General features: G+C 37.2%; 8 protein-coding genes and 1 non-coding gene across 14 annotated transcripts in view; 6 read left to right on the forward strand and 3 right to left on the reverse strand.

Moving 5' to 3' along the window:
* Positions 1–992: 992 nt before the first annotated feature.
* On the reverse strand, positions 993–11,481 carry gpsm2 (G protein signaling modulator 2). 4 transcript variants are annotated; one of them, XM_043220940.1, is made up of 16 exons: positions 11,293–11,481; positions 11,005–11,038; positions 8,514–8,818; positions 6,496–6,717; positions 5,858–5,993; positions 5,196–5,335; positions 4,989–5,112; positions 4,464–4,579; positions 3,561–3,716; positions 3,272–3,380; positions 2,957–3,086; positions 2,747–2,829; positions 2,455–2,628; positions 2,071–2,242; positions 1,720–1,958; positions 993–1,621 (listed from the first exon to the last, which is right to left on the reverse strand). In XM_043220940.1, the coding sequence occupies exons 3-16, from the start codon at positions 8,573–8,575 to the stop codon at positions 1,472–1,474; spliced, it is 2,013 nt and encodes a 670-aa protein (XP_043076875.1). In that variant the 5' UTR covers positions 8,576–8,818; positions 11,005–11,038; positions 11,293–11,481; the 3' UTR covers positions 993–1,471. The 4 variants fall into 4 exon arrangements, with proteins under 4 accessions (XP_043076875.1, XP_043076881.1, XP_043076888.1 ...); XM_043220946.1 differs by having other exon boundaries at positions 11,201–11,481; XM_043220953.1 differs by lacking the exon at positions 8,514–8,818.
* Positions 11,482–13,054: 1,573 nt separating this feature from the next.
* LOC122327294 (microtubule organization protein AKNA-like) lies at positions 13,055–22,487 on the forward strand. The gene is made up of 20 exons (XM_043222534.1): positions 13,055–13,113; positions 13,155–14,163; positions 14,446–14,502; positions 14,723–14,831; positions 15,072–15,196; positions 15,334–15,393; positions 15,520–15,653; positions 16,367–16,532; positions 17,200–17,324; positions 17,797–17,940; positions 18,632–18,725; positions 19,046–19,140; positions 19,425–19,724; positions 19,802–19,978; positions 20,326–20,402; positions 20,524–20,649; positions 20,726–20,860; positions 20,948–21,056; positions 21,259–21,400; positions 22,102–22,487. The coding sequence occupies exons 1-20, from the start codon at positions 13,055–13,057 to the stop codon at positions 22,264–22,266; spliced, it is 3,408 nt and encodes a 1,135-aa protein (XP_043078469.1). The 3' UTR covers positions 22,267–22,487.
* Positions 22,488–26,691: 4,204 nt separating this feature from the next.
* On the forward strand, positions 26,692–36,879 carry fndc7a (fibronectin type III domain containing 7a). The gene is given in 15 exon segments (XM_043219847.1): positions 26,692–26,795; positions 27,161–27,176; positions 27,715–27,972; positions 28,301–28,429; positions 28,432–28,557; positions 29,752–30,009; positions 31,754–32,008; positions 32,103–32,357; positions 32,933–33,190; positions 33,678–33,929; positions 34,010–34,264; positions 35,079–35,339; positions 35,453–35,482; positions 35,633–35,673; positions 36,252–36,879. Coding segments are annotated over 14 exon segments (2,445 nt in total). The 5' UTR covers positions 26,692–26,735; the 3' UTR covers positions 35,665–35,673; positions 36,252–36,879.
* A 29,276-nt stretch (positions 36,880–66,155) lies between these two features.
* Positions 66,156–81,149, forward strand: fndc7rs1 (fibronectin type III domain containing 7, related sequence 1). The gene is made up of 23 exons (XM_043222546.1): positions 66,156–66,169; positions 66,214–66,398; positions 66,540–66,788; positions 68,294–68,545; positions 68,685–68,945; positions 69,618–69,878; positions 69,956–70,216; positions 71,553–71,810; positions 71,944–72,204; positions 73,238–73,498; positions 73,596–73,853; positions 74,694–74,954; positions 75,513–75,770; positions 75,913–76,182; positions 77,121–77,384; positions 77,489–77,746; positions 77,828–78,091; positions 78,530–78,790; positions 78,875–79,135; positions 79,749–80,039; positions 80,139–80,369; positions 80,480–80,527; positions 80,762–81,149. Exons 1-22 carry the CDS (start codon positions 66,156–66,158, stop codon positions 80,503–80,505), a joined length of 5,166 nt encoding a protein of 1,721 aa, XP_043078481.1. The 3' UTR covers positions 80,506–80,527; positions 80,762–81,149.
* Positions 81,150–81,494: 345 nt separating this feature from the next.
* Positions 81,495–86,766, reverse strand: prpf38b (pre-mRNA processing factor 38B). Of its 2 annotated transcripts, XM_043261188.1 has the most exons (7): positions 86,470–86,765; positions 86,324–86,380; positions 85,052–85,120; positions 84,763–84,914; positions 84,448–84,508; positions 83,000–83,238; positions 81,495–82,704 (listed from the first exon to the last, which is right to left on the reverse strand). In XM_043261188.1, the coding sequence occupies exons 3-7, from the start codon at positions 85,109–85,111 to the stop codon at positions 81,951–81,953; spliced, it is 1,266 nt and encodes a 421-aa protein (XP_043117123.1). In that variant the 5' UTR covers positions 85,112–85,120; positions 86,324–86,380; positions 86,470–86,765; the 3' UTR covers positions 81,495–81,950. The 2 variants fall into 2 exon arrangements, with proteins under 2 accessions (XP_043117123.1, XP_043117115.1); XM_043261180.1 differs by having other exon boundaries at positions 86,324–86,766.
* A 1,913-nt stretch (positions 86,767–88,679) lies between these two features.
* Positions 88,680–96,559, reverse strand: fam102ba (family with sequence similarity 102 member Ba). Its single transcript, XM_043261201.1, has 10 exons — positions 96,283–96,559; positions 94,981–95,101; positions 94,392–94,421; positions 94,192–94,308; positions 92,939–92,985; positions 91,483–91,586; positions 90,961–91,068; positions 90,669–90,852; positions 90,436–90,572; positions 88,680–88,747 (listed from the first exon to the last, which is right to left on the reverse strand). The coding sequence occupies exons 1-10, from the start codon at positions 96,426–96,428 to the stop codon at positions 88,680–88,682; spliced, it is 1,062 nt and encodes a 353-aa protein (XP_043117136.1). The 5' UTR covers positions 96,429–96,559.
* Positions 96,560–98,226: 1,667 nt separating this feature from the next.
* Positions 98,227–98,299, forward strand: trnam-cau. The gene has a single exon. It is a non-coding gene; the product is annotated as a tRNA-Met (tRNA).
* Positions 98,300–98,776: 477 nt separating this feature from the next.
* Positions 98,777–195,567, forward strand: gpc5c (glypican 5c). Of its 2 annotated transcripts, XM_043253209.1 has the most exons (9): positions 98,777–99,137; positions 109,820–109,981; positions 123,900–124,618; positions 135,470–135,615; positions 137,260–137,319; positions 138,135–138,257; positions 158,543–158,663; positions 173,603–173,732; positions 192,130–195,567. In XM_043253209.1, the coding sequence occupies exons 1-9, from the start codon at positions 98,981–98,983 to the stop codon at positions 192,282–192,284; spliced, it is 1,773 nt and encodes a 590-aa protein (XP_043109144.1). In that variant the 5' UTR covers positions 98,777–98,980; the 3' UTR covers positions 192,285–195,567. The 2 variants fall into 2 exon arrangements, with proteins under 2 accessions (XP_043109144.1, XP_043109153.1); XM_043253218.1 differs by lacking the exon at positions 137,260–137,319.
* Positions 195,568–214,347: 18,780 nt separating this feature from the next.
* gpc1b (glypican 1b) overlaps positions 214,348–221,010 on the forward strand; it is a 60,234-nt gene continuing 53,571 nt past the window's right edge. The window contains exon 1 of the mRNA XM_043263870.1: positions 214,348–214,819. Coding sequence (XP_043119805.1) covers positions 214,675–214,819 — 145 coding nt within the window. The 5' untranslated portion in view covers positions 214,348–214,674. The remainder of the gene's footprint in view (positions 214,820–221,010) is intronic.

A 221,010-nucleotide genomic window follows, 5' to 3' on the forward strand; every position in this document is an offset into this window, starting at 1 on the left:
AGTCCAGACCTGCACCAGTCTGCAGCAGCTCAGGTAAGAGAATCTGCATAATAAATTCAGAATTCTTAATTCTACAATCAGAATTTTATTGGGTTAAAATATGCATGCAAGTGACATCTGAAAAAATACGTAATTCACTTGTCTTCTTGTTTAATCTGTTTGCAAGTGTTGAGGAAGAAATTTACAACGATGAGAGTCTCTTCTCATCTTTCAGTCTTTGGCTTTGTAAGGACATCAGGTACACAGCACAAACACTTTTCGATCTTTACATGTCAGTTTTTAGAATGCAGTGCCAAAAATATTTGTATTAATTAGGAGGGGCTCGTGTTACTGAAGAAATCACTGACAGATCCACACTGCACTGTGATCATTGAAGGGTTTGTGTGCTTAATGTGCATTTGACTTTTATATATATAATGATGAATATTGTAGTTGTATTTAACCACTTAAGTAGGAAGTGCAGTAAACTCACCGAGCAGATCACTGGAGTCACAGCTGTAATGAGAAAGTGAGGCCCATCTGCCTCATTATGTCTGTTTAGCAGAGTCGGATCCTTCCCTTAGAGATGCTGTGGAGCTACTCACCAAAAGAGATGAAGGAATATCTTTACAATCTGTAGAGCTTACTCGTTATCATGCCAAAATAGTGCAACCATCCTTTTCTCTTACAACTCTTATTATAAACTGGTTTATAAAGTGGGAAGAACACTGTAATCTTCTTCATCTACCTGATTCTTAACCTCTTTTGCTTGACAACTCTATGTTGTATTTTACATGATTCAACAAATTACATGTAAACTACATGTGACCAATGCACCGGAGAGCTCACCCTACTATACTTTTGAAGAACAGTATTTTAGTTACTGTTCAAATTAAAGACCATTCCATTTATCTGCTCATCTGTAAAAAATAAGATTCAAATAACAGACTGTTACAAAACATTTTCTTCTTTGATTAAAAAAACCCCAAAACAACAAAAAACACTGAACAGGGTGGATGTTAAGCATTTCTGTACAGGTTTTATTTCTAGTTGTGTGGTAAATGTTACTGTATTTTTATAATCTAAATGACACAACTATATTTACTAAGTGGAATAACTAGTGGTAGTAAATGTTATTTAAATAAATATAAACAAACCTGCAGTTTTGTATCGAAAGATACATTTGTGTGAGTCATTGTATAATTCAGAATTAGAGCAATACAACCTAAAGTAACTAAAAATACTTAAATGCAAATGTATAAACAGCTTAAATCCCATTTAAAAAAAAATTTAAATGTGTTATTTACAAAGACCTTTTCCTCAGACTTGCTCAGTACAGCTGTACCCAAAATGCCATCTATAATAATACAGCAGACAGGAGCACAGTTCATTCTGAAGGCATGTTACTCAACCATCATTGTGTGATTGTAACACTTATGTGCATGAAAAAGAGAGCTTATTTCTGAATATGTTCAGAGAAGTGTATGTTTGTTCAGCGGCAGGAGGGCAGCGTGACTCTCTGCTCGTCCATCCTCTTGGCCTGTGAGCGCATGATGAGGCTGAAGAAGTCTTCATCTGGGACGGTGGGGCCACGGGAGGAGGGCGGAGGGGGAGCACACCTCTGATCATCTAGACGAGACCCCTGAGAGAGTCCCGGAAAACGAGATGAATGGATTTCCTTTTCCACAGCTGCTATTTTCCACTCATTTTCTACCCTGGTTAATTCAAACACATTCTCACCTGACACTTGACCAGCATGTCAAAGAACTGGTCGTCTGGTTCGGTGGCGTCTGTGCTGGCCATGACTTGGCTGAGGATCATCTGTCTGCTGCTAGTGCTGCTGTGTTCGGACAGGGCACGCAGACCGGGCAGACTGTTTCCCGTTCCTGCCCTCTGCTCGTCCAGCCTCCTGCCCTGAGCTCGGTCCAGCAGTCTGAGGAACGGCTCCTGACCTGGAGATGCAGCCGACTCTGAGAATGCTGGACAGACAGACACAAGTTCAGCTTCATGTATGATATTCACGTCATTTATAAGGCTACTGTTTGAACATTCATTAAATTAGTCTTCTGAATAATGTGTAATAACACTAACATTTCCTGATGGTTCTGGGCGGGGTGGTGGGTGGGGAGGCGGAGCAAGAATTGACAGACAGGTGGCTCCTCCCATCCTGTATGGCACAACGCTGGTCATCCATCCTGTTGCTCTGGAATCGACTCAGCAAGTCAAAGAAGCCCTCGTCTCCTAACACGTCAGTACTGCCATGCTGAGAGCAAAGAGGTCAAAGGTTATAACTAATGCCCTCTGAAGAACCGAGAACAAGTACAAGTTTGCAACCAGTATTTTCAATTTATGATCCGTTCAGACTTTAAAGAGGAAGACGTTTCAGATGTGAAATGAGTAATTGCATTTTGATGACAAAACACTGTACTGTAACAAAAATTGATTTTTGACTTGATGTTCTATGGGTTTTAATACTTTGTTTTGAGGAGCTTCCCGTGTGTTGCTGGTATCCTGCAGGATTTTACTGGAGCTGCTCTGCAGTTTGTGCTTCTTTCCTCGGAAACGATTGACAAAAGAGAGCTTCGAGGATGATTTGGCCAGTGAGGACTTGGACTGCTTAAAGAGGATGTCACTGGTCCACTTCTGACCCTGCAGGACAGACATTCATTTACTTTATGAATCCCTGATGCTGAGATTCAAAAGCACAGATGTACACTTTATTGTCTTATGAACTGATGACTATAAATAAAATTAAGAACACATTTACATTTGCATTGATCTTGTCAGGTGTGAGTTTCATCAGCTCTAGGTTCTCCATACTGTGCCGTCGGCTCATCCTGGGTCTGGCTCCTGGAAAAACAAATGAAATGCAATCAACCTTAAATGCAGTGGTCCATTGCTTTACTCAATTGATAAATCACACAGAGAAACTTGGGATTTTATGGCTGAAGTGAGATCTAGTGCTGTATTTGTGTACCATGCAGGTTGTAGTCGATGTCTTTGTTCTCAGAAAGTACTGAATTGTTTGTGCTGTAACTGATGCCGAGGACCATCTGAAGATCTGAAACGTTCATGCGAGCAGTGAGTTCCCCGCTACGATCACCAGTCTGTAAACGAGACAATTGGCGCATTTAGTTCAAATACATTGTTCGTTTAATCTAAGTGCATATATAACCCTGCTGCACTTTACAGCAAGACTGATTTTAGAACAGATATCCTTTGAAACAAACATCAAAGGCAATTTCAGATATGCAACTACAGATTTTTAATTTAGGTTAATAACTGCACGTACCTCTTTTGCGATTTCTAAGTGCTTTTCTGCAAAGTGCATGGCCTGGTCATGATTCCCTAGTGCTGTATGTGCATTTCCCAAACTCCAGCAGGCCCTGCCCTCACCGATCCTGCAGAAAACATACCTTCCATAATGAGTATGAAAATTATTATTACACTTTATCACGTTTTTATTTAGCAGAGAACATTGGGAATTTTGTTTTTTTTAAACATATGAATTTTTTTTTACCATTAGCCAACCTGTTTTTTAGATATCGAACCAAAACATGGCTCCTAGTTTGTCTGAGCACCTGTCATTGAGGTCCTGAGCGATGATGAGATGTTTGAGGTGGTAGTCGATAGCTCTCTCGTAGTCCTGCAGCAGTGTGTACGTGTTACCCAGACTATAGCAGGCCTGAGCCTCCACAGCTAGGTCCTTCAGCTGCCGCGCCAACTGTAGAGCTCTCCTGCACTCAGAACACAATCACAGAGTTTTTTAAAAGTCAGATCTAGTCATCCTTCCTGTTAAAGGATGGCCCATAGAGAAGCATTACATTTCTAATGCAACACTAATATAACTGCCTTATCAAAAGGAATGGGTAGTCTTGTAAAAAAAAAAAAATGCAATATGCTCCGTATGGTAATGTCAATTGTGTACATTAAAGACTGTGTGAACTGTAAGTTTGTGACTGATTTTACTTTCGTATTGTGACGTACTTCCAAGAGAACCAGAATACTGAATGAGGAAAACAGAGGGAGTCACGTTTTTCGTACTCTGAATGGACTGGATGTAATAAAGCAAGCGTTTCATTCAGAAATGAACACTAACAGTTAGAGGTGAGAGGTTAAGCATGCATATTACGCTCATGCCCAAGCCATCAAACTAAACATTGTTTTAGAGGAGCATTTTTAGATTTGGATTAAAGACTATGAAGGCAAACCAATTTTTGTTAGTAGATTGACTTGAAACGGCAGATTTTTTTCACCACAAAAATAACAATGTGAGCTAACAAATAGTCAATTTTAATTTTAAGCAAATCTTTGCTGTAACAATTACAGCTTTTTATGGCCTTAAATTTGATTGAATTTAAAATTAAGATTAAGAACCCATGGAAACTCTTGCACAAAAAACATCATCAAACCTCATCCCAACAGACCCGAAATACACTCACACTCTCTCTCTCTCAAAAAAAAAATATTAGTGTTACATTCACCTGTAATGTTCTGCAGCCCTTTCAAACTCTCCAAGGAAGATACAAGCGTTTCCCAGGTTGCAGTAGGCTCTCCTTTCTGCAGAACGGTCACCAAACTCTTTAGCGATAAGCAAACGCTGGAAGACAAATGGTTCACAAACAGAGCAGTGAGTGTTTTTGCACAGCCATAAAGGCCATTCACACATTCATAACTGTAATAATAACTGTAAACATAACAATAAGTATCCACACCAGTGACGATATTGTCTGTTTATTCTAAGCGCATACTTGTCTGCAGGTTTAAATTCTTGAGATTGTGTGGGTGTCAATGTATTCATCGTTCATCAGCTAGAAAAATAATTGTTCTGAAAGTGTTTCCAATGATATTGCTTCTCTGTGCCTTTATCGTTATAGCTGTGGCGTGGACACTGCTTTTCATTAATATTGAGAATGATTTTTAAAACTATATCTATATCGTTATCTTTATAGTTAACTTTACACTGTTATCAGGATTTCCATAATCAAATGATGACAGCGATCACTTACCTGTTCATGAGAGGCCACTGCATCCCTGAAGTTTCCCAGCAGATAGTATGTGTTGCCCAGGTTTCCATAAGTTCTGCCCTGAGCTGCTCGGTCTCGGAGTTCCTTCACGATACACAGGTTCGCTCTGAGAAATTAGAAAAAAGGAGGAGGAGGATGTAAAAACTCTGTACCACACGTACACGTACACAGAGTATTGCTGGTACTTACTCATAGTACTCTGCAGCTTTTCTTAGTGCTGTCATGACCTCCTCAGGAAAGTCTCCGGGTTCTGCTCCGCTCCAGCAGATGCTCTTCCCTTTAGCGTGGTACACATTTCCAAAATTATAAAGTGCTCTGGCCTGCCCCACCTTAAGGGAAAAAAAACATTAAATAAATTGAGAGAAAAATAAAGTACTACTAAACATGTTAATTATATACCCAAGTGCATCTTATGGAAGCTTCTACCACAAAAGTTTTGAACAATTACAGAATTCATCAGACCCTGTTATATATTTGCTTCACAGTCATTTTTGTTTGGCAAGTAAAGCATGATGCTGGTTTTCACCTTTTAATAAAAATCTATGCGTAAGTCGGGTAACACTTCAGAAAGGGTCAAACTTGTTAACTATTGTTAACTACGACTTTTCCCTCAATAAATTCTTAATTTGCTCCCTTTTAATATCTGGTATGGTAGTTGTTCAATTTAGGTATTGGGTAGTATTAGGGATGTAGAATAAGGTCATGTAGAATAATGTATTAATATGTGTTTAATTAGCACTATTAAATGGCTAATATTCTAGTAATATGCATGCCAACAATCAACTAATTGGTGTAACCGTAAAAAAAAGTGCTGAAATATGTCTATTGTGTACATTAAACAAATCACTCACCTTGTCGCTCAGTTCCCTGGCAATATCTAGATGTCTCTGGCAGCAGACCACTGCTTCATCAAAGCGTCCCAAAACCTTTAATGTGTTCCCCAGGTTACCGCTGGCTTTGGCCTCGCCAAGCCGATCCCCGGTGGTTCTGAGAGAATAAATTTGTGCTGTCATTAACATTCAATACAAATATCATACAATTCTAAAGAACATGAATTATTGCCAATGCAAACGAAACACCTAGAATTTACACTACCATTCAACATTTTTTGTTGTTGCTGCCTTTTTCTTATGCTCAACAAAGCTAAATATTTAGAATAAAAATAGTATAGTGAAAGTATTTTCTATTGTAATTTTGTTTTACATTTAAAATGTCATTTATTCCTGTTATGCATAGCTAAACCTTCAGCAGCCATTACTCCATGTGTTTCGTGTCACAAGATCCTTCAGAAATCATACACAGGAAACTTCTTAATGTTGATAACAGTTATACTGCCAAATTTAGTGAGAATTTAACTGATAAAAAAAAAAAAAAAAAAAACAATAACAAAAACAAAAACCCAGGATTATTTGATGAATAATAGCATTCATGGCCTAAACTGTTGAGCAGTAGGGGAAGCTACATTTGCATTTGCATTTGCAAAGTATACCTAGTTAGTGTAAGATCATGGTGGTGGAACTCCAGAGCTTTGTTGTAATCATGCAAGTGGAAGTAAGCATTGCCCAGCTGACTGTAGATAGCACTCAGGACCTGTAAGTCTTCTGTGCCAACTTGCATGGCGGCCTCGAAGAAAGAAACACCGGCGCTGTAATCCCCCACCTTACAGAGACGCTCCCCCTCCAGAGCCAGGTCCAAACAGGATGCCTCCATCCTGGAAGGAAAAACAACAACTATTGAATGGTTGAGCTGTAGTTTTAAAATCTCTGCATTAAACATCAGCAGAAATGAAGAAGAAAGAAAAAAAAAAAAAAAAAAAAGTATCCGTCAAGTGGATTCAATTTTGTAGATCTAACCCATTGTCAAACAACACTCAGTAAATTCTTAATAATAATAATTCTTTAGATTATATAATTGTATGTTAGGGTATATACAACAACGTGGCACATGTTAGCTGTGTGGGTTGTTATCACGTTAGTAAACGAATCCTGCGTCATGTAAAGCCCCTAAAACCAATTATACAATAAAGCTAAATGGAAAAAGACAAAAAAAAAAAATCATTACAACACTGCATACGTGGCCTTGCAAATACATTTACAAATTTTCCACATTAAGTTAACTGCTACACATAATAGCCAGTTCGTCAGAGTTGGTACAGGCCCTACCTGGTGCCTTCACTCCTCACACAATCAAAGAAGACTGGACATGTGAAAGGCATCTAAAGGGCTTCGTTGGCTCCTTAAAAAGTCCTCCGATGGGGCCAAAATCTCTAAAACCAACCGTCTCAAACACACATACATCACGACGAGGCTGCCAATCAAACTAATTCTTCATCAGGAATTACACCACCACAAACTGTTCCAACTGATTTTGAAAAGAGTATTCTACACAGTCCATCATACAACGTCACATCGCACGTCTTAGAGGGCAGAGGTTGAAGATGGCTTTCACAAAAACTGTCGCACTCAGCACTTGAACAGCTAATCTGATTGTGTTTCTGCTTTCCACTGTCATGTGTGATTAACACACACACACAAAGAGGGACACTACAGAGATTAGACCCGCTGAGTTTGTTTCTGATGCCATGAAACTCATCTCATCATGTGACTGATCGAGACGATGCGATTCAAAGAACTTTCGCTTAGAATATAAAAAAACCCCAAACAAAACAAAAACACGATTTTGAACTGATTTGCATAAAAGAAACTCAGAAACTTATGACAACCTGGTCTTGGGAAATTAATGCAAATTAGTATGATTACGGTAATCTTAAAAATCTGCTTTGTACATTCAACCGCACAACAATGCACTAACAATGCCAAGGATCATGTGTACCCATGCAAATCAAGTAATGATAAAATAGATACCCTGAATGCAACGCAAGTACAAGCATCTGTCAAATGCATTAATGTAAATATTACATTCATGCATCGCTAACAATGTCAAGATTGACAGATGTTTGCAGAGGAGAGTACTGCCTAAAATATAAAAACCCAACTCATGGAGTGATGAACAGAATATGGGCAACTGTCATAAATGATTCACAGTGTTATTAAATATTGAGTAAACTGGGGCACACCTGCTTTCTCTCGCACACACACACACTAAAACTCTACAATAATATATACCTGCAAATGTTACATTACTGAAATGGTTTGTACCCAAGATTAGGATTTTGCTGCTAGTTTTCTCTCAAAATTTTAGATTGATAATGACATTTGAATTCAGTCAAAAACCTTCCCCAACAAAACACTTTTAGACATAAAGGGAGATGCATGAGATAATTGCAATGATTATTGAAAAGTTGCATCTTTTAATTAAATTGTAGGTATTAAATCAATAGACAAAAGGACACATTTATGGTCTCTTTATTTATTACAGTGCTAAATACGGCATGTCAGTACAACTTGGGTCCATCTCTATGAACGAGTCAATACTGGACTAGCTCTAAATATCCTAAAGGGTGCATTACAACGGAGAGAAAATGTAATTCAAGTGTTGCATGCCTACCTGTAGTGGACAAAGGTCCGGTTGTCATTCTGCATGCTAACCACTGCACTGCTCGCAGCCATTGAAGAGCATTATGAAGTACTGATCCGAGTCAAGTCCAGAAAGTAATCCAACAGGGAAGAATAATGACCCAGATCCCAGAAAAAAAAGTTTGAATGAATTAAAAACGCTTCCAAAGTCTCTTTGACGTTTTGCAGTGGTGGAGTCCAGTGCACCACAGACGAGCTTATCCGGACTACTATTCACCACATGGGTGAGTGTGAGTGTTTGTGTGTGTTTTGTCCAGGATGCTCTTCCGGAGCTTTCTGTGAAAAGAACACAAGATGCCGAGTATAAAGCCTCGTTCTGTGCGCAATGCCATGGCAACACCCACTAAGCGGAGGACACATGCAGTGGAGGCAGATATTAAGAGTGTGTGTCAGCTCGGTGTATTTGAAAGCTAAATCAAGGGGCCCAAACAACAAGAGGATGCAAGAGCAACTGGACCATGAACACAGCTGATTATCTGCCATGCAAGCAGGCCGGTGCCAAAGAAAATGCATTCAGGTTTGTGACAAGAGAAGGGTTTTGTTCACTCTTCTCTTACAAAGCCATCACCAATATAAAAAAAATCTGATCAGAAAGAGAGAGAGAGAATAAAAAAAATAATAACTTTGAACTCTAATGGTAACAGTCGGTCACTTTCAAACATATTAAACCCCTGTGACATTGGGAAAGCTGATTTGTCATTGCCAAACTAATCCAGAAATAAGATAATCAGCTTGAGAAACCACAGAGTTCACTGTAACATTTATAATTATACAGTAAATATGTATATGAGTATATTTATCATTTTAGAAAGATGCAAATGCGTCATAATGCCAGTGTGGTCTATAGTGACAACAAAATGGAAGTAGTAGCAATCTTTTCTTCTGTATTGTGATATATATTCGGGTGCAATGGATTATAGAGACAAATGCTATGCAGGTTTCTGTCGGTTCGTTGTATTTTCAGATGTATGCTTCTCGCTCAAAAACGAATGCATGTTTGTGGTAAATAATGGAAGGGCGGATGTTTAGGTGGATAAAAAAAGCATATGTACCCAAAGCGGATAGGCCTATGCCACCTGTCATTTCCCTTGGAAGTTCAAATTCAGAATTTTTTAAGCAAAATTAAAAAAAGACAACTTGTGCCAACTTGTGTATTAATCAAAATGATAAAGGCACTGCACCATTTCAGTCTACAATTAGACCACATAATGTGTCATTTTTAAGGAGACTAGATGTTAAATGAAACATAAAAAAAAAAAATCAGGTAATACTTTGTAGAGTGCAACAGTCAGGTTCTGGAAACAAATCTTAAATATTTATTATGTTTTTATCAATAACTTATAAATCATTAAAGACAGACCTGCAGTCAGCTGTGAGGTTGTTGGTCAATGGTACGTGTTTGTTGAAACTCATTTTTAAAAACTATTCTGTTAAACATTGTCATCAGTGTTCCAGTGTCAACAGAATCATGAGAAACTACATTACTGTAATTCTGCAAAACTAAAAAAAAAAAAATCCAACATCAGAGAAAGAACCACTGTGAAATGCTGAAACAGTCAGTACCCCTGTATTATCAAACTACTACACATGCGCATATTTTGCGATAGATTTATGATATAATGCACCTAACCAAAATATTCAATACTATTACAGTTTTCTTGATACCAAAAAGTGTACCAAACTCAGTCTCAACCGACAGTGCAGAAAAACTGCCTGCCAAAACATGCAACGTTAACAACATTTATGCCAAAGAACTTCAGATTCATTGCACTCTTATTCTTCGTTCCTAAGAACATACATAACTCCAAAACAGTCGGTTACAAAACTGGTTTGTGTCATAATTTTAACAGGAAAACAACAGTGTGGCTCTCAGAGTTAGGTTAGCTTGACAAGACAAGACATGAATAGAGGAACAGACACAAGCTGCACCTTCCATGACACACAGGAAGTGATGGGGATTTTAGTCATTGCAATACATGACTGTCACTTTACAGTTGTTAGGTTCTCGCCATTTAAAGCGCCCTTTTACACACACTCAAACACACACAACACACACACACACACACACACACACACACACACACACATGTGCCTTTGTAAGCAGTTACTAATAAACACTTGCCAAAATCAGCGCCAGTTTTCCAGTATGTCGTGCCAGAAGGATAGGTATGTTAGTAAGAAAGCACTGGGAATACGAATACTGTCTGAATAAAGTTTGAAAGCAAAAAAAAAAAAAAAAATGAATAAACATTCTACTGTATGCCAATGTAAAACCTATAACTCTGGAAAAGCAACTGTAAAAAACACGCCAATGTCACAGTGTCAGTCCTCATTTAAACAGCCGTATAGAGACTCACCCACGTCTCACTCCCAAAGCAAACAATAAGAGAAAGACCAGGATTAAGACAGAAAAATATTTGTACAATCGATGCTATATGTATAAAATCGCATAAAACACCAACCTTAAAAATGCGTACCGCTGACTTCTGTACAGACCTGAACGAAACCAGACAGGAAAAGCACAAATATTACAATGTAGAATAATGTACATGTTTAAGCATATTTTCACGTGAGGGCACACAAAGATAACTTACTTTTAAATTAAGTAAAAAAATAAAACAACGCACTTTCTGTTTTAACGAAATCATAATATGGTACCTGCAGTTTAAAGTTTGGCTTGATATTTTGTTGTTAGCGCACGCAGGGCTGTCTTTAACGGCCGTTACGGGCCAAACTTCAGTCATACTCACTCAACTCCTCCGATTCGCCACCAATCCTTCTCTCGGTTCAGTCTCCTACAATACGATCGATAATACAAATCAATTAAATCCAATCACATTGTAGGGACCGATTGATTAAAACCGTTTTATTTTATACTTTCGGTCCCATCGAAGCGGTACAGAGAAAAAAAACTACACAAACACTGAGAAAGGGGCGTGGCGTGCTGAAGCGTGGCCGTGACTCGGCTGGCCAATCAGAGCACATGATTCAAATCTAACCACACCCCCATATGAATCACCAATGAAATTTGAATGTTTTATCTTTCGACTCTGTGAGAGAAAGCTCTTGTTTTACAGTACTCCCAAAACGCTTAACTGTTGGCTTTAATTGTCAAGTAACTCAACGGAGACCGTTAAAATAAAGCTATTTATCATTAGCTATCATACATCTTCAAATGAATGAGAGTTTTTGGAGTATATCTGACTGACAGCTGATCTTAAGGCTTCTCGTTCCCATAGCAACCACCTATTTCACCCCACCCCCGTGCGCGTGTAGCACCTGCCCAAAGCATCAGCATCAGATACTGCATTTATTATTTAAATTGCCCAAGAATATCCTACACCACAGGCTTGAGAAACTAGACAAGAGACTTCATTGTACCTTTCAAATAGGATGTTATGGTATTCTTTCATGAAAACGGCGCTCGTAGTGGCTTAGAAACCTTGGAACAAGCATCAAATGTAAGTGCAATGTCATATTATTAGCGCAACTTAGAGTTGGAGTGTTCATTTTCCGGTTTATTTATACTATTTATTTTATCTAATTACTCATTTATCCAGCAAAATACGTGACGAAGAAGTTGAATTTAATTATAATTGATAGTTAGATTTATAATCGTATCTGACTAGAAAAACAAAGCTTCACTTTGTAACAATAAACATGCATATATATATATATATATATATATATATATATATATATATATATATATATATATATATATATATATATATATGGCTGTAACAGTTTTCCATTCATTTTGTGTATTCTTGTTGCTAAGAAATGAATAGAGAGGCGCGGAAGACGCGCAGTAGCGCACCTGAAGGAGCGTCGTCTGGAGACGCAGAGGATATGGACGGTGAAGATGACGCTCATAGCAGACCTTCATCAGTGCTGTGGGAAAGACGCATCGAGCAGAGTATATTTGTAGATATCAGCGATGATGACAGCCTTCATTTCAGTGACATGCAGGGCGCCTTCACTGTCCACCTCTCACAGGCCTCTGGTGTACCTGAGAGCCCGCAACTCACTGGTAAGGGATACTTACATCCGTACGAAATCCTTTTTATTGCGGTAATACCATGTTTTATATGATTTAAATACCATGCAATTGGTTGCCACGAATAAAAGAAACACCAAAAAGTAGTTAGTTTTTAGTTGCCTTGAAAATGTAAATGCCATGAATACACAGGCTACTATTAAGAACTTTGTTCAGAAATACAGCCAAACAGTAAAACTGTTAACTAATATTAGAATTTAAAATATTTGAATGCATTTTTAAAATAAGCTGAATTTTCCAGAATCTTTACTTCAGTCTTCAATATTACATGGTCCTCAAGAAGTCACTCTAACATGCTGATTTGCTGCTTCAGAAACATTTTATTTTCAATGTTGAAAACAAGTTGTGCTGCATATTTTTTTGTAGTAATTGTGATCAGGATTATTTTAATGAAAATAAAGTTCAAAACATCTTTTGTTTTTAAATATATACACATATTTTGTGTACAGATAATGCAGAGCTGTCAGAGTCATGTGGGACTGAAGAGGGCTCTTCAGAGGGTGCTGAATCAGTTAGTAGTAAACGCACAGAGCATTCAAACACCGGAAACAGGAAAGGGAACGTACCCAAGGTGCCAGGACAGAAAACCACCCCTGTAGTGATTGAGAATGATGCTGTCAACACCAGTGATGAAGAACACGAAGAGCTTCCGTATGATGGTGCACACAGCAACTACAAAACAAAGATGAATTTAAAAGCATCTTCAGGTGAAATGGCTACTGAGATGCCTGCTGAGCACTTCTCTACTCTTGATAAGTTAAGTATGCAAATTGGTACTACAGAACAAACAGAGGATTGCCAATCTAATCTCACTCACTGTCTTCTATCCAATCAAAAAGCAATAAAGAATGTGGCTCCACCTGTAGCCACACCCATTCAACCTGCAGACCACATCAGTGACTTCCTGCTCAGACACTTTTCCAAGGAGGAGCTGCTTAACTCAAGCAGGATCATTGACGCTGAGACCCTACCCGAGATGTCCTTGATGGACAGCATTGATGAAACTGTGCATTCTCAAGCTCCACAGATCTTCATAGGAGAGAGTGAAAAGATTCAGGATGTGATAGAGGAGCTTGGTCAAAGCCATGGATTGGCTGAACTAAATGTTTCAAACGAGTCAAGCTCATCTAAGGAACCTGAGTCGACTTGCATCAGTGATGCTGCATCTGCTGGGGATGACGATGATAATAAAGAGTGTCCTAAGCAGAACCGCAGTGCTAACTCTTTAGATCTGTCAGAAGCAGATGTACAGAAACCTAAGTGCTCCTTCGGCAGGACCAGGTCCTATAGTGAGCTGAAATACGGACAAGGAAAGGTGCATTACCCGCTACCTGACTTCTCTAAAGTGGCACCTAAAGTCAAAATACCTAAAGGTAATGGAGGCTTTAAACCCATCAGCCCGTCACCAGCTATGGTCAGAGCTCAGTCGTCCCCAGGCATTCTGGCTAAAACAGCCTCATCTTGTAAACCAACAGCAGATATCATCAGCAGGGTTTTAGAGGACTCAATTATGCCACCGGAGAATGTGTTCGCAGACAAGGAAGTAGCACACCAGTTACAGGTGAATCTATTTGTATGTAATATTGTAGTATGTAAACTAGATAGTAAAGGCTGTAGACAAGCTTTGATGTTGCTTAAGAAAGCCTATTCTGGAAGTTTGAAAAATGCTAAGAAATATTTATTTTTATAAGAAATAATGAATAATAGACAAATATTTTTAAAGGTTTTTCATCAGTTTAAAGTTTTCACTTGGGTCTAATGTTGTTTTGGGCCCCAGTGACTTTTATTGCATGAACAAAGGCATTAAAAAGGTTTTAAAATGCACCATTTTATTTGCTTACAGGTTGAATATGACAGATTGCTTGCTAAATATACAGAATCTGAAAACCTAATTGGTCAGGTGAGACTCAAGTGTGTGTATTTTTTTGTTTCATTAAGATTGATACATGTCTTCTCTGTATTGATATTTATATGTATATCCTAATAAGGGAATATGACACTAAATACTATCATTACAAATATGCCTTTATAATATATGATCTGCATTTCAACATAACCTCATTCTAATCTGATTTGCAGCCCAGTTTGTGTCAGTTATATTGTTGCTTTCTTTTAAGCAGCAGTTTCATGCTTCCAGTGAGCCTTCTGTGACCATCGACTGGAATGATGCAACTAGCAACAATGAAAACACCAAACTGACAGCAACTAACCCACAAGCACCAGCCGCAGGCAAGAAGCCATTGTATTTCTTTCTCCAGCTGTACTGTAACCCTGACAGCACAGAAACAGGCCTTCTAAGAGAGGGAAACAACACAAGATATTATAGTTCCAGAATGATAGAAAGTGCTGTAAGCTTAAATATGAATTAATGAACAAGTCATACTGCATGTTTTGATCATTTATACTTACATTTATATAGATGCATAAAAGATGCAATTTGTATCCTCATGTCTGATGTCTGTTCAGCAGGTCCAAGTGAGAAGCAGTTTAGCCTGCAGAACTCTCAACCTGTGGAGACTGAATCACAGAGCCTGACAGATGGAGAGAGACTGACCTCTGAGCTCAGAGACATCATCAGATCATTTATGGAGAAGGTAAAAAAAAAAAGTTAGGAGATTTTGCACCATGCCTTATGTGTTTTTATAGTTCTCTTTAACATGCTTGAGCTTCAGTAGAACCTTGTAACATCCTGGAAAATTGGGCTGCAAATGTTTTATTCCCTCATTTGCAGGTGGATGAATTCAAAACGTGCGTCTCCGCCATGTCAATGAATAAAGAGGAGCAACAAATGGTAACTGTATATATTTATAATAAATTGCATGGAATTAAATTCACAATCATACACCGTTCAGACACAATATCAAAATTCATGCGTTACAAAAAAGGGAACAAATGTAACCTTTCAATCTCTCTGCAGGTGTTAAAGAGCATGATGGAGGCCCAGGATCAGCTGGAGAGGAATTACCTCACAAAGAGGGAGGAGCATCGAGCTCTGGAAATGCAGAACTACAGGGGTTTAACCAGAAACACAGGAGAGTTTGACCCTGACAGGTAGACGTCTCATCGGGCCAAACTGTATTTTACTACTGATATCAGAAAGTTAGAAAGCTCTTTTCAAAAAGACTATTTAAAACTAAATAAATCTTTGCCATTGACTTAAAGAGTTAGTTCACCCCAAAATAACATTCTGTCATGAATTACTCACCCTCATGTCGTGCCAAACATTTAAGATATTTTTGATAAAATTGGAGAGCCATCTGAGACAGCAATGCAACTAAAATGATCCCAGCTCCAGAAACAGAGTAATTCATTAATGACAGAATTTTAATTTTGGGGTGAACTAACCCTTTAACAAAAAGCCATTAAAGAAATAGTTCACCACAAAATTACAATTCTGCCACTAAACTCACCCTTGAGTATTTCCAAACCTGTATGAATTTCTTTGTTCTGCTGAAAAAGATAATTTGAAGATAATTTGAAGAAAGTTTTGGGTCACTACTGACTTCCAAAACAATACTATGGAAGTCATGGTGACCCAAAACAACTATTCCTTTAAAATATTTTTAACTGTAAGTTTTTGTTTTGTGAACTAAAAATGTGAACCAAAATTCCTCATATAGACTCACTCATTCAAGTGTGTCTAAACATTTGACTAGCAGTGTAATTTGACTTTAGTTCTTCTATTGAGTCTATCAAAAGTAGAAAATTAAACTGTCACAGTTTCAACTTGCAAACTTGTCACAGTATTCGCCTTTGTGTTCAAGGGAGGTCGAGGGCCAGATTTTCAGGATAGGCATGCACTTGGAGGACATTAAAGAGCAGATTGACAGAAATGTGTGCCATGTTTTCTATCCTCCTTCATATTCCACTCCCTCTCCTCCACCTTGTGAAGATATCCGTGTCTCATCACCCCATCCATCACTGCATGAGGTAACACACAAGAATCTACATTTTAGGTGGCATTCCCTCATCCATTTATTCAATCATTCTAAAATACAGTATCAATCATATACTGTAAATGCATTTCTTTAGCTTATGTCATCTCCGTTTAAAGGAATATTTCACTCCCATCTATAATGTACAGATTTTCAAAGCTAGTAATTTACCAGCGGATTAAAACATCAGAATACATCCACAAGTAAATCACACATCTCCAGTGAAGTGAAAAGCTATGTGTTTTGGATACATGTATTCATCATTAAGGCATTTTGATTTTAAACCTTTTCCCCTGGCCAAAGTCCATAATCCATAATAATGCAGAATTTTTTCGCATAGAGGAATCATATTTTAGAAACAAGTACATTTTTTAATGCTGGATTTTGTAAACACAAACATATAACTTTTCACTTCACAAAATGTTAACCGACGAGTGGTTTAGTTGTGGATTACTGAGATGTTTGTATGTTGGTACTTTAAACAAGTTCTCCTGAAATTATTCATGTCTGTGCGTACACACGCAGTGAAGCTGATATTGTTGTGTGGCCCATATCCATTTGCATGGCTTGTTTTGATACGTGTAACGTGAGAACTGAATGACTGGGCTGTGGTAGGTTTTGTGGATGCTGGGGCTGAATGAAAAGCATGTGTCACGTTGCAGGAGTCAGTCTTCAGCATCTCCCCTGTTAGACACAACACTGAGGACAACGATGATGAAGAGACCACTGAAGATCACACAGCTGATGGGTTATTTCCCAGCAGAACAGAAAACAGCTTCTATCTACAGTACAGCCATGTTTTATTTTTTACACTATGTTGTTTTTGGGGAAAAATGCATCTTCACTCACTCCTGATTAATTGTTTAAACTGACTCTACATTGCTAAATTCATATAGTTTTTTAGTGTATAGCTGATTTTTAAGAAATCTATCTGGGGTGGTAAACGAAATGTTGCATGTTCATAATCCACAATCCTTCATCTACTAACATTAATATCTTAAAGGCATAATTTACTAGCATCACCCCCTAAAAAAACTAAATATTTGTTACGTTAATTAGAAATATTGTGATCCAGTACCTTATTTAGTTCATTTTAGAAAGATCACTGATGTGGGTTGTAAGCGGAGAGAGCGTATCGTGATATTTAGCACAGCTCACTCAAGGCTGATCGAGTTACAGGTCAAGAGGAGGGACGAATATCAGTTTCATTATGGAAACACTTAGTTCCCTCTGTCCGTTTTTCTGTATCTTCCTCTAAGGTATTCCACCTTCTCCACTGAAACAGCTGGCACTGCCAATGTGGAACAGGAGAACAGACTGACAACAGGAGAGGACCAACACTATGAGGATGTCCTGGCACAAGCATCCTCTTCAACTTTATTAAAGCAGCTGACACATGATAGGTCAGTATTTACTGACATTTTTCTATTCTTTGCTGTGCATGTTTTGCAATCTGGTGCATGACTCAGAAAGTTTGTTGTAATTTGTAAACTTACAATTTTATAAGACTAGATGGTAAATCAAAGGTGCATGATTTCGAGTTACTGTAATATATATATAGCAGCATTCAAAATTTAAAAATAACTACAACACAAATGAAATAAAATTACATATGGCTATAGAAACATATTTAAAAAACAAATGACACACAAGTAAAACATTTAAAGAATTACTAAAACTAAGTAAAATTTATTTAGTATCTCAATTATACTAAAATAACACTGCCACATTTGCAAATATCTACAATTGAAGAAATAATAACTTTTAAGGGAGGTCAAATGTTAGTTGTGTTATTTTAGAAAATTAGATATATTTAGTGATTTATACTGCATGCATGCTATGGTATATTATTGGAAAGTAACAAATAAACATTTCTTAGCATGGTACATTAATACTATTGTATTTTAAGACACAGTGGAGTACTGTGTATGTAATAATTATACTATAGCACTGCCAAAGTACTTTTTGTATGTGTAACTTCATTTAAGTCTATTTTTACACCAGCAGTAAACTCTTTCAGGTATAATGGTGCAAACATTATTAGAACTATTGTAAATGTATTTTGATGGCTGTTGTGATTACCATTCCTCTCAGGCATGAAGAGAAGATCAGACATCGTGAAGCCGCTTCCACTTCTGTAGAACCGTCTCCTTGGAACTCTCCTCAGACAGCCACAGAAAAAACACAGGTAACACATACTGCAGCAAAATCACATGAGAGAAAGAGAATATATAATATATCTGTGAGAAAAATCCGTTACCTGCAAGAACATCAATAATGTCAATGTCAAGTTGTTAGGCTGATAAAATGATTGCATTTTCTCATGGACTGACCAGCATTATATTTTGTAAGTAAATGAGAGTCAAATAGAGTAAATGTTGCATGTTAGATATAGTCGCGCAAATCAGTACCATTAGAGATATTGTGTGATTTTTCATAAGTACTGTTACTGTTAAGGTGTTTGTTGCTACTTCAGAAAAGACCGAATGAGTGTTTCTGTTCTTTCAGAGCTTTTTCAGTCCGGAAACTGACAGTGCCTTTGGTAGTTTTGACCTAAGCCGGCCAAGCACAGGACTGTCCCAAACACCTTCTGGTGCTGTGAGGTAAAATGCACACACACTGGCAGTTAGTGCATATGTCATTTATCAGTTATAAGGCAATATATTTCATTTTGGTATCTAATAAGTGACTAGTCTAGGAAAACCAAACCGTATATATTATATACGGTACTCACAAATAGGAATGCCAAAAGATTAGACTATAAATGCTGAACTAAAGGTGATACTATATTCAGATTACAAATAGTATCTTATCAGTGAAAGATATTGTATAGTGGACCTGACATTAAAAAAAAACAAAAAAACATTTTATGTGATGTTCCCTTCAGTTCTGCACTCTCTGACAATGTCATCAGCATAGCGAATACTAGTGGTTCAGACAGTGAAGCCTCCCGCTCCAATGTACGAACTACTATATCAGTGGCACCACGACCTGTCCAGCCCGCAGTGAACCACCTGGAATATGGACAGATAGTAACACAAATCATGGAAGTTAGAGCTCCAAAAGAAGATGATACGTCAGTTGGTGCCACGCATAACCAGGCGACTGAAAGAATAAGAGACGATCCGCTGGGAAAGAGCCGTTCTGCGCATGAGATGCACACGGCATCACACTGCTCATGCCACAAGTAAGGTTTAAAGGAAGCAGTTTATTGTTAAATGCAAACGGTCAGATTAACTGTAATTTCCATTCTGCTCTTCATAGCAGTGAGGTTATTCTTGAGCTGCAGTATGAGGTTTCGCGCCTCAAGAGGGCGCTAGAGGAAAGCCTTGGTCACCTGCCTCATGATAGCAAGAAGACTGATTATCTGAATGGCAGGTATCCACTGGAGAGGAAGCACAAGGGACAGACCCGTAGCCAGAACAGAGGCTCCTCTAGCAGGTACTTCATATTGGGGTTGAGGAACAGCTCCCATCTTATAAGTGTCTAAAGAAAACAGATTTTTTAGTGGGAAAAACATTAACAAATCTAACAAGTCTTTTACACTCTAATATAATTATAACTATAATGTATGACTCACCAAATAACAATTCTTAAAAAGAACCATTATTTTCTTGCAATGAACATTTTAATATCTGAAGAGCGTTTTTATTTTTTCAGTTTAACAAGATGTTTTGCATCAATAAGGTTCCAAGGATGTTAAAGGTTCTTCCTTGGACCCCAGGTGTTAATAAGAGTGTTAGTTTTTGAAAGGTTTGCAAACATATGTATTCTGACTGTACCACTAGACGCGTGAAGCCAGACTCAAACCTTCAGACGATTGAGGACTGGATCTCTTCTGATATGGAGCTCAGCAAGAGCAAAGGTGACAGCATGACAATTTGGTTCAGACTTGTTTCACATATGTAATAAATGTGGTTTAAGACAGTTAAATATTGGTGTCTGTACAGTGAAACTAAAGTTATAGGGTATTTGTGTATTGTTAGTCACTGAAGGAGAGGATTCTGATCGCACCATCAGTTTACAGAGAGCCTTCAGTCCATCTCATGGACTTATATGCACCAGATTCAGTGCTGACAAGGGGTCACATGATTCCAGAACCTCATCCAAAAGTAAGATTATGCTTTTAGCAAAATAATCAGGATGTAAAAGAGATAAAGGCACTCAATGTTCTCTTAATGGTCACAGCCTCAGTAGAGAGCTTTCCTATGGACACATCTCAGTTTATCCTGTCTGGTAGCCGTCGGAAAGCTAGCATTGGGCCAGCAAACCACAGCACTGACACCGAGCCAACCAACAAAAGTGCCAGCTACAGACCTGCAAGTGAGGAACCACTAAACCTACTGAAAGCCCTGTACATCATGTAGACTACAATGACAAGTACAGAAATTATGTTCTATTTTGTTTCAGCGGGAAACTTCTTAAACAGCACAAAACTTGCCCCTTCTATTCCTGTTCATCCTTCCCATAAGCCATTGCTGCAAGTCAACTATGGCTCCTCTTGCAGTCTACCTGCTGGGTAAGCAATTAATCAGTTAAATGGCAAACAAACTATGAAATACTCACCAAATAATAAATCATTAACATCATATTACCATTAATCATATTACCAATGCGGTTTGATCTGTCAAGCTTAATAAACTGTAGACCTAAAATGAGTACCTAACCAATAACTGAAATTTGACAAAAAGCAATTGATTTTTTACGGGATGTTTTCCCAGATTTAAAGTGCGAGATCAAACATCAGAACCAGTGTCCACTAAGAGGCGCTCGACTCAGTCTGACTCAGCACTGCTTCCCAGTAATGTCTTCTTTCAACGGACCTCACCGAGGACCAGTGGAAGACGACACCGCACCAGCAGAGTCAGTTTAGACTGTCATACAGCCAACATGCACACAACAGAACAAAACAGACTTTGGGGGAGACGTACAACCTGAAATACATTTTCATTTTTGTTACTTAGATTTAAATAAAATGAAAACTAAAAGACTTTTAAATCATATGAGGCAAAATTTTATTTACAATTGAACATGGATAAAAAAATATGTGAACATGGTCCAAAAAAATATTGGCTTACTATAAACAACATAGTGAAGTTTTAACTGTGTTGATTATATAGAATATAATATTAGCACATTAAAATATACAAACATGTTTAGTTTTTTTTTTTTTTTACATACATTAATGTATGGATGTATTAAACTGATCAAAGGTGACAGTAAAGACATTTATAATGTTTAAAAATATTTCTATTTCACATAAATATTGTATTTTTGAACTTTCTATTCATCAACAATTCCCCCTAAAACATTTTCAAAGTTTCTATTTTTTCAAAGGCATGAAGCACCACAAATGTTTTCAACATAATGTAAAAAGAAACACAGAAAAATTGAGTAATGGATGCTGGAAATTCAGATTTACTATGAAAAAATTAAATTTTCTAATATATTCAAATTGACTTTTTCAATTTAAAAAATCTTGCTGACCCCAGATTTTAAATAAAAGTGCAATATATATTTACACACAATGTATTATGTATTAATTTGTGTTGTATGCTTTCCAGGAGGAATCGATCCATAAGACACTGGACAAGGCCTTGCAGGCAGCTTTTCTAATGAAGCAGACCACAGACAGGATGGCAGACGCTCTCTCTGCTGACCTGGCCAAAGCTCAGCTCCAGAGGAAGTTACTGGGCCTAAATCCTCTCAGCAGCAGAGCTGGCAGTTAGCTGTGCTGTAATAAAATAATTTTGTGCATCATCTGTTTAATAGTGTTTGGGGTTTTGCAATGTCAAATATTAAAGCTGACTTGAAAGCTTGTCTTTTGTAATATTTGTAATAATGATCACTACCAATCGGGAGCAGAATAAGTCCTCTTAATATAGCCAAAATATTTGGAATAACACAAAATTGTGATGCAATTATAAATACCAGATTAGAACAATACCAGAATACCCATCTCTAGTATAATGTATCATAAAACACCCAAGGATTTCCTCCCTGGATTTGTCTTGTCATCACATACCATTATTAAAGACTCAAAGAGAATGTGAGCTTTAGTGAAACTTGAATTACAAATTCCCTCAGCTTCATAAGACTATCGCGTTTTTCCTCTCGGTCTCACTTGAAACTCCAGCGGTATCATTCACTGTCAATGACAAACAACGCTGATCAAGTTTCTTTCAATATCTGTGTGTGTATTAAGCCTCTGGTCATTGCTTTTGTTAGCGTAAAGCAGGTTTCACTCTCTTGTTGGTGTAAAATAAATATTCATATCTGTTGACCTCAAACACCCGTCGCTATGTAATGTAGAACCAGACTATAACGTAATGTCTGTGTAAGGATGGGACTGAAGGAGACTGGAGGCAACATTTGAATTTTTTTCAACTTTTAATTTCTTCGCCAAAACTCATAAACCACTGAAAGTAACAGCTTACCTGTTAAAGGAAATGTAAATAACTATTAATATACAGTAACTATTATTTTACATTAATAAACACTAGATTACCTCATTTCAATAAATTCAAAACAAACGTATAATGTTTTCGGACGTATATGTAAAAGATGTAATGGCTGCTGTAAGCCCAGCTTTACCATCACAGGAAGAAATGACATAAAAAATTAAAGTTCAGTTTAAATTAATTATTTTTTACAATAGTACTGTTTTACTCAAATAAAAGAAGTATAGTTCACCCAAAAATGTCAATTCTGTCATCATTTACCCTTGAGTTGCTCCAAACCTGTATGAATTTCTTTGTTCTGCTGAAGACAAAGGAAGATGTTTTGAAGAAAGTTTGTTACCAGGCTGTTTTGGGTCACCATTGACTTCCGTAGTACAGGTATGTGCCAAAAAATTGGAATATCGAGGGGAAAGTCCATTTAATTCAATAATTAGTTTAAAAAAGTTAAACTTGTATGTTATATTAGTTCACTACACACAAAGTGAAATATTTCAAGCCTTTATTTCTTTTTTTGATGATTATGGATTGAAAACAAATCCAGTATTTCACAAAATTAGAATATTTCATGTAACCAGGAAAAAAAGGATCTTAAACACATGTTAGCGATCTTTAAAGACCTCTCAGGGCGTGTGGTCATGGTCAAACATTTGGTAATGCTAAAAGGCCTTGAATGTGCTATGTACAGGACATCCAGGCATAAAACTGTGACATGTGAGGTCTCAGAGAAATGTAATGTCCACTACAGAGACTAAAACTCCATAGCTGGGTCTCAGGAGGATATAGTATAAAATGGAACATATTATATATTGATAATTAATATATAAACTATATAAAATAATAAACAGTATTTAAAGTAATACTTTATTTTTATTTCTAACCATTAGCATCAGTCATTTGTTTTAACTTTTTAACCAAGAACCTACAGATAATATATTTTTAAGGTTATTTAAGACATCAGATATTAAAACAGAAAAGAAATGTTGAAATATATATATATTTTGTTGAAACTTCTTAATCTCTTGTTACAATTACTCTCAAAAATCTTGTTACAAATAGTCACACTAATACATTCTGGATTCTGTCCATAGAAATATTATACAAACACATATCTGTCTGGAAAAAAAAAAAAAAAAAAAAACTCTGATCACCTGAGGATACAAATTTGTTCTAGTAATCGGCCTGTGTGAAACCTGATGTAAAACAGTTTCTGCAGGGCGATTCTCACTGTGACGGCAAGAGTGAGAGAAAGAGAAATCTCTAAGAAAGAGACGGAAGAGATGTGTAAACTTTTTCAGAAACTTGGGTAATAAATGTGAACTAGATAAAGCCATGTTCGAAAATGTTAAGTCTGAGTTAAATCCATTTATAGAATGGATTTTGTGTTATCTCTTTTTATTACTCCAATAATCTGAATACTGTCCACAGATAAAAACCAAACAACATTTTCAACATAAAAAATATATGCATGAACATTCAGAATACAGATAGGTATTACTGGGGAAAGTTACTTTTTTATTATATGCACGCCAGACACGTACGTAGCATATACATGCCACATTTTTGCATATCAAAGCCACTATCAGCGCATCACAATTTCAGTGTAAAATACAGTAACTTTAGAGACACTTAAAATGAAAGGTCAAATGCACGTATCGGATGTCCTTCTCCCATGTCTCTATGAATATGTTACAACTCTGATGCTCAGTTCTCTATTGAAAACCCAACAATGCTGAGGCAAACGCAGCCTATCAGTGACCCAGATAAGTGAGATTTACAGGGTGGGATTTTGAATCGTCTTCCCCCCCAGCCCCCACTCTCAAACAAAATGAAACGGATATACCATAACAAGGGTAATACAAATTCATAATGCATTCTGGTGTTTTTAAACACTTTTGAACTAAAATACAGCGCGACACGCTTCGGTTTGCTCTGGCCTGTTCCATTCTGGTCACACTAAATATTTGCGTGTCACCATGATACTGTAGCTGCTCAACCTGAATCTCATTATCAGATCTGGCTTACCAGTCTGTGCTAGCCTGTCTGTTTTTTCTTTCCCGAAAAGTGACGCATTTTCAATTATTTATATAATTAAAAAAACCCAACAACAACAGGAATATCGTTGAAAACCGTTTTCTCTTTTTTTTCATATGCAATTTATCTCTGTGAACTACTATTACTACTACGATTACTCTAGCCTTCTGTATCACATTATCCTTTAGATAATCTTTCTAAAATGCTGATTTGTTGCCCAATAAACATTTCTCATTATTATCAATTTTGCACAGCTTACTATTTTAATGAATTTTTTTCATTAATAGAAAGTTTAAAATTTTTCCTTTTTGACATTATAAATGCATTTCCTGGCACTTTAATCAATTGAATTAATATTCGGAGAAAATAGTAGTAATGTATTCCAGGAAAAAAAGTAAACTTACTGACCCAAATCTTTTGAAAGGTGGTGTAATACTATAAATGTCCTTAGATCGCCTGAATTTCCTAAGATCTTGCTGCAGTAGCTTAGTCATTTTTCATGATAAATCAAGTATGTTGATGGCTGTATACATAACATACGTGACCGATGTATTTCACAACACCCTTAAGCTCAGACAACCTAAACCACTGATAATTTGTTGCGCTTTACAGCTTGAATTGAAACGGTTCCTGCTATGGTTTTGAAATTCTTAAATGTCCCCCAGAAATGAAAAATATACTTAAGCATGTCATGTTACACTAACAAGAATTAACCAAATTTATGGCTATTACATGTCCTCCGGTCATTCACCCACACGGGTCTTTTGAAAACTAATATTTCACATACACATCTCATCTGCAACTCTTTAAGCAAAACCTTTGCTTACATCTCCTGCTTCTCTCATGTCCCTCCTTACAAAAATGACCCCGATAATCTCACGCATGTCTAACTTTTCAGAATCAAGTCGGAATTCTCGGTATGAGCTCATTAAAGGGTTACTCCGCCCCAAAAAGAACTTTTTGACATTAACCGCTTATTCCCATGTTGTTCCAAACACGTAAAACCTTTTTTTAAACATGTTTAGAATGAAAAATTAAAAATACTGCCTGTCCCATTGACTGCCACTGTTACAGCGCGAAAAAAAGACGACAGGCATCGCCTTGTACGCCTATTTACGTTTTGATCTGTACAAACTGTGTATCTTTCCATCGCGTCTAACACGGAACTGCGTACGCTACGTGCGTTTCTACATTTGATGTTTAATTCAGTGTGTCTGAGTGAAAATTGTTTGTAATAAAATACAACCCTTCAGAACCGTAGCACACTTTCTTAATTCACAATACGAAGCCTTCCCATTGATGCTTTTTAATTCTGAAGTGTAAGGTTATATTTAAAATGGAACATTAAGTATGTCATGTCTTTTACAGACAATAGAACAAACAATCCCGAGCAGCCCATTCTCTGGCAGAGTGGATCTTTTTGTGTATTCTGAAGTGTATTGATGGCTACCTGCGCGCGTCCTTCAGCGCTGATAGGTCCAATCTTCCTCTGTGACAGAGGGAGGGGGTTTACGTGAACGCTCAGTACTCCCAGAACAATAAAACACCTGTTGGACAGTAATAGAGAGAGAGAGAGAGAGAGAGAGAGAGAGAGAGAAAAAAAAAAACAGAACTTAAGCCTCAGCCATTACCCTGCAGAAATAGAGAGTCAAATCAGAAGAAGGAAGTGTGCCCTAAAGGCAGCTGATCAGCACAAAATTTGAGGCATGGAGTCGAAATATTTACATCTTTCTAATATTGTCTTATTGATTATTACTGTGCCACAGGTAAGATTTATTTTTTCTTATGTATGTGATAAGTTACAGTTTCAGAGCGTTGAAGCGTTCACTGAGATTCTTAATAAATAGTAATCTAAAAACAGATTATCTGCAATACATTAAAAATAGTCATTTTTCTTATACTACTGTCATGTTTTGCACTTGTACACACTTTCAAGTAGGACAAGAGGAAAAATAGCTCTGGATCTAAACTCTGTGCTGAGTGATGCTCAAATAAGCTTCCTTGGCCACTAATGGCACATAATACCAAATGACAGAATAATAGTTTGCCCTGAAATAAGCATGGATGCTTTCTAGCATGTGTTTCATATATTTTAAAAGTAATTTGTTGTATTTCTCCTCTTAATTTACAGATATGCAAAGCAACCGGTAGGAGATCTTTAATATTTGTCCTATTTGGGTCATTCCATGAAATAGGTGCATTTTGTCTTCCATGTGAACTGTGAAAGATGACTTCAACAAACATATAAATAACATAAAAATACTTGATTGTAGTACAAACCTGTACTATGTGTTAAAGATACTGTTCTTATCAAATCACAAAGACTTTTTCATCCGTTATCTCTCCTAGCGAAGATGACTTTTTGTTTTGGTCTGTTTACAAGTTGTTTGTTCAAGTTACAATTACAATTAAATATGAAATAAATATTTATTATCATCGTTTCTAAATATGTATAACTAATTTTGTTATAATATATATATATATATATATATATATATATATATATATATATATATATATTTTCAGTTTTGAAGAGTTGAGTTCAAACCTTTAAAACAGGCTAAAGCTAGGACAAAGCAACTATTTTGCGGAATGACCCGTTTGTTTTCATTTTGTAGTATATTAATAAATACATACATAATAATTATATTCACTGTGCTATCCTAACCGCTCGTCTGTCTGCAGACCTCACGTTATCCGTGTTTACCGTCACCTCCAAAAGTATGACGGTCCGTTGGAGCGGACACACCGGCGCGAGCTCCTACAAAATCACCGCCACGCCGAAAAACTCCCCAGAGCCGTCTGTTTTCGCGCAGTTCAGCGGCAGCACGGTGATGGGCTCCGTTAACTCGTTATCCCCAAACACCGTGTACAGGATGCGGGTCGAAGCCATGGACAACGCAGTGAACGTGCTCAGCAGCGCCGAGACGGAGGAGACCACAGGTAGACGGACTTCTGAGGCGCTGGGCGAGCTGCCGTGATTAATTACAAAACAAAAGTTCAAATGCAATCATTTAAAGTATTACAATAAATGTAATAATAGTAATAATTGAGTATTAAGTATTAACCCAATTAAATACATGTAATGTAATTTAATGGTTAAATTATATTAATAAATGTTATTAATCTTATAACATTTATTAATATAATTTAAACAATTTATTAATCTTCCATCGTTACAAAATTAATAATTAATTAGCTGTTGGTTATATTTTGTGCATTGTAATTTAATTTATTAATATTATTATGTTCTTGTATTGTGTGACATCAGCTCCCGAGGTTCCCTTCGTACAGAAGACTTACTCCAAACACAGTGACAGCATCACGGTGGAGTTCGGTGTGGTGTCTGGTGCCACCAGCTACATCATCCGGGCAGAAAGCGAGGATGGGTTCTTCTCTGAAAGCCTGGTAAACACGTCCCTGGGACAGTGGTCGGTCTGCTGCCTTACACCCAATACACCCTCAGCGTGATGTCTGTCAACACTGGGGGAAGGAGTCAGCCTTCACTACCTGTGAATGCTAGGACAGGTAGACTGACTACAGACTTTTATGAAATCACCTTGATTGATTTAAACATGCCTTTCGGGTAATACTTTGGCAATTTTATAGTTCTTTTTTTTCCAAGAATGGTACCATCCCTGCTCTTTGTGACAGAAAAAAAAAAAGTTTTTTTAGATGGTTTAAGATGATTTAGGCAGTCTCTGGTCTGCCAGCCTCATTAATGACAAACCCAAAACCCCTATAAAACAATAAGACCAGACTAGCATGGTGACCAACTCAACCTCAATCAAATCAAACTATTTTGATATAAAACTCATTTACTAAGAACCACACAAGATAGAATAGAAGGAAACTTGAGCACTATTCTCTGTTTTGTTGACAATGAGCTGTTATTTAAAACCTGTAACAATAACACAGTATGGTTTACGCCAGTTATTGTGTGGAGCTGGAACCTCTGGCTCTACCGACTGCTGACGGTAAGTGCAACTTTAGCTGCACTTTATACCCAAAACTGAATGAAAAGATAAAACCATGAGAACTAGGTTGTTGCCTCTCCCCAAGGAACTGTTTTGACGTAACATAAGAGGGCCGGATTTCATAAAGTTTCGTTTATAACAACAGAACCTACACTCTTATCTCATTTCACTCAACAGACTCGCTGCAGGTTATTTAAATCAGGATCCTATATCTGTCCTTATCAGACATTTATACTGCTATGATTTTAAAACTATTCCTTGTTTGCCCCCATAGTATAATGTAATAAGGGATAGTTCACCTAGAAATAAAAATTCTGTCATAATTTACATAATTTACATGAATTTACGATGTTATTTCTTTTGTGGAACACAAAAAGGCGATATTTTATTTAAAAAAAATGGTGCTAGCTCAGCGGTTTCAAGTCCTATTGAATTCTGTAGTATAGAAACAAAATACCACGTTAGTCAATGGAGCTCAGAAATGATTGGTTACAAATATTTTTCAAAATATCTTCTTTTGTGTTGAACAGAAAAAAATGCATACAGATTTTGAATGAAATGAGGGTGTGTACGCCATGATTTTTTTTAAGCTGTAGTGTTCATAATTCACCACTGTGGGCAGTAATTGCTTAGCCTTTGCCTGTGATGATGCCCTTACGGTTTTGTTAACTCCTACTATTCCTTCTGTCTTTCATAACACTAATGAAACAAAGTTATTAAAAGTGTTTGTTTTCTCTCTTTGTAGTGTTGGTAGCCCCAGATCTGAATTCCAGCTCTTCCAGCAGTGACACCATCATGATAGGTTGGAATCCAGTGGACCACGCTGTGCTGTACAGTCTGATCATGACCATGGAGGGCTCAGACATTCGGGTCAGGCTCAACACGTCTATGACCAATGTGACCTTCTCTGACCTTCAGCCTGGAACCACCTACAGCGTCAAGGCCTATGCCTGGGATCCAGATGGTAACCAAGGAGATGAGATCACTGTCTACCAAATCACACGTAAGGACTTGCTCGTTCATCGTATTTTGTGGAGTGTTTAGCCTGACTCCATGTACGAGAAAATTAGTGCACCAATTTGTAAAAATTTATTAATTTTGAATCAAATCTTAAAGGGATAGTCACACACACACAAAAAAATAAAAATAAAATTTTCGTCCAATGTCCGTTACCTTATTATAAAGTATTTTTGTCCAAATTATGGAAGTTAATGGGACTTAAAATGTCTTCTTTCCACGTATTTTAAGCTTTATATATATTGTGACGAGTCGGCTGCCCCTCCTCTTTATTGTCACCATCACCCCGTCCTTTATTCGCCGCCCTTCACCAGGCTCCCGACGGGAGTGGGTGTGTTCGAGAGGAGGGCGTGGTATTGGCCAGGTCTGGCGGCGTGTGACGAGGCACACCTGAAGGGGATTTAGCCTTGTCACCGCCGCCGTTAAATGCCCTGCGCGCCTCTCCTCGGGAGACCGGTCTCTTCCCCCGTGCATGCACGCTGGTGTCCTCGTGGGTCCAGGAAGGGTGCGTGATGGACCTCACCCCGCCGTCCGAGAAGCGCGTCGTGGGACCTCCGTAGTCCAGGCTGTGAGCACACAGCTCATCCCACTCTGCCGCCGGAGCAAAGAAACGACGGAGACGCCGCGGAAGAAGCCGCCGCCCCTCGCGCCCCGGGCCAGAAAAAGGGGAGCGCGTGCGACCGCCGGACTCCGCCCCTTACCTGGACCCTTCCCCCCTGGAACACGGCCTCAACCTTCACTTTCCCCGCGGCACGACGAGGACACCAGATCCCCCCTTTTATTTGGACACTTTTCCCATGGACACTTTATTTTGTATTATTATTATTTTGTCAATAAAAGCCTCTCCGAGGCCTGACGCCACGCCCACTGTGTCTGTCGCTGGCTCCTCCCGTCACAATATATATATATATATATTTTGCCATCCATAAAACTGTATTTGTATTATTTTATTAAAATATCCAGAACACATGGGGGAAGCATTACACTGTTTTAATATAACAAACAAAACAATATTATTGTAGTACTTCTTTTCTTTGCTTTTAAACTGTAAGGCTTTTAATTGGGCAGAAAACTACATGGAAACTTCTCTTTTGATGACAACAGATGTATAAACCATTCTCAACGCAAACTTTTAAATATATTTGACGACTGTTGCTTTTTTAAATGCACATTATTAAAGACTCAAACTCACAGCAATTGGGGCGTGCAGCTTGTACTGCAGACAGCACAGAGCCACTGTTATCATTAGCAACTGAGGGAAAACATCAAAGCTCTTCACAGGGAAACCCACACTACAAGATTAGGTCCCACTTTATATTAGGTGGCCCTAACTACTAGATACATACATTTAAATTAATCACTTGGTACAGTTGTTTGGTACATATGTGTTTTTACATTGTACTTACGTGTAATGACATCTGTAATTAATTTTTGTAATAATTTTATAATTACACCGTTGACCCATCCCTTACAGCTTAATCCACCCTTAAACCTACCCATATCACAAAACCTGTCCCTAACCTTACCTGAATAGCAGCATTAGTGTTTTGTATTGCAACATGAACACGAGTACATTGTACTGATGTTTTGATGCAAGTACATAGTGACCCAATTTGATATATAAATACAATGCGCATAAACCTTATTGAGTTCTCAGATGTTTCTAGAATTAATAAAAGTGCCAGTCCTACAGGCTAGTAAAACTGTTTCCTATGCTTTGTCCTCTAAAGGTCCTCCTATCCCGGGAGATGTGCAGGTTCAGTTGACGCCGGGTCGCTCTATCGATCTGGCGGTGTATTGGCAGATAGTCCGAGGTGCCGATGGGTACATTGCTGTGAGCTCAACGGGGCAAAACTGCAGCTCCTCCTTGGATCCCTACTGCATAATCAGTCCCCTCAGCTGCAGCCAGAACCACAGCATCACCGTCATAGCACAGAATGTGGCCGGACCCAGTGAACCTTCAGCTCCACAAGACCTTCTCACCTGTAGATTTTACTCACACACACAAATACAAAACCACACATACACGTTAATAAAAAGTTGTGCAGTTGGGTCTCGTCTTGTTTGAATCATTTTCAGTCCCATGTCCTCCTGAGCTGGTGTTGATTGATGAGCCGATCACAGGGAACTGCTCCGTCACGTGGTCTCAGGTTCAGTGGGTGGATTACTATATCGCCTACATGAAGAGAGATGATGGTTTAGAGGAAAACTGCAACACCACTGGCACGACATGCTACTTCCAGTGCATATGTGGATACACGTACCTCTCAACCGTGTTCGCTTACAACCTGGCCGGGACCAGTCCACCGGGTCAAGTAGTCAACTATACTACAAGTTTGTATTTCATACACATAGATTTACGTTTATTTATTTAAGGAATACACTGCCAGTTTTTCAAAACAGGCTACATTTATAACTCCCTAAGAGTTAAACAGTTGAGTTTTACCATTTTTTAGTTCATTCAGTTGATCTCCGGGTCTGGTGATATCATTTTTTGTTGTATTATGCAGCAATATCATTGCGACTGCTGCACCAATGGTACGGCAGCAAAGTTCTTTGACTATTGACAGTATAGTTGACAGTGTTGTTCCTAGCCATTATTGACCTAGAAAATTCAAACTTACACAATGTAACTACTGGAGTCAAAAATATCAAAACTCTTTGGTAATTTTTTTTAAGCAAGATGCTAATGGTCTAATCAGATTTAATAATCTATGCTAAGCTACAGCTAAAAGTGCAGTCTCCAGACCCGACTAAACGGATTCGAAAATGGTAAAACTCAACTCAATAGCCTATTTTCAACTATTTTCAATTACTTTCAAAAATAATATTGTGTCCCTTTTAACAGATGCAACTTTGCACATGAATATTTGGTATGAAACCTGATACTCATCTCTCTCTCTCCTCAGTCCCCTGCTGTCCAGACACTTTGTCTGTGTCTCTGATTTCCACCGAGACTTTAGAGATCTCGTGGTCTTCAGTTCGAGGAGCTGAGTTGTATGAGACAATTGCCGCAGATGGAAGCGAGTGGATCCACTGTAACGACACGTCTCCTGTGTGCGCGCTCTCTGATCTCACCTGTGACAGCCTGTATAGTGTGGTGGTGCGGCCCTGCAGTGAGACACAAGGATGCAATAACACCTGTAGTGCACATACACGCCGAACAGGTACACATAAAATGTTCATTGAGAACCCACAAGACACTACTGTGCAGTATGTCACATACAAAATGTACCATGGTAATGCCACAACAGTAGTAACAGTTGTTAATTTTTTAGATATTTTGCATACAATGTAAATATAAGCTCACAATTACTTAAATTTAAATTTGATAAATATATTCAAACATACTTTAAATAACATTTCATATACAAAAACAGCAATTTTTACATGATACATAAAGTACTTAATAGTTTCTTATTGTATTATTATTATACATTTTAATGATTTGTATAAATATTAATATATATATATATATATATATATATATATATATATATATATATATATATATATATATGTGTGTGTGTGTGTGTGTGTGTGTGTGTGTGTGTATATATATGTATATGTACTATAGTATCGTTATACAATGTAATCTTACCACTGTAACATGGCTTTAGCAGTTTTTATTGAAATGATTTATTTTTCTCTCAGCTCCGTGTGCCCCTGTGATTCTCAACGTGACTCAAGTGAACTCTTCCACGGTGGAGGTGTTCTGGACGGCTACAAACAGCAAGGCTGACTACACTGTGACCGCCGTGGGTTTCTCCACCATGCTCATCTGCTCATCCAACGGCACTTCCTGCTATATCAGTGTGTCCTGTGGATCCACATATGATATCAGCGTCTACGCCACCACCGCAGCAGGACAGAGTCTTCCCAGCTACTCAATTCCCCTGGAAACAGGTACTTAATTAAGATATATGGAAATACATAATTCATGTTAAAGCAATATATATAAATAAATGTTGCATTTCTCTCTCCAGGACCCTGTTGTCCAGAAACTCTAAGTGTTGAACAGGTGACACAGTCTATGACGAATGTCACTTGGTCGATTGCCACAGGGGCACGGTCTTACATCACCTCTTTGACATCCCCCAGAGGTCACGCCAGATGTCACACCATGGACACCCACTGCCTGCTGGGATGCATCACATGTGGCACCAGCTACAACGTTTCGCTGGAGGCCTTCAGCATTACTGGACATAAATCGGAGTGCAGTTACCACGGGTTCTCTGCAAGTGAGTAAAGACGTTTTCTAATGGGATCACTGCAGATTAGACAATAACATATTTAACCACATAGCTAGTCACTAGTTACTAGTCATTTACTCAAGTATGTGCTTTAGATTAAAAAGGGTGTTTAAGTGCTTGTTTGTTCACATTAATAATATCTATTATCTATTATATCTAATATCAGGTTGCTATTGTCATAGACAATATCTATCTATCTATCTATCTATCTATCTATCTATCTATCTATCTATCTATCTATCTATCTATCTATCTATCTATCTATCCTTCTATATCTATATATATATATAAAAAAATATATTTAATAAAATAATAATAATAATAAAACATATTATTTGTATTTATATTAATAATATTAATACTGTAACCTTTAAAGGTAGGTTCTCAATGCAAAACAAAGATATAACAAAACAATATATATATACAAGTGTATGAGAGTAAAAAGAACGAAGAATACCTACAAATAAAAATGTGAAATGATTAATAATAAAACAAAATACAAAATCAAAAGAGTAAAGGGTTTCCTCGAAACAACACCATGTCATTTAGAAAAAATGTAAATATATATGACGCTATATGAAAATCTGACATTATAATGTCTAATTAAAATATATATTTAAATTGTGATTTAAATGACAGCTTGAAATAAAGAAACAAGCAAAATGTCAGTCATAAAACCATTTTTGCATAGATTTTATATAACCATACTTAATACTAAAACGTTTTTAAGAATGGTTTACACAAAAAAATAAAGAATAAATCAACGAAAAATTACATTTTCTTCATCTGTAACGTCTCTCAGGTGCGTGTTGTCCGTCCAGCGTGAGACTCTACCGGATGGATAACAACACTCTCCGGGTGTATTGGCGCTCTTCTCCGGGCCTGTACAACTACACAGCTGACCTGCACGGTACCAGATCCAACTACACCTGCAGTGCCACAAATGGGGCTCGCGGATGTGACATCTCTGAGATCCTGTGTGGGGAAGTGTACACCGTCGTAGTCGCTCCCTTAACACAGGACGGTTCGAAGGTCAAATACTGCCCCAGAAGACTCTACTCAGGTACAAAATGATGTTATAGTTATAAATAAAACAAGAACAAAATAGGAAAGAAGCATTTTTTTTAAATTAACATTTTAATCTAGTAAAATTATGTTTCTTTATTTTCTTTATAGTCTCCTGTTCTGGAAACACGGTGGGAGTGGGTGTGTATCCTTACTGAAACTCATCTTTAATCAGCCATTTTTAAATATTTAGAATATATGTGAATATAATATTATATAGTACTATTTAAAAAAAATGTACATTTAGACATTTACAAGCACATATATAACTGCTTTTTTGTGTATCTGCAGTGATCTATCAAGGCCGGACGAGTGTGAACTAAGACCTTATTGTGAGTAATTGCACATAAATTATGACTGAATGTTTACATTTTCTGTCATCACACACAGATGCAGAGTCTCCTGGGACAGATTTACCCAGGGCATCCAAAACTGGAGGCCTTTGTGTCCACCATAAGTGTCGTGTAACATGTGGACATGTTTATTGCTATACAGCTTTTGACAATAAAATATGACACTTGTGCTCTTTGGGCTGCAAATGAACATCTCAGTCAAAATGTCTTCAGATATAATAAATGATGTCTTGTTACTTGTCTTAAAACATTTAGGAATAAAAAGTCTAAGACATTTAAGACATTACTTTCATGATAATTAAGCACTTCCCTTATGTATTAAATATATATATATATATATATATATATATATATATATATATATATATATATATATACACAAGTGTGTGTGATGCCATGGTGTGAAAAAAAGACAAAAGAATTATGAGAATGTGGCAGGATCTTGTCTTTGACATGACATGAATGATGTATAGGCCATATACATTTCAGTGTGTGTATGATCAAAGTGGGCCGCCCACAGATGTCCGGTTCTCATGTCTTTTTGTCTTCTGTCAAAGGGCACAGATGAAAGAAGACGGAGCTCTGCCGTCATCAACGGAAACAACGGGGCATTCTCTTCTCAACAATTTCATCTCCCCACATTTATATACTGTTTGTCAGCAACACCTACAATAATTGGCTCTATGAAAATGTGTATCTTTAAGATCTTCTAAACATGAAAACAAAAACGTATATTTGTCAATCAAATTGTTAACCATTTCTAAATGTGCGATATTTTGTATGCATACATTTCCTTTGTATTATGAAGTTTGCATTTATACTGTAATTTTCTTCAAAGCATGTCATGGAGCTCAAATGTTTACATGTCTACAAAACAATAAGTAATGTCATAATGTCATGAAAAAATGACTAATTTATTGTAGCGTAATGATTGGAAAAACGCTATAAGCATTTGTAGGAATTCCCCTAAGCAGCAAGCCTCCAAAGGGAGTGGACCTGTGTGTTTTATACAGGGTGGACCTCCTCTGAACTAGGATGGGAAATTTGAACAGCACAAGTTTCATGTTCAGTGTCCGCCCCAGGTCATGTGTCCTTTGGATGATATATTACATTGAATTTGCAAAATATGTATGTTTGCTAATGACCTACGGCCTGAGAACTTCAATACAATACCTTTAGTACTCTTAATAAACAGCATGAAGCATTACATAATGAGGGATTTATTTATTTATTTTTATTAACATTCCAGATTTTTCCCCACTATTTGCTACTTCTATATTTAATGTACACACCAATTGACTAAATGATTCGTTATTTTGCATCAGTTGACAATATTGTTCTGCTTCTAAGAACTGGCGTAAACAGTCAAAACAAGAACAAAAGTTCTCCATCTCAAATGTACAACAGTCGTAAAATTTTATCAGTTGATAATAGTAACTTTCTCTTTCTCTGCCTTTCCATTGAACAGCACACGACTCACAGCTCATATGCATATTCTTCTATCTAATAGCACATGTCTTGATAAATAAAAAACCCAGATGGGAAACTTTATCATTTTAAGCTGCAAAATACCTAAAAGACATGACATGAAACACAAAAGAAACAAATATACGTCACGAACATAGAGTTCCTGAGCCGTGTTTTATCATTCATGAAAACCAACACACCAGAAGATATTATGTTCTCTTACATAACACCATATTTGGTGGCACTTGCTAAGATAAGCATAACTGTTATTAATACTAGATTTGAACACACCCTGTGAGCAATACCTAGAATTAGATGAAAGCCTTCCACAGAATTACACTGAAAACCAGAATATCATATCGACTTGGAGCCAATTAGCAACCACCCAGAAAACTGAAGATATTACATAACATGTAAAACCAAAAGGATCATTTAATACCATTGAAGCTACCATAATATATAGCAAGGACCCATAACATTCTGTTATTGTGGCAACTGAGTTTTGCCAAGCAAAATGATTTTTTTTGATATTTTGATACAACATATACTGCGTGCACTGTGAGTAGTTTTGTATAAAGGTGTCAGCAAAATGCATAAAATAACATCGCTGACAGATGACAGAGAGATAATGTACCTAAAGGAGCATGCGGGCAGAATGTGGGACAGACCTGTCATTGTCTTGCATGAACATAAGTTGCCTAAAACGTGAGCAATGTATTGCTTTTGAGAGAAAAAATGTGCCTCAAACACGTGCCATACAATGAGACAGATCATTCATCCTGTGGGAAAGATTACTGATGACGCTTAGGTAAATAAATACTAATAGATTTGGTTTCTATACAAGACATTAAATCTCCTGATTTGTATTTTTTTTTTCTAAGCAACAGATCGCATTCTACTTCTGGAATATACTATACAACTTTGTTACCTATTTAATGGACGAGTTGATGAAAAAATAATTTTTAGTAAATACTATTATGTTTTTGGACCATACTACAGTAAAGCACTTGAATTAATTTGTTGTGGTTATTCTGTAGTTGTTGTTGTAAAATAACAACTATAGTATTATTTACTTAGTATTGTACTAAATGTTCTACAGCTATAGGTTATGTCATATGCTACAATACACTACAGTTTACTGAAGTAAAAAGTATACTATTGTATTTATTGTAGGCACTTATGCATTTGTGAGTAAAGAATATTAGAATTGTGAGATAAAAGGTCATAACTGTGATATTCATATTTTATAGTTCGGGCTTTTCTCGATTGGTTGGAAATGGGAAGAAAAGTTAAAATTGTGAGAAATAACTTGTAACTGTAAGATAAAAAGGTCACAATCGGAAGACGACGATTCACGCTGTGGCAGAAACAGGGTTCGTTTTTTTTTTTTTTTTGCATGTTTTGCAAGTCTTAAAAAGTAGCTTACTATTTTAAAATCTGTTAAAATTGTAAAAAGTTAGGACCTACTTTATAGTTGTCATTAACAACTATTTTTATACATTTAAATGAATCATTTGATACAATGCACTTTTTATATTTTTTACATTGTACGTGTATTTACACAATGGGCACATAGTACCTAATAATTATTGTATTATTATTTAAGATATTATTAAATATATACTATTTACAAGTGTACAAGTAGTGTCGTCTTCAGCGCGGATGAATCTAATTCTTTCAGCGAGTATGAGTATATTAACGTTCATAATTGAAATATTGAAGAAGTGTCACTAAAAGTTAATGCTCTATGGTGTTGGAAATATCCCCTATACCAAACCCAACCCTAAACATTTGCGATAGTGTTAACAAATGTAAAAGTGATCTAACAACACATTGGGTGGAGGTTGAACCGGATCTATTCCTCACAGTGCAACAAAGTGAAGGACAATGAATCAGAATCAGAATCGACAAGAAACTGTTCCTTTGTCTGGCTGTCCTGGTGCTCTGTAGCGTTGACCATACGGCAACAGCTCAAAATGGAGTGTGTTGGATGTGAGGGGTCCAGAGTGATTTTCTTTTGCTCATTCTGGATAAGTACAGTTCCTGGAGAGTGGGGAGAGTTGTACCAATGATTCTCTCAGCAGTCCCTCTGTAGACTTCTGAGGTCAGAATTGGTAGCTGAGCTGAACCAGACAGTTATAGAAGTGCAGAGGATGGATTCATTGATGGCGGAGTAGAACTGTTTTAGCAGGTCCTGTGGCAGGTTGAACTTCCTCAGCTGACGAAGGAAGTTCAATGTCTGCTGGGCCTTTTTCACAATGGCATCAACGTGAGTGTCCCAATTCAGGTCCTGGGAGATGATGGTGCCCAGGAAGCTGAATGACTGAATGATGTCCATCATGGTGAGTGGGGGGAGTGCAGTGCGGTTCCCCTGAAGTCCACTATCATCTTCACTGTTTTGAGCGTGTTGAACTCCAGGTTGTTTAGACTGCACCAGTCAGCCAGCTTTTTGACCTCTTGTCTGTGAGCAGACTCGTCACCGTCCTGTATTGACTGCATCATCCACTGACCTGTTTGCTCTGTATGCAAACTGCAGGGAGTCCATTAAGGGTCCAGTAAAGTCCTTCAGATAACCCAAGACCAGTTTTTCAAATGATTTCAAGACCACAGACATTAGAGCCACAGGTCTGAAATCATTAAGTATAAGGATTTTGATAGAACTTTTTTAAAGTGAAATGTTTTGTTCATATGCAATGTGTCTTGATTTAACATTAATTACGACCGAAGGTGCACTTTCTGTTTAAGTCTGAATCAAATTTCTTCTTAGAAACTGCGACTGGTGCTTTCACAGAAGAGATGAATGAAACACGTGATTCTCATTCACCGCTGGGAAGCAAACCGGATCAGGCCTGGACTCCACCTGTGTTGAAGGAACAGAAACTATAACATTAAAGACACTGACCCTGTCCACCATACAAAACCATTTGAGCTGGATGGACACAGAGTTGGGTGTATGTTTCAGTTGCTGAATCGAAGAGGCAGATTTCCTTTCCGTAAAAGCTTCTTCTCTCTGGGATCAGGGAGACAGAGACAAAGACACTCTATTCCTTCATTATCTTTCTCTTTAAAGTAGCAGCATGCATTGTTTTAGGCACAATGACGAATTTTGATAGCATATCATTCTAGTGCTGTTGAAATTCCCATTGCAGCTCAGAAAATGCATCATGGAAGATCGCTCATATTTTGAAGTGATGAGGCTCTAGACTTTTAAACTTTATAATACTAAAAGAATAGAGACTCATAATCAGCAGGTATGTATTAGACAGGTGTGTCCAACTTCCTTACAGGAAATTGTAAGCTAACGGATCCTTATGGAAGAGAAAAGGGGTGAGGTTGGGGTGAGAAAAAAGAACTTCCGAAAGAAGATTACATAAGTTGAATAAATGACATAGTGAATAAAATAAATAATGAAAAAGCTTATATAAAAAGAGTTCATTACTTCAAAATCTCTATATACATGATTTTGTAAAAAAAAAGGACATCTTTTTTGTCTGTACAGTTTTAATTTTGGCAACTATTTTGTAATTTTTATCATATTAGTCAATATTCAGTTCAATAATAGCTATACTAAAATACATTTACAGTATTAACTGCTTTCCAGTTAGAGTACCATTGTGCATTCAGTGAAAGGTAACTAAATAACTTTATGATTTAGTGAAAACCGTCAGTTAAATTGAACTGATTCAATTCAGCTGCAACCCTACAAATATGCATTCGATCAGTATTGGTTTCAGTCAGTATTCATGCCATTTAATTGGGGAAAAATCCATTAACATTAAACTCATTAAAAAATTCAACATCATTTTTATAGAAGACAATATTAAGCCAGCATTAAAGTGAAATAATAAGGAAATATGTTTAATATCCAGTAATTTAATCTTTCTTTAACATTACACCAGACTGCTTGAGGCAAGCCAGTTCAAGGATGGGAATTTCACTCTTTCCATTATTCTGAGCCTGTTTCCCTGAAACCTAATGACTAACAATCTCTCCTATATCACTTACCACTCAAAAATAATCCTAACACACCAGTATGCTCTTCATTTGAACAAATTATATATTTAAAATAAAGTAATTATTAAAAATCTAGAAAGAACTAGTGTCAAAGTTTGTGGTCTTAATACATCACACTATAACCACTATAACCCCAGCCTACACTTTACCTATTAAACACACACACACACACACACACACATACACACACACACACACACACACACACACACACACACACTCAAACACACACAGATACTTAGATGATGTCTTCAGCCCAGAGGCATCCACCTGCCCTCATTTTGGATGCACTGATTGGTTCTCACAGAGCAGGTATACTTGCTCCATGCCACAAACGTTTTCAGATTTCTCTTCATATTAGCAAGTGTATGTATCATAACTTACCTGTAACTTATTAGCACCTTACATGTCAAATCAGAGATGCATCTTCCAGGGACACTGTGCATCTTTGTAATTCTATTTTCAGTGACGCAGGTATTTATTATTCTGTCAAAATTGTTTTAAAAAGATTTATTATTATTTACAATTTACTGTTATGATTAAGTTATCTATCATATTTGTGTTTGTTCTAAGGTAAAAGAAGCTGCCGCAGGTAAACATTTATTACATTAAATTCATTAAACAGTTTTTTTAAATAGCAATTTAATTTTTAATAATTTTGTGACAAAAAGTGACTCATGCTTAGTTTTTTTGTCTCCTCCAGACTGCAACATAACATCCATATCATCATCCACTGCATCGTCTCTCCTTGTGAAATGGAACTATTTTACAGGAGCGACAAACTATCTTTTGGATATCAGGACTGTGAATGCAACCAACACAGCACCTGTCACTATCACACTCACAGCAACCACTGTGGAGCGACTGGTCCAGGGTTTAAGACCGGGACAAAATTATCTAGTGACTTTTAAAGTGTTTGTGCTCAATTATGTGACATGCATCAACTCCCAGTCAGCACAGACGAGTAAGTTATCGACCCACACACATCTTAACAAATTTTTAGAGTTGCAACATTTTTAATCAATATCATTTCATTTTATACATGCAGTTCCTGCCACCTCACAAATAACATATTCAAAGGCAATATCGAGCACCTCAATCAAGTTTGAGTGGTCCAGTGCGCAAGGAGCTGATAAATACATTTTGGTGGTGAATGGAACTTTCCATCCTGAGATTCATAACTTCACATTCACCTCGCTAAGTGGACAGGTAGACAACCTCCAGCGATCCACCTCGTACAGCTGTTATGTTTATTCCGCCAATTCTGCAGGACTCGGAGCCAAGAGCCTTGTCAGGACCATCAGAACATGTAAGTCTACTCGGTTCTTCCCAGTTTTGTCCTATTTTGATTATGCCATCAATTAAACGTTACTTCTTTGTTCTACAGTGGTGCAGCCACCAGATAATGTGGCAGTGAGTGAGCTAACGAAGAGCGCGGCTCGCGTAACATGGAACGGCATCTCAGGCGTCCTGCTCTACCAGCTTTCAGTGTTGGCCAATAATAAGACAGGATTTATCCCGCTTATTAAGAACGTCAGTGCTAACGCTGTGAATATCACAAACCTGGAGCCCTGTACAACATACACAATAGGGGTTGCATCTATCAACATGTTCCTTGAACCAGGAGAGTCCAATAATGTCACCTACACAACTTCCAGTAAGTCAAGACGAAGCAGGGTGAAACCTTTGAATGAAATCATAAAGCAGTAGATTTATGCCTTGATGTCTTTTGGATCGTTCTAGACTCAATAGTAAGCATAAGCCAAGTCTAGAAACCAATGGTGTTTTTTTTCAGCGTATCTATAACTCAACTTCTTGTTTATCTCAGACATTGGGACAGTTTCCACCATCTCTCTGGAGTACAGCTGTCTTACTTCTACGGCTACGGTTACTTGGGATGGAGTTTTTGGTGCCACGTCGTATCGTGCAACCATTAGAGATGGTCAAGGCCGGTCGCTCAACTGCACGTCCACTGACACCACCTGCCAGATCTCGAATCTGGTCTGCGGAGAACGGTACAGCGTACGGATTACAGCCATCGCTAACTGTGAAAGCACTTCTGATGGCAGCTACATCTTTGAGACAGGTAAAGATGTCCTTTCTCAAAGGTCTCGCTCACACCTGATCCAGTCCTCTGGGAGGTGAGCAAGAAATCTTGTAGTGGTGTAGCAAGTCTGAGAGGGAACACACCCAAGAATTACTGTCATGTAGATTAAAATGAGCTCTATGGTCTATTGAGGCAGATATTTTTATGGAAGGTCATGCGGTATCAGGTGGCAGAGTCCTAACTTAGCCCTAAAGTTAGTAAATCTACCTGCCTTCTCTAAGGTTATATTTCTCAGGTTGTGTTTTTATATACTCTCAGTGTCTCTCTTAAAGGGATAGTCCACCCAAAAATGAAAACTTCAGCTCTGTGAAATCTTTAATTAACCTCATGTCATACCAAATGACTTTCTATCTTCTACAGAAGTTTTTTTGCAGTGATTTTGTCCATAAAATGAGTCAATAGGGTCCACTGTTGTTTGTTTTGGACCCCATTTACTTTTATTGACAAAACAGTGTTTATTGAAAATATTTCCTTTTGCGTTTGATAAAAGAAAGTCATACAGGTTTTGACCAACATAAGAGTGTGTGCACGATAAAGGCTTTCATTTCTGGTTGAATTGTCCCTTCAAATCAACAAGGAATTGTATATTTCACCAACAAATGCATTTCTTTGCCCCTTCTCTCAAACTAACAGCACCATGCCCACCAAAAGCTCCAAAAGTGTACCGCGAGTGCTCCACTAATGTCATCTTGTTCTCGTGGGAACCTACCAACAACACGGCTTATTACTTCGCCATTGCTGTGGACTCGGACGGCCTGGTAATTGAATGCGTCACTATGGAAACCTCATGTTATTTCACCGACACTGTCTGTGGTCAAACTTACAGCTTCTACGTCAGCGCTGTCTACTCTGGAGGACTAGACTGCAACAGTGGAAACACAGAGGGTGTGGTGATCAAGACAGGTGAGTCGGTCATTTTGGTAAAGATTTAATTTTCCATGATTTTTCATGGGATGCATAATGTTCGGATTTTCATAGAAAGGTCTAAAAGCTTTTTAAAAGACAACTATATTATCGATTTAACAACACTAACGCTATTGGTTATGAACAAAATTTTAAGTGAATTAAGCTGGGCTATAACTCCGCAATATCAACACTGTTATTGAACTGAATCAACTTTGAACTGACTTGAGGTGAAAAATTACCTACTATGAAACTAAAATGTGTCATAGCTGATGAACTACATTAACACTGTTGCTTCCCTGTTTATTATTCTGAAGCTGCTTTGAAATGATCTGTATTGTCTGAAGTGCTATGTAAAGTGTGTCTCGACTTGTATTAAACGTAAATCCTAATTTTGGCCCCATCTGTCTCCTTAATCACGTAGCCCCATGTTTGCCGCAGAACATCTACACAATTGCAAACTGTAGTAGCATCAAAAGTATTGTCATTACTTGGGAAAAGGCTGCAGGAGCTGAGACCTACATTGTGGAGGCCCGTGGGAATCGCAAAGATTTCTACAACTGTACGTCTGCAAACACAAGCTGCACGCTATCCGATCTGGATTGCGGAGAGAGCCTGAGTGTGTGGATTGTTGCCACAAATGGTGACTGCACTACTGATCCTGTGCTGGGAGATGTGGCAGAGACAGGTGAGTGACTTTAAATTGCAATATGAGTTTAAATTTAAATATGTAGTGGTGCAGTACTGCGGCATGGTATTAGATGATGATACTACATCTCTTTATCTCCCACTGTAGTTCCATGCATACCTCAGAACCTGTCTGCTGTGGAGACCTGTAGTTCAGACTCTGCCTCTGTCACGTGGAACTTTGCCAGCGGTGCCATCTTTTACATCGGACAGGCAACGGATGTGAATGGCACAGTTCACACCTGTGCTGCCATGGCTCAAGAGTGCACATTCCCTGACCTGAGATGCGGCGAGGCATATGATGTGTCTGTCATGTCAACTAACCTGCAATGCAACAGTCAACAGAGTCAACATCTCACCCTGCAGACAGGTAGGTGCACAGAAGATAAAATGGTAAATAAATACCAATTAAAATACAAAAAGCTGAATTAAAATGGCTAGACATTTGAAATAAATTAATTTCTTTATCTGGTTTATTTATAAAATAATGCAAAATCTAAAAGGGAAATATATATGCATGTATGTATGTATGTATGTATGTTACTTATGTAAAATGAAAAAAATAAATGAAAGGGGACCAGCTATTTAAAATGTAAAAAAACAATAATATTAGTCATATAGTATAGTAAATAATATAGTAAAGTGTCATATATTTTTTTAAAAATCTAAAGGGGAAATGGGGGCCAGATATGTGCAATAATATATATAAAAAAGGATTATTCAAATGTAATCAGTAATGTAATGTATATCAGTTGATGTTTTTCTGTGTTTTCATATTTAAAATACTTTTGATGCTTTTCATACTTTTCATAAAGTAAAACCAAGTAAAACAAATGGTTATATAATCAAACAAATGATTATACTTTCTTTGTTGTGCACATTCTCTATTGTAGCTCCTTGTGCTCCGGTCAGCGTGGGGGTCACCAGAGACTGTACAGCTAATCAGGTGATAGTAAGCTGGCAGACCCTTCAGACTGGGAGTTTGTTCACAGCAGTACTGCAGGATGAACGTGGACGCTCAGTTAATTGCAGCTCCGGCTCTAACAACTGCACATTTGCAAACCTGCTCTGCGGAATGAACTACAACGTCACAGTCACAAGGAATGATGGTCACTGTAGAAGTTTTCCTTCCACACCCATTCAGATACAGTCAGGTAACAGTCGTGTGAGCATGCATGCTTGTTTACACAGTAATAACAGATCTTTTAAACTGTCTATGCATCTCCTTTAGCTCCCTGTGACCCTCAGAACATCACAACTGTGCTCCAGTGTGACACCAACAAGGCCAACGTGACATGGGCTGCCAGTGCGGGAGCTAACGGGTACACGGCAATGGCAACAGACGGGCAGCAGCAGCGCATAGCTTCTTGTCACTCTATGAGAACTTGTTGTCAGCTGACCTCTCTGCCGTGTGGGATGAGACTAAATGTAACTGTCCAAGCTGAGGGGGCCACCTGCAACAGCAGCTCTCAACCTAAAGCTGTAGTGGAAACAGGTGTGAGGTCACATTGACATTTGCTGATTTCAGCGATACAGAAAATCTGTCCCTTACAGATATATGAATTGCATTAGAAAAAAGTGGCATTTAAGTGTCAGTTTTTTCTTGCTAATGCTATCAAAAATCTGTCAATTAAAAATAATAAAAATAATACACTATAATTCAAGGGTTTAGGGTTTTTTAGAAATAAATACATCTTTTTTTTTCAGTAAGGATACATTATTTCATTTGAAAGTGAAATAAAGGCATCGATAATGTTACAAAAGATTTAAATTTCAAATAAGCAATCTTCTATAGAATTTTCTAATCATAAAAAAGTAAAAGAAATGTTTCTTCAAGAATATTGAGCAGAAAAATTTTGGTATTAGAATGATTTCTTAAGGATCGTGTGAGCCTGAAGACTGGAGTAATGACATCACAAGAATAAACTAAATTTAAATAGAAAACATTTTAAATTGTAAATAAATTTTTTTGTGTTTTTCATGATGAATAAAAACAAAAATAACCTTACCAACCCTTAGATTTTTGAACAGTAGTGTGTGTATATATATATATATATATATATATATATATATATATATATATATATATATATATATATATATATATATATATACTGTATATATATATATATATATGCAAAACCAGTATAATATACCCATAAGTAGCATGGGTATATTTGTAGAAATATCCATAAGTATATGGTATGGGCCAAAATGAGAAATATCATAATAAAAATCATGTTCCATTAAAATATTTTGTGAATTTCCTACCAAAAATATATCGAAACTTAATTTTTGCTTAGTAATATGCATTGCCAAGAACTTCATTTGTACAATTTTAAAGGCAATTTTATCAATATTCAGATTTTTTTCAATATTTCATATTTTTCAAACAGTTGTATCACAGCCAAATACTGTCTGATAACTAAACTATACATCAGTGGAAAGCTTATTTACTTAGCTTTCTGAAGATGTATAAAGATGTATACCCTTATGACTTTTTTTATGTAACTTCCTCTTCTCTTCTCTAGCTCCCTGCATTCCCACCAGCGTCGCTGCTGCTCTAAACTGCACATCCAACTTTGCTTCCATCACCTGGCAGAGTGCACTTGGTGCTTCTTGGTACTTGGTAAAGGCAGTAAGCAACCAAGGGAGCTTGGCGTCTTGCAACAACACTGTCCCACGCTGTGATATCCCAAACCTGCAGTGCGGCCAGGAATATTCCATCACAGTCATAGGCATGAACGGTGCCTGCATGGGTCCTGCTAGCCAGCCTGTCTCTCTTGTCTCAGGTACTGAACTCAGCTCATTAGTGCCCCTTTTCCACCATTGAGCCAAACGGTTCTCTTTGCAGAACCAAACTGAATAGTTTTCCTGAACTATTAGCAACCACGTAGAGCACCCTAGCCACTACTTAGCGACATCTTTGCAGCATCCAAAGATGCTTGATCTGTTATCCTTTTGTCCTGTTGCAGCACCATGTCCCAACACTGGCATTCAAGCCAGTCTGGACTGCAGCACCAACTCAGCAATCATTTCTTGGACACCAGGCAATGGTTCATTAAGTTTCAATGCAACACTGCAGTCTTTCCAGGACCCCCAAAAGCACAGCTGCTTCACCAACGGCTCCACCTGCAGCATCAGCTCACTTCCGTGTGGTCAGCACTATAACATCAGTGTTATAGGATACGGCAAGACCTGCACAACCTGTTCGAAAACCTCGGTGACTATAGACACAGGTATAACAAAATCATGCAAAGTGCAATTAATGTGGTGATTCCATGGCATGCTTCACATCGTTTAAATCCTTTCTTTTCCAGCACCATGTCTTCCCACTCAAGTCAACGTGTCATTATCTTGTGGGTCGGACACTGCATCTGTTTCCTGGGCAGCATCTAGTGGCCTTGTTTCATACTATACAGTAACAGCAGTAGATGATAATGGACATACGTTAACCTGCAACTCCAGCAGCATTTCCTGTAACATCGGTGGCCTGGAATGTGGTCAGGCGTACAATGTGTCAGTTACAGCTATGAGTGTGGCCTGCAGTGGGCAGCGCAGTGAAGTGCGTCGCATTAATACTGGTAAGTATTTTCTCTAAAATCAACCTTAAATTATTTTTCATCGTAAGTTCATCATTCGTGTAATGGTGAACTGTGTTCTTGTAGTACTGCTTAAATTCAGAACACAGTATTATTTTATGCAGCACTTGACATTTGAACGTTGCTTAAAAGGAATATTAAAAGATAAATACAAATTAAACTCCATCACCACACTTTTTTGCCAACCATGCAATGCGTGTGTGTGTGTGTAGCCTTTAAGTAGACAGGACTCTGAATAATGATTAGCCTAAATATACACACATATAAGCATTTTGGAAACATTTCATCTCAAGCCCTTATGTATAATACATTATAAAGGCTTAATTATGGAAGCCTGTTCTGCCACTGAATAAAAATGAAAAAAAGGGTATTGGGACTTATGAATATGAAACTTTTGGCTTTTTTTCAGAATTGCATGACGCAAACGTCCGATTTTTAACGTTAGATTTTTTTTCCAGCAAAATTTAGAGATAAAAATTTGCAACTTTAAGTAATAAAGTCAGAACGGAGAGATATAAACTTGCAATTGGGAGAAGAAAAAACTGAATTGTGAGATACAAACACGCATTTGCAAGTTATACTGTCCAATTTTAAGGGGAAAAAATTCTGAGAAAAAATTTTGAGATGTTAACTTGCAATTGTGAGAGCAAAAGCAGTTATTCAGTGGTGGAAATTGGATTCCATACCTTATTAAAGCTCCATAATGTGGATTGTATGTATTGAATTTTGTTGTAAATAATTATAAACTAATATAAAAAGCATAGTGTTATAACTGTGGTTACAATTATTTATGGCATACAATAATTATAAGGTGCATTACAAGGCATAATGCATTAAAACTACTTATATAATGCATTTTATATTTCTTTTCTAAGATTTTTATTGAATAATTTATGTTAAGTCCTTTGATGATAATACTTAACATTTTAAATGTGTTAGACAGCACACCCCAGATTCTATGGAGAAACCTTTTTTTACCTGGATTATTTCCTTTAAACATGTTAAACTAAAGCTTTGTTTCCCTTTGTCTCCCAGCACCCTGCGCTCCTCAAGCTGTGGTCAGTCAACTCTCAGACTGCCAAACAGGCGATCTTCAAATTAGCTGGCAGTCAAGTAAAGGGGCGCAGATCTACTACGCTCAAGCGTATTCCATTAGCAAGACTCTGGTGTGTAACTCCACCTCCACGTCCTGCGTCATCCCTGCACTCGGCTGTGGGCAGGCGTATAATATCAGCGTGGTTGCAGAGGCCAGTGGCTGTAGCTCCAACGTCAGTGCAATCAGTCAGGTCACGGCAGGTACTGTAGCATTTGAACAAAGCCCAAGGCTTCATTCTAAATAAAAATAATGTCTAAAATGCTAAAAACAGCTCATTAATCTTTCTTTGTCACATCAAATTTAATTACGATTTACATAAAGCACACAAAGACTCTACATTTCTTCATGTATGTCACAATACTGAAGTAAAATGGTTTTCAAATATAGTTTTGTGTTGACATTGAAGGGATAGTTCAACCAAAAATAAAAATTACCCCATCATTTACTCAAGCCATTCTATGTTATATATATATCACAGCTATATAAAACATTGTCCTGGCTCTATCAGACTTTATAATGACAGTAAAATGGTGACAAGAAGCCCAAAAAAGTTATTCCATCCATTCATTATTAAAAAAATGATTCATACAGCTTAATGCCTTTGCAAGCAAACTGATGCATTTTATGTGAGACAAATATCCATATAAACCTTCATTTATAGGATCCTCTTACTGTTATGTGTGTTAATGAGAATGTGGCTTTCCAGCACATGTTGTAGCCATAGGATAAGCTCTTTTAAGAATATGTTATTCTTGTGAGAACAATGCTTTTTTTTTATAGCAAAGTAAATCCAGTCTTCTCTTGGCTTTTCTTTAGATATGCTCATTTTGTACTTTTGTACATTTTTTTTTTGCTTTATTCTCTCCTTTGCGCTTCCGCTGTCATCACTTCTCACTGGAGCTTATGTTAGAGGAAGCTGGAGATTAGGGCTTAAGTTTTAAATATGGATATTTTTCCTCACTCAATGTGCAAAACATATTTACCTTATTTACCTCCCAGAAGCATGTAGATTTTTGTTTATGGATGGATGCACTTTTTTAGGCTTCATTTCCCATTTACTGCCATTATAAAGCTTGGAAGAGCCAGGGCATTTTTATATAATTATTTGAATTCATTCAAGAGAATTCACCTAGGGCGAGTGAACCATGGGGTACATTTCTTAGTTCTCTTAGTACTGGACACATGCAGAACAATGGTCTCAGCATATGTATTTGTGTCTCTTTTTTAGCACCCTGTCCACCTACTTCTGTCGCTGCTGTTTTGGATTGCTCTACTAACACAGTTTCAGTGTCCTGGAGCTCCTCGGCCATTTGTAGGGTTAAGTACACAGCAAGAGCAATTAGCTCACAGGGGCCCTCTAGTGGTGTGGAGTGTAACACAACAAACTTGAACTGCACTCTTACTCAACTGCAATGTGGCAGCCAGTACAACCTCACTGTCTCTGCCACTACTGCCCAAAACAACTGTACTATCAAATCCAGCACACAGTACTCCTTCACTACAGGTTAGAAAGCAGGAGTTCTATTTAAAATAATATTACCATGACGATAGTCATTAAACTTTTATTTATGCTTGATAAAAATCTTAATAATCTGTTTTCTTTCACCCTTCTTTACCCTCGCTTCCAGCTCCATGTGTGCCAGTTATGAACAACGTGGCTCTGAACTGTTGCTCAAGTTCTGCCGAGGTGAACTGGTCTAGTTTAGGTCTAAATTCGTTTTTGGTCAGCGCAGTGAGCACTCAGGGTGGACAGCTGGGTTGTGGTGTCTTCAACAGTCGCTCCTGTGTAGTGGCTGGACTGCAGTGTGGACAGACGTACACGTTCGGTGTGAATGCAACGCAAGGCCAGTGCACCACTGCTTCTAATAACACACTGCAGAGGGACACAGGTAACAAAGCCTAGCTTGTTCAGCCATTTAAAGACACTGTATGGAAGAAAAGATACTCTAGTATAACAAACAAATTTGAACAAATGCCTCAAGCCCTTTTCACTACTTCACAGCTAGATCACTGTTAGTTGCTAGTTGACATTTCTGTGAAGTGATGGATTTATGCAAGTATTTATGACATCACTTACAGGTTAACGGCTATATAATATATAGTACACATTTACTGTTGTGCTTTTTTTTCATTTCGTTTATTTCATGCTTATAACTAGACACCAAGAGGAATACATGATTGCTTGAAAAAATTAAACCTTCAACCTCAACCTTCACCTTTAAATGGCATTATTTTCTCTTCTCTTCAGCCCCATGCCCTCCACTGAATATCCAGTCCATAATGAACTGTGGCAGCAACACAGCGAGTGTGTCTTGGTCCGGTGGCAATGGATCTCTGTCCTTTACGATGACAATGCAGTGCTCTAATGGACAGACGTACGCCTGCAGTACCAATGAAACAAGATGTAACATCACTAACATGGCATGCGGGCAAACATGCACAGTTAATGTTGTGGCAGTGGGACGTTCTTGCAATAGTTCGGTAGGCACTGGATCACCGGTCATAACAGGTAAAAATAAATAAAATAATTCCTGTTATTTTGAAATATGGTAAACAATAAATGTGGTATTGGTATTATTATGCATGAATTAATACTTTTACTGAGCTAGGATGCATTAAATTAAAAGACATTAAAGTGAAAGCAAATACTTACTGACTTCTATTGTTTCCCCAGCTCCTTGCGTACCACAAAATGTGTCGGCCAGCGTGAGCTGCAGCAGCAACATAGCAACGGTAACCTGGGGGAGCAGCCAAGGGGCGGAGTTTTACACAGTGACAGCCAGCAGTGCCAGTGGCCTTTCAACTAACTGCACCTCACCATCCACTTCCTGTAACCTGTCCAATTTGACCTGCGGAGAGTCTTACACGATTACAGTGAAGGCAAAAAGTAGCAACTGCTGCAGTGCTAACAGTGCTCCTGTTCAAGTTCAAGCAGGTTTGTTTCATTTTTCATATCATGTTTTTTTTTCAGTAAAGTCTAATAAAAATGCTGTAAAAAACTAAAAACTGTAAAAGTAAGACACTGAATTGGGTTTTACCTCATTTCTTGTGTTCTAGTGCCCTGCACCCCAAGTAATGTCCTGCCCACAGTGAATTGTGTCACAAATGCTTTAGTTGTATCATGGACACCTAGCACAGGAGGACAGTATTACACAGCCACTTTGCAGGACAGCAGTGGACTGTCCTCTAGCTGCCAGTCTACAGGCTCACAGTGTAACGTGACAGGACTCAGGTGTGGTCAGCTCTACCATGTCAATGTGACGGCGTCAAACAATCTGTGCAGCAGCCCTCCTAGTGCTACTGTGAACACTAACTCAGGTACACAGAAACACACACAAGCATATATTTGTCTATACACTCAGAAAATATTACATTTAAAATATTTAAATTTAATATTGGTAAAAAAATATATATTGCAAGTTAAAGCTGCAGTCTGTAACTTTTTTTGTTTATAAAAATGGTCCAAATTCACTATATAAACAAGTACATAACCAGTCAGTATCAGCCAGCCCAATTCATAAAAGTATTTACATACACATGATACTTGTTCAGATGACACTATCCGTTTTTTGCAACAAAAGAACTCAAAAAGGAATTTATCTAGTATTCAAGCAGGACATTTTTGTGTAGTAACAGACCAATCATGTACTCATTTGTGTTTCTATTGTTTCCCCAGCTCCTTGCGTACCACAAAATGTGTCGGCCAGCGTGAGCTGCAGCAGCAACATAGCAACGGTAACCTGGGGGAGCAGCCAAGGGGCGGAGTTTTACACAGTGACAGCCAGCAGTGCCAGTGGCCTTTCAACTAACTGCACCTCACCATCCACTTCCTGTAACCTGTCCAATTTGACCTGCGGAGAGTCTTACACGATTACAGTGAAGGCAAAAAGTAGCAACTGCTGCAGTGCTAACAGTGCTCCTGTTCAAGTTCAAGCAGGTTTGTTTCATATTTCATATCATGTTTTTTTCAGTAAAGTTTCATAAAAATAAAAAAAACTGTAAAAGTAAGACACTGAATTGGGTTTTACCTCGTTTCTTGTGTTCTAGTGCCCTGCACCCCAAGTAACGTCCTGCCCACAGTGAATTGTGTGACAAATGCTTTAGTATTGAAACTATATATTGCAAGTTAAAGCTGCAGTCTGTAGCTTTTTTTATATAAAAATGGTCCAAATTCACTATATAAACAAGTACATAACCAGTCAGTATCAGCCAGCCCAATTCGTAAAAAAAGGTTATCTTATAATAATGTTTTCTAATTTGAGTGGTACAGGTAGGTTTTTGCTGGAAATTCGAGATTGGCACTGTGTCATTAAATCAAATCTGTAAACATAAAGAAGCTGTCCAGGCTACTAGGCCATCACCTAACTCGCCTGTGATGATTGGGCAGGACGCTCGCCGTTTAATAATAGCCTATTCTCACAGCTCCTGGAATAATTAAATGTCAAAAACTTTGATGGCGGATTGTAATCCAGAAAGGATTGTGTCAAACACATGTGAATGAAATTAAATTATATTCCAGTTTTAAATATGCTTTTGATTACAGACAGACTTTTGAAGTCAACCAGTTTGAAGGGAGCATAGTTTGCTTTTTGGGTTAAAAGAATTTCGTAATATGAAATTCGAACGATTTTACAACTAGATTAGACTGTGCATAAATTGAAATCCACATGCTAATACACAGTATACTCATAGTCACACAATGCTGATGTTGTTAATGATAAAGTCTGCGTGAAATCAAAATTGACAAAATTTATTTTGTTAGCACACATTACTATTTTTGTGGCGGACAATTGATCCGTGCAAGTCAATCCACAAAAAAATTGTTTGGCTTCGTAAACTTTGATCCAGATCTGAAATGCTCCTCCCCTTTAAAATGACAGGCCTTCTCTGATGACATCAGTTTGACAGCTTGGGCATCTTTAACCACGCCCCTCCTACTGTCAGTGTTCATTTCTGAATGACACGCCTATTTTATTACAGCCAATCAATTCACAGTAAAAAAAACAAAAACAAGCCATGCCTTTTATTTTTCTGAATCAATATTTTGTTTCTCTCCAAAGTACACCACAATACGGTAGTAAAATCGGTTGCAAACTTGAGATTTGAGAATAAAGTATAACAATAATAATAATAATCTGCAGGGTTTTATGGGATACGAGCAAAATGATCGTTATATTTAATCACAAATGATTTTTCCCTCAGTTGGTCAGAACAAAGCTTGGCAGATGAAAGTATCATATTGACACATGATACTTGTTCAGATGACAATATCCGGTTGTTTTTTTGCAAAAAAATAACTCAAAAAGGAACTTATCTAGTATTCAAGCAGGAGATTTTTGTGTAGTAACAGACCAATCATGTACTCATTTGTCTTTCTATTGTTTCCCCAGCTCCTTGCGTACCACAAAATGTGTCGGCCAGCGTGAGCTGCAGCAGCAACATAGCAACGGTAACCTGGGGGAGCAGCCAAGGGGCGGAGTTTTACACAGTGACAGCCAGCAGTGCCAGTGGCCTTTCAACTAACTGCACCTCACCATCCACTTCCTGTAACCTGTCCAATTTGACCTGCGGAGAGTCTTACACGATTACAGTGAAGGCAAAAAGTAGCAACTGCTGCAGTGCTAACAGTGCTCCTGTTCAAGTTCAAGCAGGTTTGTTTCATTTTTCATATCATGTTTTATTTTTAGTAAAGTCTAATAAAAAAACTAAAACCTGTAAAAGTAAGACACTGAATTGGGTTTTACCTCGTTTCTTGTGTTCTAGTGCCCTGCACCCCAAGTAACGTCCTGCCCACAGTGAATTGTGTCACAAATGCTTTAGTATTGAAACTATATATTGCAAGTTAAAGCTGCAGTCTGTAACTTTTTTTATATAAAAATAGTCCAAATTCAGTATATAAACAAGTACATAACCAGTCAGTATCAGCCAGGCCAATTCGTAAAAGGTTATCTTATAATAATGTTTTCTAATTTGAGTGGTACAGGTAGGTTTTTGCTGGAAATTCGAGATTGGCACTGTGTCATTAAATCAAGTCTGTAAACATAAAGAAGCTGTCCAGGCTACTAGGCCATCACCTAACTCGCCTGTGATGATTGGGCAGGACGCTCGCCGTTTAATAATAGCCTATTCTCACAGCTCCTGGAATAATTAAATGTCAAAAACTTTGATGGCGGATTGTAATCCAGAAAGGATTGTGTCAAACACATGTGAATGAAATTAAATTATATTGCAGTTTTAAATATGCTTTTGATTACAGACAGACTTTTGAAGTCAACCAGTTTGAAGGGAGCATAGTTTGCTTTTTGGGTTAAAAGAATTTCGTAATATGAAATTGAACGATTTTACAACTAGATTAGACTGTGCATAAATTGAAATCCACACGCTAATACACAGTATACTCATAGTCACGTAATGCTGATGTTGTTAATGATAAAGTCTGCATGAAATCAAAATTGACAAAATTTATTTTGTTAGCACACATTACTATTTTTGTGGCGGACAATTGATCCGTGCAAGTCAATCCACAAAAAAATTGTTTGGCTTCAGAAACTTTGATCCAGATCTGAAATGCTCCTCCCTTTAAAATGACAGGCCTTCTCTGATGACATCAGTTTGACAGCTTGGGCATCTTTAACCACGCCCCTCCTACTGTCAGTGTTCATTTCTGAATGACACGCCTATTTTATTACAGCCAATCAATTCACAGTAAAAAAAACAAAAACAAGCCATGCCTTTTATTTTTCTGAATCAATATTTTGTTTCTCTCCAAAGTACACCACAATACGGTAGTAAAATCGGTTGCAAACTTGAGATTTGAGAATAAAGTATAACAATAATAATAATAATCTGCAGGGTTTTATGGGATATGAGCAAAATGATCGTTATATTTAATCACAAATGATTTTTCCTCAGTTGGTCAGAACAAAGCTTGGCAGATGAAAGTATCATATTGACACATGATACTTGTTCAGATGACAATATCCGGTTGTTTTTTTGTAAAAAAATAACTCTAAAAGAAACTTATCTAGTATTCAAGCAGGACATTTTTGTGTAGTAACAGACCAATCATGTACTCATTTGTCTTTCTATTGTTTCCCCAGCTCCTGCGTACCACAAAATGTGTCAAAAGCAGCGTGAGCTGCAGCAGCAACATAGCAACGGTAACCTGGGGGAGCAGCCAAGGGGCGGAGTTTTACACAGTGACAGCCAGCAGTGCCAGTGGCCTTTCAACTAACTGCACCTCACCATCCACTTCCTGTAACCTGTCCAATTTGACCTGTGGAGAGTCTTACACGATTACAGTGAAGGCAAAAAGTAGCAACTGCTGCAGTGCCAACAGTGCTCCTGTTCAAGTTCAAGCAGGTTTGTTTCATATCATGTTTTTTTTTCAGTAAAGATTAATAAAAATAACTGTAAAAGTAAGACACTGAATTGAGTTTTACCTCGTTTCTTGTGTTCTAGTGCCCTGCACCCCAAGTAATGTCCTGCCCACAGTGAATTGTGTCACAAATGCTTTAGTTGTATCATGGACACCTAGCACAGGAGGACAGTATTACTGCCACTTTTTGTAGGACAGCAGTGGACTGTCATCTAGCTGCCAGTCTACAGGCTCACAGTGTAACGTGACAGGACTCAGGTGTGTCAGCTCTACCATGTCAATGTGACGGCGTACAAACAATCTGTGCAGCAGCCCTCCTAGTGCTACTGTGAACACTAACTCAGGTACACAGAAACACACACAAGCATATATTTGTCTATACACTCAGAAAATATTACATTTAAAATATTTAAATTTAATATTGGTAAAAATATATATATTGCAAGTTAAAATAATGCAGTCTGTAACTTTTTTGTTTATAAAAATGGTCCAAATTCACTATATAAACAAGTACATAACCAGTCAGTATCAGCCAGCCCAATTAGTAGAAAGTATTTACATACACATGATACTTGTTCAGATGACACTATCCGTTTTTTTTGCAACAAAAAGAACTCAAAAGAAATTTATCTAGTATTCAAGCAGGACATTTTTGTTTAATAACAGACCAATCATGTACTCATTTTTGTTTCTATTGTTTCGCCAGCTCCTTGCGTACCACAAAATGTGTCGGCCAGCGTGAGCTGCAGCAGCAACATAAGCAAAACCCTGGGGAGCAGCCAAGGGCGGAGTTTTACACAGTGACAGCCAGCAGTGCCAGTGGCCTTTCAACTAACTGCACCTCACCATCCACTTCCTGTAACCTGTCCAATTTGACCTGCGGAGAGTCTTACACGATTACAGTGAAGGCAAAAAGTAGCAACTGCTGCAGTGCTAACAGTGCTCCTGTTCAAGTTCAAGCAGGTTTGTTTTATATTTCATATCATGTTTTTTTTCAGTAAAGTTTCATAAAAATAACTGTAAAAGTAAGACACTGAATTGGGTTTTACCTCGTTTCTTGTGTTCTAGTGCCCTGCACCCCAAGTAACGTCCTGCCCACAGTGAATTGTGTGACAAATGCTTTAGTATTGAAACTATATATTGCAAGTTAAAGCTGCAGTCTGTAGCTTTTTTTATATAAAAACGGTTCAAATTCACTATATAAACAAGTACATAACCAGTCAGTATCAGCCAGCCCAATTCGTAAAAAAAGGTTATCTTATAATAATGTTTTCTAATTTGAGTGGTACAGGTAGGTTTTTGCTGGAAATTTGAGATTGGCACTGTGTCATTAAATCAAATCTGTAAACATAAAGAAGCTGTCCAGGCTACTAGGCCATCACCTAACTCGCCTGTGATGATTGGGCAGGACGCTCGCCGTTTAATAATAGCCTATTCTCACAGCTCCTGGAATAATTAAATGTCAAAAACTTTGATGGGGGATTGTAATCCAGAAAGGATTGTGTCAAACACATGTGAATGAAATTAAATTATATTCCAGTTTTAAATATGCTTTTGATTACAGACAGACTTTTGAAGTCAACCAGTTTGAAGGGAGCATAGTTTGCTTTTTGGGTTAAAAGAATTTCGTATTATGAAATTCAAACGATTTTACAACTAGATTAGACTGTGCATAAATTGAAATCCACACGCTAATACACAGTATACTCATAGTCACACAATGCTGATGTTGTTAATGATAAAGTCTGCGTGAAATCAAAATTGACTAAATTTATTTTGTTAGTGCACATTACTATTTTTGTGGCGGACAATTGATCTGTGCAAGTCAATCCACAAAAAAATTGTTTGGCTTCGTAAACTTTGATCCAGATCTGAAATGCTCCTCCCCTTTAAAATGACAGGCCTTCTCTGATGACATCAGTTTGACAGCTTGGGCATCTTTAACCACGCCCCTCCTACTGTCAGTGTTCATTTCTGAATGACACGCCTATTTTATTACAGCCAATCAATTCACAGTAAAAAAAACAAAAACAAGCCATGCCTTTTATTTTTCTGAATCAATATTTTGTTTCTCTCCAAAGTACACCACAATACGGTAGTAAAATCGGTTGCAAACTTGAGATTTGAGAATAAAGTATAACAATAATAATAATAATCTGCAGGGTTTTATGTGATATGAGCAAAATGATCGTTATATTTAATCACAAATGATTTTTCCCTCAGTTGGTCAGAACAAAGCTTGGCAGATGACAGTATCATATTGACACATGATACTTGTTCAGATGACAATATCCGGTTGTTTTTTTGCAAAAAAATAACTCAAAAAGGAACTTATCTAGTATTCAAGCAGGAGATTTTTGTGTAGTAACAGACCAATCATGTACTCATTTGTCTTTCTATTGTTTCCCCAGCTCCTTGCGTACCACAAAATGTGTCGGCCAGCGTGAGCTGCAGCAGCAACATAGCAACGGTAACCTGGGGGAGCAGCCAAGGGGCGGAGTTTTACACAGTGACAGCCAGCAGTGCCAGTGGCCTTTCAACTAACTGCACCTCACCATCCACTTCCTGTAACCTGTCCAATTTGACCTGCGGAGAGTCTTACACGATTACAGTGAAGGCAAAAAGTAGCAACTGCTGCAGTGCCAACAGTGCTCCTGTTCAAGTTCAAGCAGGTTTGTTTCATTTTTCATATCATGTTTTATTTTTAGTAAAGTCTAATAAAAAAACTAAAACCTGTAAAAGTAAGACACTGAATTGGGTTTTACCTCGTTTCTTGTGTTCTAGTGCCCTGCACCCCAAGTAACGTCCTGCCCACAGTAAATTGTGTCACAAATGCTTTAGTATTGAAACTATATATTGCAAGTTAAAGCTGCAGTCTGTAACTTTTTTTGTATAAAAATAGTCCAAATTCAGTATATAAACAAGTACATAACCAGTCAGTATCAGCCAGCCCAATTCGTAAAAGGTTATCTTATAATAATGTTTTCTAATTTGAGTGGTACAGGTAGGTTTTTGCTGGAAATTTGAGATTGGCACTGTGTCATTAAATCAAATCTGTAAACATAAAGAAGCTGTCCAGGCTACTAGGCCATCACCTAACTCGCCTGTGATGATTGGGCAGGACGCTCGCCGTTTAATAATAGCCTATTCTCACAGCTCCTGGAATAATTAAATGTCAAAAACTTTGATGGCGGATTGTAATCCAGAAAGGATTGTGTCAAACACATGTGAATGAAATTAAATTATATTGCAGTTTTAAATATGCTTTTGATTACAGACAGACTTTTGAAGTCAACCAGTTTGAAGGGAGCATAGTTTGCTTTTTGGGTTAAAAGAATTTCGTATTATGAAATTCGAACGATTTTACAACTAGATTAGACTGTGCATAAATTGAAATCCACACGCTAATACACAGTATACTCATAGTCACGTAATGCTGATGTTGTTAATGATAAAGTCTGCGTGAAATCAAAATTGACAAAATTTATTTTGTTAGCACACATTACTATTTTTGTGGCGGACAATTGATCCGTGCAAGTCAATCCACAAAAAAATTGTTTGGCTTCGTAAACTTTGATCCAGATCTGAAATGCTCCTCCCCTTTAAAATGACAGGCCTTCTCTGATGACATCAGTTTGACAGCTTGGGCATCTTTAACCACGCCCCTCCTACTGTCAGTGTTCATTTCTGAATGACACGCCTATTTTATTACAGCCAATCAATTCACAGTAAAAAAAACAAAAACAAGCCATGCCTTTTATTTTTCTGAATCAATATTTTGTTTCTCTCCAAAGTACACCACAATACGGTAGTAAAATCGGTTGCAAACTTGAGATTTGAGAATAAAGTATAACAATAATAATAATAATCTGCAGGGTTTTATGTGATATGAGCAAAATGATCGTTATATTTAATCACCAATGCTTTTTTCCCTCAGTTGGTCAGAACAAAGCTTGGCAGATGAAAGTATCATATTGACACATGATACTTGTTCAGATGACAATATCCGGTTGTTTTTTTGTAAAAAAATAACTCTAAAAGAAACTTATCTAGTATTCAAGCAGGACATTTTTGTGTAGTAACAGACCAATCATGTACTCATTTGTCTTTCTATTGTTTCCCCAGCTCCTTGCGTACCACAAAATGTGTCGGCCAGCGTGAGCTGCAGCAGCAACATAGCAACGGTAACCTGGGGGAGCAGCCAAGGGGCGGAGTTTTACACAGTGACAGCCAGCAGTGCCAGTGGCCTTTCAACTAACTGCACCTCACCATCCACTTCCTGTAACCTGTCCAATTTGACCTGCGGAGAGTCTTACACGATTACAGTGAAGGCAAAAAGTAGCAACTGCTGCAGTGCCAACAGTGCTCCTGTTCAAGTTCAAGCAGGTTTGTTTCATATCATGTTTTTTTTTCAGTAAAGATTAATAAAAATAACTGTAAAAGTAAGACACTGAATTGGGTTTTACCTCGTTTCTTGTGTTCTAGTGCCCTGCACCCCAAGTAATGTCCTGCCCACAGTGAATTGTGTCACAAATGCTTTAGTTGTATCATGGACACCTAGCACAGGAGGACAGTATTACACAGCCACTTTGCAGGACAGCAGTGGACTGTCCTCTAGCTGCCAGTCTACAGGCTCACAGTGTAACGTGACAGGACTCAGGTGTGGTCAGCTCTACCATGTCAATGTGACGGCGTCAAACAATCTGTGCAGCAGCCCTCCTAGTGCTACTATGAACACTAACTCAGGTACACAGAAACACACACAAGCATATATTTGTCTATACACTCAGAAAATATTACATTTAAAATATTTAAATTTAATATTGGTAAAAATATATATATTGCAAGTTAAAGCTGCAGTCTGTAACTTTTTTTGTTTATAAAAATGGTCCAAATTCACTATATAAACAAGTACATAACCAGTCAGTATCAGCCAGCCCAATTCGTAAAAGTATTTACATACACATGATACTTGTTCAGATGACACTATCCGTTTTTTTGCAACAAAAGAACTCAAAAAGGAATTTATCTAGTATTCAAGCAGGACATTTTTGTTTAATAACAGACCAATCATGTACTCATTTTTGTTTCTATTGTTTCGCCAGCTCCTTGCGTACCACAAAATGTGTCGGCCAGCGTGAGCTGCAGCAGCAACATAGCAACGGTAACCTGGGGGAGCAGCCAAGGGGCGGAGTTTTACACAGTGACAGCCAGCAGTGCCAGTGGCCTTTCAACTAACTGCACCTCACCATCCACTTCCTGTAACCTGTCCAATTTGACCTGCGGAGAGTCTTACACGATTACAGTGAAGGCAAAAAGTAGCAACTGCTGCAGTGCTAACAGTGCTCCTGTTCAAGTTCAAGCAGGTTTGTTTTATATTTCATATCATGTTTTTTTTCAGTAAAGTTTCATAAAAATAACTGTAAAAGTAAGACACTGAATTGGGTTTTACCTCGTTTCTTGTGTTCTAGTGCCCTGCACCCCAAGTAACGTCCTGCCCACAGTGAATTGTGTGACAAATGCTTTAGTATTGAAACTATATATTGCAAGTTAAAGCTGCAGTCTGTAACTTTTTTTATATAAAAATAGTCCAAATTCAGTATATAAACAAGTACATAACCAGTCAGTATCAGCCAGCCCAATTCGTAAAAAAAGGTTATCTTATAATAATGTTTTCTAATTTGAGTGGTACAGGTAGGTTTTTGCTGGAAATTCGAGATTGGCACTGTGTCATTAAATCAAGTCTGTAAACATAAAGAAGCTGTCCAGGCTACTAGGCCATCACCTAACTCGCCTGTGATGATTGGGCAGGACGCTCGCCATTTAATAATAGCCTATTTTCACAGCTCCTGGAATAATTAAATGTCAAAAACTTTGATGGCGGATTGTAATCCAGAAAGGATTGTGTCAAACACATGTGAATGAAATTAAATTATATTCCAGTTTTAAATATGCTTTTGATTACAGACAGACTTTTGAAGTCAACCAGTTTGAAGGGAGCATAGTTTGCTTTTTGGGTTAAAAGAATTTCTTATTATGAAATTCGAACGATTTTACAACTAGATTAGACTGTGCATAAATTGAAATCCACACGCTAATACACACTATACTCATAGTCACGCAATGCTGATGTTGTTAATGATAAAGTCTGTGTGAAATCAAAATTGACTAAATTTATTTTGTTAGCACACATTACTATTTTTGTGGCGGACAATTGATCCGTGCAAGTCAATCCACAAAAAAATTGTTTGGCTTCGTAAACTTTGATCCAGATCTGAAATGCTCCTCCCCTTTAAAATGACAGGCCTTCTCTGATGACATCAGTTTGACAGCTTGGGCATCTTTAACCACGCCCCTCCTACTGTCAGTGTTAATTTCTGAATGACACGCCTATTTTATTACAGCCAATCAATTCACAGTAAAAAAAACAAAAACAAGCCATGCCTTTTATTTTTCTGAATCAATATTTTGTTTCTCTCCAAAGTACACCACAATACGGTAGTAAAATCGGTTGCAAACTTGAGATTTGAGAATAAAGTATAACAATAATAATAATAATCTGCAGGGTTTTATGTGATATGAGCAAAATTATCGTTATATTTAATCACCAATGCTTTTTTCCCTCAGTTGGTCAGAACAAAGCTTGGCAGATGAAAGTATCATATTTACATTTACATTTACATTTACATTTACATTTACATTTACATTTAGTCATTTTGCAGACGCTTTTATCCAAAGCGACTTACAATTGAGAGTACAACAGCGATTCATTTTTTGAGAGACAAACAGACAGAGTAAGTGCTTATATCACCCAGTCACTGGGAGTGTTTAAATTAGTACATGCCAGAAGGGAAGGAATAAACAAGGGGGAGGAGAAGTGAGAAAGAGACATTGAGAGTATATATATATAGATGAGGTCAGGTATTGCTGAAAGATGTGAGTTTTCAGCAGTTTCTTAAAGATTGACAGAGATCCAGCATTCCGGATATGGAACAACAGAGAGGAACAGAGAAAGAAAGTTCTGGAGAGTGATTTCGAGCCTCTTTGAGATGGTACCACGAGGCGTCGCTCGCTAGCAGATCTCAGACTTCTAGAGGGTGTGTAGATTTGTAATAGCGAGTGGAAGTAGACCGGTGCTGAGTCTGTGGTTGTTCTATATGCAAGCATCAGTGCCTTGAACTTGATGCGAGCTGCAATCGGTAGCCAATGTAAGGAGATAAAGAGAGGTGTAACATGGGTTCTCTTGGGCTCATTGAATACCAGCCGTGCCGCTGCATTCTGAATCATTTGTAGAGGTTTTATTGTGTTTGATGGAAGTCCAGCCAGAAGAGCATTGTAGTAGTCCAGTCTAGAAATGACAAGGGCCTGGACAAGTAGCTGTGCAGCTTGCTCTGTTAGAAAGGGCCTGATCTTTCTGATGTTGTGTAATGCAAACCTGCAGGATCGAGCAGTCTTTGCAATGTGATCTTTGAAGGTTAGTTGGTCGTCGAGGATTACACCAAGATTTCTGACTGAGGTTGATGGGGTAATTGACGAAGAACCTAGCTGGATGGTGAAGTCATGCTGTGTAGTTGGAGTGGCAGGGAATACAAGCAGCTCAGTCTTTGTCAGGTTGAGCTGTAGGTGGTACTCTTGCATCCATGCCGAGATGTCCGCCAGGCAATCTGAGATCCGAGTAGCTACCGTTGGATCGTCTGGATGAAAAGAGAGGTAGAGCTGTGTGTCATCGGCGTAGCAGTGGTAGGAGAATCCGTGAGCCTGTATGATGGGGCCTAGTGATGTAGTGTAAATGGAGAAGAGGAGGGGTCCAAGAACCGATCCCTGAGGAACCCCAGTGACCAGTTGATGTGCTGTGGATACTTCTCCTCCCCAGGCCACCCTAAAAAACCTACCAGTGAGATAGGATTCGAACCAACGAAGTGGGATCCCAGAGATGCCCAGTGATGAGAGGGTAGACAGCAGGATCTGATGATTCACAGTGTCAAAAGCAGCAGATAGATCCAGCAGAATGAGAACTGATGATTTGGATTCAGCTCTTGCAGTCCGCAGGGCTTCCGTGACTGAGAGCAGTGCAGTCTCAATTCAATGGTTGCACCTGAAACCTGATTGGTTATGGTCCAGTTTGTTGTTTTGCGAAAGAAACAGTGATACCTGGTTGAAAACCACTCTTTCAAGTGTTTTCGCTATGAATGGAAGAAGAGAGACTGGCCTGTAGTTATCAATAAGGGAAGTGTTTAAAGTGGGCTTTTTGAGCAGTGGGGTTACCCAAGCCTGCTTAAATGCTGTGGGGAAGGTGCCTGTGAGGAAAGATGTGTTGATGATGTGCGTGAGTGCCGGCAAGACTGTGGGGGAGATTGCTTGCAGAAGATGAGAGGGTATGGGGTCTAGCGGACATGTTGTTGGATGGCTGGAGAGGAGAAGTTTGGATACTTCTGCCTCAGTGAGGGAGCAGAAGGAGAAAGTGGAGGAATCGGTAGTCGATGTGGTTGGTTGAAGGTTGTGCGTTGGGGGGGCTGAGAACTGGCTACTGATCGTTTTTGTTTTGTTTTTAAAGAATGTGGCAAAATCGTCAGGTGATATTGAGGTGGTGGGAGGTGGTGGAGGGGGATAGAGCAGGGAGTTAAATGATCTGAAGAGCTTACGTGTGTCTGAAGTGTTGTTGATCTTGTCATTGACACATGATACTTGTTCAGATGACAATATCCGGTTGTTTTTTTGTAAAAAAAAAAACTCTAAAAGAAACTTATCTAGTATTCAAGCCGAACATTTTTGTGTAGTAACAGACCAATCATGTACTCATTTGTCTTTCTATTGTTTCCCCAGCTCCTTGCGTACCACAAAATGTGTCGGCCAGCGTGAGCTGCAGCAGCAACATAGCAACGGTAACCTGGGGGAGCAGCCAAGGGGCGGAGTTTTACACAGTGACAGCCAGCAGTGCCAGTGGCCTTTCAACTAACTGCACCTCACCATCCACTTCCTGTAACCTGTCCAATTTGACCTGTGGAGAGTCTTACACGATTACAGTGAAGGCAAAAAGTAGCAACTGCTGCAGTGCGAACAGTGCTCCTGTTCAAGTTCAAGCAGGTTTGTTTCATATTTCATATCATGTTTTTTTTCAGTAAAGTTTCATAAAAATAACTGTAAAAGTAAGACACTGAATTGGGTTTTACCTCGTTTCTTGTGTTCTAGTGCCCTGCACCCCAAGTAATGTCCTGCCCACAGTGAATTGTGTCACAAATGCTTTAGTTGTATCATGGACACCTAGCACAGGAGGACAGTATTACACAGCCACTTTGCAGGACAGCAGTGGACTGTCCTCTAGCTGCCAGTCTACAGGCTCACAGTGTAACGTGACAGGACTCAGGTGTGGTCAGCTCTACCATGTCAATGTGACGGCGTCAAACAATCTGTGCAGCAGCCCTCCTAGTGCTACTATGAACACTAACTCAGGTACACAGAAACACACACACAAGCATATTTTTGTCTATACACTCTGTATTTTTCATTCTGTAGCCTTTTTTCCTATAGACAATCTCTCGTGAACTAATCACTATGTTTGGAATATGTTTTTACTCATAGTTCCCTGTGCAGTCGGCTCCATCAGGGCAGTGTTTGATTGTCAGCTGGGTACAGCCACTGTGTCATGGCAGTATGCTGCAGGTGCTCAGGGATACGCAGTTTCTGCCTTGGCACCGGTGAACAACAAGGTTTGCTGCACATCCAACGGCACATACTGTGACCTGCGCAACCTGCAGTGTGGCAATGAGTATACAGTGAGAGTGCAGAGTTTGGGATACACATGCAATGGCAGTGCACAGATGACTGGTTCCCTGATCACAGGTGAGGCCTAGTGAATCTGATCTGCTTGCGATTTAAGTTCTTAGCTGAGACTGTCACGCAGGGTTTATAAGTGATTTGGTTTTGCCAACTTTTGCTTGACTGAACTAGATCGCTCCATTCACTCTCTATATATAACTTTAACTGTAACACTTTAATAAAATAAAAATATAAAATAAAAAATAAAACAAAATACAAAATAAAAGCATATAATATCAAAAATATAGGCTAGGCAGTTTTTTCACCAACGTTCTTCTTTTGGCACCAGCAGTATATTTGTCAAAATAAAAGTTTTTTGATTTTAGGTTAGAAATGTTTTAAAAAATTATATAAAAGAGAAAGTGAGAGACAGAGAAACAAAATGTCAGTATTACTATTACAGTTTTTAAGTGCACTATAAAATATATATTTTTAAATACATTTTTTATTTAAAAGCTTAGTTCATTTTCAAAAATGAAACTGTTATATTTATCTACTTACACCCAGGGCATCCAAGATGAAGGTGACTTTGTTTTTACAGTAGAACACAAACAAAGATTTTTAACTCAAATCGTTGCAGTCTGTCAGTCATATAATGGAAATCAATGGGTACCAAACTTTCCAAAAAAGCACATACACAGATGAAACCAGATGAAACCCTGTGGCTCGTGGAGATACGCTGTGGTGTTAAGACATGAAACGATTGGTCTGTGCAAAAAACGAAACAGTATTTATATTTTTTTCTGATACACCAAAATCTCCAACTATCCTGAGCTCATTCAGAACATCAGGCACGTATATATCCATGTGCTGGATGTTGTGAATAAGGTTTGAGTTAAAAATCTTTGTGTACTACCGAAAAAAGCCACTTACATCTTGGATGTGTTGAGGGTAAGCAGATAAACATAATATTTTCATTTTTGGGTGAACTAGCTCTTTAATACTATTTTTATGGTTTTGTTTATTTAAAAGAAAACGAAATAAAATGCTATAATAAAATGATTACTATTTTTAATTCTTTAATCGTTATATTTAAGGTGTCATACTATGTGCGATTATGAGTACCAAACAAACAACAACAGAAAAAAAAAAAAAAACTGACTGAATATATCTACAATTTCTTATTAGATTAATGAATCCAATATATATATATATATATATATATATATATATATATATATATATATATATATATATATATATATATATATATATATATATATATATCGAATGATATACTGTGTATGTGTGTGATAGATATACACACATGCATACACACAAATGCACATATATTCGTCATACATCATCATACATAGCTGAATACTATATATAACTTTTTGAAGGTTCTACTATTTTTTTGTGTTCACTTTACTTACCTGTAAATGAAATGCAATTAAAGCAACATTTTAAAAACATATTTAGAACACCTTAGCGATTTAATTGAGAAATGTGCAAAAAAAAAGTATTTTTTTGGGATAAAATATGCATCTTGTACATATGTACATTGAATTATTACCCTACCATTACAGGCCCGTGTTCTCCCCAGAACCTGGCAGTACAGTACAGTCCCTCCACCGCTGTGTTCTCCTGGAATGTCACTAAAGCCGGCACCAACTTTACAGCAAAGGCAGTAACCCCCGAGGGCCTGACAGTGACCTGTGAGACCTCTAACACGAGCTGCACCTTCCCACACCTGGATTGTGGCCAGATCTACAACGTCAGTGTGACGGCTCGCAACAATGTCTGCACTGGCACCTTAACCTCCGATCCTATCAAAACCGGTCAGTCATGTGATGTGACCACTGGTTTTAAAGGAATATTCAAAATTAAAATTCTGTCATTATTTACTCTTCTTTTTTTTTATTCCAAATGCATGATTGCTTGTCTTGAATCAGCGTCATTTATTTCGTGTCATTCCAGAACCCTGTCCTCCTCAGAATGTCAAAGCTAGCTTAACCTGCGCCACCCTCAGTGCTGCTGTCTCCTGGGAGCCTAGCCAGTTGGCAGTGAGATACGTTGCATTCCTAGAAGGCATAAATGGTCATTCCACTTCCTGTCAGACAAATAATACGTACTGCAGTGTACCCGGTCTCACCTGTGGAACAGTGTACTATGTTAGAGTCCGTGCCATTGGCGAGGTGTTCAACAGCTCTGACAGCATCAGGGTCAACATGACCTCAGGTCCGTATAAAATACAATTCAGTTCAAATTACTAGTACCAAAGGCTGAAGTCTAAATCAAACAAGAATGACAATGTTTCTGGTCTTATTTTTGTCTACATTATTTAAGCATGCGTAATTTAGAACGCATTAAGATATCATATTATATATAACTCTGTTAAAGGACTATATACATTACTGATAAAAGTACTGATCTGCGGTCCTATGCTCTTTTTTTCCACATGTTCTGCAGGTTTTCCATTGTAACATAATTTAAAAAGCAATTCATTTTCATTTTCAGCAATATTACTCCTTGAAAAATCATCTTAATATACTGATTTGGTGCTTTTTCTGCTTTTTCAATAAGCATTATTTCTTTGAAATGGAAATTTCTACTACTTTGATCAATTTAATACATCATTTCTGAACTGAATTGTTATTATTATTATTATTACATGAATCTTATCCAACGTACTGAATTTTAGTGTACATTTATTAAGAACCATTATTAACAATTCATCACCAAATCTGCTTAGTGAAATGATTTCTGAATAATCCGAAAATAAGATAAGAATACTGCTTTGCCATCACCTAAATAAAAAGTTCAATTATGCCATACTTTTGACCAGAGGTGCATGCGCTATCAAAAAGCATTCATCATAGTTATTAAATATGCTGTTTCTGTGTTTTTCAGCACCATGTCTGTCCACCAGTGTGTCTGCCGTGACGGACTGCTGTACAGATTCAGTTCTAGTGTCCTGGAGCGCCATTGCAGGGGCGGACAATTACTCTGTGACCATTTTGGGTTCAGGAGGTCAAACAGTGTCCTGCTCAACCAGTCAGAACAACTGTAACATCTCCTCCCTGCAGTGTGGACAGAAATTTAACGTCACCTTAAGCGCTACAAACCAGCAGTGCCAAAGCACCGCCCCCACCAATGTCACCTTCCAGTCCAGTGAGTTCACAAAGCGTTATGTGTAGAAATTGTTCAACGATGAAGCGCACTAATCAGGGTACGACCTTTCCTTGCAGGACCCTGCGTACCGCTGCAGGCAGTCGTCAGTAAACTGTGCGGTAACAAAATGTCTGTGATGTCTTGGGATGTGAGAGAAGAAGTGGATTATTACATCGCCCGAGCCACCAACGCAGCAGGAGGATACCAGCTTTGTAACTCCACCAACTCCGTTTGTTCCTTCTCTACTCTGGGCTGTGGAGAGACCTTTACATTTACTGTGACCGCCCACAAAGGCCAGTGCAAAAGTGACGTCAGCGCACCCGCATACCTCACTACAGGTACAAAAAATATATTCAGATAATCAGAGAATTATTGCTATCATTATTATTACTTCTGCTACTAGCATTACTACTAATAAAATTGTATTTAATAACAGTTGTATTTTATTGATAGTAATAAAAACAACAACAATAATAAATTAAATTTGAATATTAAGGTTTTTTTAATAAATACTTTATAATTAATTATTAATTGCTTAACTATTATTATTAATAATAGCATATACACTGCCCTTCAAAAGCTTGGAAACACCCTTGGCAAAGTGTAGTTTGGGATGATATGAGCAAAAACTCTTATAATTTTTTGGTGCAAATACATTAATGTAAGTTGACATTATCATTGAAAACCAGCAATAATAATTTTCAGTTTAAATACATAATAATGGCAATATATAGGCTACATGCCCCATTGCCAGCTGTAATGCCTGGTTACTGCTTTAAACTTGTCCCAGTGTGAATCATCTTTGGGCAATCCTCCAGGAGGCTTGGAGTAATAAGTAAATTTAAGTATTTTCTATGTATAAACTGTTTATGTAATATTTTTGTTGCCCCTTATCAGTACAGAATAATTACAGATTAAAAAGGATTCATACCAATATTGACCAAAACCCCACTTTTCTAGGGCATTTAAGAGGGCAGTGTAAATAATTCATTGTTATTATTACTATTAATAATAATTGTTGTAGGTGTTTTTATTGTATTGTTATTAATAATCATTATTACAGATATTAATATTAGCACAGATTACTGGTGTCAAATTATGTTTTTGTTTACATAATATAAATATAAACACACACACATTTTTTTTAAGTATTTACATGTATATACATTCATATATTTATATATTATATCATTATATTACTTATATATAACTATTTAATATGTAAGCATGTTTAATATTTAATGTCTAAACATATGTTTTCCTTAAACATGCCTATGTTTGTAAAAAAAAACATTCATTTTGGATGTAATTAATCATGATGAATCAATTGACAGCACTATTACAGATATAATAGTATATTGATATAGTTGATATATATTTTTATTAGTTAGTTATAGTATTATATCTCACTCCTTCTTCCTCCCTGTGCCCTAAGTGTTTTAGAATTATTATCATTGTTATATGGAATAATACTTAAATTTTTTATGGTTAATACTTTTATATTTTTACAATTACTACTTTAATCATCGTCATTATTAATTATATAATAACATTATTAATAACAACATGTTTGTATGTTTATATTTATTGCTAATCTGTTACATTTTTACTTTTTAAATTACAAAATAACTTCATATAATGCTACAATGTAATAACCCCCCCGCACTTTTCCAGACCCTTGCAAACCAGAAAACGTGACTGCTCGCATGTCATGCGACAGCGAGACGGTGGCGCTCGATTGGTCAAAATCCAAAGGGGCGTCATTCTACATTGTGATGGCAACGGGGAGTCTTGGATACTTTGTAGACTTTAACACTACTTCCACTAACCTGTCTGTGTCCCTGCTCTGCGGACAAAGCTACAACGTGTCTGTCCAAGCGCAGAACGAGTACTGCGACACGCCGCTGAGCGCCCCTGCGGTTTTCAGACTGGGTATGTCTCTGAAATGATGCGTAAATCGGCCGTGCACTGAACAAAAATCACTGTAAACCGTTCGTTCCGATCTGTTATTTGAGCGTGAATGGTAATGAGTTGATTTACTTTTGCACTGTGTGTTGTGATCCAGCGCCCTGCACGCCTCTTAATCTCGTGACTTATTTGGAGTGTGAGAACCAGGTGGGTTCTGTCAGCTGGGGCCCAAGCGATGGGGCGGTCACGTACACTGCCACAGCAGTGGGCATGAATGGACTCGCACACCTGTGTGTTACTAACGGAACCAACTGCACCTGGGAGGACCTGCAGTGCGGTGAAACCTATAACGTTACGGTCACTGCCAATGACAGCCGCTGCACGAGCGCACGCAGCAACAGCACCATCATACACATGGGTAAGACCAGGAACTCTAAAGTAAGGGTGTGCACGAATAATCCAATATTTGAATATTCGGTCTCTAATTGTTATCCAAGCAATAAAACACTTTCGAATTTTACCATGTGTTGATTTGCAGGCCGCAAATACTGGGACTCCGTCATAAGCAGTTATAACTAAATGCACTGGGTGGCGCCGTGGAGAGGGTTAACAAGTTGATAGTATTTGATCAAAGAGTGGCACCATCTTTCTGCCTCGATAAATTTAGAATTACTTTGATCAGAATGATCTCACTTAATCTGACAAAATGTAATTAATTCTGATCCGACGAATCAGTGAAGCTGATTTATAATAAAATTGAAACTGTTGGTACACTTTATCTTTGACAGTGAAAATGTGGCAGAAAATTGCATTAGATAACCAAATGGCACTCACTGTCACTTTTGAAAACATAAGGCGTATCATCTGGGTGCACAAATACATAAACTTTTTATTTTGGATGCGATTAATCTTCTGACAACACTAATATATATTAGTATATCGTGAAAACCATCAATCAAATATTTGTTTATATATGTGTGTGTGTGTGTACTGTGTATATGTAATATGTATATATAAACACACATGCATCTATATATTAAATAAAAATGTTATGTTTATATATTAAATATATTTTTATATAAAACAAATATGAATACAAATATATACATGTGAATATTTTGTAAATATATATTGCATTTGCATACACACAGTACAGAAGACATTATTAATCATTGCATATATATATATATAATTTTAATTTTGTTTTTTAATGTAAAGAATTATTATTCTCACCAAGACTGCATTTACTTGATTCAGAATACAGCGAAAGCAGTAAAATATGTCAAATATTTTTTTACTATTTAAAATAACTGCTTTTTATTTGAATATATTGTAAAATCTAATTTATTCCTTTGATTTTAAAATTGAATATAGATAAGATACCCTCACATTTTTCCATCCTTTTTTGCTCAAACACACCTATAATGGCGTGCTGTTTTCTGGTACTTTAGACCCATGTGTTCCTCAAGCTCTGACGCCCGTCCTGGACTGTGGCACAGGGGTGGGCTCTCTGAGCTGGGCTTCCAGTGCTGGAGCCGAGACATACGAGGTGGTAGCAGTGAATGGAGCCGGTAACACGCTGGCATTCAGTACCAACATTACCAGCGGCTTCTTCTCAGAGCTGCTCTGCGGTCAACAGTACCAGATCACGGTCAGAGCAATCAACAGGAAATGCAGAAGTGTACAGAGTTCGCCTGCTTACTTGTCATCAGGTAATACAGAAACAATGACGGCGACTCTTCATACAGTCTGTTGGGAATGACCAATATCGCTGATCTCAGACGCTTTTCCTGTTCTGTTTTCCTCTAGTTCCATGTGTTCCACAGAATGTCATATCTCAGCTGGACTGTATGTTTAACTTTATAAATATATGGTGGAACATCAGCCGCGGGGCGGCGTCTTACCTGGTGGTTGCTAAGGGACCTGAGGGTCCAGTCATTGGCTGTAACACGACTGCGCAGGAGTGCAGGCTGCAAACACTGCGTTGCAGCTCCTCGTACAATGTCAGCGTTATCGCAGTAAACCAACAATGCAACGCTTCAAGCTCCATCTTTCAAATAAACACCGGTACAGTCTTCAGTTTCATATCCTCTGCTCTCTGCTTTTATATCAGTTTGAAAAAAAAGATTCATTACAATTGAATTAAGCATGCAAATACAGACTGTTGAGGAGTAACTGGTTACGTGTAATGGAATTATGTCATTTAATTACAAAGTAAACGCAAGTGTAATTCGTTACAGTTACTGAATGTGTAAGTAAATTACAGTTACAATTACAAAGGGAATTACGTTATTTTTTTCACACGCATACAGATTTGATAGATTTTTCTCTCAGATTGCACTGCTTTAAAATATGAGACACTAATATGAGTTTAGGACACATGCTTTTTTCAAATTTCCTAGTTGGGTTTATGTACATGCATTATTTTTTCCAAAGCATTTTTGGATGCCAGGGTTTCCTATCATAGTCACGTGAAGATTTGATATAAAAAACATCTTATGATTTTATATCTCAGAATGATTTAATCCTTAGAAATCTCAAACTAAAAAGTGGTGCTAATCAAGCCTGATTTTGTGGTGTTTTTTTTTTATCATTTTTATTAATATTTTATAATCTTAATCAAAATGATTGACAGTTAGAAAAATTAATTACATTTCAAATAGTTTTTAAAGATGATCTTTTTTGTGTTAATGGGATTGTTTGCAGTTCGATTGAGATGAACTTGAATGCACAATGAAAAACAGATTTCAGAGAATTGTTGAAACAGAGTTATCTGTTTTTGTGGATCAACTCTTCTTATAATTATTGAATATTTGGAAAGAACATTATTCTGAATTATATGCACACTTCAATACTTAAGAGTTATGTTATTTAATGAAGTCTTTCTCCAACCTTGTTTCTTTGCAGTGCCGTGTGTACCTACTCACGTGCAGAGCAGTGTGAACTGTACGACTCAAGCTGTATCCGTGTCCTGGGACCCAAGCGCAGGGGCCATTTCCTATGCTGCGGTTGCTCAGACTAGTGGTGGCTACGCTTCAGTGTGTAACAGCACCGGAACAGCGTGTGTATTTTCAGATCTGCTCTGTGGGATGAACTATAGTTTTGCTGTCAGCGCCACTGACGGGACCTGCAACACTGCACCGAGTCAAGCTGTTGTTCTGAGGACAGGTACCTGAAAAACTAAAAAACACTTCCAAAATAAATGCATGTTTACAGTTTAGGGACAGTATTTTATGCTTTTGAAAGAAGTGTCTTAGAGTCACTAAGGCTGCATTTATTTGATAAAAAATACAGTAAAATCATAATATTGTGAAATATTATTACAATTTAAAATACCTTAATTTATTTTGAAATGCAATTTATTCCTTTCATAACAAAGCTGGCTTTATTTTAGCCTTTCTGTCAGAAATCTGATTAGCAACTATTTTTTTCTTATGGTCATTTGACGAAAACAAAGTCCAAAAGAACTGCATTTATGTGAAATATAATTTCATTCGAAACATTAGAAAGGTTTTCTGCATTTTTTATCAAATTAATGCATCCTTGCTGAACAAAACATATTTAGACAGTGTGTAATAAAAGAAAAGATGTATTAATGTTTAATTAAATTGATAGCAATACAATTACACAGAAATGTGGTTTACAAAATGACTGAAAAGATCAGTTTTACTGCCGTTGGTAGTAAGTTTCAAGTACTTAATGTGTTATTTTGTGACTTCACTTCAGTGTCCTGTAGGCCACAGAATGTTAGCGCCCAGCTCAACTGTGACGCTAACTCTGCTGTTGTAAGTTGGGAACTTGGTAATAACGTCAGGAGTCACACAGTCCAGGCTATTGGTTCTGATGGACATCGCATCAACTGCTCCAGCTCCGACTACAGTTGTACTTTAACTGGCATGCACTGCAGCCAGTGCTATAACATTACCATCATTGCCTTAGATGGAGTATGTGACAATAGCAAGGCACAGCTCATTCTGAAGTCAGGTGAGTCTGCTGATTCCTTTGTGCAACTGATCACAGAAGAAGCTCAGATTTGATCCGGTATCTGATCCGTTGTGTGGGATATTCTGATCTGTTGTACCAAAAATTGCTTATTAAAATGGTTTCTGTTCTTCTTCTCTTTCAGCTCCATGTGCACCTAGCAACGTTCAGACATCTTTGCATTGCGACATCAGCGGTGGCGGTGTTGTGTCTGTGTCGTGGGTGCAAGCAAACAGGACCGAGTCTTACATGGCTGTGGCCGTGTCTAATGATGGTCGTTCCTACTCTTGTAACACCACCGCTGCCTCCTGTGATCTACAGAAACTGCAGTGTGGTCAGATTTATAATGTGTCTGTCTACTCCCTGGTTCATGAATGTGGAGGTGTGAAGAGCACTACGTCTCAAGTGCAGACAGGTGTGTGTGTGTGTGTGTGAAGATTTTAATTACTTTATCAAGTGAAGACTTGTATGTCTTGGTATTTAATCTTTTAGACCTATCTAAAACTCATTGGTCTTATCTTGAATCTGGTAATTACATAATAAGAGATCTGAACACTTAATTACCCTTAAAATGTAGAAAAGGACCATATATATTTGAAGGACAATATTTTGTTGTATATATATTTTACTGAAGGTTTCTATCACCAACAGCAGTTGTAATTAATTTTTTTTATAATTTTCCATTGCCCCCTCGGACATAAAGGTAAATAAAATGAAATATTTAGATAAATGGCAACCTTTTTAAACATATTCAATTGCTTTAAACTTTGCCCACCAATTAAATTTATTTAAATTTTTGAATCATGTTTCCCCATGTTTTTACAAACATATTTAACATATTTAGAAGTAAAGCCCACTTTTTGCATTAATATGATACTGTTTTAGAGTTATTTTCTGAGCAATTTAGAACATCTCCAAAAACCTATATTAGTATTATTGTAATTATTATATTATTATTACATGGTTAAGTATTTATATTTTATTGTTAAATGTTTTAAAATGGCTTAATAATCTAGTAAGGGAAACGAGAAAAGAAAAATTTAAGAATCACTTTAAAGTAAAACATCTCATTATGTGAACAAGAATTTTTGTACATCAATTTTTATAGAAATTCTAATAAAATAATGCCATGCAAAAGTTTTGAAAATGTCATTTAATGTAATTTCCTAAAAAATGTTATTCTTATTTGTGAGGTAAAATATGACCAGGAATTTGTCGGGGAGATTAAAAAAATTTAAATGAGTGAGCATGCTAATATGATGTAGCACTGCGGCAAGGAGCACACCATTGTTGCTATGCTGGCTTACCTTAGCCCCACCCTTCAATAACATCTTGATTCCTTTTTTTTCACAGCCCCATGTCCCCCTCAGAACATGTCTGCTATTGTTCAGTGTGATTCAGGGTCTGCGCTGGTGAGTTGGAACCCAACAACGGATGCCAGCCAGTTCATAGTTGAACTTGAATCTGAGAGCACAGGAGCGATTTTCTCATGCAACAGTACAAACACACAGTGCTCCATCACCCATCTGCCCTGTGGAGAGAGATTCAACCTCACTGTGGTGGCACTGAGAGGCAGCTGTCAGAGTCAAGCGAGCAGTAACCTTTCCATCGCTTCAGGTTGGACACTAACACAAGAATCACCATAATACATTCTCAATCAGATTTCAACAGATTTCTATATCTACCCGACGCAATTCATGTCTGATCTCTTTTCTTTGCAGCTCCATGTATTCCACAGAGGGTCAACGGTACTGTGGACTGTGTCACTAACTCTGCACGGGTTTCATGGGATGTAGCTAATGGCGCAGAGTCTTACGCAGTGCTGGCTGTAGGCGACAGTTACAATTCCACATGTATCAGCTCAAACTCCACTTGTAATGTACCTGACCTAGGCTGTGGAAGGAGTTATACCTTCTATGTCACTGCTTCAAATGCTGCTTGCACAAGCCCGCCCAGCAGCAGCTTCCAGCTGGAGACCGGTAAGTACACCTGTGGTAGACATCTTTATTTGTGACTAAATGTATATCAGTCTTAAAGTATGTAAAAATCTCTCTCTCCAGCACCTTGTGCCTTGTCGTCCATCATGGTGGTGGCTGAATGCCACAGTTCTGTTATCATGGTACAATGGCAGAAAGCTCGGAGTGGAAATTCTCTGTACTTTGCCACAGCAGAGGATCAAAACCATTCCCTCCTTTCCTGCAATAGCTCTGCTTCTTCTTGCAACCTAACCAATGTGCAGTGTGACAAGGAGTACACCATCATCGTAGCTGCTTCATCCAACAAAAACAGCAGCCTCCGCAGCCCAACCTACAAGATCAGAACCGGTACAACCATTTATATCATGCCATTCCCATCCAAAATAAGTATCCCTTTATATCATTCGTCTCAAACTCAATTACTGGAGGGCCACAGCTCTGCAGTTTTGCTCCAACCCTAATCAAACACACCTGATTCAGCTAATCAAGAACTTTAGGATCACTAGAAACTTCCAAACAGATATAATTTAGAGCTGGAGTTAAACTGTGCAGAGCTGTGGCCCTCAGGAAATAATAATTTAAATAATTGTAGCTGCACACTACAGATCAGGGTTGCACAATCCCGCTCATGGAGAGCAACCTTCCTCTGGAGTTTAGTTCAAAACTGCTCTAATACAACTGGAAATCCAAGTTGAAACCTCTGATCTACAGATTTATCCTAGTTAGATTTGCTTTCGCAACATTAATATTCAGGTTATTCTCATGTCTTCCTTTGATCATCTGCAGCACCCTGTCAGCCCTCATCAGTACAGGCCAATGTAGACTGTCAGTCGAAGGGTGTGTTTGTGTCATGGACCCCATCATATGTGGCACAGTCCTACCTGCTTACTGCAGTTGGCAGAAATGGAGACTTGAAGACGTGCAATACCTCGAACAATAACTGCACGCTAACCAATCTGCGTTGCAGCAACACCTATCAAGTATCTGTTTTAGCCAGTAACGAGAACTGCACCAGCTTGCCCAGTGCTAACGTCACCTTCCAAACAGGTAAGAGGACACACATTATTTTCCTTTAACTTCCGTGATCAAAAAATAATACATTCCGTAAATAATTATGTGTTTGTTCTGCAGTGCCATGTCAGCCAGTCAACTTAACTACAACCATGAAGTGTGGGAACAGTAGTAGTGCCTCCTTGTCCTGGGTGGGATGCACAGGGACAGTGTCCTACAAGGGACTTGCACAGTCAGAAACGGGCGCAACAATCTACTGTGAAACCACCAACACGTCCTGTGTTCTGGAGGGCTTAGTGTGTGGCACCGTGTACAACTTTACAGTGCAGGCAACTAGTGGCTTATGCAACAGTTCGAGTGAAACGCAAACTAAGGGAGCAGGTACAACAATCATGTGCTTTATGATCTGCTGGTATTTGACATGTCAGCCAAGGGCTTTTCAAACTATTGTTTTTGGAGCGGAGTCTGTTTGAGAACAACATTTGATTAAATATATCAGCATGTTTTCTGTACTTGTTTGAAAAAAGAACCACATATCAATTTGCTTGAAAATGAAGGTGTAGAGAACAGATCTAGTTCACTTTCGTAGGGTTGTACTGATAAAGATCATCCACAAGAAGAGCTAAAAGTAAGTTTCGGCAAGTGGCTGTCAATTTGGTTAGTAGCTAATTGCATTAACAATGTGTCTACAAAGAAGATATAACATGAAAAAGGACCTCTAGAAGAAAAGAATGAAATATTGGTTTATACCAACCATGAAACCCTAACAAGTACCTGTAGCTTTCTCTGTGTCTTCAGGGTTAATAGAAAGCTACAGGAACTTACAATTTTACAGTTTAAATGCAGTTTAGTAAATCAGTAAGATTTCTCCATCCATGCGTTGCATGCTGACAAATCCATTCTGAAATCAGATATTCATGACATTTTGGTTCTACTTCTTTTGGATCCTCACTTGGAAAGCAGGTTTCAAGTCTTGTTCACCTCTTTCCTTCAGCTCCCTGCCCTCCAGCTGGATTGAAGGTTGTCCCTCGTACAGTAGTAAATGATACTCAGATCTTGAGGGCGTCTTGGTGCACTGTGAAATGTCCTAATTCAGAATACCTCCTGGCACTCACGGGCAGCATTCAGGGGAACAACCAAACTCTCTTTGACCTTGCCTCCTATTGGACAAGTCGCACATTCTTTGAGGTGCCTCTCCCTTGTAGCTCCACCTACAGCGCAACCATCAGTGCGAGGAACTCTGCCGCCACAAGCGACAAGTCCACTGCAGTCACTGGAACCACAGGTGCACAATGTTCAGTCACCACACAACTATCTTCTATAGGTGATGCATAAAATGCAAAAACATCCATAACTCAACCGTTCGTATGTTTCCTTCCCCTAGTACCTTGTGCTCCTCTAAGTGTGACGTTCTCTGCATCTTCGGGGGTAGTGGCATGGAGCGAGTCTCTATTTGCCACGAATTACACCGTGTATGGGGTTACATCCTCTGGTAGAACAAAACTCTGCATGACCTCACAGCTCCTCTGCTCTGTCACCAATTTCAACAGTGGTTACATTGTCGTAACTGCAAAAAACACTGCTGGGGAGAGTGAAGGCTCAGTGCCTGTTGCAGGTAAATACGTAATTTTAGAGAACAAGATTCATACACCAGATCAGTGGTAAACAGGTTTGTCAGTATATGTCTTGCTTTTGTCACCTTTGACCTTGTCCAATCTTTTTCAGTGACCGCAGGTCGCAGAAGGAGGTGAGACCTGCCACAAATTGAGAAAGGTGAGTTGATGCTCAACAGCAGAAAATAAACAAGTTATGAAAATTCATGAGTTCTTTTTTCATCAATTCTCAACATGGAGAAATATACAAAAACCCTACAATTCTGCATAATGATCGCTTTTAAAAAGTCATCACCAACAGCTGCTTTTCATCTTGAAAACATATTTCCAAATCACATAGATATTAAGTATTGAAATGGTTTCCATTATTAACCCTCGACTCTCTCTACACTAGGCCTGACCTACCCAGAGTAAATGCTTGTATCTCATCGCACTCAAACTCTTGCCTGTGAGAATTCCTGCACTAATCTAAGAATTCTTGATACTGATATTTATCTTTTGCATGTTACATGTAGTCTGGTTCAAGGTTCACTTTAAAAATAAAAAAAAAAATAAACCAATATTTAAGGGTGGAATAGGTTGGCTGGGTAAAAGATTAACATTTCTTTTCAAATGTTCTCCAAACATCTGTTTCTGGCTGTAAGATTTACTTTCATGCAATGAGAAATATTTAAAAAAAAATGTCTTATGTATTCCCATGTTTTTGTATATGAATTATATTAAATACAAAGAGCATTTCTCCATGTGATCAGTCTTATAAATTATGACATGTAAAGCACATGTAAAATAAATTAACCATACACAAAACACCTGCTGTTCTTATAAAATGAATATTCTTACAAGGAACTGACAAGTACACAACAGTGAACAATTCAAAGCAAAACATCACTGTAAAGACTGGATTTACCATCTTTGAGTAAATTTACTAATCCCATGAACCAACTATGAACTGTATTGCCTACAGAGAGCTTTTTTTTTTTTTTTACTCAATACTTGTACAATTTGACCGGTTAAATTAGGTCAGTGCTTCATGGGAATGGGTAGCCACTATGAAGAAAATTAAATTTTTTACTTGCACCAAAAAGTCTTCCACAGTGACATCAAAAATATACAACTGAGCAACTGTGTTTCATACAAGAATTTTATTAGAAAACGAGATGCAGAGCAATGAAACAGCACGATGTCCGCACAGCTTTCAACAGCATGTGCCACTCAACTCAACTCTTGTGGTAGCTCTGTTAAAATTTAAAACATTCTCTGAACTCTATGTACAAAGCCATTCATGAAAATCCAGAAAACAAATTGGGAGTGAAAGGGTATTTTAAAAAAAGATTTAAAATGCCATTTTCAGTTTGGACATCTATAATGGGCAACTGAGAGAAATGACATTTTTTGATATCTACACAAGTGACAATTAATGCAGAAAAAAAAAAAAAAAACAGGCTTTTCCATATGCTTACTTCAACACAAGTGGTGCACAAGAGGATTAAAGAAAGACATGAATTAATAAGAGTGGGACTGGAATAAAGGTACAGGGGGAATTTGAGAGAGAGGAGGAGAGGGAGAATCAGACAGACTTGGCATCAGGGAGACTCCGCTCGAACACTGTTTGTTCTTTCTCCTGCTTCAGGACTGGGACGCTCTTGTTTTACATGTTCTCGTCCATTGCTGGATTCTCGACGGTGTGAGCGCTCTTTGCTCCGACTGCGTTTGTGTGAGCGTTCCTTACTATGGCTGCGTTCCCGTTTCCTGTTCCTCTCCTCCCCTGCTTCCTGCCTGCTCCTGCTGCCCGAGCGGGAGCGTTTCTTGCTAGATCGTTCAGTTTTGTGTTTCCTGTCTCTGCTTCTGCTCCTTGACCGTTTACTTCTCTTTTCTTCCCTGTGCTTTCTATCCTCCTTGTCTTCCTTATGCCTCCTCTCTTCCCCCTCTCCTTTACTCCTCTTGTCTTTGGATCTCTCCCGATCTTTATGGTGCTCTCTGTCTTTCCTGCGACTACGTTCTCTCTCACTTTCTGCCTCCCTCTCTTTTTCCCTGTCTTTCCTCTCATTCCGCTTCTCTCGACTGGCGCTGCGACTTCGGCGTCGTTCCCTGCTGCGACTGCGTCGGCGTTCTGTGATTCGGTCTGGTGTTCTGGAGCGTCTTCTATCTCTGTCTCTCTCCCTGTCCCTGTCCCTCTCTCTGTCTCTATCCCGGTCCTTTCCCTCCCGTTCCTTGCGCTGCCGATCTCGTTCTCTCTCCAGTTCACGGTCGAAGCTGGCACCTTGTTTTTCTCTGTGATGGCTGCGACTCCGTGAACGATTCTGGGATTTCCTAGGACTGGGGCTTTTCCTAGGTGTCCTGAAAACACACAAATAAAAATATTAAAATGCAGCACATACATATACAATTACAAGAAATGACAAGGGCCACATTGTATAAAAAACTGAAGAAGAAAAATTTAAATGTTATTATCTTGTAAAACATACCCCAGTATTTGTTTTAATCATGAAGTAATTCTGGCTAGTCTTAAATAGTTCATTCAAAGTGGTTGGGGATTGTTTAAATAAGCTTAAGTTTAAAAAGCTGCCTTCTTACATCACCAATAACCTCATCCCATCCCACCCACCCACACACACACACACAATGATGGTACCTGGAATGGCGCCTATCTCCATGCCTTCCTGAATCAGCTGCTGCTGGCTCCTCTTCTTCCGGCTCCTCTTTTTGTGGAGGTTTACGTGGTCGGCTCTTCATGTGCTGGTCGATTGCTTTCTGCACAGGAACAGGTATACGTGGGAACAACGTTGAGAACCATTCCAGCTTGGTCAGGAAGGAGCGGAGCATCTCTCCGATCGTCATTACACATCCCCCTCCAGCCTTCACGTCCAACTCCTGACCACAGACACAAAGAGGAGGAAAACGATTAACACTACAATCACAAACATCACACTCAGACATGCGCTAAATCGCACGAGCTCTTGTATACATGTTAAGGCTAATAATTAAACCATATGCTATCCTGAATAAAATGCTTCATTTGTGATGACCAAATACTGAGTCTTCACCTCTGCTCTCACCTGACTTAATATTCAGTACTTACAGGTGCACAAAGTAATTTTGTTGTAATAATCTGCATATACAAAAAGAATACCATCATTTAAATACCTTTCTCATTAGCTACAAAAGGTGCCATTTCATAATGGATCTTTAGAGCACCTTTAACGTAAGTGGAAATCTTAGACTACATTTACTATATTATATTGATTTTAAATAGATCAAAACACTGCATGACTTCAAAATAATTAGCTTCCACAATGTCTCTTACTATGCAATGACTCAAAATAGGTGCGATGCAGAGGAGGTCGTAGGTCAGCTGACATATATATGCTGTACCGGTGCGTGTGAAGGGGTGGAGTGGGTGGGTGAGCTTGTCTAACTGCACTCACGAACGCCAGCCAAGAGTGTGGAGCACACCCTATATCCAATCCACCCGCATCACAAGGGCCATCTGGGAGAGAGAACAGGGCAGTCAGCCAGAGACACACATAACCACCACCTAAGGTGCTGACCACTACCACGCCTGGCAGCAATTTCTGCTCAAAGCAAATTAGATCTCCTTTTCTGGACTAGTTTTAAAATGGATAATACATTACCAACTCCTTTACAGGTGAGAGTGGGCGTGCAGGAGCACAAGAGATGAGCCAGCACCCAGTAATGGATATCTGATACTTACGGTCAAATATAAATGTCTATGAATCACGGAGGCATGCTGCCATATACACACTTATCTTGGCTAAGAGAATACTGCATGCAACTTACGATTTAACCATAGGGAAATCGCCAAGGAACTTCTAAACTCAAAAGGACCATTGCTAAGGTGCTGATCTCTGAACACTAGTCATCTAAAGACTTGGGTAAACTTGCCAACACACACACAGCTGTAAATATGTATCTCAGGAGGAACATTAAGCCAAATGAGGTCAAAGGTTGAAGGACAGCAATGTGCATCACAAGCAGCATTTGGCCTAAAGCTTACTGGTTACAACTGGGTTACGTTAGAGTTAAAAGAGAGAGATGAAGGCATTACCCGTGGTGACATACCTCCTCGTCGTCAAGGAACTCATCATACCAGTCAATCAAGTCAGGAGGAGGTTGAGTATACCTACGACACATTAGATTTGGCATTATAAATGTGTATTCATCGAAACCAAAAAATACAAATCATCCAAACAATGTGGCATGTTACTTGACCTAAATATTTATTAAATTACCATCTCGTATAAAGCTTTTGGACGCATCTGCTCTACATACTCATATTCCTTTGCTAAATTCAATGCTAGAATTTGATAATTCAAAGTAGTTGATCTCCATGAACTTATGTTACAAACCAAACATGTGAAGTGTTCTGAATCATACCTGATGTACATGAAGCCCAGTGACCTGATATAGGGCGAATCTGTGTGAGTGATGAGACCCATCACTTGTTTGCGGGTCAATTTCAGTGTAAATAGCTTATACAGCAGGCAAAACGCAGTGGACACGATGCCACCTGTCCCGACTCCTCGAACCTGCAAGACAAACATCATAAATCCTACAGCTAAACTTATTTCCTGCTTAAGTAAACCTCTCCCTTGATTTAATCAAAATGACAAAGAGGATGGGAGGATTAAGTCGAGGAGGTCTCAAGGCACGTACTTCTACTTACCCCTCCGCACATTCCCGTCTGCCCCGCAGTCTTCCTGCTGCCCTTTTCCCATGGCTCCATATGGGTGACCTGAGAAGGAAACAGACCATTGGATTAGAGAAAAAAAAAATACAACTCAATCAGGATCTACCCTTCATTCAAACCTAGACTCTACCACTTCCTGATAATATGCTACTACTTACAGCTAATAGTTTAGAATCATAAGAGTAGGAAAGGAGTTGACCCTGTACCACAAAACCAGTTGCAAGGGTTTATTTGTAGCAATAGCCAGAAATACAATGTATTGATTTTTTCTTTTACATCGAAAATCATTAGGATGATAAGTGAATATCATATTTCATAAAGATATTTCGCACATTCTCTTACCTTAAATATATCAAACATAAATTTTTGCTTAGTGTTATTAAAGGTGATTCTCTGCACCCTATAGATTCCATATTTTCTAATAGCTGTATCTTTTGTCCCATCCTAACATCAATGGGAAGCTTACAGATGATGACGCTTTTGGAAACCGTATAACTCTCAATTAAGAGAAAGACAAGTTTTGTGGTCTAGAGTCACATTTCTCCAGCTAAACACAAAAACACTGACTAATCTGAATATATACCATTTGTCAAACGAAATACATGCATAGCACTCATAAAAACGGCCTGATTTTCCATATATTAAAAGCTAACGTGATTAAAGCCGTCATTCTGTATGTAGTACACTCAACACTTTCTACAATCTACTAAATTAAACCCAACGTTTGGGTGAGATAATGATTACAAAAGTTTAATTTTTGAGGTAACTAATCAATCATACTGGTATATTTTCAGTAGCTGGCTCACTTAGCCTCACATTGGAGACGATTTTTAAAATATATATAAATCAACTATAAGCATAACAGAAAAACTGCAGATTATTTAAAAATTTTCTGCCATTTACTTAGCTAATGGTGACTAAAGAGGTCGTTCACTTTCTAGTACTTAACGTATAGTACTAAACTAGCTTAATATTAAAGGTTTGGACCAACGCGTGAGTACGTTAATGATAACAGGTTTCATTTTTTAGGTATATATTTTTTTTTACCTAGCTAGCATAATTAGCCTCCATGGATTAACACGGCCTAGTTCAAGAACGCTACACTTTAAACAAAAGACTATTACTTAACAATTATTTAAGCCTAACGGGAAAAAAATAACAATCAAGAAGCAATGCTCAAAACGCCAATGTAACACAAATGAGAAAACCGCGGGCTTTACGCTCATCGGCCCGGGCTCATTTCGCCACCTTGAAGTATATCTCGTCCACCACCTCGTGGTACGTCTTGAGCTCGTACAGCTGGACCTTGAAGTAGGGCGACGAAAGGACATTTGTCAGGATCATGGGGTTGAGGTTCATAGTCTTCTCGTTGCCCCATAACGGCAAGACGTTACCGTGTTTCCCGCCGGCCGGTTTGCTCACGGCCTGCTGCTGTTGTTGCTGCTGACTAACCGCCATGGCAGTTCCTTCACAACGCCATTAAACTACTAAACCAAAGAAAACGACCGTTGCCCTAAACAAACACAGCGGCAACGCGTTCAACAAGGTGCGTGAGTGACGGACCGACGTCTCTTAATTCATTCGAATTAGATTTTGGATCGTTTGATCGTGTTCTCTGCGATTAGAAGACGCACGCGAAGCGTTCAGCTAACGTTACGCCGAGTTGAGGACAAGATGGCGCACGGAAGAGGGGAGGCGGAAAGGGACGCAAGGCTGGGGTTGCCAAGTTGACACATTAAAATGCTTATTCTATCCTTAGAAAGAAGACATTGTGGAAATCCTTTAGAAAGTGCTTGTACAAATGCATTTTGTTTTAAAAATCATTAATAATATCTGAAAATAAACACATCTGGGTTCGTCTACAGGTGGAAAAAAAAGTTAATCGCTCACATCGCTTTGCTTAGGAACATGTTTTATGCAGGACTTGGCAACACTATCCTCCCGCGTGGTTTACAATGGCTTGTATCTGACTGCAGATGTCTTGTACAGTCCATATAAATATTGTCTTCTTTTTTTCCCCATGTGCTCTTGGTGTTGTGTGACTGCATGTTTTTAAGATGTGTTTATTAAGATCATGACATGCATTCTAACTTAACATAATAAATAATATAGGTGTGGCCTAAATTGTGCATCACCAGCTCAATTTTAATGACATTGATTACAGATGTGCAAAGCATAGCAAGTTAACAACAAATTAGAAATAAAGAATCAAATACTTAAATTATATACGTTTGTTTTTTAATACAAAATGTATTCTTAAAATGCAACAAATTACAGTGAAGCACGTTGCGTGTGTGAATTTTGTCTAAAGTTATTTACGTATATACTTCATGACCTTAAGAATTTAAAACATCAGATACGTTTAATAAAACTTTATTTATTTGACTTTTTTCTATGACAAATTTAGGAAATTAAACTTTCCTTATATAAATTTTCCTTATATATATTCTTAAAAGTACTGTAATCTGCAATATGAAATTCGATAAATAGCCCTTGTTATTAGCCTTTAAAATCTGCATGTTCTTTCAAACACATTTATGTAGTAATAAACCTACATAAATATCCCACATTTACAAGCCCCTTTCTAAAAACCACAACATCCTGGCTCAGGTCATCTCCAGCTCTCCTTAGCTGAAAGGAATGCCTGTAAAATGAATTTGGATCATGCCATTTTTAAAGTCAGTTACTTGCAGCGACGATCCATGTGCAACTTGTGGTTGAATTTTGTTTATGACGACAAAACGCTGACAGCACTAAACTGGGATCTTAAAAATGGACTCGTTTGTGGGTCACTTTCCCTTTGTGCTCAAACAACAGCCACCTACAGACCATTTTAGAGGTCACCCCTTTACTGTATATTTACACAGTTCTTTTAAATCAAAACATCTGTAACATTAATTCAATTTATTATTATTTTGAAATGATTATTTTTTTTTAAATTAGCAGCATCCAACCAAGGGAATATCAGACAATCCAAAGTGCGTCAGTCCGTGTCAGTGGATTTATAAAACCTTTTTATAAAAAGAAAATAGTCCTGAATCTGTAACACGTCTTTTCAGTTCCACCAGTGTTTTTCTTTTATAAGTATCTGTGAGAACTATAACCATCCATTTTAGGTAAAAGTACACCAATCAAGTGTTTCTTGTTACTTGGAGCTAATGCAAAGCTTCTGTCAGAGCTTTTTCCACTAGGGGGAGCAATGATTCCACAAACTCCCAGAGCCCATGAATGTGTCAGCGGCCCAGTATAGAACTGCTACTTGTGATCGAAGACAACTGCTGCCCTCTTGTTTGACACAGGATATTACATCACCTTCCCCCACGGACGTTCAGTCTAGCGTTTTATAACCACCTGTTCAAAAGCTCCTGCACCAACCCTGAATGATGGAAAGAGAGAGACAGTGGGCATTATATTACATTACATTACATTATATTACATTACCACAGCAATTTTAACATATTGTCAGAGCTCATGTAACGTAATACCTCCCTGTAATCTGCTTCTTATAATGCAAAGCACAATGACCATGTCTCACACAAGGACGGCGTGAACGGACAGGGCCAGTCGTTGTGACCTTGCGGCAGGGAAAGTTACATAATGCATCTCACCTGGTGTGCTGAGAGCCCAGTGCAGTGCTGCCTCCTGGACCCACAAACAGTCGCAGACCCTCTTCTGCAACACACATGCATATTAGGATTATTATATTATTCAATCAGTGTAAAGGCTTAAGGGAAAAAAATACAAAATCTATACTGTGAAATATTACAATTTAAAAACAACCGTTTCTTATTTTCATATACTTTAAAATGTGATTTATTCCTGTGATACAAAGCTGAATTTTTACTTAGCTTTTTTCTTCAGTTTTCGGTGTCACATGATTTGATTAAATACTCTACAAATACTGAATGATACTGTACTGTGAAATGCAGTGTATATTAAACTGTCAAAATGATAATAAATAGTAACAATATTTTAAATTATTCATGTCAATCTCAGTGCTTTTACTTAGTACTCGCTACGTTTTAATTTGTTAACATTAAATGCGTGCACTGTGAATAAACAAACAATGGAAAATTCGATTTGAATTATTTTTTAAATTAAATTAAGATTAATAAATGCTTTAGAAAATATATGGATGATTATTAGTTCATCTTAGCTAACACGTTTACATTTCAATGTTAAAAAAAACCTGTACAATTTTACTTATAGGGTGTAATTTTTAACATTAAAAAGTTAAAGCGTTAACTAACATGACTTAAGATGTTACAAAAGATGTTGTGGCAACTAAATTTCAAACTGCTGTCTCTGAGGTCTACGCATGAGTCAGAGAGAAAAAGAGAGAGAGAGACAGGAAGAGGGGAAAATTTAACCATCTGTTTGTTTGAGACGGTAGTAACCATAGTAAAACCCAACTCAGAATTTCCTTATCCAGAGTGTGTGTCTCGTGAATGCGTTGAGTGCCAGCTATAGGAGAGTGGAAAACAGTGTGCTGTGAACGTGTGTGTGAGCTGGTCACATACCATGTGTTTCCATGCGTGTGCATCTATTGGCTGTTGATCGCAGCCTGGTGTTACGGGCATGGAAATTACGTTTAAATTTAAACTTGTTTTCAGAGAGGTTGCTATTCAAAATAAACTTGTAGAAGCATATGTCATAATATGCGTGCATACCTTTCCATGCTGATTTATGATGTAGTCCTGGTAGATTTTTAACAATACCTACTTATGAATATATATGCTAGTCAATTAGTTTGAAGCACAACAAAAATTGTAATTTATTTTTCCATGATCATTTTTCATCCCCTCTTTGACACTTAAAAATAAACAGGTTGTTTTGCTACTATGTGCAGTCTGGACACATTAAATTAATCAAAAATGACACTAAATGACATTTATATTATTATATATTTCTGTTTTATATTTTCATTATATAATAATAAATAATAGAGAAATATGCATTATTTCTTGTAAGCATGCGTCTTATTCTTATAGATAATAAGCAATTATAATAATTAATGAGCACCAAATCAGCATATTAGCTGACAAAATCATGCGACATGAACACTGACAATGATACTGAAAATTCAGCTTTACCATCACAGGAATAAATTCCATAAAACAGTTATTTTAAAGTGTAAATAGCTCACTATCGTTACTGCATTTTTGATCTAGTAAATGCAGCCATGATGAGGATAAGAGACTTCTATCAAACATATCCAATCAATCTTGCAAACCCCAAATTTTTAAATAATAGTGTCTTCATAATGCATCCAGCTGTGCTATTTTAAGAGAGCAATGATACAGCTTTTTAAACATCTGGAGTGTAAATGCTGCATGCATCAAGGTGCTTTCTAGTAGTACCTTCATTACTGGAGTCCAGTATGCTGTGGCTGAAGTCTTGGCCCTGTAGGATCGTCTCGATGATATCATCTGCATCCACTCTGGTAGCATCCACTCGCTTTAGCTGAGACTCAACCGAATCCTGTTTAACAGGGTGCCTGAAATACAAACACACACAAGAAACACGAGACTTCACTGAAAGATTCTTCTACAAACACATTTTGCAGGAAGAGCTAAAGCAAACTTGTTTAAACCTGCTGGCTGTGAGCCCACTGTGGGACGGAGTAATCAAGTGCTGGGGTAAAGGTGTGCGGGACTCTCTGTCCTCGCTGGGCTCTGGTAGGCTGCCAATCCCAGTGGAGGTACTGCCCACAGACAAGTTCCTCCTATGAGAGAGCTCCGTCAGGCTGGAGGAGCGCGAATGACCAGTGCTGTAGCCTGCAAGATTGTCCGGACCAATCAATATTATGAAACTGTATTCTACACAGGGTCACATAGATCAAAAAGATAATTGAAAATCAAAACATTTGGTCTGAATGAACAGACCGGAAAACTTGGACAGCTGGCTGGCGTAACTGGCTGTTCTTGAGTGACCACACTTTCCCAGTTCATCTGGAACAGAACCATGACTGAAGCCACTTTTTCCTAGGTTTTCTAAAATAAAAAAAAAATAAAAATAAAATCAGTGGATTGTTACCATCACGGTAAATTTAGGATGCAAAATGCAAAGCAGACTTTACTAGGTCTTTAAGAACATTAAATATACCACAGTAGCATTAAAGCCTGGAAAAATAAATAAATATATATATATATATATAAATATATATATATATATATATATATATATATATATATATATATATATATATATATATATATATATATATATATATATATATATATATATATATATATATATATATATATATATATATATATATATATATATATATTTTTTAAATATTCAAAATGTAATAATAATAATAACTATAATAATAATCCACAAAATATGACTTGTATTTTTGATCAAATAGCTGCTTTTTTTGTGTGTGAGGATTGTGGGGGTACCTGTACAGATTTGAGTTGTACTCTGCGTCTCTCCTCTTCTGTCCTCATGCAGACATGTCTCTGTTTCTCCTGGAAAACCAATGGTCATTGCAGTGGAGGGAGGCCTGGAAGAGTCCATTAAAATCTCCATTAAAAACATAAACATGCATCAAAAACATCGAAAAATAAGACGTTGCATGTACAAAATCACATATTGAGCTATTAATAACTTAAACAGCAACTTAAATATTGTTAGAAAACTATACTGAAGAAAGAAGACTATACTAGAAAAGGAATAAAACACAGATTTCAGGGATATTAATCCATAAAGTACTAATCTGTCATTTCGTTTTAGTGCCTCTGACATAAAACTATGACGCACCAGTCAGAGCTAAAAGCACCCGAGGCGCAGTATGAGCACTCCCACACGCACACAAACACCCAGATAACACAAACGCACACTCACAGGGAAACACCACCAAACACTTTGATTTACGAGAGCCCGTGGCTATTTTTGACCACCATCCACAGCGAAGCAAAGTTACGACTTTCACTAGAGCACGATTCATACGTCCGTGACGACAGAAGTGAGACACGCACCTCTTCGTGGAGGTTTATTTGTCATTCTTTCAGTTGCTAATCCACTGTCAGAACAATTTAAGTGTCCTTTTAATAGCAGATTGTGTGCCAGCTCGCTTACATAACAGGAAGCACACCTTTCAGTGTTTCTGAGTGATTAATATTACCCCCCTCTAAATGTCAGTATAAATGTCAACTATTTCAACGTGCATGCAAACCCTTCCACACAATTTCTCCAATATTCTAGAAGCACTAGTGCTTTAAGACCTACATATAGAGATAAGGCAGTGAAAAATCTTCACAAAATCCCTCTAAATAAATGTTTTAATGTTAATTATTATAATAAACAAACCTACATGTTTTTCATTATTGTGCTACTCAGTACTCATCATTCAGCAACCATTCTACTATGCTGATTTTGCGGCTTTTTTGTATCTGCATTTATTATTATAGCCTTAATATTTTTATGCATTTTTATTAAGCATGAATTCCAACATAAATCTTACTGCAACTTTAGAATGGTCGTTACTACTAGAAAAAAAGACACCTCAGTGTCTGGCTGTCACCTCTGTTTGACTAAACATCACCAGGAAGTGGTTCAACCAGGCTTCCTGTGTTCTTGCAGTCCTAGACATTGGTGTTAGAAAAATACTGGCACACGCACTCTGGCGCAACCGCATAGACACGCAACCAAATACAAAGTCATCGCAGTAGCTGCATCTGCTATTGTCACACAGTTTCAAGGTTATTCTGAGCCAGTGCGGTCTTACTGTATCACTTGTTATACTTAAATAAACCAGGCTGTCCCATGCCCGAGACTGGTCTTTTCAGAAGGAGGCAGATTTGAACATGAGATTCAAACTTTTACAAATCTATTAGAAATAAAGGCATAACTTACGTTTTAAAGCAAGGATCACCTGACATTAGCTGCATACTGATTATCACCTGGAGAAAGAGAGAGAGAGGTGGTGAGTAGTTACATAAACATACAGTATGAGATGCGGCACACTGATTATTTCATTAATACCCTAGAAAACATTAAATGCATCAGATACTAGAAAATTGGATATAATCATTGCCTTTAACATATGATGAGCCGCTATAAAATTTAAAGCTACTGTAATAATAGCCAATAAATGCATAATATACACATAAATCAACATAAATATATTTTAAAAGGTTGACACTTTTCAACAATTTTATAATAGATACACATTTTTATTTTGTTTAAAGTTACTAAAAAGGTTCTCAAAAGGTTGCTAAATATTTAATATTTTGAAGGTATTCACATATTGATTATATTAATATTGTTAAATGATGATGATTGTTATTAATTATATCACATGTAATAATAGTACCATTGTTGCTATTTATCAGCAAACCCTTAAAAAAAACTAATACTATTATGTGTAATAGTCTCAAAGAGAAGAATAAAAAATATTATTAATTTTTACAAAGTTTACTATTTTTACTAATATTATTAATAATAGTAATGTTTTTTGATAATATTTATTTTATAATTAATTAATAATATTCATCATTTATAAATAATAATAATAATAATAATAATAATAATCACTTTAATTATAAGAACCATTGTTGGGTGTTATTTTTTTTTATTATCTGCAAACCCAATATTAAAGAATAAATTTGAATATTTGAGAAAAACAAAAAATGTAATGCATCACATGACTTCAAATAAATGTACAAATATGGCAACACATCTGTGTCCAAATGTTAATGGACTGCAGTGATTCAAGTTAAAATGGTCTGGTCATGCATGTGGCTCTCTACAGCTATAAATGTGCCGGCCTGTGGAATTCTGGGTGCTCTGTGAATAGCTCCAGGCGGAGGTGGAAGGATACAGCCCTGTGGAATTCTGGGGTGCTGTGAACAGCTTTAGGCGTAGGTGGGGGTTGTGGATCGGAGCGCGACACAGGCTGAAACACGCCACACATAAACTTCATGAAGCAGAACATGAAGTAACACAACACCGCACACAATCTGCAGGGACACGCCCCTCATCCGTACCCTAGCAACCGCATGTTTATGAAAAAAATAAACGAAAGAATACAATACAATCTCAAGACGAAAGGGACAACCGGGCATCTATATTATAAAATCTTCTGATATGTGTGCGTGTCTGTGTACCTTCAGTATAGAGTTGTCCTGACGTGTGTTTTTGGTGTTGTATCCCTCCAATAGGCAGCGCCGTGTGGTGCTTCCTGAACCGGCAAACTCTGCCAAGTTTAAATCAGCAAAGCCAAGCTGTGTTTGACACACACATCATATCAGCACCAGCGATCCGACAGAAAAAAAGTCTTCATAATCCACAGATAAACTGAGCTTACCTTTGCAAATGTCTTCCCACCTTTGAGCTCCTACATAAAAGAAAAAAAACACAACCAGTTTTTAACACCTCTCATTTACCCGACTACATTTATACAGAAACATATAATATATAATAACATATAATAACTGCTTAGAGCCAAATTTAAGAGGATGTTCAGTGATGGGGGTAAAGCATTACACGAGTTACATAATCAGATCACTTTTTTTATAGCATGGATATAAAATAGCAAGGATAGCATTATTAGTTACTTTTTCTTATCTTTGCTACTGTCCTCCAGTGATTCAATTCATCCATACTAAGCCAAAATGACACATTCGAGTAATTTTTGTCATTGCTGAATATTCATATTCTTCATGCAATTTGTATGAGCCGAGTTCTCTACCGACCAGACGTGAATTAACATTTCCTTCAGACTGAGGCGTATTTATTTCACTGTAGCTGTGAAAGGGCTTTTGCAATTGTAAAACAAAAATTGGCAAAATAAACATGCAACTCTTAAAAAGTAACATAACGCTACCTTCCATAAGTAACACAAAAGTAGCTTTTTTAAAGTAGCTTTTCCCAACGCTGCAGATGGTGAATCATACCTTTCTTACGGATATCCGGAAAACACACGGATCCAACACCCCTGTCCCTGCATTAGCGCTCATCTTACATAAGAAGGAGAATCTTTTTTTCCATTTCACGCAATTCACCAGAACTGGCTCTCTGTGGAGGACACGACGGGAAAGATAATGCAGGACAGACATGCATATAAATTTATGTAACTTAAACAGGCCGAAAGATTAAATGACAGACAGACATGAAAACTGAATACAGCGTTTAACGTCTTTGTCTCAATGCACAAGGACATCTGTATAAGTGCAATCATTATTGTTATTGTTACTGTTAGCGACTAAGCATTTGTGAAGGGAGATTTGAACGAGAAGGCACAGTACAGTAACATCTACAGGGAGAGGATTGGTTTGCCACAATGTCATCCTATTTATTCTAGTTGTGAAATACTGTGCATTCTTTGATGAGTATGTCTGCTTCCTGCAGCGGTTTTTCACCAATTTTGTAATTGTTCTTCCTGAAAACAAAGCAACACTAATGCCAAACTTGGGCTGTAAGGCTGATGATACACTTTTGGAGCAATTTTTGCCTGGCAACTTATTTTGAGCAATGTTGCTTGAGCACTTTTCAACTGAAAATGGGTAATCTGGATAATTTAGATAAGTCTTAGGCTCTGTGTCTCACCTAGTTGACAGTTTATGGCAACATTTCCTAAAGTTGGCCAGCAGCATCGCTCAAAAAGCAGCCCTGTGTATCGCCAGCCTTACTGTTCATGAAGAGGGGCGTCTGGAATTCCGACAGATATGGAAGGCAACCGTTTCGTAAAATGCACACTACTGTACTGCTGCCACAACAAGCCCGGCCTCGACGGTTAGAGGAAGGAAAGCGTTTGCTAATCAGACACTGCCCGTTTTTGCAGACCTGTTGAGCAGAACACCCCCCCTCCTCGTTTACCGCCTTCCAAAACACGGGTCCCTTTGCAACGAAATTATCTGCAATGTTTCCTAAAAATGTCAGTTCAGATTTAAGCGTGTCTAGGTTAACTGAGCTGATACAAAAAGAGAGATTTTTCTGATCTAAAAGCCTTTGATCATCTCGAACTCATTCAACATTAATCAGACAGTCTAATGAAATAAATATATTATTTAAAATATTATACACAACGTTCTTGGTCACTTATACAATACATTCAGCGACAGCAAGATATTTATTATTTAACATTGGGTCACTTCAATATTAAATGACCACACACTTGTAATTTGAAAATAAATAAATAAATCAATAAAAATAATTAATAATAATCAGGGTTATGTTCTACGTCAAGTTGGTCTCACCTCGAAGACTCATCTGAAAATCCTCCGTCTGTCAGCCGAGCCTTGCAGAACAGAACTCCGTTCACGTAAGGAACAGATGACAGCTCCTCCAGCTCCACATCAACTTTAAACTTGAACCTCTTCTTTTTCATCATGATGAAAGCCATTTAAAGGCGAAGGACGACAGGTTAGCTGTTATACTCCACGAATGGGAGTTCAGGAGAAGAGCCCGAACGCTTTGACGCGCCTCAACGGTGTTTGAGTCTGTGCGTGCGCGTGTGCTGGACTGTAGTTTTTTAAACGCTGCTGCGTGAACTGCGTTGAACCGACAACCGACTACACTTTAAAATAAAAGTCCATCCAAAATATTCCAGTAAAACAGAATACTATAACAGCAATCGTTTATGAGAGTAATGGAATCTAAATTAATTTCCGTTTTTTTTATTTATCTTATTTTAATTGGTCTATTTTGTAGCTTGTGTGGCTAATATAATATAATATAATATAATATATAATATAATATAATATAATATAATATAGGAGAATATGTAGCTCGAGGAGGTAAAACGCCTCAATTTGATTTAGAGGCCGTGTTTTATACAATAAAAAACAACGAAACATATTAGATGCATATAATTTCGTAAAATAATATAATTGTTTTAGAATATAAGAATACTCATATTTATGTACGTACGTCGAAATTGAACAGGTATTTTTGCATACATTTGTATTCAGCCATTTTTAGAAACATAAACACCCCAAAAGGAGTTTTGTGGTCGAGTCTCAAACGTCAGTAAAATTAAAAATAAATAAAAATAATTAGAAAAAAAGTGGTCTTGGAGGACCCCTACTGGTCGATGCTGTAACAATTTTACGTGAATGAAACGATAAAAGGGAAACAAACAACTGAAGGTAAAGGTTGAAAGGACAGAATTTCATACTAGGTATATTTTACATTCGCATTACATTTAGTAATTTAGGACTTTATTCAAGGCGACTTACAAATGAGGACAATGGAAGCAATCAAAATCAACAAAAAAAAAAAACGAAACGCAATTAAACACTACAGAATCTTAAAGAGACTTTCTACGCAACTGCTATAACAAGTCTCTGTTAGCTAACGCAATACATGGAGAATGTTTTTTATTATATAATACATAAATAAAGCAAAACAGATACAATTAGAATAAAGCAAGATAGTGTTAATTGCGTAATAAATAAACAGAAAAGAATGTAAATGTGTGTTTCTTTTAAAGAAAGACATGGAACGATAAAAACTATAAGAAATAATACAGCTGATCACATATGACTTAATAGCAGTAAGAATAAGTTGAAGTTGGACTATTATTTGGACCACTGTATTTATGGCCTGTTGTTATATAAATTATAGAACAACACAACACAATATAACACAGAGCAATTAAGAGAAATACACAATACACATTCAGTTTAAAACATGTAAAATGCTGCGTGGAGAATATATAAGATTTGGAAGTTAAGTTTGCATGAATAGGATTTCTATGTTCGTATTATACAGGATTTATTGTTGTGTATTGATTCAGTTTAATTTAAAACGTTGATGACTGAAAAATAAACTTTGAGTGAGCAAACTACGGTCCACCAGAGGGAGACAAATCATCATGAAAGCACAGACCACTAACTAGATTACAGCGTCGTAATTTGACATCGCAAATCAGAATCAGAAATTGCATCAGAAAATGGGCGAATTTAAATTTTAACAACGTATCGATTTTACAGAATTATTAACAGCATTTAGTACAGTGTGGTTCAACATTAAAACACTAACAGTAAAATCCACATCGTAATAGAATACGTATGTAAAAACTAAAATGACTCAACTGCAGCTGCCTTCAAAAACTTTCGTAACCAATCACAATCACCAAAAATAATTAGAAGTTTTTATCAGCCAATCAGAAGCGTTGTTACCTTTTTTCTTCCGCAATAGCCTCGTTAGCGCAGTAGGTAGCGCGTCAGTCTCATAATCTGAAGGTCGTGAGTTCGATCCTCACACGGGGCAGGTTGTGTTTTAACATAAATGTAAAATTAATTGAGGCAGATCTATGCTTTAGCGAATTGTAGACTAACACTACAGTGGCTATTTCGTATAATAATATAATATATAATCATGGCAAAAGTAATCTACTAAAGTGATTATATATATATATATATATATATATATATATATATATATATATATATATATGTATCCAAAGTGTTCTGTTTAAATTTTTTTTTATTATTTTGCAAGTAAACTATATGTAAGATAGTTCCCATTTATTTATATAATCTAACCTATGTATTGTTATCTTTGTCTATGAAGTATACTTTATATGCTTAAATAATGTAAAGGCTTACAGTAGTGTCAGTAAAGCTGTGACAGAGAGAGAGTGTGTGCGTGTGCGTGTGTGAGGGAGAGAGAGAGAGAGAGAGAGAGAGAGAGAGAGAGAGAGAGAGAGAGAGAGAGAGAGAGATTTCTGAATGATTCCACATGCTGAATGAATTCAGTGACACTCTCAGTGAACGGGACGCAGCGGCGCTTTTCCCTTCTCGGTTTGGGAAGGAAGGACTCACTAAAGCCGGTGCAGCATGTGAAAGTCCAGCACAGGCGACTTTCTCCTCTTTTCTTTTTACACATTTCGCAGCCAGTCTCTGACATCAAGCAATTCAACCGCACCGATTTCTCCACTGAAATGCCGTCATGCCACGCGTGAGTGTCAGCTGGATTATTACGGTGCTCGCGGTGGAGCTCGCGACACTGTCCGCCGCGCACGCTCACAGCTGTCACGAGGTGAAAACGGCGTTTCAGGTGCGTCAGATCGGCCAGCTGAAATGGGTGCCGGAAACACCTGCTACAGGTGAGTGTCAAGGCCAATGCGCAGTCTGGCGTCAATCTTGATGAAGGGCGGATTTTTGTAATACTACTGCTGTTTGCTTTGATACTACAGTAAACGGAAAGATGCCTTAAAATGATAACTACACCTTTTATAGTAAAATTATTGGTCCACTTTGTTTGTTTACTTACTTTTACTATAGAGTTTTTGAAGCATCGTTGTCTGTAGTTAATTAGGTGTTTTTTTTGCAGAAACAAGTCTATGGCTATCATGGGTAATCTTTCTCTTGTAGCGTGTTTTAATGATGAAAGGCGAAATTTAAAGGAATAGTACACTCAAAACGAGTTACCCTTAGTAGACTGTGCAAGCTTTAGATGAGTTTGTTTCTTTATTTTCTGGAAAAATAGAGCATTACGACTTGCTTACCAACTGATCCTCTGCTGTGGACGGGTGCCGTCAGACGGAGAGTCCAAGCGGCTGATAAAAGCATCACAATAACACACAAGTCGACGACAGACTGTCATTGCTTGCTTTTGAGTGCAAAAAATAGTTCTTAAACAAGAGCTATTAAACCACGAAGAATAACTTTCAACCTACCTGTAGCTCAAGGGTTGCGTGAACGATTATTTTAGTTGCGCTGCCCGGGGACTCATCCATTTCTAGTGCTGTCAGATTCGTTCCAGTGTGTAACTCTAATTCCAGTGTTACTATTGCATCCTAAAAATTCCCACAGTGTGCTGTTAAAAACCATCAGCTGCTCACTATATTTACTTTCTGGAAACGTTGTCATGTCTCTGCGTGTTTGGCACTGTACTTTTTAAAGCTGAAATGAAGATACAGGATAAACAATACTTGGTTGCATACCTTTATGCAGAACATGATTGTATTGATTCCTAATTAGCATAGCGGGTTAGTCGGGTTGTTCAAATATATTATATAATCAATATTTTTGTGAGCCTACCACTGGAATTTAAAAGTATTATTTAGTATTTATTTAGTTAGTTGTTCCTGACAGCTTCCATTAAGTAGGTGTAACCAGTTCATTGACAGATTATTATATTTTTTTGTGCTGTAAGGGTCTGGATTCTGCACTGTAAATAATATGTCTTGGTAAACTTCAGACAAGGATCGTGTCAGGTTAAGGGAATCAGTGTTGACAGATGTATTCAGCCAGCTGCTTTGACGCATGACTCAGCGAACAGGAGCGAGCCCCGTTGGAATGACACCGGCCCAGCTCACGTGGGTCTAGCGTTCTCACAGTACTTGAACTCAACTCACACACAGGTCCGGTTCTGCTGTTACAGGGGTGTCCATCCTGCTCCTAGAGATCAACCTGTTTAGTAATCAAATACTAATCGTGCACACTTGAACCGCCTCATCGAGGTCTTTGGGGTCACTTGGAAAGGTTACTGGGTCTAAAACACAAGCCATGACTATCTATCTATCTATCTATCTATCTATCTATCTATCTATCTATCTATCTATCTATCTATCTATCTATCTATCTATCTATCTATCTATCTATCTATCTATCTATCTATCTATCGTTCTATCGTTCTATCTATCGTTCTATCTATCTTTCTATCTTTCTGTCATTCTATCGTTCTATTTGTCGTTCTATCTATCGTTCTGTCTACCATTCTATCTGTCATGCTGTCAATTGATCTGTCTGTCTCTTTTATCATTTTGTCTTTCTATACATTGTTCTTCCTGTCATTTTATTTTCCTATGTTCTATCATTTCATCTACCATTCTATCTGTCATTTTATGTTGATCATTCTATCAGTGTTTATCGTTTCATTGTTCTATAGCTTTGCATTATTTTATACCCCTATCTATTGTTGTATCTTTCTGTAATTTATTGTTTTGTATCATTTATCATTCTTTTCATAGTTTTATCTATCACTCTATCGTTCAGTTCATCGTTATGTTTTTGATATTTTTTGTTTTGTCATCCTGTTGTTTTATTGCTTTAGACTCAACATTTCTTTCATTTTTGAAAGATTTCAACTTTCGAATGACAAGAAGACTTTTTTGGGATTTCGGTTATTTAAATTCAGACAAAGCACCTGCTGTACTGGCGAAGTTGAGTTCTTGAAACACCCGTTTTTTGGCTGAGACAGATCTATATTTCTAGTTGAGTTACCAGTTCCTATTCATGGATTGTTGCAGAGCAGTAGTAGTTTTCACAATGGTGCTTATTTGGGTTAGCTAAAAGTTAAATTCTGAGTTGTTTTGGTTGTTTGTGTTTAGTCAGTGAGCTACGACCCTTTTTTTGGGTAAGGTCTAAATGTGCAGAAGAATTCAGAACATGCATAAGTTTTGATGAGCCTATAGACACCCTTTGGTACGATTTCTCCTGTTTATTTGACTGAATGCTGATATGTAGTCTTAGCATAGAAATCGTTCCTCTGGGAACCAAGATCATACCACAGCAAAACCATAATTACAATACATTGCAGGTTAGTGTGGTTTTGCCCTCCTCTTAAGATCATTAAACTCTTTATTTCCTTTTTGTGGTGTGCAGAAAAAGGTTTAAAGAAAGCCAAAGATTAAATAAGTTCTAAATTACTTTTGTTGCAGAAAGACTGGAATTTTCTTTTAACGACTTTCTCCTGTGAGCAGAATCTCAGAACATGGAGCTCTCAGATGAAACTTTGTGAGTTGTTTGTTTTTTAATATTAAAAAGGGTTGTATCACCCAGTCCAAACTTCGAACAACTTGATGTATCTGAAAAGATGGTAATATATTTGTATATGCAGTTTTTGTGGAACATAAAATATAGTTTCAAGAATGCTGGGGTCCAAACAACATCGGATCCTTTTGACACTCATTGTGTTGACAGAAAAAACCCTAAACAGAGACCAACATCTGTTTTGTTCCACAGAAGAAAGAAGGTCAGTCAGACGAGTTTGGAACAGCTTGAGTGTGGCTAAATTATGACATAATTTTTATTGCAATTATGCAGCATATCAGACTGTGCCAGGTTTGAGGAAAAATGCTCACACAGCTCCAGGATGGGTTCATTATCATCAAGCACTAACCTGATAACTGAGAGCTGTTCTTGTATCAGCAGTTGAGTGCAGGACTGCGCAGTCTGTTTATTTGCCACAACGACTTGGCACAATTAAGGCTGAGACAGCAGCCAAAATCAAAGCGGCTTAAAATGGTAGGCTTGGAGGCTGTTCTTGATAAAATGTGCCCTTTTGGACTGATCTTAGAATGGTTTCATCAGGTGAACTTTAAGTTGTTGGAGCGCCAGTCCTGTATTCAGAACAACAGAAAACGGACTGTGTGCAATGAACATGCTTTAGCTGCAGACATAGCTGTCCACTCCTTTGGTGACAGCTGATGGGCACTGAGCAGTGAGACAGAAGCTTGCATGCAAGACAGCAGCCACAGACAACAAGAGGCTTTGAGCAAGAGTCTGGAATCTCAGACATGTCGGAATGTTTCCAAACACAATCACTGATGGGCAGAAACTTAAGACGCCTTATAATAGTAACCACTCAAACAACTCCTCAAAAAAATAAAATAGTAATCTGCTAGTATATCTATCTGTCTGTCTTTCTATTGTTTTATTGTCCTTTTGAGTTTCCATATATCCATCCATATCATTTATGTGTATAATTGATATATATATCATTTATATACGGTTCTAGTGTTTTATCCATCCATCCATCCATCCATCCATCCATCCATCCATCCATCCATCCATCCATTCATCCATCCATCCATCCATCCCATATCGATCTGTCTATAGCTTTCTGTTACTCCCAGAATGACTTCATTATCATCAAGCACTAAACTGTACAATAGATAAATCTATCTATTGTCAATGTGTTGCCCCTGTCTAGGCAGATCCCTCCTCTCCTAGTTTTCTATTAGTAACACAGCTGTGAGCTGTTTGTTGCTTGGTGAAGAGGTCTTAATGTCGTATACGGTTAAAATCTGGGGTCGCTTACTTTCCTCAGAAGTGCTGACAGGATTCGAGGGCATGACACTGTCTCTTCTTAGATCAGTTGCCAAGTAAAGCAGCCTTCTGAATCTCCACCTCTGAAACTCAGGCTTTCCTTCAGAAATATAGGCTATGTTGATAATCCTGTGAGTCTGTGTGTGGACAGAGCAGCATGGGTATTTAAAAAGAATTTGATTTTAGGACTTTTCATCTTTAATTAATGTCTTATGGCAATCTGAAATAAGTGCGTATTAGAATGTGTTTCATAAAATTAAACAAGAAGACTTTTTCTTCTCAGGCTTGCTGCTACTTTGGTATCTAGTCTGTAAAAAGAAGACAGGTTAATTATGACTCGTTTAATGAAATGAAGCAACCATTGCAATCAGATATTTAAAGGACAGTTCGAGTCTCCTACACTCCACACCATTAAATCTCAGGCCTAATTAATCAGTATTGGATTTCCAGCCATTCTGTTGGGTTAAAGAGTCCTTTAGTTAATTAAGTTGAAGAGCCCTCTCTGTGTCTGGCAGTAAAGCCATCCATATGGAGGTTTGTGTCCTGAAGGGGTAGAAAGGTTACAGTCAGTTACAGCACAATGTGAAGATTGTTTTCCTTGTAAAGAGACACAACCGCTGCTTTCTATGAGCCATAGTAACTTACAGCAGTCTGAATCGCCTCCTATCTGCTGCATTGTTTTACTATTAGCTGAATGGACTATTTGCTGAGTAAGAACCACTGTCTTCTGCCTGGTTGCAAAAGCTACACAATATTACAGCCTGTTCTATTTTTGGTTCCACACATGGCTCAACCTATGTATCTAAGCTCAAATTTTTTTTTAAAAACTGAGATATTCTAAGATAATTTAATAAAATGTATAAAATAATGTTTAAATAAAAATAATTTTTAATGCTTTAAATTTAAATTCTTAATTTTACACTTATTTCGTATTCTTATACCCTTTTGCACTGTTTATCTCTAGATACTAATGCGACCTGAATATACACAGCAAAGCCACATAGCTTTAACTAGCCCCTCTGTACAGCATCCCCGCCACTCATTTTTAAATGCTTGTGTGGAACATCAAATGCTTTTTTGATGGGGTCTCTTGAGGTAAACGCTGCTCTGTGATGAAAGGTGTTGAACAACCTGTGCATTCATGCTTTCAATCTCTGGCACGAGAAGAAAGACCAAACGTCTTTGAATATTTACTTTCCTTCAGGCTTTAACACCTGCAGGCGCTCCCCTTAGTCTCTTTGCTCTCAGCAAAACACTTTTTAGAGCGTCCAGAACCATGTGCGTTAATGCCAAAGCGTATTTTAACCTATAACCTGGATGTTGTCAGTTCAAGCCCAGTGACGACTGAGTCATAACTATGGTGTCTTTTAAGTTCAGATACACCTTATATCTGAGCCTTGCGTTGCACATCTTTATCATTTTGGCTGTACTGTTGGAGTAGCAAAGCCAGACTTCAATCAGTACTAAGGGTGTTTTTTCCAGAAAGTCTTTTATTTACCGTACACCAGTTCAATCTGTCTAGTTCTGTCCAGTAAGAAAGAATCTCTGTCTCCCCCTGATCTCCTTATGTGTCTGACATGCAATCGCAGACTTTAATTGGATTGGAGATGCCAGCTTGTTAGTATTTTCTTCATTCCTCTCTCATCTACAGCTCTGCGGAGTACTTGCTCAAATTAGGCTCCACTTTAGAGATTTGATATATCTCCTTTTCTCCACAGGAGCCAGGTATCACACATGTTGCTGCTTCTATAGAATATGGAGGTGTATTCTCAGAAACATTCTTCTGAGTGGTTTGGACTTGCTTTGAGTTGTTTACTTTCGTGTGCCTTTAACTGAGAGGATCAATCATAAGAATGACCAAGGGTCAACGTGAGACAGTTTCAGGCCAGTACTGCTCTTACACTAGAAAGGTTACACTCAACTTGTTTTTTGCAAACTAAAATGTCTTAAAAGGTTTTCTGTCATGTGTTCTACATTGTTGTTGCCAGGAATGACGGGTCATGATTTCTAGTCTGCTAAAATTGATGAGGTTTCCGTTTTTTCTGAAACGTGTTGTAATAGTCTTGAAAGTATGTTGGAAACTACAAATCATTCAGTAATGTTTTGATCTGTATAAATGTTTTCTTTCAAGGACTTACATTATGACTATAGAATTTCCAGCTTGCTAATTTCACAGTTAACTCTTTCCTTGCCAGCAGTTTTTTTTTACTTTTTTTACTTTTAAATGACCTGATTTTTTACAAAACGTTCATTGAATGTTTTGTTGTATGAATATCTGAACATGCAATATGTCCAAAGAAAGAATAGAGCCTCTGCTGGTAGACAAACAAACAAAAAAGAGTTTAATTTTGTTTAATACATTCTTTTTTTTATCAACGCATGAGTGTGGTTTAATTTAGTGAAAACATTTACGTTTTAAACTAAATCACCATTTTCAAAGATTACGTCCTAAAGAGGTTCACAACATGATTAAAAACATACTGTGGAGAACAGCCCCAAGGAAATGTTGTTCAGTTTTGATAGATGAGTTGTTTAATCATTGATCACATTATTTTATATATGCATCTGCTTACATATGTGATTGCTTGTTTCTGCATCTTGTCCTGTATTTGGACTTAGATATTGAGTACTCTTTCAGAATATGTGCACTTGCACTCCCTACTGTATAACACGGAAACCTGGAAAAATTGGTGGCAGAAAAGCGTCTCATAAATAATGGAAAAATGGAACTCGGTAATATATGATATTTTGAGTTTGTTTTGTATTTTATTTATTACGGTTCAATTTTATTTGCATTCATAAATAGCACATACAGTACATGAAAATACATTGCTAAATATAAATTTTTTTTGTAATGGGACTAGCGAAGATTGCATGAATTTATAGTTATAAAGAAATATCTAAATAGTTGAGTCTGAAAATATTAAAAGTGGAGCAAATGTTTATATTAAAAATATTCTTAGACATTAGCGTCCATGTGTCTGTGGTTTTTCAGGTTTTTTTGAATCGCATTCAAGAATTTCTGGTATGTTTTAAGAGCCAGGTCAAGGTGGGAATATATCTGCCATGTTTAAACTACTGAGGCCAGGTAAAGCTATTCCTGCTGATTTGACCCAACTTCAAGTACCTAGGCCAAGAATTCTAGCAACCAGTTTACGTTTGAGATGATGTGTGTGCATTTATACTCTAATTTATATGGGCTTATATGGAGGGATTTGGGTGTACACACACTTGTACACTTGTGCCATGGCCGTGGTGGTCAGATTGACCACTGTATGTTGTGGCTTTCCAAGCTCCTGTATGGCCTGACCATAGATTTGATTTGAACTTTAACTTGGAGTTCTATATGAGTGTCTGCAAATCCCTTTGAGGTTCAGCTGTCCTTCTGATTTCAGCCCAATCCACCATCTTTCCCTAAGCATCAGCTTTTTACTCACTTACTGTGGGCGCAAATGCCAGCCAACGCTCCTCAAAGCCAAACACCGGAGCAGCACGCCTGTGGCTTTGAGAAATGCAGGTGTGCTGCCCAGGTCTTCTGAGAGATGTTTTCTTTCAACATGGTCCCTCCCAAAAACAGCACATCAGTTGTGGGTAAATATCCTGCTGCTTCCAGTGTGCGCCAGCACTTCAAAGCACCGAAAGCTTCCTGAGAAGAACCTCAGCTAAGCCAGAGGTTAAATCCAGTTGGGCTGCCGTCTACTTTAATGACTTTCCTTTCCCATAAAGTTGCTTCTGCGCTTCAAGCATCAGGAAACTGCTGAAGTCTTAACGTAAACAAACCAGAACATTTTCAGTCCTCACTGAGGTCTTGTTTGGGCTCTGCTCAACTCTTTCTGGTTGACTTGTAGTGGGAATTTCAACCGTGGCCACGGGGTCAGTGGTAGTCATTGTGATTGTTGCAAATACGAACTGAATAAAGACTTAATCCAGCCAATCAAATGAATGGTTTTTGTCACCTGAAGGTGATTATGGGATCAGGTTGGCTAAGTTTGAACCCCAGACAGGAGGAAGAATAAGGAAGTGTCTACTCGGGCAGAACCGCAGACACCTGCTGGGGTCCTAATTCACTTGCCACTGGGCTGAATTCATTCCATCGTCTGTTAATTAAGGCTTTGAGAGAGACAGACGCCAGAGATTATTTCAGATGGTGTTCTACGTGAGCTTTTCAAACTTTTTGATGTTAAGGAATGTTCCCTCTTTGCTAAAATGAAAAGGCAGCTATATTTTTGCTATTATCTGAATCAATACTGTGTGTATATATTAAATTGTACAGACAACACAGTAAATTAACATAAAATTATATGCATATTTATTTTACCCCTTACTTTTAAAAACTAGTGCTGGTAGTATTCATTGCAGTTAATATGATGATTTCTGAGCAGTCTTTAGAAAGTGAAAATTAAAAAGTTAAAAGTTTATTTTTTTTTTTTTTTTTTTTTTTTATCATCAGATGTGTTGAATTAATAATAAAGGATAAAAAAGAAAATTCCTGTTATGGAGTGTTTCCACATTTGCAGAGACTTGAAGCATTGTATGATCCCCTTATTAAATTACCTATTACTTCTTTATATTAAAGAGTCTCCTAGTTACTTTTCCCGGCAAACTCCTGCATCATTAGACTGTTCCTGCTGAGTTAATGGAGCCTTAAAGGGATGGTTCACCAAAATAAAAAAAAAGAAGAAAATTCTCTCATTAATTGCTCACCTTCATGTCGTTCCAAAGCCAGAGTAAGATATTTTTGATGAAATCTAAGGGCTTTCTGTCTCTGCATAGACTGCAATGTAACTACTACCTTCAAGGCCCAAAAAGATTGTAAGGACAATGTTAAAACAGTCCTTTTGACTATTTATATTTCTTTCTCTCTTTTAATTGATTGAAAGGTCAATATGGTGCTGTGCTTCCGTCATCCCTAAGGCTCGTCTTGTCAGCTTTGGGCTTGTGATCGTATCACATGTACCTGCGTGTGTTTTTAAAATCAGACCACTGTTATTCATGGTGTTCTAAAGAGCAGGTGCTTGTGGTTTTTACATGTATTTGATGACCTGATTCCTGGTGTAGATGAGGTCTGTCTGCCCGCTCAGCTAGTGAAACTCAATCTTCTTTGAGTTCTTCATTAATGTCCAATGAGTCACAGTAGTGACCTACAGTCTCAAAAGTGCATAGCGGACGTCTGTACAGCATGGAAATGGAATGAAGCTTCGTCACAGCCTTAACATCAGTCATCACGAATGGCCAGCCCAGTGTCTATATTTCACTTTTTCCTTTGCTGTGTGTTTCTCTTTGTTTAACAAAGATAATAATTATTCACAGTGTTGGCAGGGTGTTAAGATTACAATATCAGTGATCATACTGTACATTCTTAAACGCATATGTATTAGGTTTTGTTTAGTTTGGATAGGTGTTTATTTTGTTTTGGGGAAGTTTGTTTAGTTAAGTAAATTTAATAAAATGTTTAGTTTTGGTTTATGTTGGGCTTTGTTTTCACTGGACATGATTTTAGTTGAAGATATTTCATATCCAAGGTGGAAGCAACCCAAGCTCAGTGGGAAAATATGCCTGTGTGTGTCGATCTTTCTTGAAAATCAAAATATGTTAAAGTTTCTGTTAAGTGGTGCTAAAAATTTATTGCTGTGTTGTTATTTATTTTTTTTAAATGTACCACTTAGCTATGCTAAGATGCTTTCTACCATGCTTTAAATGTTTTATCAAGATTTGTGTTTTACTGTACTCGTACTAGAGTGTTATACTAGGTGAGATACTAAGCAAGTCTAGTATTTCAGAATGGCCGTACATATGAAGATGGCTATGTGATGCTAATTAATTAGCAAATGCACTATGAAAAAACCTTTTTGAGGGCATAGTTCTGCAAGGAACTAAAAGTTGTTGGTATTTAGGCAAAATTTTAACTGGAAATCCAATGAACTGTATGTATATTTGCGTGTATAGTTTTTTTTGTTTTGTAAAAATGTAGTTCGAGGCATGTATTCCTCTCATATGGAAGGAGAGGAACACAGTTTAACACTGAGGGATGTTTTTGAAAACGGCTTTAGTAACATTTTCCCAGCAGCAAAAAATCTAAATGGCATTTTTTTAAAACCTTAAATGTAACTTAATTAGCTATGGAAACAGTAAGTGAACATGTCGTAATGTTGTGAATAATGAGTAACGCAACGAATTGGAATATTTTAGAATGCACCATAATTGGTCTTTCCCATTTTGGAAAAATTTAGCTTGGAAATAATTTCGGAATGTTTGTGGTGGAAAAGGCAAAAAAACATTATCTCACTTGTTAAAATACAGCATGTGATGTAATTTAGAGGATTGTTTTTATGTACGTCATTAACTCAGGCTATTGCAAATACAAGGTATTTGGAGTGTAGGGATATTGGTCATACAAAGTTCACATGCTCACGCAAGGCCTAGGCAGATGGGAGCGTGGGGTTTAATGCTGCTTGAACTGACATAAGTCTTCTGGGACCCAAAGCACCTTGTGCATCCTGGGTAATTAAGTTGCAGCTATGAAGAGAGTGCAAGAGCTTTCTGAGGATCAGTTTTCATTATACTATCTTTTCACCCCCATCCCCCCAAAGCAAGAGGCAGAGCCTCAATAACACTCAACCACTGAATATATAGTTGCATAAATTTGTATGGTTATTTATTTGGTTTTATAGTGTCTCTAATGCAATTTTTTCAAGTTCTGTCTAACAAAAGCTTTTTTTCTCTCTTCTTGTAGATGTGGACCTGTCTATATGCAAGCACGCTGGGCCGTCATGTTGTACGAGAAGAATGGAAGAAAGCTACAGAACAGCAGTCCTGAGAGACACCACTCAGAGCATCAGATCATACAGCTTTGAGCTGAAATATCTCATTTCTGCACATATCACCGCCTTTCAGGGTACACAGATGCATGCATGGATGGGAGATTAGATGAATGGATAAGTAAAATGGATGGATGGATAGATAGAGTAACAGATGATGAATAAAGGGATGGGTTTATATGGATAAAGCAACATGAGCTCATTGGAAAAACTGCCTCTGCCTCCATTTTTGCAGAAGTGTTCCTACACATACAGTTCACTATATTTTATAGCTGACATTTAAGGATAATTTTATATGTTTTCACCAACCTGGTCTCATAAAAATACGTACCTCTGCACACTTTTTGTGAGGCAGCATTTTATGTACCTAACTACACGTTTTGCAGCAGTTTCAAAGAGAATTGCCCACTAAGTTGCGATAAAACACTTATTCATGAACCCTGGCACATTTTTATTACGTTACTTCAGGTACGTATTGCGACAGTTCAGAATTCAAATATCCTGGGACTATTGCTAAAAGCAAATGCTCTATTGTGCTGGAAATATGCCCTACACCAAATCTACTGAACAAACCTACTGTCTATGAAAACCCATAGATATGAAGCTGAATATGTGTGATGCTAAGATTCTAAAGCATAGTTTTTCAAATCTCCCAGCATATTAATATTGTTTTGAAGTCATAACAAGATATTGTTAAAGTGTTAATCAAATCTCTGATTAATTTCTTTGTGTAAAAAAGGATTAAAAGGTGTCAGGTTTGCTGCCTCTAGTGTTCATTTCTCTTGAAAACTGCAGCGACATGTACTTATTGGTATGTATTTCAAGTGCACCCAGCTACGTTTATACCATAAGACCAGGTAGGTTTTCACTCAAATTCTGATTAAGGTGCAGGTAAAACTTATTTTCCACATTGTTTCTTGCACAATATGCCTAGACCTATTAACATGATTTGTAAAGTAATATACTTTGAGATGTGCTTTGGCTTTTTCTAAATTTGCTCTTGAGCTCACTCAGAGTACACTCTAATACATGACCCATAAAAAATTTGTAATTATAAAAGACTTTAGTAAATGCATTTGCTTTTGTTAACGCTATTGGTTAGGTTTAGAGTAGATGGTAATAAAGCTATTCTCTCCAATTATGGATGGAGAGATGGCAAATGGATGGGTTGAGTATGTCTGTGCTGTGTACCTGTCTTTGTTGTCTGTAGTTGGACTTGTTTAACTGGTAGAAATGGCATAATGTTTATTTTTTCCAATGTGGTTTGGCACTGTGATTGGTAGAGCTGCTTTAGAGCTTTATCTTTGGCGCTGATTGCATGTGAACAGGAAGCCTCTTCTCATCGTCTTGATTAAAGCCCCAGATGTGTTTTTTAGGAAAGTATGAACTAGCTGCAAACATTCAGAAGCATTTAGTCTTAATTATATTAGATTATGCTCTATGAAGTCTAGTTATATGAGGTTTGGTTGGGTTTTACGGCTTTAATTCTTTAGAAGGGGAGTTTAAAGTGCTTGCCCACACTCTCACGAGCGTCGAATCCAGTGGCCAAACCATAATCGGCAGTGGAGCTTTAAAGAATCTCAGTCGTATGCAGCCTCGTGTGTGTTTTGGATGAGAGCACCGGTTGTTATTAAGGTCTTCTGTCGGTTCATTCATGAGTATCAAGCCTTGGTGTGAATGAATGAGCGCTCTCATACACTATTTCAGTCCTGCACTCACGATACGCTCATTTTAACACGATCTGCGGCCACTGAAATGGCCACATACTCCCACACATACTGCATCTCACAAGGGGGGGGGTGTTCAAACCACATACATAGTTTTCAGTTATGCTCTCCAATCATGCCTTTGTCTTTCCGAGCCCATTTTCTTTTGGCATCCACAAGACAGCACATATTGTCCATTGCATTCCAGTAAAGTGTTTCTAATGTTTGTGTCTCGGATGCGGAGATATGTGCAGAATGTTTCCCCGTCGACCGGTCACATGCAGTAATCGGGAATGTTCAAACAATAGAGCTGATGGCCTTTTACGGATGCTGGTGTGTTAGAGGTGTTTGTGTTTAAAAGAGTGGTGAAATCTGTAGTCTTTGTGGTGATTTAGAGCTCTCCACCATTGTTCTTGAGGTTAGTGAGGATGATTGTTTTTGCCTAATATGTAGTAAATATTAGTATATAGATATTTAGGACATTTCAGGTACACTAGGAATTGTTGTTTCATTTTCATTTAGAAATAAAATGTTTTCCCAAATCCTGATATGCGGTTTTAGAGGTGTCAGGATTAATATGGTGGGGAATCCATGTACAAATGTGACCCTGGGCCGCAAAATTAGACTTAAGTAGCATGGATAGAAAAGTAGCATGCATCATAGAAAAAAGTTTATAAAGGTTTACAAATGCTTCTCATTACAAATCTAGCAAAATGCTATAAACGTCTTTCCACAAAAATGCAGGAAATTATGCAAATATTGCATTATGAAATGTATGTTAAACTAATCTTAATGTTGATTCAAAGATCTAGAACATTTATTTCTTCATAAGCAGATGATTTTAAAAAATCCCTCAGTTTTTGTATTTGTAGGTACATTTTGTGGATGAGTAGATATGAGTAAAACTTCCCATTAGGAAGAAAATGTAGTTTATCAAAAATATGTGTAGTAATTGTAAGAATTTGTTTCTTCTAACAATACAAAAGAATGATTTGCTGTCTCCTCTGTGGGATAATTATTTCCCTGTGGCATACAGACATTATATCGGATTACAGTCTTAATGTAAAACTTAATTAGAATGATGATTTGAGCTTTTCCATCATTAATATAATAGTATTGTTTTGGGTTTCTGTCGCTGTGTTGTATGTGTGAATCTGTCTCTTCTCATTTGTGTGGGTTCCTCTCAGGAAGTTCAGTAGACAGTTGATTGTAATTTTCTAACCTCTTTATGAGAGTGGGTGTGTTTGTTGTATATGAATAAAGGATTTAAAAAGTTATTGAGATATGGTTGTGCTCTCTGTGATCATCACAGACTAAGAAAGGAATCATAGGATTAAAGAGACATTGAAAAGAAGATGTTGAGTCACAGTCGGTGAGAAAATGAGTTTAATAGAGTCTTTGTTTGGAATGTTCATTAAAAGATCATGTCTGTTTTATTACTCTCTGCTGAGCTCCGTTGTATTCAGAGGCGTTAGTGTACAGATACAGTGTATATATGCATCTTTGTCGGAGTATCTCATATTTAATCTGATGCTAATGAAAATTAGGCTGTGTTCTCAAAAAGCACCTTCAGATTGTAACACCTATGTCATACACTTATCATAAATCATTTAACCACACTTATCATTAATCACATAAACCACAAATGCCAATGCACGCACACACACACACACACACACACATATAACACATTTAAGTGTGTAGTAACAATTTTTAAGAAATTCACATAGTTTATCTTGCTTTTGCTCTTTTGTCATATGGAAATGACAGGTGCATTATGGAATACAATATTTTACACAGTGTACTCTGCTTCTAAACTGCATATTTTGTCAAACTTAGTAAGTCGTTTCAATGTTTGACGGAATATGATATATAGCCAATGATAGGGAAACAATGAAGTAAAAGCGGACCCAGGAGCAGATATACGGCCTCTCTATCTCCTCACTGGGGTTCATAATGACAGTGACTAATTCTCTTTCTCCCCATATGTAAGTGCATGAGCGGGAGTTTCTATGTCAGTACGTCCTCCGTTTTTCCTCAGAGATTTAAAGAGGTGCAAAATAACAGATGGATGTTGCATAAAGACTTAGGAGATAAAGGACAGGAGAGACAGGACGAGAGGAGAACCCAGATGTTTATACGCTTCAGGAATGAAAATCAACGCATGTTAAATTTATAGGCGCTTTCCACAAGCAAGGTACAAAATAGAGCCGAAATCTTGAATTGCAATTACCTGTGAGTCGAAAGTATTTTTTATTTCTTTGTTAACAAATTGTTAGTGAAGGTGAAAGCCTGAGCCTTTCCCTGTTTTCTCCAGCTAGTAGATGCTGTAACTACACCATCTGGCTGCATAAAGCATGTCTGTTGATAAAATTTGTGTAACAGTTTTATATAAAATTCAATTTATTAACACAATTTACTTGTTTATTAAATGTAGCTACATGCTTTGTTTTTAGTATTTAGTGTCACGCTATGCAGCTGTTAATTTGAACTGAAATGAAGATTCAGGATTAATTGGTTCTGGGGTGCAACTTTAAATGATAATAAAAGTTTTAATGCTACAAATTATAAGGTTTATTATCTGAACATATTTTAAGAAGTTGTTATACCTCAAAAATACTAATGTAAAAAGTTATGTTTTTGACCGACACATTATTTTTTAGAGCAACAAAAAGCATGGATTTGGGCCTCCAGTGCTTTTAAAAATTTCATAGGACACTAAAGTGTACCGTATACCTGGAAAGAGCCAGTAAAAACCTCATTACTTCTCAGCAGTGACAGCAGACGCCTTCTTGGTGGCGACATGCCAGTTGTGCTGTGGGGAAACCCTTCTCGCTTTTCTCATTCTCCTTCACTCTGGACTTCATTCTCTTGTTCCCATTGTTATCATTAGTCTTTTTCCTTGTCTTCATCAATGATCGCATGACTCTTAAAGTCTCTGAGGAATCCCCCTCCTCTTATACGCCCTCCTCCCACAGATCATTTGGCCTTTTTGGAGGGTAGATTTATCCGTTGACTAATTGAGCTTGCCATGTTACTTCCTTAGCTGGCCCTGGACCACAACTTTTGTCCCCTAAAGAGAAAAATAAAAAGTTGAGAATGAGACAGTTTGGCCTGAACGGACAGACTGACCCAAACCCAACGCCTGATGTAAGCCGTGGGCCTGGGACAGGAAGTGATGCTCATTCCGTACCTCTGAGCAAATCTAGTGGCTTCAGCCTTACACACAGTGCACCTGCTTTGTCATTCCCATGGTAAGAGTGGAATGGAGGATTCTAAACATCCCATCCGTCCCCTGCTGACCAGCTGTCGTGAGATGGACGTTGGTGTTCAGGAAATGGTGCTGGCCTGTTGTTTGACGTACAGGACAGAATGAATGCTTTTGTTGCTTAACAAAGGTTGGAGAAAGATTTGACTTGTGTCTTGTTGTGACTTGTGACTAGTGACTTGTTGTCTGCCGTCCCCTAAAGAACGCATTTGGTAGACTGCTATGGTAAAGCTACAGTTGGAACCAGAAAAGGCTGCCATATTCCAAAAAACAGCTAGCCCAGCCACTTATATGACCTTTCCCAGATAGAGAAGCCATGCCAGAAAAAAGAACAATTGTGTGAGGCACAAATGAGTTACAAGTGAGTTTCTATAAAAGTGAAAAGGACCCAGAAACTACTTGTGGTAATTAATTGGTTTAACATTATTAGTTTATTATTAATGGAAATTAGCTGGTCCAATCTGGACTAGCACATGGCGAACCTGCTTTTGATTGGGTATCATGTTAGTTAAAGGTAGTTGTCTGGATCCAGAAAAGGCTACCATATTTCAAAAACCAGCAGGTCAATTCACTTATATGGCCTTTTCCAGAAGTAGAAGCCATGCTAGAAACAAGACTGTGTGAAGCAATCAAATCCCCAAAACAAATTATGTATGGACATTAGCTGGTCTAGTTTGGACTAACAAGTGGAGTAACTTGTTTTTGATTTGGTAAATTTAGGCTTTCATGGTAAAGCCTAGAGGAGGTAGTAGGCCACCTAGAACCAGAAATGGCTACCATATTCCAATATCCAGATGGTCCATCCATTATATGGCCTTTTTCAGAAGGAGAAGCCATGCAACAAACAAGAAGTATGGAATGAGGGAAACAAAACAAGTGAATAATACTTTCTGTGGAAATGAAACATTGGTAGTTTGTTCATGGATATTAGCTGGTCCAGTCATGTCTAGGTGATTGATCAACTGGACTGTCAGGTGATGGGCCAGTTTTTGATTTTGTACTCTCACGATAAAGCTAGTAGACCACCTTGGAACAGAAAACAAGCTGTCATATTACATAAAATGGCTTGTCTTTCCATCCAAAAGGAAAAATCATTTTAGAAAATCACAATTAGAACCTTCTGGTAGATAGTTGTAAATGGTTTCACTTGTGAAACTGGTCATTAAGCTGGTTTAGTAGGTTAAATAGCCGAAGTAAATAGATTTTTTCTTAACCATTCAAAGGTTCCAAGATGCTAGGGTGTTGGTTGCCTGTACAATTCCTATGGTGTTCTGGCTGTTTATTTAGGCGTTATGTTGTGTATTGAAATATGAGTTGTGCACCAGAATTTAACATTTACTAATTCCAAGTATGACTAAGAGTAATGTTGGTGCTTACTTTAACAAACACTACTAATGAGATATGTTTAAAAAGGAAATAATGGCAGGAAATAGGAGTACAAGTAGTGTGTAGGCCAGGGGGCGTCTGAGGAGAAAGGGAGTGGTATCATCTCAAGAGTGTCATTGTGGCTGCTTTCACACGGCTTTTAGGTTGGCGTCTAGCTGCTTCATGTCTCATTATTCACTTCATTACCTCAGACTGAAACGGACAACCGAACATACGATCCAAACCCAATCACAGCTCAAACTCTCCACCCTCTCTCCTTTTCTTTTCCAACATCATTAGGCTGTCCTAATACCGGGAGGGAGAGACAGAGAAGGGATGGTGTTTTGATTTCCTGTTGTTCAGTCTTTCCTACAGCATGGTGAGTCTTTTATGAGAACGAACTGCCACCAATCATCACAGAGTATGCTTGAGATGTCTGCACAGCTGGAACTAGAAGAAAGCGTTCGGCTGGAAGAGATGACCGTTTTTTTTATTTTGGAATTAAGGGAACATCAGTCCTTGTTACTTTTAGCATTTTTGCCCTCAGTTGAGTCTTTAACTTTTTCCAACTGTTCAATCCGATATGTACTCAAAACCTGACCGGACTTTTCCCAGTGTTTTAAGCAAAGTGGAATTCTTTGATTATTGTCAGTCAGTATTTAGGATTATTATTAAACAGTGATAGAAATTTGAACATTACCATTCAAAATCAGTTTATTTTTCTCTTATGCTTGCGCAGACTGCATTTATTAAAAATAAAAAAAAATTAAATGCTATTATAATGAATTAAATTCAATATAAAGTAATACACATTTTCAGCATAATTAATCCAGTCCATCTTCAGTGTGACATGCTTCTTTAGAAAACATATGCTAATTCTATTATGCTGATGTGCTCCAAAAACTGCAAACTTTCTTATCAATGTTGAAAACACTTGCCTAATGATTTTCTTATTGTTTGTTATTCAAAAGAGCAGTCAAATATTTTTTTAAGTTTATTCTGAGCAGACCTGCATTTATTTTATCTAAAGTACAGCAAAACCAGTCAAATTTAGAAATATTTTTACTATTTAAAATACCTGTTTTCTATTTGAATATATTTTAAAATGCAATTTATTCCTGTGATTTTTCAAAGCTGAATTATTCTTCCAGTCTTCAGTGACATTAAATTATTAACAGGCCAGTAAATAATGGAATAGACGTGACAAAAGATGGCATTCATTTTTATTGTATTGTGTTTTAATGATACATTGTCAAACATCAGTCTATCACTGGTCCACAGCAGTCCATTTCAAATGTGTCTGATGTAGATTAAAAACCTAGCATTTGTATTTCAAGCTTGAAGATTTTTAAAGACACGCGTATAATTATGGGCAACAGAAATATTTAAAATCTGTAGTTTTCCAGTAACAGCGATTCACCACATTGTTGCCGGGCTGCAGTGACTATTGCTCTGTCAAGGCCACTTAAGAAGTGATTGATTATTGCGATGTTAAAATCAGTGCAGTAATCGGCAGGCTCACTTCCAGCCAGATCCTTCAGAGAGCTCTGTGTTTTCACGTGCGCACACTCGCTGTATCCGGCATCTCAGGAATTGTTTGTCTTACTTGGCTTTCGATATAACGGGGAAGCCATTTTAATTGCGATCTGATGAGAGAGATATTGGCGAAATGTTCCTCGGCACCCTCCACCTGTTTCCCTTCTGACAGCAAAGACGCTGCTGAGGGGGGAGGGGGTGGGGGTGTCTACAGCAGTTCTTGACAGGTGCTTAGTTTCTAGTTTTTCCTCCTAATGTGTAGCATTAAGTGCTGTTGATTTAACCTTCTGTACTTGCATATGCTTGTTCTCAGAGCATTTTTGGCTTCAGATTTGAGCAGATTGAGTAACTAATTGCAATATGGCGCAGAAGAATGCCTTCAGTGGGCTACTTTACTTGAGAGCGGAAATATGCATATGTTAAAAAATAAATGCAGCGAAAAACAATAATATTGTTTTCTCCACAGGGGACACACACTCAAAATTTTATTTTGTGTTTCTGTCCCCTACCAAACCCTGATCCTCCTATTTAGCTTTTTTTACATTGATATTTTGTTTGGTTTATATGATCAAAAATTGTTGATCTGTTTCTGTCCCCTAAACCTCTCATTTACTATTGTCATCATTTACTGTTTACTGCTGTATTTTTCCCCTCATGGGAGCTGCAGGCCAGTTTTCAAAAAAATTCTAATATAAATGTTTCACACAAAACACACACACATGAATCAATGAATCAATTGGTACGATACACTTATTGTGTATAATACATGTTTTTACTTTGTACTTTGTATGTAGCTACATCTAGAATTAATTTTTGTACATGCATTCAGAATTACACCATTGACTGGTGCATGAATTTCTTTGCTTTGGGTCAAAGATATTCAAACAAAGAAATTTATACAGATTTGGAACTACTTGAGGGTGAGTAAATGATGACAGAATGTAAACCATTCCTTTACGCACTTGTCCAACAAGATGGCTTCTTTTGTACGCCTTTGATTACCTTGATAGCAATGCGAAAAACAGATATGTTTTTTCTTTCTCCGTTTCTTTGTGACTGCTTTTCAGTCTCTGTTCCTCAGCTTCTCACGCAGAAGTTGCATGTGGTAATGTGACGTGTTCTCTCATCACAGCTGTTTTAGTAAGAGGCCCGGGACGTATGTATTGTCACTAATTAAAGTGGGATTTTATAGCCCTCCTGCAGAGGTGATGAACTCATATCTGCATCTGACCCGTATGAAACACGAGCCCTTGGCTGGATTACGGGGCTTTCTGGGGTGGAAGATGATCGACAGATGATGGACTCCCGAACGCTCTGAACGATGACCGCGGTCACGGAGGAATGCAGCATGGCCTTGTATGTAGGGTCTTCTTGGCCGTGACAAAAGTGGGTCACTGTTGGTTATCAGGTTTTACAGGATCAGACATGTAGTTTTACAATTGAAGCCAGTTAAACTTATGTGTTAATTTATACTTTCAATATAGTTATTGGAAAACATTATGCACCGTGGGTTGCGCGACTTCAGGGAACATTTAACTATCCTGACACCACCTTAAAAGTCTTTTGTGTCTTATCTTTCCTCCATCGTTTGTTCAGTTTTACTCATCAAGCGGAATCTCTCTGCCAGCAGACCATGCGTTTAGGAAATGAGTCTTGGTCATTAAGTGGATTAGTTATCTCTAAAAGCCTTTTGTAGACCCTCTTAAGAAGCTATATAACATCCAATTACACGGCTGTAAATCTGGACCCCATCTTGGCTCACTGGCATCACTGCAACACTGCAGTTGCCCAGCTAGCAAACCAGTAACGTACAGAGCATTGCTTTCCTCTGGAGCCCAGTGACAGGAATTAATCTGCCCATCGTAAACCTTTATTTCTCTCTGCTGAGCTCATTTGGATTCGGACATGGAACTGACCAATCAGAAATGGTTTAAATGGAATACTATTGCACTGCTTAGTATATTGTGCGGTATTTTTTTGTTGTGGGGCTGTTAAAAAATAGCATGTGTTAACTGCAGTTTGCTATTTTTGTCACAATGACTTGTGTAAATGTGCATTTAAATGACTTGAATTAATAAATGGCTTGAAGTCGCTTTTTTTCAGCTGCAACTGCAGCTCAAAGATGGCGCTGTCACGTCAAATAACCACCTTTCAATAAAAATTAGCAAAGTTAGCAAAAAAATTAGCAAAGGCCGTGCAATTCAGACCAGTCTCATTTGTCATCTTGGAAACAAATATGATTATTTAGTTTAAAAACTACTTTACTTTCAGCAGCTGATGAAATGATGATAAAAATTGTGGCTGGTTGTCAGTTTCTCAGTATCTGCTTATCGAACAAAACTTGTGATTTTTACGTAGTTAAACAACTTTGTCACTTAAATCACAGTGCTTTATTACTTCTCTATGACACCTATTCATATCTCCATATATATCGTATTCACATATATATCCCCGTGTATATACATATAAATATAATAAAAAATAAAAAGTTGACTATTTTCCCCAACAAACATTATATGCATGCAGAAATGATCATACTATGTGATTTATATTAAAATACTATGATTAGAGTGGTAGCATTGGAAAAGAATGAATCAGTAATATGTTTTTGTGCTTTATGAAACAAACAAGCCATTTAAAGCTTTTCAATTTACCCAGTAATAGATCTGACAAATCAAATGGACAATGTCTGGCGGTTCTGCTCTAATGGTGAAGCACTAATGGTGCAACAAATGGTTTCAAATAGCTTTTTTCCCCAGCTGTCAGATCGCTGTTGGTTACTGTACAGGACTTTAAGTTTCCTGCGTGTCTGAGCAGTGTCAGCCTTTTTGGGGGGGGCTTCCTCCTGGGAGATCTCCTCTCCCTTTCTTTTTCTGTCTTATGTTTAAATACCCTTTTCCAAAAAGCAGCTCCATATCATCCCAGATTGTCCTGGAATTAGTATCTAATTCCATCTGAAAACAGCAGAATCGAGCATTGTATAAGCTTGTCTTCAGATGTACACAAACACTCGGAGATAATAACTTTTGTATACACATGAAAGAAAACCCTACAGAAATTTGCTGGCAGAGATGGCCGGCGACAGTGTGGCCAAGTTCTGTGGCGTGAGGCCTCAAAGCCAAACAAATTCACCTCTTTCAACTCTCTGTCTCTTTCTCCGTCTGCTTGTCTCTCTCTATGCCACTTCTGGCGTTTTTACAGAGCGTTCGTGGCATGAGGCTGCCCTCTGAAATGCTGTAACCTTACACTGGCACATTCTGCTTGTGGTTTGCTGCTCTCATTCCAGCCATCTCGCCTATATGAGCTCACACACACACACACACACACACAAAAACACGCATACACGTTTATGGTTTATATGCAGACACGAACACACAGCGGGACATGGCAAGTGGCCTTTCCATTCCTTACTTTCTCCTTCTACAATACGCTTGCTACTGCTGGTTTTAGTGGCCTAGTGGTTCACATGTGTTCTGACACATCAGGCTATGGTGCTCATAAGGGCAAAATGAGTTTGAATCGATGGCGCATTTCTTCTCCCCATCACTGACCCCCAAGGTTCTGGAGAAAAATAATTAATGACATTATGGGCTAGTCATCATGATTTTTCACAGCAAACCAGTAGAGTGAATCAATAAACAGTGCTATAAAGTAATCTTTTTAATGCAAGTATTAGTATTTTCATAAATTACTTCATCAGCATGTTAGACTGATTTCGGATCGCATGACACTATAGGCTTGAGTAATGGCTATTGAACATTTAGCCTTGGAATCAATACATTACATTTTGAAATATATTCATATAAAAGAACCATTTTAAACATTTACAATATTGCTCTTTATTTTTCCTTTTTTAGCCCAAATTTTGATTTAAAATTTTTGTGTATGTAGTGTAGTTTGATATTGGTTCCTAACTCTATCTTTATAGCTAAATAATTGTTTGTTTTTACAACCTTATTGAATGATGCACATACTCATTTAGCAGAATTTGATATTTTGTTGACCCTGGAACATTTTAATCTAAAAATGTAGTCTTGACTATATCTCCCCGTTGTTCAAGAACCACACACTGATTTGTAAGCCTAAATTTAACAAAAACTACAAACTGGTTCTTCAAATCTGATTGGTTAATCACAGGGTTTTGCTCCAGGGTCAACAAAGATCCATGTTGCAATCTGCAATGTGTGGATCTAAATGATATCTGTTATAGCAGTTATTTAAAGTCGCATTTTAAATGATTGTTAGTTCTCCAGGTTCTTCTGATTGGCTTATACTTTTAAAACTGAGGTGGATGTGTAATAATAGTTTCACTTTTTACTATGGCGCCTTCGTGATGTAATACTCATGCCAAAAGGTTTTGAAACTGTAAGACATGATGCAACATTTAAAAGGTCAGTATGATGCACATGTACATAGACCAACAATTAAGTAGTCAGAATGCAAAAACGCATCCTGTGTGAACAATTTCAGCCACAGCTGTTGTGATTGCGAGAGATAGTTGTTGTCCTGGTCCATTGTGACGGCACTGATGGAAGCCTCTGCAGCTTATGGAGTGAAATGGAGAGCTCTGCTTCTGTGTGTGTGTGTGTGTGTGTATGTATGTACGTCTGTATGTGTGTTGCCGGTCTCAGTTTCGGTCCAGTTGCCGCTGTTCCTCCATCCCCTAACATGCCTTCAGTCTGACATCAGTGGCCTTAGAGAGAACGGCACCCTGGGTACAGCCTGTGTGTGTGTGTGTGTGTGTGTGTGTGTGGTCATGCTCGACTACAGCGCAGCTGAATAGACAGGCTGCCCCGCATTAACAAACCACTAACCAAACACAAGTTTAGGCACGTGTGTATGTGTTTGTGTGTCTGTGTGTGAGAGAGAGAGAGGGCGACAGAAAACCACAGAATAGAGCCACAGACACACCGCATGGACTCCTTTTGTCTCTTTTGTTTGCCCTTCCCGTAACTCAGAAGTTTTGTGACTGGTTTTAAAGTAGTTCTGCTAAAAATGAAAATGTTTGTGTTTTGCTCACCCTGTGTTTTGCTCACCCTCATGTTGTTTTAAACTCGGAAAATGAACTTTATAGTCTTTATTTTGTGGAAAAGAAAGCTATACAGGATGTTCCTGCTGTTCTTTTCCAAAATAAAGACAGAGAAATGTGACAAAAGTAGTTTTGTGTGCTATACACCAAGTTTTCTGCTACGATAGCCTTGTGTGAGGAACAGAATAACATTTAAAGGTGTTTTAGAGTGAAACAATGAATAAAGTCGTTGAATCACGTTTCCATACTCAAACTTCTATTTTGGGTTCATTGAAGTTTATAGAGAGAGAACAAATCGGTTAGGTGTGTCCATCCAAATACCTTTCTGGGTCATTGGTAAAAAATAAAGTTCAGAGCTGTTTGGGCATCCATGTTTCTTGATGTTTACCACAGAAGTCTTTCCTTTGCATCTGTTTTCCTGCACACAAGACATTTTAAATGTCATTTATTTAGGCTATTGTTGTTTCTTTTTCCATAGCTTGATTGAAGTCAAGCCAAGCACACAAAGTGGAGAAACATATAGGTTGTTTTTGTTGTAATTTGTAATTGTATCACACTTGTGATACTTAGTTAGCATGAAATGAAAATTCACCCAATCTATTTTCTAAATGCATGATATAGATTTTATCGCATTTGTGAATACATTTCATAACATTTGATCAAAGTGACATATGCAGCACTTTTTTTAATCAGGTAATTGCTTAAAACCCTGCCCTTGGCCCGATTGCATTCATCTGCTTCCACTTTTAGGTACTATGCCAGCATCTCGATATCCAATCAACAACTGATGCATAGAACTAAATCCTTAGGCCTAAATTTTTCAAAATTTTTATAATCCATTGCAGGTCTTTGTAAAGATTTCACTACTTTTGTTGCATTGGAAATTTAAACCAATAGTTTAACAAATTAAAAGCTCAGACAATAGCATGACTATAGGTTGAAGCTTTTTGTTTTTCTGACCAATGACTCGTAGTTTAAAAATGACACACTTTACTTTTAAAGATGGCATTAACTGTGAGTGTCTTCAGTTAATAAATATATATATATACGTTGATTTAAATCTAAACTTTTTTTCTCTTTTTTGCTTTCAGATACGTTCCAGTCTCTAATCATCTTCTCTCAGAATCACCTGACCTCTTTGTTCGAGACCACGTACTCTTCTCTCATGTCGTCCATCTCCCCTCACATCGTCTGCCTCTTCACGGACCTTTCTCGCTTCCTCCAGGGCACCGGCAACGTTTCTGTTGAAGCTGCCGTCCACTGTTTCTTCGACAGTCTCTTCCCATTGGTCCACACTCGTATTGTCAATCCCGGCATGGCTTTGAGCATCAGCGAGGACTCTTCTGATGCAAACCAGCTCGGCGACTGTCTCCGCATGACGAGGCAGGACGTTAACCCCTTTGGGCCGCACCCAAAGGCAATGGCAGATTCGCTTGCGAGCGCGTTGCGGGCAGGCCGGGTGCTCAGCCTGGCGCTCGGCGTGGGTTTGGAAGTGATGAACGTTACGGATTCGGAGGAGCTGTCCCGGGAATGCAGTCGCGCTTTGGTGCGCATGCATTATTGCTCTCATTGCCGCGGACTCACCCTGATCCGGGCGTGCAGCGGCTACTGTCTAAATGTCATGCGCGGGTGCCTTGCCAGCCTCTCGGAGCTCCACAATCCTTGGAGACAATACGTCACCGTGCTCCGGGATCTCACACACATCGTTGCCGGAGAACACAACCTGGAGCTTGCTTTGCTGGGGATCAGAGGTCAGGTTGAGGAGGCCATACTCTACGCTCAGCTCCACGGGCCCAGGATAACTGCTACGGTGGGTGTCAGCATGCACTGTAAAAAAAAAATTGTTTCAGCTTGAAAATTAAATTGAGTCAATTAAGTTGTCATTTACATCATTAACACTGACATTACATAATGTTAATATAAATGACGACTACAATATTTTTTCCTTGGTCTTTGGAGTGTTATAAGCTGTTTGTGTGTATATATAAGATCTGTAAAAATTGCCTTGTTTCAACACACCCCCACAAACTTCTTGTCATGTGGTGTGTAGGAGTAAAAATTGAATAGTAATAATTACTGCTGTGAAATCTTTATTTTATGTAATATTTAGTATTAATATTGGAATTAATAAAAAAAAAGAAACAATTTGAACAAAATTTGAAATAGATTTGCCAGGTTTGTAGCACTAAATGTTAATTAGATATTCACAGACTTATTTAAAATGCATATTTATGGTTTAAAATGCGTATGAATGCTGACCGTAAATATATTAAACCATTTGCCTTTCAAATATCCATTAAATAAAGACAGTAAATTATTATTTTAAGAAAGTAAAACATTGGCAAACATTGGTAGATAATATAGGCCTTGGTGTTATACTGATTAATCTCTAGCTTTAAGATTGTAGTTCATTTTAGCAAGCAGCTTTGCCAAAAAATTGAAAGCATGAAAATCCTGAAAGGGTTCAGGCAAGTTCACCTTTTCTGCAAGATTCTTCAACTGTCTAAACAAAGTGTCTCTCAGGCTGCTGTTATCTGTTTTTGTGTGTTGTAGTGTGTGTATGTGTGTTTTTGGAAAGCGCTCAATGGCAGAATTTTGTATGTACATTTATCAGTGACACCCATAGTACACACGCTCTTAGCTTTGAACTGTAAGCCCATTTATCACTAAACTCACTTTTATTCCCACTTCAAAGCCACTTCACGGGATTGGAAAGACCCAGCTTACTTGAACCCGGGTCACTTTATTCTGAAACGCTTTTAAATGCGACACTCCATTAGAATACTGGCGAATACTAGTGTGTTTGCATAATTTTAAAGCTGTTAAAAAGTGGCTCGCTTAAAGGGCGAAATGAGATTGGTTAACTTTTGACTGATCTGTTCGGCTCACGGGATCGTGTTAATGGGTTGAGTGTTTGGATTATTTTGAAATGGAATAGTAGTACACTCTATGCTGCCTGCATGAAACGGTATAAATAATGAAGATATATAAAATAGTAGGGTACTTATGACCTCATTTGTTTAATTCAGGGGTATATAAAATCTTTTGGCAGTCCAATCAAGTCCTGTCAAGAATATCATGGCTGATGTCAGTTTCTTGTCATTTGTTGCACTAGACATGGAAGGTCAAATTGAGTGCAGTGTGTTCTGGGATATAATGTTTAATTATCTTTTATTAGATATTCAAAACAGCAAAATATCAAATTAAATTTTGTTGTTTTGAAAGAAGCATTGTGCCTACCAAGACTGCATTTATTTGACCAGAAATACCGTAAAACTCTAATATTGTGAAATATTCTTTTAATTGAAATACTTTTTTATTCCTGTGATGACAAAGCTAAAACATAACAGCCATTTCTGTAGTCTTTAGCATTGTTTGGTCCTTCAGAAATCATTCTAATATGCTGATTTGATGCTCAACAAACATTTCTCTTTATTGTTCATTTTGAAAATTAAGCTGTTTAATATTTTTGTGCAAATTTTTTGTGCAAAATAATTTTTTTTATCAATTTAATGAATCACTGTTCAATGTAAGTGTTTGTTTTTATCTTGCTGACCTCAAACTTTCAAATAGTAACACGCATAAAGCAATTCTGCGGTCTTTCTGAATAGATTCTTTCAGGTAAAACAGCTTTTTGGGGTCCAGTCCTGCATAAAACGATGGAAAAGGTTTGGAGATTGTTTCTGTAAGGCGATTTCTGTTTTCCTCTGCTGCTGTGTGTAAATCTCTGCTGTTTTCTTTGCACTCAGCAAAGAGTTTAAGAGAAAATAGTGAAACCGAAACCACAGACTGCCATCCAGATAACAGACTTCATAACCCACTACCCCTTGCTGGTACTATCTCCCATTGTTTTTATCTCCCGATAAAGTTGTGTTCAGTACTGTTAAAATAACGCGCAGCAATTTTCCGTCTCTCGAGTTTTTGTATTCTCCTTCCAAAGATCATAAACCATAGTCTTCTCCACTCTCTGCAAATATGTAGCCGGGATGTTATTAGAGGAATTATAGCAATGGTTTGATTTTCACTGGGATACTTTCCCAAACGGATTGCGGTTGGCATGCTGTCCCGTCATGTGTGCTGCCTGAGAGGGCATGCTGTGTGTGTGTGTGTGTGTGTGTGTGTTTTCTGGGATCAGGTTTTAGAGGTCTGTCGAGACACTGTAGGTGCTGACAGCGCTGGCTGCCCTCATGCATGTGTGAAAGACTTCTATTGACCAGTACTGTACGACTGGGCTGAAGAGAACGAGAAAGTAAATCGAGAGGTTTTTTAAAAGCGGACTAGGCTATCTTTTTACATCTCTGTGGTCTTAGCGTGTATGTGTGTGTGTGTGTGTGGTTTTAAATCCCGGTAGATCTGGTGTCATACTCATGTACTACTGGGTTTAGGTGATGCTGGGCTGTGTGTGTGTGTGTGTGTGTCTTGCATGCAAGGCACATTCCTTTCATTGTCTTTTTAAATTCTGAACTGTCAGTGCTGGTTATACAATTAGAGAGTTCAAACTTCCTCCATTGTACCTTTCTTTCCTTTTTTGGGTATAAAGGGCTTTATGTGCTTTTTCGTTGTGTTCAAAATCTGCCCACTTAGACAGCAAGGGGCCGTACGAGTGAGAGTTACAGCAACACGCAAAGTGCATTTATTACATGACATTTAAGAGAGGGTAAATCTGAAATTGGATATAACCTTAAGACCTAAAAGCATCAGGTATACAGTAGGTGTGATCAAGGATATCTTGTTTACTTGCCACTAAATCAATGTCTACCCTGCATATGGATTCAGTTGTCAGTTTTGAACCAACTCTAGAGGTCCCAATAAATTTTACTTACATTTTTAAAAGCATCAACTCTTTAAAATATTAAATGAAAATTAATAATTTAATAATACAATAAAATTAATTATGACACTGATAACTGGAGTAATGGCTTCTGAAAAATCATTAATGATCATTATATTTACAACATTAATGTTTTATTATTAAACATTGTTGAAATACTTCTGTTCTACAGCAGACATCTAAACAGTAGTGTACAAAAAAATAGGAAAAAATAATATAAATTATGTAAAAAAATCTCTCTCTCTAACTCACTATATATATATAAAAGAATATATTTTATCGTTTATCAATAATAATATTATCTTATATATATATATATATATATATATATATATATATATATATATATATATATATATATATATATATATATATATATATATATATATATACATATTAGTTATATATTAGTATAAGAGCTCAGGATCCTCTCTTTCTCTCTTTTTCCCTCTTGTAGTATTTTAAACTCTTCTTCCTATATTTTCTCTCCCTTCTTCCAGTGACTTCAATTTTGGACTGTTTACTTTGTGATTATTGAATATTTCAACAGGTTTAAGGTCCATTAATAATTCAGCTGCTAGACTGAACGACAGGATTTACACCGCAATGTTATTTCCCAACTGGTGCTAGAACGGGACTGTAGACGTGAGGTCAGAGTTCATTTAAAGTGTTGTGATGTCTCAATGTTGCATGGAAACAGCCAGTCTTTCGGGTGACCCTTAATTGCTGTGCCTCAAAGCGGCTGCTGACAACTGTGAGCGCACGTCAGACAAAAATGAGAAAAATGTAATAATTCATTATTCGCCGTCCCAAGCAGTTAATGTGCTGCTTTACCTTATTTCCTCCGAGGTTTAACTGAGAGCTCTAATTACAGTCTTACACAGGAATTTTAATAGTAGCTTGTGCTTTAAGATAATGGAAACAAGGCCCCTGGGATTAGAAAAGATTTCCAAAGCCCAGAGCACAGACAGCCGTGAGAAGAAGGGTCAGTAAAAGAGCCTTGTGTCTCTTACTCACCTTAATTCCTCTAGCTCTCATTTACCTTTTTTTAAAAAATGAAATAAAATTTCATTAAATGAAAAGAATTCAACAAATATTGTAGAATATGGCATACTTTTGCATTAAAGGCACAAATATATTTATTATTATTATTATTATTATTATTATTATTATTATTATTATTATTATTATTATTATATTATTATACAAATATTTTGAGATATTTATATAAAGTATTACCTAATAACAAAAATAAATAAATGAGCTAAATACTTGACTTTAGCTTTAATACTTTGTTTTTAGGCAGTGTTTTCAATGTTGTTGAGAAATTTTGTAATGGGATTTACAAAAATGCCTTATAAAATCCATAGAAAAGCCTTGAAAAGAAAAGATGCAGACTAAGTGTTTCGGGCCCTTTACCCTATTTCTAGAAAGTGCCATATCACGCTATCCCTTCACCAATCCATCTTTCCAGTGAGTAAAAAGTGAGGAATCAATTACCTCACCAAGTATGTAACCCTCAGCGAAACAATTTCTTTTCCAATCTGACGGATAGAATGACTACAGTGAAGAAGAAAGCTCTCACCCCACTTTATTTTAGTTTTTTCTTGTTAATTTTTGGTCACAGCACCCTTGGTACTGTATAATCATTCCTGTGAGCACACAGGAAATGATTATATGCACCGATGCACTTGGATTTCACGGACTTAGGGTTCATTTGATATGAATAATTAAGAGGAAATGAGAATCTGTGTAGAAATGTTTGGATAATAAATATGGGAGGAGATATTTTAAGAGCTATGAATATGAACATTCATCGGGATATTTGCATTTGGGCTCGGAGAGTTTAATACTGTAATAGCGGAATGGATTGGGAAAAGGTGGTGGTTCTGGGATCCGGCAGGAATGAGGAACAGAAATTTATTTTGGATGAGATTAATAATTTAATTTAATTTTAAACAGCACTTTATTCCTTAATATAATTATTTTTGAAATCCTTTTTTAATTTATTTATATTCATGTTGGTTTATTTGTATTTTCAACTTAATTTTATTAGTTTTTTGTACTTTATTTCATTTTATTTTGCATTTCATTTTATGGATTTATTATTTCATTTCCCCTAGAAAATTATAGCCTGTTACCCGAAAAGCTACTCTGTTTTAAATATAGTTAAGTTTCTTAACTCCTGCCAACACGATTGTGGGTTGATTTAAATGAAAAGCAGTACTGCATCGTAACACTCCGGTGCATCAGGGACGTCGATAGTGACCCAGATTCTAAAGAAACTGAATGGAGACGCTAACAGGAGCCTGACCTTTAGGTGACCTGGAAGAATTTCCACGTTCTTGCTTTGTTATGCTCGTGCACATTTTCTGTTTCTAAAAGGAGTTCTGTCTGATTTCTCAGTGCATCCTCTTTCAAAATGTTGTTTACATTGATGTTTTAGGCAGGCAGTTACATTAGAGGCTGGCGACATCCGTTTGCTGGGAAACCAGATTGCAAATCATATGTGAATGATTATGACAAACTGCCGAGAAACTGGAAGTGCGCTCGTAAACAGAATATTTACAGTTTAGAGTGGAATATATGGAGGAAAGAAAAGGAGATCCGAGAGGATAGTAGAGGTGAGGAGAGGAAAGTGAGCGTAACGGCCGCTGAGTCAGACAGTCTGGGGTCAGATCCTCAGCACCCGTCTGTTTCGTAAAGAGACGTTTTTTAAGAGAGACGATGATTTATATCTGGGAAGCTTTCTGAGGTGAAGTGTGTGTCCAGACCACAAACTTGGCTGAGATAGACTTAGGAGATAGATAGCATTTAGGCAACATACAGCTCAGAAATGCCCATTACTGCAGACAATGTGTTTGTTTGTTTGTTTGTTTGTTTATTTGGTGGTGCTAAATTCCATTTACAACTTCCAGCTGGCACTTCCAGCCGTCTTCAAATGCAAAACATAAAAACGTTGGATGCGCCACATGTTAAATCTCCCTGTCTCTCGCTTTTTCCTGAGGGTGTTGTGGGTTAGTAGTTAATCATCTGGGCTGGTAACTGAAATTATGAAATTAATATGAAATAAAATCCAGATGATTCATGACCTTTTTTTTTTTTTTTTTTTTTTAAAGAAAACCTTAGTTGGAACAGAAACTTTTTGGGTGTTGTTGATTGAGTAATATGTTATTTAGTAATATAAAAGTTATATAAATATTCAAAAACATTGTTATATTTTAATAACAAATAATTACAAAAACAAATTTTTTTTTAATGATGTGAAAAAAGTAGTTGCACAACATTTTTCACGATATTTAGTGTTTCTGTTTTTTGTTAGCCTTTGGGGCAGTTTTTTTTTTATTTCATTTTTATTTAATGCACTTTATGATGATGAAACACAAGCTTGGCCGACTGTTCTGTCTTTTTTAAGTAAACAGGAAGGAACTGAAAAACTTTATGCATCAGACTGCTCAAAAATCATTTGCAAATTAGCAAAGAAATCAAACCTTTTGAAAATTAGGAAAGAAATCAACCCCTCATTGTTGTCTTTTTTTCTTACAGTTGTCCTTGTTCTTTAAACTGGATGGAGGAGGTATTATTGTCTCCAGATTTTCTCAGAGTTATGCTGTTGATGTACGGCACACGGAATCAAGTCTGTAGTGCCGGGTATCTGAAATGAGTAGAATACATGTGGAGATGCGCATTTCACAAATGCACACACACATCGTTAATCAGCTGATTGTGTGTGTGAGTATCAGCGTGGCAACAGTGAAGCCAAACAAAGCAGCCAGAGAATCAGAGTTCAAGCACGCACTCAAGCCAGACCTACATGAAAAACAAGCCGCTAACTGAACAGTGAAGCTGGCTTCTCCTCCCATGCTGGCACAGACACTGCCTGATTCTGAACACTGTTTGATTCAACACCACTGAGACGCTCTGTGATGTTATTCAAACAGCGCTGGCATTTAAAAAATCATTTTGGCATTTCCCCTTTTTAAAATGTGAAGCAGCAGTTAGACGTATTTTCTTTTTCAGTAGAAACATCAGTGTTCCTCTTTCATTGGCTTTGACAGCATATTTGAGTTTTGGTTGCTGGAAGTGATTAAAGTGATTTATTTTGCTATCTATCTATCTATCTATCTATCTATCTATCTATCTATCTATCTATCTATCTATCTATCTATCTATCTATCTATCTATCTATCTATCTATCTATCTATCTATCTATCTGTCCTTCTTTTTTTCGCTTTGAGTTTTGGGCAAGAGAGCACTGAAAAAGTCGCTCTACCTCTGGAGCAGATTCTTACATCAACACACTTCATCACACACCATCACCACACCATGTAACTCAACACTCCCCCAGAGAGAGACTTACACAAACACGACGATTGAAGGAAAAGCCTGTCTTTAAAACAGACAGTCCTCTGAAAAAGATATGGATCGAGCGGTCGGCGCATGTATAGATCACATGCCTTAAATTAGCCTTCCTCATAGCGCGCTGTAGTAAAACTGCAGCCAAACACCAGTTACCAACCACAAATACACAGTCAGTCTGTTACCCAAGACCAGGCGCTCACAGCTCCCGCATGCGTCTTCCTCTGAGACTCCATCCAAGCGGGATAAAGCACCGTTCAGACCCCGTCTAATCACACCCGGAATGTTTCACACACTGGCATTTCACAGATATTACAAGGACGGACAGGTGCACTCATACTCAACAGACAAGAGCAAACCTCTGCTTTCAACAGTAGGTAATTGAGTAACAGTTGACCAGTGGAATGACCCGTTGTGTTTATCGTCACAGATCAGGGTGTCGCTGAGGTCACTTCTGCCTCTTTCACACGTGTACACACGTTTAATGCTTTTGATTCTTTAGAAGATCTGCGTTTTCATTTAAGACTTTAGCTTTTTGCTGTAAAGTGGTATTAGAAGATATTAAGGGCCATTATTCTGAATACTTGGTAAATGTTATTCCAGGGACCAGAACACATTGTTCAGAAAATAGAATTAGTAGATACGTAGTTGTAAATGAATGAGAATTAGTTGACATGTAGTTACAAATGTAGTTACTTATGGTTAGTAGAATATCAAAAATAGCTGGCCTATAAGTCTTAGAGTGGTAAACTGACAAATAATGAACTTATATTCTAATATATTCTAATATTATCTATATGTATGTAACTTTAACTATAATGTACATTACCCGTGAACCCTTGTGTATTAACAAATTGAATGATTGACAAGTGAGTTAAGTGTCGTAGAAGTCACCTTACATTCATCCATTGTGCTGAATAAGATTTTCAGAAAAGATAAGTGTTCATACTGCAAATGTGTTTTTGACCACCTCTGGGTGCTGATAAAATGAACAGATCTCAAAACATTCTGCACCCCATTTACAGCAGGAGGAGATCTGGAGAAGGCCATTGGGTTCAATCTGGGCTGCAGACCTTTCTTTTTTACCACTTTCTGTCATGTTTCAGAGGGAAGACTTTGCGGATTTATAGAATTTTTAATAACTTATAAAATTAGCCAAGCCTTACAGGAAAAAATTCCCAGACTTTCCGAGTGGAAAATAATTTGATACTGGACACTAGGAAACTTCTGGAGAGAAATTCCACCCATGCATGAAGAAGCTCATGTAACTGGCTGAATCTCAGGTTCAAAAGTATTTTTTACATTTAAATATGTTTTTATTTTTATTTAGAAAGGATAGAAAGAAAATTATAAGTGGGGAGCAGGATAAAATGCATAATAGGGATAACTATATTGTATTTGGGATACTCTGTCCAAAATCTACCGCTGGGTTTATTTGTGGGGAAACGATGGTTCCCATGCTGTTCGTCAAAAAGAAGGATGGAAAATATTTACAATAGAGGGTAAATCAATAAACTACACAGAATACAACAAAATCAAAACACAAATATTTTCCCAGCGCTCCCACATTTTTGGCCGATACCCATAATGCTTCATTCTCTTTAGGCTTAAAGGCTTCTGAAAGTAAAAGAAAGATACAGATTAAATGTATTATTAGATTGATTATTGTTCATTAAAACTATTTAACACATACCAGTGTTTAATAATGTTTGTGCAGGCTCTTAAGTATATTAAACTCACTTATCTCAGGTATCTTAAATATACTGTAGTTTAATAAATGCTTTAAATGTTCTTTCCTTTAGCGTAGTATCGTGTCCAGAAAGATATCTGATTCTTACGAACTCACTCTCTGTGTGTGTGTGTGTGTGTGTGTGTGTGTGTGTGTGTGTGTTTGAGAGAGCTACTATTTGTGGATCTTGGAATAAAACACATATAATTTTACTAACTTAAAGTGAACAGATTGATTTAAAGACACTAAAAACGAGAAGCTAAAAATTTTATTTTTAGTTTTTATTCAGGAGAATGAAGCTAAACTGTAAAGTTTGTGGAGCAGATGCAGCTTCTTTGTTGGGTCTGAATCAAACCCTGAACCCATTTTTGTGGTAGTCTGTTCATTTCTTTGCATACAGTGGTAAAGGCTCATCACACTCACAGATTTTAGACGTTTTTTTAGATTTTACTTAAGACTTGGATTTAGTCATTTAGGATATTTAGTCCATAAATTTAGTTTTATACTAGTGAAGATCTTTGTTTCCCAGTTTCAAGTTTTACTTTTGAGGACTTTTTAAAGTGAAAGGTTCATATTTTGGTTTTGGGAGTCCCTAATTACTTACTCAACGACTCCTAACAAGTTGATTTTACAAACCCCTCCTTTGTGTGATGCTAAATGTTGATTGGTCGATTGGTCTCATTTTGTTTCAGCAAGCCTGTAATGCCTGATAAAACAGCATTTATGAGCGCAGTGCTGCTTTATATTTAATGCCGTATTATTACCTTTTAAAGAGAATACTGCCCAAGTGTCAGTTTTGTACCCTTCTATCCAGTCTGACACCATTTATTTCAGTGGATTTATCCTACAGAGTTGCACCTTTTTATCCATTCAGGTTGTAAAGCGAGTGACGGAGCGAAGACTGTCTCTTTCCTGTCCTCCGCCCTTACATCCGAGCTCCCAGAGCAATGACAAATGATGCAAGAGATAAAGATTTATTAATGCCATATAAAATTGTCATTATTAAAGGTGACTGATAGGAGAGGGCAGAAACTGAGGGTAATCATTTTGATCGCTGTAGTCCAGTCTGCTTTGACTAATGGACTGGTGACGTCCGCCGGAGCTTTTAGTGGGATGAAACGGCATTGATTAAAAGTGTGCGTAAGAACGAGGAAGACACAGAGGTGAAGGAGGTGTAGATTTAAAAGCAAATGCAAATTGAGATCCTGTGTTACAGCAATAGTCTCTAATGAGATAAACTGGTTTATACACAGACACACGTCTGTTTTTCCATCATGGTAGGGATTTTCCATTAACTTTTGTTGTTATTAGACTGAGCTAATAATATTTTTTAGCCCCTAACTCTCCACACAAACCTCACATAATCCTTCTGCATTTTTAGCCTTTTATTAAGACGTTATTTCGTTTGTTTATTAAGCTGTTTTCCTTGAGGAGATCCTTGGCTGCTTCCCACAGTGTAACTGATTTCAGGTTTTACTATGCTTGAGGATATTTGATCCCCAAAATATAGGCACATCCGGAGCCAGACACACACGCGCTCACACACACACTACACACATACACACACAATGTCCCTGGCCGAGGTCTTAAGGAATTCATTCATTCATGACTTTAATGTAATCCTTTACCGTCTGCTTTTCCATTAGTTTCATTTATCACAGACAAACACACTTACGTCACCTGTTCTGTCTTTCTGAAGGGACAGAGCATAACCATCTTTCATCCGTGTCTCTGTCTTTCAGGTGGATAAGGTATGTGGTCACTCTTCGAATGCTTCTTCAACCACAGTCAGGACGTTTCCTCCGACTTCAGTCACGCCTCCACCTGCCAACAGCTCGCAGGACGTTCCAGGAGCCGATAAGATCGGCATGTTGGCGCACCTTCACAGGTTAGGCTGGATCCCAAGAGTCATATATTGAAAAACCCATTTTTATAACTCGATATTGAAAATACTTGGGGTAGAGTATTATGGGAATTTTACATTTTTAAATGACTATTTGTTTATTTTATGTTACTTTTTGGAACCTGAAGATTTGCTTGTAAATTATAAATTAGAGACGCACCAGTGTTTAAATGTATAGGGTATCAATACTGATACTTGATGTGACCACAAATATTCTAAAATAGTTTTTCTAAAACACAATGTACATCCAAATAACCTATTTTCTGTTTCAATTAGTTGAATTTGACTTATTCCAATATTAAAAGCAATAATTTATAACAATATGAACAGTATTTAAAAAATCCTCTGCTATACTCATGACTCCTTGCTGTCTAAATTAAGCAACACGCCATAAAGTGTGTGTAAATGTATATCCATGTACGCATGCTTTAGGCAGACAGACACATATACCCAATTGGCCAATGTCTCTAAAAACACAGATTAAAAAATAGGATATCGAACATTTAACTAAGTGTCTTCAGATCCGTATCTTGAAGGTTCTCACACAGACTGCAGATAGCATTCACTAAGTGGTAGGCTGGCAAGGTCGGTGCTGTAACTGGCACTGAGACTGCAGGAACGGAGAGAGATAAATGAATTAGAGTTTTTTTCCTAGTGTGCAGGAGTCAGTAGAGCAGAGGACAGCAAACACTCACCACCATACGGATGACTTCATCTCTCTGCACTAAGAGCCTTGGAAATACTCTGGCTGGCAGGCCTGGAAATATATAAATTAAAAATGTGCAATTATTTCCAAAGAATATTTAAAGCGCTCCATCGTTGTTAAAGGAATAGTTCACCCCAAAAATTCAGAAAATTCTGTCATCATTTACTCTAATAGTTCCAAATTTGTGTGAATTTCTTTGTTCTGCCGAACACAAGGGAAGATATTTTTAGGAAAGTTGTAACCAGGCTGTTTTGGGTCACTATTGGCTATAGTCTTTTTTTTCCATGCTATGGAAGTCAGTGATGAACTATTCCTTTAAGATCAGAGGTCAGAACACTATGTTATAGTTCGTTAAATGGAATAAATTATTATGCGCTGCTAGGTTGTGTATCACGCCCATGTTGAACCTCCATTGACATGAATAATGGAGCTCAACAGCAGGGTTCTGGAAGTCAAAATATTCATAGTTACTTTTATGGGTGAATTTTAACTAAAGAGACTAGTAATGCTTTTGAAGCATTAAAGCAACATGAAACCCAGAATGATCTAATTATTACATCATTAATTCACTCAAAATGTTAAATACATATATTTTTTGTCTAATTGTCAAATAGTTTTTGTTGTGATCTCAGAGTTTGGTCTGGTTAAGTTTTAGCCCTTGACGGCAAAAGCACTTCCTGAATCTGCCTGGTTGAGTTTCATTGTGTGATGTAACCCATCTTTCAGGTCTGGTTTGCATGTGCATGAGTGAGTTTTATTTCTCCATGGTCATGATTTTTCTCTCCCGTTCTCACCATCATCCCCTCCCCTGTTTTGTTGCCCTTTGGTTTCTTCCATCTCTCTGTTCTCCCCTACAAACTGCTTGCCTCGTCCTCCTCTGGACGGTTCCATTGTCTTGTACTGGGGGGTTTGACCATTATCAGTTCACTCCCACTGAAAACCTCCAAGACCGATAGAAGTAGAACTCTGAAAAAGGTTGCACGGTAAGCATGAATACATTTACTAAAAAGTTGCATTGTCTTTCTTAAAAAAATGAATCTGTGTGTTTAATTTCCTTGGGTAATATAGGTTAGATCCACCTCTTTCTACCAACTTGCTACAGTTACCTTACCAGTTTTCACACTAGTGTTTTTAGTGCAGATCGAGTTCTTTTGTCACTACAGTTTGGTTTGTTTGGTTGCTGTGGAAGCTGAAAAGTTGTACCCAAGTCTAACTATGGTTCGTGTGGTTTCCTGTCTGATTCACATTTGGTATGAAAGCAGTTTGGCGTAATGTTTGCATGTGAACCACTAATGTTAACACATAATTTGTTCAATATTGACTCTGGATGTTATATAGAAACTGAAAACTGAGTGTTTTTTTTTTTTTTTTTTTTTAGAAATGTGGTCTGATTGGAAAGGGATCGAATCAAACTTGGGTTCAGATCAAGCAAACAAACCAAAGTGTGAAAAACGGTTTTGGTAATTTTAAATTCAGGTTGCCTGATTGGTTCCTCACTAAGCATGTGACCCGTAACTACCTGCTTCCATGCTTTTGTCTCTGTAAAGGTTGTCCTTGAAATAAACATGTTTGAACAGACAATTTTTCATTTCCATCCGTCCACCAGATTAATCTGACACTGGGACTACATGCACACTCTTAAATGTTAAATTAAATTAAATTAAAGTATACCTAAAATAGCCTTTAATTATGTTCTTAAAACAATGGGTTCTCTGACTTTATCTTTCAAAACATTTAAGTGTCTCATACAGTTGCTTATTATCTGTATATCTTGTTAATTTATTGATTTGTGTTGTAGGGAGTTTATGGGGTATATCTCCCGGTATAAGTCTTTCTTCTCCATACTTCCGGAGACGTTATGTGAGGGAGAGATGGGCGTTGATGAGCTCACGTGTTGGAGTGGAGATGACGTAGTCAAAAGGTAAGCCACTCAGTGTGTACAAATTAATTTACTTTCACTAGAAACCTGTTTTGAGGTTAGGACAAAGTGTCAGATGGACTGTGTATGTGCGAATGCACAAGACGTTTTTTTTTTAAGAATTCAGATTTTCTTTTGATCCTGCTTAAAAAAATCACTTTAACCAGCCTAAATTTGTCTGTGGGTCTTCCCCAGTCTTCCCTAGCCTGATCGTGCTGTTCTGCTGGCTGGTTTTGCCATGACCCCATCAGATAAAGAATCCTAAATGCCATTTGAGAAGCACTTCAGAAGGATTTTAGACACTTTTGAGCTTGACCAAGCTGGAAGGCCAGCATAGCTCCCATCTGGCTTGGGTCTGGTATGTGTATATGGGCTCTCTAGAACAAAGAAACACATCATTGCAAATAATCATTCAAGAAAGCACAAACGGAAAAGCCAAAACGCACCCACAGAGCTCCTCCATTAACGAGAAATTACCTTTGGGCCACACTGACTGACTCCTAATAGATTTCTAACAAATCTGTTGCCCCTCAGAGAGAAGTGTTTACTTTGAGAATGAATGTCTGGCTCCAATTTCATGCCTCAAAAGATAACTCTCACTAACGACCGGTGACAAACAACTAAACCCATGTAAGGTAACACAGATGATTGCCGTTTCATTAACAGCCAAAAGACATTGAAGTCGCCAAGTTTTGATTTCTTTGTTTTCTCTTTCTCCCTCTCTCATGCCAAATTCTTCAAGTTTTTGTCTCAGAGTGATTTGGGGTAGTTGTACAGCGCCAAGGCTGTTTTGTGGTGTTTGCAGCCCAACGAAGCTCTTTTTCTCTCACATCCATCACTCTCTCGTTCTCAGAGAGGTCACGCGGCAAATGACGATCTGTATTTCATTTGCCTGCTGGCTTCACTTCTTAAGCACCATCAGCAGAACATGCAATTATGACAATATTCTCTCTTTCTCTCCCCCACTCGCACTCGTTCCGTCCCCTCATACCCAAATGTGGTTGCCCTACCTCCCATCGATCTCTATAGCAACCAACCAAATTCTGGCCATCAACAATCCAGCGCAAAAGAGAAAAACTGCTATAAATGCCTTATTTTAAAGTACTGGTGGTTCCATAGTGTTAGATGTTAATATTGTGGTATATTATGTACGGAATAATTTGTACTTTGGTTTTGACATTGGTCAAAAGTATCATCTTTATAGAACATGCTTTTTTTTGTAAAGCTTGTGCTTTCCAGAATGTGACAAAAAATGGATTGTGGAGAAGTGTTAAAAAATAACAAAGGGTTTATCATTATTTTATCTGGAAAAAAGTTTCCAAGCATTACTTTTGAAGTAAAAATACAAACTTTTCTAACAGTGGTGAATCATTTCTATAAGACCATGCCATGTGTATTAAAGCAAACAGGTTTGATTTAGATTTCTTGTTGACTTGGAGAAGCATGTAAGGACTGTGATCTCCAGTAAAAACACACACACTCTACTGCAGTTCTGCGTCCAAAAAAGAGTTGTCTTCTCTTCATCCCTGTTTCTGTCTCACTTTTTTCTTATTACTCAATTAATCAGTCTTTGAAATTTGGCCTAACAATCTGTTTCCTCCAGAGCAGTCTGTCTGCCAGCAAGATGCAGAGAAGAGAAGCAATACAAGATATTTGTCACATTTTGTTCCTATTTGGAATTAATGCATATGTATAGACCAACCACGTTTTATAGTAGTTTTAGCTTTTCAGCAGTTCACCGTAAATCATCCAGGGACTCTAAAACTTTGGGCGCTTTTTTCACATTTGGGTTGGTGTTACTCCAAACAGCTCTCTCTGCTGTCTTCAAGAATCTTACTTTGTTTCCTGCTAAACATTCATATGTTGATCAGATGGTTAGTGTAATGTAGTGGCTATAAGGCTATAAGTTTAAATCATATAAGGCACAGTCTAAAAGCCATCAGTGCAGTTATCTTAGGGACAGTACCACTTGAGTAAAGTGTGGTAGAGGAATTTATTGCAAGACTGTTACTTAACAGTGTCCACTGCGAACACCACACTAGACTGGTGATAGATAATCTCACATTCCAGTTTAGATTGGATTTAGATTTAGATTGATCCCTTTATCTAAGATATCAAGTCAAAACGGAATAAGATTGAAGATAAGGTAACTCCCATGAACCACATTATTTGAAAGCTTCTTTATATTAACACTTAATTTTGGCACTGCTCTACACTATGTATTCTATTCATCTTTTATTCGATGCTTTTGATATGTAAATAAACACAGATTATATAATATCTATATATAATAATATAATAAGGTGATTTGCCATTTTTGACGAGTTGTCAATGGAGAAAGATGTTTTGCTAGCAGGTGTAAATATTAGAACTGCATTGATTTATTTATTTTTTATTATTACTTTTTCTTTTTAATCTCATTGCGTTTCTTGATTATGGCCAGTTACAGTAAGAACTCATATCACAATAGAAGAGATGTTTAAATAAAGTTTTGTCTCACATCGTGTATTAGGTGTTTATGCATCCTAAAAGTGGCACAGTTCACTCAAAAATAAAAACTGTCCTTTGAAAAACAAACAATAATATTGTTACAATTTTCCAGCGCTTTTTGTCTTTCCACTGAAAGTGCTAAGTGTTTTATCAGATATGGGCTTGGAACTTTCAGGAGTAAATTATTATAGAAATGTACATTTATGCATGGTGACAGTGATTTAATCACTCAAGGTCACTGTAATAAGTCACTGTACTGTTATTATTATTATTAAAAAGTCAGTGAACTTCACTCTTTGCTCTAAAGAAATCAGGTTAAATTAGTCACTGATATTCACTTGTGTTGTTTCAAGTGGAAGCCAGAGAGAGGTATAGCTTGTAGACACTGATAAATAGACAAGATTCAAAGGCTAGAGTGAATCTAATTCAGTGAGCACCTCTGAAGGTGAGGGTCGTCCTGCAGAAGAATGCAGGGAGGTCTCTCAGGGGCTGCTGTGCTGAATCTGGGTCCCCCATGGCCTGGAGCCGGAACAAAGGGCCTCCTGTGAGCTCTGTGTGGGAAACAGTGGAGGAGAGAATCCCAACGCCCAGCCTGGGAATGTGCCCTCTAAATACATGGAGCAAAACCCATACAGAGAGAATAAATATTGCACACACACACACACACACGGATGTCTCTTTCTCTGTAATTGTGTCACATTCGCTTCATCAGTCAGACGATGTGAAGGTTCATGTTCATGCACAGATGACTTCAAAGCATGTCAGATGGGATGGTGCATGGTTGATTTCTCATTTGTTTCAGGCTCTTTTATGCAAGGCTTCTGGAAATACTCAGCAGCAGATATCACACACGAAACGGCGACAATGCGAGCGTGTGTTTGTGTGTATGTGGATCTGTCCATGCGTGTCCGTCCTCCGGTCGTGGTTCTGGATGTTTGGTCAGAGATTTTGAATGCCACAGATTTTTATGCCCGCACGATAAACCAGTTGTTTACCATTCACACATCTGGAAACCATTCAGTCAGCCTGATCTGCTCTCTCTCTCTCTCTCTCTGCTTTCCCCTTTCTCTGTATCTCAGTGCCTTGTTCTGTCTCTTCCTCTGTGTGTGGCCCTCATCCGCAGATTAGTGAGACACATTAAAAGTCGTCTTTTTTTTGTAAACCGCCGTGGTGTTGATAATTCTGATTTTGTGTGTGGCTTGAAAGAAATGGTGAGAAATGTCCTTCTTTTATTTTAAAACATTTTATTAGAGTTGTTAGCAGATATTTATTTATTTAATTTATTCAATGTCAAAAATCTCAATAATCCTATATAATCAGCAGGAATGAATTCTGATTGATTGATTAAATCTCAGTAATATAATCATTATTTTATATTATTTTATTTGACAGGCACCTGCTTTCAAACATGCTTGAATAATAATTTATATTATTGATTTAGTGTATAGTATAATATAACGACTTGAAAATGAAAATCTAAAGTAGTATAATATTATTATTATTGCTATCAGTGGAGAAAAATGTAGTTTGCTTTCATGGATTTTTTTCCTAAGAGACAAAACCATATTACAGGTATAGTTTTCTAGCTCCATTGGTAATTGTGATTTTTTTTTTTTTTTTTTTTGGTTTGCTGATAGAAATGGTGACATTAAATATGACATTTATTTACTTTTAAGGTTATTTTAATACCAATATTAAGCATAATATATAATGTCTATTAAAAGTATTTTTATTTTATTTTATTTTATTTTATTTTATCAAAGGGCTACATGTTGTTTATAATTAATTTCTATTAATATCTGTATGTAAGTTTTTATTTTTATTTTATTTAATGTGTATAAAATAATAATAAAATTATATAAATTTAATCAAATGTGTAAAAAAGCAAAATTGAGTGTTTTGGGTTTAGACCAGTAATTATAACTGGCTTTATTTAAAAGCAGTAGAAGTATTTGGTATGTCCTCACTTGGATAACTAACTGAATGTGTATGTATGAGTGTGTGATAAGTGGTCATATTAAATAATGTAATAATGTAAGTCGAGACAGCTGAGTGCACCCTGGGATAGAGGACACTCGACCCATTCCCATGACCCAGATACGTACTGTGGACCAGAACACTTACACACAAGCAAGCTTTCTAGTTGGCTATTGTCTTCGGTGGTCACTGCAGTCACATTATGACATATAGACAGAAAGAGAGTGAAGCATTGCTTTCCATCACATTTTTAGACTGTATTCTAGAGGGAGGGTGTAAAATTAGCTTTGATTGGTTGTTTTCTTGGTTGATTAGTCTTGACGAGATTCTTTGTAGTTCCCTGTCTGCTTGTTGCTTTTTTTCTGGCATCTATATTTGCTTTGTTCTAATTAACAACGCTGTTCTCACGTCTTTGTTATGCTCTGCGCTCTAGAACCCGTGAGACTCGCACGTTCTGGAACGTGCTTCTGGCGAAAGGACAAAAACAATCCTCCCCTTATATAAGACCCTGAATTTAATTATCTGAATCAATCTGGGGCGGGACACAGACGATTCTATTCCACATTTCATTCCAGAGACGCATGGCTGAATCAGATCCCGTAACATCACCTCAGGGCTCTTCAGAGGCGATCCACAAGTGGTGTTGAAAATCAGAAGTTCGTACAAGAGAGGGGCGAGACATTACAGACTCATCAATGCCGGGCCTGAGTTCATTTGGGAGTTGGTCGGTCTGGTTGGATTTTTGACCTCAGAGAGAGAGGGAGAGAGACAAAGAGAGAGAGAAGCAAGTGGAAAAACAATCAGAAAATTCGTTGAATGCAACATGGCAAGACAAAAGAATTTAGAGAATGTTATAGTTTTCGGTTGGCCAGACCAGAAACATTTCCCCCGGCTGGATATTGGCCACATGTTGTCATGTTAGCAATTATTGAATGAATGCTTTGTTTTTATCCAAATATATATTTGTAAAGTGAGTTTGTACGGTTCAACCAAAGCAGCATGATTTCCCACCTTTTACCGATCGGTTTATCTAGGTACTAGTCGAACTGTTTAAGTTTGAGGGTTTGTTATTATTATTATTATTGTTTGCCAACTTTTCTTGTCATGTGTCCTTTTCCATGCTGAAATATTTCAGTGCTTTTCAGTCTTCAGTGTATTAACATTGACACATTACCTGAAGCATTATCCAGTGTGTTCATTAGGTTTATTTTACATGTATTAATACATCAAATATACATTTTAATGTGTGCAACCACATATTAATAACAATTGTACAGAAGGTTGGGGTTGGTAAGATTTTTTTTTTTAGTCCCTTATGCTCACCATGGCTGCATGTATTTGATTAAAAATACTGTAAAACTGTAATGCTATGAAATATTACAACTTAGAACAATAGTTTTTATTTGAATAGGTTTTAAAATGTGTTTTATAATGGCAAAACTGCTTTTTCAGTATCGTTTTCAGGGTCACGTGATCTTTTTATTATGCCGATTTGCTTCACAAGAAACATTTGTTATTATCAATGCTGAAAACTTTTATGAGAATTTTTTTTTAAAAAGATAGATAAAACTGCATTTATTTAAAATAGTTATCTTCTATAAAATGATGAAAGTCAATTTAATGCATTGTTAATTTTTTTAAAATGTATAGAAGTAGTTAAAAAGCAAACAAAAATCATGTTTTTTTATTAATAAGGCTTGAATTGACACTCCAAAAGATGGTGGTGCTTTGCCATTATAAAATGCTGTTTTAAATGTCGATTTAAATTGTAATATTTCATAATATTACTCCAAATACGTTTATTATTATTTGTGGTAAATTCTTAGTAATAAATGAATTCATCAACACTTAAACATAGTCTTTTCAGCATCAATTCAATATTACCCTAAGTTTGCATGTGTTTCCCATTATTGTGAACTCAAGTAAATATGTTTATGCTGCCAGTATATTTGGAGTTTAGATGTGGCTTCTGTGCAGTGTAAAACAGCTCCAAACAGGCTCACAATGTCATGAGGGTCCCCCGGCCAGTCCCGGCCCCCCACTTGCAGTGGTTCTGATGCTGGGAAGGAAATTTTGAGGTTAGACCTCTTAGAAACTGAACTGAATACCCGTTTGAGTTGTTTAACTGAAAGACAAGACTTTGTTTCCCATAGCCACCATGTTGAGCGTTACAATTTACCCCATTCATTTTTCAAGACAACGGACCAATAAATTCAACCGCATTACATCATCTAGTCCACTCTTCTAGCTAAGTCACATGGAGCTCTCGCCTTAAGCACAGGACAGCGTTGCTATGAATCAAAGGAGTGGTGATACGGTGAGAAAAGAACGAGATGAACAGCAAACGGCAGAGACTCTGAGTCATCTAACAGCATCTTGGAAATCAAATAAATACAAGAGACGGGGATCAGAAGGGAGCCCCGGAGGAGATGAAAGGGATCAGTTTTCTAACACTCTCCCCGTGGGCAGATCAGAGAGCCAGAGGTGCAGGCCCTGAGTCTCTCTGGGAGAAACCCGCTGGCCTCCTCCAGAGCGCTGACCTTAAAGACGCTTCCTGTTCCTGCTTCTGCTTGCTTCATTAGCTTTGAGGAGACGGGAAAGAAGGAATAGGAGGATAGTGGGGAAAAGTAAGATAGTTTTGCTTGGAAGACCAGTTTAGAGCGGTGTGAATGTCCAGTTTAATTCTGGGTGGGTGCTGGCCGGTTAAACTTGAAGCTGGTTGACTACGGTCGTCTTGTTAGGGACAACATTTTCTGAGGGGGGAAAGCAGCCACCAAAATACAAATATTTACTGGTGGCTAAAGAGCTTACTAATTGAGGTAGTCAAGAAGTTTTGTATATTGCTTTTCTAAGTTGGTTGTTTCACCAAGAAATGTCTTTCTTTATTGTTTCATCTCCTCTTTCACCTGCTTTATCCCATTTTTCTCATCTTTTCAAAGCGAATGAAGCCAAGTTCAGCTGGTGAAGCAGGTTGACTAGCTGGTTAAGCTAGTTAGCTAGCCTCGTGAGGAAACTGACACACCATAGTCATGTTTTGCAGTCCAGAATCCAAGAAAAAAAAAAAAAACAACCAACAAAGTACATTGCTGGTTAATAAGCCTGGTGGGACACTATCGGTTTGTGAAATAGTAGTCAAGACTAAACTGGTCATTTCAACACGAAAGTCAACTTTTTCCCTCACCTCCTTTTCTTTATCATCACAGATAGTTAAAAAAATGATCAAAGGTTAAAAAAGGGAAATAAAAGGAGAAACTGACTGACCAAGGTAGCATTGCTGGCCTGTTAGGAACATTCGATTTTGGTTCAGCAGTGGTTTTATTTGGTAATTTCAACAATAACTGTCTTTCTTTTTGTCTTTTTCTTTTCAGTTTCTTCACCAACTAAAATTAAGTTAGTTGATGAAGAAACTAACACGCCATCATCATGTTGTTCAGAATCCAACAAAAAAAAAGCAACAACATATGTTCATAAACAACAATTTGTTAGTCTAGACATAGTTGACAATTTTAACATATTCACTTTCTGTTCAATAGTTAAACAAGAAATCTAATTCACTTTTCTCATTATTTTTAATAACTCATGTTATGGAAAGTTAACAAGGTTAACGAGAAAATCAACATCATGTTTTGAGGCCTAAAAACCAACATATCTTGATGACCAACAAGTTAAGCTAGTTAAGAAGACTGGTGTGATTCCATCAGCTTTTCCACCAAGTTAATTAAGATTAAACTAGTTAACTAGCCTGGTGAGACCACTGACACGCTGCAATCATGTGTCGGGGAACAGAATCTGAAAAAACCAACATATCTTGGTATCAAACAATGTACCTTGGTTAAGCTAGTTAAAAAACCCGATGGCATAGCAGCATTTTTTTTGTAATACTAGTGACTGCATACCAGCATCTTTTTGTTATGCTAGTTTTTTAATACATCTACTATAAGGCGCCTTGTGAGGGCACCAGCATCCCGTTCAGCCCTCCAGCATCTCAAGCACAGCAGGTCTTTTCAGCTGGGATATGAGGGGAAAACAACGAATAAAGGGAGGATAGAATAGTAGAAGACACGTTATGAAATAAAAGCTCGTATTTGTTTTTGTAGGGTAAATGAAAGGCCGTCCCAGCGGTGTCCCTGACCTCCACCTCCGCCCTGCTTTGTATGACTCAAACGCTGGTGTCGTCTCACCGTCTGCATTAGCCCCGAATCTTTCTCCAGACAGCTTCACCCGACACACACACACACACACCATCCACCAGATGGGCTCCAGAAACACCATCCTGCCGCCCTGTGTTACCGTCCGATGACACGTTCCTTTATTTTACAAGAATTACGACTCTCGGGATACTCTGCGGGTCTGCCCTCCTTCCTGCTCGCCCCGTTTATCCCAAATAATTAACGATGACAGCCTGAACGTGACTCTTTTCTCTCTCTGAGGATTTAGTGGAGGAGAGCAGGTCTTCATGTACACACACACACATACACACACTATTAGGCATTTGAGATTATTGCACATACAGAATGCGCTTTGAAAGCCGTTTCTCTTTCCAGGAGTCCGTTTAAAGGCACTTGTTAAGGTGATCGCCACTATTTTATGACTGGCAACGTCCAATAACGCCCAACAGTGACTTTTGTTATGAGCAAACACCTCTCTTAATATTCTACATTTTATACATTACATTTTTCGACTTTTTACAATATCTTTATTTGCTTATTATTATTATTTTTTTATTAATAATACTTAATTTTTTGTTTTTAGTTTTCTTTTTTATTAAGTTATTATTTTTATTTTTATTTTTTGCGGCTCACCAGTGTGAAAATTCCTGGTCGAAGGTGTAACTGAAGATATTTGGGTGTGCACCTGCCTGTAAGTTCAGCCAGCTGAGCCCCATGTGGCATTTGTCATGCGTGTCCTGTTATTCTCAAAGTTTATGTTCAGTTGCTCACATGAACAGAAATAGCTGAATGGTGTGTGGCCTTGTAATCTTGGAACCGCATTCTCTCTGTTTGGATCAAATAGAAGGTTCTCAAAATGGGTGTGCATGCATATGCAAATATGTGTACGTACCATGTTTTTACACCATAGGATAGATTTGTAGCTTCTTCAGTTTTTCTGTTAGTAACAGTATATATAAAAAAAACAACAACGGCATATTATAACATGTATGACCCCATTATCCACAGTGAACCACATGTTTTGGAGGGGATTTTCCAGACCTGAAATCAATTAAATGAATTATGTGAACTGCCTTTCCCACAATCACCGCAACACATAACATGCCTCACTTCGTCTTAACGAATTCAAGAGTTATTGGATGATCTTCAGCAGACCAGATTCTTAAAAAATCTTGGTGCTGATATTAGTATTCAGGAATGTTCTTAGCCTCGTTTAGTAACTAAATTTAGACATAATTGCAGGGAATGTGTCAAAAACTATTAGCTTATAAAATGTACACCTTTATCATTGTTTGACTAATAGATGTATATTGTAAAAATGTGAATAGGCGTTGTTAGTTCAAACCAGTTCGGTTTATTCAAATAAATTTTTCTATTCATTTCCACCCTGTATGTGGATCCTGTATTCCTGTACGGTTTTAAAGATCACACGCAGACTACAAGTAACAAAACTACTTCAAAGGCTCAAAATTATGGGCTCTTTAAAGGCTTGTGTTTTCAGTGCCATCTGTTTAAGTGTTCAAGTTTGCGTCTGGAAGTGTGGGTGTGTATTTCTCTTAACTCTGAGACTAACAGGTGTTTTGAGAGCAAGTTCGTGTCATTTGCGGTGGCTGTACTTGTTTCAGAACTGAGATGACAGAGGGACACCTGTCCGACAAAGAAGCTTGGTTTTACAGCAGAGGATTAAAAAAAATGCAAAAAAAATCATAGCTGTCAGTTAGGATTTGCTGAATGAATCCGCTCCTAGATTGGTTGTGATCAGGTGTTGCAGAAGTTCAGATTTTTATTCCCTGTCTCTATGGTTACAAATATTATCTCAAGAATAGAAGCCAGCTTGACATCAGTTATTGGTTAATTTGGACACTATTCAAGCTGCTGTTTTTTCGAGAGGTTTGATAGTCATAATTGTCAAATAAATACTGTCAAGCCCACCGACTGACTGAATATAACCAGTTTGGCTTTAAATTTCATCAACCCTTTCATTAGTTTGTGTACATAAACTTTTAATAGACTGTTGTGTGCTGCTAGGACTTTAGTGTCTGTAAAACTGAAAAAAAAAAGAGAGAATATACTGCCATCTACAGGCTAAAGAACTCCAAAAAGGTTTGAACATAAAAGAACCAAATAAATGGCACTAGATTCAAACACTTTAGAAACATTAGATTCTCTTCTCCTCACTAAGGCATAATTCGATAAATAAAAGTAATAGTGCTGTTTTAATAGTTTTAAATAAAATGTATTAATGTAAATTAAAACTGTATTTTCAGCATCATTACTCAGTCACATTCAGTGTCACATGATCCTTAAAAATTCAAAATTTAGTGCTTAAGACACGTTTCTTATTATTTTCAGTGTTGAAAACAGATGTTGGAAAGGTTTATATATATATATCTGTTATATATATATATATCCTGAATCTGTTTACATTCAAACACCTGCATCTCAATGTCTTTTGCTGCTGACACTAGATGGCAGGATATGACCATTACACTTCCACAGAGCACAGCGAAAGGTTCATTAGGTTTTTTTTTTTTTTTCTTGGGCCCGCGCTCTTAAAAATAAAGTTACTGTTGACATTTATGGTTAATCGTGAAGAAACTCGAACATCTATGGATCTTTTCCGTTGCAGAAAAGGCTCTTTGCAGCGAAAAGCAGTTTCTTAGATTATTCAAATATTCTTCACAACAAGAAGAATTGCTTCTTTTAAGAAATAATAACTGATGTTTTATTGATGTTTTTTTGTTACCTGACAAACAGCACCTGTGCTATTCTAGCAGGTGTTGATACATTTTCCTAAACCTTTCTGTGTGTGTGTTTGTCTGACCTGTTCGTTGTTGCCCAAGACAGATGGTTGTGAACTTGAGAGGTGTTAGGAGGCATGCATATGTCCATGTGTTTAATTCAGCGGCCCTCTGCCAAATTTGCCCTCAGTCATAACATTTTGGCCACTCAGCGTCTGGCATCGGCCAGTGCCAGCTTGAAGCCACTGGCATCGCTTTTGATGCTGGCGCAAGCTGTGCACATCTGGCCTGTTGTTACTAAAAGGACACAGCCAGACAAAAAAAAGCATTCTGTCTCTCTGTCATCGTTTCTTCTTCTGCAAATAACAAAGCGACGAACATCTTGAGGTGTAAATGCCATGGATATTTAGTGGCTTTTTGTTCACAAGGAATTTACTCGGTGCTAAGGTTTTTATTGTACTGATACATTTGTATTCAAATCGACCGTGTGCATTGATAGTTTGATATTGATCTGCATGACGTTGATGGAAAGCTTGCTGGGGAAGAGATGGAGAGCTACCTTAATAATGTATGTAAGCATTACAAAGACTATTGTTTCGTTTTAGAGCGATTGATTTACTGAAGTACCAATATACCGTCTGTACTTTGACTGTTTAGCAGGAGCCGAGTGAGAATGATTTCTTATATAGCGCTGTTTGTGTTTTTCAAGTGTTCTATCTGATAACATTGCAATTTAGATCTGGAGACAATAGCTCTTACATAAGTGTGTTTGTAACATTTTTCGTGAGTGTGTAATGTGTCTGAAAACACATACTAAAGTTGTTTATAAGTCTTAACTGATGCTGTTTTTTTCTTTTATCTGAAAAAAAGAAGCCAATCGTTTAATGGTTCTAGTGTAATACTCGTTTACTTCAATAGGGGGCAGTAAAAAGAACAGCTCTCTTCGCAGCTCTTGCTCTTACATGCAGACAGAGATATGTTTAGAAAAGCATAATAATTCTGCAATTTACAGTATAGCATGCATACCCGAATACGACAGCATGCCCCTAAACGATTTATTAAATTTGTTAAAAAAACAAAAATACAATGTATGCTAAAAAAACTAAAATACAATGTATACTACGAATACTGTTGATTGTGCTTCCTAAAAGAAATTATATTATAAAAAATGTGAAAATAAAATGAAATAAAACAAAAAGCTATTTAACAGAAATTTTCATGATTGTCTCTTATGATCATGAAGACGCCATTGATTTGATCAAAAGCACTGCAAATTGTAAAATGATATTACAGCTTTAAATGATGATCAAATAATATATTTTAAAAATAATGATTAAATCCTGTCACGACAAAGTTTATTTTTTAGCATCCTTTAGAAATCATTCTAATATGCTATTATTTGCTACTCAAGAAACATTTCAATGGAAAATCTAACATTTTTGGTAGCATGTTTTTACTATGACTTTTGATCAAATCAATGCACCGATTCTGTTCATCTCTTGCTGTAGAGTCTGGAGTTGAAATGTTCCCTAGCTTTCCCCATGCATTCTCAGGAATGTATTTTAAATCCAGTGCTGGAAATAGTGCCTCAGAATGACTATAGATAGAACGAGAGATGCACTCTCAGGCACTGACATCATCCGCTGCATCTAAATGATTAGTGTGTACAGTATATGCGTGTGTGTGTGTGTGTGTGTGATGGTGTGTGTTAGCCCGCAAATGGTAGGTCCGGGTTTCGCTTCCGAAATTCCGAAATAATTGAGAACACATCTCAGTGGATTTACACCTCCACACACACTCACCCTCATTACGGTGTTATCTGGAGCTCATTGACTGCTGTACGCCGCTGACCTGTGCAACATTATGAAGGAAACAGTGAAAGTGTAAGAGACGTTAAAGTCACCGGGACGAGTTCAAAGAACAGGAAGTTCTCTGCTTGGGACCTCTGACCAATTAATACCACATTCACAGGGTCGCACGCATTCGGACAGACTTTAGTGTGTGTGTGTGTGTGTGTGTGTGTGTGTGTGTGTGTGTGTTGGTTTCTTGTCAAGCCGCCGCTTTATGCTTCAGGGAAGAGGCTTTAACAGTGACCAGGCAGAGCTGGTGACCGTGTTTAAGAGACTGGGGGCAGATTTACCAGTAAATGTTCCCATAAACAGCCACTTCCTTCAGTTAATTTAGAGCTATAACGGGCTCATCCAGGAATCCCGTGCCTTTTTTCCTTCTTCCTGTAGTCTCACTCCCTCGTTTACTTGTTTATATGTTACAGTTTACAGTGGGTTTCTTTTTTTATTTTTTTTTGGTGCTGTTTTTGAGATAAGCCTCTTTTGCTCACAAGGCTGCATTAATTTGATAAAAATAGTCAAAATAGGCCTAGTGTGAAATGGTGTATTGGAATATTGTGTTTTACAATTAATTTTTTTAATTATTTGAATACTTTAAGTACTTTTTGATGTTAAAGCTGATTTTTTAGCATCCTCTTTAGCATCACGTGATCCTTCAGAAATCATCCTAATATGCCGATTTGGTTTCCAACAAACATTTCTTAATATTTTCAATGTAACTGAACATAGTTTTTATGCACAATATTTATGTAATATCTTTTTGTCACTATTCTTTGATGAAAAGAAGATTCAGAAGAGTCGTTTTTTTTTTTAGATTTAAAGCATTATTTGAAATGGAAATCTTTTGTAACAAAGCAAAAGTCATTACTGTCACTTTTGATGAATTGAATGTCTTCTTGTTTAAACATACTAGTGTAGTGTGCATGCATTTTATAAGGTTGTCTGCATTATTAACTATGCAAATTTGATTATGGCACAAACCAAGCATCCACAAAATTAAATATTGTGAAAAATGTCATCAGTCCGTGTAATGAAAGCCAGTGCGATCCAGTGTTCTTTTGTTGTTTATATGGACGACAGCTGAAACATTCTTCAAAATATCATCTTTTGCGTTCCGCATACAAGTTTGGAACAACATGATGGTCTTTAAATCACAAGAGAATTTCCATTCCTGGGTGAATGTATTATTTAAAGTCGTACTATATTTAACTTCTCGCAGTGTCTTAACTCTTGAAGCTTGATTTGTGCATGATTGTAATGATGTTCTTCATCATTTGACGAATTCCCACAGCCACGTCTCCAACCACAGCACATCTGTTCATTTTGCTGAGTTATTGCTGAATGATCTGCTTCCACTGAAAAAAATAGCGATTAGAATGTACATAAGGAAATCTGATTCACAAGGGCTCTAAATAATTTTTTGCTTCCTTTAGTTTAGGATTGTAGTAATTATAAGTGGAGGGCGATTAGTAACACAGATGATAACAGACAGAATCAGCCTTATCTTACCTCAGATACACTCTCTACCCTTCAGTCACACTTTCTATTTCTTTTTTTCCCATCATGCTAAGCATGTGTATGTGCATTTGTGTACACCCTTTTGCATAACAGTCACGGAGAGAGTTATCGATATTGCACTCAATATCACACAACACGCATATCTGCTGCTGTTCAATGCGGAAACATTGACGTTTTGAGTGTGTGTGTGTGTGTGTGTGTGTGTGTTTGACTGACCTCAGTGCCATATTCTTTTCTCTTGAGGACCAAGACACACACACAGACACGAACACACACACATATGATGCAGCTGTTGGCCACATGGGCATCTGTCCCTGCCACTGGCAGCCACAGTCTGCTTTCCCATCATCCCTCGGGGCAGCAGGCTTGGCTCGGGCTGTGTTCTGTGGTTTATCTCCACCATTTGCTCATCCTCTCACACTCCCTGATCTTTCCATCTCTATAGGATTTCTACTCTTCACATCTCCGTCTATTTTAAGCACTGTATGTCTCAATTTATTTGGCTCGTCTCCCGTCTGTATTGATTGGCTTCCGTTCTCAGCACAGATGTGTGTTTGGCACCGCCTGCAGGTCTGTCTCTTGTGTCTAAAGTGTTATTTATGGATTTAAACGGACACGTTTTAATTCAAACATTTTCTGATCCTGTTGGGTTATTTTACCTGGTTTTCTTCATCAGAGAACGACGGTCCAGAGATGAACTTGTAAAACGTCTATTATTATCCTCTGTGAGTCTGGGCAAGGCTCAAAACATCGAATCCAAACAACCTTCCAGTAACCAGATGGGCACATTAAATAACACAATGACAGAGTTATTAGCAGACTGCCAGCTAACTTTGTACCACAGCCTGAGATCAGTGCAGGTCTCTGGCTAAAACAGAAACTGAGTCATCAAGTCTTTTTATTTGGTAACAATAATCGTATATTCCTCTGAGATGCATAATTTGTGTTTTTGGAGTTCATGTTTAGTACTTTTGTAAAAATGAGCTGTCTCGCTATATTGCCTAGATGTTTTTTTAGTTAAACTTTAGGCTTACTTTTTGGCTTAGAAGTTTTGATAGATTGATAGATTTGAAATAAAATAGATAGATAGATAAAGAAAAGTTTTGATGATGATAGATAGATAGATTGATAAAAAGACAGATTGATAGTTTGATAAAGTGATGGATAGACAGATAGACAGACAAATGGATAGATTAGATGGATGGATGTATGGATGGATAGATGGATGTATGAGTGGATAGATGGTTGGATATATAGATTAGATATAGATACAGTGGATAACCGATGGACAAATTGATAGATAAATATGTGTTTGGTTGAATATATGGTTGGTTAGATAATAGATGAATGGATAGATTCATAGATATATATATATAGATGATTAGATGGATAGATGGGTGGACTGTTGGTTACCATTTTACTTAAAAAATGTAAAAAGTTGTCTGATTTTTGATTCTTTATTCCGCTCTGAAGGTTTGGCTTTGACATCTCACTTCAGATGAATGACACCCTCTGTCAAGCACAAATCCTTTCAAAGCAGCTCATCCTCAGCGGCGTCTGATTGCTGTTTTCTGTCTGGTTTGTCCTCGTGCAGGCAAGCTGCCATTGTGTCTCTGTTCTGAGAAAGATGTATGGAGGACAATAGAGCTGTCCGTTCCACAGGCAGCGTATTCTGAGAAAGTTAGAGAACTCAGAGCTTGTAATTTCCATGTCTGTGTCATGGCTCTCTCTGCCAGTTTATCTCGCTCCAAACCTCTAATTTATCCAGATCAGATTTGCACATTCTAGTGGTTCTCATTCACTCTCTGCCGCCCCATTAATTACAGAGCAGCTCTGCTGTTTGCAATCTTGTTTCTTTTTTTTTCCCCCTCTCTCACACAAGTACTCTGTCACGTTGGGACAATTTTTTTACAGTTTAAGTTGTGTTTTTTTGTTGTTGGTTTGTTTTGCTTTAAAACATATGAGAAGATCATGTTCTACACTCTTAATGGGTTTTTAATGGGTTTTCACTATAAGATTACTGAGCTGGTCATTTTGTTTTTGGTCATTTAAAAGAAAAAGGTTCTTGATGATACATTATATATATTATTTATATATATATATATATATATATATATATATATATATATATATATATATATATATATATATATATATATATATATATATATATATATATATATTATTATACTTTTTTTCACCAAAAATAATGTTCTTCTATATGACATTAAGGCTTGTTAGAACATTTTTTGAATCTTTTAACATAATCTCCGGAATTGTTAGCGTCTGTTTTGCATGTTTCTCTTTTTTTTTTTTCTTATGACCAGAAGCATTTGCATGTGCATTTCATGCTCAACCATCATTAATTTTCAAAGCTTTTGGAATCATCTCTCTTTCCATGAATCTCTGTGAACACAGTGATTATAGGATGTTTGCAACGCTGAGTTGCTTCATGCTGAGAAACAGACTGCATCCTGTCAGAGCTTTTTATGTGTTTATTTTTTGCAGTTTTATTCAAAGTTGGTTTTTATATGCGTCGTTGAGAATGTTTATTCTGTACATGAGCTGTTTATGTTTAATAGATTGTGTTTATCGAGTTGGTGTATTATTGATTTTCAATTCGGTTAGTTTTTATTCTTTTTTATTTTGTTTTGTCATTTTTAAGTTTGTTTGGCATTTTCTGGTTTTGATTCTTTTTTTGTTTTAGTTTTAGTTTTAGTATTCCAATGCTGATAACATTCACATTTTCTGTACCCTAAAGCTAAAATCTCCGTAATTACATTTATAATTACTAAGTTGACCCATCCCTTACACCTTAACCTCCCCTTAAACCTACCCATACCACCAAACCTGTCCCTAACCATACCCATATCCCACCTCAATAGCAGCAAAGATATTTTGCAATACAATATGACCACAACAAGTACATTGTACTTCTTTTTTTATAAGGCTATCTAATATAAATTGGTTATTTAGTTCACATCTGACACTTTATTAAAGATTTGTTAAAAGCTGTTGAACAGTGGCCGGCCTGTATTAACGCGATCTTTTCATACTTATCTTTCTAAAAGAGAGAGCGAGCAGATTACGGTAATGCAGAATGATTGCGCAATAAAGGATGTCCAGACTAGAGCAATTGCTATTTGTTGAATCAATGTAGAGAGTGTTCAGTACGAATGATTTTAGGATTCTTTCTCTTCTAACTCTCTCCTCTGGGTCTTGCCCAGGGATTATTTCTCAGTACGCCATCATTAAGAGAAAGAGAGCGTGAGCCTTTTTCCGTGAGACATCAATTTAAAGCAGCAAAAGACTGTCTGTGTATGCCTGTGTGTGTGATTGGAGAACTTGGGAGTGTGATGCAACTCTGTCTTTTCTGATATCTTTAGTGAGAGCTGGTGCATCGGTCTGTCATTCACAAGATGCTGTCAGATCGATGTACGAGTATAGCTGTAAAAGACAATAATCAAATGAAACATGAGATGTGATACAGCAGCATTTTATAAAATAAATGCACGTAGAAATCAAATATTTTTTTTGTTTACAGCATTGAAACTGATTTATCGAAGAAGCTTATTTTCAGTAACTCAATAACCGTGCCAGGAAAGACTGCCACACACTGTACACAAAAACACAAAATCTAATTTTCAGAATCTTTCACTGTGCAAAATGTAAACTGAATGTTGGTGCAACATTATATAATGCAATGGCTTGTTGGGATAATTGTTGAACAACCTACATCGCGGCCTTGGGAAAGTCTCTTTAGTTTCAGTTTGCGTGGTTGGTAGGTCATAACATGGGTTAATTGCATGCATTAGAAATCATTTTAATCATATTTATCGCTCTAATCCAATATTAAAAAAGAGCACCTACACGAAATTCCTTTAATGTTCGCAGTCACACGCACAACCCCGTATGCATACGGCACTTCTTCCGTTTGTGTTCTCATCACATCTTAAAATTGGCCGATGAATAATGTATTTTTAATGTGTGGGTTGAAAACTCACGCTTTCAGAAATAATTTTTGGAACAGCATGATATTAAGAGGGAGAAAGAGGAACACCGCTCTTATAATTAGATGGCTTGTGTGTGTGTGTGTGCGTGCAGGTGTTTAGGACTTTAGGAAAGCTGTTACCTTTCCCTTATGAACTGACAGCTCTCCTCTTTTGTTCTAATAACTGCTCCTCCTTTCACCCCGTGGCTTGTCCATTGCAGTAATTCATTCCTGAATGGACTCTTCATTAGTGCGGCAGCTATTGCTCCTGAACCCAGGAATAAATGTTTGCAGCACTATTGCTCCTCTCCAAAACACAGCTCCACAATTAACCTTTTCAGGATCATGCCGAAAATGTACTGAACACCTCAAGCAACGTTCCTCAGCACTTTATGGAGCAACTTTATCTGCAAACCATGAAGAACTCAACAAAACATGAGCTCCACAGCTATTAATCAATTTATATACTTACTTTTTTGAATTAGTCTTTATTGATCATGCCGAGTCTAAATGTACACAAGAACACAACAAAGGCCTAGTCCTGGCTTAAGAAACAACGCTTCCTCATGTTATTTTTTGATTAGCATGGAACAATGTACCTTAATACATAACCATATTTTATATTTCTTTGTATTTGATTTTAGTGCATTGCAATGTAAATAGACTTTATTTTTTATTTCTTTTATTTTAGTGCATTGCAATGTAAATATTTCTTTTATTTTTTCTTTAAGGTTAACAGTAAGTCTGACCTCAGTGCAAACCTCAACATAGACCTTGAAGGGCAAACCTTCAGCCACAAAGTACCTCAAAAAGCCCATTCTGCTTTATTCTCATGCCTTTCCCAGGTTGTCCTCATTCTCCTTGGGTCATCCTTTCTTCCTCTTTTTTCTTTCTTTCTGACTTTCTATTCTTATATCTTTATCTCTTTAATCCTCCCTTTGGTCTCACCTTCGTCAGGTAATCTCGAACCTTTCATGTTATCGCCACTGTATTTTTTTTTTTCTTTCTGTCTTACTTTCTGTCCCGATGGCTTTCCCTCATTTTGTTCATTGCACCTCACATTCGCTCCGAAGTGTCAGACCTCTTTTCTTCTTTCTCATTTGGCAATTAGCAAATATTCTCTGCTAATAATACCTCTCTCACCTTTGTTCTTGTAGTATGTAAGCAGTTCAGTCACATTTTTCTGGTTTCCTAATTAGCCTAATTTCTAACCCTAGGTTACCCGTTATCTTCTCTATTATTATTCTAAAGCAGTGTTTTCTCACCCTGTCTCATCAATAATTTCAAATATATCCTCCCCTCCCGTCCCACAGCACACACACGCCAACAATTAGAAATGTCTCATTTCTGGCAGAGGATCTAGAAATCCAGGCTGTATCGATCCTCTAAGCTGTCAGGACAAAATGCGGTCCATGTCATGGTAAAGCCAAGCAGTAGACTGACAATTTAAGCTTCCAAGGGACATCAACCAAAAGTTCATTTTGACAGGGCTTCATGGTGCAAATGACAGCTGGTCTCTTAATTTTTTTTTTGCATTTCTCTCTCTTTCTCTCAGTTATACTGCAAGAGTGGTTGGTAATGGAGTTCGGGCTCAAAGACAGAATCCAGAAGTAAGGGTCAGAGGTGCTGACCCTGTGCTTATGGATGTCAAAAACAAACTTGAACTCTTCAACATGGTAAGGAATGTCATGTTTTGTTGACACTACATCTGCATCTTAAAGGGATAGTTCTATCTATCTATCTATCTATCTATCTATCTATCTATCTATCTATCTATCTATCTATCTATCTATCTATCTATCTATCTATATATCTATCTATCTATCTATCTATATCCAAAATTACAATATTATTTCAACCATACTAAAACAACACTGATTTGGAATGACATTAGGATAAACAAATGGATATCATTTTTGGGTATCACTTTAAAAAGACAAATATTTACTGCTAATTGCTTGATGGATTTCTAATCGAGCAATTCATAAATATGTTAGATCACACATTCGGTTCTTACCATTAACAAACCAATTACTATGACCTTTGCCTCATTAAACTACTAATTTGCTAATAGTTAGTAAAGTAGTTGTTAAGTTTAGTTATTGGGCAGCATTAGGGTGGAGAATATGGTCATGCAGAATATGTGCTAATATTTACTAATAAACAGTCAATGTAATAGGTATGCTACAAGGCAACCAGTGATAGTGATATTTGGTCCCTACACTAAAGTGTTCACCATCTGTGATTTCAAAGATTCAAACATAGTAAACTCTGATTTGGGAGATTATGTTCACATAATCCTTTTTTTATACCTATTTATAAGTCAGTTAGATGACGGTGATGTTATTAAAGCTAAGAACATTAATCATGATTAATCACTGTCCAGCACTAAATAATAATAATAATAGTAATACATAATTGAATAAGAAATAGATATATAGTAAATGTCACACAGAATAGAAAATGGTGTTATTTTACTAAAATTCAACTGCTGTTCAAGTACAACTGGTATTTGTAAAATCTAAAGTTCTTATAAATCAGAGCACTTTTTGTGCATTGCATGTGATTACTTTTCTTGCTTTTGCGTGCACTGAGCTTGTATGATGAAATAAATCCAATTTGTTACAGTGTTACTCACAACAGCCAGTTGAATAAATGTGCTGGTGTCTTTAGAAACTTTTTCCTGTAGTTGTTTGCGATGCTCTGTTCTCATTCTGATAGAGCCGCTGGAGCAGTCATGCATTAATGGAGTGGCAGAAAACAAGGGCAGATGGTTCTTTTTCAGATGTGAATTAAACGGCTCATCAAAGTGATTCTGATGTTCCTCGAAATTAACTAACAGACGAAACTTCCACCTAATTAAAGTCATCCAGTACAAAGAGAGTGTCTCATGTGGAAGTAAAGCTGATTGGGATAGGAAGTAAAGATATATATATATATATATATATATATATATATATATATATATATATATATATATATATATATATATATATATATATATATATATATATACATACACACACACACACACACACACACACACACACCATTTAACGTCATTTAATTTTTATTTATTTTTTTGAGAGGACAAAATACTATTATTATTATTATTATTATTATTGCTATAGTTTTCACGCATAGGAAATATGCATATAAAAATATCATGTAGAACAAAACATGGAATTATTTTATTAAAAATGTCAAATTCTCTGTTATGGCTTTGACTTTTTTCTTTCCATTACTGGTATTTGTAATATCTGATAGCCATCAGAGCACTTATTTCTAACAGAGAAATTAAATCATTTATGGAACATTACTGATAAGAGAAAAACATAAAATTATGTTGTCTCTCATATTCACCCCAGTCCTTTGAATTTCTGAAGTTATGAATTTCCTTTTCCCAGATGGTAAAATAATTTAAAATAACAGAAATATTTGATTTCCTATTCCGATTATGAATAGTAAAAACCACCAGAGGAATCTGCTGAGCCACAGTCTTAGAGCTGAGAAAGAGAATGGAAATATTGATCCTGTGTGCTTTGGAGGTTTGAATGGGGAAATATGTGCGTAAAGAACCTGAGAGAGTGACACAGAGAGAACGAGAGAGTTGAAAGGAGCAGAGGTTCAGAAAACAGTGCGTTTTGGATGGCAAAGTGCTGCTTTTGTCATGCTAATAGCAGACTGGACACTGAAAGACTTGCAGAATAAAAGATGATTTTTCCAACAATCCCCTGAGGCTCTGTGAGGCAACAGCCTGCCCAACTCTGCCACATGACCTTCCTTTCTTTCTTTCTTTCTTTCTTTCTTTCTTTCTTTCTTTCTTTCTTTCTTTCTTTCTTTCTTTCTTTCTTTCTTTCTTTCTTTCTTTCTTTCTTTCTTTCTTTCTTTCTTTCTTTTACTTTTGTTTTAGCTTTTTTCTTTCTTTCTCTGTCTACTTTGCCTTCTCTTTTGCTCTTCACATCTTTCTATCACACTTTTTTCTGTACCTTTCTTTTGGAGTTATTATTTCTTTTGTTCTATCCTTCACACTTAATTTTTTTGCTCTTTTTGTACTGTTGGTATTGTTTGAAACCATTGTTAATGCCATATTACTTGTGTTACAATCATAATAGAATGATAGTTGTGTAGTTAACAGTATAGTTAACAGTAGACACTAATAATCACAGTGCATTGAACTGAATTCTGGTTCGACCTAAGCATTTGTAACCACTTTGACCATCCCTGACTTTGGCCTGATGTTGCTCTCATTTATATATATATATATATATATATATATATATATATATATATATTCATTATATTTTAGGATAGCTGCTGAGGAGTTGGGATCCACCCACACTAATTTGTTTGTGAACATTGCAGAATGTCTGGAGTCCTTCAATCCAGATTCATCTCATTTGGGCCGGTCTCCACCTTAGCCCACACTTTAAGCTCATTCCTGGCCGCACTTGTTGTTTGTAACTTTGCGATTTATTGCCCAAATGCAGGAAATGGCCGTCTGGAGAACTAGCAATTCAGATTGTTTCAGTTACAGCAGACTGCAGGTTTATGTATTAAAATGCTTCTGAAATCCTGCATATTCGCTAAAGCAATAAAATGTCGCAAATGATTCTGGTTCAGTTCTGATAGTGTTTCCTAATCTACAAACAATATTAAAACTGGTCTTAATGTGCATATATAAATCAGTATGTTTTCCTCAAAGTATTTCCTAAATATGTTTTATCTATTAAGTATCTGTCTAATATTTTATTTTAAGTATCTAAACCTAAAATAAATTTGAAAGGCAAGAAGACATAAACTATTGAGAGTTCCATAGATATCTTTTTTTTTCCTTGTTCAAAACTAACACATCTAATATAACACATTTTAGTAAGGTTTGTGATTTTATAGTTATTTATTTTTTAATTACAAATACATAATAAAAAATTATCTTTAATTTAAGTTTAATTGTTTTAATTAAGTTTAATTAATTTTTTTGTTCTTGTTTTTATGAATATTTTACTTTTAAAATAAGAAAATACTGATTCTATACTGATATATACTATATATATATATATATATATATATATATATATATATATATATATATATATATATATATATATATACCCTAAATGCTAGGTTCCCTCTGTGGATGTCAAACTACACATGAAACAACCCAGCCTGTAGTTCAGGTCACCGGTGGCCCACCCCTCCCGTTAAAGCTCAAAAAAAACCGTCTAATTCCCCGTAAATATCCCCGAAAGGAATCTGGAGGACAGGCCAGCGGCACAGCTGCTTTTGGGTGTGGAGACACAATAGCATCTCTGTGCTCGGGGTGTGTGTTTGTGTGTTTTACAGCACTCATACAGCATGTCATCACACTCATGAGTGTAAATGTGCTTTTCGCTTTTAGAGTATCAGACTGGGCTCATGTTGACCTGCGCCACTACTGTCCTGAGACACCTGCTGCACAGGAAGTCTGTTTACTGCGGTACAGGAAACGTATTAAATGCACTGGCTGCCCTGTTTGAACTGAACGCACGTTTGGGGCGGATTGAGCTTTAGAGCTACAACATCAGTTAAATTAACGGCTCCATCCAAATATGAAAATAATCTGAAAATACTGTCGTAAGTGTTTCACTCTCATGCTGTTCCAAACCTGTATGACTTATTCGTTTCTGCCGTGGAACATGAAAGGAATAATTTAGCAAGCTGCTCCTTTCCAAACAATGAACGTAAGTGGCGACCAGGGACCGTAAAGTACTCATAAAACCGCCATAAAAGTGGTCCGTGAACATCTTTGTGTTAGGAACGGCCTTTATTAAACATTTTACCATGCACATATTCAAATTGTAAACATGAAAAGTAGGCACTTTGGAGGAGCGAAAGCTTTTTGTGAATATCCACTTAAATTTTGGTCTGTCTTTAAATGTCTTCACCTGAAATAGAGTCGTATCGACTGCGTTTATGGCGCTTTTTGCTAATTGCATTTAATGAAATATCGTCACGCTGGTTTGTAATACCACGAGGTGAATAAAAGAACACGCTAATGCTATTTATCCATATCGTTTGAGTCATTTCTCTGATTGGGGTCAACTGTGTCAATAACGCTGGTGTATTACTTGACCTCTATTTTTTTTTTTTCCTCAACATTCCCTCTTCTACTAGCAGGGTATCAGGTGTATGTGACCGTGGGATTGGGTATCAAAGGCCCGTCTCTTGTCTGAGGCCTCAGGGAGAACAGAACACGCTGTTTGAAGTGGGTAGAGAGATCTACAGCTCTGTAAAGAGTTCACCAAACACTGACTGTCTGTCTGCTGCCCGTCACGTATCTGAACACATCTGACTTCACTTTGGGCAGAATATCAACAACGACGCGAAGATGATTGATACATCGCTACACATAACCTGAATTCATATCAACACGCAGAGTAGTAAATCCTACACCAAATTATGTGCGTATATGCGGCTTATAATTTACGAGTCAATTTTACAAGCATTTACAAATAAATGGTGACTAACAAATTGAGTTAGATGTAGTATTTGTCTTTGTTCTGTTTGCTAATATTAATAAAGTACTAGCTGAAATAACTTATAATATTATTAAAATAAAAATATGTCTTCTTGTCCAGTAAAAATATATAACTTTATTAAAATAAATTAATTTAATATTTTTTTTTTAGATAATAAAATGGCTAGCACTATTTAATATGCTTAGTAGCCATCATTTTAAATATTTATATGTGACTTTTAGCATTTTTACTTTTACAAAAGGAGACATTTGCTAGACTGTATGCTAACACAGTTTGTTTTCATAGCGATATCCATTATTTTTATTCAAATAATGAAAAATTAAAAAAGTACCAATACTTGTATGAGAGCGTACAGCTATGCAAGACAGAATATTTCTTAAATTGATGTTGTTGTTCTTGTACAGTTAGCGGTTTTGATTTGAAAGTGTTTAAGCATTAATCTTAATTAGTCCCAATTATGCCACAATGCAAATGTGGTAAGAAAACGAATCGTCCGAACACACAAATGATTATATTAGGTAGTGTGCTTGAAAATGTTTCAAACAAATCAAGCTGCTTTAATTTCTACGGTATTTTTTTTTTCCGTGATGTGTCATAAGAGCTCTCTTCAACTGTAATAAACCTAGCGCGCATGGCCTCTCGCGGCTTATTGTTTTGTGAGCGTTTGGAAGCTGTGAGCACTTAAATAACTAATGCATGTTTTACACTCAGTTCTAGCCTGCGCTGTCGACTCATTTGCAAGTCACTTTAGATAAAAGCTGCCGCTAAATAAACAGAAACGTATTCATTTATTCATTTAATCTATGGAGGATGGACTTTTTTTTGTCTCTCGCGTCTCACGATCATTGAATTCATAGACGTTTATTCGGTCAAACTTGGTTTCTCGGCTGTTTTACGAAAAGTCTGATCAGATGAGTCGTATTATGCGTTCACGTTTAATCGTTTAGCGGATGCTTTTTCCTTACAAATGAGTAAAATAGCGACGTATGTCACCTCTCTCGGATTATTGCTTCGTGTGATGTCTGTGTGGATGTAAAAAGAACAAAAAGCGTTTAGATGGACGTCTGATCTCTCTCTGTTTTGTAAAGTCGCGTTCTGATGTTCTGGACAGTTTGACAAATCTTGAATCACACAAACATGTGAACCGAATCCTCTGCTTCCACAACAAGACGGATGACTTCACTTCCTCTCCTCTAGTCTCCTTCGGTATTATCTTTATTTTCGGTATTATCTAATCCCGTCTCCTCTGCGCTTACCTTTTTCTGGTCTCATTTTTGTCTTGTTATTCTTATCTGATCAGTTCAGCTCCGTTCTCACTCCTGGCAGTGATTTATCGTGTTCTTTTGCCTGACCGCCGGACGTTTTTTCAGTGCTACATGTGAAACCACGACACCTTACCGGCTCGATCCGAGCGGCACGTCCATGGAAAATATGAGCACGTTTACCAGGCGCTCTGATGTCTGTAAAATCCCTTTTCCTTCAGGAGAGGAGGTCACTGACACGAGCGCTGTGCCACGCCAGACGCAGAGCTCTGTTCGTCCTGGAGACGTGAAGCTCAGAGCGAAAGAATGCGGCCGAAAGAAGGAGAGGGCATTCTGGGGCCTTCATAATGATGTGCACACTCCTGTTTGTCACTTCTCCTGCCTTTCTTTCTCTCTTTCTTTCTTTCACACTTCAACTGTTTCGCTACAGGTTTGTTATTGTTAACTAAAACTAAAACAAACAAAAAAAAAACTATTACTGTAAAGTAGGTGTCGATTAAATTTAAGCTGAATTAAAATAAAAAGTTTTTTAGCGCTGTCAAACAATTAATCGCGATTAATCACATCCAGAATAAAAGTTTTAGTTTACACAGCGTACATGAATACACGCACATGCATGGATATTTTCTAAAAATATGTTAAGTTTATATATGAAATATGTTTATATATCATTTTAGTTATATGAATATAAATAAATGTTTTTGAAATATATACTGTATGCGTGTGTATTTTGTATATACGTTATAAATATTCGCAGAAAGCACAGAAATAAAAACTTTTAAAAACATTTTTTCGCATGAAACCAGAAAATTTGAAATGTTGAAAGTTGAAGCACTAAAATGAAACACCAAACCCAGAAAAATATTAACTAAAAATACTAACTAAAATTAAAAATGGTAAAACCACACAACAAAATGACAAAAAATCCAAGTAAAATATAATTTTTTTGTTTAAAATTAAAAAGATAAAAATTGCAATAAAAAGTATAATAGTATATAAATGTATATAAATACTGAAATAGTATACATATTCTCAGAAATAAAGGTACAAAAGCTGTCACTGGGGCAATAACTTTCAAAAGGTACACTTTTGTTTTATTTATTAGTGTATAGATAATACAGTTTAGCACATTTTTCTTCCACACTTTCATTTTGGGGTTTGATTATGATTTTTTTTTTTATATTTTTAAAAAAAGTGTCTTATGTCTAGACGGTATTTACAAAAACAGCCTACTGTAAAAACAACAATATTGTGAAATATTATTACCATTTCAAATAACTGGATCCGGTTTGAATATATTTTAAAATGTCATTTATTCCTATAATGACAGAGCTGAGTTTTCAGCATCGTTACTCCAGTCAAGTGTCACATGACCCTTCAAAAATCATAATAATATGCTGATTTGCTGCCCATTGAACATGTTGGAAGCGATTGTGCTGCTCTACATTCTTTGATGGATAGAAAGTTCAAAGGCTTTGAAATAGACCTACTTTGTAACATTATAATTTTTGTCGCTTTTAAACAATTTAATGCATTGTTTAATAAAAGTATACATTTTTTTTTAACAGTTTCTTTTTCTCTCTTTTCTGCTTCGCTCTGTCGCATTTCTCTGGCTATCTGTCTGTCTCTCTCTTTCCATATTTCTGTCAGCAGTTTTTTGTTCTGGTCCTCATGAGGTGATGGAGTCTGGCTGTGTGAGGGTTGGACTGTCATCTACACACACTGTCTGTGTGTGTGTGTGTGAGTGTGTGTGTGTGTGTGTCTTGAGTGCGCAGAGCTCAACCTAAGCAGCAGAAACCCTCTTCAGGGAGTCGTGAGAAAGAAAGCTTTGCCTCACACACACACACACACACACACACACACACAAACACACACACTGCTGCTCTGTTGCCCTTTAATGTCTTAAGAATGTCTTCTTGCGTGTTTGTCAGCTCTCTAGTGAGCTATTGTCCTGCTCTCACACAGATTTATAAACCTGATCGCTTTCTCTCTCGCTCCTTCTGTCTGTCTCTCTTCCTTTTTCACTCCCTCTCTCTCTGGATGCCAGTGTGTGGTAAATATGCAATATTTTACCCTCATTTTGGTCATTAACTCCTGGAATGTGTTTTCTTGAGCCCTGCTGGGGTTTGTTCAACAAAGCAGCATGAGCTATTAGCCACTAACACACACACACACACACACACACACACACACACACCTCGACCTGCTCTTACCAGAGGAACGGTCACTCTGGAAACAAGGCTTTACAGTAAATAGAAAGTTGAAAGCACATGGGAATGAATTTAATCTCCTACGTTCTGCTGGACCTGTGTGTGTTTGAGTGTCTGAGGTCTTTTAAGTTTATTGTATATTTTTGGGAGTTGGTGCATTAAAAACTGACAGACTAAATAGCTGATTTGTCTTTGGATGATTTCAGGGTGTGGAGAGAGACGTTATTTCTGTCCCTGTGCGTCTGTGAATGTCTGTGATCCTGTATACGACTTATTTTAGCGCATGGACTATGACATAGTCATTTAAAAACTGGACAAATAACTTTTTACACCGGCTTTGTTCAGACAGGCAGTAAATTGTGGATTTTTTTTTTTTTACATTTACTGACTCAAGCCTGGTTTGTTTTGTAGTCAAAATGAAAAACCAATATGCACATGAAATCTGATGTTTACGACTCTGATCCAAACCACATCTGTATGCGGTTTGAAATCCGATTAAAATCAGTTTTGGAAAGTAAAAACGGTCAGATTGGACTTCATGTAGTTTTTTTTAAACGTTCGTGATTCTTTCAATCTGTCAAACGATATTTTCTGTCCACTGTCAAAGTGACTACCAAACAGAACTTACTCAAGTTGTTTTTTGCTAGTTTGGTGGTTTGTTTGCTTGTTTTTTCCCCATTTTTATATATGGTGACAAATGAGTAGGAGAAAAGAGTATCAGGAAATGGCAAGCTGAATTTACACTTAATTTATAGCTATTTTTATCCAATCAGGTGTTTCCTTGCAGAGTGATCAATAAATAAAATATTTAATATATATATATATATATATATATATATATATATATATATATATATATATATATATATATATATATATATATTTTTTTTTCTCATTTTGGACTAAATAAAACTTATTTTAAACGTATTTTTATTTTAGTAAAATATCTTTTTTATATTTTTTAATTATTACTGACAGCAAAATAAATAATCGTTATTGTTTTGAACTTATTATATTATTAGATTACTATATTTATCATTGAATTGGTTTCCAATAAATAAATATGCAAGCTGGCACAAAAGCTCAGCTTTATCATGAATTGCATTTTAAAATATTTTCAAATAGAGAACAGTTTTTTTTAAATTGTAGAAATGTTTTACTGCTTTTTGCTATCTTTCTCTTAGAAAAGTCATACCTTCCTCAAATTTCTAAATATAGTTAACTGTATATTTTGAATATGGCGTTGTGTTATTTTTCACGTGAGCAAGGGTTGTTCAAATATTTTCATTGGGCAACATAGTGCAAAAATGTTATTTTTTTGCAATGTAAAAAAAATATATATATCGTTATAGATGTTCAAATGAACTTGTCTCTGTAGTGACCCTTGCAGGAACGTTCCCCATTGCAATATTTAACCTGGAAGCTGTCCGATCTCACTTTGGAAACATGTTCGAGCAGATGTCTGGGCTTGCTGTGATTGTTGCTCTCTCAGGACGTGAATTTTGGCCGTGATTGTTTGCGAACAGGAAGAGAGGGACACACACACAAGCGATGATTTTAGCTGCATATTGAACTCCCTCTACACTGTCTGTCTTATGGAGTATGTAAAGTGTGAGTTACGTGTCCCGTGTGATTTCCACCTTTGCACAGCCCTGGCGGCCACACTTAAATATGCTTGTTTCATCTGTAATATCTAAGAAGTTAATTTCAATTAACTTTATATAAACTGTTATCCAAGGTCTGAATGTTCTCTATACAGTAAGCTCTCTATTTTGAATATTCCAGGTTCGGAAGGTTAATCTCATATGCTGTTGATTGGCGTAAACAGTTATTTTGACTCGCCTTTCAGTTTGTGAAACAAAGTTTAAACAAATTTCGGTATAATGTGTCGACCTTGGCATTTCTGGTTTAATAAAAAAAGTGTTGCTTTGATTGTCATTTACAGAATTAGAAAGAGAGGCTGAAGTAACTGGGCTTTCAGCCAGTTATCAAACTGTAACCATGGTCACTGCAGTCTTTCATTCTTTAATTAATTCTTTATAGTGTGTCTAATTAGAGAGCTTTAGTGGGAAATGGGTCCAGAGCCCTCTCTATTTAATACGTTTTAGACTCTGTCCTTATTGGTAGAGATCTCTGTAGGTTTGCTGACTCAGTCACGACACTGCCAGCCAGTCCATTACCACACGCATATGTAATTCAATTATTCATTGGGCTACTTTTCATGATTGCAAGGTTAATTGGTCTGTAAGGGCTTTGATCAACAATATTTGTTTTCTGAGACTTGTTTATAAACTGTGGGCGACTTTTATCGGCCCTGAAGGACTACGTGAAGCGCAGAAATATGTTTAATCGAAAACCTGATCAGTTATTATTTCCGCACATTTCTTTTGTAGAAGTGCTTGGGATTGTTTCTTATTTGGAATCAGAGTAACGTTTGAAATGTCGTGTTAGGCTTTTTTGTAGCATTTTAACTCAACTTCTAATGCTGTTGTTCGTTTTTGATGAACACTTCTGTCCACTTCTGACCTTTTTATATGGGCTGTTTTTGTTTGTATGTAAATGGCCTCCATTACGATTAGCAAACGCCGGCATTATTATTGTTCGGAGGATAAATGTGGGTGGTCATATTGCTAATGCGCTCATAGTTACGACTGCGTAAACCTGAATATTTTTTTATTTATTCGATTAAGCAAACTATAAAACAGGCAACATTTTGCTTTACATACAAATGAAATAAAAAAAACGAATAGGTGTACATAAAGCTGAGTCATTGCATCTGTGGATAGTTTTTTGCATTGCATGTTGTTTCATATTTACTCGAAATATGTCTGCATTTCTTCAATCATTATTATAATGTTATATGATTTCAATATGATTTTTTTTTGCACATGTTTCAATTCTCTGTTGTTTGAGAAACAGCATTTTCTTTTCAACAACAGCTGTGTTTTTTTTTTTTTTTCTGGTGGTTATCCACGCCTTTAATAGTCCTATAAAGAAGAACAGTCAGATGAAGAGCGTCCCGCTCAAAATGTCACTTGCCTGTTTATATCAAGAGTAAACTTAAGCTTTGTTTGGGAACTTTCTAATAAGAATTCTGCGTCATATGCAAACAGCCACTCATTCTTCTCTTTTTGGTTAACGGACGTTATTCCGTTACTCAGCTAGGAAAGACTGTGTTGTATAATTCCGTGTTGCACATTTCTTGATTGTGTGAAATCATAATCAGTTCCACTAAAATCATGTAGGCCGGGAAACGGTGTTGGAGTGTGTTTGTGTACTACATCCAGCTCTTTTATTTCCGTAAGGCAGAAGAAATCCTGTTTTCCATTATATGTTTCATTATGCTGGGGGTGAGTAGGTGTGTGTTTGTGTCGGGCCGAGCCAGTGTGTATTCTGTCTATTGATAGTGCAGCAGGGCATGTTCTCAATGCAGGAGTACTATGTACCTACCAATAAAATAGATTAGCAGACAGGAATAGGATGCTGAAAAGCATTTGTCATCATGACCAGGAGTTTGAGATGAAACATTGTAAGAAAACTCTACCTGCACTCAACCTCTAGATCTGTGCTTCTATGATGGGTCACGGCTTTTTTAACAATGTCTCGAAATAAAATAGATGGTAAATGCAAATAATAGCTCCCAGTAACAATGCAATATGATTATGGGGAGTTATTATTTGCATTTGCCAGCTACTTTTTTCTTGAACATAGCATAAGCTTTATTAATATTTTGTTAGTTGATTTGAAATTGAAATAAGATTTAGGTTATGTTTGGTGGCCTTAACTACTGTGTTCTTACACCGAAAATAATTACAATTTAATCATATTGAATTGCAAAACACTTTTGCTGCTGTTGAGGTGGAATACGGGTAAAGTTAGCGACTGGTTTGGTGGTATGGGTAGGTTTAAGGGTGGGTTAAGGTGTAATGGATGGGTCAACAGTGTAATTATAAATGTATTTACAAAAATGTATTACAGATGTAATTACATACAGGTATTTTTTTTAAATATAAGTACAATGTAAAAACATGTACACAATAAGTGCATTGTAAAAATGATTAATTTAAATACAGTTAACTACATAGTAGTTAAGTACACAAGCACGGCAGTTAAGTCCACCTAATGTAAAGTGGGATCCAGATTTATTATTCAGTCTATGTTTTGCTAATAATTGTGCATATTGTTTGGCTCATGGAGTTTTTGGTAAGATGCATTTTATGTAAATTTAGTTTGATACATTATAGTACTAGACTGAAATCTAGATTTTGAAGCAAAACCAGATGAAAACCGCTCCTGACCTGTTTGCAAATGATTGGATTGCAATACTTTGATTTAGAACGACAATCCCAGAACGCTAACAGAAAGTTGTTACAAATAAATAAAGTCAATTTAAAAAACACTCCATTAATGATATATTGCAGCATTTATTGATATTTTTTCGTAATAAATTTAGTTTTTTGTAATTGCTTTTTAATGTCTTTTTCTGTTTCAACAGAGATTTTCTTTTTGTATTTATTTTTAATTTTTTCAATTTTAATTAAAATAATTTTTATTAACATTTTTTTTTATGTCATTTTAGTTGGTTACTCAACAAACAATACATGGAAAATGCAGCTTCACGACACACTGGCATACGTTTTTGGAAACGTTTTTTGTGTTTGTGGCTTTGCAGTTCAATTAGGCATCTCAGATCGGAAAAACCTAAAACGGTCCGATCTAAAAATATTAATGAAATCAGTGCTTCCATATGAGGTCATTAATAAGGAACAGAAAAGGTTTGAGTTGGTGCAGTGTTGAAACACTCTCCCCAGAGCGGCAGTCAAGGTTACGAATCATCTTCAGTGTTTGCGTCAATCTGCACGTGTCCATTTTTGAAAGGCATCCATGTGCTTTGTCAGGACAAAGTTAGAAAGCCAAGCTGTGAGGTTTGAACCACGTGAATGGAGCCGTTGTCATTACTGTCCATTAATATCATCTATATATATTTATCTGTCTGTCTAGCTCCTGGCCAACCTGCTATATTTATCTATAGCTCCTCGTCTCTAGCTGACTCGTAAGCCCTGGGCAGAGGGTGAAAGGTCACGGTGAGCGTGTGCAGCCTGCCTGCTCCTGATTGTGCTGACTCAAAGGTTAATGGGTCATGTGAGTTTGACCTTTACATTGACATTTATTTCCCCAGTGGACACTTCTGTGCAAAGTGACTTTCAAGGAATTGTGTATAGGGAGTGTGTTGTGACATTTAGTCCTCAGCAGGTAGCGAAAGATTAAAATCAAATGCTTTACCTTGCTAGGCTCAAAATCTTGTACTGAACGTGAAGAAATCTCTCAAGTGAAATGTCAGTGGAAAGATTAATATGGCAGTGGAGTGGATTTGACTGGATACAGGCCTGTAGTGGGGTCCAAAAGTCTGGGACCACTAGTGAAAATGCCACTGTGATTTATTTTTAATAGAATGTGAATGAAAAGTCGAGCAAATGATGTAAAATATTGTTTATTTCCAAGTGGAAACAAAACCATCCTGAGTTTTTGGCTCTAATGTGTCTATAGTTTGTGTGCGGGGGTTAAAAATATCTTTGCTTGTGCTATAGAAAACCAGTTTCACCCGTCCTATGGAGCAGCTCTGGCCCGAACCCAGTGCTGGAGGCTTGATTTAGAAATGCCAAACTCCCTCTGTTTGTAGATATGCCTGGGCCAGACCTGTCGCTTAACCCTCTGGTTATGCTAGCTGTCTCTTAGAGTTAAGAAGTGAAACAACAATCTGAATTTACTTCAGTCAAATTGCACTCTGTAATAAAAAAAAATTAAATAAAATCCTGTGATGGCAAAGTTGAAAAGGAACGGCCCCACATTATATTAAGCATGCCTAATGCCTGTGTACTTGCATAGTAACTATAGGTATACATAGTATGTAACCAGAGTGTAAGTAAACAGCTCTAATGTTTGTGTTACTACACATATGCAACAACTCACTGAATGTATGTGTAAGTACAAATGTGTAACAGGACTAGCAGCACTTTTGGTAAAAGTGTAGCACTTTATATTAAATACAATTCCTATGGATTTAACATGTAATTACTCTGATGTTACACAGCAGCAGCCTGTAAGTTAGGCTTTACATATAAATTGTGGTTGGTGTCCAGAAGGTTACAACGTTACCATGCAAGTACAGTGGTATTACAGTGATGCATCGACTCCTCCTACTTTATATATCCCCAAACATACCCGTTTCTGCTGCCTGGATCCCATTTCCACCTCTAAACCTACCCATCTCCACTCTCTCAATCAAAGTGTTCCAATTTATGCTGTTACAAAACATTGTTATATATGTCCTGTTACACATTTGTACTTACACAAAAGAACCGGACGTTTTTTAAATGTGTGTAGTTACAGAAATATTACAACTGTAGATACCATGTGCCATTGTGTACTTACACTGTAGTTACATACTACTTACACATCTATTTACTATGTAAGTACACAAGTATTAGGGTCACTTGATATAAAGTGGACAACTGATACATCCATCTGATTTTGTTCTATGTGTAATGTAAACATGAAAATGTAAAATTTATATGGATACATACTGATCTGATATACATTTTTTTTTTTTTTTTTTTTTTTTTAGGAAATCCAAGAGATCATGCCTGGTGTGGGTCACAGGGAGTCCTGGGATGAGACAGGAAGTGGAGAGAGCAGCGGTGAATGTGACGATGAGGACGGTTGTGAAGGTTCTGGAAAGTCTGTGGCGTCTCCCAGTGAGTTAATAAAAAATCTCACCAAATTTCATCAGTTCTTGCACACCTAGTTTCTACTGGTTTGATGCTGTTCTATTCAGCATGATAATACATATAAATATGCCATTATTTTATTGATTAATCATTTTAACACTGACAATATTTCAAATTCTTGTTGTCATTTTTTCATTATATTTTTGATCTGCTGGCATTAACATCACAGTATAGTCACTAGTAATGGTTTGAAGCTGTCTGTGTCATCAGCTAATCGGTGTCATTTTCCTGTGGCTTAAAAGGCGATTAGTCACATGTAATTAACTCCAGTAACTGTCTCTCTGTGGAAGATTTCAAATAGCGTATATTTGGAATCCTACTCCAGCCCAGCAACTGCCCTTGCGATGAATGGGAATGCTACAAGATATTTTTATTCAAGTATTATTCAGGATGTGTTAGGATTAGTAATGTCAGTGTTACTTGCATGGAAAATAATTTTAGGGCCAAATTGATTCCCAGAAGGAACCTTGTAGACCTCACAAAAAGCGTCACGTCATGTCATCTGTATACTCAGGTGTTGAAATGACCACAAAGACCACCCAGGGGTACAGAGATTGAATGACCTCCTCTAACTGTCTTAAACACAGGTGCTGAGGCGCTACCTGCCCTTCCATCATCACTAAAATGGCCACTAAATGGCCTCTCTTTTCTGCCCAGAGCCGTAACACATGACCCACGGCTCCACGCCCCGTCTTTTCCCCGGTGTTCACTGTAGATCTCGTCTGTGTAGCATTTCTCAATCACTTTGAAACCCAATCTTCACTCATCACTAAAATCACCCCGCTGGGCCCTCCGGCAGCCATCTTGCTCTCCCGCACCCATTTCCCCTAATCTGCGGTTAGCGCTCCAGGGGGCCGCACATCAAAAACACAGGGTACAGGAAGAAGAGAAGGCGTCCCTTTATAACCAGCTGAAAAACATTCCAGGGTGGAAAGAGGCAAGGTCAATGAGAGCAAAAGTGTTTGGGAGAAGAGACGAGATATGAAGAATGATGGTTATCCATCACTCTGAATTTCTGCAAAGGCCACAGGCCCTGCTTTAAAACCTCTGACGCCTGTAGCATTGATCGCATCTCTCAGACAGTAAGACCAGCTGTTATTGCAGTTTACTTATCAGATTTTTACCTCAAATATACTGTCTGCGCCTTCAAAGTTAAAGATGGCAGTTAGAAACAATCATCTGAAATGTTTAACAGGTCCTCTTATCATTTAAACAGTAGGAAAAGCACCTTTCAGCCTTAAACCTGCCACGAACATGGAAGTCTATAATAGAGCGCTGTAGTGATGGTATTATTTTGTAGGACAACCTAGAAGTATGTATCAACCTGGTTCCCTTGATAGAAACCGAAATGGATTTTTTTCGGATTACTGCTGAAAATAAGCTTTACAGTGATGTTTGTTCTGATAGAACAATATTCGGTTGAGACAACTATTTGAAAATATGGAATCTAGAAAAAATCTAAATATTGAGAAAATTGTCTTTAAAATTGTCCAAATAAAGTTCTTAGCGATGCATATTAATAATCAAGTGTTGATATATTTACAGTAGAAAATTCATAAAATATTTTAATGAAACACAATCCTTAATATCCTACTTAATATACTTCTGTTTTTAGCACAGAAGAAAACAAATCATTTTGACCTATACAGTGTATTGCTACAATCATACCTGTGCTATGTATGACTGAGTTTGTGCTCCAGGGTCACATTTATACTTTCATTGATATTTTAAAGCACTAAATTCAAAGTCTTTGGAAGCCACTCAATGCTATGTGAAGGACAGACTAAAGAATAAACATTTAATTTCTGAAAATGTTCCTGCTTTTAAACTTTAGCATTGCACTTTCACAAGACACACAAGAGCCTGGCATTTCACAACCAAAGTTAATGTAATGCTCCTTTTCACAGCAAGTTTTGAATTTGTGCACAGGATCAATCGTTTTGCACCGAAAGACTTGGAATATTGATGGCAGCATATTTATTTCAGAAGTTTCTTATTTAAAACATTGACAAATTGGTGTGTTAAAAAGTGATACCAAAGGGTACTGACCAAGCATCAATACATGATGAGTTGGGAGCGAGAACGGTCTTCAAAAATGAACACTTTGGAACTTTTAAAGCCTAAATACAATCAGCAGAAGTTGAAAGCTATATGACGACTATAAATGATTCACAAATCATATGTCGACATACATATACACATATTTTCATAATGTCACGGTGTGTGTGTGTGCTGCTAAAATGTCTCGGTAGGTTCTGACTGGCTGGAGAATTATTATTAAAAATGTGCAGATATTGTTATAGTTATCATCTTTGGTGTAAACGAGCCCCAAGTGTCAGAGAAAGGGTTGTAAATAATAAAAAACAAAATTATACTGTTACTAACATACTAAGTGGACCTCAGGGAAAAAAAATATTTAATACAAAATGTATAATGTGACACTTAGAGAGCAATTAGAGAGCGAATATAGCAAGTAGAGAAACTGCAAAAGTGTCTACCGCAACAGAACAACTGCAGCAACAAACAACCGCTCAAGGGCGTAGAGAGTGAGAGAGAAGAGGTCAACGGGATTAGACCTCCTGTCTTGGAAATGTTTTTTGGTACCGCAGCTACTGCATCTGTTTTTATGCAAGACAAAGCCAACTTCTGCTCTCTCTTGCTTTCCTTTTCCCTCATGGTTTGCTTTTTCCCCCTGTTTCTGGTTGCACATGCCAGGCCAAACACATGCCCAGTTTTGCCACGGTGCTTAATGGTAAATATGTAAACGTGTGGAGCGAACAGAAACAGAATGTTCCAGAGCCCACCACACTCTCTCTGCTACTATCATGAGAAGAGCACATACACGTGTTTCTTTATTTATTTACTTCAGAAGTAAATCGACATGGGGGGGCTTTATGTTCAAGGTGTCTTTTGTTTGAGCACCTGGTCGTAATACTCGAGTGAACCAGCTGACCAAAAGAAATAAGCTTTCTGTTTTTCCTCCAGCTGTCTTCTGGAAGAAGATGCACAGTTCTCAGGGTTAGATGTTATGATAGGTGCTCTGGATGTGTTGTGTGCCAGCAGAAGGTGTTTTGTTAGATTATGTTGAGACATCTTGATGTGCAGATGTGCTGAAGATGTTTGAGAGATTTGACTTTTCAGAATTCGGAGACTCTGAGGCGGCAATGAATTATGTATTTAGGTGACTTAACAGCATCATATATCAAGCACAATTTATTTATATAAAATAAAAAATATCTTTAAAACTTATTTACTTTAACTTAAACTTATTATTTTAAATTATGAGCGTCCATGCTTTTATTGTGCATCAGCTGTAAACAAATCATTTTGAAAGCAGTTTTAATGATATTGTGCCATTATTGTTATGATTGTGATGTGGATTCTGCTATTGTTTTAAGTTTATAATTAATTTTAAAACTGTATATTCATTGTTTTTGTTCTTGTTGTGAACAGGCCTCGATTCTTTGGTCAAATCTAAGCACGGTTTGAGAATGTTTATCAAATAAATAGTTCTGAAGCCCTTATGTAAAATGATCAGAAAAAACTGATTTAGTCAAAAATATCAAAATACCAAGGGTTTGGAAACAGCATGGAGATGAGTAATTAATGACAGAATTTTCATTTTTGGCATTAAAACTATTCTTTTAACTATGTATATACAATTACATTTTTGACTATTGTGATATTAGATTGGTTTTCTTTAAAAAATAAGACTCAATTCCTGTCGTAACAGTTGTTCAGAGTCTGCAGTTTTTGCACTGTCGCATATAAACTGTGATCGACCACAGATGCTGTTTATCAACACAACTGCATTTTAACTGCAGTCACATCCTCTTCACCCTCACATTGCCCTCCCCCATTTATGACACCACGTCCCATTCTGTCACGTTCACGCCATTCAAGTTCCATGAATCTCGTTTCTCGCAGGGGTCAATATTTCACGACATGACCTCTCGGTTGACTCCTGAGCCTGTGCCCTGTGGTGCCGTCCTCATGACGATGAGGCATTTAAATTGATGAGAAATAGTTGGACAAGGCCGTGGCACTAGCCCCGAAGGCACAGTGTGATTAAACACTTTAACCTCTGACCCCAGCGCTGTTAATTCATTCGCAGATGTGTTCCACATTGAGGGTGTCAGAACAGGAGCCGAACATTTGGATCATTAAGCCACGTCTCGCTGTTTGATACGAGCAGGGTCCAGAGGTTACGCCCTGAGCTCTATTTTATCATTGGATTTGGCTGACTAATGCAAACACAGACACCATGTTATTTTTTTTTTTTTGGTCCTGTAATGTTCAGGCTTAGAAGAAGCAGATATTCACGGCGGTATCACATGCCCCGTATCATAGCGAGGCCAAACAGCTGTTCTGCTGCATTTATCAGCATTGCCATGTTTTTACAGTGATACCATCTTCCTGCTCCTTGGAAGTACACTTTAAAGTCAGCATGAACTTCAAACTGACCTGTAAATTGTGTTCCAGGTCTTATTGTGGGACATTTATATAGGGACATTTATTTAACGTAAATATTAGCATATATATCAATGGGTTATTCATTTTATAATTTATAATTAAAGTAATTTGCTACCATTTATATTAACTTTAACATTTATTACCATTTATTAATATGAATATAAATGTTGGTATTTTTCTTAAATTAAAATAAGTATCAAAATAATAATAATTGTTAATTGTTACCATCATAAAACTTTAAAACCGATTCATTTCTTGGCTGAAACGTAAATTTGATAGCTTAACCCCAGACCTGAACCTCAAACGAAAAAGAAATGCTGTAGTCTTTCTTGGAAAAATCAGGTTAAACGCGTGGATACAGTGATGCTAACATGGCAGGCGGCATCTAGTCTTGTGATTGATTCTCAGTGAAACCACAGCAGATCAAGCATCCGTCGGATTGAGAGACAGAAGAACACATTGCTCTTTATTTACCCTCTTAATCCCGGTGTTTAGTATTCCATGAGTGGCGAGGCGTCTCTTGTTTAATGGAGTTTTGTTTGTGTTGCGCAGGAACAGATGCCAGATTTCAGAGCCGTCACTGATTTATAACTTTAGTGGAATTTGTGGATGAGCTTCAGCAAAAGCTTAACGTCCACCGCCACTGACACACCACCAGTTTAGCAATTATTGGATAACCACTAAGCATGACGTGATGAGAAATGTTCCATAATATGATCAGAGAGGGGCAACTAGCCTAGCATGCCCTTTATATAGCTCTTCTGTTGTTGTTCCACTTGACGACCAAAGTTCAGAAGCAGTATGGCAAACATATTCAGTGAGTCAGAGCGCCTTGCTCTCTTCACTATCCCCAGTCCACAAGTCATTCTGCCTGTCTGGTCGCTTTTCAACTATTTTATTACTTTGTAGGGCCAAAAGAAGGCCGGTGGCAATTTTGAACAGCTCATTATTGCTGATCACTCTTCATGTTGTCTTTGTTTATGGGCTTGACTGTTTGGCTACCATGGCAGAAGATGGATCGTGGGATGTTTTCAGCACAGAGTTCCTGTCTTTTACTCTCTTTCTCTCGCACTGGTACTCTTCTCTCCTCCAAAATACCAATTTTCCTCCCTCGGTAACCGAAGCTGGGAACGCAGAACTCCATCTAAATGGCTGTGGGCTTGGATAGGGCACATGGGGATTCCGGAATCTTTGGGGTATCTTAGCAACCGGCGCTAATGTGGCAACAGCGGTTCTGAAAAGGACTCGGAGACTGGATGTGGAAGAAGGGAATGATTTTTGATGCTGAAATGAGATGGTATAGGAAGCGGATTGGAAAAGGGAGATTTTTAGGCATTTATATTTGTGACCCTGGACCACATATCCAGTAATAATTAGCACGGGTATATTTGTAGCAGTATCCAACAACTCATTGTATGGGTCAAAATGATAGATTTTTCTTTTATGCCAAAAATCTTAAGGATCGTTAAAATCTTGGATATTAAGTAAAGATCATGTTTCGTGAAGATATTTAGAAAATTTCCTACTGTAAATATGTGAAAAGTTAATTTTGGATTAGTTTTATGCATTCCAAAGAACTTCATTTGGACAACTTTAGTAATTTTTTTTTCACTGTGATATAGATATTCAAATAGTGGTATCTCGGCCAAATGTAAACCACTCTCTCCCAAACCTTACATCGACGGGAAGGTTATTGATTATTATGAATCGACCATTTTGACTGGTTTTGTGGTCCAGGGTCACATTTATTCATTCACCTCATGCTCACACTTGACACATTATTCAATTGTATAATACATTTGAATTCAATAGAAAATTGGACACAATTTAAATTTAACCTGACAAATTAGATTTAATTTAATATAAATCGTGTATGATTCATGTTTAAAGTTTAATTTAATTTAATTTTACTTCATTTTATTTTTTATTCATAATGTGTGCAAAATGTAATACAGTAATGTGTTTTCAATCATGTTAAGTCCCAAAAACATAAATAAAAAATAAAATAAATATACCTTGAAGCAGCAGTAACAAGTTTGTTAGTTAATTAGTTGCATGCCTTTAAATGCATTAAAACATAGATATGTTTCTCTATTCTAAATTGAATTAAATTCAATTCAAAGAACTTTTATTTTAAATGTCTTCTAAATGGACTGCTTACTTTGTCAAAACAGATGGTCAGACGCTCTCTGCCTCCTATGTAGTCTGTGATCTGACAGTTGGCTTTGTTTCTGACCGAACTACATCAGTGTCAGGCTTCATCCATCACAGAAAGCAGCAGGTGTGTGTATTTGTCTAGGTACTTGGGTTTTGTATGTAGGAACCTGTGTGTGTGTCTTCCTCCCAACTCAGGTCACCTTCAGCCGCCACCTTCACACATCACCAGTGTATCGCTGTCTCTCGCTGTCTGTCTTATCGATTCCTCCTCCAGCAGCGGCGTTGGGCTCAGAGCTGGTGTCTGCTGCTGTGATTGACACCGGCTTACTGATAGGCTAAGCCACTCTCTCCCTTACCGCTTCTGATCCGCCCCACTCCTACTAATTGCGATAAAGGCCAAGTTTCTATGACAACCTTATTTACGTGATTGTGCCGTTGATGGGCTCGGCGCTCAGTCAAAAGGCATGAAGAAAAGCATGCACTGATGTCTCCAATGATTTCTGCTATCATCTTGTCAGTCAACAGGAAGGTTCAGTGGGAATTTAGCCTGTTGCAACTTGGTGCAAAGTGTCTTTCTGGTTCGGTCTACATGCATATATTTTCTTGGCTGTTTTCTCCTACCTAAAAAATCCAGATAGAATGAACTTCTGATGGGAGTTAGATGGTCGAAGCTGGTCATTTATCACCATTAGCTGGTCCACGTGGATATAGATAGTCAATTAGTTAGTTTGTGTATCTGGTGTTTTGCTAATTAATAACTGTGGGACACACACTACTCATCTCTTGTGTGCATCTAATCCAGGGTAGAACTGCAGTGAAGATATTTGCAGTTTGATTTAACAATAACTCTTTTTTTTATGCATTCTGTCACAATAAAATACCAAATAAATATAAATATAAATACTATTTGGTGAACGATTTGGTAAAATATTGCAAACCAGTAATGTAACATACCAGTATTGCAAACCAGTAATGTAAATATGACTATTTTTCCCACATACTGGTTTATCACATTATCCTGTGCTTGATCAGTTTGTTCTCCAGAAATGTATAATGCAGGGACTGAAAATAGGGGGTCATAATTTGCTGTTGTCCAGGCTTTCTATTTTTGTAGCCTATTGTTTTTATAGGAGGACAAAAAAGAAAGATAATATATATCCTCCGTTTCCAGGTTGCTAATGATTATTTTAATATATTGTTATATAATGCATAATCATTTTTTGAAGAGCGACAGGGTCTCAGATCAGCCTAAAAGGCCACTGGATCTGGTCCACTTGTGACTTCTATTTAATCATCATTTTCCTTGTCTGGGAAAGTGCTTAGTCATGTTCCCAAGTGAACAATTTAACGGCTCTTTAATTAGCCCAGACTGTGAATGAGATCCCACAGCGAGCTTAATGACCAATGAGCCCCTTAATGACCATCGAGCCCTCTCAATTACACACACACCTGTCTTATTCTTGTCTGCATTCATACTATAAAAGTATAGAAATATGACAAACCTAACACAAAAAGGTTCCACGATACCAGTTTTTTGGTACATTGTTGTTTTTTGTCAGCAGCGCTATGTTACGGTGAAGCTGTAATTAGCTAATAGCTTTTAGCAGAACAATGTCAATAATGCTAATTTGATTAGGCACTTACTATAAAAACAATTTCTGCATACGTTCCACTCTAGGGACACTAATTTAATATGTAATGTAATAATGACAGACACTACTGTCACATCTATTACTGACACATATACAAAGCAAACATTGTTAACGCACAAATACAGTCATTTAAAATGCCTGTATTGTAAATTAGCCCTGGTTGCGTGGCACGTTAAGGCTCTTTCTGCAAACCAGAATGTGCAAACTCAGGCTAACTAAAGAATCCGACGCTACAGTCTGGCATATCTCATGTGCAACACGCTGACATGCTGACGTGGGCATGCAGTTGCACTGGTGCGTTTTGCAGAATAGTCAGAGTCATTAGTGTTATGTGGTGATGTGTAGCCTGACTTCCTCCTGTTGAGTCAGAAAATTCACTTTTTTTGACAGAAGTGCTGACCGCTGTCTATTGTGCTTTAAAAAAAAACACGTCAGCTTAAATGTTACACCAAAAAATTGTGCATTGATGCATCATTTTCAAGCTCTGTGTCTCTAAATCATGCTTCAAAATTATGCATGACCCTGTTATTGTCTTGGTTAATCATGATTGCACATACAATAGCTTGTGCAATGTTACACATTGTGCAAGGTTTTTGTCAGCATTTATTAACGTTAAAAACTAATTGGTTCCTCCATGTATCATGGCTGATGGCAACTCAAATGGTATAAATGTGCACAAGCACAAATAAAATTTGAGATCTTTGCTTGGATTTTTGCTTGGAGTTTCTTTAAAAAAATACATATATACAGTGTGTGTGTGTACATGCAGTGTCAGTGTCACATGTCACATGATTATTCAATAGACAGATTTGCTGGCCATTTCTTATTATTATTATGTTGAAAACTGTTGTGCTGCTTCATATTTTTGTGAACAATGATATAAATCTGATAGAAATTCAAATGGAGTTTGATATAAATATTTAGTACCATTATAAATGGACAATATTAATAGAACATTATACTAATGATGTTAACAATTGAAGTTAACTAATGAGAGTATGTAGTGTGCGTTTTAAAAGAGCCCAGAGTTTAATGGTGGTGCTTTAGTATCCTTTTTGGATTTTGACGAGTACATGAAGGTTACAGAGCATATTTTTTTAAGGCGGTGTGGAAGGCCACCCTTTCCTAAAGACTCCTTGAGTCTCTGCTATGGATCTCAAATGAAAGCAGACCAGGAAATTGCTAAGACTGCTTGCAATATCCGTCCTAACTGAGTCCACATCTGTCAAACAGGCCAGGCCAAGGGTCTTCCCCTTAAAATCACCACAGACAGTGAAAACAACTGTACGAAATCACAGCATCTCTTCTAGGCCAACTCAATCCCATCAGTCATTACTGCACCAGATAATGAGACGACCACCACCTCCTCTTTCTTGCTCATTGTTGGTCATCTTCGCATAAAGTGAAAAGGTACATGCGTGCAGGACTGAGAGACCCAAGAGTAATCCACGGGATTGCGACCTAAGCTCGATAAGGCGGACGAGAGCTGCCCATATCCTGGACACAGCCCTGAATGTTCCCGGAATGTTCCCCTTTAGGCGGCCGCCGCAGATGGGAAGCACCTTCTCAGAACTTGTGGATTATAGAGGAAAAACAACGGCTGGGTTTGAGAAAAAACTCTCCCACCGCACAAACACGCACAGAACGCTCAAAATCCCACAAGCCTCCATGTATGTTTTTGTTTCCCTAAAGAAAGCAGGAGTTTGGGGATGGCTCATTATGGATGAAGAGTGTTGTTTTGATGTTTGAAATATCGACATCCCATTAGCGGCCTAACTCTCCTCTGCTGTAATGTTCTCAGAGTTTATCCAGAAACACACTCTCGAACGCAAACATTGGGATTCGAGTGTTTGCCCACAAAGAGAAATGTTTATATGGCGTGTGAGTGATGGATCTGCTCTGGGTTTGTGACACAGATATGCTAAACTTCACCATGTTTTGTGGATTTCAACAAACCCCTAACCATAAGCATTAAACTTTTGGGTGTAACGCAATATCTGCCGTTTATGGACATGGTGCCCCAAATAATGCGACTCTTTGGAAAGATGTACTATAACTATCCTAAGTGCTTCTCATTGGCTCTATTTTTGTCACTCATCACTGTAGTTCTGAGGTATTTTGGGGGTTTTATGATGCGCTAATCTAATGAGATGGCTCCCTGCAGACAGTTTAATATCTCTTAAATGGAGAGATAACCTCGGGTCAACAATTCTTATTCATATTTTAGGGAATCTAAAATCAATTTCACACTTGTACAGCCTTCACAGGAGTACAAACGGCACATTATTTTTACTCGCCTTCATTGGAAGTCTGGACTCATCTTTGGTTATATCCTGCACTTTCTACCTGGTGTTTGATTGAATAATAAACTGCCAAACATTATGCCCTTTCAAAGTCAGATTATTGCTTATTGGCTAAATTTGTAAAAAAAAAAAAAAAAAAGTAAAATCACTTTTTGTATCCATAAAAGACTAAAAAATAGCATCCAATAAAAGTCACTTTTAGTATTCACAATAAATCATGAAAAGGTTTTTTCAGACTTTCTTTTCTCCTATTTATAATTTTTCTTGAAGATAGCATCCAATATACACGCAGATTAAACATTGAATTTAGTGTTGTATTAAGCATTATAGCCAATCAGAGGAGCATTAAAACCAATCTGAAATGTAAATAATGAACAATTACAGTATGTTGTCACGGTCACTTCGTAAAGTAGATGATGTTTCCCAAATGCACTGCCTGCAAGCAACATAGCAAAACGAAAACTCACCAATTATAATCAACGCAGTGTAAATAAGAGATGTGTTCTGCAGTGTTTACAGCGGCAGTGATCACAGTATCTGTAAGAGTCCAGAGGAGTAAGGCTCAAACCGTCTCATAAAACAGCGTAAAGCTGCTATAACAGCTTTGTTGATTGGAATAAAATACTAGTATTGTTCATACCGCTCACTTTCAGTGTACAATTCATGAAAACTTGCCTAACGGTGTAGTTTTTCTTGCTGCTAAGTGGGTCAGTGTAAAGTTGACCACTGTCTTTTTCAGTGATTGCAGAGAGGCTGTGTTTTTGTGTGTGGGTGTTGTTTTTGTGACCTCTCCTAGTGGTTTTGTCCTCCTACATGTAGCTCTGACCCAGTCTGACCGCATCTCTATGGAGAGGACTGTGGCAACTGTCTGCGTTTACAGAAGTCATTGTGAACACAACATTTCTCTCTCGTTCACTCACTAACAGGAGAGTTTGAGGTCTGACATCCATCCATCCCTCCATCCATCATCCTACTGAGTCAGTATGTAATATCATATTACCATAGTCCATTTTAATCAGACTTCCATTACTGATTATTTAACTTAAATTACTTGAAAATAAATAGTAATGTCTTACCCCCAACACTAATAACAGCTGATAAATTCACGAGTATAGAAAACTCTTATTTCATAATATTCCTGTTTTTACTGTTTTTTTTTATTACACTAATATAATTAATATTATAATTAAGCCCAAACCACTTCTCTCAAAGACCATTTTACAAACCCCAGACTTTTGAATTTTCCTTGTCAACAGCTTAATTGTAATAATTTGTCATTTAGCTAAAATAGTAAGTGATAATGATCATCTCACGCATGTACAAAGAAGAAGTTCCTGGATATTTCGAAGCTAGCAAGGTGCATGTCATGAAAAAATCCTCAGATGTTTAAAGTAAATTAGATCCGTACATCTACGTATAATTATCTCTGTGAGGTTTAAGAATTACCCATTAATACAGACATACAATCGAGTCAGAATCGAGGTTTTTTTTTAACAATAAAGTGTTTCTTAGCTTGAATAAGCCACAGGCGGATCACACTTTATTCTGTTCAAAACCTGTAAGCAAAGTGCGTCCATTGGGCAGCATTGAACGAATAACTTCGTACTTTGATAATTAAATTGAAATGTTTGTTTTGTTTTACCTCTGTGTCAATTCTTCTTTATAGCTAGTTCATTCTTCGTTGTCTTTCCTCTCCACTCTGTCTCTCGTGGCTTTTATTATTCTTCTGCTGAATGCTCTTTATCAGAGCTGCTGTATAAAGGTGGATTGCCAGGCAACAGAAGGTCAGCCTCCTGTTTAAACGGTCGCCGTGGATTCAGCCTGAGAACTGAATAAACAAATCCGTGTGAAATATGCTCATTATAGCTCGTAAGGACGGTCAGTGATGAAAACACCTTCACACCTCCTTATAAGGGGCCTTTGTTACTGTCGCTGATGAATTCGTTCAATTTAGACACACTCACGAGATTTAAAAGCAGAAATGTAGAGCTTTAAAAAAGAAAAAAAAACATTTAGACCCGAATTCTTCTCTACAAGACATTGTACAGTTGTCTTTTTGCAGTTATCTTTTTTAGCTAAATAACAAATGAACAATTATTTACATGTAAAAACCATTTACATGTTGTTTGCATTTTATTTTGCAGCATCCTACAAATGCAAATCCATATAGGTTTTATAGATCACTTGCATATGTGGTTTCAGTGCATTGTTATAGATATTAGAACAGTTCAGGATATAATTGGCTGTATTTTGAGTCTGTTTTCGTCTAGTTTGTAAGCACTCCTTAGACTGCTGTCCAAAGTGTCATGTGATAATTGGGGTCCTTTGGGGATGGCTGATTTATTGATCGCTTACAGTAAATGCCTGACCATGCAGCATCAGTGCAGTCCTAGAACTGAGCCTATTACTGTACTAATCAGAATCAAGGGATATAATCATGGGACCAATTAAAAGAAACACCTAAAAGTGATTTAAAACTGATGTGGAATATTCATTATAAGTGAGCTAATATTGGAAGTAGATTTACATTTCCTGAAGGAAATAGCAAGAGCTTAAAAGGCAGGAAAAATATTGTTCACAAGTTTTTCTTTAAGGAACATCAGTGCAGCGTGTAATACTGTTTTGCAGTATTTTTAGTGTTTATTTCACTTTGGGAAATTATGACGCAAAATGAAAGCCCTAATTATGGCATGACTGACTGCATAGTTTGTTTTGCTAAATCTTTTAATGTATCGTTACACAGCTGTATAAATACAGCTTTCTTGGACAGGCATCACAATAAAAAATGTAATAAAAAAATTAAACAATATATTTGAATTTTATATAATAAAATAAATGCATTTGTGTGTGTTTGTATATATATATATATATATATATATATATATATATATATATATATATATATATATATATAAATAAACAAATGGTTTATTTGACTCTTTGCATCATAGTTTTAAAAAAGTGATTTTAATTTTAACAATATATTTTAATAAACTATCTCTGTAAAACAATAAAAACATACAAAAAAAGCAAACATTAATTTGACTAATTTTACAACACATAGAGATAATAAAGACAGATAGCTGATATAATCAATAGATTTTAAATGTTGTTTCCATTTTATACAGCCTATTCCTATCCTAAAATCTTATTTACATATTTTATTTACTGTTTTTGTTCACAGACAATTCTATCCATTAAGTCTATATGCAGTTACTTCCAGTGTGCTGCTGCTCTGCGATGCAAAAATCCAGACTTAAAAAAGAAAAAGCACCACACACGTAAATTAAAGACGACAGCTGCCTTGTGATTTCAGCTAAATTGTCTTGTAATGTTACAGTGTTATTATGCTGGTCTTCTTTTTTTGCTATGTTTGTTCCTTAACCACCCCAAAATATGAAACATCAAAGACCAAATATATGTATATATTGCCAAAATCACTTCAAACTTTCAAAGTAACCTGTCACAAAAAGTTAATAAAAGTCGCAGCAACAATGAGAAAGTCAAATAAATCGGTGACGCAATCCTCAGACTGGCAATGCTGATCACTTCCCACCCAGTCAGGAATGTTTCCATCCACTTCTCTCTCTCTCTCTCTTTCTCTCAGTCCATCCTTCCTACCACAGCACCACAATGCTGAATCATCTTACAATCAGCGAGGCTGCAAGTCTAAATCTTATTTGGGATTTAGAGTCTAAATCGGATATAGAAAACCAGTGAATCAGAATCAGTCTAGCTTCAAATACCAAATGCTCTGAATCAACAAGTTTCAACGAATGCGTTTGACTCTTTCACGAGACATTAAATTCCAAGAAAAAGCTTTCCTTTCTTGGCTTTCTCTTTTTCTTTTAAAAGAGCTTTCGCGAACGGGCCCCTCCCAATGTGGCTTAAGTAGCAAAGACTGCAGCGCACGCAGTTTTGGTTACATGGCAAATGATAGTATCTGAATACATTCTTTCCTACTGAGTTTCGTAAGTGAAGCCAGGTTGTGACCAGTGGGACTTGCAAGTCACCCAAAGAGAGAGATTGATGGAAGAAATAAAGCAAAGGGTAGACTGATAGGTGGAGCAAACCCAAGGATGAAATGATGGAAAGGAAAAAAAAAATAAATATATAGCAGGTCTGCTTGAATTCTGGTTTGGTTGCTGCGGAGTGCAAATGCTTTTAAAGAGAGCTGGCAGGTGTTTTGATTTTTGTGGTGTTTTGTAGCTTTTAGAGTCGGCTTTGAGAGCTTTTCCACTTGAGCAAACCAGACGATGTGACACAGTCTCCAGAGATTTGTAGTTTTGCTTTTCTGACTGTTATGCGCAGGTTGTTGAGACAGTCTGGGTCTATTTCGGTTAAATTGTAAATAGTGCAGCTATTTTAGTGACCTGGTTATGAGCTCTGCAAGATAAACAAGTGTTTATTTTAGGGCTTCAACACGTGCAGTGGGATTAACAGCGATAAACAGCAATCCACAGAACTGGTGCAGTGCAACAACTTGTATTTATTAAAGGCAAGTCTATATAGTGTTTATACATGATCTCTTTCTGCCTTAAATGTACATATTGTGCATAAATAACAATGCATCTGTCTTAAATATACTCTTATTACAAATACTGCTGTTTATCATCGTTAAGGTCATTTCACACCGAGTCTGAAATTTTCACCTGAAATTTTTGCATGTTAAAAAAAAAAAAAAAAAAAAATGCACATAACAATTTTGAACTGTGGAGTGTTTAAGGACCTTTAATCTCAAACAATTGTGTCAAACATTACAAAAGGGATACTTTTTCCTTTTTTATGAAAGTTGTGCTGTTATATTTATAGGTAGTCATAGATTCTTGTTATTTTTTATTTTTGTTAATATATTTTAAAAATTTTATATATTGGTGAATTAAGGTTAATTGTGATTTTTTTTCCTCCGTAATAATAAATATTACAGAGAAGATACATTTTAAAAAGTATATAAAATTTGTAAGTACAATTTACAATATGATTTTATATCATGTCCCCTTAAATACCGTTATCATCATTTAATATAGTTAAACTAGAGCCTTGATACTAAATCAATACAAGCAACGCTGCAAGCTACTAATAATGAAACATTAACAACTAGTTTAAAGTTTAACAGCTTTACTATTGCTATTGTAGCTCATATGACAAACTAGCTTCTTCCAAATGCATGCAGGTACAGTAGCTCATGGAAACTTTCTTAAAATGTATCTAAACTTCTGTCTTCAAGTCTTTGTTGAAATTTTGTGTGGGTTTTCTGTTAATTGGTGACTAATTGGCAAGTCTTACCCAACACCCTTTTTCTCTCTCACACACCCTTGACAGAGACAAACATTCACACACACACACACACACACGTACATACACACCAATGCAACAACCTATCCCACACCAGAAAGCTGTCTGATAGACCGATCCCTGACAGCTTCTCGGTGCACAGCGTGACACAGGTCTTCTTGGAGAAGGTTTGAGAAATTTCAGAGAAGGTGATTCAGCCCATAATCACTTTGGGTGATGGCAATTATGCACTCAGACATCATTGCTGTTCTTGAGCACGCCAGGGTGACGATTGAGAGCCGATATCTTTATTAGCATGAAAGAGAGTTGTGACAGAGGCTGATTTTGTTCTTGGTCTAATGAGATCATGGCTGTTTTTGGCATGAACCTTGTTTTCCATCCCACACATAGAGCGTTACTGTTTGGGTTCTTCATTTCAGAGCTGGCAAAGTCTGCATAAAATATATTTAAAATAAACAAATATGTTGGCTGGCGTGGATGAAGCGATTTTGGATTAATTGGATGACTTCCTCATAAGATGAGATGGGATGAGAGACAGAAATATGAGAGATAAGATGAATCTACATGTGAGTTTGAATGTTCGTGTTATATTACATACAGGTTTGTTTAATGTTAATAATTTTATTTGTGATATTTAATAGTCATTATGAAACACTGTATCTTTAGAAATTGCAATGCTTTCCATTTATTAGCAGCACCTCTACTGGCATTCATAAATGTTTAATAATAATAGATTAACTTGATATTATGCAATTTATTACAGACTTTTTAATGCTATAAATTTATATTAAGTAATAATAAAGTTAACACTTTATTTTGATGGTCCCTTATGACCATTCTGTTTACATCATATGTGTGTGTGTTCTGTGCATATTTATTGTTTAGTATATATAAATACACACACACACACACACAAACAAAACACATCTTTATCTTTTGTTAAATGCCAATAATTAAAAAAAAATCTGAAATGAACAAGTCTTATTTTTGTGCTGTCTTTATTGGCAGTGCTATTTGTGATCTTGTGTTTGCATTTAACTGTAAAAAATATTTTAATAATAATCATTTATATTATTATATTACATTGTTATATTGCAAAAATCATCATGCTAATTTGAAGTTCAAACCTATGTAATAATAATAATTGTATTTTAAATATTCATCGTTGATAATTAAACATTTTAGATTAAACATTTATGCATTCATTGCCCCGCTTTTTTGGGGGTTCTTTTGAAGTTCTTCCAACTATTGAAAACAGCGTAGTAGAACAGTTTTTACCACATTTACAATCTGCAAAATGTCCCACTTAATTAGGGCAGAAAATGTGAAAATAGTCTGCAGATTTCTTCTAGGCACACTTACGAGTATATGGAAAATCTTACGCCGTGAGCACCATAGAGTCTCATTCTCTATTGTTTCAGAATCGACAAGCCTTCAGTGTCATCCACACCTCACAAAACACGCAAGTCCTTCTCCTCCGCCAGAACAATCACCTTTATTCTCACCAGCGATAGGCCTGCTCATTGTCCATTGTTCTGCATAACAACAAACGCATTAGACCGCAGAATCCGATGCTTAAGGAGTCGTAAGACTGCCTGAGAGCCTGGGATATTAGTCATTAGGATGTCACTGCCGAATGGCTGGAAACTTTGACAGAAGCATTCATTCGTTTTGCTGTGTGGATAGCGAGGGCTTTTAATAGCAATTTGTGCTTTTCGATGCCAGGAACTCCTCCTTCGTTCCAAGACACTCTAGATAGCCACCTGCGGTCATGTGATTAAGTGTGACTAAAACGAAAACCCTCACATGTTGAGATGTAAGACGTGACTTTAGAAAAAGCTGCTCAAGTTACTTAGCAACTTCGCTTTCGAGGTTAGACTGTGTTTAATTTATGTTGTAGAACAAAATGTGAAAGTTTCTTCAAGTAAATGTAACCACAGAGCTTGTTTGCCCATAAATCGTAACCGCTTTTCTAAAAACCCATAGTAAATTCATGAGGGAACCCGTGGCGAATTAGCCTCTGGGCTGGCCTACAAATTGCCATCATGACTGAACCGCTCTACAGAGAGAGGAAACGCAGGGCTGCAGGGACTTTAAACGGGGAAAAACGGGAAAGCAAGACAAAGATTAATGATAAAGAGAGAGATGAATGTAAAGGGCATGGAAGACAGGGACAGGGTGCTTGCAGGCTAAAGAAAAGAGATATTACAGAGCTACAAAACTTTTCATTAGGACAGGATCAGGTGAGGGAGTGCTGCAGTCAGCAACACTGAGGAATTCTGGGTGATGAGAGGAGGGGCGGTTTTTAATGTGTTATAAAAGTCTTGTCACACACACACACACACACACAGCAAAAAGGACTTTTTTTTGTGTCTATTTCACTTCCTGATGAGGAACTGTTGCCTCAACAATAAGACATCTTGTCAGACATGTGACCGTACTGTTGTTACTTTCTCTCATTATCTCTCTCTTTCTCTTTTTCAGCCCTCACAGAAGCTGATGTATCCAAAAAAGCAGCGAAGGTCCCCTTCCACGACTCGCCCATCACTCAGAACACATCTCCATCGGATGCTTCTTTTTCCATGGCCAGCTTCATCGTCATCATTCTCGCTCTGGGGCTGCACTGGCTTTTTATCTGAAAGGCCACAAACGCATACACACGCAGTGATCATACACACACACACACACGGGTGAACATCATGAAGAAATGTCAGGGTCTTATTTCACCCAAAAAACCAAAAGAAAATGATTAATTTCTCTAATTTGACATTATTTAATTTACAACTGAATAATTTATTTGTGGTTTAGCCATTACTCTGTTCTTCAGTGTCACATGGTCATTCAGAAATCATTCTATTATTCTGAATTATAAGTGTTGGAAACAACAACAATAATAGATTTTTAACAATATGCACTATTTCCGAAAATCCGTGGACAGTATGCTATTTTTTTTACCAGTTAAACTGATAAAAAATGTGTTAGTGAAGACATTGTTATAAAAGATTTCTATATATAAATGCTGCTATTTAACATTTTTTTCATCATGAATCCACACGTGTCGGAAATATTAAGCACTAAACTCAGCGATTTTAAATTGGCAAAGATTTTTTCAATGAATTAAGATGAATTAGTTCGATTAAGTTATAATCAGACGATTGGTGATGGCACCTCTTCAAATGATGAACGATATGCTACATATTACTAATAAGAAGCAGGATCACTGTAAAATCTGAATACCTGTTTTAGATTTTTAGAAGTTATAGTCTTTAATAAAATATTAATCATAGTGAAGGTCTCTTTTACTCCTTAGAAGTGCTCACGTACCTATTGAACAGCTTTACAGCTCAGAGTGATTTAATATTCTATAATTTTGCAGCTAGGTCTATATGGCTTGTATGATCGAGTGTAATTACTGTATCTAAATAAATCCCGCACACGGATAAGAATTCACACACATAAAATGAGGGTGTGGATACATAAATAATTGGATTTCTAATATCTGCTGTCACATGGACAAATAAATTATTGATGATAGATTAGAGTGATATCTGAAGGATCACGTGATACTAAGGACTGGAGTCATAACTAGTTCAAATTCAGCTTTGCCCCAACAGGAATAAACTATATTTCAATGTATATTAAAACAAAAAATGTGTTATTTTAAATCTAAACAATAATTTTAATTAATTAATTAATTTTAATTAATTTTGTATCAAATAAATGCAGCCCTGATGATTAAAAAATCATCACAATGTCATTGTAGCAATTTTTTTTTTCAATGCAGGGTACTAAGAATTAGTGGAGGGCATTGTTTAATTTTTTTAATAAATTACATATATATATATATATGTGTGTGCAAACACATTTTTTTAGTTCATTTCCTGTCAGTTCATATGAGTTCACCCAAACTGTACCCCTAAATATTCACATTGCAAGGTCGATTCATTATGTTCACAGCCCCATTTTGTGGAAGACTCCAGCAGGAAGCCTGGCTTTGCCTCAGACTTCTAATATCAGGACAAAACTCTTATCATAACTGACTGGGACTGTGGAATGCATGACAAAATATGTGCATCTGTGGAAACATCTCCCGTGACCACACAACAAAAGGAAAACAGAATCTGTCTGCATAGTAAGCAAAGGATTTTACCATCATAAACACACACACACACAGAGAGTATAACTGAATGAAACTATGAATGATATGCACATTGTACTATGTATATAGTTTGAACTGGCGCTGAATTTATAGGACAACGAATGTTTAAGTGTCACACAAACCTTTTTTTTTTTAAGATTTCTTCAGCTCTGACTGAAACCCACACAAACACATAGTTATGATGACATACAGTACATCTTACAAAATATTGGCAATGTTGCTGTTACCTGTTTGCACGACTTTCATAGATTTAAAGGGCTCAAAGCATCCCTTTATTACTTAACGTTTTTTTTTTTTAATTCCTGCATTTAGCTTCCAAGTGCACAGCTTTTATAAGAAAACATACTTTTAACTTAAAAATAATAGTTTATTAAACATATTTGAAATATACCGTGTCATTTGGAGTATACCATGTCAGTGTCATGAGGTTCATATTTACTGAATTACATATTTAAAATTGCACTAAATTTGCTTTATTCTAAAAAAAAAAAAAAAAGTTTTTTTTTTCCCTCAAAAGTGTGGTACAGTTTTGCGTGAATGTTGTCATGTTTAATGAAAAAGGAAAAAAAGAAAAAAATCACAGATATGCAGAATGCCTTTCTTTTATAAAAAATGAACTTAAAGCAAAGCAATGCAAGATGTTTAGAGATACCAAATATTTTCTATAATAGCTTCTTTAGCGATCTGTTCATAGCAACATAAAAACATTTATTTCCTATTATATGTTAACATTTAAGAGTCAGTATTAAAACATTGCTATAGTTCTTACACAGAAGCAAAGAGGGTCTAATGAGTCTGTAAACATTTTTAATGTTTATGCGTTTTCTTTTTGTTGTTGTTGTTGTAGTTGCTGTGTCTGATTGCACATGAATTGCTACATTTGATTTGCCTCATGTATCTCTGATGTTGGTTCTATAATGTTTTTATATGAACGTTCACGAATCTTCATACATTCGTACATTTGCAGGCCGTCCATTTCTCCTCCGATAACATGCATACAACTACAGGGTGCGAATTACAGGGGTTTAAAGCCCACAAATTAGAGACAGGACGAGTCTCAGGATGAGCGGTTGCTTTTATCTGATTGGTTTCTATTAGGTCCAGTTTGGGGTTGTACTTTGGCATGTCATGTCATTATCACTTCATTATAACACATATCGCAAATGTGTCAAAAAGTTTCTAATTTCCTTTAAACAGGTTTTATTATAGTAAACTGCTGTCTAATATCTTCTGCAATATCAGTGGGGTTGCATGATAATTTTAGAATAATCCAAAAAAAATGCAAAACTTTTATTATTTAATCACCTTCACCCTTGTTAAAAAAATGCAGAATAAAGTTTCGAAAGACATCAGGGTCAATACATGACAAGATTTCCATTTTGGGGTGAATTGTTTCTTTAATATTGCACTCTACAATGTATCTATAAAGATTCCTTTATTTAAAAATAAATGCTGTTGAAGGTCTGTAGTTCGCACCCTGAATAGTTACTCAATGCCATGCAAAGCCAATGTTTTTTTACATTTAATGTTTGTTCCAAACTGTCATTTCTGAGTATGACTGTAAAATGGATTGTGATTACAGCTTGTTTGCTGTGTTTTTAATTTTCATTTTCATTTTTTTTTTCGTTCATGGTTTGCTTGGTACAGTTGAACACGTATGGCTCAGCGAATGAAGCTACTGAAAAACTATCAAATATACACAGCGCATATAAAAAGTTGGTTAAACTGGTTAACTAAAGCTAATAAAATGATTCTCTGCTCAATTTCCTGATGTTTCTCAACACTTTAAATCTCCAAGAGCTTTGTTTTAGTTGAGTTTTGAACAGAGAAAAATGAGGGGCATAAGGTAATTAAAGGGACAAATATTACAGAAACTAAAAACTAATAAAAACAATTTATTAATTACTTAATGATTTTAAATGATTTAAATTGTAAAGGCTTTCTTAAAGGAACTCATTGAATATAATCTAGAAAATATTCAATAATCAATCGGTTCTTTGGAGAGAACCTCCAGAATGAAGGGATGATTTGTTCACAGATACTGTCCTCTAGTTCAACTCACTGACTCTGGTATGTGCTGTTTGGAGATAGCATCTCAGATTATCAGTGAAGAACTGAATTTTGTTTGTGGCTTGTCCTCGCACAGAGTTACAGCTCCAGAAAATCTGGAATATTGCTCACAAGGTGTATAGACAGCATTTGGGGCTTGTTTGTTGGTTTATTTGTTACAGGTTTAGAACAACATGATGGTGAGTAAATAATGACACAATTTTTACATTTAGTCACACATGCATTGAACAACATATTCTAAGGCCCAATAGTACCAGGGTATGCTGCTTTTTGATGGATTTTCATTGTATGTGGGTAGACTAACATAAGCAAACTGTCCAGTGCCATTAGATAAAGATGTTACGACAACAGCCAGGCACCTCTTGGAGTGTACACTTGTACTGAGTCTCTGGGGCGTCCAGTGGGACACTAAAACATACACTCAATCTGAGTTTCCCATTCAGAGAGACAGTAACAGATACACAGATGTTCTGAGCTTCTAACCCTGAGGGAAGAGGCAATATAAGATACCAAATTCTGAGTCTCAAGCTTTAGAGACAGCAACCGAACCAAGCTCTGAGGAGAAAGATACCCTATGTTCAGAATCTTCATCCAGCTAGACAAAAACCGATGCAGCATGTCCTGAGTCCTGAGATGCTAGAGAGACCAAGCAGACTGACCAGTTCTGAGACTCTAGCCCAGAGGCAGAAGTCATCCAGACATTTGCAACAAGGTTAACCTCAGCCGAGTAAACTTTCACTTCAAGGTACTTTTTTCCTAAGGACCTCATCTGAGTGATCCAGATTTTAGGACTCTTTGGTGCTTCAGAAGATCAGCATCAAGTTCAGGCTGCTGAAACTGATTCCTGCTTCTTTTACCACTGCATTGTTACCAGCACCGGACTGCTCACTCCATCACAGAGAATGTAAATATAACATATCCAAACCTCTTCCAAAGACCTTGGCTTGTATATTACCAGTATACGATTTACTTAGGTTGGAAATGCAAAATCCCTAGGTTGGCAAATGCAAAATCACTACGCAGTCTTTCACACGAAATTCACGAGGTTAATTTTCTCAAACCACTTGCTTCTCTCTATTAACCCAACAGATAATTTACAGTATTTATTCAAGACATGCTTCTGATTAAATGGGTCAAATCCACTAACAAGGTAATTTGAACTGTTTATTTTTTATTAAATTCTTTCCCCCAAAGATTATACCTAATAAATGGTATGCATTTGTTTATTGAAAATAACATTGTATCTCTTTTTAGATGCTTTTGAATATGCTCGTATGCGGTCTGATTTGGAAAATGGCTATCAGGCACTTATGTATCTTATCATAGTGCCTGTACAAAGTCATGAATTGCTGCAGAGCTTTTACTTGTCATCTATCTGGAGAGCCAGTCTAAAATAATATGCTTTTATGGAACCCAAGACCCATTTTTTTCTATTAAATGTGGAAAATCCACATAAGAGTCCTACTTTCCTTCCATTTTGAGAGTAGCGCTGAGAAGTGATTGAAACATTTTTGTGCGCTTGAGGTCTGCACAGAAGTTGATGAGTCATAAATGTGAGCCCACACAGTGTGGACACGTGATTATTTTTGGACTTTAATGGGTGCACTATTTCAAATGCATCTTTAAGTAATACTTTGCACAATCTGTGTTCTTTCAACCAAAATTCATAAAGTTCTCTTATGCTGAATCACTTTAATTCATCTATTAAAATCCGTTTAAGATAAAAAGAAACACAAATTCCAAGGTTCAACGTTTGGTAGTGTGTGTCCTTAAAGGAACTTTCCTTTCAGTTTAGTCTGAAAGTTATAATATTTAAAAAATTCAGACATTTTAGCTTGGCTTTTAGGGCAAATGTTTATTTAAAATAAAAAAGTTCTCTAAAAGACACTATTTGGAATTTTTGGAATTCTAGAATCTTGGATTTGTTTCAAAACCTAGTAAGATCCCTACCTAGGCAACATTTCTAGGCTTACTGATTGATTAAAACAATTGATTAGTTTTGGAACAGAGCTGTTAGCTTATGCCTCCACTTAATGTTTTAAGTCAGGTCAGGTTTTAGAGTATTTTTGTTATTTTTGGTAAATTTAATTCCCACAACGAAGACAGTAAAGTGTTTGCCTTCAGTGGGTTAGTTTTCGAATTCCATTCATTTGTTCTTTCTGTTTCTGTCTCTTTTAGGCCGTGTGTAGGAATGGAGTTATTTGTGTCTCGTGTTCTCTTGAGTCGGTAGCGCTGACGGGTCAGTCTGGTGCACACACACACACACACACACACACACACATACGCGGCTAACGCTAATATAGCAGCTGGAGCCGACACAACTGCCTAGCCAGCACACAGCCTTTAAATAGCGCCAAATGAGAGTCGCTTTCTCGTGTAATCGAATGTGTTGGTGTATCTTCCTCTTTCTTAAACTGTCTGGTACCCCGGTTCACCACAGAGTTTTCTCTTCTACAGACGCTACATTTAATGCCGTAAAGGCACTATACTGTGATACAATTGTACACTAACCTTAAAATAGCATGCTAGAATACAGTAAGATGAGATGTGAAATGTAAAAGAGAGGTATAAAGAGTACCTGAAAACCATACTTGAGTAAAAGTACAGATACCTTAGAACGAAAATTACTCCACTACAAGTTACAAGTCACCAATTCCAAGTATACTTAAGTATTTTACTCATTCTAAATATAGGCTTAAAGTTGCACTAATTAAAGAGACATGCCAGTGAAAAACCGTAATGTTGTGGAGAAGCAGGAGAAAACAGACATAGGCAAGGATCTATGTGCAGATATTTCATGGAAAAGGCTAGAACAAACAATATAAGACAAAAACCACAGGGAACAAAGAACGGAATGACGGGCAACAACTATTGAACAATGCATCAAAAAACTCTAGGGCTATATATACAAGAGGCTAACAAGCTGAACAAGATACAATACAAACTGACTACAGACATCAAAGTGAGGAGATTTGTGAGGAGAGTAATCACGCTTATTTTCTAAAATCTAATTTTACCCGAACACTGCAAAATTTGAAAAACAAAACAAACTAAATAACAATATCCTTTAAAAAAGATCTATTGAGTATAGTGGATGAATAAAATAATGTTCTTTTTGCATTGGATGTGCTGGTTTTAGTTGCCGCCATGTCCTCATCTCATATATCAAACACCTGTGATTGACAAGGAAAGCACATTCGCGTAAAGTGACCTTGTTGACAGGTTTGGGTAAGGGTAAAAAGCACAAGACATAGTACTTCCAGTGCAGTTGGTGATATATCATCTTTTGTAGCAGAAATAAACTGCTGCAGAATAGCTAGGTGCCATGCAAAATGTGATGTATAACTGATACTAAAGATACTCATACTCATTCAAAAATGTAGTGAAGTAGAGAGTAAAAGTTGCTAACGTTTTTGATACTCAGTAAAACTACAAAGTACAGTAAAAGATACTTAAGTACAGTAATTAGTTACATTTACTCAAGTACTGTACACCTCTGCTTGTAACCCATTTCTATCTATTTCACAAAGGATATCTTTGATTTCCTGTTTCTCTCATTCTGTCCACGTTTGTCTGTCAATCTCTGCTTTTTCTCAGTTCTCATCTTTCTTACTCAGGTTTCCTCTGAATCTTTTTCTGTCTGTCTCTCACTCTATTCTTGACTGTCTCACGCCAACACTTCCTGTCTGTCTTTCTCAGATTTACTTCAACTCCAATTTAGTTAGCCCCTTTTTGTATTTTTGTCTATCATATATTGTCTCATTGTTTGCTCTTTAGTATGTGAAATCACAGACAGTCTTCTTCAGCTAAATGTCTTCCATTCATAATTGTAACACTGACTCTGTCTGAACAGAACTTTGGGAAAAAAATATTTTATATGCATCTTGAACATAGACGTCAGAATATTTTAGGCCTAATGGATTAGTTCACTTTTAGAATTAAAAAAAAACATTTTGTGTCATCCAAGCTGTACACCAGTTAAAAAGAAATTAAGGTTTTGGTTGAACATTTTCAGTATTTTTCTCCATTTGGTGCACAATGAATTGGTCCAAATTACAGTTTCAATGCAGCTTTCAAGAGCATGATCTCAGCCGACTAAGTCTTAGTCAAACTATTGGACATTTTCTAAGGGATATACTTATACTCTAAGGGATATATCAACCACCAATGCGTGTGTACTTTGGTTCAACTCCACCTCATTTTCTTCTCCAAAAATCATCATGAGTAACATGAGTAGTTTTCAATCTAAATTAGATTGTGTAATTTCGATATTTGAAGCTAAAACAGAACGGTCTGACTTTGTTTGTGAAACTATACACAAATGAATGAATCTCTGTCAAAAGGTGGTGCTTAAAATGTTTCCACAAAGTGGCGCTACTCTTATGAAATTTAATATGCATTATACAGAGGCCAAAAAACCCCAAAATTTTCTAAAGACAGTAAGTTCCCCTCAGACATACATTCCTACTCCTGCTCTAACTATTCGCTAGTCACTCTAACTCACAATTTGTTTAGTATCTCAACCGATTTGAATAGTCACATAGCCTACTTGAATCAATTTTCAGCAGACTTGTGGTTAATCGTTTCATCCCTATTCTCTATACATTCATCAACTTTAGCTACGTGTGACTACATAATGCATGGAGTTGAGCAAATGCAAGACAAGGATTCGCGGTTAAAAAGTATATACATCTAAAAATCGCTGGACAAGACTCTAGTTCGCTGGCTGGGATCACATGAAGCCCTTGGAAGCATCATTGAAACTGCAATTTGGGCCTTGCCATTTGGTCCATATTAAAGTCCATGAAAAATAATTAAAAGTTTTCCACAAAAGCCTTCCTTTTGTTCGACTGAGGAAAAGAAAGATGAACATTTTGGATGGCATGGGGGTGAGTAAATTATCAGGATTTGTTTATTTAAATTTTTATATTAGTAGTGTAATTATCTTTATTATCAAACACTTATGACAGATAGGGTATAGAGTAACTTTGTTTAAGCTTTCGAGTTTTATTAGTGTGATCATTGCAACCGCAGTTTTAAAACTTATAGTTGTTATGACTTTACTCTATACATCTTTACTCTTCACTTTTCAGACCACTCCTTTTCACACGATAAGATGAGTAAGACAGTATTAGAAAATAAACATGAACTCAAATTCCCCTGGAGATTCACCAGCACTGTCTCACTTTCTGTTTAGTCAATATCGCCTTAATTCCAGTCAGATCCAGTAAGCTGAACTCTCCTGAGTCCAGAACCGCATTGAGACAGCTGAGTTGGAGATCATGACATGATCAAGAACTAACTGCTTTCGGACACAACATTACTAATGAGTATTTATGATTCAGAATCCATCTGGGGTTTGGATCGTCTGTGATGAAGGAAGGAATGGAGAGAGACTGTGGTAGGCGCAACTCAAGGGAAAACCACATGCTTTATTTCTGCGTTCCAAATATTTGTGTGCAGTTTCTCTTTGATTTATAATTTAGAGGCCTACTGTCCAGTGTGCATTCAGTCTAACCACAGGCAGAACATTCAGATCTGACCATAAGAAGGAAACACCTCTAAATATCAGCTAATTCTTTGTGACAGGAATATGCAGCGATGGAGACTTGTAGGGAAAAATTCACCCAAAAATATCATTTGCCCCCCTTCGCATTGTTCCAAACCTGTATAACTTATTTTAATCTGTGGAACACGTTCTGCAGAAGATAGATCTTTGGAACAAAATCATAGTGTGTTAAAGTGCCCTATTTTGGATTTTTGAAAATGATCTTTCATACAGTGCACAACACTAAGTGAATAAAAAATCCTGCAAAGTCTTGAATCTAAACCACCTGATCTCATGGCGTTAACATACCTTGGTGCACTTTTTAACAAGTCGAAATACGTACCAGTAAGTACATCAGTGCAGTTTTTTGATAAACGTGCAATAAGGTACATAAAACGGTGTTGAAACATTTGCATATTGCATTTTGTTCACCCACTGGATGATTGCATGTCAACAATTGACTTACAATTGTGTTACTTCTCAAATGTATTTTTGAAGAGACATTTTTATAAATCATAACTGAGAACTCTAGTGTGGCTCTCAAAGCACCTTCAGGCTTATTGGGGTTTCAAAGCTTCTAGCACAAGGTTTGACACCAATGGTTACATCTTAATTTATAGTAGTGGTTTGAATGTGTACAATCAAAAATGAAATTTGTGAACGACAAAATTTCCAACATAGCTCTCAGAATCTATATGAACCACTTTTATGGGGCTTTTTGTTCATAGTTTTTGAGTTTGACAGCTTGTCATTCTTGTTGTCATGGAAACAAGTATCTTAGACATCGTACAAACTATATTATTTAGGTTCGGAACAACATGAAGGTGAATAAATGATGACAGAATGTTCATTTTTTTAAATTATTCTTTAATGTCTCCTGAACTATATGAAAAAGCAATAAAACTTTCTTTCAGTTTTATTCAGACAGTAATGAGCTCATGAGTGAAGCCAGCCAGAACCAGAGAGCTGTAGAATGGTGTAGATATTATCATACAAACATGCACTCAAACTTTATTATCTGTTTTTTCTTTTACGTGTCTCGCTCTCAGTCTCTGCAGTAGCTGGAGGGTTGAACTATTAATTCATATATGAGTATTTCAGGGGCAAACGGAAATAAACATGGATTGTGATGTGCCGTGTCCAAAGCCAGATAATAAAGGCCAATCCCACAGGAATGTGGACATATTCTGGAGTTTATTAAATGAAAACAGACAGGGGGATTGGAGGAGCTTTTGTAGCAGAGAAATAGGAAGAAGTGAGTGTGCGTGATGTGTGTGATCATCTCTATTTCAGTCTATCACTCTGTGGAATGCAGACGCTCAATAATATACAGGAGCGGACCCGGTTCAGCTCAATATGGACTCATTATGACCGGATGGAGGCTCTGTGGAAAGGACTGAGATGATAGACAGAAAGAAAGCAAAAGAGACAGGAATGATGTATTATTCTGACAAAGGGAAACAGCATACCTGTAATAATATGACCAAAATTTCTTCCTTTCTTTTCTCAAATATGAACAAATATGGTGTATGATGTTATACATAAGGATATTTATTACTTTACATTTACATTAATAGTCTACATTAACATTATATTATGTGATCAAAATACAAACACTGATATTGTGATGTATTAGCACAAATTTAAATAGCAATATATATATATATATATATATATATATATATATATATCTATATATATATTACATGTGTATATTACATGTGTATACGTTTTAATTATTATCAAAATGCTATTTATAATTGCTTGACCTGCCCACCATCTTTTCCCACAGAGATTGTCGCAAAGCATCCTGGGATCATTTTCATGGAGGATGCATGAAATACTGACTAATGCTCAGATTCCAGTGAGAAAGAATGAAGAAAAAACTGGTAAGGTGGAAAGCAAAAATTTCTCAGGAGCCATGTAATGTTTAATATGCAAAGACAACTGAACATTTTCCTCTTGAGGACTGCATCTAATGTATGGAAATTTATTTCAATTGATGACTGTAAAGCGTCTCTGAACTACTTTCTAAACTCTTCCCACAAGCCCTGCGGTGTCTCCCAATTTTTTTTTTCTTCTCATAACATCTCTCACGTAATTCATGTGAGAAATGTCTCACATATTTTGCAGATGAAAAATCCTCAGGGAGCTTAAAACAATTTAAGATCTTGTTTCACATATTAACCGATTCGTGACTCGCTGGTCATTAATGGGGTCTTAAAAAAACCCTTCCTCGGAGCTTGTAAGCATCTATTTTTGAACATTACTCACTACACATGAATCAATGTTTGAACGTCTTTCTGAAGTCTTTCTACTTCAGTATGTCTTTGAAAGTCTGAATTCCCCGCATCGTTTCAGCTCAGAGCGGATCAGATATCAGTGGTTCTTCTCTCTGTGGTTCCAGCCACTGGAGTTTTGTAAATTTTCCCAGTTTTCCCAGTACAAAAGAGCCCATTAAACACACATGAATGGTTAGTGTGTACACAGAGTTGTGCGGATTTAAAAGAAAGAGATCTTTCATAGGAGATACACAGCTTCTCTTTCTTTTTCATTCTCTTTCCTTGTCTTTCTTTCATGAGAGAGGCTTGTTGGACAGTTCGCTCTGAAATGGAGATGAAAGTCTGACACGTATACCTCTTTATGTACGCGTTGTGATAAAAACTGTGCATTTCCATGGGTATGCATGCGTATGTGAGAGTGTGTGTGTATGTTCAAGAGAGGGGTTTGGGGTCTCATTGATCCAGTGTGTTTAAGAACACAGGAGCAGAGAGGCCAAACCCCCCTCAGGGCTGAAGACACCCTCCAATCAATACCCAGAAAGATTAGCCCTCACAACCTCTCTCTCTCTCTCTCTCTCTCTCACTCTTTCACTCACACACACACACACACACACACGCACTGTATCAGTGTAGGCCTCTAATTGGGCCCAAAGTGCTGCAACTGGTAGCAAAAAAAGCAAATAATATGAAAACATTTTGTTTAATCGTCAGTGCTATGGCCAAATTTTTTAACAATTGGCACCCTTTTATTTCTTGAATTGTGGGAATTGTAATTCAAAGAAATTCAGCACAGCTGATGCATTCTGGGAAATAAAGTGTCATTCCATCCAGCCATTCATTCACCCACGTATCATCTAACTATATATAAGTGTATCTGTCTTTTACTGTATCCATCCATCTATCTGTATATCCAAGAATTGTAAAACTTTCTGTCTTTCTATTAGTGCATCCATCCCTCTATCCATCCATGCAGTAATTTGTAAATCCATCCATGGATCCTCTCTCTCTCTATCTATCCATCCATCCATCCATCCAACCATCCGTACATGTGTTAGAAAACCAGCCAAAACATTTAAAAATGATAGAGGTTTAAAAAAGAACAGCGTTCTAATGTTTTTTGTTAGTTTTGCTTTAAGAGCTTTAAACTACATTTCCCTCAAAATCCTTGGGTGACTGAATTGCATAACATAAATACAGGTAAGAGCCATATGTCATGCTCTGTGTGTTGCTGTATTTCGGCGTTGTGCTATTCAGCTCTTAAAAACTCTGAAGAACATGAAGGCGTTCACATTCAGACCATTCAGGTCATTAGCTTGTGGCAGACCTTTGCTCAATCATTCAGGAAACATGCCGTGTTCTGCAGAGACTGTGGTGAGTGGTGAATGTTTTGTACATCGCCTACGAGAAAGATTTTCCCGTGAAGCTGTTTTTTTTTTTTTTGAGAACAAAGGGCCTCAACATCTCCTCCTTGTTAGAAAATGTCTTGAGATGAATATATGACACTTATTTGTAGTTCCCTCTCAATGGTTTAGATGTGTAGCTAATTCATGTAGAAAATGGACTGAGATTGGCGGAGCATTTGGCGTAAACACTTAGATTTATCAAGCGTTTTATAGTGCCATGGGAGGAACGTGATGAAATATCCATTTATCAAAATGTCAGAGAGCCATTAACAATATCTGATGATAGCAGACAGCTTGTGAGAAACCAATGCTGTGGTCTTCTCTCTGTTTCACTCAGTCCATGTGTCATCTTTCTTTCCAGTTTTATGTTCCTTCTTAACCCTTTAGCAGGCCTGTCAATCTTTTGGTACAGCACATTTCTATAAACACCACCCATGAGACGATGATAAGATATTTATATATATTTTTAGAATGGTTTGGAAGATGTTTACATTGTTACAAAACATTTATAGTCAACTTTCATAGATTTAAAGAAGGGTTTTCACTGTCTTACTGACTTTTAAATGATCGTGTATGAAATTAATACGAATAACTTCCTATGATTAACACACAGCCTTTGAGGAAATAACACTTTAAGTGTCAATGCAGAACAACGAGAAGTTAACTTTTCTCATTAATGGACAACTCAGCCATTTGATAAGTTTTGTAAAGAACTGCAAGACGAATAAGGGAGTCAAGTCACGATTTAAGACCATAATGTTCAAACAGAGCAAACACAGGCAGACTGTTTGGAAATTTAGAAGCCTTATGCTACTGTGTGTTCTCGTTTCATCAAATAAAGGGTGTACTCTGTGCTTTCCAGGCTGTTGCTCCAAGACTTGGAGGTGAGGTGAGAAGGTGTGGAGTCAACTACAGTCATGTAAGTAACATGTAAGTTTCTTTGGCAGGACTCTTCCCGCTGCAGCATTGCATCTGAACATGGCAGCCAACATGTACATTAACCATATACCTTAAAATGGCATTTTTATTTCAAAAGGCTCTCCGTTCGCACGTTTATTTTGTCATTTTCCAAAGTCTCTCATCCACACTAATGTTTTAGAAAGTAATAAGCTACATCAGAAAATGTGTGTGTGTAAAAACTCCCCGAGATGATACAGAGAGGCCAGACATAATACAGTTCTAAAGCTATTCTTCTGGCCATGATAATTTCATTAGCAAAATTTCTCTTTATTTGGGCCTTTTTCATACAGAAGCATGTTTAGCTGTATACATACATTTTATATCACATCAACATTTCGTGTAGACACAGCCAGCGTTTTGGGAGCCTGAAATTACTGTTTTTAAACAGTTTCCCAGAGTAGATATACAAAATATATATCCGTATATCTTGTGAAATGAAGATGTCATCACGTTATGTCTCACTCCTAGCCAGACCGCTATATCATGTAACACCAACAACAAAAAGGCATATTAGCCTATTAGCTTTACTAACTTTACTAGCTTTTCTTGTTGTTGAGTTGGTTTGACTACTTCTTTTTTAGTGTATCTCTGTGGCATAATTAAATATTGGTCTGGCATGTATATAGCATCATTTTGAGTTGGTTTCAGTGGTTTTGTGTGTAATCAGATATTTCTTGGGATGCCACCATTTTTACGGAAGATTGAGGAGAAAACATCAAAACTTTGTGTGGATGAGACCTTGCTGGTGCATCCATGTCACTCAATCGGCATTCTATGTATAACCTAAAACACGACTTTCATGACGGCAATTGCAGGTAAATATTTTGTCATATTTGATAATATATATATATATTGGTACGATACCAATATGCCGTGCATTATGCTCTATGTTTTGTCAAAATAGTCGGTATTGTCCACTTTCAAGGCATCGTGAGTTCATGTTTTACGGCAGAAGCTGAAAAAATCCTTTGTTGCTTTTGAAAGAAAGTTGATAAGTCAATTTTAGCGAATCCGTGTGCTGCATGCAGGTGAGGTGACAAGACATGCTAGCTGAGAGGAGTTTTGTCAAAGCTGATCAAGGAGGGATAATTTTTCAACTTGATAAAACCTGTGATATCTTCTTCAGGGTGTAAAAGCAAAGTAAAAGCTGAACTTTTTTCAGGGAACCTTGCAAAAGCAGTGCATTACAATGGTGAGGAAATGGTCTGTGTATTGCGTGTAATCACATTCATACAGTCTGATCACAATAACCTTTGTCAGGAATCTACATTGTCATTTGAGCAGATTACAAAGATTAAACAAGTGTTTTTTTTTTACTCTAACTTAATTTTTTTTAACTGCAACACTCTAACAGTGCAAATGATCGAGTTATTAGCTTTTTCTATAAAACAAACTTTTAAAATAATAACTTATTCAAAACAACCCAACTGCAGTTTGATTGACATAATTTGTATTGTGCATTCCAAGTAATGATTTCTGAAAAGAATAAAAAAAAAAATGTTATCGGTTTTTGCAAATGAGCACTTCATATATTACTGTTTATTACCGTTCTTAGAGAACCAATTTCCCCATTGCACCTTTATTCACAACATTTACAAACGTCATTAAACTGGGTCGCTGATTTGAGCTTATGCACCTCAGTGTTTACATTTCATGCGATTTCACTCAGAATCCAAAAACAGTACAACAATAAATCTTTGTGTGAGTTCTAATTCATAAAAATCAGTCTTTCTAATCCAATGTAAAAACAATAATTAGCAATTTCAGGAAATAAAAAATCCTCTCTGGGTCAAAATGATGAGAACACAAAAGTGTTTGTTTGTGAAGCTAGTTCTGAGAACTCATTATTGCATTATTTGTTGCAGATGCAGCTTGCTTTGATATAGTATTGTAATATCACCCATCATTTTTACGTGTGGCTTAAGTACGTGTTTGCCACTGTATATTCTGTCACATGCACAAGCTGTAAATTATCTTTTTAAAAAAGGCTTTAAATGTTACAGGCTGCGCGTCCTGTTTTTGTTCGATGTGTTCCTAGGTCAACACATTTTGTTGACCCTTGAACAGCATTTTAATCCAAAAATATTGATTTTTGTCAAACTCCACAAAATCAGGTTCTGCTTACAGAGCTTTCAGTAGTTTGGTGAGTCACTTTTGAAAGTTGTTCTTTTTTGTGGTGTGTGTGTGTGTGTGTGTGTGTGTGTGTGTGTGTGTGTGTCCCGTCCTACACTCTTAGGAGTGTGGGACAGAAGTGTGGTTTCTGTCTCAGTAATTACTTGGCTTTTCCATGCCAGCATGCCTGGAGACACACCAACACATTCCTACCCTCTCTCTCTCTCTCTCTCTCTCTCTCTCTCTCTTTCTCTCTCTTTAGCTCCTTTGTTAAAAATATATGAACTCATTTTTTTTTTTTTTTTTGCTGAACGCTTCTCAGCTTTCATACTTTGTTAAATGTTTTACCGTCGTCATCCTCTTTACTGTCACACCTCTGTTTATTTTTCACTTAAAATTCTTCAGCCCAAAAGTGTGTGTCTCTGTGTGTCTGTGTGTGTGAGTGAGTGAGGAGGGCCTAAAACCATCAATTGCTTGATTTCACATCAGTGAGCCTTTGAAGATGTACCACACCAATACAATCATTTTTATCATAAAAAATGTATGTATATCGCTCATTTCCTAACCCTACCCTAAAGGAAAACTTTCCATTTTAGAGATCGCTGGAGGGAAGTTTAGTCAGGTTTAGCAAACTTCTGGGGGCAATTTTGTCCTCAAACTATAGCTTTTAACCCCCCACAAATACACACAAACACACACACACACACACACACAGCTCCTGTTCCTCATTAGGCAGAAGGCTCTTTCATGGTCAAATCCAATAAAACTTGAATGCGTCTGTCTGGAGCAAACATGGGCAGAGAAGCTTATTTGTGTAATTATTGCAGCACAACCCCCGTAGCAGATCTTCCGCCACCTGCCACGAAAACCACTCCAGCTCTACGGGGGCTCGACCACATTACCCCACGTCAGCAAGCCCACGTCACCTTTCTCAGTGGGAACTTCAAATATTATTATATAATGGTTTCAAATTGAGCTTGATTTCCTGTAGCAGAGTGGTTTGTTTATGGATTCAGAAGTAGAGCCAGAAAGATAAGATGAGTTATATTGCTTTGCAATCATTTTAAAAGTGACTATTGTTGTGTCTACACTCTCAAAAATAAAATTGCCATAGAGGAAACTTGTCTAAATGTGACTCTGGAACACAAAACCAGTCTTAAGTCATCGGGGTATATTTGTAGCAATAGCCAAAAATGCATTTTATTAAATTCAATTTTGTTTTTATACCAAAAATCACTAGGATATTAAGTAAAGATCATGTTCCATGAAGATATTTAGTAAATTTTCTACCTTAAATATATTAAAGCATAAGTTTTGTTTTGATTAGTAATGCGTTACTAAGAATTTAATTTTTTTTTTTTTTTTCTTATGGACAATTATGACTGTTTTTGGGGTCCAGGGTGGCAAATGTTTCCATCAAGAAACTTTAACATCTATAAAAGCTTCTCAAACTTCCAGACTTTTTAAACATTTTTGAACTCAAGGCAACGCTGTCATGCGAGTGTTTCAAAAATTGTCTTTGCAAATGTTTTTTGTTAAAAATGAAATGTACTAAACTATAAAACTAATTTATTTATTTTTTTTTATTCATAGTGGTTTTAATTTATATTTTTATTTTATGTTTGGAAACATTTACATTTTTTACAAGTGTAAAGAAACATTTAAAGTGCAATTCTTTTAGAACACATTTTTGTAATTGATCAATTATAACTAAATTGTGAGATATCAAGAATCATTATATTATTCTTTAATTCTGTATCAATTTGAAACATATAATTCATGGTTAATTTTATACTTGATTAATTTGGTACTTCATTTTAAACTTTTGGACTAAAGAAATAACAATAATAAAAAAAAAAATCAGTCAGATGTGAAATGTCATAAAATCCTCTCTTTCAGATGTTTTTTTTCCATCATCTTTCTATGAATATCTCAGGATTCAATAAGAAGAGTCTAATTAAAGACAGCAGATGATTCATACTTAGAGGCTCTGTTTTTTGTCAGGGTGACTGCATCTTTTTTGAGACATCACAGTCATGTCATGTTATGATGACCAGTCAGTTGAGTGGGCATGGATGATTCAGCTTTTTCCAAAAGGCTTTGATCACATGACCGGACAGACCTGAATACAGGTCTCAAACCACTGCATTCAGTGGCTTTTCAGCTCCCAGAAGACCTGACTCACTCAGACCAAGCTGAACAAACATAAATGCCACTAGGCAACCTCATTCACCATGAGAGCAGCGTATGGGTCAAGACCAGCAAATCTGATGGACCTTTGGTAATAACTGCACCATGAAATTCAGCTGAGCTTAGTTGAGTTCTGACTCTGGGAGAGGATATGCCACCACTGCTGCTATTCTTGTGTAGATGTGATGAATTTGTTCCCTGCATTTTCTGAAATGGCATCTCTCTCGCTCTCACTCTTTCTCTCTCATGCTCGAAATAATACTCCCGTGTTCATGCACAGGCTGCCATATAAAATGTCTCTAGGTTACGTATGTAACCCTAGTTCCCAGAGGGAACGAGACGCTGTGTCACACAACGCTTTGGGAATGCCTTCAACGTACCATGCTCTGAATCACATGTGTAATCAGTCCAATAGACGGGCGAGATGTCACGGATGAACCATACTCAGTCCGGCCAGAATGGGGCTACTAATAATAGACTGACCTCGTCCTGGTGCACTCTCACCAGAGCTCCTGGGAGCAGGTGGTTGATGTAGGAGACCACCACTGTGTTGTCGGTGTACAAAAGCACATGGTGATCTATTAGGTCTGTGAGGAAGTACTTCAGTGCTTGAAATACGGCCAGCATCTCCAGCCAGTTGATGTGCTTTGTGAGATGGCAATCGCTCCACAGGGTAGCAGGGTGGCCACTCATGACCGCACTCCGACCGGTGAGTGACATATCTGTCGTTAACGTTACATGATGACAAGGAACTCCCAGCAACTACCGGCCCCTGGCCCCTGAGAAGAACCAAGGTTTCCTCCACATGTATAAGGCACAAAAGTATCACCATGTGACATTAAACATGCAGAGTGGATTTCTTATTTGGGAAAAACCTCTTGGTCTTGACGCACCACTTTTGGGGTCTCATGTACAGCAGGCCAAAAGGCATCAGCTGCCACCAGACCTAGCAGTTTCTGAAACTGCTTGACAGTGAGTGACTGGTCTTCTTTGACTCTCACATCCGAAGTAAGGATTGACTCAATCTGAACAGGAGACCGGAATCCCACTCCACGCCCAGATAAGCGGTTCTCTGTACTGGAGAAAGCACACTTTTCGTGGCTTAACCCCAACTCTTTAGTGTATGTGAGAACAACATCTCGATGCCGAACTGCCATCCGCTCTTATTGAACTACTATCAACCCATCATTGATTTGGTTGAGGATGAGGATGCCCTATAGTCACAGATTCGCCTGCTGCTAAAAACCTTCTGCCCAGGAGTGCCACTCTGACTCAAAAACCTGGGAGTACAATAGTGATGCTCCCTGAATGAGGAGCTGGAATATGTGTGGGGCTGCTCCCACACAGCAGCTCTTGCTGACACCTCAACCTCCTCGGAGGAAGAAAGAGCACTGTGCTCCTTACTCGAGAATTTCATCCCAAGCGCTCGTTAGCAATCAGCTCCCTCAAGAGCTGACTGAGCATGCTATGCTCTCAAGCAGACAACTCACAAACTGCATGTATCCCCACCTGTAACATAGCGCAGGAAGGGAAGAACACAGAGCCTGAGATGTTGCCCACTCTTGCACTATGTTTGTGACACATATCGTTTGCTTTTTAAAATAAAGAGTGCTAAAGGTCAGACAACACCAAATAAGAGAACTTCCTGGTCTCACCCCATCTGTGACGTCTTGCACATTCACTGGACTGATTTTACATGTGATCAGAGCCTAGTCACCCTGAAGGCATTCCCAAAGCATTGTATGACGCAGCTCGAGTTCTTGAAGGGGAACTGCATCGAGGTGTTTGCTTTGATATTATTATATAATGAGTGAATCGAGGCTGAATTTTAGAAGCAACATTTATTTTGCTTGTTGTGAAACTCAAACACAAAGTGAATTCTAACAAGTTTGATTCATTTCAGCACTTTGACTGATTCTGACTTGTTGAGGTCACACAGGTTCAAAGAAGATACTTTTTCATTTTCTTAGTTTTTTTAACTGCTTATCCATTTTTGATGTGTGTTTTTTGTTATTGCAGTGTCTTATGTACATTTACAGCCTTACACTTTAATTCAATCGCGCCATTTGAATTTTAAGTTTGTAAAAGTTTATTTGAACCAATGCAACATTATCATTATAATAACTGCTAGAGGACAGAATGTATGTAACAGTATGTAACTAGTGTGTCTCCCTGTGAAACTCTTTTAATGGCCCCACCCTGCTATTCACTCACACAAATGTCCCTGGCAGCTCCATTCAGATGTTATGTAAGTATGTATTTATTTCTTAACCATGTAAGTGTGCCACTGTTTATAACTAACCTGTTCAAATTCTCTCCTTTATTCTCTTTTCAGCAGTACATTTCCTGGATTATCTTTGTAATATACCGCTGACTCTTGTTTGAGGCCCAGGGGCCGGTATTTTTTCTCAGTGTGAGGAGTGTTTCCTGTCATATTTGTCAAACTGCAGGCCGCAGACATGGCTCAGAAAACGCTGTGGCTGTCAAAGAGTAACTACGGGTGTGTGTATTGTCGCAGGCGAGCTGCAGCCTGTTCAAAAATTTACTGCATCTTTGAAGCGTGTCAAGATCTGGCCTGTCCGCAGAGGGGTTGACGGTCTGGGACTGTAATAAATATGGCAGAGCATTACTTGTAACATGAAATAGAGAGATTGGGACCTTACCCTGTTATTTCCTTCGTAAATAATTCAATGTAATCTTCCAACTCTCTTATTGAGAGGTGTTTTGTGGGCAGTAGAAAGAAAAAGTAAAAAAAAATCACTGTGTTCCACAATTCAGTGTGCTTGACCTGACCTATCGTGTCTGACGATACACCGACTTACAGGCCGTAATAATCTTTCCCACGCTAAAAGGTCTTTTCAGCATGTAGCTGTTTGGTGAGTGGGATACAAAAATCTGCAAAAAACGTGGATTTCTTGACGGCAGCGGCGAATGCATATAATTATGACTCTAGGAGGCTCCAAATTGCAACAAATAAGTAAACCTGTCTTTAAGTAAACCTGTTTTCCGTATTGTTCACGATCAGCACTGGGCGGACATACTGAGGTAAGTAGGGACCCATCAGATATTGGCTAAACATATTTGCAACTATGTAGCCAATCACAGACATATCTGTTTATTTCTTAAAATGTAAAAACCAGAAGTGTTTAAGTCAGAATCCACTCAGTTTTTGTTAAATGATGACTTCTGCAAGCTCAGGAATCCTGTCATTATAACATAGATACATAGTATCATAATATACATAGCATAGATACACGTAAATAAGAGATCCATTGTGCAGTAGAGAGTTTATTAAAGGAACTTCGTGAGATGAAGTGAGGGAGTGCTCTTTGCGCACATTCTAGGCTGTTTACAGACTGGCCTCAGAGAAGAAAATATTGTGTTTCAAATCAGAATTTTATTTGTCTTGATGTTTCAAAATTTCCTAGGCATGCCAACGTGAACTGCCAAGCACTTGTGGGTATAATGCAAAATAATGGGGATGTTAGGGACATCTTGTGGTTAAGGTTTGGTGCCTATCAAAACACAGCAAGTCATACTGTATTTCTGTGTCAAATGGATGTTAATATCAGGTGTAAGCGGGGCCGGGGTGCACTCCTTAGTTTAAAAAGAATGGTCCAATGTTTCATTGGTATTCCATTCCAACATAACTAGCTTTTATGTCATGTTGGAATCCTATAGCCTAAAAAATTCTCTTTGGGATTGTTTAGGATTAGTGCCAAACACTGATTCCAAACCGAAGCCTATAAAGTTCTTACTATATCCCCTTAGGACTAGACACAAATCCAGCATAAAGACATGTCAAAGTCAGCCCAGACCCAGAGTTTCTCTAAATTGCATAAGGTATCTCGGAGATCCTTATCCTGTCAACCAGGAGAGCCTGTGGGAAAATGGAATTCCGTCTTCATTGGCCAGCGGGCTGATTTGATGTAACATCCTGTGTAGGATCGCGGCGACGGCGGCAGACGAACCCGATGCCCTGCAGATGGTGCCTTCGCTCGCTCGCTCGCTCGCGCGCCCGCCCCGCTCCGCCTCGCACTCGCCCGAGCGCGAGCGCACCGACGCGTCTCCGAAGTGTGCGCTCCCGTGAGCTCATGTCATTCCTCCCTCTCCGCTCCGTCATCTCTCACACACAGGATTGCGCTCTCCGTTTTAATTCAGGCTGCCGCCACTGAATAAGACACTGCGCGTGGGAGCAAACCGGTGCGCTTTTTGGAAACGGGAGGCTTCGCTTTGGACGCGTTTATCCGCTGCTCTTCGCCCTTGGATTTGATTCGCACACCACACTTCTTTCTTCTGTCCAGAATGGGTTTTGTCGTGCCGGTGCTTCTGTGCGCTCTCGCCGGGCTGGTGTTCGGGGACAGTAAACCCAAGACATGCTCGGACATCAGGCACTTCTACAACAACAATGGGTTCAATCTGAACGGAGTCCCGCAAACAGTAATATCTGGTAGGTGGACCGTTCAAACCTCAATTTCAGCGTAAATGACAGTTGTGATGAACACACCGGATAGTCTACAAAGACAAACTTTAATGCAAGTAGTTATTGTGCGATCCAAACGCATTATCACCTTGTGTTATCAGCAGACAAGACAAGTTTCGTACACAACACAGTGATGTTGAGCAATGCGGATCAATATTTCAATATTAAATGTATAATCATAATTGAGCCCAACAGTTAAAAGTCAAATTTACAAAATAATTCGTACCGGTTGTCACATGATCAGTGGTTTTAATACTGATTTCAAATGAATTAAACATTTCTAAATACATGAATGACAATCATTTTTATGAATTATGTACAGAAATTGTGTTATGCGATGTATATAATGTCACATACTGTACGTGTTTTAGACAAAAGGCTTTGGCACTGTTAAATATACTCAACTGATAATATAAAGGCATAATATATTATAATATAATGCAATAATTGTATATTAAATAATAATAATAATAATAATAATAATAATAATAATAATAATAACATTATTATTATACATTTATAATATTATATGGAATGACTTTTTATATTATTTATTCTTTTATTTTAATTGGATTATTCATCTAACTATGAAGGTGTTTTGCCTAAAAATCTGTCATTTTTATACCTTTTCTTGTCTCAGAAGAGCCTCTTATACATGAAATCTGTTCGTTCCTCTCACTGTCTGTCTGTCACAGACCCCTGTCTTCACGTATGTGACACTCCCACAGGTCTTTGGACTTCATAATAATTTTCCATGACCCAGGATTACATAACAGTTTTCCAGACTGTTTCTTCTACTGCCAGGCCGTTTGAATGTGTGGCATAGTTACAGAGATTTACTGGTGATTATCTGCTTTCTGCAGTCTCTGATGGTGTGTGTGTGTGTGTGTGTGTGTGTGTGTGTCAGGGTGGAGTGTCATTCGCAGTTGCTCCGTGGAGGTAGATTTTTCACTTTTGATTTTTGCATTGAAGTGCTGAAATCTCAGTGGGTGTGCTTTGTTCACATGCAGAGAAGACCTTGATTTCTCTTTGTTTCATTGAATTTTTCTATCACCCTAGATTGCTCTGTGCTGCAGCCTGAATGTATTTTTACCCATCATCCTTTTGCGCATGACGCACGAGCTGATCCCGGTCGGTATTCCCTAATGATCAGAAAGTGTCCTCCATTTAGAAGATTAATAGAGGTGAAAATCAGACGTTAGCGGCTGTACATTAATGTGATGGAGTTATTATCCTCATAAACACGTACAACACGTCCAGACGCATTCAATCAGAGTGATGCATCGTTGCGATCAGGCATGTTAACGCCGCTGTGTTTAGACAGCACGCTCTAACGTGTCTAAGTGATGACGATCAAGCCCTTATCCCAAACCTCTCATCCATATGAAGACAATGAGATTTAATTGAAAGTAATTGTTTCAGTCAAGAGTTTTCCCTGGGAAATGTTCTGCAATTATACTGCAGTTTTATTTTATACTGCAGAGATCTTTCTTGGGTTCTCCACTCAAGAGCTGACATACTTGTCCTCCCATGCGTAAAACTGCGGGAATCTGATTTTGGTTTTTGTGAATATTAAAGTTGCATGACTGTTGTCAGCTGTCTGGACGAGGAAATCTGGACACAACCTCGGTTCTTCTTTAGCGGTTTCTGTGACATTAATGGATCCAGCCGTTTTTACGACTCTTTTTCCACTCTTTTCTCTCCTGCTTCTAGTCGATGATCAGCATTAACCTTAGATGGATGAATTTCATTTGGGATGTGGCTTTAATTTTTGATGGGAAAAGTCTTAAAAGCTTCGTTTGAATTTCTAAGGCTGGATTTGAACATTGTATATCATCTTTCGCTCTGACTCATCTGAGATGAACTTGACACCAACCCTGTGAGGGAAATGTTTTGGCCTTTGGTTGTGTTTGTGAGTGTGTGTGTTTATGTTTGTGGTGTTTTATCAAGTAGAACATTGCAAAGCTCATCTAAAAGCAGCTGTCTTCTATCAGGCCCCATGCGTTCTGTTTTACTCATAACTGAGTAATCATATTCCCCTGGTGATTCGGAGAGGGGATCCCACCTCGGCGAACTGTGGCACACCCTGCTAATGGCCCGTACAAGCTGAGCGACCCACACCAGAGCTTGAGGTTACAACAATACACAACCATAATCTCTTCTTGACCTCATTTCAAGAATGATTCAGTGACAGAACAGGTCAAGATGGCTCCTGTCAGTTTTTATCAGGCTCATATCAAGAATCATTTTAGGAAAGCAAGCCAAGTTCAGCTCACCTTTGTCTCACTGTGCTTCTTATTTTTATTTAGGTGGAGTTACACCAAATGTAAAGGCTGTCGTCTTTTAGAAATTCAAATGGTTTTGATGCGAAAGAAAGCAGTTAAGAACCTTTATTGATCAGTATTCTCCAATTATATATCGCAATAATTTCAGATAAGATGAGAGGTCAGTCACTACAGGTATAACAAATTGTCAATCCTTACTATATGGATTATGTTTTTTTGGTTTTTTTTTAAGCAACTGGGTCTTGAGAATGTGGCATTATAGTTAGTGGAAGTAGCATTTTGAATCATGGTGCACATGTGGCATACTGGGTTTGAGTCCAGCCATGCAAAATGGTTTCAAATAATTATTTATTATAAATTATCAATATTAATAATAAAAATAAATTTATATGCACATTTTGTACATAAATATAAACTATACAATTTTATAAATATATTATAAAATTATAATATATATATATATATATATATATATATATATATATATATATATAAATAATTATTATTACCATTAATAATAATAATCAAAATAAATGTATATATATATATATATATATATATATATATATATATATATATATATATATATATATATATATATATATATTTATTTTATATTATTATATATTAAATTTTTAAATTTACCTTCTGAAGTCATAATGAAAAAACTTAACTATTTATTTATTTTTTAATTTTTGTTTAATTGTGTCAGAATAGAACGCAGGAAATAACCTGTGGCATTATTACCACTACTACTGCTACTACTACCATTACTACTGCTAAAAGTTTTAATATTGTGTTAAACATATATTTATTTATTTACTTACCAACTCAATAATAATATCAGAATAAAAGAGTTTAACCTGTAGCATCTGAAACCACACTGAACCTGATGATGATGTGTAGCGCCCCCAAGCTGTAACTGTAGAGTAAGCAGTGGTTATAAAGCAGCTGTCATTAAATGAAAACACTAATGAGGTCCCTGAGCCGTGGCCTTCCATTGGATGATGGCCGCTGGTGCATCCGCTGGAGGCAAATAACGGTTGCTCGGAGTGAAATGGTCCATAACATCATAGACTGCAGAACCTCTTTGTGCATTAATATTCTAATATTTAAGTTGAGCACATTTGCTGTAGGGCATAGTTCCGATTTTTTTTTATTATTCATTCTCTGCACGTGTGTGTGTGCGCATGCAGAAGGCTTTGCATTTTGTATTGATTTGTTTTAAGTGCGTATTGATTTGCATGTATTGATTTTAAATGTTTTTTTTGGGTCACACAACTTGCTTTCACAATGCATTTGTGTGCTTACCTTCCAATCCATTGCAAGATGAATTGAGGATGGGGTATTCCTATGCACACACACACACACACACACCCATAGACACAGAGTGAAGTGTTTATAGTGCTGATGCAGTAGATGTTGAAGGCATTAAGCTGTAATCTGCCCTCTGGAGCCTGAAACTCACCACATAGTGTTTGATGTCATGCAGAGCTGAGGAACCGCTCGGCACACTGCAGCAGTGAAGGGAAAAAAAGATACAGGGAAGGAGGGAGAGAAAACTGATATTGCGATTCTCATTGCAATTTGCTGCTTCTTCTGTCTCTTTAAACAAGAAAAACAGATGGTTGGACTTTAGAAGTACTAGTGTTTTATTAAAATATCTCTTGATGTGCTGTTTCCTTCTTAATGCTGAAAAGATTCGGTATATAAATATTTTGCTTTGGATGGTGGTGTACTGGATGCATCACCCCAAAATTACGAATTTACATCGTTTTCTCAACTCACGTTGTTTCGAACTCGCATGACTAACGTTTGGTTGCTCTTTTAAGTGCAATTACAATTAGAGAAATTTACCTTCAGGGTATCTAAAATGTAGACGGGATGGTTTCTGGGTAAACTATTCCTTTTAGACAAACGTTTTTAAGATTCAAAAAGATAGCTGTATAAATGTACTGTAAAAGTATCAAAAAGAGTCCGTACGATTTATACTACTTTAAATTTCTGCTTTAGCTTTGTGTAAGAAAAAGATTTAAGTCGCACTTTAAGCTGCGCTGAGCTGCAACCGAATCAATGAGTTGAATTCAAGAACTAGACTAGTTTGATTCATAAACAAATCTTCCAGACTGGTTTGTGAACCACTAGTTTAAAAAGAGCAATTTACTTCTATTGCTCATTGGCTCTTTTTACATTAAAACTACTTTTAGCATTTTTTGATAACAAAACGGAACTTACTATACTTTTAACTAGCTTAACCAGCAAGACTTGCTAAGATTTGATTGGGATCATCTATCTCTAACCAGAATGAACCAGCTTAAACTTGTGTGGACCGACTACTCTGGTCTTTTCAGCCGGGCCGATCGCTTATCAGTGATTTGTCTGGAGTGTAATTGCCCCTTTTTAGGCGGATCCAGATTTTTTTGGTAATTGGTAAAACATAAAACTGTTTGTCTATACAAGACCTTGGCCTCTCTCCCAGGATGTGATCCGCAGCTGAATATGATACTTATGAAATCAGATAACGCCAGCAGAGCGCCGTGATGTAAATCTTCAATCCGGAGCGAGACCTATTGAATTATCTAGCCTCTAAATATGACAAATAACTGACTCAGATTGTAATACATGCAGTGTAATGTAGTTCTCAGCCTTCCTGTGAGTGAAGGACTCACAGCTCTCCCAGAGGAGAGCGAGAGAGAGATGTGATGGACCAAGGTGACCTTTAGACGAAGACATTTTTGATGGATTTGCTATTGTGTGACATCCTTTGAAGGAAGAGAGAGAGACAGACAGAGAGAGACGGAGGTCACATTCCCCCATAGCTGCTACATACATGCCATAACCTGATATATGCAGGGGCCCAAATGAGCTTTTTTTTTACAATAGTTGTTAAAAGCAAGTGAATTAGGAGCATTTTTTATTTATGTAAGATGCATTTTTTGTTGACTTTAACACGTTTCTTTTATTTTAGACACCTGTGCTGTGTAGCGCTTAAATGTTTTGACAGTTTGTTTCGTCCTAGTGAAGTTAAATTTACCCTGACTCTGAGAAAAAGAGTCACTCTGTATTTTCTGGAAAACAGTTTAATCTTTATAATCCTAAACACATTTCCAACTGTCCATGCGGATTCACTGTAAGGTACTGCAAGTATACACAGACCAGGGGTTTTGCTGCTTAGCTTGGTAGATAACTTCACTAACAACCGGCTTGTTTCAAGGATCTTGGAAAATTCCTTTCATGCTGTAAGTGAAACGTCCCAAGTTTGAAAGATTTCAAACATCCCAAGTTCGAAATCTGAAATTACACCGTGTGCGAAGTTACCGTCTCTCAAAAGAAAGAGTTCACTCTGAATCCTCGGAATGAGCGTTTCGTGATAACATGAACATGAAACAATAGCATATTGCAGGGTCACTCGTTGGTCCGAATGAAAACGCTAATTCATTCTTTGCCACTAGGCGCCGCTTTTGGAGAGGTAAAATAGCGGTTTCCGTGGTAACACTGTACACAGAGCAGCATTGCTGATGGTGGAATGAAAATGAGACCCATCGGGCCACTCACTGCAGATTAGCATAATGCAAAAAGAGGGGTTTGGAAAAAGATATCATTGAACAAAGTCGTTGAGCAAATAAGGTTAAAATAAATGCATATTATAAGACAATGAAAGTGGGTTTTTTTGACCTTGCATGAATATTAATCTGTTGTTGAGGACACCCAAAACCAAAATATGAACCTTTCGTTACTTATAATAGGGCACTTTAAATAACTTAATCAGCAGGGGGAAAAAGTATGGAAATGCCTAAATCATTGTATCATTTTCTCTGTTCCTGAACAGTGATTGTGTTAAAGGATTTGTTCTGATTACTTGTAAACAAATAT

This window comes from Puntigrus tetrazona, chromosome 2, assembly GCF_018831695.1.
Source record: "Puntigrus tetrazona isolate hp1 chromosome 2, ASM1883169v1, whole genome shotgun sequence".
Classification (NCBI taxonomy): Eukaryota; Metazoa; Chordata; class Actinopteri; order Cypriniformes; family Cyprinidae; genus Puntigrus; species Puntigrus tetrazona.

Excerpts from the sequence above, each read along its gene's own strand:
- gpsm2 (XM_043220940.1), bottom strand. The coding sequence starts at position 8,575 with ATGGCTGCGAGCAGTGCAGTGGTTAGCATGCAGAATGACAACCGGACC. Across the intron at positions 6,718-8,513 it reads CGGACCTTTGTCCACTACAG|GATGGAGGCATCCTGTTTGG; the intron begins GTAGGCATGCAA and ends TTTTCCTTCCAG. Across the intron at positions 1,622-1,719 it reads ACATGCTGGTCAAGTGTCAG|GGGTCTCGTCTAGATGATCA; the intron begins GTGAGAATGTGT and ends GGACTCTCTCAG.
- LOC122327294 (XM_043222534.1), top strand. The coding sequence starts at position 13,055 with ATGCAGAGCTGTCAGAGTCATGTGGGACTGAAGAGGGCTCTTCAGAGG. Across the intron at positions 15,197-15,333 it reads TCAGATCATTTATGGAGAAG|GTGGATGAATTCAAAACGTG; the intron begins GTAAAAAAAAAA and ends CCTCATTTGCAG. Across the intron at positions 21,401-22,101 it reads GACGACACCGCACCAGCAGA|GAGGAATCGATCCATAAGAC; the intron begins GTCAGTTTAGAC and ends TATGCTTTCCAG.
- fndc7rs1 (XM_043222546.1), top strand. Across the intron at positions 66,789-68,293 it reads GACTGGTTCCCTGATCACAG|GCCCGTGTTCTCCCCAGAAC; the intron begins GTGAGGCCTAGT and ends CTACCATTACAG. Across the intron at positions 77,747-77,827 it reads CAGCTTCCAGCTGGAGACCG|CACCTTGTGCCTTGTCGTCC; the intron begins GTAAGTACACCT and ends CTCTCTCTCCAG.
- prpf38b (XM_043261180.1), bottom strand. The coding sequence starts at position 86,533 with ATGGCGGTTAGTCAGCAGCAACAACAGCAGCAGGCCGTGAGCAAACCG. Across the intron at positions 85,121-86,323 it reads TGGACGAGATATACTTCAAG|GTCACCCATATGGAGCCATG; the intron begins GTGGCGAAATGA and ends TTTCCTTCTCAG. Across the intron at positions 83,239-84,447 it reads AGTTCCTTGACGACGAGGAG|GAGTTGGACGTGAAGGCTGG; the intron begins GTATGTCACCAC and ends GTCTGTGGTCAG.
- fam102ba (XM_043261201.1), bottom strand. The coding sequence starts at position 96,428 with ATGGCTTTCATCATGATGAAAAAGAAGAGGTTCAAGTTTAAAGTTGAT. Across the intron at positions 90,853-90,960 it reads CCAGCTGTCCAAGTTTTCCG|GCTACAGCACTGGTCATTCG; the intron begins GTCTGTTCATTC and ends ACAATCTTGCAG. Across the intron at positions 88,748-90,435 it reads ACTGGACTCCAGTAATGAAG|AAGAGGGTCTGCGACTGTTT; the intron begins GTACTACTAGAA and ends TGTGTGTTGCAG.
- gpc5c (XM_043253209.1), top strand. The coding sequence starts at position 98,981 with ATGCCACGCGTGAGTGTCAGCTGGATTATTACGGTGCTCGCGGTGGAG. Across the intron at positions 99,138-109,819 it reads GCCGGAAACACCTGCTACAG|ATGTGGACCTGTCTATATGC; the intron begins GTGAGTGTCAAG and ends CTCTTCTTGTAG. Across the intron at positions 158,664-173,602 it reads AACTTGAACTCTTCAACATG|GAAATCCAAGAGATCATGCC; the intron begins GTAAGGAATGTC and ends TTTTTTTTTTAG.